The sequence below is a fragment of the Larus michahellis genome, chromosome 1, assembly GCF_964199755.1.
Source record: "Larus michahellis chromosome 1, bLarMic1.1, whole genome shotgun sequence".
In the NCBI taxonomy this organism is placed as follows: Eukaryota; Metazoa; Chordata; class Aves; order Charadriiformes; family Laridae; genus Larus; species Larus michahellis.
Genome location: NC_133896.1, coordinates 152262246 through 152550603, shown reverse-complemented (window position 1 = coordinate 152550603; position 288358 = coordinate 152262246). Strand labels below are relative to the sequence as shown.

At 44.7% G+C, this 288358-nt stretch overlaps 3 protein-coding genes across 12 annotated transcripts; 1 reads left to right on the top strand and 2 right to left on the bottom strand.

Moving 5' to 3' along the window:
- Positions 1 to 6856: 6856 nt before the first annotated feature.
- Positions 6857 to 23166, bottom strand: IL1R2 (interleukin 1 receptor type 2). Of its 2 annotated transcripts, none has more exons than XM_074609486.1 (9): positions 21043 to 21083; positions 18807 to 18937; positions 18439 to 18697; positions 16055 to 16229; positions 14219 to 14393; positions 12661 to 12726; positions 11278 to 11413; positions 8634 to 8779; positions 6857 to 7326 (listed from the first exon to the last, which is right to left on the bottom strand). In XM_074609486.1, the coding sequence occupies exons 1-9, from the start codon at positions 21066 to 21068 to the stop codon at positions 7199 to 7201; spliced, it is 1242 nt and encodes a 413-aa protein (XP_074465587.1). In that variant the 5' UTR covers positions 21069 to 21083; the 3' UTR covers positions 6857 to 7198. The 2 variants fall into 2 exon arrangements, with proteins under 2 accessions (XP_074465587.1, XP_074465597.1); XM_074609496.1 differs by lacking the exon at positions 21043 to 21083 and adding an exon at positions 23027 to 23166 and having other exon boundaries at positions 7056 to 7326.
- A 26564-nt stretch (positions 23167 to 49730) lies between these two features.
- Positions 49731 to 214798, bottom strand: MAP4K4 (mitogen-activated protein kinase kinase kinase kinase 4). Of its 9 annotated transcripts, none has more exons than XM_074609348.1 (32): positions 214365 to 214798; positions 213850 to 213915; positions 136486 to 136542; positions 108421 to 108546; positions 107505 to 107615; positions 104543 to 104633; positions 102890 to 103020; positions 100519 to 100573; positions 98042 to 98120; positions 95891 to 96066; positions 95139 to 95211; positions 94472 to 94682; positions 86943 to 87104; positions 84757 to 84843; positions 83864 to 84082; positions 79615 to 79776; positions 77377 to 77607; positions 76348 to 76454; positions 75241 to 75392; positions 74446 to 74543; positions 72956 to 73131; positions 72384 to 72504; positions 70994 to 71185; positions 68450 to 68567; positions 68011 to 68181; positions 63942 to 64085; positions 58465 to 58599; positions 55477 to 55577; positions 54566 to 54715; positions 53607 to 53766; positions 51441 to 51580; positions 49731 to 50723 (listed from the first exon to the last, which is right to left on the bottom strand). In XM_074609348.1, the coding sequence occupies exons 1-32, from the start codon at positions 214419 to 214421 to the stop codon at positions 50640 to 50642; spliced, it is 4143 nt and encodes a 1380-aa protein (XP_074465449.1). In that variant the 5' UTR covers positions 214422 to 214798; the 3' UTR covers positions 49731 to 50639. The 9 variants fall into 9 exon arrangements, with proteins under 9 accessions (XP_074465449.1, XP_074465458.1, XP_074465467.1 ...); XM_074609357.1 differs by having other exon boundaries at positions 68011 to 68178; XM_074609366.1 differs by having other exon boundaries at positions 77377 to 77601.
- A 44778-nt stretch (positions 214799 to 259576) lies between these two features.
- RFX8 (regulatory factor X8) lies at positions 259577 to 286090 on the top strand. Its single transcript, XM_074572565.1, has 14 exons — positions 259577 to 259597; positions 263128 to 263189; positions 264705 to 264791; positions 268475 to 268537; positions 270058 to 270121; positions 271146 to 271280; positions 271366 to 271443; positions 271958 to 272071; positions 272693 to 272843; positions 274746 to 274804; positions 279277 to 279433; positions 281000 to 281094; positions 282244 to 282358; positions 285794 to 286090. The coding sequence occupies exons 1-14, from the start codon at positions 259577 to 259579 to the stop codon at positions 286051 to 286053; spliced, it is 1461 nt and encodes a 486-aa protein (XP_074428666.1). The 3' UTR covers positions 286054 to 286090.
- Positions 286091 to 288358: the final 2268 nt, after the last annotated feature.

Genomic DNA, 288358 nt, shown 5'->3' with positions numbered 1-288358 from the left:
ACCTGACATTCCTGATAGATACCTCGCTCCTGCTGCTTGCTTGCAGTCTGGGAGATCCTACCGGCCTGAGCCAGGAAGCTCCTGGGACCCTCGCTGGGGCAATGTTGCTCCATGGCGCTTCCCAGTGCACAGCCAAGAGCGAATGCCAGGGGAGCAGCTGTTAAACACTAAAATAAACAAGCAGAAAGCAACGTTCATGAGACTGAGTGAAAAAGGACAGAGCAGCATTTAAGGGCCTTCTCCTCCTCCTCCTCTTCTCCGCATTACGCAGGCACTTGGGTGATATGAAGAGCTAACTCTTCTCTTACAACACAGTTTTGTTTAGAGATTGTATCAGTCCTACCAGTAGGAAAGCCAGACCTCATTAAGGGTAATTTTCCAGAGGCGACTGGTGTCTCCCGGCAGAGTTTAAAGCAGATTAGGACTTTGGACAGGTCTACAAAGACATATCCAGCAATTGTGTTCAGTGGTTAATTCTTTTGATCTTCCAGGCCTTGCAAGCTTGAAAGAGTGGTAAATATGGGCACCAGAGATTTAACTGAGGAAATAATAATAACGCAATAATTAAACTCTTATAAGGCATTTTTTATCTGCAGCTGTCCAGCCCTTTTTCAATGGAAATAAAGAGCACAAAGCTAGAGGATGAGATGCAGCCTTGCAGGAAGACCACCTGCCGTCACACACATCAAATCCCTTTCATAGTTGTACCCAGGTCCAGGTTAAGTCATTTCTTTTCCTAGCCATTACTCCTGCTGAGAAGTTCTTTTCAGGACCTCATTGCTGCAGTGATTACCAGCCAACTTAATTTTGGTTATGCATTTTTCATCCTGGTTTCCTTCATTAGTGCAAATAATTACATGCCCTTCCTTTTTTACTCTCCTACTGGATGTGCTTACAGGCAGCTACCATGGCCTGTCTTTGCCTTTCCAGGCAGAAGATAAGATCATATTGCCTGTTCTCACAAGTTCTCCATTACTCAAGTGTCCCTGAAGCACTTCACAACTCTCCCCATGGGAAGCCACGCTCTTCCACTCACCCTTACATTCTCCCAGGCAACCCATGTTTCCTAAATAGCACCAGATCGATATGGTAATAAAAAAAAAAAAAAAAGCTTATACATTCTTTCCTCGCAAGGATCAATCAGTCATACAGCTTTGCCACTCTTAGGTGGAAATGTGAACCTCTGATCTTTCTCTACTGTGCATTTTACTGGCTTAGATCCAGCAGGTAAACTACCCATCAGCTGTGATCAAAGGCAGGGCATATGTTTCTCCCCTGAGCTGGTAGCTCTTCGCTACTCACAAAAAGGAAGCCCTAGTCTCCAGCATCCACAGGCTAGCTGGGTTATGATGATGAGAGCTGAGAAACCACCGTGGCTTGCCCACCGTCTCCGCTGGTGGGTTCTCAAATCAGCGGAAGACCAGCCATGGTTAAGTCCCAGTCAAAAGGAAAAGAGTGGTAGCAACATATTAAGGATACATGTAAAAATACCCTTTAATTACTGAGTTCAGCTGTGTCTCCAACTGGAGAGACACAAGTTACTTGAGAGTCTTCTTTTTGCAAGTAAACAAACACATTATCAACTATTTCCAGTCACAGTCTGGCCTCCCAGAGGCCCCACTTATGACGAAGCGTATTTGGGAGCCAAAGCAAGCAAACAGGATGATTCATTTATCCCACAGCTTAGTAGATGGATGAATCCTCTATAATCAAGGCAAAACAGGACCTCTAAGGCTTTAAACGAATAGTACCATTCAAGCCCCACGAGACAGAAACATTGGTAATACCTCACTGTCCACAAAGAAATCAAAACTTGCATTTCTGTGAAATGTAAGTACATAAAAATGAAGTTCCTGTGGCGCTACTCAACAGATGACAAACCAGTAAAAACAGTGAGAAAGAGAGGACCTTCACTTCTTGTCAGGACTGAGACATTGACTTTTTTAACATGTTACAAAGGAGTTTGCTGTTTCCACCTGAACCTGTCATCAGTTTCTGAGACAATTTAGACTGGTGTGAAAACCTAAAATTGGTAGGAGGGACACACCACTGTAAAAGCCAAACCACACTTTGCAGTAAAAGATTCAGTAATGGATGAAGTTCACGAGTTCTAACAAGTGAGCTTGGATCTATGTGAGTTTTTAAAAGTTTCCCTCTTATTATTAGGTGCCTGGCTCTCCCTGGAGGAACTTGAGGAAGACGGCAACATGTCCTTCTTGAAAACTGACTGGTGCTACATTTTATCTGCTTTATTAAGCTCTTTACATCATGTATACTAACTAATGTGTAGACTGATACAGACTGTAATTTCCAGTGCAATGAACACACTAAACCAGGCTAATGAGTTATATATAAAAATATACATATATATATGTATATATATATATAGTGGTTTTCTTATCAACAGCCTGTGTTTGCCCACTGGCAGCAGACTAGTTTTATGATATTTCATTTGCACATAACAATATTTTTTCCGGTCTGCTGCTGTTGCCCAGCAGTGCCTGCTCGGAGCAGGCGGGCGCTGGCTGCGGTGGGAGCTGAGCTGGCTGAGGGCTGTGGGAGGGCTGGCAGCCCCCGCTGCCCCCTGCATGCGCGAGAGCCCCCCGCTCGCCTGCAGTGGTACAGCAGAGCTCCTCGTGGTCCCAGGGAGACCCTGTGGACTTCAGCCGCATGCACACACAGAGCTCTTTCTTCCTGTAACAGCTCTGGCACTTCATGACTACATGGTCCGTGAGCCACAAACTTTTCACCAACGTTTCATCGGACAGATATTTTCAGCTTGCCTCTTGTGTTGGATTCCTTTGTGCAGGCACAATCCATGCCTTCGTGCCTGCCTCACAACCTCTTACAGTATTTTCGTTTAGCGTGAGCCTGTGTCCTTGCTCTGCATGGGGAGCTGACAGCATTAAAGTCATTCTCCAAGAAAGCCCAGCAGCATTAACTATGTGAAAGGGCTTAAGTCCATTTTTTCCTATAATCCTTCTGATAACCTGAAATCCATTGGTCCACGACCAATCGTTCCTGTAATCCAAGGTGTATTCGTCTCACTTTGTCTTAAACCAGTGGAAAAAGACAGGCACCTCCAGAGGGCAATTCAACCCATCTGTTTTAGGCACTGGAGATAACTCTTTCTGCACTGAGTGGAGAGGAAACATCAACGGTTGGCTTAGACCAGCGGTATTCCTTTTGGCTGGTCGAAGGCTGGATGAGAGGCACTCCACCCGAGGCTATCTTTAGCAGCTCTGAGGTTATAAGTGGACAGGGAGTCAGCTCCAAAACATAAGATCTATTCCTTTCCTTGTTTTGCTCTCCTGGGCCTCTTGCTTTGCAGACTTGAGTCAGAATAATCGTCAAACACTTTCATCAGCTATTCTCGTATTTAAAGCATTATTCCTGGCAATGCTACCTCATGTTTCTTTTCCTCCTGCATGCATAACTTCCCCCCTCCAGCTACTAGAATAAAAAAAAATGTAACCACCTTATCTTGATCTGCCAAGATCAGCTCTGTGCACAGATCGAGTTCTTACTTCCATTTGCTCCCGCATTTATTTAAGGGTTTCACTTGGGAACCAGCAGATCTAATTATCTGGTGCTCTCCAAATTACATCTTTACTTTCTTTTAGGTGCTACTCTGGTCAAATATCAGTTATGCTGCCTGTTCAGATGGAAAGCTGGCATCAAGATCACATATGCTGAGCAAAACAAGAAAATAATTGTTAATTGAACTCATACTTCCTGAAAAGAACTACCGCTGCAGGGACAGGCTCTGCCCTGGATGCTAACTCAAGACACCAGCCTCTTCCCCTCTGTAGGTGTGCTTTTGAAGCTGCTGCAGATGGCTGACTTCTCTGGCAAATGCTATAAACCCACACAGTCCCAGTAATGAGGTGGTCTTGTCCTCCTTACATCATTCATTTTTCTGAAGAGAAATATTCTGGTGCAGAGCCCTGAATCCTTGACGTGAAGTGGCATTCCCTGATACTGCATTTCTTTTCATGTCCAATAATAAACCAGTGCAAGTCAGTCCTCAGTCTCAATTTGCCTTGAGATTCAGGACATTTTCTCCTCAAAGTACATTGAGGCTAATGACTCTGAACATCCCAGGATGGACCTACCTAAAATACAGTGACAAGTGGAGTTCTCTAATTTTGACTAAAAAAAGGAGGAGACAAAAATCTTGCCTTTGGGAAACTGAATAAGACAAACGTCCCCACCTGGGAAGCACATGCTAAATTCACATCCCCACAGTGACAGTCTGTGTTAACCTGCATTTCCAGATGTCCTGGCACAGAACTCAGTGGGGCAACACAATACTCCAACAGCCAGTAGCCAGAGAAAGACCACCCCATACCACCTGCCCAGAGTGAGCCCAAACACTTGGGAGACTGCAGAGCAAGGACAGCCATGAACATGGTGGCAGTCAGGAAAGGAGCTTGGTCCATCAGGGTTTGGCCTCCCTTGGCTGCGAAAAGGCGCAGCCGCAGGGTGAGAGCAGAAGCGTCTGGAGACAGTGTGGGTCACTGCACCCCCAGGGGACTGGCCCCTCCGCAGCAGAGCGCTGGAGAAATCACACCTCTCCAGGAAAGAGCGGCCACCCCCAAAGAGCCATCTCACATCTTTCCCACCCAACTCACACACCAGCACTTTGGTTTGGTTTTTATTTTTTTTCCATCTTTCACATAACATTTTCAAAAACAGTATAGACCATGTTGCCCTTATTTATAACAATACAAATTGATATAAAATATTTACATTATGTAGATCACTTGTTCAAGTCTACCTGAAAAACATTTACACTATTCTAGTCCACTTGAACAAGTCTACCTATTACAACAGCCTTCAGAATATTACTATACCAGCAGTCAGAGAAGCAAATATCACTTCATAAAAGATAAACCTTCGTTTCTTTACATTCCCTTTGTATTCCAGACACCACTGAGTATGTAACATCTGTTCTCTGTACCCTAATTTTTATCTCACATTCACATTTCTTTCTCCTTCTCTAGTTTGGAGGAGGATCTGAGGTATTTAACTGTTTTATGGCACCAATACTCCATATACTAAAAGTTCTACTTCTCTTCCACTGCTTAGTGAAATCCAACCCTGTGCCTACAGCCTCATGTGTTATCACAGTACTCTTGGAGGATACAGATGGACAGGAAGAATAAATCACATTTTGAAAGGTTACACTTATTGGCAAACCTAATTTGTTCTCTAGTTACAGACTAGTAATTGCTTGATAAAAATGAGCATTCCTGATGTATCTAAAATATATTTCACGTTCCTTCCAGCAATGGTCAGTTCATCTATAGTCTTCTTTCTTCAAAGAACAGATATCCAATTGGATTGACTGTTTTTCACACTTGCAGCCACCTTTTTCCCGTCTGCCCATAAAATATATGTGTTCTTCATCATTATCCTTAATATTCTGCACTTGGAAACAGTAAGGTCTGTGGTTGTCTTTGATCGCCATTGACTCAGACTGTGTTAGAAATCTAGTCTCTGTGCCTGTATCTTCACAGCAAAGACTTAGACTATTTAAAGGGATACTTGGGCTTAAATATCATAAAATGTGAAGGTTCTTGCTAATATATTGAAGAGTTTCTTAATTCAAGCCACATCCTAGTCGTTAAAATCCTTCCGGATATTTATTGGGCTAAACTCAGAACCAGCTATTAAGTGGTGGAAAGGAATTAGATTAGGGCCTCTCCCAGATAGATGCAAGTCATTCATTTCCTTAGTTTGTGGAAGCACACGCAGTTCTAACATTCTTACTTTATAATTTGTTTCTTTGGAGCCAACATTTTTCCTGGTTATTTTTTTTCCTACAAAGTTCGAAAAACCTCTGGGCTGACTTACCTGAAAAAAAAAGCTTTATCTTTGGTGTCTGTGAGAGATGTCAGTTATGGGTCTGTAAAAATCTAGACCTTAAGGCTGTGTCTCTTCCCCTCCCATATAAATGAAGTTAATACATATTACATATGATGGAACTATTTCTCGGCTATCATAAGTGTTATCTCTTGGAAGAGGAAGCAACCAAGTAATTTTACTCGTTCTGATCCTCAAACCACAACATGGTCACTAATTATTTTATTGCTCCCTTCTGATTTATGTCAAGACTGGAATCCAGTTCGATTAACCTAACGGGCGGTGTTTTGCATCATGAGTAATCAATTTCCATACTTCAATCTAAAGGACACAAGGTTCCTGAAGCTGTACCAGCTTTACACTGGTGCAGATTCATAGTTTATGGGAATCTAAGCCAGACTTTTATCTTTCATACTCATATCAGAGAGGAGAATCAGGCCAGTCATGAAAGAGTTATAGAGGCACAGAAGGGCAAGACGGTACATTGTTACTGGTAATCTGTCAAATCACTTCCAGGAATAAAAAGTTGTATTAGTCAAATGACTCTCAAAACTCTAAATAATCCCTCCAAATTCTTTTCCTGGCCAAGATAACAACATGTTACAGCTGCCTATGAATCTCTAGCTATGAGATATTGGTAGATAAAACAGAACTGAATTCTCCAATGTAGAATTATCTGTTATGTTGATGCAGTTATTTCTGGGGGAGGGATATTCTGAGACAGTCTGTTTAAGCAAAGAGCAATCCAAATGGTGAAAAAATTAAGATTTTCTGTGGAAAAGTTCATAGATACACAGTTGCCATGACAATTGTATTTGGCTCTGGAAAATGAAAACAAATGACTCATTTTAGACTGAAGTAAGATAAAAGGAGTCTGGATGTATAAGAAAACTGCATTTTCACTCTGGTGTGGAATAGTCCTTCTGTAGCAAGCTTTCTTAGCTTCTTTTTTTAGATATTAGCGTTTTTCTTTTCCTTTTTTTTTTTTAAATAAGACTATTGGCATTAGAAAAAGCGAGAGCACCTCCCTTTCCCTACCCTTCCCATATCCAGGGCACACTCCTGGTATTCTGTGTTCCGAAATTCTACAGATTGCACCCTAGCTGCAAACAAACAGAAGCAGGTTTCCTGCATCTTGGCAGCATAAAAATGCAAACTTGTATTTATAACTTCATCAGATTGTGGAAGTCTTGGAGAAGAGGAAAATAGTTGATATACACCCATCTGCTGGGAAGCAGCATGTCTGGTCCGAACTGTCTCTCTGTCTCTCTCGTGAAAGATAGCCAGGATGATTTTCTGTTCAGTTGGCAGTTGGAGAATAAAGCAGATTTTAAACCTTTGGTATTGCGTATCCTTTATCGGCTCTCCGCTTCCAGCACTTGTGTATGCATATCCCCCCCAGGATCACACCAGCCAATGCGACGGGAATCATTGCAATGTACCAGGACAAGCCAACAGCTGGAAAAGTAAATAAATAAAATATTTTCAAAATAAAAAAAAACCCTCCCAGGAACATAGTTCTCTAAGTTCAAGGAGGAAGAGGAGAAATCACAATAAAAAGGATGTCTGCAAGTTAACCTTCCAGCAGGGCTGATCACCTGCGAAAGGAAGAGGCCTACTGATTGAGCGCTCTGGGAAATGGGTGTATGAAGATGGGAGGAAGAATTGGAAAACAATAGAGGGTGAGAATTTAAAGTTCAATCCTTTTGCACACACATGACTCTTCCCAACCCCTGGTCAGGGCAGCTATGTGCTTTCTGTCTTAATTTGGTGGAAGCAGATACACTCCAAGCAGGAAATAACAGCACTGTGTGGAGAGGGAGTACCTAACAGCTGGTCCACCCTCAGGCTCTGTGAATATTTTCTCATATTTTCTCCTGTAAATCACTGAAGATCAAGCCAAGACTCATCTTCTTCCCAAAATACAGCTAATGTCCAAGACCAGTGTCCATCCGGACCATTTGGTATTATTCCAGCCTATAGTGGTTCATGGATTGCCTCCTGTGTAGTAATACCCGTGTAGCCATGGAAGACAAGGGCAGCACATCATCTAGCAAAGCAAGTACAAATCCCTCATCATAGAATGCTGCATAGTGAGTCACAAGGTATAACTCATAACGAAGACTGTAAATGTTCATGTGCCTTTCTAACACAGTGTGAGCAAGCTTTGGTGATTCATCAACGTCATGCAAAGAAACAATTAGGATTGCTTCACATTGTTTTTACAGCTGGTTCTTGGCCAATGGTCTATCACACTGCAGCATTAATTGCACTGAGCTTAGGCTTTCTCTTCCCATCACTAGGAGCCAAAATAACAACACCCATCATAATTTACACCTCTTGTTATTTTGGCGGCAGTCTGTACACGAGGAGAAGGAACACTCTGATCTTTATTCTGCTATTGTCTTTTTTTTTTTTTGTCAAGTACTTGTTGAGGAACTGGAGGAGATCTGGCCCTGCTGCACCCAGTGGGAATTTGCCAGTAGTCTCACCGGAGCCATCATTTTACAGAGTGTATCTAAATTGGAGCCCTGTCCAATGAACAGGGATGTGAGCACAGATCTTTATCCCTGCAGAAAATGACCCACAGAAAGCGTATTTTGTGAACAGGCTATTCTGAAGTCTACAGGTGAAAGAGGCAACCGGTTTTCCCCCAGGCAATAATTCATCCCAATACTAGCTCTGACGGTATAAAAGGCTTGGATGATAATTTAGCATCAGAATAATGATAACACTTATCCCAAATAAGCATTCAAACTAGTTACCTTCCTGCTTGACCCTTGTTGGCAGTACTTGGTAGCCATATCTGTTCTGGGCCAGACACGTAAAGTCTGTGTAAAAATCCACTTCTTCAACAGAATCAAAAATCAGTGGCACTTCAATGAAGTTTTCACCATTTTCTACAATTTCTCTGGAAGAAAAAGAAAAATTTAATGCTAAATCCTTCTATAAACTGGCTTTTCTGTATTTGATGTGTTCATTCTAACAGCACATTGCAAGAAAATGCATTGGGTATTTGCTCATTTCTGACCTAGCCCCTCAGCACTAGAGGACACTGTGTCTTCCAGCCCAGATGTGCCAGCTATTTGAGTCTCAGAAGTCCGTACCCATCCTGCACTTGTTGAATGTTCCAGGAAAAAAAAGATCTGCATTTGTCTTGCAAAAATAAAGAAAAAGGAAGGAAGAAAGGCGAGCAGAATTCTTTGAGCTCCCTACACAGGGTTGTGGAAGGACCTAATTCCTCCTCTCTGACCATCTATTCATTTCTGAGATTAATTATTACTATTGGCTGGAAGAGGATATATGGGAAACATAACCCTGCAAATGCACCCTCGGCAAACTGAAACACCGTTCCTGTCTATCACGCGCCCAAAGCCAAGAGCTCAATACAAGAAACTGTCTAGGAAGTTTCCAGCTTCCTTCAACCTGATTGTTTCATCAGTCCAACTATTTATAAGTGGTTTTCTAGCTGCAGGCAAACATCGTCTCTTGATATCTTTTAGTCATTGCTGGAGCAGTTGTCCAGCTGCTCTTTGATGATCTGATCATGAGCCTGCTATGCGCTGCGTCGATGGAGTTCCCTGTGAATTCCTCCTGGGACTATACTGCAGGAAGGCAGCAACACAGCAGTGGGTGCTTTGCCAGAGATTTCTGCGAGGAATTTGTTTTCCCGGTGGCATTCAGCCTGTTTTGTCTTGCTGCCATTCTGAAGGCGTCCAGCAGAATTGGGGTGTCTCGCACATTGTGGGCTTCACATGAGCCCTAGCTGGCATGGTCCCTGTCCTCACGCAATTGTATAATGTGTAAAAGTAATAATCACAGAATCGCAGAATGGTAGCGCTTGGAGGGGATCTTCAGAGATCATCTAGTCCAACCCCCCTGCCAGAGCAGGGTCACCTAGAGCAGGTTGCACAGGAACGCGTCCAGGTGGGTTTGGAATGTCTCCACTGACAGAGACTCCACCACCTCTCTGGGCAGCCTGTGCCAGTGCTCTGTTACCACTATCTGATAGAGATAGTAATAACAAAAACAATTTTTAAAGCCCAAGTAAGAAAGTACATGTGCTGCTGTATTCTAAAGCCTGCAGAGACTATAGTCACAGTACATTTTATGGCTCCTGAACACAGCTTTAACGCACTGTCACTTACCCGTGTAAACAACATTATAAATAAATGGTCTCAAATATGCCGTGGAGAATGTGAAAACACATAAGGGCTTGGGCATACAGCTGAGTTACCATGTTGCCTCTAGCAACGGTTACCATGTTGCCTCTAGCAACCTCAGTAACGGTTGTTATCTGGCACCGATGGCCACAAATGGCCAAAACCAGCTCACATCCATTACTGTTAAACACTCTTCTCCCTCAAAATAGGGATGCCACATCCCCAGGCTCTCTTGGAACTGTTCTCTGCCCCATGCTAAATCTAAGGAGCTCTTTGGCAAGGTGCTAGCTGGTGAGTGACCAGTTTAACCATTAATAACTGAAGCAATGTCATCCCAGAGTCCAGGAGCCTCCCTGGCCCCGTCCACCAATAGAGGCAGAGCCACCATGACCCACATGAGGGTGATGATCTTTGTGGACACTCTCAGTTTCATCAAATGAGAGATAAAACATGCCAATCTGGACCTCAACTAAGAGATTCCAGTCGGTAGGTTTACCTCACATTTGCAAAGCACGAGCAGCATCCCTGCACGCAGCGAGTTAGCACTGCTCAGGTGACATGTGATGGGTACAGAAAGTGGATCTTTTCCCTCCTTTCCTAGTGGGAAAAGCCTTGAGGCATGCAGCTATGCGGCAGCCGAGAGAAGGCTCCGCAAGATGGGGAGAGACAATGGATCAGGGCAAGAGGATGTGGGACATCCTGCTTCGTCCTCCCACCAGCATCCCCCCCAGGGCTTCCCTGGCACCAGCCCTAGCTCTCACTGGGCATCTCGGTGAGTCAGTTTAGCTCACTAATGTGGAAAAGAACAACACTTAGGGGGGAAAAACAATGGTATTTTAAAACAAAACAAAAAAATGGATATTTTTCTGCTGTCTTAGCGTGTTCAGAGAACCTCATGAATGCCAGGAGAGGCTGTTGCTGTTTTGCTGGCAAAGAGAGAGATAAGAGAAGCACTGGAAAGGATCAAGACCCCTTGCTTCCCACTGCAGTCAGCTCCTACATCAGTTCAGCTGCCCATGAAAATGTGCTTCAAGTTTAAGCCTCAAAGTTGGGTCATTTGCAGTATACCATGAACAACCATGGGCTTGGGGTTTTTTTGCTTGCCTGTCTGGTTTTTTTTCTCAGCTCTCACCTTAACTTCAGATCTGTCCATATCCCATGTCATTACCTGGCATTCAGCTGCAAGCCCCTGTCACCCTGCAGGTTAAAACAACAAGCACAAGGAAACACTTTCAGCCAGACTTACTGTCGTTCCCCCTCTGTAATTCTGCTTTGCTTGTAAACCACATCGACGGCGGTGTCATTTGCTAGCCATTCCACATCGGTATGGAAGTGGCTGCTCAGTCCAACAAACACTTTGCAGGGGAGAGTCATCTTGGAGCCTGTTGGTAAAAGAAAAATTAAAAACCCCATTTGGATACATATGGAGAACTACTCTTTCTCTTGGTGAAAACCAACACCTCCAGTGGGAGATCAAGTTCCCACACACGTCAAGCACCACTACAGTCAAAACTGAGGTTTGCTTTTGATCCCCTACTCCTTGGCAGCAAGACCCTCCAGTTTGGCAGTCCTTCCCGCTACTAACCAAATCACTTTCCCATTGCAACAGTTAGCAACTCTGGCACTAGACACATTCCTCAGGAGGCAAAACTGTATTCCTGTGGCCTTGCTCCTTCTGACGTATCACAGCCCAAAGGGCAGGGTGTGATTTACCACTCTGGAGCAACTGCATTAACCAGCAGTGTAGGTTCACGCAGAGCTGCTGTGGGCAAGGACATTCAGCTCAAGGTGGGACCTCCAGAGATAAAGCGATCGTGCAAAAACTCATAAATTTGGCTATAATTATTTCAATTCAGAGCTAAAGATAAAGAGCCTCCAGACTGGTGCGCATCTATATTATATGGAAAACACAGGGCTCAATAATGCAATTTTATTATAATATCTGTGCAGATGGTGATAAAAGGGATATAAAACATGCCACAGAGCTACACAGACCCCCCAAAAAATGACGTGGTAGTCCTATGCTGATGGAAAGAGAAGTGGCAGGGAAAACTAAGACATCATAGGACACAGCCGTGTGCATGGCACCCAAGTTAAAAAAGCTTAGTGTAAAACATACCCGGCATTTTCTGGGAAGAGGAAGGGCAACAGAACTTTCATCACAATATAATCTTCAAAGAAAAATGGAGATCCTATCAAGGTACTTTCTAACTAATAACAACTGTCTAGTTCAAACAGTAAAAACCAATGAAAAAATGTCTCCTCCCAAAAGAGCTAGATGGCTCATTCAATGCCACCAGATAACCCGTGCCAATTTGAGGAAATATTGAAAAAGGAAAGTTCTTAGTGAAGGGGGAACTCTGGACAGCTGATCTAATAGTGCAAACATGCTTTTATTGCTTTCTTAGTGGCTAAAATCTACAGCAGTTCTTTCTGCAGCTTCTCCTACATGGAAGATAGCATCTAGTTGTAAATGGTAAGAAGCAAAAACTACTCCAACACTGACCCTCAGCTAATATAGTCAAGATCAAAAGTACTACAACAATTTATGCCAACAAATAACACCACAAGAGGACCTGCTCTACCTTTTCTCTGACTAGATGTTTCCAAAAATAACGTTGTCCCTTACCGAGAGCAGCTGATGTTGTCTTTTGTGTTGGATACACAATTATCGGTGTAATTCTCTTTTCTTGTTCTGGAGGGAGAAAGAGGAAAAGAGAGAGTCAATGCTAGTGCAGGAGAAACTTGTGGGCATTGCCCCAGAACTGGAAATAGAAACGTGCCACTTTGCTCAGCATCTTTCATTTGATTATTAAACTCACTGGCAAAGAGAGAAATTCTAATTTCAAGCCCAGAGATACGTGTTTGAGGAGACAGATAGATAGGATCGAGCTCACATCTTATAGAATCATAGCATCATAGAATGGTTTGCGTTGAAAGGGACCTTAAAAATCATCTAGTTCCAACCCCCCTGCCCTGGGCAGGGACACCTCCCACTAGACCAGGCTGCTCAAAGCCCCATCCAGCCTGGCCTTGAACACTTCCAGGGATGGGGCAGCCACAACCTCCCTGGGCAACCTGTTCCAGTGTCTCAGCACCCTCACAGTAAAGAATTTCTTCCTAATATCCAATCTAAATCTACTCTCCTTCAGTTTGAAACTGTTACCCCTTGTCCTGTCACTACACTCCCTGATAAAGAGTCCTTCCTCATCTCTCCGGTAGGTCCCTTTTAGTTACTGGAAGGCTGCTACAAGGTCACCTTGGAGCCTTCTCTTCTCCAGGCTGAACAACCCCAACTCTCTCAGCCTGTCCTCATAGCACAGGTGCTCCAGCCCTCTGATCATCTTCATGGCCCTCCGTTGGATCCGTTCCAACAGGTCCCTGCCCTTCCTGTGCTGAGGACTCCAGAGCTGGACGCAATACTCCAGGGGGGGTCTCATGAGAGTGGAGTAGTGGGCCAGAATCACCTCCCTCGACCTGCTGGCCACGCTTCTTTCGATGCAGCCCAGGCTGCCGTTGGCTTTCTGGGCTGCGAGCGCACATGGCTGGCTCCTGTTGAGCTGCTCGTCCACCAGCACCCCCAAGTCCTTCTCCTCAGGGCTGCTCTCAAGCCGTTCTCCGCCCAACCTGTATTTGTGCCCGGGATGGCGTGACCCAGGACCCCGCACACCAGACAAGGACATCTTGGTGCTGAAGGCTGCACCATGAGCCCGCACCGCGAGGGCGGGCCAAGGGGAGGGGGGGGCGTGGCCAGTGTGGGCGCGGTTATGGGGCGTGGCCAGAGGCGTGGCGTGGCCGTGCTGGCTCGCGCGGAGCACGCCCGCCCCCTGCTGGCCGCTGCGAGCCGCCGTCACCCGTTCGCCTCAACGGCGGCTTCCCCCCCACCCCACCCCGAGCCAGTACCGAGCGGTTTATTTCCTAATCCCTCTGACGTCATTTGCGGTGTCACCGCCCCCTACGGCATCAATTAGGCGGTTTAACAACCGCAGGCGCTCGCCGCACGGTCGGGCGAAGGGGGGAGCCCAGCCCCGCCGGGGACGCTGTGGGAAACCCGCCCGGGGGCACCCATGGCGGCCCCCTTCCCTCGGCAGCGCTGAGAGGCCGACTACGAGTTCCTCTCCTCAGCTGCCCCAACAGAGAGGAGATTTATCTGAAGTTGCGCGGTGTTTTAAGGGGTGGGTATTTACCGACGGTCTCCAGTCGAATTGTGCGGGTGATTTCGTACATGACGTCTTCATGTGGAAACGGCATCTTGCAGGTGTAGTAGCCAGCGTCCGTTGGTAGCACAGAACGCATGATCAGAGCGGTCGAACCTTTCAGAATTACGAATTTTTTGTTGGCGTCTTCCAAAGGCAGAGCATCCTGGAGAAAGGACGGCAGCTGGTGTTACGGCTCAGATAGGTGTAGCTACGCCATGTGTAACTCCCACGCAAAATTACTTATCCCCATTTCTCTCCTAATAAAAGTTCGCTTATCACTGGGAAATCTGAGCAGTTCCACTTTCCCACCAAAGGGCAAGTTCTTCAAGTGTGTCTCCGCCTCTACAATGCTCTGAGGCACTATATGAAGTGTGAAGAATCGCTATTTTAATCTAGCTATAACCTGCGTGTATAGCTTTTTCAATAAAGTGCACGTTTTAAGATGGAAAAGATATAATAGGCTCTTTTTCTGCATCCTCTTAAGAGTAATCATCTAAGACATTCTTCTAAGACAAAACATTTTAAGTAAGCATGAAGGCTTTCACAACACTATTACTTTCCATACATGACCTCATAAGAGTGATATTCTAAGCCATTCTTCTGAGATAAATATGTTTCAGTAATCGTGCAGATTTTCACAAAACTATTACATGGCCTACATGATCTCATAAACTGTGATAAATTCCTGCTCTGTATGACCAACGCTCTGTTTATACAGGGGTTGGAGCCCTGCTAGGAGCAATGATGGTCCTTCCCCATGAAGTCAGGCTAGATTTTTTTGACAGTCGTAGCTAGAACTATGTTGAGGGGGCAGCCTTTTACTTAAATAATCATAGAATCATAGAATGGCCTAGGTTGGAAGGAAGCTTTCAGATCATCTAGTCCGACCATCAACCTAACTCTGACAAGAACCATCACTAAACCATATCTCTACGCACTAAGTCTACCCGTCTTTTAAATACCTCCAGGGATGGTGCCTCAATCGCTTCCCTGGGCAGCCTGTTCCAATGCTTAATAACCCTTTCAGTGTAAAAATCAGTGGGTTATAGCCTGCTTCTGAAGGGAAACCTGAGCAAAGGCATTTTGCTGGTATGGTACAACATAGGCGCTGCTGCATAAAGCCAGCCTAGGTATTGCATCCTATGGCAAGGATGATAGTTGCGCAAGGCAGAGCATACAATTGTAATGCGAGAGTAAATAAAAGCTAAACCAAAGTATCATGAAAATATAAGAATCCCATGCTATCCAGTGCAAGACTGGACAGCTGAGGATGGCCACATGCGGGATATTTGACCTTACAGGCAAACCCAGGCTTGCCTACTTGAAAAATGATGGACTGGCAAGTTAGGCAAGAGGTCACTATAAGGTTCGTGTGATGGATCTAGTACCTCCAAATGCAGTATTCCAGTTGATTAATGAAAGCTACCCCACCTGTACAGCTCACGTGGGGGAAGCATCACTGGGAGGTCCTACTTTCTGGGATTCACTAGAGGGGCCATAAAAAGAAGCATAACACCAAAGAGAAGGGCCTAATCTGAAGTAGAAAACCCCGGAATCAGGGTAGGTAATGTCTTTAAAAATAGTTACACTGCCTGTTAGAACATATAACATGTGGAACATTTCACCCCATGCTGAGTCCACCCTGGAGAACCTTTCTTACAATATATACATCTGCCCCCAGATTACCCGTATGTTATGCTATAATGTTAAGATGCTCATGACTTTACCAACATGATGTTCAGGAGAAACAGAAAGTGGGGATGTATGTGCCTTTACAAATGGGTCGGGATTAGGCTTTTCACAAAGAAGAGTTGAAAGTCCTACCTTGTACCACTTGAGCTCCAGGCTTGTCCTATTTGGTGTAAAATCCCACAGGTCAGGGCAAACAATCTTCCCAGAGGTGAAAGTGGAGAGGACCTGGAGATAGGCAATCTCCCGAGCAGCTGTTTTCTCCATGACCGTGAGGTGGATGGAAACTTCGGCACAGTAGGAGGAGTTTCTGCAGACAGAGTAGGGAGAGGTGAACACCCACCGGTGACAAGGGGAACTCGAGTGACACCCTGGCTCCATTTCCCTCATTAGCCATTTCTAAGAGGCCAAGTCTGAGATCATACCAGGAGGGACCCTAGAAAATACGTGGTGCTGGGATTTGGCACAACCTAAACATGTTGCTGACACATGTCTGCCTTAGAGCTTCAGTCTTTTCTTTTTTCCTTTTTTTTTTTTTGTACTCCAAGTTTGCTGTGCACCCTCAAGCTAAGGCATTATTTTAATTTTGCAAGGAGAGGGAACATGTCCACCTAAACAGTCGCAGGTGTGTCATGAACCCTCCATCATTTCCTTGAAAGAGATCTTGACTGTGAAAACCCTAATGGTTGGAACCTAAGAATGAAATAAAAAGCTCAAAGCATGCATTAAAATACATCCGCAGTTCTTATTGCACAACCAGCAGGCATTTCTTAAGTACATATTATTTTGCGTAGAAAAGGAAGCATTCCTGCTCTGAAAGTTTTACAAAAATTACAAAAAACTTTTCTTTCTGGCCCTAAGTGATAATCGCTTCCAGTCCCAAAGAGGACCAAAGTGGGGGAAATAGGTGATTAAACTATGTCCTTTTTGACCTCTGAAAGCCTGCCTTGGAGATGCCTCCACCCAGGGCAGCGCCTGACCCCTGCGGGGGCCAGTGAAGCCAGGGGGCGTTCAGCCTGTGACCCACTGACCCACTAGAGAACATCTGGGGGCCGCAGGCAGATGGGCTCACACTACTGCTAGAGCACTGTGGTGGGCTGTCTCCTACAGGTCAGACGTCGAAATCCCAAATACTTGCCCAACAGAAGCAGAGACCTGTAATTATTTGCTTCTACCCTCATTTTATAAGATGTTGAAAAAAAAGTCATGGTTTCCCTGTGGGATGGTTTGCAAAGGAAATACAATTTGGGTTTAGTTTATTAATCCTGTAATAATGTTAGCAATGAAGCTAGGTACTTGGTTCTTGCATATCTTTTTTAAACAGGTTTCACAGCATTTTGCTATAGCTGTCGGTAACACTGCCACGGTGTTATAGGTCAAGGAACTCAGGCAGAATAGTCCAGAAATAGTCCAGAAAGGGGATTTAGAAACACCCTTCAAGGTCTCGTGTAACTACTCTGTGCTCTAGGACAATATTTGCAACCTTTTGTTATTCTGGCCTCACTATTGAAGTCCTCTCTTCTGCCCCAGCGCTGCAATCACTGCTAAGACACGTGTAAAGGCCAATCTAATATGCTGAGCATGATTTGTTAACTTGGGTTCTGCCTGTCTATCCCTTCTACTGGTGATACATGTCACTCGCAAGATGTGCCTTGCCAGCAAGGAAACTGCGCTCTACACAGGCAGCTCCAGGGATGCAGAGATTTGTTTTCCACTATAGACCCCAGAAATGGGAGGCTGGCTGGACAGAGGAGCTGGCAGGAGACAAAGACCTGGGATACCTTCTGGGGTTCAGGGTCTAATGGTGATGGGTGGTTTTGCCTTCCTCCGTTCCAGACCCTGATACCTCATTTGAAACTGTACAAGGGGCTGTCAGATTGTAAACACTCAGAAAAAAATGACCAGTAAGGCTGAAAAAAGCCATGGCTCAAGTCTCAACCTGCTGCAATATGATAAATCTGGTACCAGTCTAGTAAATACGCATCAGGTCTCATGAAAGATCTTCCAGCAATATCAAGGCAATCCAATTCTGGTTTAGAATGTGAAGCAGAAGAAAAGCAAAGATTAGGGATAAGGAAGAAGGAAGCCACGCCAGAGCCATGGTGCCTTGCTATATGCTTCGTAAGGCAATCTGAAGCGCAGACAAGGCTATTTGCTTCTCTGGAGCCATAACACGAGGGCTGTGTTCTGCAGAATCCCCTGTCTGCAGCACATCCCTACTCACCACAGCCCTGTGGTGAGCTCCTAAATAAGCTAGAACAAACCCTCTGTACATTATTTCCTCATGAGATCGTAGCTAGAGCAGCAATACTGTGTCATGATTTAACCAAATTTCAGTGTATATATCTACAGGAGACAGACAATGCATTTAAGAGTTCTGACTTTCAACATTTTTTTCTCTAATAAAGCCGTCAAGGAATCAGTCTCATCCAGACACGCAATGAACATAACTGGAGTTTAGAATCAAGCTAATGTATTTTAGACAGTCATCTTGTCTGGATTTTCTTTGAAATACCCACCTTCTGGTGCAGACATATACTCCTGAGTCTTCTAGCATTGCTGGTAAAAACCAGAGTGCATCTCCTTTTGCCCAGATTCTTGGATCTTCATCTCTTCCTGATATCATGGTTTTTGAACCGTTTTTATACCATGTGATATTAGGGGTCAAGGCAGAAAAATCCAAATGTTTGTATCTGGGGGAAGGGCATTTCAGAACCACAGGTTCCCCATGCAGTTCATAGTAGTGTTTGAAAAACACGGTGTGATCTGGGCAGTTTTCTATATAAATCAGAGATATTTTTACATTACTGTCAGCAGGGCACATTGAAAAGAAGGGAGAGGGAGACAGGGGGGAAAAAAAAAAAAAAGACAAAAAGCATGCCCTTACCTGTGCTTTTGACTTGCTGGAGTCTGAAAGCGGAGGTGCCCGCTGTGCACGTCACCAGGACAAAGAAGAGCCCACGCATTTTTTCCCAGAGGAAAGCAGAAGGAGACAGCTGAGGGGAAGAGTCTTGAAATCTACAGGGAAGTTTATTACAAGACAGAAAACATAATGAAAATAATCAATGTTAACTGAAGAGTTAACTGCTCTTTTTCTCGCTCCAAACCTGGTGAGCTTTGGTTCATCCTGCGTGAGCAGAAAGGCTTCTTCATCCCTAGTTTATGGGGCCTGACTTGTGGAATAACTTTGTGGCTTGGCCCAAAACATCGCTTCTGTCCCTTTCCTTTCACTCTAGGAGATGGAAACAACATACCACAAGAAGCTGCTGTCCCCCCGGCTTTTCCATGCGACAGCTATGGGTGGAAAAATCTAGCTCCGCTTATTTTGCAATAAGATGTGACTGAGACGCGGGTCGGGGGTTTCGAGTTAGCTGCAGTGTAGATAACTTGGGTGAACACAGGAGCAAAGATGCAACAGAATAGACTTTCGCTCCTTCAGCAGTCACTTCAGGTGTCTCCCAAGGTTGTATGGACCTCATTAAACCCTGTGTCACTTTCTCTTCCCCACTGAGGCCGGCTAGCATAGATCGGGCTGCAGGCAAGGTTCCTGCTATAGCCAGAGCCAAGCTCTCAAAGTCTCCGACAAATGTTTCTCTTGGGACAAAAATCTTTGATTCCCACGTGTCCCGGTTTGAGCGACGCAGGGTTAATTTCTCTTTCAGAAATTTCACTTTTCAGTAAGGTCTCTTCTAATGACAGGAAAAACTGCATTTTTAGAAGACCCTAGTGTCTGAATTTGTGAAAATCTTTACTTTATAGCCAGCTATGGCATGCGGGTTTCAAGGTCTCAGTGTTTTCAAGCTAGCACAGCTTCCTACTGATATAATTGGCTGAGTATAATCCTCGTATATTTTATATAGGTATCAGGATCAATATAGGTTCTTTAGTATTGTTAATGTTAATTATTTAGAAATATTCTATTAAATCTGTTTATATTTCAACCCTTGGGTTTTCTTTTTTCCTGATTCCCCTTCCCAGATGGGAAGGGGTCATCGGGTGATAAAATAATTTTCTAAACGACAATAAATTGTTTCCGGTTCTTCAAACCACAATGCATGCGCATGTCATGCACACCCACCTTGCTGGCGGTGCGCAAGTGAGTTTTCAGCATGGACGCTATTACAATCTGTGCTAAAAAAAGATGAGGAAAGCCCTGAACAACTTGTCCTAAATATCAGACACTAAGGGAAAACGAAACTATCCACTGCCGGTCATTCGTAAATTGTCACCCGTATTGGCCTGGCATGGGCAAGGCAACTTCTGCGCACATCACTGAATGCTTCCTGGTCTGCCATGAGGTTCCAGCTGCTGCTACTTAGTTGATTGATTTTGTGTTATCTCAGTGTACCACAGTCAAAAATACACAAAACATGCTATATGTGGGCACCAGTTTATGCTCTATGTAAGGTATTTATGTGCAAGGCAGTACATACATGCATGTGATACATACTATTTCCATTTTACATACATAAATACAAATTGCATGTGTTTAGCATTAGCCTAACACTGTAATTGTCCCGTAGGATGAATATTAAATGACAACTGCTTCAAATTGTATCCAAAAAGCAAAAATATATTTCTACCGCTATAATGCATCATATTCATAGGTACTCACCTTCAGGCATCTTCTGTGTATCCCATCATGCTCATATTTATAATGCGGCTTTAATACAAATTTCTCCCCGTTCTAGTAGCTATATTTGTCTGACAAGTGATAGTTTGACTATAATAAACGATTTCCAACTTATTGTCATCTCTACACCACCACAAAGCCAACCTCTTGCTCAATAATACTGTTTCATAACCCCGGGTCGTCTCCTATACCTCTAGATCTGCAAAGCTTTCCAGGGCATTGGCATGGAGCTGTAGCCCCTCTCAGGGCTGCATCTGGACCAGGTGCTCGTGGCTTTGTCTGCAGCATTAACAAGCCATGGTTCACAGTAATACCCTCTAACAGGGGACTTTCTCTCTTGTTACATCCCTTGCCTGATGAAAATACTTGGTTATTTTTTTCAGAGCTTTACGGTCCCTTTGGTTTAGTATCTAGCAATCTCCATAAGCCCTACACGACCCGAGGGGTTAAGGGAGATTTTCATTCCCAAATTTCCATCAGATTCACTTACCTGTGGTTCTGCAGTCTTTCAGCCATTAGCTTCTCATGAAAAGATTTAAAATTGAAAATCACCAGTGAGGACGTTATATAGGGTTTAGCTCAACCCACAGAGGAAATTTGTCTCTCATTGCCCAATCAGATTTGTGTCAGAACCAAATGACATTTTAGACCCACCTTTCTTTCCTTCCGTAGAGTGAGGATGAGAGAAAGAGACACAGAGAGAGGGAAAAAAATATGTATTTGGATTTCACAAAAAAGGGGAAGTGACCGCTAAATATATGACTAAATTTCCCTTTTTCTGACGAATGGTGGTTTGCACACACTCATGTCCTCACATGACTATTTCACGCTCTACCTCAAATAAAAAATTCTCATGGGTAACAAAAGGTGTCCTGCAGCATAGTCAGCAGCTAAATAATTGCAATCCTCACACAATGTGGTTTAGCAAGTTCTTCGTGGACAACATAAATCTTTTGTGATTTCCCAGATCACTTGTGAATCACAAATGGGTTGATTCCCCTTTCCTTCCATAACATCCGTCTTAGTGTCACAGCTTACACTATGGCTCTCTTTGCAATGGAATATAAAGAATTAACAGATATAAGCACGTTATGGCATCCAGGCTCATGAGCTGAAGGGGTAAGAAATGGGTTATGAATTACAGCAAAGTTATAGCAACGTTGGCCTCCACCTGTTTAGAAGAGGGCAATCTAGCGGAGGACTTCAGTCTGGAACTGGACGACAAGCCAATTATTCCTGTGCCTTGTCCTGACATGTGATGCCTCCTGCGGGCAACCCTGAATTTCTTACTTGATCCCTCAAAGTCTCTTGATCCCTCAAAGTCTCTTGATCCCTCAGGGAGCACTGTCCTGCGCTGCCTCATTGCTAGCCCAGGAAGGCAACATGTGGTGACGGGCTCAGGCCTCCTGGGCCTGGAGTCAGCACACAGGTCTCTGCTAGCAGACCTCCATAAGATGTCCTCCCCTCCCCAGACTTCGTACACCTCAGCTGAGCAGCCCCGGTCTGGAGCACCAGGATCCTAGCCTGAGGCTCAGGCTTTGAGGTGCTCTCACTAACCAAATAATGAGAAAGCAATAAAAACAACATACCTGTTTATAGCAGTAAGCATGTAAGAACCGTTTTTTATTCAGCCCTAATGTAATTCATTAACTCATCCTTTAACTAATATCAGCCTCAGTTATACTGGAGCTCACAGAATATTGTTTGAGAGGAAAATTTTTGAGACCATGCTGCCATCTATTATGGAGAGAAGAAACGTTTAGATGATAACATCTATTAATATACTGCAATCTTTGGGGATGCGTCATGTGCTTGGGTTGTGCATATTCATTTGTGCAGGCAAAATATCCACCATATTACAGCAACTTCAGTAAATAAAAAGAAAAAAATCACAAAGCCCCGTATTTCAATCTGTAATGGTCTTTGCAGTTTCTACATCCTGATCAATGCAGTCGTTGCAAGGGTCTCTACAGCTATCAGCCCCACACGTGCCTGACTGTCTTTCCCTAAGCAGTCCTATTATCCATAAACCTGAAAGGCTAACACACCTAAAGTTAGTTACTGCCCTGTAGTGCTCCATCTTCTTGGTGAAAAGAAAGAACTCATCTCCATTGATGATGAACTCCCACATTTGGGCTACGAAACAACTGGTCTTGCTTCCTGGAACCCCCGCACCGCATTCTGAGAATCTCGCCTAATGAATTGTAAAATTATTTCAGTCCTTCCCTTTTCAGTTCACTGTACGGCAAACAGACAAAAGGGCTGTCAGACTGGGCGACCTATTTTATATTACATCTAAGTTCAGGCTATTACTATAATGAGTGATTTATGCAATAAAGGTGGGAGTCTCTAATGGTAACCCTGGTCACAAAAGCCAGGCAAGTTCCCAGCAAATAACCCAGACGTTTACCAGACTCAAAAAGAGCAAAACTGCAGGAAATGAGGTTTGGTGTCTTTGGAAAGATTGTACCTACCAACGGCTGCAAACACATTCATTGCATTCACAGAGTAAATCCATCCCCCAGCAAGCTGTTCAATGAGCAGCAGAACTGGCATCACCTGCTTTTCTGGAGATTTGTGCCCCTTGCCCTTATCACACACACATGCACCCCTCCTCTGCAGACACTTCAGTTCTCCCCTCATGGCCTTCCCTCACCACACTCCTGCCCTTTCCTTCCCCCCACTTTATGTCCTCTGCTCCCACCTCACCCGTGACCCATTTGGCTAGGCCAGGTGCAGCACATCCTTGGGCTCGCTCGCAGCTACATCAGTGCTGACTCGTCAGCTTCTCATTGCCCATCACCATGGGTAAGGACTGTGCTCTGCCTGCCTGTGAGGCAATGCTTTGGGTTTCCCATCTCAACACACCACCAGTGACCAGCTTTCCTCACGCTACTGCAGCTCCGGACCCTTTGAAAACACAGCCCCTTGGAAAATACAGCTGAAGGAGCCTAAAGGGTTCAAAATGAGCTTGTAATGCAATAACATATAGAATGGTTCAGGTTGGAAGGGACCTTAAAGATCACCTAGTTCATCTAGTTCCAACCCCCCTGCCATGGGCCGGGACACCTCCCTCTAGACCAAGTTGCTCAACCAGGTGTGCTGACCTGCCTTAGAAAACTAACCAAAACCACATGCCTACACAGTAGCAGTGCAGTTCCCAGATAGCATAATGTCCTCAGATACACCTAACCAGGATCAACACTTTTAATCAACTTTCTTCAGGAGAGCTCTGTCCTGGCTGGCTTTTTACCTGGAAAATATCCTGATCACGTGCACCAGTACCAGGACTTCAAGTTAAAATAGTATATCTGGAGGTGCAAAAGTCTGGTTTAAAATAACTCAGGAAGAAATGAAAGATAGAACAAGCATTTTTTTAGGAGCTGTCTGCTGAGAAGGCCATGTCAGTTTGCGGTCAGCTATTACTGAGTGTTTATAAACAGAAATATGCAAGTCTAGCAGCTATATATATAGAGAGACTCTTTTAGGGAAGCTGGTGTCGTTCTGTGGTTTTGCTGTGCTGATGATTCATTTACACAGCTCAAGACGCTGGAGCATAGCTGTGAAATTCCTAACTTAAGACCAGGCTATTCCCCATATGTCTCACTCGTTGCTCATCTCACTAAATCACTATTTCCCGCACCAGGGCTACACGCAGCTGCCTTCCCGCATTTGGGTGGGTTTTGGTCCCCCAGGACATCCCAATATAATAACAAAAATCTCAAGTAATATTTAGCATTCTGGCAGTTCATTGCAATAGAAGCTTTCAAAAGGCCTCCGCAAGCAAGGTGTGTCTGTTCGTTCTCCCTACTCCATGGAAGGGGAAATGGAAATTCAGGCATCATGGAGTGGGGATAAGACCATTTCTATAAGAGACAGTTAAGGTGCCGGATTTTTCTAGTGACTCCCAGGTTCTGTTGTTTGTCTTGGAGGAATTCACCCAAGTGAGTGCCCAGTGACAGGACAAGAGGCAACACGCACAAACTGGAACATGGAAAATTCCATCTGAACAGAAGGAAAAACTTCTTTACTTTGAGGGTGTCAAAGCACTGGCACAGGCTGCCCAGAGAGGCGGTGGAGTCTCTGTCAGTGGAGACATTCCAAACCCGCCTGGACGCGTTCCTGTGCAACCTGCTCTGGGTGACCCTGCTCTGGCAGGGGGGTTGGACTAGATGATCTCCAGAGGTCCCTTCCAACCCCTACCGTGCTGTGATTCTGTGGAGTGACCCTGTGGCTGATGATGTTTGGCACCCAGGAACTGCACTTACATGGATTTTGCTATTCCTTCTGTTATTCAGTTTGGCTGAGCCAGCTTCACGTGATTAAAAATAGGAGAAATTTTCTCTGGTTCACATAAGAATAAGGTGGCGAGGCTTTAAGAAATATTGAATGCTGAAAGCTGACTGGCAAGCAGATGCAAAGTAAACCACAACTATTGCACCAACACATGTTCTTGGGCTTTATTGATATGGGCAAACCTGGTTTTAATAATTTATAATGTCCTTGTGCACAGTTCCCAGATGGGCTCTTGGGGAGCACAGAAATGGAAAGGGAATTAAAGAAGCTGTCCAACTCTGAGAAACACCAAATACATGGGACAGAAAGAGAAAGACTAAACAGAGGAATTAACCCGATGCACAAGAGATGCTAAGAATACAAGAATTTGAATGCTTGGCCAGAGAAGTGCTGTCATACAGCAGTTGTTTATGAATGACTGGGAGAAACAGGAGGAGGTGGGCCAAGAGACATAGACTTTGTCATAAGGGAGGGCTTGTTTGGCCGGAGCAGCGACAGCCTGGTTACAGACTGACTCCCCTCTACTCCATGGTCTCCTGGGATTTCCCCACGCCTTTTCACTGAAAAAGAAACCAGGCAGGCTGTGAAGAATAATTACGCTGTCAAGAGCTGGAAGGGGAAGGGAGGAGGAGACCCTCATTGTAGAAGTCGACAGGCTGCAAGGGAACAAAGTAATGGCTAGAAAGGCCCAGAGACAGCAGCACTGAAGCCAGAAGTATTTTAAGCAAAAAGTGCCTCACCTGCCCTCACCCCAAATGGAGTTTGGGTTGGCCAAGGGCACCCTCCCTGCATTGGTCATCCCCACCAGCGTAAGCATCACACCCATGTTTGCAATACTTGCTTGGGACGCTGGAAGGTCTTTATCTTTCCCACTACGTGCTGCACACAGACTGCCAGCAGCAGATAAAATTGTCTGTGCAGCCACAGACTGGTGAAATAAAGACCTGATTTGTAAAAAAAGAGGAATTTGCTGGCTTTTTATTTAAAGGAAAAAAACATCCTTGGCCACAGTCTACATGACATATGATGCAACGTGGACAAGCAGTGAAGGAGGATTACTGTAAAGCTGTATTTGTTGAAAGCTGTAGAGGTAAAGTGGTGTCTCTGTCCCTATACACTGAACAGGAGAGGGTAATCTAAATTGGGGACAGTCTCACCACAACCACACCTGAATGCCTCTCTAAAATTACAATAGAAGTGGGAAAAAAAATCTCTTGCTGCCCTTCCTTCTCCCATGGATAAAATTACGTATAGATATGCTGAATTTCGTTCCTGGTGTGTCACACAGTGGCTTCACTAGTGTAAAGCCTCAGATGCTGGTAATCACATGCTGCAAGTGAATCAGTAGGTTCACTGCTGAAATGGAAGTGCGGATGAACGTGTACTACTTTGCAGATCTGCAGATGATGACGGCCAAGGCAGGTGGACCACAACTTGCAGCTCAGTTTGAGCACTTCCCTGAGCTACCAGCCTTCCCCACTGCTCGGATGGACTAAGCCCACAGCATACATTGTCTACCATGCCTCAGTGCAGGGCTTTAGGCAAAGCTGTAGCACCGACATGGTCACTCACCATGTCAGGACTGATTGGTGGGGTTGGCTGTGAGCTAAGGAGGCCGAGGAGAAGAGCAGAGATTTCCACAGCTATGGCATCTTCTCAGAGTGCAGGCAGTGAGTCAGCAGGGGCCCTAGGGACAAGCTACAAAAAAGCAAACCTGAGCTTGCTGAGTAGCTTTTTTTTCCCCTCCATTTCCAAAATCATGATTGGTCTTTTCATACATGAAGCAATATAACGCGCTCTGTGGTCTTATGTGTGAAAAGCGTAGAGTGATTCAAAAACACAGCAGTGATTACAAAAAGCCTGTGGTAATAGTAGACAGGGGAGGAACTATGTCTGGTTGAGGAGCATGAATTCATGTAGAGTTACATGAGGCACCGCAAACAGAGAATTCCAGAAGCAAAGAGGAAAACAGATGACGAAGATTTTTGTTCACGATTGCCTTTTTGTTAGCTGAACTTGAATTTGATTGGTAAAAAGTAACTTCATAACTAGGAAAAAACAGTGACCAATATATGTCCTATGATGAGGGAAAAATTGAGCTAGTATGGATCATACATTACTCTAGGTGTACCGGGAGGGTAATATTGACCATTAATTTTTTGTTACATGTTCCTGAATGAAATCTTTGTCTCCCAAGAAGATGAAGTCATTTATTTAATGCAGGCAGCAAATCTTGTCATTTATCTTAGTTTTACCATCCTTCTGACACAGAAGTATATTTCACGCACTTGTTTTAAGAAGCAGGAGTATGAAATTCCCTTAGTGGATGCAGTTACCCAAGGTATTTCTTTCCCACTCCACTTTCTCGATTCGATGTGTCTGTCATTACCACAGGATTTGGGGGGGGCTGGGGTGGAGGACACAGTGCAAAGCATATGCAGTGCATATGGTATAGGAATAAAGACACCAAAGTTTCGGTTGCACTTGGCATTCTTCCTTAGTACTTGTGCTGTGTTTAGTGTCACGACGGTCAGCAATTCTGACTGACATCAAGAGTTGCTAGAGAAAAAATAGGACAAGATTAGACTTGTTCTGGGTTAGTGATATAATGGAAGAGGGGGTTACAAAATAAATGAATAACAAATAAATAGATGCAATAGATACTGGTTCTCAAAGGGGGGGGGTGTTGGAAATCAGTGTATTTGAACACAGGAATTAGGAGAAATCAAGTCAGTTCAGAAGAAAAAAAGCCAATTCCAACATCACCATTGTCCTCTTAAAAAGGAAGTGCAAGAGTAGCCTAAAGTGATGCTGCAAGATCACATTTGCGTGCAATAAAGATGAGGTAGGCTTAGTCTTTCTTTTTTATCTTCTATTTATCCATTCAGTTGGTGCTCATACATCGAAGCACTGAGGAAAGTAAGATTTTGTACCATTCGTTCAGGTTAATGTACGCATTTGTTTTAATAAAAACAGCCAAGCTTGGAGGGTTCTGTTATATTCATAATGGCTGGCCACGTAACAGGGGTACAAATGCACATGGGGCAGCAAAACTTGTCTTAGGAGGATTTCAGACTTCAAATGCACACAGCTAAGCCCTTCTCCAGCACATTGTGTTCTGTACTAGTTAAAAAGGGAACTCATAATTTCCGCAACTGTTTGTTAAAGACTTTGGGAGGATTTTACACGTGATGGGAAGTCAAGAAAATATTCAACATTATTTGTTTAAATAATTGCTATCAGTTCTATCTTGAAAAGAAAAAGAAGGGTTTTTAACAACAATATTGCTTTGCTATGCAAATTTTCCTTAATTACCAGCTGGAAGAGCATTCATTCGGACCTAGTTAATTGGAAGTAGGGAGAATCCAACCATGGGTTGGGTTTACCATGTACAGGAAAATTTGGATAACTTTAATGAAAGACTTAGAGAAAGTGGTGGGGTTTTCCTTCAAAACATGCCCGGGTTGAGAACTTCCTTCCCAACAAAACTGAGATCCTTGTTGGTCCTTCAGCCTATTGCTTCTAGGATCTGTTATCTCAGGGGCATTTATTTCACTGGGCACCCAGCAGAGCCCTGTACTTACTTTAAGGCCAGCTCATCAAACCTGATCTTCTCATAAGTGCTGACCCATGTCTTCACGGGAAGCTGAAAGATCTCAGGACCTTTACAAGTTACTATTTTGATTAATATACAATTTCGTGTGAATAGCTTCCCAGGGAGCGCGGTTTCGTCAGGATGTATGAATAATTGATACTGTTCTTGGCTTGCTACCATAGTTACGGGAATAAAAGTAAAAATGGGGAACTGAATTTAACCATTTAATACCATAATGATATGTCAGCACTGTTTGGAACCTTTAACCATCTTTCGGTCCCTTGAAGTTGCAACTGGCCTGCAGAGCTGGCGGCTCTGCACAGCAAGGACACGGCTCTCAGCAGCAGGGTATCTCACTGCTCCTCAGTGTTTCAGAGCTGCCACCTATTTCACGACGTGTTTATGGAACTGGCCTGAGACGGGAGGGTTGGAATTACATGTCCCATGCAGAAGTCACAGGACCTTTGTCTGGATTTTAAAATATCCAAGAAAAATCACGGAATCACGGAATCTTCAGAGTTGGAAGGGACCCCTAGAGATGATCCAGTCCAACTCCCCTGCTAGAGCAGGATTGCCTAAAGCACATCCCTCAGGGCTGCATCCAGGCGGGTCTTGAAAATCTCCAGAGAAGGGGACCCCACAACCTCCCTGGGCAGCCTGTTCCAGTGCTCTGTCACCCTCACCGTAAAGAAGTTTTTCCGTGTATTTGAACGGAACTTCCTATGTTCTAGCTTGTGCCCATTGCCCCTCGTCCTGTCGCTGGGAACCATTGAAAAGAGCCTGGCTCCGTCCTCCTTAAACCCACCCTTTAGATACTTGTAAACATTAATCAGGTCCCCCTTCAACCTTCTCTTCTCCAGGCTAAAGAGTCCCAGCTCTTTCAGCCTTTCCTCATAAGGGAGATGCTCCAGTCCCATAATCATGGGGATAAGTAAGAAGGCACATTCTCCTTGGCAGTCCAGTGGTAATTTTTAGACTCATTAGAAACTCTCTCTCTCTTTTGATACGTGGATTGAGACAAAAAGAAAAAAAAAAAAAAAAAAAAGGACACATCCTATCCATACATGGAGAAATATAGAGGCTGCCACCTGCTGAGAGGAAAGGGTTGTATTCCAATTGCAAAAGTCCCCAAAAGAAGGGTGGAAAAGAAAGCCCTGCAGGGTTTCTGTTCCTGTTCTGCTGGCTGTTTTTTCATTGCCCCATGCGAAGCGGAACAGCTACAGGATGCTGGCTGTGCTCGCCAGGGGACACCAGAGTAATCTGGCCAAAATCCTTCAATGTAAACTGGCAAAAGTTTGCGGAAACTCAAAGCTATTTTACAGCAAAATACCGGCCAGAAAAAGCTTACTTATTAATAACACAGCTAATAGCATTTTAGTGAAATTTACATGTATAACGAGAACCCCAGGACTACATTAAAAACTATTTACTTTATATAGTTCTACAGCACCAAAAAAAAAAAAAATCAGTAGTAGTAGTGCTGTGCCATTTTAGATCAAAATCCATTAGTGAGTTTGCTGGTGATACTATGTTTGTTAGAGGCTGACAACCTCTTGCAGGGCCCCTGCAGCTAGGCATTCACGGAGCCATCCGAACTAGGATGCCACCCTCAAAAGCTTGCTCAGACCACTTGTCTCTTTGGCTTAGGATAAATTTACTTCTTCACTTCCCAGAATCACTGCTATAATAGCAGAGAAGGATTTTTCTAGTATATCCTCAAATCGTCAAATTGTTCTTATTTCTGAAGGCTTGGTGGAACAGAGGAAAGGGCTGACATTTTCTGGCACTGCAGTCTGCCAAAGGGAGATACGCAGTGTTTTCTTAACACTGTAAGCAGCCACCGGTTTTAACACTCTGCTTGAATGAGCATTTCAACACCTTGTAATGATGTAATGAAGAAAAGTGCCTGGCAAGAGCGTTCCTTGAAGCTGTGCTTTCTGAGAAGATGAAGAAACAGCACCTTGAGGAAAGGATTCTGTTAATGTGCCAACTTCGATGTTTTTTTGTAAGCAGGGTTTTCATCAGAAGTTGGTGCACAGGAGGACTAATAGGCTAAAGAGGCTGTGCTTCCTACAGGGCTTGTGCCTGACTCAGGATCTGTCACGGGTAAACTCGAGTTGCTTTGAGTTCGGCTGTTTCATGTTCGCCAGTCAAACTGCAGGGTTTCCAAACCCTGTATTTTATGCACATCACCAAGCCCCTTTCAGAAACATATGTTTCTAGATGGGGGACAAATTTACCTGCAGCAAAGTGTGTGCAAATTCATCCGTACCCTGAGCCAGTTTCTGCTATGTCTTTGACACATATTCTTATCCGTCTCTTAACCTGGTCTCCTCCATAACGCTCACCTCCCTGCAGACCTCTCTCCTCCCAGCGCCCTCGTCAGTCACGTCCAGGCTGCTGTAACCAGATCACGTATTGAGATGGGGGACTTTATTGTTCTTTGCTGTTAAAAGAATCTTTCTTTTGTGCAGAGGTAAGTTACCCGCTGATACAGCCACAGTAGAAGGTAGGACATGAGCAGAAGCAGGGCCAGGACACAGAAGACAGACAATGCACAGAGTGGTACAAATCCAGGAGAGACTGTTGTTATCATAAGGAGTTCAACTGTATCATGCTCCACCTTTGCGCCACTGTAGAGGGGCCTCTCAGCCATGTACCTGGTTTATTCACGAAGGCTGCCCTCATCACAGCCAGCAGCTCTCATGATATGAAGAGGTTTCTCAGCCACATTCAGCCTTGACCACAGGACCCTCTCTTTGCTTTTCTGTCCTGCAGCAGCGTGCTTCGTTGTGTGCATATGTACACCTGTATACACACCGCAGCTCGCTCAGGAAATAGGAACTCTTTTGCCATTAAATGCTTTTTAAGCCAAGGACGAAAGGTGGTCTGGACCTTCCAGACATCAGGAGAAAAAGCAACACATAAATGTATAGGAAAAAAACTTCTTGACAAAAATAGTAGTGGAAAACACCTCCAGATCTTCTAAAGACCCTTCACAGGTCATCCAACAGTCAGGGGTCAGGGCTTGCAGCACCACAGAGAAATATCCGTGACAGCTGGGGAATCTGAAACCATAAGAATGTCAGAGCAGTCACAGTAGGTCAAACTGAAAGTCCATGTTGCCCCATATCTGGTCTTGACAGCAACCTGCAAGCCATGTTTAAGGGGTTATAAGAACATGGCGTGTGTAGTGTGACCTTTCCCCTTATATTTTCTGTCAACCAGCAATTAAGGTCTTTCAGGGCTTCCAGAAAGGGTTGATCCCAACGCTACTTGGCTTACAGGAATCTGTCGTACCCATTAATACCTCCAGCCTCTACGACACCCTGTGACAATGAGTTCCATGGTTTAAATACATTCTTGATGGAAATATACCACTCCTTTTTTACACTTTAACATACTGTTTGATAATTTCATGGGCTGCCCTCTAGAGCCAGTAGTGTGAGAGTGAGCAAACCCGCATTCCCTCGTCACCTTCTCCTTACTTTAATCCCAACTGTATCCTTCAACTGCCAACTCTTCTTTGTGCTATTAACTTTGTGCTAAGTATTTAACCTTGCTGTAGAGGACGCAGCTCCAGGTCCTCTGTCATTCTTGCTGCCCATGTGTGTACATGTTGTAATTTTATACTGCTCTTGAGGTAGGACAGCCAGAACTGCATGTGTGCATAATATGAAATGTAAAAGTTCTGTAGCAATATTTTCTGTTGTGCCCTTTATTCTCTTCCTACCCATTGAATCCAGCACCGTGCAGCCCCAGAAGTCCAGACATATCTAGTCATTAACAACTTCCCATGTGCCACTTAGTGCTGGGCAAAGGCGCTTTATGGTGGGATTGCACATTCCCCTGTCATGCATCATCATCATCATCTACCAATTGAGTTAGCAAACAACAGGCAGCAAATTTGGAAAGAGCAGAGGATATATGCAGGAGTTCTCACGTTGGCAGGCCATTGCAGCAAGCTCTTCCCACAGCCTGAGGCAAGTGGCTTTTGATGTAATGGAGGTCTTTCCCTGCCATCCCACCCCTCTGACCCCCAGCGTTGCCATCCCGGTGCCTGCTTTTGGTTGACATATCTCCGGAAGCAGGACTAGCTGATTGCTTATGACTTTCTCATTACTTTAAGATTCAGCTACTTGACAGTTTATATGCAAAGACCACAAAGTACATCGAGGCTTTCTTCATGCAAGAAAGCAGAATGTTAAAAAGGCACCCATTTACAAGAGCAGTGGGGCTGCAGGAATGACACCGGTGGGCCCAAGTTGTCCTGTGCTTCCTAGAACACAGATTTCCTGAAAACATCCGGGACGGCACTGGAGCAAAGCTTGGTGGGACAGCTGACCAGAACTCACAGCACTTCTCAGCAATCGGTGTTCACATGGGCCGTAGCGAAATGAAACCTATGGACACTGATTGCAGAACAAAATGTACTGTACGTGCCCTACTCACACAACCGTATGGAGCTCCATCACAAATATGCAGCTGAACGTGTAGATATGCCCCCGAGGGTAACCTCATGTTTGAAAACAATTCACCCCTTGCATCTGTTTCGTGCCAAACCTCATGCTTTGCACTCTGGCTCCTCAAGTTGTAGGTCTCAGGTTTTCTAGGTGAGCGAGGTAGCCGTAAGGTGCCCAGAGTTCACAGTACAAAAAGCATCCTATTACCACTCAAGTAATAGGAAGGCACGCTTGTGAAATAAGACCCTGTGACTGTATTTACTTAGGCAACATCTCCATGCAAGTATTCATTGATCTGTTGTCCCCGGGGGCCATCCCAGATTGCGTGTCGCCTGCCCTGTTCCGGAAGAATTGCCACACAGCGAGAAGCTTTAACTTGCTTCCTCTTTACAAATTTGATTTTGACAAGTTTGCTGCTCACTTGACAACAGAAAGCTCTCCCTGGTTGAACTGACGCAGTTTTCAACCTGAGCAAGTCAGCAATGTTGTGGAATGAGATGAGAGGGGAGTACCTGAGAGACAACAATTAGAATTTGCTTCTGGACAAAAGGCCAAACAGCCATTATAATCACTCATGTCTTAAAGTTTAGTGTGACCTGTTGATGTATATTTTCAAATTTTTCTGCAGTCCCTAGGATCCAGGAGTTTGAGAAGTCTGGCTCCAACCACTAATGATGACATTCTGCAGGACATCTATTACGACTAACATTACCTGCATGTTTTTTTTCCTTAACAAATATGACAAAGAATTTATTCCACATTGCAGGCTTCCAAGCTATATTTCTCCAGTTTTGGAGGATGTTGGAGGTGTTTCCTTTTGATGACCTCAGTCATTATCGTGCTTTTCACAAAAGTACTGACACGGGACGGTGGTTAATATGAATGGTGGGCACGTTAATATTGCCCTAAATATGACCCAAAGCTCCTGTTGGCTAGGCCGGATAGTAGCATGCCCTGCTCAACATAGCGAGGTATCAAGGCAGAATGCTGGGCTTTTTAGAGCATTTAAACATCGAATTTCGTATATAACATTTCCTTACAGCAGCTGGAGTTGAAGGAATATGATGTTCTACAGTGATTCCTGCTGGTAAGGTTATGAATATTGGATCAGTGGCTGGGCATCCAAGCAAACCTAACTGCATCACCAACGCCAGTGCAGCAGGGGAGGCAGCTGCAGAAGTGGACACACGGTGCGATTTGTCACGTCAGTATTCCACTTGCACCTTTCAGCCCTGGCTCTTCCCTCTTCTTCTGTTTCTTTGTGGTTTTGTTGGTTGGTTTGGGGGTTTTTTGTGTATATATTTTTTAATGGACTCTTCACTTTGTCAAGTTTGAATGTGTGATACAAAATTAACATTCTTCTAATGGGTGGTCTTCCACTTTTTTGGTCCACTGCCAGTTTTCTTGTTTTTGTGCAAGATTTAATCAACATTTCAGCAAAAAGAAACCATGTATCGTTTTCACCTGACTCCAAAAATAAGTTCCCTTCCCCATCTGTCATACACAATAAATATTCATTTTATCATGTATCCAGAGGTTTTTTTCAGCAGCACTAGAGACTGAAACAACTTGAAATGTTTTCCCATTTGAACATTAAAGAAAAACATATACTTTACACCAAATATGGCCCTACTTATTTCAGAAAAAAAAAAATCTAGATTTCATGAAAGTTTTTATAGTTCTTTTTTATTCTACAGAGTTAGCAGTGTTCAGTTAAAGCACACTCTCCTTCCCCAGCTCATACCGGATATCTTAATATCTACCAAAAAGACAGCTGGTACCCATCTGTCTGTGCACAATGCCGCTTATGCTGCTAACTTAACTAGATGGTTTTAGCTGCTTGTTCCCTCCTCTCCTTTCTCATATCACACACTGTTCACTTCAAGGATGCTGCACTTTCTTTAAATATGTCTCAAATACATCACTTCTTAAAAAGAATTCCCAACAGTGACCAAATAAATAAGTTTCAGTCCATCAGTTTAATGAAGTCCCAACTCAACAGCAGAGACTTGAGGGGAAGAATAAGCCCATTCCTATATCCACATACTCACACATCCTTGTGAAAAAAGGTTAAATAGAAACAACACAAACTGAGATGTTTGGCCAAAATAACCTCAAACCTGGGTAGCGACAAAATCTGAATCTGGCCCTGCCTCAGGACCACCTGTCTCACCTCCTGGCACCAGCCAAAGGGGGGAACCTCGGTCAACCATGGCCAAAGGGGTTTGCTCCTCCAGTCCAGTTCTTCTTGTGTGGCCTAAACAATTCATACCTACTGTCTCAATGAGGAAGAGTCTCGGTTTCTAGGCAGGGTTTATTTAGGCTGCATTTTAATTTTCCTGCAGTATCTTTTGAATATCATGAGAAAGCTTAGTATCAATTTTCTTGCAATAAAAGGGAATATAAAACTATAAAAAGTAAAGCAATACAAAAAGCGTAATGTGTCTATGTGAAAAGCTACTGACATTTACACTTGTCCTGTTCTAAGATTAGCATGTGAAATTCTACACTTGCATTTTTACACTACTTGAGAAATAACAGACAAGAGTTACTACACCTGGAGATCAGAGACTTAGCAGAGGACAAAATACAGGATCACTGTAGCTCAAGGGTAAATGACAGCAAAATGGACTACAAGCCATCTGTTTCAAATCGTGAAGAAATCCAACTACCAATGCATTCTGCCCAAAGCCGAAAGGCTTAGCAAGTGTTTGGGTGCCATAGTACGCTGTGAACAACACACACGGTCAATACATCAAGAGCTCGCCTGCTTTCCCCAGCAAAACCAGGCACCATGTCATTCCAAACTGGATGGATCTGTCACTCAATTCATACTCAGCTGACGTAGGCTGAAGCTTTTAAGTGTACTGAAGTAAGAATTTTAATCTCCTAACAGACGAAGACACTGAAATGAGTTCCTAACACATTTAAATGACAGCACTTAGACAAAACCTTTGGTGTTTTCGGTGGTTTTGTTTGGGGTGTTTTGAAAGGACAGAAAGAAGAACCTAAAGGAGAAATTAAGATGATTTCTCCAGCGTCTCTTTTAGAGGTTCTTCCCCACCAGCTTCTGTGGGCAGCATTGTCCCACCTATCCCAGAGAAGTATGAAGGGCAAAAGTAACAAGTAGCCACAGGTGAGTTTGCATGGTTAACAGCTCGCTCTCTCTTGAGATTTTTTGCCACAGTACACCTTAAAAACATGTAGCAAGGAGATGACTACATTCTGTCTAAGGGACTAAGACCCTACCTTTAAAATGTCCTGTATTTCTGCTGGAAAAGGATTGTTCCCTGCTGTCCATTACTAAAAGTTTACCTGACCCGATCATCAAAGCAGCAGTACAGCAGTGACCTCAAGGGTCCTTCCAGGAAAAGCTTCCCTACTTTAGGAAAATCACAACAGAAATCCCAAGTGCTAGAATTAATTGAACTGCTTATTAACTGTGGGTAAATGAAACTTTGCTTTTCTTGGAGGTCTTCTTAGAACAGGCTTAAATGTTAAAATCTTATGAGTCTGAGAATAAATACAGCCGTCATTAAAACTTTCCAAGACGAGATTCGCAGCCTTTTTGTACCTGCATGCTGCAAACACCGTACTCACTGATAACAAAACCGCCAGCCCCAAGCAATGAAACCTTCTATATCTCAGAAGTGAAACCCCCTGGACTGTGGCTTGAAATTGGCTACCTTAATGTGCTCATCAAAAAAAGAAAAGGGTGAAAAAAAGAACGTGAAATATTGGCAACATGCAGAGTGGTCAAGATACTGCAAGAAGCAGAATTTGTGTATCAGAATTAGAAGTATTTACATGCACAGCATCAATGCGATTCGCCTGGACAAAGACACGGTTTAGTTTTTTATCTCTGACCCATTATGACCTCCAAAAACTATTTACTGTCACTGCCTCTGCAAACTTCAGATTTTTGAGCATCTCTGAATCTATTGCCATTGCACAAAACTCCCAGGAGTACCTATCCTGCGTGCCAGCAATCAATCAGCATCTGTCCTGAGAGACACGAGCTCAGTCCAGATCTTACTGGAAGGAAACTGGGTGCACTTTTCTGATGGTCACCTCTTCACAAGAATAGCGTTTCCCGGCTTGAAATTAGAACTTGCAAAATGGGCTTGCTTAATAGCACCCTATTTCAAATCCAAAAGGAACTTCTAGGCCTTTGCATTCGGTGTTTGAGAAATGTTGGGACACACAACACTTTCTAGAGCAAGTAGTGAAGATGCCTATTACAAAACTTCATTAGTCAAGCCTCAGAGTTACCACAGTCAACTTGAAGCCAAGTCACGTACGTGAAATTATAGCATTTGCTGATATACATTTTGCAAACAGATGGCCAATTTCGAAGCAAGATTTGGATTTGGCCTGTTCAAAAACTCTTCTGCAGCTTCATCCCTTCATGCAAATCCTCTATTATTCGCATGTCTTACAATATTAGCCCAAAGCTGTTTGATTAAAAGCTAGAGTCCATCTTGGGACAGCGTGCACTGGGGTACGTGAGCAGTTGCACGCTGCGGTGCAGAAATGCAATCGCAGTGTCGCAGAGTCACGGCTTTGCTAGAAGGAGCAATAGCTGCATTCCACCAAAAAAAATGTCCAGTGTGTTGCTTCAACACACTGAGGGCCCTGGAGCACAAGTCTTATGAGGAGCAGCTGAGGGAGCTGGGGTTGTTCAGCCTGGAGAAAAGGAGGCTGAGGGGAGACCTTATCGCTCTCTGCAACTACGTGAAAGGAGGGTGTAGCCAGGTGGGGTTCGGTCTCTTCTCCCAAGTGACAGGACAAGAGGAAACAGCCTCAAGTTGCACCAGGGGAGGTTTAGACTGGATATTTGGAAAAAATTTTATACTGAAAGGGTTATTAAGCATTGGAACAGGCTGCCCAGGGAAGGGGTTGAGCCACCATCCCTGGAGGTGTTTAAAAGACGGGTAGACGTAGAGCTCAGAGATACGGTTTAGTGATGGTTTTTGTCAGTTTTAATTTGATGTTTGGACTAGATGATCTGAAAGGTCCCTTCCAACCTAGACAATTCTATGATTCTATGAATCTAACCCACTACATTGCAAGGCAAACATTGCTTTGGGCAGAAACAGAAGCAGGATAGCTATTTAAGAAAGGAAGAAAGGGCAGGCAGATACAGCAGAAGAAAAGGAGGAGGGAATGGGACCAATAACACTTCTCCAACCAAGACTGAATTTACAGCTGCTGCAAAAATACCAGCCTCTAAGACTTCTGAGAAGTTAATGGGTCCTGCACGCCCTAAAGGCACGGTTGCCAGAGGAAAGAAGCTGCTTTCCTGCAGCAGATGCAGCCAGGTGTGGGATGACCCTAAGCAACAGGTCTCACCGAGCGGTGGGATCTGCTGCAGGGAGCTTCTCCCAGCTGGTGGCACCCAGCTTAGCAAGCCCCAAGGTGCAGCACCGGGTGCAAGCCTCACCAGCCTCACCGGATTCTGCATCCTCTGGCGATGGGGCACAGCCGTGGGCAGCATCCAGCCCCAGCTCCGCTGGTGTGCAGTCCCTGGCATCTCTCCACCCTCCCCTAGAGGTGTCGAGAAAGGAACTTGAAATCTTGTATGTTTGGCCTCACCATGCAAACATCTCCCAGCCACTGGGAAATCACATCTGCCACCCAGTGCTGTTAACATGAAAGAACAGGAAGAAGACCTAGGAGCCATTTCAGGCATTTCAGCAATGGGAATGAGAACACGATGCTCTCCACACGACTAAAAATAAAACTGAAACCAAAAGGGTTAGTTCTATTTATAGAAGGTGGGCAAAAAGAGATCATCAACTTCACTTTGGCCATTTTCGTGACCTCTCACTCTTCTTCCTACTTTCCACGGCAGAGCTGCCAGGGGAAACAGCCATGGCCCAGCTCACTGCAGCCGACCCTTAGGGTCCCCAGTCCTGAGTGGCAAAAGCAGATCCTTCGCCCCAGCCTAGGTCACCCACTGTGGCAGTCCTGCCTAAGGACACCACCGAAACACTTGGGTCCAAGAGCACTTCACCTCCATCCACGTGGAGGGCCAGCAAAGGCCTGGGTGGGCTTGCCAGTAACGCTTTGTGGCCAGGGGCTGGCCAGCCCCCCCATCAGCTATGTCTCCAAAGGATCTGGTGAAGGAGGCTTGTCTGTCCTGCAGGAGCAGAAGTCAGCAGATCCCAGACAGAGATGTCTGTGGGGGCCGTCTGCTCCCTTGCCTTGGTGTGTACAGGAACTCACAGATCGGTTTGGAAGTAACTGCAGTGTGATCCCGGGCTGTACCGGGATCATGGGGTGCATAAAAATCAGAGATCAGAAGATGGAGCTCATCACCTTCTACCAGTAGAAGGCAGCTCTCCATTGCACATTACCTCACAGTTATCTGAATTAACTTTCATTGTCCTGAGGTACCTGGAGCGTGGTTGACTTCAGCAGAGATGTCCATGTTTCTCATGGTTTACACTCCATCTGAGTTCCTGCCAAATCCAGATTCACAGATTTCACGTCCAGACAGTATTTCTCACTGGGAAAAACCCATAAGGGAATGTCGTAACTGTTAGTCACTCTCTAGACCCTCTGTTCTGACTGGTCTTTTAGGAACAAATATTCTGCTGCAATGAACCTCAGCTGCAAGCTGATCCCAGGGGATCAATATATTGGATCGATCTCAGTTAAGAAACACAATTGTGAGACATTCTCTGTGAAAGCAAGAGGAGTGCTCGGTCTGATTTGTAGACACATGCGCAACAAGAAGCACAAGGGGATCTACTCCTTTTGCCCACACGCTGCGGCGTGAGGGGCTGTGCCGACCTCCCGTGTCATCAGTGATGCAATGAATCACCCTTCAAAAGCCCCCCAAGCAGAATTTATTGAAAAATCAATTTTTCACTCTCTTCACAAAAGAAAGATCAAGGTATGCACTTTGCTCTTTTAGGCAGAAGATCCATATTTAAAGGCAGTAAATAAATCATCTTCCAAAGAGAAGCTTGAGAAACAGGCATCAGAAATCAGGTTCCCATTGTAAAGACCGGTTTTATAGCATAGCGCAATCACTCTTTTTCCTCCTTTTCAGCCTAAACCTCCCTTTGTTCTACTGGGCACGTGTTTTTCCTTAAGAAACAACCAGCTTATCGCCTCTCTAATTAACAGTCATCTACCGCAAGCTCTTTTCCCCCAGTGAGTTGGCGATGTGGCTGGCTGAACTCAGAGGACCCGTTCTCTGCTTGTGTTTGTCGCACCTGAGGAAGGGCTCGCGTGCCTTGAGGGCTCTCCAGACCCCTCACCAGCCTGGTAGCTCTCCTCTGGACACGCTCCAGCACTTCAATGTCCCTCTTGTACAGAGGGGCCCAGAACTGAACACAGTACTCGAGGTGAGGCCTCACCAGTGCCGAGTACAGAGGCACCATCACTTCCCTGCTCCTGCTGGCCACGCTATTCCTGATACAAGCCAGAATGCTGTTGGCCCTCTTGGCCACCTGGGCACACTGTTGGCTCATGTTAAGCTGGCTCCACCAGCACCCCCAGGTCCTTTTCTGCGGGGCAGCTTTCCAGCCACTCTTCCCCAAGTTCCCCCATGTACTCTGATCAAGGAAGGTGAGAGTGAAATTTTGTCTGAGGTCAGTTTGACCAAGACAAATTTTTTTTTTTTTAATCCATACACTCTGAAATACTTAAACATTGCCATAAAATTTATAAAGCATTTACCTACAAGCGCCTTCTCTCACCCAGCACATGGGTTTTTAGAGGTATACACAACTCCTCAAAAATGTCAATGTAACCTGAGGTAACACATTTCCTTCAGAGACAAACTTTGTGAGCTGGAGAGGAGTTGTCCATTCGAAAAGCAATTTGAAAAGGGTTGATAAATGCAGAGACCAACATGAAAATACCTTTAAAATTCAAATCACAGTTAACATGAGGACATGCCAGTGGTTATTACAGCAAGCAAAATATTAGTTATTAGAAATGAAGAAATTAGTTTTGACCAAATACTGCAATGTTTCACTTTGGCTTTCCTGAAGCAAAATGCTTTCTAAATTCTCTTCCATAAAAAAAGCCAACCTTTTGTTCCTTATTTCAAGTTAGGGTAACAGAAAAAAAAATAAAAATGCTTCTAATGATAACTGTCTCTCACTTTACAGAAATGCAGAGAAGTTCATTAGTAGTTGTGAACCATACTAAGTTGATATAATTTATGAGGAAACGAGCACTTTGGATGACACCAAGTAAGATATACATAAGGCTCCAGACTAATTAATGAGGATAAAGAGAGTTTTTGAACACTTATCCCTCCCAGAGGACCATCTGTTGTAGAGTGAGTATGGCACTTCAAGAAAAGTCTATAAATGTAATTAAATGCTGAGCAGAGTAAGAGGTGTCCGGATTAAGTTTAAGTTAGGAACATTAAACCCTGGTATTTGCCGTTTTTTTAAACATTTTTTTAAAAATCCTTTTTCTAAAGGTTTGTATTACAGCATCAACTGGTTAGGTTAGGCAAGGCGGTACACGGACACACACAACAGACGACAAGCCCTGCACGGAGGAGTTCAGCATCATGACAAATGTGGTAAAACCTCTGATGGGATTAAGGTACCTACCTAAACCCAAGCATGCAGTTCCCTTCCAGATGTCGAAGGTGTCTGAAATGCCCCCATCGCCCTGGGAACTCCAGCACTTCTTTAGCAGCATCCAGGTTTTAGGGACCCAGAGCAATCCCTCTGCAAATACCCCTTCAACTACCTTGGGTCATGTGCAGAGAGTGCTGGGAGCAAACCTAGAATTCATTTCCTTGCTCCTTTGTGTGGGTTACCATGCAATTTAGGCAAAGTCAACCTCCACCTGAATTTTGTGTTGTCCCTTGTAACATCTGAGTTTGTACAGCAGTACCAGTAAGGAGTTACTCTCCAGCTGCAAAGTCTTCAGTGCCTTGAGATGGAGAGAAGGTGCCCCCCTGACTTTCTGACTCATGGTTTGTAACGTAACGCCGCCGCCACCTCAGGTCTTTGATTTCAGGAGCAGGACTGCTGGTCCTTCACACACCACACCTGCTCATGGGTCAGCTGCTCACCTGCCACATTTTACAAGGGCCTTTGTGAGGCAAGGGGACATCAACGACCGTTCATCTCAATGTTGTAAACTGCAGCTTTTCAGCTACTGATTTCCAGATTCAACCATCTCAGCACCGTGGATTGAACCAAGAACGCTGTTGGCTGCTCTAAACTGTGCCATCCTTGCTCTGAATTAGAGCCCCGGATTACCAATTTACCAAATCGCTTCATTTTAAGCATGTGAAGAACTCTGTTGAACGTGCTTGCTGGCTGACACGATTGCCAGGAGGCATGGGTCTATACACTTCACTGAGCCCGAGTTTAAACGATGCCACTGAACAGCTGCCTGACGTGCAGTAAATCACTTCATAAAAATCCCTGATGTTTTCACTACTGTAAAACTGAGATCTGTCCCACTGGCACATTTTGAAAAGCACTAGAGAAATGTTTTTATCTGAATGGCAGATAATAGATGAATTCATGCTTAACTTGCGTTATTCCATTTTAGAAAAATTAGTTTAAAAAAAATAACCCCGACTGTAGCAGCACAGTAATGATAATTGCAGCTTAATTACCCATAACTGATTCTTTATGCCCTGAAATAATTTATTCTCCTTTTATACTTGTCTCTGATATCCATTAGAGTCATTACAACTGTGAGTCTATAATTACATACTTTGCATTTTAACATTCTATGCCAGTTTGTGCTCTCTTCTTATCTTTCAGTTTAATTTCATTACTGAAACATCGAGAAAATTTCCATATGAAATTTCCAGAGGTCCTTGTGATTTGATTTGGGTAGGTTTGGGACTTAATGGAGCCCAGGGAGCCAGTTCTTAGGACAGAGCTTCTGTAGGTGCACACCAGTCTGGCTCTGCCAGCTGCTCTGTGTGGTCTCTGCACCGCGGTGGGATCCATTGCTGGGAAGTCTGCCTTCAGGTTTGGGACGACATTTAAGCATCAGTTGGAGGTTAGGACACAACTAAGTGCTTGGGAGAACAGAGGTTAGATTATCTTCTCCCAAGTGACAGGTGATAGGACAAGAGGAAGTGGCCTTAAGTTGCGCCAGGGAAGGTTTAGGCCGGATATTATGAAAAATTTTTACACTGAAAAGGTTATTAAGCATTGGAACAGGCTGCCCAGGGAAGTGGTTGAGGCACCATCCCTGGAGGAATTTAAAAGACAGGTAGACATAGTGCTTAGAGACACAGTTTAGTGATGGTTCTTGTCAGAGTTATGCTGACGTTTGGACTAGATGATCTGAAAGGTCCCTTCCAACCTAGGTAACTCAATGATTCTATGTCTATGTTATGTTTCAAGTTAAACAGATGCTTATGCCTGTAGTAGCGTTGATGCCCAAAGCTGGATGATCTCTATAGACAAACCTAACTATTTTAAGCATTAAAATAGAGGAACTATATGAAGTTTGGGGAGTTTTTTAAACATAGAAGGCATACCGCAAGGTGCAGTGAAAGAATCACAAGTTAAACAAGGTGGCTCTTCAGTACTGGAAGCTCACGGTCCTTTACGGACCAGGGGCTCCAGAAGGACTGAAGGTGTGGGATGCCAGCATCCCGGCTTCTCCCAGCATACCCATCGGCGGCTCAGACCGTATTGCAAATTCTCATGCAGAGACTGCACAAGAACCTTCTCCTCCTCCCCCCTCCTGACTTTTCCTCCCTTGCTTGCCCCAGCCCTGCAGCAGACGGTGCCCAGCCCCATCCCCGTCTCCTCGCACCCTGCTCTCCCGCGCTGCGCTGCCTCGCCTGCGCCCCAGGCTCTGAACCCCAGCACAAAGCATCAGTTTCCCTCTGAGTTGCATCCCCAGCCTCCTCTTGACAAGGCTCTTCCAGGAGGACACAGGTCCACCAGTAGGAGACGCAGGGTTGCCAAAAGCCAGGACCCCTCCTCGTTGCAAATAAGTATGCTTGCCGCCGTACGAACCGGTGAAAAATGTGGCGAGACCATTGCAACGAAAGAGAAGAAGAAACCATGAATTCCCTTTATGCTTTGCTGTCTCACAGGTCTCGCCTCGCTAACGGCTTTCTGCCTAAATTGCCAAGGGTTAGTAAGTAGGAACATCTGGCCCAGGAAAGCCGCCACGCGGGTTACACTCTTATCGCCTTGGTCAAATGTCAAGGGAGACAGCGGTACCCCAAGGGTCTACGATGGTTTAACGGCTGAGGTGAAAGATCCCAAACTAAAACCTCCGTTTTCTTACCATCCCTCTGACTCACTAAAAGCTCTCAAACACATCGTTTACTCTCTTCTCTCTCTCAGCTTCACCAGTTTGTACGACTGGAGTCTTGCTATCGATACCGTCAGGACTCTACCAAAAATTGCCTGTAATCTCCCCGTGACAAAAGTCAAGGCAAACAGTCTTTTACAATCCCTTCACTCCAACAGTTGTTTCACAGCCAGAAAAGCATTTTATTTCCATGGCTAACGTGGTTTGGGCAAAATTGCTTAGGAGATGCAAATATTAAAACAAAATGGAAGTGTGGTAATGCCTTTTAATGGACAAATCACGCTGAATCACAAATACAAGGTTGTGCAATAAAAATTTCACACAGAGGACAAGTAAAATTTGAGCTGTGTGCAGCAGTTGGAACAACTTCGTCTGTCTTTCCCATGCCACATATTTACCCCATAGAACCGCAAGAGCCTGAGAATGAGACGTTAAGAGTGAATTTCCTGTTATAATTTAACAAAGGGAAAAAAACCCTGTCATTTCCTCAACTGGAACGGGCATACTTTTATTGAGTCGGGGATTTATTTTCTTAACCAAACACCTTCCTCCCTCCTTCTCTCCCTTCTTTTATTATTGTTTAGAGCAAGAGTGGGGCAAACCACAGAGAGATAAGGAGAAGCAGGATGGTTGGCGTTTCCAGAGCAGAGTTTTTACCCTTGATTGGAGCGTATGCTGCGCGGAGCTGCACGATCATGGAGTGAAAATTAAGTGCCTGCAATTACCTGATGTTCTCCCTCAATTCCCCCAACCCGTAACCTCCACAGCGATACTGGCAATGCCCGACCCCACGCTTCCCCACCTCCCCGAGCAGCGCCAACCCCGCCACGACAATTTTTAAGAAGGAGGTTAAGTCAAAAGAAGACAGTCGTTACCAGCCTTTAACAGGTTGGAAACAGGCCAAGAGCTGGTTGCTGGAGCTCAGCAATGGATTTGCGTGTACTGGAAGCGAGCTGCAGCCAACATTTTTACAGCTGCCGGGCATGCACAGCTCTTTGAACCCGCGTCCCCTTACATCCACCAAAATAGCCCGGCAGGCAAGGGACGCCCCTCCTGCGCAACTGGAACCCTGGCCATAAAGCACGTTCCTCATGTGGCAAAACAAGCCTTCTCCCAGTGAAGTTCCCAGGATTGCCTCCCTGCTGGACTTGAAAGCATTCATTTTTTTTTTTTTTATTTTAAAGGGATTTTAAAGCAACAGCAGCAGCAAGTAAATCACTCCGGCCGTGAGGAGTCCTTAGGGAATACTCGCACAAGCAACACGGCACAATTCAGTGCTGATGTTTCTTCAGTGCTGTTAGAAGAAGAGCGAAACAGCTTTGGGCTGAGATCCCGCAGCTCCCAGGTAGGTAACAGGGCACTGGACACTACAGTGAACATGCATTCGCACTACATTTAGCAAATTTCTTGCCTTGGACAATTCAGCAGAGTCCTGTGACGAACACGCGGTGCTGAGTCCTTTCTCCGCCATAGGCTCTTGCATTTGAAGTTGTTTCTCCGACAACTTCTCTCTCTTTTTGGCAGAATTACACTCTTCATCCCCAACAAGATATGAGCCAAAGAAGTAACAAGCTGTGTGCACAAAAGAAGGTAGCCCACAAAACTATTTTCCCTCCCTCATATAAGGTCCTATACAATCCTCACGCCCTAGCATGTCCGTTTCAAGCAAAGCAACCCCCTGAAAAAGGCCACCTCTTGGATCTTTTCTAATTTGCAGGGTTTTAACTTTGATCTCATGGACAGGCATTCTGTACTTTTCATTACTAGTATTTAACTTGCACATTGAAAAGCTTTGTGAAAAATTGTTTTAAATGCTCCTTCTGGTGTTTGATAATTTCTTTCTCTGGTTTGACTACTGCAGTTGTTCATTTTGAAGACGCACATGTTCTTTTGCTGCACTATTTGTTCTCTTCTCTCCTGTGTACATCTCCCCTCCCCCCACGAGGTACAAATCTGAGCCTCTCTCACCACCACCCAAGTCCTGTAGAGGAATGAGATCCGCTGCTCAGTTTCCAGTGCTCTCGTTTTTTTATTTCCTTCTTTCTGTAAATCACTGCCACTTGGGACTTTCTTCACATGAGCGGAAAGGCTCTGCGTGTTTCTCTATGGCCTCTGCCAGCACCCACCGTGAAGCTCACACCTGAGGCTGCCGCTTCCAGTTACTTACTGCATACTCTAATGAGCAACAGCTCATTATCTGTCTTCTCAACTGGTTAAGGTGCTCAATTATGCTAAGTACGTTTAACTTAGGGAAGTCTTCAACAGGTCAAGAATGACTGAAGGAAACCAGCAGCTCTGGAGCAGCCCCGGGAGTGGAGCTGGCAGGAGCTCGACCAGCAGTTGGCTGGTCCGTCATAGTTTTTTTAAGCTCCGTCAGTATCTACACTTGCAGAAGCGGAAAAGCTGTGGGGCTCGAGGATTTCAGATACCTTTGTCCACAGGAAGCAAGTGAAACCCTGAAACATTTTTCGACTGGCACCACATCCCTTGCCTTCTGCAGATCAAAGTGCGAGGAGAGGCAAGAGCCCAGGAACACAGACTTCCTCCTCCTCCTCTCGCAGAGACCAGCCTGGTCGGAAGGAAACGTCTACTGCTTATCTCCACTCCACAAAACAGACACAGCCCATGGTGGAAAAACGCATGGGCAAAGGCCAACAAGAGTCCTGGGGCTGCAAACAGCGGCTTTGCATCAAACCTTCTCAGTACTCACGGCTTACGACTCGGAAAGCCTGGAGTCTTTTGGAGCAGTGCTTTTACACCATGCAACGGTGTAAAATGCAAGAATCTGGCTCGGGATTCCCGTTCATGGCACTCTCTCGGTGAGAAGTCCCGCCAGCTGGCAAAAATCAGATGCCTGGAAGTGGCGTGGTGGGAGGGCACATTCACAACGCACCCAGGCTCTCCCTTTGTGCAACTTCTTCCTTCTGAACCACCGGGGACTCGCTAATGCTTCTAAGCTTCTCACTTTTTGGTTTTTTAAAGGAAAATTGTAATTCTCCAAAGAGCAACTGCACCAGGAGATAGGGCTTTGAGGAAGAAAAAAACCCAAAACAACACAAAACAAAAAAACCACCCCAAAAAAAAAAACGAACAAAAAAGTCCTCCAAAGCCCAGGTTTATTGTCAAAGTCTCTAGAACTATGAGATTTGACAATAAGGCTTTTGTTCTTACAAACACATGCAACTAGGCAACATGCAGCTTGACTTCTGTAGCCAGTAGATATTCAAAATACTTTCCACATACAATAGGTGTCAATTTGACTTTATTTAAGGAAAAACGGGGAAAAAACAGTAATTTCCATAATACACAGAAGACAAGTTAGATAGCACTGCAAAAAAAAGGCTGAGTGTTTTACTTGTCACCAGTCTGCTTTGCAGCTCTACGATTAGTAATTTTAATGCAGTTTGTCATTTTGTATTATTGTTTAGCATCTTTATAATCAGCAGAGTCGGGGGTTATAAATCACAAAAAGTGTACTACTACTACTATGAAAAACTAAAAAACCCACAAAAATCACTTTCAAATAAACCATAAATATGTGATGCACATTAGTGTAACAAAACCATTTTTGTAAACATTTTCTCCAACATAACATGTGCATAAGATAAAAAATAAAAACACTGCAGTCATACAAGTTAGGGTTACTTTGACTTAAAGATACAGAAAATTATTACTTATTAAAGCTTAAAACTAAACCTAGGAGCTTTTCTTTTCTTCTTTGCTTACAAAAGCACTGTTTGAAGAGTTCGATGGTGGTGTAACGTAGTGGTTTTGTAATACTGTTTTTTACCTTGCCGTGTTGGCACTTCTGTGGAGGCAGAAGCTGCCAGGCTGGCAGCCCCACCGAAGGAAGGGGATCCCCCCCTGCCTCCCCCGGAGCCTCAAAACTTCAACAGCACGTATCCGTGACCTGGGCCATCCCTACAGTACTGGAGCATCTTCCTCTAGGTGAATAGCATCAGCTTTCAAGGACTAGATTAAATTTTGACCACATAGCGCTGGAAGATTTAAATCACGCAGACCGACATTGGATCGGAATCAGCTTCGGCAAACTACACTACGGGGCAGCTGTGTGATTACACCCACGTCTACCATCACGTTGCGTTTCCGAGTCCCCTTTAGAGTTCATTATAGTACAAAAAAAAGGTTGATCGTTCTTCCGGCTGACCACACCGGGCCTGAAAAGAACACATCCTTCACCTTCAACGCTATCCAAAAGTCATACAATTAAAAAAAAAAAAAAAAAAAATAGTTCTAGGTATTCCTCCGCCAGCAAATGTAGTAAGGCTTTCTTGAGTTTTGATTCGTTTTGGGGGGAGGGTGTGTGGGGGGGTGTGCACGCGCATGTGCTGGCGGCACGCATTTACCGCTCACTTTTCAACCCTCTACGACATTGGAAGGAAGAGAAGAGTCTTCAGCAGCAGCGCTGACGGGGGTCTTCCAAGCATTTACAGCAGTCGGGTTTGACACCACAAGACGGGTCTGTCGAGTCTGAGCTTTGCACCCCCGGTGCTCTTGGCTCTTAATTGATTGTGTGACCAGTCGCGCGAGCCGTCGGCTTGACTGACTTGAAGAATACGCGTTTAAAAAAGCCCTACCTGTCATGCCATGAAGGAAAGTTAACCGCAGCAGAAGACAAAGCCCATGAAACACTGAGAGCCTGTTCACTGAATGAACAGCTTAAGGCAGCTGTCAACAAAGTACCCCACCGAAGGAATTTTAAAAAAAAAAAAAAAAAAAAAAAAGAAAAGAAAGTGAAAACAAAAAGGAAAATGGCTGAATCGTGACACTGTGCATTATTACAACACCAACAGATTATTTTACACTCAAGGTTTCTCAAGTAATGAACATGTAGCCATTAAACAAATTATTACTCTCAAGACATTTATTACAAATGTCAGAACTTATTCATAAAATAAAACTGACTTAAAAAAAAAAAAAAAAGAAAGAAAAAAGCCAGAGCTGGGATCTTACATCTAAACACAGGTATACGCTGTTTTTATGAATAAGCAGTATTAACTACATTCTTAAAAGAGTTTTAGTGCATTGCATTCTTAAAAAAGAAAAACATCACCGCCCCAAAATGGTTCCTACAACATTTAACAGTTTATAGAACTAGACTAGTTATTTTTACCTGCCTGTTACTAAGCCCGCGTGTTAGAAGAGGGAAACCTCTGGTTTTAGGCTAAATTCAGACTTCTGTTAAGGATGAAACTGGTTTAAAAAAAACGCTTGCTTCACCAAATTTTCTCAGCAAATTACATTAATCAGTGTCTCACTGCCATACCGCTACCACTAGTGCCCCAACGGACCGCTCTCTCCTCCTCCTGAAACTTGCTACGCAATAACAGTCAGAAACCTTTCAATCTGGTAGTTTTGGTATTAAAGATTAAATTAGACATTAATGGTTCTCATCTAAAAACGTATAAACTAAACCACCTCTTTTATTTTATGCATTAAAAACAATGAGGTAGGCACAAAAAATAAACATATGTAGTTTGGATTTTATTTATCTTTTTTTTTTTTCTTTTTTTTCCTTTTAGTTCTGCGAGTGCAGACTGTGGTAAAACTGTTGTTGCACTTCTAGGTTTAAACAAAAATTAAACCTTTAACTGAGGCAGTGCTAATACTGTGACATAACCAAGTTCTGGCCTAACACAGAATCATTATAGAAAATGAATTTTTTTTCTTTTTTTTTTTTTTTTTTTTTTTTTAAATCATCTGCACATGTTTCAGGCAATACCTGGTACACAGAAAATGACTAAAGTTATTGGCCAGGCCAAAATAAAACTGCAGAAACAAAAAAACCCCAAAGAATTCCACCCCGAGCCCCTTCCCACCCTCCCTGTCCCCAAGAAGAAGTTATCCTAGTCACTGTGTCTTTCACATTTTATAAATATTAACTTCTTAAAACCTGCACCTTCCTCTTTGTCCACATATTGTCACATTACAAAAAAGAAATGTCAATTAAATACATTGTTAACATTACTAGACTAGATCTGCCCTCTGTTTCAGCCAGTCTGACTCTCTACACCACTTCTCACCTTCTCTTGCCTGCCTCCTGTCCACTCAACAGCATGTTCACGGTAAGCCTGGATTACTTTTTTTTTTTTTTTCCTTTTTTTCCCCCCTCTCTGTTTTAACACTAACAAACAGAGTCCTTCAAAGCCTAGGAATCCTGGAGCTGAAGGGAAAAGAAGACCTGTAGCTTTCTAGCGTGATCCCAAATCTCAAAGACATCGTAGCACCTGATGGCAATATCTTTACAGCACCAGCTGCGTCGCAGCCTCGGTTGAAAAACAAAAGGAAACCTAACACCAGTGATGCCTGCACACACATTTACACAGAGTGCTGCATTAGTGCAGGTCTGTACTCCAGTTGAAAATAATTCCGAGTTATGAAGATCTCAGACTCTGGATGTCAGCAATTCCTCGCCAAATCCCACCGCTTCTACCAGCTCAGAAGAGAAGTCCTGCCAAGGGTCATGAAATAGACTTGACTGCTTCCACCTGACCGTACGGAGGCAAAGAAAACCTGCGAAGAAAAGAGATTGGTAAATTCAACAGGTAGGACAGCAGTGGCTCTAATTTGCCTTCACTGCCCCTGACATTTACAGTGCGATTGCAGTGCTGTGCTGGGTCTGGCAGGGATGGAGCTGACGTTCTTCACGGCAGCCTGTATTGTGCTGGGCTTTGCATTTGTGGTTCAAGAGTGTTGTTTTGGCTAGCGCTGAACAACACTTGCACAACATTCAAGGCTTTCTCTCCGCTCCCTCAACCCCAAAGGCCAGTGGGCTGGGGATGGGCAAAAGGCTGAGAGGGGACAATGTCGGGACAGCGGACCCAAACTGACCAAAGGGATATCCCATAATATAACATCATCCTCAGGGAAAGTGAGGGGACGGGGGCACATCACGGTGATAACATTTGTTAAGAAGCAAGCATTGTGCGTACTGAAGCTCTGCTTCCCGGGAAGCGGCTGGACATCTGCCTGCCAAGGGGAGGTTGTGAATGAATTCCTCATTTTGCCTGGCTTGCGTGCGCAGCTTTTGCTGTCCTTATTGAACTGTCTTTACCTTGATCCATGAGCCTTTTTGCCTTCCTTCTGTTTTATCCCTATCCCATGGGAGAGGGGAGTGAGCGGGAGGCTGGGTGAGTGTTTGGCTGCTGGTCGGGGTCAACCCGCCACAAGTACCCAGTTCAAGTACCCGTTTACCACCTTGGCAAGAAATGACGGGGGGAGGAATTATACCTTGTCATTGCGTTCGCATAAGAACTTGAGTCTTTGTGCCCTTTTGTGCATGAACACACCGTCCAAGTGTCCAGTTTCCACCGATCGTATTTCGATAGCTTTTTCTCCCCATCCCATAATCTGGTTGGATCGGATGTACGCTTTGGGAAGAAAACACAGCACACAGCCCATTAGGACAGGTAGAGGGCAGCACAGAGGAACTGAAAAAGCAGAGGACTATACTGACGCACTCTAGTTAAAAACGACCTCCATGTGCTTATTATAACTGCACACATGTTCAGAGTGCTATTTCTGTCTTCAGCATCTTCATGATGCCTAAAAATACCTTTTTTTAAAAAGTTTCCCCATGGAATTTCCACGTTAGTAATACATGTCTTGCCTGAGCATTCATGACACAATAGGAACCTTCCAACCTTCAATTAAATGGAAGGAACATAGAGTTTTTACACAGGCTTTTTCTCCCAAGTGTGGCAAAGAGACAGGCTAATTAGGTGCTGACAAGGAGAAAGCAGAATCCAAGGTTTAAACAGACTAAATTCATCCCCTCTAGTATGTCCCCAGCTCTGTGTCCCACGGTGTTGTCTCCCCTCCTTGAAGGAGTTCGTCAGCAAAAACGGAGGAAGAGAAGAAAAGGGAAAACTAGAAAAAAAATGAGTTAGCCTTCTTGAACAGGAGTAATACTTCAAAAAAACAATCTCCTTGAGAAAGCCAACTGGTCTGAAGAGCATTCTGTATACCTCAAAAGAGGTTCATATTAAGCTCTCCAAGTGGAAATACTATTATTTGTCATACTGCTTTTCTTTGTGCATAAAGCAAGCAAAAAATTAAGCAATTTTTCCTTAAAGACTGTCACTGGGGGAAACAGATTAGTAGTAGCGTGAGGAAAAAAATCTGTTCTTGATAGCAGTAAAAAACCAAATAAAGGAGAAATTCACCAGCATTATGAAAAGGTATATTCAAAAAGCAATTTGATGGATAGTCTTAGGAACACTGCCAAAAATAACATATGGGAACTTAATGAAGAATAAGCTGTTGCCTCTGATTTGCATGCACGCTTAACAGAAAAATAAAAAGCAGAACAATAGCTTTTAGCAAGCAAAATTAAAAAACATTTAATTTTGCAGTACTTCCCTTTTATAGGATTTTCCTCATTAATTTTCAGTGAAATTAAATCAAATTATCTACTACAGTATAATGTACACCTGTAACATTGCATATGCTGGAAATTTATTTATTTTTAAATATGTCGCTACTGGTAACTGGGCCAAATGGCTTCTAAAAATTGTCAGATGAGATGTTCAGATGGTGTCGGCCGCCTCACAGTGCCATTTACTTCACAGGCACTCCGGTTCCCAAAGGCTCTGCAATTTGCCAGCTGATAAATTCTGCTTCCTTTTAGATCTAGTCGAGAGTTAACCACCACAGGAGCGAACATGCTGTGCATGAAACTTCTTTAAATTTCCTCCTCCATTCTTGTTGCTTGAACAGTTATCGGCAGTAATCCCCCGATATACACATCCATTCCAAAGCACGCAAACCCAATGTATTTGCCCAAAAGGAAGGTGTGACCACAGCCCATGCTACGCTCGGCACTGAAATATGGCAGCACAGGCAGTAAGAGGGATCCCCCGGTGTGTACTTGCGTCCGTAACAAATCTGCACCCATTTTACTACATTCATTGCTCCCACTTTCAAAACTACCTTATTTTGAACTGGAGAGAGGTGGGAAAATTATCATGCTAGGACAGATGAGCATCCGCAGGTAAATTAAAGTAAATTCATCAAATTAGATATTCAGAATGTTATCTTTATAGAATTACCCATAATAATATCTTACCCATCTGCCACTTTACATGTCTTTAAACTGAAAAGTTTCCACAACTTTGTGGATGTCTATCAAAAATTCTACAGCAGCCTACAGAGGCCCTGATGAGTTCTTCATTCCTGAACTCCGCAACTTGCTTGTTTGGATTTTGTTCTTAAAAACTCAGCACAAAACAGATCCATGTGATTACTCTCCACCCTTCGCACAGCTGTTTTCCGGGAGTATTACAGCATTGCTGCTTCCCAATCTGATGTCAAACCTGATGCACCTTCCTTCTGCCCTCATGCACACACTCAGGCTCCCTGACGGCACGCTGTATTTGACTCTGCCGAGGCACTTACCAACTGAAGTCGGCATTTCTCCCCACTGCAGAACCACATCCTTGGTGATCCTTCCATACGTGTTGACGTAAACTCCTTCATCCTCGTAGCAGACCAGTAGCTCCATCCCATCCGTGTTTGGGAGAATGATGATTGCGTGAGGTTGGATACTGCTCTGGATCTACAGAGACAGAAGCGAAGAGGAAGCCTTTTGTTTTAATGCCACAGAGCCTGCACTGGGAGAAAGGGCTGGGCGATATGTGATTTTGCCTGACAACATGTTGGGCATTCATTTATTTTGGAAGTGTTAGCTCAGCTCTCCCCACGCTAAGACACCCTTACACAGTGACAACAAAGACCTGGAAACCTTTGGGGCACAATTGCTCCCATGTTAAGGCTGCCATCTAAAATCAAGAAAGATTAACTTGTCTGTAAGAGTGCCCATTTTTTTCCACGGGCAGAAAGGGAGCCTGGGGCGAGCAGCCCAGATGCAGACCTCAGACCTCTGCAACTTAGTGAACAGTGCTGGGGGAGGTGCACCACGCACCGCAGGCCCATCGGACACCTCTGCGTACAATGAATAGCAGGAAACCGTGGGAGCTAAGGCCACCTGGCCTTTGCCAACCCTGCTGAATCTCATCAGTGGGCTGTCATGTCATTTGTACTGCCACCTTCCCTGCAGCCTCTGCAATGCGCTCAGCCATTTAGCTGCTAGCCCTGAAACAGTCATGTTGGCCCACGTCAGACCTGAGTGGGCAGCTCTCAACCACGGAGACACCCTGACCGTGAGGAGAGGATGGAGAGTGAGGCACAAGCCCCTAAGCACAGGTGGCCACATCTGCTCAGACCCCTCTACCCAATTTACCATGCTAGCAGTGATACATGGGGGCAGCCCAACGTGTTGGTCATCTGAGGAAAAGAAGGGGCGGGGGGCAAACCGGAAAAGAAAGAAAAAACCCCACCCCTGCAGCAGCTCTTACATGTGTTGGTAAATAAATATCATAGACCGATCCTGAATCCACATCAACGGCATGGAAGCCAGCGCAGGAGCCATAGATCACTTTTAGTCTCTGACCCTCTTCTACGGTTAGATCCACCAGCAATGGCTTATGTACCAGTTCTCCAAACGACTGTAAGACAACCATCAGTGAGATTTACTTTACTGCTTAGAACCATGGTGGGTTTTATAAAAAATATGCTCTCATGCACCTAGTATGGGTTTATTCCTCCTGCGTGCCTCTGGCCTTCATCCACCAGACCAGTTAGGCTCACGTGTCTCTCATGCACAAGAAGAGATTACTCTGCACCCTGTTGCACATCAGTCACATAATATTGTGAGCTACTTTCGGGGGGGGGGGGTGGTATTTTAGTTGGTCTGGTTTTGGTTTTTTTGCAGCAAGAATTGTTTTCCTCAAAGTTCAGGGCAATTTGACACTCCCATAGTGTTTACTTCAATTTGCACAACGAGCAGTAACTGATTGCCTGCAAATCAGTTTGGTAATTATACCAAGCCAGCTAACTTCATTCTTGCTGCATTCAAAAACGTAACAAAGTGAGTATCGCTTAATGACTTGTTCTGCTCAGATGAAGATGTTTAGGCTTGGTTCACTTCTCTCCGCCTCATGTTTTATTTATAGAGAGGCAAAACAAACAGTTGTGATATCTGTGTCATTTTGATTATTAGTTCATGCTCAGTTACAATTTAGACCTTTAAGTGTACTGCATCTTTGAGCTAAAGAAGCTCCTAAATTAAAATATAATACAAAGTTCAATGCAGATTTACCAAATAACTTGTAATAGGGTCATGATAAAGTGTTGGAACATTTTGCTAAAAGGGATAACTGCAAGTGGTGATGAGAAAATCCTACGTATGGATGAAATATGCTCTTACCTTAAAGGCCATAAATTTATGGTATGGCTTTGGTGCCCATGCATAGACTTCCACAGAACTCTTCAATGCAATTACCAAGAACTTGATTCTTTCATATTTTACTGAAATTAAAACAAAACAAAAAAGAATTCAGCAGCAATTCCAGAGTCGTTCCAGTTACTTCAGGAAAGCAGAAAATGACAGTACTTCTCCATACTTACATACATTTGGAGGTTTTTTTGTAACAGTGCATTTTTGGATTGCTAATTCTATGCAGTTAAGTATTTTGACACATTTACACCACAAAAATATCATTACTCTTATCAGTAACTGAACCCATCACCATGTTTCAAATTACGTAGTCAGTACACGCTTATTTACACTTTTATTTTTTCCCCCACTTTAGACAGTGCTTACTCATTAAGACAAGAAAACTGGTTTTCAGACAGGGACATTTCCAATAAAAGGAGCCTATGACTCTAGTAGAGTGTATTGGCAGTTCCAGTCACAGCACTGGCAGGGGTATTTTGGGCTGATGGCAAATTCCCTCAGGGGAAAAAAAGGAACTGAAATGAAAAGTTAAGAAACAAGTCCATTTCAAAAGTAAAAGGCAAGTTTGATCACGGAGCACTTTCCTTTGTCCCTAAAGCCTGAGACAACTCATTTGGAAAAAAAAAATTCCACTGAATTTATCAGAAATAGTGTCACAACATAGACGATCTACAAATTCTTGAATGTATCTCTGTTCCCACATTCAAACAGCTGGCTACATTAACCATCAAAAAAAAAAATCTCTGTTCACTATTACTGTTTCCAGGAGAGGACCGATGAAGTCTATAAACAGCCATTCAAGAAGTGTTGCTGGATCTGCATTTCCAGCTGCCATCCGGATTTGGGAAGGAATAAATCATGGGGGACTTCCAAATGTTGAGGTTTGTTAACCTCTTTCCAACACTCTTTTTGGGGGAGAAGAAAAAAAAATAGCATTATTTGGATGACATCAAGAAACCTCAGGAGGTTTCTGCTACCTCTTTACCCAAGTTTTAGGGGAATATGATGCTTTTCCAAAACAATGAGTAATTCTGTGCACCTTCACCTTCTGCCATTGTATCTCCCAACCAAAACTGATTTTGAAACACGGCAGGAGTGAAAATCTCAGACTTGTGAGAATAACACTTCTTTAATAAATACTATTTTAATGCTTTTGAGATATCTTACTACTGTACAAGCCTGCAGTTGTTGTCTCTTGGTAGGTAACGGAGACAAAGCTACTACTTTGCTCCCTTTTTACTCTGCAGGGAAGCAAGACTACTGAGCTGTAAGTGTTAAAGGGCTTGACACTTTTTCAACAGACAAAAAAAGTCTCTTAACCTCCACAGCTGTACCGACAGAAAAACAGAGCTTTTGTTCAGTCTTGTCTAGTTTTTAAGACTTCTTGGAATTTTTTCTTGGGGAAGAGGGGGCTGTTGAACAAAACCACCTTATCTGTGAATGGGGACCTTTGATAATTCTCATTCTTTGCTCTGGGTGCTATCTGGGAATTCACCCAAATCTTGAGTTTCAAAAGAGCAATTTATCATTTAGAGGAGCCAAAAATTGCCTGAAGCAACTGAGACCCATAAATACCACTTCACCCTAACGTCTGAGATCCCTATTCCATCAAAGAGACAAGGAAGCGATCAGTGCCAGCTGCCTCGGTGGCAGCCTCCAGACCACGAGCCCAATATTAGCAGGGCTCATCCTTCTTGGTAACTGAAGCGCAGCTGTCAAAGGGGCCTCTCGCTACCTGAAGAAGTCATCTATGGTTCAGAGGGAAGTTCAGTGCCAGGCTGCAGCTCAGGGTAACAAACCCTTCTTCATCTGGAAGAGAATGCTCTTTGTTTCACACACTTCCCTGCTGGAAAGCCTCCTCTCAATACCTATTAATGTATTGTTAACAGGCCACTTCATTATGCTGCTGACACCCTGGGGTATGATACCAGAGAAGTACATTATTAATTGTTTTTGGGGTCAAACTCCTGGTTCAGCAGTTAGTTACTGCCATCATTATTGATTACACCCCACTAGCAGGTTTTTCCAAGAGCACACGCACGACAGGAGGAGACCGAGCTCAGTCCGATTGCTGCTGCTCCACATTGACTGGCACAGCTGGAAAGGAACTGAGCCAGCTCTTAGGAGAAAACCAAAACAAAGGCAACATCCAGGGCCCGTTAAGATGCATCATGAGACTGAAGCAGAAGAGCTCTTGGTTCATATCCCCACCTGCAGGGCAGCAGGCTCACTGCATACTCTGCTGACAGTGAACGCTACATGTCTTTCACTAGTTTTGATGGAAGTTTCTACAGCCAAATCCATTTATATGACTTAAAACCACTCAAAAGGCACCTGCCTCATGAAAACACACTTCATCCCATAACTGTACTGCAGTGGATCTGAGACGGCGTTAGGAAATTTCAGTAGCTAAGGGGAATCAATGAATCATCTTGAAGTTAAACATATGTTTCTGTTCCCAGACGCCTCTCCAAAGCTTGTGCACTAGCTGGGTATGCTTTCTCCTCCCACTCTTTTTTTTTTTTTTTTTTTACTTTTCTTGTTTCCCCTAGTCTTGAAAATGTACATTAAAGAGGAAAATTTTTTTCACTTCACTCCAGCATGTGATTTCATCCTGGTAAAAGATCAGGGAAACCTGCTGGTGAAGAGAACAGCTGCTGGTTGACAAGAGTCCCTCTGCTACCTAAAGGGTCTAACAGAAGGGGTGAAATGTTACCAGCCCTCACTGTCCATATCATCACTCTTCCGGAAGCTGCATCCGCTATGAGAAGGAGACAGATGGGGATTTGCGCCCGCTCCAGTTCACAGCCCAGCATCCCACTGCAAAATCTCTCCCATATTCAGTTTAACCCAGTAACTTGCCACCTATTCTGGTGCTTTGCCAGAAAAATTTCACCGCAGTTCCCTTTCTCAGCCAGCTTTTATCCCGACAATTTGATTACTGCATTCACTACTCACCAACTTTATAGTGCACACAGCCTTCCAAGTCGCCCACCGTTGTCCATCCCTGTTTCTTTTCTACTTCAGGGTCGTTGTGAAGGATTTTATTTCTTAACCAGGACAAATAATAAACTCGCAACTTGTTCTTCTTACCTAGCCACAAAATGAAAAAGATTGGTTTATCTCCATAGGAAGATAAGTGCAAAAAAAAAAAAAACTCTGCCAAAGCAAACAGAGAGCCCCGCAGAGCAAACCAAAATGACGATGAAGAAGAAACTGCCGCAACCACAGAGGTCTCCCTCAGTTTTTACGTCCACAACAGCTTTACTCCAGACTCCACCCAAACACACACTTTCCCAATAATCAATGCCAGAGACACAGGGTAATACCACATGAACATAAAATGACAAACTCAAGGGAACGGCTCTTCGGTTGTCTGGTGCTTAGGATGCAAACAACTTTCATTAGAAAAGGGTTATACTCCACAACAAAAGCACCAGACAGTCATGCACTGAGATTAAAAAAAAAAAAAGAAAATATACAGCTGAATCAGAATGGCTCTTTTTCACACAAAGCTGTAGCAGAGGAGCAGAATGGAATCAGAGGCCTGAAATTATCTATACAGCATTCAGAAGAGAGTCAGACTGGTCTGAAAGAAGGAAGCAAAAGCCAAGAAGAATATGGTGATGAAATGTATTTTACAAATTCTTCCCAGTTAGCGACCAGGACATTGCTATCCCTTATAACATCCTCGGAGACACGAACTAGTCAAGTTTTATTAAGATTGTGCATTATTCCCCTGGTGGAAAAGCACACCAAACAGCAGCACTAAACAATTTCATTACTGGACCACTTTACACCAGTTCTGTTGTAAGGAAAAATGTACAATATCTGAAACTGCAGTGAGAGAATTTCCCATGGCCCGTGCAAACTTCACCTGCTTGGTAAAAGCTGACAACTGCTTTGTCAGCAGCCCTCCCCTTGCGCTGCAAGGGCTGTTAATACTTATCAGGCTGCACACAGAAACTGCAAGAGGTGCTGCTTCTCCACAGGTTGAGAGAATCTACTTGCCCGGGCTGCCCTATCTTCAACTGACAATGCATCTGCCACGGTCATCAAAATGCAGCTCAGACTCTTAACTCTCAATGCGAGAAGGCCTCTTTGAATGCAGAGCAAGGTTCATGATAAACTTTATCAGTGATTCTTTAACAATTAATGGCCTACAAAGCGTTTGCTGAACTAGCAAGAAGGTGGTCCTAAATGCACATACTCAAAGCTTGCATCCTCCTTCCTCCATTGGCCCAAAGCCATTACAGTCCCACAGATGAAGCTGGAGGCGAGGAAGAGAGATCATCCCTGCTTTGATTAGGAGCCATTTAATAAGGCTCCATGAGGTCTCTGCGCAAGGACAGGAAATAGGAGATGCTCTCAGGGACCCAACTTGCCAGGGGAGTAGCTCCACAGTAGTACTTCACCAGACACGATGAGGCACCCGGGTGACTGCGGGCAGTGTTTCACGGCCCTTGGAGCTGAGAGGAAGACAGATGAGATGTACTGCAGTCAGCGCTGGGCTGGTCAAGTGACACTGTGCTGGTCTACGCTGCAGAAAGCCCTGACCTGTCAGGATGGTCCACCTGGAAGCCTGCCAGCCAAATAGAGCTACAGAGTTTAGCTAATGTCTTTAATTTGCCTTTTACGTTTTCACATGATGCCTACTGACAGATCGGTTCACAGCTGGCTCTTCAATTCAGAGGCAGGGATGGATATACAGCATCAGGGGACACCGCCTGCAGCAGGACACGAAGCCTGGGTGCTAAGACTATCCTGCTGTGCCCAGCCAGCTCCACACTGGGGTCCCTCCTGGCGCAGGGAATCCCCTAACAGAGGGAAAAGCAGCTGCAGGGACTGGGGCAGGACACGGGGAAGCACAGCTTGCAAACGGGCTGCTCCATGGACTTCAGCACCACGAAGCCATTCTGCTACAAAGACACATGGTCTAAAAGATCTTTTTATGATTCCTTGGATGGGGAAAGACAGGAGGGAAAGAGGCAGCAGTTTCAAAGTCAAAAATTTGTTCACTGAGCTTAAATTTAAAGTGGAACTGGAGACCCGTTTTCAAATACTGTACCTGCTATTTAATTTTAAAAGCCCCTCTGCTCTGACAACATGAAATGAAATGTAAAGTAACGTTGCACTGTCCTTTGTTTATCCCCACTAGAAATGTGACAGCAGATTTAGCAGTAAACGAGCACCCTAATTTATTGCCTGACTTCATATTTATTAAGCCATGTTTCATAAAGGGATCACGCCCCACCACTCCCGTAGCTTTCTAAAGACTTGGAAAAGGGACTGAAGCAGGAAACAATATTCCCAGAAGTCCTGCATCTGACCAAGGAAAGGTCCTCCCGTACTGCAAACGATAGCCACAAGGACCCCTTTAGAAACACTGAAAAATAGGGAACATAGTCCTGACCAGAATTCACTGCAGCTCTGGGCAAGGAAGAGCTCAGAGGGCTCACGGCCAGTACAATGCACGGCATGTTTTCAAAACCATCACAAGTCCCTGCTCACCAGGAGACAAATTCTCTCTCAGATTATTTCCATGTCTTTAGCTTCCCCAGTATCTTAGTCCAACTCGAGGAGTCAGAATAAACAGCACACACGGGAACTTCCCAGCACGTGGCTAATTTTTTTTTATATTTTCTTTTTTAATTCACATGATGTGCACCAGGGTATTTCTCTCCAACCAGAAACATTTTTCAAAACAACAACAGAGAAATATCTCAAGTGTGCTTCCATTGTGTTTTAGTGTCTAGACCACAAGGAAAGTCACAAGACAGGAAATTCCTCTGCCTCTCAGCAGCCTGACATGAAAAGCGCAGGACCGGTTAATTATATAAACATGGCTATGCGTGTATTTCAACAAGTTATTCTGCTCTTAATGTTCATACTGGTAGTGGGGGGATTAGACCCTTCTGCTTGTAAATCTCTACCAGTCAGTTTAAACAGCTCTCAAAAACCTGTTCTTTTCTTTTTCTTTTTTTTCTTTTTTTTTTCTTTTTTTTTTTTCCTAATTGTTATGGTCATGAAATAAGAAAGAAAACTCTACTCCAGCCATCAAACGAACTATCAGTCAGCGACTTATATGAGGACTCATGGCTCTGATTCTCCCATAGACACAGTTTCAAATGCAAAGCTCCTTTTCCTATATTGAGTTTTTGTTTTTATTGTCACTCTGGTTTTTAATTATTAAGCAGGCAGATTCCAACCAGTTTTTCTACTCTGTCATCCCCTCCTACCTTCCTGAGTGCCACCATCATCCAAGTTGGGCTGGCGCAACTCCCAGGGAGCCACAAGCGGAGCATGTTCTGTACGCACGTTGCTGCTCTCTCCTTCAGCACTATTGTGACTCTCAGCACTGTGTTATCTGAGCAGCCGAAACTACATTTCTGCTTCCCAACAGTACGGACTGAAGAACTGATTAACCACCTTGCTTTGACCTGCAAAGCTGTAGAAGCTCTTGATCTCACAGCACATCACTTCCCAAAAAAGTGGAGAGAACATATGGCCGAGAGCGCTGCAGGGAGCTCAACAACGCAGTCCTGGGACAAAGCCCGGGAGCACCTTCATAACCAAGCTGCCAAAACGCACCATTTGCAGAAGCACATCCCTGTGTCAGTGCTCCCAGTTTGGCTGGAGCGGTGGAGCAACTCACTATAAAAAAAAAGACACTAAGAGAAGTCCAGCATGAGGGTAGCTTAAACTGAGAACTGCAGCGCAGAGGCCGGAACAGGAAGGTAAGGGGGGCCCTGAGCATAAAAGCATCACTATTTCACCAAGGGCGCTTGCCCTGCCCTGCCTCTTGGTGGGCTGGGATGCCTCTTTCCTGCCTCATACCCCAGTAACCCCCCATAAAACGCAGCAGATGGGACGGAGACGAAGGCATAAACCAAAGATCAGCCGATTTCTTAAGGGTTAATGTAGCGTGTCTCCACAGAGGAAGCAATAGGTTTGAAGGAAACAAAGAAAACGGATGTGTCAGGGTACTCAGATGGTGACTGACGCAAACGTAAATAAACCTAAAACAATTACACACGAGATTGAATCACAGACACTTGTCGCCTGTGTAGGGTATGCTTCAAACCAACAGATTTTACACAAGATGGATCACACAGTATTTCTGTTTGTGAGGTCTACTATAGAATAAACTCTATCAAATGGTGCTTCTCAAAAAGCTTACATTTCAACACACAGCATTAGGCATCAAAAGAACACACAGCAGGTTGTGTTTTTTTAAACCTTCCTTGACTCATCTTTTCTTTTTAAAGATTTCACAGCATAGCTGTAGCTGAGAAAGCAGCAAGCAATGAGCCAATAAAATACGGTTGTTCTAGACAGAAATGAAGTCCCATGTTGACAACACCAGCATGGGCACAGCTCTTTGGACCTATAGTAGCATAACACCATTAATGCATTAAATTGCCTAGGTGTACATCCTTTTGCACAAGTGTTTGGAGAGCCAGAGAGCTCTTCCAGTGGAGTCAGAGGGCCTCTGGAGCCTCAACAAAATTTTGGATGGCTCTGAACAACGACAAAGGGGCCACTGTGAGAAACCTCATTTAACATCCTCCCCCGTCACGTATGTCATATATCAGCAAAGTCTGATTTCACAAACGATCTAAAACAAAAGGAAAAGTAAATGGCTGAACGTTACCTGGGAAGAAAGATTAACAGCGCACCACATCAAGTTGCTTAACAGCAGGGTAACCTTATGCAATAACTCTCTGGAGTCAAAGAGTCTGGAACCTCAAGCTTCATAAAACACATTTTTCATCGGTGCACACAAAACAAACACAACAATCACCACCACCCTTCATCTCCCGTTGCTTTGCTTGTCTGCAGTTGCACCCAGTGAGAGACAAGGCCAAAAGCTTCACCGATCTGCCTTCTCACACCGGTAATTTCCACATCACGTACACAGTGTACTCCCCTCTCTCTCAAACACACACACGCTCATGCTCACACTCACTCCACATCACTTTTGCTTCCTTACTTCGCAAGAGCATTTCCCACTCTACAGATTTTAACACACAAGATGTCTTTAAAACCAAGTAGCAAATCCATGTTTTGGTTAGAAAGAGGCCAGGTTGAAAGTAAAAAAGATGGAGGGAAAGAATGGCATTTTTACAAACTTCACAAAACAGTAACTCACAGCTCCCCAAACAAACAACGCCGGCCGTTTCCCCCAAACCCGTGCAGCATTTTTAAAGGTCACCCTACAAGAGGAAGGATAGGGGGCAAGCAGGCACAGGGTGTTGTGTGGAAAATGATTCACTTGCAGAAACAAACTGTAGACTCAGGGAGGCGAAATGATGGAAAACCCACTGACTTCAGTCAAGTCAGGACTTCCCCCTCAACACACAGGCTGCCAAGAAAAGCGTTCTGTCAGGCCATGCCAAAAGCAGGAAAATATCATGTTGAAAAGTCAACTTTACCAGAAATTGTCACCAAGACATTCAGCCCTTCAAGCACATCCATTTGCTGGAATCGTCTTCGATTGATGAGCGGATAAACCTTCCCCTGACCACTTCTGTCTAGCAGCATCAGACCACTTTCAGTGCCCACTAACAAGTTCACTCCTAGAAGAAACAGAGATCCAAGTTAGTAGGCAGATTTTCCACATATTCTAATGAACTGATGCTTAATATAGCAACTGTCTTGTTTCAAGCAGGTCTAACCACCGGTGGTTGGGTCTCAGCTGCTTGCAGCCTAAAAGATCTCGTGATGTAGAGGCTGTCTACATTACCTGCCTGCAGTGACTAGTGACACCAAATTGCAGTGTTCAAGAGAGTGAGAGACTGGTAGACCATGGAGACCTTCCTAGAGCACCTGTTTGCAAACAAAAAGGGATGCTAATGTTGGAGAAGGGGTGAAGGACAAAGTGGTACCCAAGCTTGTGTCTTCTGAAGATGTATTAGCTATTGATAGAGGGGCTGGTAACAGGACGTTCTTGGCAAGGACACTGCAAAAAAGCAGTGTCAGGGGCTTGGTCTCCACAGGGAGAAACAGATTGTGGTGCAGCCCTCCTGAAAAAGGATAGGCACAGGGTTGGTCCTCAGCTTCCCAACAATCTTTTCCATCTGAATGTTACACCTAGAGGAATTACAGTAATCTTGTGTTTCCACAGATTTCTCCTAAAGATCAAGCAAATACAGCTGAGAGAAGTCAGTAGGCCAGTTTCTTTCTACAAAGGACCACGCATCCACTGGAACACTTTCCAAGAGTCAACGAAACCTTAGCATTAAAAATCAATTACATGTTTTAGTAATAAATATATATATATATGAGACCAAGTTTTAAAAATCTATTAATATATTGTCACTCTTAAATTTCATGACTATTTATTTGCAATAGTGTTTCAGTCTAGGACCTCACAAGTATGCAGAGACAAGTCAGATACAGTACAGGGAATGGAAATCAACCCAAATGCATGACTTGCATTATTAGACTTCTATGTTGCAATCACAATATAAAACTTGTCATCCTTAAACACAATAAAATAATGAAATAAGAAAAGCCAAACTGACACAACATGATCATCGTTATATTGCTTAACGGCCTTAATCCCTAGTCAGACATTAATCCCCAGATATAACTATACTGGTGCCAATGGATGTATCATCTGGGCTGATCCCATATTGAACCTTTTCTAATGCACCACGTGGTCCCAGAGCACAGGAGTCTGTACCTCACTGTGGTCTGCACCTATAGCAGTGACATGCCGTCTCACCGTACCCAAAAAGGGTATTGCTCACAAGGCTGAGGAATGCTACCTAAACAATACCCTGGCTACCAGGGAGCAGTTTGCATGAACGAGGGCATGTTCACGCTGACCCAGGGGACAGGAGGTGTCTCCCAAGGGAGACCACGTGTTAGGGGGAAGCAGGAGGAGGTAATGATGGGGAAGGGGACTGAGCTGCTGGTGCTGGGGGGCACTCTGAAAAGCCTCTGGCTGGATGAGAAAAACAGACGCAGCCCATGGAGAGCTCAGAAACCATCACACATCTCCATTTTCACATCTCTCTGCTAAGATTTGCTGCTCTGCTACTCCTCTGCCTCCTCCAGGCAAGAGAGCCCACAGATACCAGCAGGCACAGAGCCTGCCTTGGGAGAGGGCCTGCAGCTCTCCCGGGCTCTCCTGCAGCTGCTGACGCCTCCTCCATCCCCTTCCTGACCTCCTCCCACCTCTACATCCCCCATCTGGGTCTGCCCCCGCTGGCTCCAGTCCCACGGCCCCCGGGGACATTTCACATCCACCCGTCTCCCATACTGGGAGGCATGCTCAGACTGGGAAGGGGTGGAAGGAAGCAGAGGCACGTGCTGAGGCAGGGCTCGGTGCAGGCTGCAGCAGCACCAAACCAGCCGAGGAAGCGTCCGGCACCTCGGTCTCCTGCCTGCAGCTCCAGTACCATTGACTAAAGCTGTCAGCCATCCAGCTTTGACATACATTTTTGTATTTATTTTTTTTCCAGCGTGGATTACAGCTCAAACAAAGCCATATGCAAACTGCTCCCTCACAGTCCCTTCCCCTCTGAGCACCATTGCCCAATGGCTCCTGCCTCCACCCTCGTTGCCTCCTCTGCCGCCTTTGCAGTGTAGTTGTTTCTGCTTCGAGTTCACATGCGCGTTCATCCCCTTCCCTTAGCTATATGCATTTTGAGATTAAGCTAATGAGGTAGGGTACGCTGGTGGCGAGCAGTGCCTGTATTTTAAAACGCAGGCGCTGTCTTTATTCACAGCCAGACAAGCTCTTCTACCACCACCCTACAATTAAGCAGCTCTAAACAAATGGAAAAGCTTCCTGAGAAAGTAGAGGCTGGGTATAAAAATCTATGCTACTGCACCCATGTCATTAACGTTGACTTTCACCACTCAGAACTAGAAGAGCATCATCGACCTAATGCGATCAGCAACCTGCCAGATACTATGGCACTACCACTGGTAAAGGCAAAGCAAAACAAAGCCAAGCACGCCCCGCTCTTTTTGAATAAGAACCATCACCATGAAATGGCTTAATTTGCTTACGCGTAAAGGAAGCTAAACTTTAGTAAGAAATAAGCATGTGTACCAGTTTGCATCACCATCAGTTTGGCCCTAAATGTTCAACAAGGAAGTGCGTTGTTACAGCTGTAAAACACCTCTAGGATTTTACACCTATTCTTTAAATCACCGTGACAGTCAGATACATAGATCAAAGAAATATAAAACCATTAACACAAATTGCTACTGGCAAAATAAGACGGATCAGAGAAATTATGAGTCATCTTTACTGATCCCATATGATTTCTCTCTGCCTTCGCCCTCTCACAGCCTGAAAGTTTACATTTGCACAAGTCTTCATTTTTATCAGAGAATTATTCATATGAACACATGCAGAAATAGCATTGGGGTAAAAATTCTTACCAGTAAATTCTGGAAATAAAGCAAGCAGCAAACAGCAGATAGGAAGATAAGGTGTTGGGAGAGCTATTTAATTGACATGGCTTCGCAGGCAAGAAGGATAGGACAATAGTGCTGTTCTGAGAAACAAGAAATGCTGGAAATAACCCCAAAAGGGAACTAAAGCCTTGGAAAGAGTTGTGGAAATGTAAACAAGACAAGTGCACTGTGTTACCTATACAATCATCGTGTGACTCAGGGGAACGGCCAACTCTCTTCTTCATAGTTTTTAAAATGACATGCATGTACATTTACAGTCTGTTATGTTTAGGGATACTAGATAAATATGTACATAATATACACACGCGTCATCTATTAACATCTAGATAATACAAGAATTCAGGTGGCCCCATAGCTTCTGGCCAAGAAAGAACTGACACAGCAGAGAAAAGCTTTCACTAGGTGTTGCAGCAGGGATTCCACATTGTAGCAGGCAACAAGCCCTTTCACCAGTGTAGGATCCTGACTAATTGTCTGCCTCTGACATAAATTATCCCTTGTGACAAGAAGGCCAGACACACTCAGTCAGCTGACACCTCATACCCAGCTGCTCTCTGCACTAACCACTCTTAATGAAACCAAGCCACAGTCTCACGCTGGAAAATGTCCCTCCTACCCTTCTCGTTCCCCTCTTCCTTCCTACATAAACTGATGACTGAGGTGGAAAGTCATCTTACGAAACACATCCTAATCAAGCTCTGCAACAATACATTAGCAAGAGGCTCAAGAAGATAGCCCATGTGCACCAGTTGTACAATGCAAAGATGACGACAAGTTCCCAAACATCACAAGTGATATGCTAACAGGGGCTACAGAGAAAAGGACACCCTGATCAGCTGAATGAAGTCTGAACTGTGCTATCAGAAGCACTATATACAGCAGTAGGAAATTATATCAAAGCAGAAGCAGCATAATAATAAGCAGCTCTTGCAACAAAAAGATGTGAATAAGCAGTGAATAAATGTAGAGAAACAATTAAGGTTTCAGAGATACGTTCTCGAAGACCACCTGGCACGTCTGCACTTCAGAAGTGCAGGAGGCAAAGGAGGAACAGGTTTGCATTACCCCATAAGGCAGCACACAGTATCTCAGAATTGAATCTCTTCTTGTATTTGCGAATCTCTGGGGTATCACTCTGTGGCCGCGTATTTGTGGGATTCACATTGACAACTGATCCTTTCCGCGTAGGGTCTTGCCTTATTGCCTCTGATCTCATTGCTTCACTAGAAAATCCTACTGAAAAAAAGAAAAGTAAAGCACATGTAATATCCCTCAAGTGCTAAATTCTGGCTATATAATCTTTACACGATACAACCCAAATCAGTAACCGAAAATACTGAGCAAGCCTTTCTTTTTGTAAGAAATGTAAATGGAAAAAGAAATAAACTATGCAATCCATTGCAAATCAAATAAAAAGCATGATGGCAAAATTTGCAAGTACTTTAAAGAGCCACTAAAGTCACTGAACCCTTTTTCAATTGTCGTCTTCGGCTGCTTTACTTACCCACAGAAGTCACAGTTGTCCCACTAGATGGAGAAATCTGTAGTAATCTGGGGTCTATAAAAGGTGTAAAGGAGGAGGAAGATTTGTGTTTCTGGAGTGTGTTACTAGCGGACTGAGTCTGCAATGTAAATTTCAACTTTATTAATATTAATGACAATAAAAAGCACGGATAACAACAACCAACATTTTTAAGTCACTACAGAATTATGCTACAGAGCCTCCCCAAGCTTTTATACTTCCTTTATAGATACACAATGCACTGCAGGCAGCACACCTGAACTAGACACATATGCACACTGCACGTGTTACAGCAAAATGTAATTAGCTAAATCGCCATCCCTGTCACCTCATCTGCTAGCGAAGATTTTTAGGACAGGCCACTACAATCAGGCACAAAGCGAGGGAATGTCTCCTTTTTTAAAGATCTGCTTAAATGTCTGTATACTATCTTATCTGCAAGCTGTCCACTACCTACAACTTTTGAATTTATGAAGCATCTCCTGAAGTGAGCTAGTTTAATAAACTACGAATTGGCTCGTGCAACAAAATCAGAACCATCGGGATCAAGCATTTACTTCTACAATGGCTTATGTTTCGGTGTCCACTACCTTTCATTCTCCCTATTTTGTTTAACCTGAGCCTCTTGCCAGAAAGCTGCAGCAGGTTCTTCCACCTTTATTTGACAAAGCAACATATTAAACCTGTATTGAACAAAGGGGCTCATTAGTGTGGAAGGTGTAGCAAACGGTGATAATGAGGCTATGAATATGTAGTGGATAAAATCACTGGTGCTTGCTGAGTTATGTGATCTAAACATGAAAAAACATAAAGAAAGGAAGACGACAAGTGAAACAATGAACTGTTAAAAGTGGAAATGGAACGACTTAAAAACCCTTGCCAGTTTAGTATTATAGTGACAACATTGCATACTGAAGCAGAATGGGACAAGTGGAAAAAAAAAATAGGTATATACATAAAGGGCGTGCATGTGGGTAAGTTGTACCAAGCAGTACTAGGTTTTTGCTCAGCTTTCTACAAACGCAGTTAGAGACACTTCTTTATCACCAACTAATCTTCAACCTCTGATATTTCTAAGCCTCAGCTCTCTGCAGAAAAAATAGCAATGGGTCTTAGGAGGGTATCACCCCTCTGCACAGCTCAATACCAAAAGGCCCCTTCGTCACCAGCCACTGCCACAGCCTCCACTTCCCAAGCTGAGTTAACCGAACCCTGCTTATTTATTGCTTAGATCAAAGTAATGAGCAAGCATATCTCTGGATCAATCAACTGATCTCTATAACCTACAAGAGTGTGCTTTTAGAAAGATCAAAGACCAATGAAGCATAGCTGAAAATTAAGTACTGTGCCAACTGAATTTCCAGGAGGAAACCCTCCCACCCACCCTCCTGCTACGTGGTTCAGAAGCATTTTTGATCCTGTGGTGAACACATGCATTGCCATCAGCCTACCCAGCTCACCGCAACCTCTCCTTCTCGTCACAGCACTTGCACGCCTAACGTGGCAGGACAGGCTCTACCCCGAGAAGCAGCAGCTTCTTTTCACTGAGTTTTGCTCCCCCCTGTACCACTCCTGCTTGCGTACAGAAAGAGGCTCTCCCCAAAAGCCGGGCTGGCCACCCAGCTGGGAGTGGAGCCACCATCCTGGGGTCCTCGTCTACTGCTAGGGTTGGTAAGGGGCCAATGATGCCCTTCGTTCACACGTGCGCATCTCCTCTGCACCGAGGGGTTACACGCATGTGAAGGACCGGGCTTGCCCACCAGCACTTGGTGAGTAAGGGAAGGCATCGTCCCAGCATCAGCCCAGGACAGCAAGAGGGAGCCTTCCCCCGTGGTGAAGCCTTACTTCTCCACCTGGACACGACCAGGTGGAGAACAGTCATCTTTACGCAGCTGCTTTTCAGAGTACACACATACTTGGAAAAAAAAAAAAAAAAAAACCCAAAGATTTTTTCCCCCATTCATTATTCCAAAACAACAACACCCCAGGCTTTTACAACCCTCCCGGGCAACTCCTGATTTGTTCACCCAGCCCACGTGGCAAGCTTTAAAGAGCAAAATCCCTCCACGGCCGCCTCCTCTCCCAAAGGGTGAGTTTCCACAAGCAGCTCCTCATACGTGCGGAGTTGCTAGCCCAGGCTTTACTGACAAAGCCAAAATTAACCGCTAATTTTTTAAGAGGCACGCTGCTAGCAATTAGACTGCTCCCGGAATAAAAAAGAATTAAAAAAATAAGAGAGTATTGGCTTGAAAAATGTGGTAGTCAAGTTTAGTTTAAAACGAACGCCATGCAATTAATGACTCACTAGGAGGAAGCAAAAATAGTAAACTGGCAAGTTTGGCGTGGGACTGCTCTAGAGTTAAGGGCTTCTTACACAGAACTGAAATGTGTTATTTGGGGGGTGGGAACAAAGGTGACAGGAAAAAAAAAAAACAGGGGAGATTGGCTGGAGTTCCTTTGCAAACTATCTACTAGGCAATGCTGCTATGACCCTACGAAAGCAGCCAGCTGTGGTGTAAGACATACCTCATTAGTAGTTAGCTTGTCCTGGGGTGTCTGTGGGGACATGGTGGGTGTCGGCTGGCTGGAGGATGGGGAGGAGGAGGTGGAGGAAGTGGAGGAGGAATGGCTTTGCTGTAAGAGATCTGGCAAGAGGTGAATGCGACCGGCAAAGCCATTGCTCTCATGATGGCTGGCACGCTTTTTGTCAACTGTACTCTGTAGAAAAAACAGGCACACTTGTCTTGCTCAAGTGCTGCTTAAAGGTCTATATCCCTAACAACCTCTCTCCTTCTCTCCCTCGCTCTCTTCCTACCTTTTAACAGTTATTTATTTGTTTGTTGTTTTTTGGGTTGTTTTTTTTTAAATAAGCTGATAATCCATGCCTTGATGCCTGGATGGAAAGGGAAAGTGGGCAGAGCTACTAGAGTTCAGCAAATTCCCACCTATTCTGGCAGGCAAAAGCTTAGTTCGTGTGATTGACTTGCACAGCCAGTTCCATTAATTAACAAAGGAGTAACTGTGCCGGTAAGTCTTCCACCACAACGCGGACAAGCACATTATTGGGGGCGGGGGGAGGATTTCTTCCCCTATTGTTTTGTTTAAAACTAACTTAAATCCTATACAGATACAAGCTTGGACTGTCTGGTGAATGCCTTCAGCTAACTATTTAAAACAATAAGCATGAAATCTTAATTTTCAAACCAGAGTGCTCAATTAAGAAATTGGCATTCAGTTGTGAAATTCCGAAATGCGATTACCAAGAAACTCCTCTAAGCTAGCACGCTCATTAACACACGAGCTCATTTAAAAGCAGGGAATCATTATTTTTCAGAGGCACAAGAATGCAATATTTTCAGAATCAAAGGCAACAACACAGCGCTCTAGCTCTGTCCACATTCTCTCCTTCACCGCCTATTTTGCTTCTCCATTCCCCCACACTGTTATATTAATTTGTATGTACGTGTGTGTGTGTGTTATCTGGGTGGTCTGTACTGCCCTCAACTACAGGTTCAGAATAATTTAAAAAAAACCTGAATACTCCACCCCCAGCCTCCCTCCCAGCCCCACTCCTGAGAGCCACGTTTGGTTTTATGGTAAAACTAAACTAAGTTCTTGCTCCAGGTACTTGCTCCACACACCTGCAGCTTTTCTACCCTTCTCTCCCACAGACTTTGAGGTACTCTGTATGGTGCTGCCACAGGTGTCACTGGAAAGCATGCAAAACAGTAGCAAGGGGTGAAGGGCTACTCTCCTCTTGGCATGCATCAAACATCTTGCTCATCTGAAATTCACTACAGCTGTGTCTTGATAATACGAACAACAAATATAATGTAGAAACAGCATGGGTGAATGAGCGAGTGGGTTAATGAGCACAGAAAAGGTGCAGCACTGCACAGGGAAGGAAAAGCAATACCTGTCGGACAATTAAGGTGCCCTCCTTAGAAGGAGTCAAGGCAGGTTCACTCTCCACATCATCATGGACAATCATGGTTTTCACTGACTCTGTTTCACCATTGCTCAAGTTCAACGTCGACCTATTTGCCAAACAAGAAATAACTGGAGTGAGATAACAGCACTTGTGCCCTAGCTTTCACTGCCCCACACCAAGGCATACTCAATTTATATCATGACCAGAGTGAAATATTTACATAACCCGCCTAGAAAAGCTTCTCTATTAAAAAAAACAAAACAAAAAAAAAAAAAAAAGAAAAGAAAAGAAAAAGAAAGTCAGGAGTTTGTTAAACATCCCTTGTTGTTTTACAACAAATCAAGGGAGAGGAGGGAAAGAACCTAATTTAGAGAAGCCTACTTTTTGAAAAGGTAACTCTCAAGTGTTTGAAAATGTGAACATACAAGGCTGCTATGTCTTGCTCATAGATTGTTGTAAGCTGAAAGAACTAACATCCAAGCCAAAACACCTGACATCCTTTTCCTTCAACCCCCCAAGAGGGAAAACAGAAGCAAAATACTGTTAAAAGAACTAACACTGCTCGAACATCATCTGGTCCAGAAGTAGATTCGTCTGCTCCTTCCTGTTCCATATCATCATCTTCCTCATCCGTCGTCCCTGACTCCTCACTTGAGGATGAATAATCCGTTACTTTATGTGGAGGTCGCACATCCTCTACTGCTCGCAATTCCTTTGCCAAAGCAGTTAAATCCTGATGGGAGAGGGAAGAAAAAACTGACGTTGCAATGAAGAGAGGAGAAGAGTTTGCAAGACAACCCTACTGGATTAGTGTCCAAGTTTGTTCACTTGTCCACTGCTGTGTTTACATAGCCCCAGCAGTATCATTTCCTTCGATTTATTCATTCCTGATAGTTACCAAAAGTCACTTTCTGATAAATTAAAGCACCAAAAGTCAACCTAACAAGGCCTTGACATATTATAGAAAAATGCATACTCTGAATCCAAACTATCCTGATTATGACTTCAGTTTATCCCATTATATCATCTGGAGGACGTATACAAGCAGCTGGACCCAATCACACAGAGTGGTTGACTCTCACAGTTCATTTTCCTAAACTTTGCAGGCTAATAGCATCCACCACAAGAAATATAGGGAGCAAGGTAGCAGAAAGATCCTAAGACTTATTGAGCCACCCAAGGCACAGTCACAGAGAGCTGATCTCCTTGAAACCTTCTGATCCGTTTCCAGTTGCATGGATCCGCACTGAGGAGTTCACCTGAGAGGTCAGATTCATTAGCACCAGCTCAGTTGCACACGACTGTCAAACAGTATGGGACATAAGCTGCTTTTCCACCTGCAGCCTGGAGTGTGGGCAAACCAGGTTTGCAGTGAGTGCAATCTGCTCTTAATTGTGTAGCTGTGCTTCATTTAGCTGAATGCAGTTTATGGCAAATACTTCACACGTTATACTATCAGAAGTGAAGGACCAACCCCTATGTTTCTTTAAGAAAGCAGCTTTAACTGACAGATTTGAGTGCTGGTGCAGTATCACAATGGCAAGAGAAAAAAGTTTTAAGGAAAGTTGGAAATACTGTGAAAACCCACTGTGATCCCCCAGATACAACTGGACATAGAGCTGTAATCAACTGCAACATCAGTCAGATAAAGAAAACGTCAGAAATCTTTCATGGAAAATAGCAACAATTTAAGGTCTTACCACTTCTCCCTGCACCATTCAGCCCAGCATTGGCGCATTCAGGTCAAATGCATGATCATTGGTCCAGCCCCAGGAAGGAAGCACAGGATCGAAAGAGAAAGGCAAAGGTTAGGAAGGAAGAAGACCGGAGAGCAGAAACCAATTCCAGAAGCAGAGCAAATTCTAATGTTTAAAGTACTGTGATGTGTGCAGGCAATTGCAGAGCCCAGGACATGCTGCTGTGCCCACAGATCCAAACTCCAAGCTGAAGTTCACCCCCAAAGGCATCGTGAATGGAAGCTCACACCTTATTTTTTGTGGGCCTACCTGAAAGAGGCAGGGGACAAGGGAAAGTGGATGCCACTTACAGCAGGCTTGATAGGTCTGAAGACTTCCTTTTTCTCTTCAGGCTTTTTAGGTGCACTTTCATGACGCTGTGACGGCGAACCCTCTGATTTGGATGATGCTGCATGTGTCAAGACCCCGAAAGGAACACAGAACAAAACACATTAAGCAGGGAGCTAAAATATATGTTTTCTTACTTCACTTTGGAGTGGGGAAGAGAGGTGAGAAGGCTATCAGGCACTGCCTGACAGCAAGACAGAAGTTTTACTGGTTCATTATTGCATTGTCCCTGAAGGACTATACAAAAACCATCATAAGCTGTGATTGGTATACATGACCTATGACTAAAGCCAAAGTAAACAGTCACACAGTTGTAAATCAAAGAGGGTAACTCGAGTGTGGCCACAAGCTGTGAAACCAGCATCAGCATCCAGCGTACACCAGCTGAGACCTATCTGTAGCAGTCTGCAGCTCTTCAGCAATCACCAAGGTGACAGGCAACAAGCATCAAAAGATGCCCTTGCACATGGGAGGAAGGGAGCTATAAAAGCACGGAGATCGGGCTGTTTGCACATGGGAAAATGCAGCAGTGACTGAACATGAATTAGAGAATGCTGGAACACTTTCACGTCAACTTCTGCACCCACTGTCTTTCCCAAGCAAGGACATACAGCCAAGGAGGGTACTGTAGGCTAACCCATCTTTGATACTGCATGTTCAAAGGTCTTTCCCAGTGAGGGTTATCATCCTTCATTACTGAATGTTGTGCAACTCAAATGTAGAAACACGACATTACAAAGGGTAGAGGAAGAACTTACATCTCATCCGGAACCGCTCTCCAGACCCACTCTGAGAGCCGGGATGGGAGCCAGGCTGTGAGCCAGAGTTGCTTGAACCCGAAGAACTGCCACTGCCCGGCCTTGGTACGAGCTTCTCCACCCTTTCCCACAGCAGACGAGGCTCTATATTGCTGTATCAGGGGAGGGAGGCAAGTCTTTGTCACAACGCTTCAGTTTCAGATTCCCATTTCTAAACTCAACCATCACTCTTCCTCAATGTTTTGCTAATAACTTATCTGAAAGAGGACTTAGCACTGAGCTGAGGGCATTAGTGATGCTGCACAACACAAGCAGTGGCTCCCTTTGAAATACCTATTACCTTATTTAGGATGGTAAAAAAAAAAAAAAAAAAACTTTAGGTGGGTGTAAGCTATTGTTTTTATTTGGAACTGTCTACCTGCCATTCTTATGTATCTAAACCTAAAGTGGACAGTTCTCTCAGCCTGCATGCAGCAGGTTTGAAATTGGCTCAGAAGTACCATGGCCACCCAAGCAGTAGCCAAAAAAACCAGCACTACCTGTCCCTCTAAAATACCCTTAGCCCCATCCAGTGAGACAATTCAGGGGTGGCCTGTCCACAGCGCTCTGCTGAGCTTTGGAGCCAGCCCCTTCCTGACCTGAGATGCTCTGTGGCACAGCTCATGGATGCTTCTCTCCCTCCTAAAGTCTGGTTCTGGCTGAGAGGCCAGAAAGTTTCTGAGATCAGTTTCCTTCAGATGTTACAAACACTTCTGCTGCCAGTAATCCCCACAAACACACCCAAGATGACCTGCTGCACCAAAAGGCAGGATGTTCATGAATAGCCACATTTTTTCAGTAATCTTAAGGATATTTTGAAATTATTGCAAAAGCTACATACAGTGCAGGCAACTCAAAGCAGGAGAGGGAAGAAGAAATTTTGCCATTGTTTGTTGGCACATGTGATACACCAAGGGGAATTAATATTAATCATCACTGAAAAGGGATCCAAATTCATCTTCCTCTCATATCCAACAGACAATGCCAAAAGCTCTCTGAAAATGCCTGGCTTTCCTTGAGCCTTTTCCTTCCAACGCAGGAAAGGCAAGGACATGTAGGCTTACAAACCTCGTGGAGTTTCTTTGACCTGCTTGGTTATTTTGCTGCCCACTGCCCTGCAGGGGAGAATCACGGCGGGACAGGACTGGTGATCGAGACGTTGTTCTCACAGGTACCTTGGGAGAAAAAAGGTTGTATTAAAACCATGAAGAGGAGAGAGAGAAGAGGAAAACTGAATCTCTTCTGCTACAGAATATATTCTTAAGATTTTAACAACACTTAATCTAAGTCCAAGCTAGCATCAACAACCAAAAGCAACAAACAAACACCCACAAAACCAAGAGCCTTAGTTGGGATGCTGTCCAGATTTTGAAGAGAACTCAAAGTTTAGTCTTAAGTAGTGTTGAATAGTTACCACACAAACACATACACACCTCGCTACCCTCCAACTACTGAGACATTTAAAAAGAATATGGCATTTTGACTGAAGCAGGGGAGGCACAAAGCAATTTGCTGAAACAGCATGAGAATTAGGAGAATAAGCTCAGGGGAACCAAACAAATGCCCGGGAATGGATCTGCAGAAGGCAAAGACTGGTGAGGGAGCAAGAATATACTCAGAAGAAGCAAATCCCAGTGGATGGGAGGGGGGTGGGGTGGGAGGGAGAGAGGAGGAAAGATATTGAATGTTTCCTTTTTGTTCAGTTCCATCTCTATTTTAAATACATGTATGATTCATAGTTTGGGCTGATACCAGATGAAGAAGAAAATTAACTCTGAGCAATAACCTCAGGGATATTTTTAATTCTTTTCTGAATATAGTAATGATTTGTTAACTTTGCATAATAAATTGTCTCTCTGAAATAGCTGCATTCTGTAAATCATTGCCAATTTTATATGAAGCTTCAATATTGTACTTAAGGTTGGTTACCATTAACCCATCGACTGAACGCCTACATTATGATCTGCCTTCCAAAATACTGTTACCAATGCTGGCACAAGGGCACGGTCTTCCCAGTGCCCAGGGTATCACATCCTTAAAAAAAATAATAATTAATAATAAAAAAAAATAGCACACATCTGTCTTTCTACTCCTTACCCTTGGAGGCACCTCGTCACTGTCTGATCTAGCCCAAGCCTTTTGGGTGGGGTCGGGTACCTCCGACTTAGAGTCAGAACTCTGATTTAGCACTTCACTGCGTGAAGGTGGATATGGGTCCTGGGAACGAAGATGGTGATGAGCAAATTTGGGAGAAGGGTCACTGAAGGAATGGGATCGCGAGACAGGGGAAACATTGTTCTTGAGAGATGCCAGATGGGACCACTGTACCTTACAAGAAAACAAAACATAAAACATTCAATGCGCTCAGTATAACTGGCTTTCCAATTAACACAGAATAAAGGCAGGTGGGGCGGGCAAGACAAATTGGTTATGGCATTAGGTAAGCGTGGGGTGGAATCAATGCACTTAAAAGCAAGGCAAGCGCCCAAAGAACGTAACAGACTGAAAATACAGCACATATGCATTTTTTTTGAGATACGCTCTCCACATACACATACACCGGCGCCCAGAAGAAAAGGCGACCTGATATCTGCACCGTGAGCCTGAGTCCAAAGGCCACGCAAGACAGAAGCTGCCTGCTGTTCTCCGGTCTTCAGTGGGCTTTGGTCAGGTCTCATGGTAGCATTGGTGGGCTGGGAAATTTGAAGTGGATATCCAATTGAAGAAATGTACAAAATTAAAGAATGCTGTAAAATGTGCAAACTGACAGACATTTACGTTACCTAATAAATTTAGGAACTAGATACAGTTCCAAACTTTTGGAAAGACCATAACACAAAAGCCTTTATTCCTTTACAGTCATTGCAATATATATAAAAAAACCGTAATATATATTGTATATAGTATACATATGTACAATGCATATTATACTTACACCATATATGTACCATATACTGTACATATATACATATCTATACACAAACTAAGCACACACGTACACGCACACATATTCAATTACACATACTAAGAAGGCACAACAGTGACTACGGAGTTAAAACTCTGTTGGGATTTCCACTGAAATTCATATTGACCCTTCAGCCTACTCCCTCCTTGTGAGTAAACCTGCATTTCAGAGTTAATTTCTGAAACTGAGGAGGAGGAAAGGTTGTAACTGAGGAACACACTGTTTTCACACCTGATAATTAAGCAAAGCTTCGCTTTCAACCCCAGTTTCAGCAGGCTGGTTGTATTTGTTTTTATATGATTATTATTTCCTCAATTTTAATACACACAGCTGTTGAAGAGCCTGATTATCCCTAATATGAGTGGAAGACCCAGACTGTAAAAATAACTGGCACAGAGAGCATGACGATACAAGTCCAATATTTTGAAATAGTCATAGAGGTTTGAATAAAAGCCAGGAATTAATGAGTAAGAGACGAAGTTCTGTTCTGATTTCTCCCACTCTCCCGTCTGCTCAAATTCTCCTGTTGCCCAAAAGGGTTGCAATACCTAGTCACAATCAGGGACAGTTTTAGCTTGCAATGTCATCAACAGATTTAATTTGGGAGAGGAAAATTCTGCATGGAAACAGAGGAACTGAACGCAGAATTATACCGTTTAATTTAGCATATCTAAATCACTCAGAATTTATGGGCTATGTCTAAGTTTTAGACAACGGTTACTTTTTAAATTCATGCTGTTAATTCCTATGAGATACAGATACCGAGGATCTGGAGGCTCTCCATTAGAAAACAGCAGAGTGATGGCAGCCACACAGCTCAATGGTTTCAATCTCTTTTTGATTTTCCAGGGGCGGAACAGAGCTCTATTTAGCAACTGACAACAAACTTGCTTTTCTTAGTCATGTTTTGTATATCTCTCTGAAGCAGCGCTCATACTATTAAAACCCACTTGTTTAGTTAGCTTTTTCCACACGAATTTAAAAAACTAAGCCAGCTCACTTCTTTGCTGAGCATCCTCTTTGGCAGTAAGTACCTTGTACAGATCAAATTCTGAATCATAGAAGTGTACTGCAACTGTCACCAGTGTTTAGCCCACCATTCCTCTGTTGCACAGACAGTAACAGTAACGCAACAGCTCTAATCTAACTGTAATATCAAGAAAAACCCCACACCAAAACCATAAATCTATCAGTTTATCAATAAAATAAGCAAAAATAGATAAAGAGCAATCTACCATATAAACTGCTTTGCACAACAGCTCTACCCTTTACCTAAGGCCTTCTATGCACCAAGATCTGCAAATCTGAAGGAAACATGTTGGGACTTCTGCATTTCCTCCAGGCTCACTGAGATTTTCCTGGGCACTTACCTGGGGCTCCATCGGCCTCTGCAGGGCAGGCTGAGCAGGTTCTGAGTTTCCATTGGAAAAGGACTCTGATCTTGAAGGCACTGGTGGCTCCAACACTTTGCCCATCTGTTTAGATTGCGCTTCAGGGGAGCCCTGGTTAGTTTTTCTAAATCTTTCCTCCACCTAAGCCAAAATAAACGGAGGTTAAGCCTAGAGTCAGTAAAACCAATTATAGGAGAAATACGAAGGTGACTACCACCTTTCCTTTACCATAAAGAAACCACATACATTTGGGACTTGGCAGGATTTTTTCCCTACAGCTTTCACCAGTAACGTAAAACACAGAGTGAACTGCACCAAAGCAGCAAGTAAGCCAATATGGAAAATCCATACTAGGAAATAGGTTACAGCAGGCAGTAAGATGTGAAGTGATACGATGGAAGACCATTATGAGGCTTCTTTCTGTCTAGACTACTTACAGTATTTTCCTCAGAGACAAAAGGATATATGAAAATAGAAACAACTTTACAATACAGAAGTACGTTTCCCATTGCTACCCCTTACTGTAGTTACTCACCTTACTCAACCAACGTTATTTAATTATCTCCTCTCCTGAGCTTGTCTCTTTGACAGTGCAAGAAGAGATAGGATATGCTTCTCTACCTGGTAATAGTGGAGGCTGTTCAGCTTTAGGTACGAAACTGTAGGACTGGTCATCCTCTCTCTTATCAGATAGTCCCAGAACAACCTCACAGACCGGAGAGAACAGCCCCAGCAGCTTATTTCTGGTTCTCAGGGATGTGTAGAAGTGATCGTACACTAACCTAGAGAGCTTTTCGAGGGGAAGACTAGATCAGAAAGTGCTCAGTCCTCAAAAGAACATCAAGCGAGGTCCCCACACAGAAACATCTTCCAAGGCCACAGCATTGTGAACAAAGCAAGCAATACAAAGGGTAAGAAACAGAGGGAGGCTTAAGGCAGAAAAGAAATATCCTCCCGTTTCATAAGACGGTCTCTTGCTAGAATCAGGGCAGCATGTGTGTTTCTGCCAGGGGAGCCGCCGCTGAGGAACGCTGGACTCCAAGCACTTTATCCAAGTGTTGAAGAAAGATCAAACTGGCAGCTTGAGCTGATTTCATTTGCTGAGATGCTGCTCATGAGATTTGCTTTAACCCTTGCACCTTGAAGCACAAAACCAGTATTGGGGTGGTTTCCTAATTGTTCCCTAGCAGTGATGGTCTGGAGACACTATTGTTCATATACCCATGTCAGAAGACAGAGGCAAGTTTCCAGGACTCCTTAGCTGGGATGCTTTACAAACCTGCCCCTGCTTTCCAAAATTTGAGGACGGTAACAGTTTGCCTATGGGAACAAGCAGACAAGCTTCTGCCAGGTCTACACAAAACACATCATGTCTGGGGAAATACAACAATAATGGAGGCAAATATTTTCACCATACAATCATTTTTCACCACCATGTTCAACTTCATAGAGCCATCCCTTTAAAGTTTAAAAAACAGGCCAGACTCCTTGTTATGAATAGAACAAGGAAAAGCCCCAAGTCTTTCTGTCTGAAGGAAAAGGCTTTCATGTCTCTAGCTGTAGATGATAGGAGGCTTCCTTCACAAAGCACACAAGCTGCACAAGCCATAAGTCCTTAAAACCAGGCAAGAGGTGGGAAGGAGAACACCAGTTCATCCCTGCATAAGAACAGGCCCTGTTCCAGTCATCTGACTGTCTGGATGAGAAAATGGTATTAAGCCTCATTTCTTGCTCTAATCTCTCCCGTTTCCCAGAGCCAATCTTAGAATTCATTTTCCTTATATCCCCCATTGCCACTGGAATGGGAAAAAAACCCCCAACACTCTAATCCGCATTAGACTTCGCCAGAACAGGAAAGTTAGCCCACTTTGGTTTATCATCCTAATGGTCAACATCTCCGTAGATGGAGACTTTCTCCGGGGAGCAGTATACCTGAAAGTATGAGGCACAGAATATTCGCTCCAACTTCAATGTCAAGAATGACATGAAAGTTAATGCCTGCTTTTAGGATTAACTGGTGTTGCTCCCACCAAGATATCATGGCTATACTTCTACTTCACACGTACACAGTGATCTCTGAAGATCTGACTATTAACACGATTTTTCTGTGCCTTCGCTTTAATCCTTCTAGCTAGAGCAATTACAAAAGAAAAAGACAACAACAGAAAAATAGTTGAGTCAGTGGTTCTGCTAAAGGATGTAACACTTTGAATCTTTAGGAGTTTCTCTCCTTTTCAACTCTGAAAGGAAAATGGGGAGATGAGGAACAGAGACAGTTCTGCACACAACCCCCAGTATCAATATAGGCTGGGGGATGAAGGGCTTGAGAGCAGCCCTGCCGAGAAGGACTTAGGGGTACTGGTGGGTGAAAAGCTGGTCATGAGCCGACAATGGGCGCTCACAGCCCAGAAAGCCAACTGCATCCTGGGCTGCATCAAAAGAAGCGTGGCCAGCAGATCCAGAGAGGTGATTCTCTACTCTGCTCTAATGAGACCCCACCTAGAGTACTGCATCCAGCTTTGGAGCCCTTGGCACAGGAAAGACATGGACCTGCTCGAGCAGGTCCAGAGGAAGGCCACAAAAATGATCAGAGGGCTGGAGCACCCCTCCTATGAGGACAGGCTGAGAGAGTTGGGGTTGTTCAGCCTGGAGAAGAGAAGGGTCCAGGAAGACCTTATAGTGGCCTCCCAGTACTTAAAGGGGACTTATGAGAAAGATGGGGACAAACTTTTTAGCAGGGCCTGTTGCAACAGGACAACGGGTAATGGTTTTAAGCTAAAAGAGGGTAAATTTAGACTAGATACCAGGAAGAAATTTTTTATGGTAAGGGTGGTGAAACCCTGGAACAGGTTTTCCAGAGAGGTGGTAGATGCCTATCCCTGGAAACATTCAAGGTCAGGTTTGACAGGGCTCTGAGCAACCTGATCTAGTTGAAGATGTCCCTGCTTACTGCAGGGGGGTTGGACTAGATGACCTTTAAAGGTCCTCTCCAACCCAAACCATTCTATGATTTTATCCCTCCAAAGCTAGCCTTCAGGTTGGACAAGAGTGCTGGACTGGCACTGTGCTTACACCAAGGCGGTCCAGGCGCAAGGACAGGAGGGGGACGGTTCCATGCCTGCACCACCACATACCAGACAAGTCTGAACTTCTTCCAGGAGAGAGAGACATATCAGATACTTAAGCCAGCAAGAGGAATGGATGAGATAGCACAAACATGGTTTATGAAGAATTCGGATGACAGCATCTACAAGAAAATGAGTTTGTGCTCACCAAGCCCGAACAGCAATACTTCAAACGCAATGAAGCACTACTGGACAAAGGTGGACCAAAAGCTATTTTATCATGTTCAACAGCCCCAAGGATTTTTTTGTTCTCGTTCCAAACTGTATTTACCTAGTCCTCACATGCCAGTGACGAATGTTATTAAGAGCTTTGACCAGTATTGCCCAGTCTAGTGGTTTGTGGGCAGTATGGTGCTCGAGGGAAACATAAGAATAAGACTGCTGAGAGAGAGCCAAATATGCATCAAAGAAGCAATTACTTGCTTAGCAATGTTACCCGTGGACCAGTGAAGACAGGGGGCCATTCACTGAAACAAACAGCACTGTGATGATTTCAGATCGACTTGTGCATGCCCGAAGTCCAAGAAGGCAGCACCACAGAGTTTCATAAGAGTAGGATGTGATCTCAGAAGAGAATACTTAACATTTCAAAAATGAAACTAATGAAATTCAGGTTTGTGTTCATAAGAAGGAAATTTCCAAGAGCATGGGCTAAGGCACCAAATGTGTAAACAGGTGCTGTGTGCAAGCATCCCTTATAGGTTCATGCTTTCCAGTTGCCTCCCAATTTCTAATCGCCAGTAGCTGCCAGCGACACAGATAGCCAGCTGCACCAATGCTTCCTGTGAAAACATGTCTGATGAAGTACAGATGAGATTAACTTCCTGGTGTGAGGCCTTCAAAACCAGGTCCCCTCAGTCTGCAGCCTTCCAGAACTTCTTTCCACCCTTTATACCTCAAAACTCTGAACTCCAATGATTGCAATAATACTCAGAAATAGCCCTTGGGTTTGGAAACCAGCGAGCAACATTTTAAAATATCCTGCCCCTTATGAGTGACACTTGGGCCTCCGACTGTACTACAGCAGAACCACAGTGACCACGATGCCAACAAGTAGGGGCACAGGAGCAGGTAGCAGATTCCTGCCCACAAGCAGGACTTACCTCTCGCGCTCTTTCAGCAGGCTCATAGTGGGATTTTGGCTCAGGGGTATGATAGCTTTGCTTATTTCTTTCTTGCTGCTGCTGTTGCTGCTGTTGCTGCTGCTGCTGCTGCCGCCTGTGATCATGCTGCAGCGACAGGAGGTAGGCTTGCTCCTGCTGCAACTGGCGCTGGAGTCGCTCCGCCTGTCGGTGTTCCTCCATCTCTCGCCATCTGTATTCCTTTGAGAGAATGTGTTGAGTAATTCAAGACATGACATTGAACTTATGGTGGATGTGTCCCTATCCAACCCGTTAAAAATGCACCTTTCTGGTTGTTGTTTGTTTTTTTTTTTTTTTTTAATTTTATTATTTCATTGTTAAAGTGTAGCCAAGAGCTATGTTAGACCAATATGGCATGTGTCTCGTGTTGGGCAAGTTGAGAGTGTACTGCTAAGCTTGATATGATTGGAGAGTTGTGTCAAAACTGATTTTTATTAAAGGAAAAAAAAAGAGTTACTTATACTAAATCCGGTGTAAAGTTCATAAAACAATGATTTACACCAACACTAGGCCATTGTATCCCGGGGTGGATTTACATATCATGTGTGCTTTTGATCTGCAACATAAGCACTCTAGTTCTTCACTGAATGCCAAGGTCTGTTCAGAAACTCGACCACCACACCAGAACTGTTCCACTTTAACATAAAGCCTCCTCTTACCGCCCAGAAAGCGGTGTGACCATACAGCACTTCTCATATGTGCCTGTCAGCTCACAACACTAGCATAAATGGCCTTTTAGTCAAGCTCCTTTTTTGTCATACTGTCAGTGCAGCTGTGCCCGACTGAGGGAAGCCTAGGACTGGCCGGATAAATGGATCCTATAGCTACTGAACAAAACAGATACAGTGCTTTACCAGTAACATGGCCTGCTCCTGGAGCAGCTGCTGCTGTAGAATTTCCAAGTGCCGCTGCTCCTCTTCTAGCTGTCGCCTGATATACTCCTGTCACATAGAAATTACCCAGCAATAAATTTATTCAAAAGGAATGCATCAGAACCCCCTGGGTGGAACACCACACGCTACTTCCCCAGTTCAGCTTTAACGAGAAACGCACTTCAGGATGGATTAGTGCCTGCAGAACAATTTAGGAAGCCCTGCCTTCTAAGTATCAGATTTTGGCCCCTTCCATTCTGGAATTTGGACTCCTGCAAATGTTGCCGGCACGGGCCAGAGCTCGTTTACGTATTTTGGAAGTGGTTTCAAGAAGCAGCAAAATGCACTTGAAGGTTTTGGAAAGTTAAAACACAGCAAGTCTGACTCAACACAGCCAACACAAAGTCACATGCAAGTTGTATTAAACATTAGTTTGTTGCACTGGTGCGATGAACTGTTAGCAACAGCTAGAGCCAGGCGTAGTGTAGGCGGACCTGGAGCAAGCTCCCCCACAGGGGCTCTGCCAAGTCCGGCGGGGACCTGCCCTGCCATCTCCCCTGCCGCCCTCACCAGAAGCTTCTCCTGAGCAGACGCTGCCGGCCTTGCTGAATTATGCGATGGTTATGACACAAACAAACATCCACCAGGAAACAGATATAAGACCAAACTCGCTTGCTCTTGCGATCTAGCCATCTCTTCACCTGCAGCCTCAACAGGTCGAGACATTTACCCCGCTTGCTTCGCCTGACCCCCTGGAAGAACTCTGAAGCACCAAACCCAAGCTGGTAACATCCTACCATGCAATTAATGGAAGTATGTAACATGTGCATGCGCACACACACAAGCACACGCACACATTTACAGTGTATGCATAAAGAAATTAATGGATCAGTGATACAGTGATGGGAGCTATAGAAAGTCTTGTGACAGACTGATGAGATACACTATACTGTTGTTACGCACATTGGCTGAGCCATGGTTCGGGTTAATAAAAATTCTAAGAGGGGGCATGTCTTTTCTTCAAGAAAAAATTCAGAGTGGTTCAGCTCGGCCACATCAATTAACCATTTGTCATTATTGGCACTGTGCGTAATTTGCATTTCAACAGTTTAAGAAGCAGCTGGGGGAATACCCGGTGTCTGCCCAAAAGCAAATTGCTGTGCTGTAATTAGAGATTTTCCATATATTTATTCCCATTGGTTAGTCTTCTCTCCTTTCGACTCAAAAATCTTTGAAATATACACAAACACAATAAAATTGCCCAGTAACACAATCATCAACGATCTCAAATACAGTGACTTTATGTAAGAAAAAATTAAGGTATATCAGGCCAAAACCAGCATTCCTGAAATTAATGGGAAATTTACAATCAGCCTCCAGGATGGTAGTTTTGGCCCTTTATTTGGAATCAGTATTTTGCAGTACATGCATGGTAATTATTACCCTGATTATCACCCTGATAAAAGTTTTTAAAGGATTTGAAAACATGCAGATTTCATGCATAAATACAGCAACTGAATTTCACAGTCTAAAAGGTTTCTCACCTGTACTTTCAACGTATTAAGGACACACTGACACAACTTAAGATATACTTGCTGCCTGAATTGGCATACACTGTTAGAGCCGTTTTTAAATAGACAGAATAAGAGAGAGAAAGATTGCATATTTAATTTTTAGGAAGGAAAACTCTCTGCAGCTCAAAGGTTCCAACTCGGATCCAGAATATTCAAAGTTTATGACAAGCCTCTGACCAATTCTGGGTGCCAGAAGCTGACGCGCAACAGAGCTGCCATTCTCTGGGAGGCCACCTGAACAGAGGCATGTCCTGCAAGAACCACTGATCCAGCAGGACAAGCCTAGAAACGATTTTGAGCCCCAGTGATGATTTCACCAATTCTGATGGTTTTAAGTCAAGCCCAGGAGCACAAGCTGAATTTAGAATAAGTACTGCAACGAGACTTCTTTTTTTTGGGAAACATTGAGGCTGCCAGAGTTTTCCATAAAGCCCTACTATCTACGTTAGTGCGTTTGCTGTCAGAGACAACAAAGATGAAAGGGTCAGTGTTAGGTTGCCTCTAAGCTGCTTTAGGCTTATTAATTTTTTAAAAATTAAATTAGAATTTAGAAGAAACAAACCTATTGTGCATATATCTGTATCATGGACTCACCTGCTCCCTTTCTACCCTCCTCTTTTCCTCCTCTGCCCTTCTTCTCTCTTCCTCTTCCTTACGCCTCCTCTCCATTTCTTCCAGACGTCTCTTTTCTTCCTGTTCTCTCCGCCTTTGCTCACGCTCTTGTTGCCTTCGAGCTTCCCGTTCTCTTCTTTGTTGCTACAAAAAGGGAAAAGAAACCACAAAGTTTTACTTTTGTTGTTATCAAAGAAAGAGGTGGGGTTGTTTTCTACTGTGAAGAGAGGGATTCACCAGGACTGGCAAGCTCTGCAACTGAGTGACAAAACACTTTATGCAAGTGTTCCACCAGGAAACTAACTCGTACCTAGCACACAAATATCCCTAAAAGCAGCCTCGCTTACTCTCTCTGGTTTCTTCATGGACACACACAGAGTCACGTACCCTATTCCTGAAAACCAGGGTGTGGAAGCTCAGTGCTGCTCTTCAAGAGAGGCTCACACTGAAATCTCAATCTTTGAACAACTGTTGAACTCAAATCTTAAAGTGACAATTTTCTTTACTTCAACACATTATCTAAATGTTGCCAAAAGGAAATTATCAGCCTCACCAAAATCAGCTAAAACTCAAATGACAACTATCTGAGCTTTCCATAAGCAGCCTCTCTCTTAACGCAGTTCATGATCTGCTAAGACTTCGATGGTGTTGGCCCAACAACCAAGGTTGATTTAATGCACTGCCCAAAACTTTGCCTACGAGAGAAGAAAGGCTGACCAAGAGCACATCAGCCCCTCCCAGAACATCAAAAGCACCTGAATGTAAAAGAGGAAAAACAGCTGAGCTAAGCTTTTACACTTCTACAGATAAGCTTTCACTCATGACCCAAGTACAAACTGGTGCTGATAAGTCTGCTCAAGTCTGAAAAGAATCTGGGAAACAGCTCTAGAGAGCATGAACTGACTCATTTATGTCTATAGAGCACCATGTATGACTTCAGAGGAGACATTTTACATGCCCATACAGTCGTGACCAACTCTTCCTGCACTTCTACTGAAGCATCCAGTTACTCCACCTACCTCGAAATCCCAGGCAGCCTCCCACAACTGCCTAAGTGTCAAAAGACCCAGCTGTCTCCTGTTCAACCATCAACTGGGATTATCTCTACAGCATTTACTTCCATGATAGATTTCTATAATATGCTAAAAATTATACAAGAAATTTAAACCAAAAAAGCCACACTCAAATTTAATCCCAAGAACAAAATGAAAACCTACATAGGTTATTCCTTTTCACATTTAGGTTAAGGTTAATACTATCACTGATTTCTGTTGAAGTAAAGCTGCCACAGGTTTGCCTGTCTGAAGGCACTCCAAGTAGCCTTGCAAGAGCACTCAGACTAAGCTTTTATTTGGGTTCACAAATCCATTTACTGGTGTGTGTTTCATGGTTGTGCTCAACTGAATAAGCAAAGGTCAATCTACGCTCCCAGTGTTACTTCACGGGATGAGCTTTCTCTGCTCGGCACATTACCCTGCATGACTACGAAGTAACTGAAAGCCTTTTCCATCTTCTGGAATCAATACTGACATGACAGTGGAGAAGAAATATTGGGGGGAAAAAAGATGGTTAAGAATTAGTAGTACTTAAATAAAACAGGCTGCTTTACAATTCTCTTTAACTAGCTGCAGTTTTGGGAAAGATGCAACTTTCTTGAAGACCACTGTTCAAATACACCCACTCTGTAACTGCGATGCCTTCCTTCCTGGCCCATAGCATCATCCTGGGTTCACTACCACCTTCCCGTGCCACGAGACATAAGTTCTTTTCTCCCGCACCTTTTCTGTATCTTCTCAGAAACACTGCTTCCTTACTCTTGCAGCTCCTCTCCTAAATAAACACATCTACCAGCCTTTTCTCTCTTGCTAAAGCAAGCTCTCTCCAATGAATGTAGATATAAAAATAGCAAAAGTGCTGCAAGGCAGCTATGGCACGCGGTGCGTTTCATAGGTTTCAGTGCTTCTCCTCCTTCATTTTTTTAAGCACTGTAAAAGGATTAAGTAGGCACTTTTATTTCTGAATATACGCATCTGTGTCAAACAATTTCTATATTTAAGTCAATATATTCAGGTGCCTCTTGGCTAATCGAGTCTGACAGGCTCTTTGTTTAAGAAAACTAAGATGTGAAATACAATAATTCTGTTGCCCTGAGGATGCAAGAGACAGCACACTGCTGACTGGTTAATATGCACATTTATCAACGCAAACACTTCTTAAACATATGAAGCTTGTCTGTCTAATGATATTGTGTTGACATTGTTAAGTGGATATATTGCAGATCTTGGGGTGGCATCATTCTCACTACAAGGAAGATGGGCAGAGCTTAGGTCTTTCAGATTAAATGTATTCATCGCTTCTTGAATCAATGGAGAAGTATTCAGCAATAATTATAAATAACTGAGCTTAATATGGGAAAAATAAGTTACAAATTGACTAGCAGAGCTGATTTCCCATGGCATCACGAAATAAACAAAATCAGCTGTTAAAAGATGAGATTTTTTAAGCAAACCTTGAGACAGTTTGCTAGCTCAGCACGGACAACAGATACTTATTACCCAGCAAAAGAAAAAGAAGGATTCTCTGCCACCGGTCTGGGTTTAAGTCAAACCTCCAAAGCACAAATGTGCTATTGTCTACGTGCCAAAGTACACAGAGAGATGGGGTTTCTCGGCATCGCTTCCACCTTCCCATCAGACACTGCCTCAGCCCCTCGCCAGCTGGGTGGGAAGGGTGGCACCCAGCAGTGCCGGAGCCTGCGCAAACGCCCGGCACAATCCCCTTATTCCCAGCCTTAGCCATAAGAGAAAAGTTTCAGTTCCTCTGCACGCGGCCTTTGAAACCTGAACATCGAACTACTGGCCGCTAACAAAGTGGAATTTGCTTTTAACAAGCCCAGGAAAGGAAACCTACAGTGACAGGCATCTCTTGGGTTCTAGTCTACATCTTGTCAAAGCCATGGCAAAGCTAGTTGGTGGCAAGCTGTCGTTGACCCACACTGGCTTCAGAAGCGGCCCTTTTGCGGACTTCCTACCATCTATCTGTTGGCAGGAGGTCACCTTCCTGACTGCCTCCAGCAATTCTTCCACGAGGACGCACCAAAGCCCTCGTCACCAGGTTCCTTAGGCTTGCGCAAAGGAGGGGAGAGGGACAGGGAAAACCATTAGTTAAAACCAGTGTCAGTTCCCTTTACAAAACTTGGTCTTCTGAATTCAAAAGTGCGATTGTTAGATATTGTAATCCTTATCAGGCACTAGAAAAAAGGCCTGATGTAAAACACTGTTGCCCAATAAAGAACAGGTATAGAGCTGGATTAATTGAAATTATGGATGCATATCCAGATCTTCTTTAGTTGGATACGGTATTACCAACTTTCTTGTACATGTGAGTTGAAAAGCTTATCTTCAAGGAGCTAACTGTTAACCAGAAGGTAAGAGCAGGAACTCTGTAAAGAAATTTCAGAGATGCCGGAACAGAATTTTGACAAGAGTCCATACAGCCTCAAATTACTGCATTTCACAAAACCTACGTTTACTAAGCCAACAGTAAAAAAAAAAAAAAAAAAAAAAAAAAATCCAGAAAATACAGCGTCAATACTCTGGCTCCTTATCCCGGTTTAGGGTATGCTATTGACGATCTCGTAATGGTACCCAACATCTCCAAATTGGAAGACCATGCAGTAGAGCATGATTTACCAGGAGGGGGCAATGCAACTACACATGCAGTTGGTGTACACCAACGAACTCAGGACCTCCTTCATACAGTGAATTGCTGAAGATAAATATAGACCCTCTAATCTTATATTCATAAAATATTATTACTCAGCCTTATATTCAGATGAAGGTTGACAAACAGATATATTAATGACTTATTTCACATAGAATTAGGTAGCCTAGTATCAGCTTAGGAAGAGGACTGGAAAGATTAATAAACAGACTTCTGCTTTGCCCACACTAGAGATAAAGTAGAAGTAGAACTTCTTACTCAGTACCAATCCAAACTGCAAGCAATTCAAATTAAGTAGATACGAATAATCTCCCCTTCTGTAAAAGAAACAAAGCCCTGGCAAAAACTGCCTGCAGGTACACCTACATTAGCATCTTGTTTCAGATCAGGAGTGCTCTTTTGAAGTGAATCATCCAATCATCTCCACTTACCAGGTTTTGTTTCATATTTTGAAGATGTCTTGGAGTGCCAGCCACTCCTTTTGGCTGAAATTAAAAAGGCAGATGCACTCCAACCACAAGCAGGCATGCAGTCTAGACCTCAGCTAATCCAAAGGAACTCCTCCTGTCTTCAAACACATGGAGTGAAGTCTTTGGGTCCTCAGCACTTTAATTATTGTGCTCCACAAATCTGCTTCTACTGGACTGTACTACCTGCCAATGGAGCTATAACCTACCACTTCAAAACGATCCATCTTAGGTTCTCATAACCAGAGAGAGACATCATTTAATGAAGTTAACCTGATTTGTGGAGGTCCACACAGAATGGGATCCCACTATGGCTAATTCTGAATTTCCCAAACCAGACTCAGTTTTGTGAAGTACACATTCAAGTGCCTTTCCATACCCGCCACACTGAGCACTGGTGTCTCCACGCTGCTGAACAGAAACAGAGACCCATGTTAGAACAGCCTGGAACAGCTCAGATTTCTCGTTATAGCCATCTAAACACTTATATAACATACAGCTGATATTTATGCAACTAATCTTTATATGACTTTTACAGGGGGGTGGGAGGGGAGGACAAGCAATCCCCTTCCCAAAATGTTTTAGGCAGTTTTCTGCACTTTGACCACGTATCATTTCCACCTCCTAAATACTGCACAGATTATAAAGTTCCTGCTGCACAGATTATAAGGTTCCTGAAACAACGAGTTTTAGAAGTCACCTATATGACTTTTTAAAAGTAATCTTTTTTCTAATACTGCTGAGAATTACAGTTTTTGGCAGATGTCCTAAACACCGTTCTTGTTGCAGTCTCGGTCAAAACTGTCTAGGCTTTGTGCCAGCATTGTAAGAACAAGCCCTCAATTTTAATTTAGGAAGCCAGGGGGGAGGTGGGGGGCAACGGGGGGGGAAGTACAAGCAACTTGTCCAAGGAGATTATCTAATGCATAACATTCTTCCCAGAGAAAGTTAAACAGGTATATCCAAGCACACGATTACTCTACACAAGCAAAAATTACAAGAAAGCAAGGCTTGGTAAAAATATCAACAAAGTGGTGGAAGCCCAGAGATTCAATGCCTAAAACTAATCTTAACTCACATTACCAAGCTCTTCATTGTTTACTGGCTTCATCAAAACAGGGGAGGGTGAGTTAAGGACAAAGTGACAACATTTCAATATTTTGGCCTTCAATTGTGTCACAACACTGATGTTTATCTAAATATGTGTCTACTGCCCTTCCCCCATCTTAAAGAGCTTGTTTTGGCTGTTGTTTTGTTAAAAATCACTTGGGATCATACATTTTTCCACCACAAGATCCAACAAACTAAGTGGATTTTTCTGAAAGCTCAATGCGAGTCTTTTTTTTAATTCACTTTAAGAACAATATGCCTGCCCCGTCACCTGCAAAAGGAAACTTTTATAGCTCATCGTTCGTATTTATGTCTCTAAGGGAACCAGGCTAAGGTTATAGACTCAATAAAAGGTAAAGGCTTTTGTCTTATAAACTGAGTTTACTGAGTAACCTTATTCAGTAATACAGCAACTTACATTACATGCCGTCTTGTGGTTGCTGAAGTTGTTAGTTCTCTTTTGTATTTTAAAAAGCAGGACTGATTAAATATAACTTTCAAGTAAATGCCTTTTCTTTTTAATTGCTCATTAAATTGTGATTTCTGCAACATCCCCAAAAAGTTCAACCCTGTGCAGCAAAAAGGTGCATTGCTTTGCTTCCACTACAAGTAGCAGCATCTCCTTTATTTTAAAAAGAAGTTCCAGATTTAAAGGATTGCACTGATTACTAAAGTTAAATGACCTAGATAATTTAATTGTAACCCCCTTCCTAGCCAAAACAGTGCCGCCTGCAGAACCTTGGAGATTAAAGAGGCATATAAAAGAACTAATTGATTCCCATACTAAGCAAAATTTTGGAGGCTAAGCGCTATCTCAACTTTTCCCCACCTTTGACAATATCAATAAAATATTTTATTTTCCTATTGTCCCATGCTCTTTTTTCCTAGCCTCTTTTTATTATCTACTCCCCATGCAAAACCGCTACAGAGCCAGAGTCTAAAACCAGCTGGAAGAGCTATGATGTTTATCTTGGCGATCTCAGAAGGGTGGGGAAGAAACAGAAGAGAAATGGAGTTTATATGCCTCCCCTTTGTCCCTCCTCCTCGCTTCATGTGTGGCTGAGTCTTTGCTACCAATCCCTCCTTATAGCAGCACTAAGATCACTTGCACATTGGAAAGAGGGATGAGGAGCGTAATGTGACCTGGAAAGCCATTTGAAATTTTGTGTTATTTGTTATGAAAATACCTCACGGGATGCAAATCAACATTTGGTCCTGGTTGCATCCTCATTAAACATTACCAGGATTTGGAAAACCAGACGGGGTGTAGTTTTTCCATCATTGTTAAGTGAACGGTTGAAACAGCAAGTCAAGCAAGAGGTCATTTAAGGACAACTGGAATTTGACCCTGCACTTCCTGAGGAGCCAGAGGACTGGTTTCACTTCAGCTCTGTGTCATACCCAGCTCTGGCCCGAAGAACTGTTTTGAAATCCTCCCACCTCTGAAGCTCACGCTGCATATTCCATCTACATATATATAAACGCACACGAGATCTTCAGAGGTGAAAAGTATGGCAGAACAATATTGTACGTATACATTCATTTTCTTTTATCTTCAGGTAGTGTATGCAAATTGCATACTTACCATCTCACAAAGGTATGATTTTCATATTTGTGATTTTTGCAGAATTATAATTTTAACACTGATTTATAAATGTAGGTGGCTTTTAGTCATAATGCTACTACGCATGACAGAGTAATAAATAAAAAAATAGGCTTCTACCTGCCATGAATGAATGCCAAACACAGGTGTTTCAGAAAGCTTTGAAGGGAAATTTGAAGCATGTCATGGCCCCCAAAAAAGTAATCTTGAGGCACTGCCCACTTTAAAAAAAAACCAATCTATCTGGGAATAATTAATGTCTCCCCTTCTCTACAGATACCTAAAGTCTAGACATGTTGCCTCTTCTTTGGAACAGAGACCAAGACATGGCCTCCCCCCAGATACCTTCAAACAACCCAGCTTTGGCTTCTGTTGCCTCCATAGGAGCAGCTGCATATTCAAATGCTTTGGAAGACAGCTCATATTCAAATAGCCAGACATGGATCTAAGTGCTTTACTCTATGTTTGCCAGTGTATTTGAACATGTTGTTTTCCTTCCCGAGATGTGCTGGGGCTAAAGGGAACTCTTTTGAATGGGTGTGGGAATGGGAAACACAAGCGGAAAAGGGGCTTGTTTTGTCGCCCGAGCTCCAGCCTCCGGTCTCTACCTCTTCTAGCCGCCTCCTTTGCTCCTTCTGCTGCTCGATACGCTTCTGCCTCTCTGCCAGCAGCTGCCTCTTGTACTCCTCCTGCTCCCGGAGCTGCTGCTCCTGCAGCAGCTGCTGCCTCCGAAGGGCCTCGGACCGTTCCTTGTTTTCCTGCTGCAGTCTCAGGAAATCACGTCGGAGGGTTGATTCTCCAGGCACATTGACAATGGAACTGCAACAAGAGGAAGTTAAAGCCTCCCGCACAATGAAGCCTGATGGGCCATTAAATACTTTTTCCAAAGCAGGGCAACATTAATAAAATATAGCACGATGTTAAATTTTAATCTCGTTTATTTCGGAGCGAAGACACTGGATGCATGTCAAATACAAGCTCTCAGTGGAAGGCGTGAAATGAGGCCAAGCAAAATAAGGACCAACTCTGACATTATGGAACCCCTGACCATAAATCTCCCTTCATCCAGAGCTCGCTGGCTCTAAGCCATATGAGGGGGAGTTTTAAAACCTTGAGCAGTCACAGAATAGGTATTGAAACCCTTTGGGTGGTTTGTGTGGCTTGTGCGTGCACTTAATAAGAGACAGAAATTTAGCCTGCTCCTGATTTATAGTCACAGACCTTCAGACTTACTTGGCATGGACTGCCCAGAGTCCTCCCAAAAGCAATTATTACCTTGGCTCTCCTTCTTGTTCAGGCACTTCCTCCTCTTCTTCCTCACTTCCACTATATTCATACTCCGTCTCATCTAACGGGAAAGAAACAAAGTCCTAGATAGCGCTTATCTTTAATTTCAGGACAGTAGGGAGTTCCAGTAGTGTCTTAGTAAACTGGTTCCTATCCCCTTCACTGAGAAGATCTATCCAGACACTAGAACTCGTTCTACAAGCCCACCTTCCCACACTCACAGTGCTTTGCAGCAGACTTTCAGCAAATTCCCTGAAGAACACCAGGCTTGATATGTAGGATAAGACACCTAGAGAACCTCGGCACCACCCGAAAAAAGAGAACAGGCTGCCCAAGACATTTGCTTCATAGCTCTTGTGATGGGTTATTTCCTGCGAGTCTGACTTACGGCACCATTCCAGAAACAAACCTACCACAGATCAAAAAAGGGAAAGGCATATATGCTAATATCCTCCTAAATACTGCTTAATGCTTGTATGGAAAAGGCAGTGGCCCAGAAGTGAGTAAATTTAACTTATCTGAAAATAAGAGACTTAATAAAAGATTGTTTCATACTTTCTCTGTAGAGGACAGTACAAGACCTAAAAGTCTGCTGATAGCCAACATAGGAATTAAAAAAGAACCTTTTGAGGGTTTGGGTTGTTTGGAGCTTTTCCAAGGATGGGAATTTAGAATGCAAAGCAGGACAAAAATAAGTGTTTTTAACAAGTTGCAATACTTGATTTTTAGAAGCTGCATACCTTTCTCTCCTCTCTTCTTCCTGGTCCTGTCTATATGGTCCTTAAGCTGGATTCGAACTTGCCTTTCATTTGGTTGGTCACGTATAAAGGGATGTTTCAAGAGCTGCTCTGTAGAAGGTCGCTGCATGTAATTCTTCACTAGACAACCTTCTATAAAGCTGAAAAACTTTTTTGACCTGAGAAAGCAGGAAACAAAACAAAACAAAACATGATCTCAGGTAAAACTTAGCTCAAACATTTTTTCTGTTCTTCCTCAAAACCTAATTCCTTTCCTCAAAGAGCATCACGTCCCAGAGGGCGGTACAAGTGCTGTATACAAGCGTGCCTCCTAAACAGAGCTGAGTGGGCTCCAGCCGAGCACTGGGCTGGATGGATACAGGGCGATACCAACATACCTGCAGCGCTTAGGCACAGCCTCACAGTAACGTGCCCTCATTCACAGGCATAATTGCCCTGAAAGGCAGGATCTATTAGTGAAGGCAAATCACGCAAACCCAGCTCTGCTACTTCTGGACCAGAGCTGGGTAGCATCCAGCTTGCTTGAAGCACAGGCAGGGCAGCTCTGGTGTGTCTCCACCTGCCCATGCTATCTAAGGGCACGTCTGCTTCAGAAGAGCCGTACCGAAAGCCGCAAGAACTGTGGCCAACATTCCCCCGACACCAGCAGCACTGCGCTGCTTTTGTATGCACCTGGGCTCACTGAGATAGCTCTGCAAGAACTTAAGATTGTTTCATTTTTTACCTGAAGAGCCATGCAAGAAAAAAAAAAAATCCTTGTAGAACAATAGGCGGAGTTGGAACAGTGCTGTCTGTTCAACACAGGCACTTGGGGTCAGATTCTCACCAACACAATTTAAGGGCAAGAACTGAACTGAGCTCCTCCTGCACACCACATAAAGCGACAGGGCATGGAAGTTAGCTAAGCTGGAGCACGACCTTCCTAAATTTGCACTTTGTTTGAACTCTTGCAAGACGAACTCTCTGAGTGAAGTCACCAAACCAGCTGCCTTGCAAAATGCCAATAATGGAAATATTCAAAATTGCATTTTTGATCATTTGGCCTATTTTGTCATAACCTGCCACTGAGCACACCATCAAAACAGTTGAGCCACAGCAGCACCGGCTTTGGCCAGTCACTTTTTGATTGCTCGGTGCTCTCAACCTGCTCCTGTGCTTGGGCAGCAAACACCTCCACTACACGGTTAAGTGTAAAAACAACAACGGTTTCTATCCATTGCTTCACTTTCCTACTGTAATCTGAGAGGCTGAATTCAAGGTAATTTTGCTACTTTTTTTTTGTATTCCTCACACTTTAAGTGTTATTATTCTAAATAAAAAGATTCATGAATGGCTTATGCAAATACGGTATATGCATCTCTATTCCTTTAACTTATGCAGAAAGCAAGGAGGAGAGAGGGAGAGGGATGCCTTGACAGTACAAGTGCATAAATAAGTCAATGCAGGCAAAGACCAAGCCCAGCAAGCAAGCTTTAGGTTATGTTGATACTGCATAGGCAGTCAAATCACTTCATTATTTTGACAGGACCACAGCATCCTATGATCACATTCAATCTATACGAAACCTCTTTCTAGGGAGTACTTTTGTTTCATATGTGCCAGTTGTAACCAGTAACTGGGAGGAAATCCTCCGATACTAATAGATTCTTCTCAGCTGGCAAGAAGCGCAGAGTCAGGTTCAATCGTTTACGATAATTATAGTAAAAGCCTTCATTAGTTTTAATAGCTCCTTTCAACTTAGCAACTAGAACACTACAGTACTGTTCTCTTTCTGTGTTACAATACATTTGAGAAAACATACTGCATATTAAGAGCACTGCGGGAGTTTGTTTTTTAAAATATGGATACATTTGTCACCTTAGTACAGATGCTGCTGTGTCAAGAAAAAAGCTTGGTTTTTATTTTCACACAATTTGAGATAAAATTTCTCTGGGACAAACAGAACTAAATAAACAATGTGCACTTTTATTTCATGCTTTGATTCAGTGGCACAGAAGATAACAATTGAGTGATTTTTGCTAACTTAAATTGCTGTACAGTTCTGTGGAAGCAATAACAAAACAGTATGCAATGAGACACAAGAAAACATCATGCTACAAAAAGGGCTACAAACAAGGTATAACGAATACATACCATTTCTTGGATTTTAACCGCGGGGGAGGGTTCCTGGGTATCAGAAAGAGTGCCCTCATGGGATGCATATCACAAAGCGCTGAAGGAAAGAAAACAACCAAACAGAAACGTACAGAAGTTGGCTTCGTTGCTCTTTGGCAATACCACGGCTTCAGCTTCCACAACCATTCCTACCATCCCGACTGCATATGCAGCAGATGCAGACAGCAACACAGATAATTGGAATTAGCTCAAAATGGCAACAATTCCACAGCTCAATGTGCCACGGGTGAAGAGAAAGAGATCGAGGCACAGATTAACCTTCAGAATCAACCATGATGGAAACATCTGTGCATGGCCCTCCTCCAGCCCCAAATCATCTAACTTACATTCCAGTCAATAAAATCGTGGGAGATGATGATGGCAGAAGGGAAGAATGACACAGTTACTGTTTCATACAAGCTTCCCTCCACCTGCCCTTACGGAGGATGCCTCATTTTTAGTCTCCAGAGTTGGAGATTTTCTTTACTCCTAGGACTGACAGTTTGGAAGCATGGGAGGGTCTGCATCAAAAAAAAAAAAGGATTCCCTGCAGAACTGAAATGCAAACCCGTGACTCTTGTCAAAAAAAGTCCTGTTGGTTTCAGCAGACACTTAGTGGGAGTCTGGGATCTCTGCTGGACAGCCTTTCCTGCTTTTCCATGGGAAAGCACCACGGCAGAGCGAATGCAGGGAAAGAAGGGAGCAGGGAGAGAGGCAGCCCAACAAAGGTCACTAGAAGCAAATCCTCTGTTTTTACCATCTTCCTATGCTTGACTTCTTGCACTACCAGTCTCAGCCTGAATGATCACTGCAGGAAGAAGCAATGTTTTCCCACACAGCAGAAATTTAGGTGAAACAGACTGATCCAAAGAGGATTCTGTATTCAGAAATAAGGGGACACAGCCTTGGCAGAGAAGCCCCTTGGATGCCTGTGGATCCCATCAGACCACCAAGCTCAGAGTCGGACTCTTCAGGTGCCACTGGAGGCGGAGGCAGAGCCCACATGCCAGAGGACAGACCAAGGCAAGAGCTGTGCAGCATTTACACTGGATCTTTGCTTACTTCTCAAATGCCCCTCCTGTGCTTTTACACAAATAGGGGCCAAGCTCTGCTTCGGTTTGGAAATTAAAAAATATTATTGCCCAATTGCAGGCTTACAAAACCCACAGACACAGCTTCTAATTGAAAGCCATCCAGGCAACCCAATGCACTGAACAAAAAGGTACGGCAAAAAGGAGGTCAAGTAGTAGCTCAAACGCTGCTAATAAAGCGCTGGCTGAGGTGTCCTGGGAGCAGCTCTCACACGGGCATGCATGCAAACGTGCAATTAGGAAGAAAAAAAAAAAAAAAAAACAACAAAAACAACAAACCATCAGACCTCCCAAAACATGAATCATAACAAAAGTGTTGTGATTTGTTTTATAAATTTTACATTAACAACAAAAAAAATCAGGCAGTGGCTATAATGAAATGACCATATTTTAGCTAGGAAAATATCAATACTTTATTTCAACATGATTATGTCAAAAACAGAGGTTTCAAGCTGGACTGTGGCATGGTGGTTGTTTATGCGTAAAAGAAATTAACTCACTCACTTTTAGGTACCTTAGGCTGTTATTTGTCAAATACAGAGCTCCAGTTGGGGGTGAGGGTAAGAATCTTTGCTAGTTCAATAAGGACTTTCATAAAAATTACCAAAGCATCATGCCTAATTACTTTTATTTTTAAATCCTTCTGTCCTCCTCACACGTAGCTGCTGTTTGCTCTGATATTCAGAAAGAATAACTATGTGAGGGGAAAATAAGGTATAAAGAGTTGTGCATTTTTGGTTTCCAGGTTTCTCTCTCAAAAATACCATGTCAACTGATTAAGTATTGTCAAGCAGGGAGCAGTCGGTTCAATACTTTGTGTTGAAGACAGATTTACAGTTTAAGTCATCTCACTGCTAAGGAAGACCAACACCACCCACTGATGAGTGGAAACAAAAGGAGAAGCAATATTAGCATTACCCAGACCGACGGAAAGCCAATGCAGAAACAATTGCTACAGATGCTTTTTTCATTAAGGTCGGTTTTCTCGAGGCCCTACTGCCCCTTTCCCCAGTTGAAGTTTCAGCATCCCAGGCCAGGCCATATACAAATTGGGACACAACTCCAAAACACAATATACTACCCACAGGAAGGAAGTCTGACACTCAATTAGCTTCCAAATATTCCTGCTATAGAAATTAAATTACTGCAGTCTGCACTGTAGTCCTTAAACACAATCCTATCTTTATCAAAAGCATTGCTATTTATGGGATTTTATATTTATAGGGCAGGCAAAACCAAAGAGAACAGAAATAACATGAGGATACTTTCCGAAACCTCAAAACTAGGCTTGGATTACAACCAGCATCTCCCAAGTATACATTTCAGTCTTAATCAGCCCATTGGAGAGGCATATGTATCACTTACGGGGAGCTCCTTCTGCCATCTCTATGGCTGTAATGCCGCATGACCAAAGGTCACTCTGCATAAAAAGAGAGAGACCATATGTTAGTAGGTGGATTTACCCATTCAGACAGTAAGACAGTACTATTTACAGAGGCCCTGTAGGTGAGACTGAAACCAAATACCAAAGCTATTTAAACAATATAAGCTACTTTTTTTTTTTTGGTAACAGTATCATAAAATCCTACTTGTCATATAATACCTATATCTACACAAATGCACACACATATTCATACAGATTATGCGAATGACCCGTTCTAATAACACATAAAAATATATTCACATTAGGACAATGAAAAATACCTTGGCCCCAAAGCTAAGTCTATGAAACAACAGAATTTTCAATCCTTGTTTACAAAGGACCAAACATTTCCCTATGGTACATTCACAGAAAACACGGTATGCATTTCCCCAAACAAAAGATGGAGATATGAAGACTGCAGGGTAAAAAAAACCCAAACCTGGCAGGTCTTTTTCAGTGTCTAAACCAGAAAATAAGCAAACAAATACAGATTACTGGAATACGCCTAGTCCTGAACGTTCATCTATTCCCAATAGTCAAATAATAGTTTTATCTAGGAGAATAGCCATCACTGATAAACTTGCAAGAAGCCTCTGTTGGACATGTTGCTTGGAGCCAAAGCAAACCTTCCTTCCCTTATCACCTCAGCTTTGTTTGAAATGTTACAGAACAAGAGTCCTTCAGTGGGAGCCTTTCGAGGTACCACCTCTGGCCAGTGCCCCTGCCGACGGAGAGCCTGGGGGAGAGCCAGGAGGGTCACACACAGGCAAGAGCTGGAAGAGTCCTGGAGAGGAACCAACTCCAGAGACTGCCGCAGCTTATGGGGCAAAACGCTGGAGGAGGCTGCTGAAAGAGAGCTGTTCTTCAGCAAAGCAGTCTTCACTGCTTGTCAGAATTATGACTTCTTAAAAAAATCAGTCAAAACCAATGAGCAAATAAGCTCCTCTTGTGCTACAAGCAGAGAAGCATTTCTAATGATTGTCTCATCTTCTCTTGGTCCAATCCAGCCATTTAAGCTAAACTGCACAGCCTCATGATCTGACAAAATCTTTCAACCTTTCATTTTTTGGGGGAGAGAGCCCTCCGGGCTCCACCAGGATCAATAAACTGGTGTTTTCAGAGGCAAGAGGAGTTATTTTTCACATCACTACCACATTAACAGATATTGCAGTTTTTCTCCTTTATTGGATCATTTAATAGCCACCCTTCCTTCCTAATAACTCCATCTGCAAAGATATAAAGCATTATCTTTGGTAAAATGAGATGTATGTAAAAAGCTATTACCAAGATGTAAAAAGTGATTCGATCAAGAGAAATAGGATCAATCTGATCCATCTTACTTAGTCAAAAGGTACAAAAACACCAATTCAAATAATCTGGTTTTTTTTATATAGATTTACACATACACAAACATACTGCTAGCTAACACCACTATCAATCTCAGCAAATTGATATAATTTATATTCAGCTCTAAAATTCATTGTACGGCTTTAATCACAGGCTTTCTGATATCTTCATTGCCCTTCTTCGTTAAAAGTTGGAACAACTGCATTAGTCTAAGTGAAGATTTTTTAAAAAGTGTTATTGTCTTTTTAATTTCCTTGTGCTTTCATTAAAGCAACCTGAGAAGAACTAAGATTAGACTAGCAATTTCACTAGAGAGTGATGCTTTCACTAGAGAAATTTAACTTTAAATACACATAAGTAATATTCTTAAGTGTAGCGCAAATATCATCAAGCCAATTATAGTTTTGCAGTAATTAAATCTTTGGTTTGCAGCAAACTATGTAAAAAATTGTCTTTGTTGAGAAATGTTGCGATGGAAAAATTTTTCTCAACACGTATGTGTATCTTGAAATCAGGAACAGACACGGTTTAAAGAGCTCGTTCTGTACTTCACTGGCTCTCCAGACGGTGGTTTCATTTAAGGCAACACCTAAAATGCATTGTTCTGGGTTACTACAATAACTGGGACATAGTTTAACACAATTTAAAGTACAATCATTATACAAATTGAGAACACAAGCATTTCCAGTTAAACTCTTTGCTTTCTCTGAGCACATACAGCACACTGAAGTCCTACTCCTTATGCCTCGAAGCTACAATACAAGTAACAGCACCTGTTGAAGGTCACAATTTGGCAGTGACCCATATCTTGTACTCCTATAATAAGAATATACCTACACAAAATAATATTACTCCTACAAAGCATAAGAAGTCTCAAAAACTGCCGTTGTTCATGGATGTTCATACTGCAAGTGCAGGGTTTTTGTATGTTGGGGTGTTTTTATTCTGTGAACAAGACTCTCTTACTCTGTAATCATACGTAGCATCTGGATTTTCATCACAGGCAATAACTTCTGGAGCCATCCAGTACGGAGTTCCAATAAAAGTGTTTCTCCTGCCAACTGTCCTGTCCAGCTGAGCGCTCACACCAAAATCCACTGCGGGTGGGAAAAAAGTAAAATAAAATAAGAGGGGAAAAATAATGCAGTGCTTACTTCTGTAAGGTGATTTGGAACTAAAACCCTGTGGACATTCCACATGGGAGGACCATGCTAAGGAGAAATATAATGACTAATACTGAGGCAGCCAAGCCCTTGCGGTTCACATGTGCTTGGGCCACAAGTGTAAAGAGACATGGCAGTGTACGACCACCTCTCCTGCACCTCTCACCGGCCTGCCTGTAAGGAGGGAGCTTACAGCTGCAAAAATACTGCCTGGGAGGCTGAGGAAGGGCCATTCTCTTCCCAACTGCTGAAACCAAGCACCTTTGCCTATAGAGGGGGAGCTGCTTCCCAGAGGTACCTCTCATGCTATGGGAAAACCACACGCATAAACACGTCTCCTTTTCAGCTGTCCACCTTTTCTGCTCTAAAATTGAACAGCAAAAATCATCGGTGGCTCAGTGAATTGCTCTCTGCACTCTCTGCACAAAGCAGACGCATCGATAGGAGCAAAAGACGTGGATTATTCCAGAGGTGCCAACTTTGAGCACATACGCACACGGGTTGCAAAAGAGATGCCCATTTCATCACCGGGCAATTACGTTACAGGGGTGTTGTCCTCCCCTCAGTTCTCCCGCTCACGAAAACAGGGATATATGCCTTTCTGTACCAGCAACTGCATCTGCTCTAGGAGGGCCTGTGTCAGCTTCACTGCATCCATCATCTGAGTGACACCTACAAACTGGTGTAGATGAGCTCGGTGGGACCAACGGTTTGGGATTGACCGTGCTCTACTTTGGACCAAAAGGAGGAAAGCTCTCCCAAGAGCTTCCTCCTCCAGCAGCCGAGACATCTTCCCATGCCTCGTGCTGCAGGAAGGTGTAATGCAAAACAGAAGGGATGTGGGCTGGGTGGGAGGGCTTCAGTATGGCTCTATATTTAACCAAAAAAAGGTGGCGAATATAGCGTGATACAAACACAGAAGGTTAAAGCGTGCAGTAACTGGAAGATACAGATTAGAGAGAAGGAAAAAGAGTTCGTCCACTTGGAAGGGAAAGAAGAGGCCAGGGATGAGCACGGTTTTCAGCAGGCATGCCAGAGCCGGAGCTGCATTTTGAACTTGATGCCACAGCTCCCTCGAGTGTGCCGTCCAGATCGTATTTTTGTGTCCAGAACCTGCACAGCAGGTGCTATTTTAATTAAAGCCAAATAGAAGAGTGACTTCCCGAGCCCAGAATAAAGGGAACCAGAAACAACCCAAGTCACGCATGGCTCGGTGGGGGGCACAAAACGGTCCCCTTACCGATTCCAGCATGAAAGCCAACATCTTCTAACAGAATGCATGCCATCCTCCCAAAGGAAGAGGAAATACGCGCAGGGCCGTGATTCATGCGGGAGCAGTGACAGAGCGCACATGCTCCACAACATGTTGCAGGGCTCTTAGAGGATAAAATCAGTTTGGGAACATTGGAAAACAAAGGCTGAACAAATGTGGAAGTGGACACATGCGCCTACTTACCGAGTTTCACTTCTGCATTCTCTGTTAACAACACGTTTTGCCCTTTGATATCCCTGTGAATCACATGATGGGCATGAAGATGTGCCAACCCCTGCGTTAAGGAGAGGAAGGAGAGGACATTCAGGCCCATAGCTTAGCAACAGCCTACCCGTACCCAGCGCCCCCACTGCCCATCCCACTGGGTCTCAGGCTCTTGGTCCCATTACCCACGGGAGCCTTGTATCACCACACCGCCCGCGCATAGCTTTTGGGCATGGAGCAGGTACACAGGCCCCAGGTGACACACACCCTGCCACCTAAATACAGCCCAACATCTGCACTGTGCAAACGCCTCTCGGCTGGCACATGAAGGAAGCTCCCAGACAGTCTCCGTGCAGTGACACCATAAATGACATCAAGTGTCAAGTGTACGTCACTGGCATCTGACACACACACACAGGGTCACCCAGAATTTTGTCCGGCGAAGGAGGGTGGAGGGAAAAAAGAGGCAGGACCAGCATGCATGCATGCACCCCGGAGGAGGTGGGAGGGTGATGGCGAGGGACGACTGACGACAGACAAAAGCTCTGCTACAAAGCTGCAGTTCTCTTCTCTAGCCTCCATAAGTATGAAGCTAGATAATTGTTCCTCAGGAAAAAAAAAAAAAAACATGCAAAAGAAAGAAAAAAAAAAAACAGACAAAAAAGGCATGAGCATTATACTTTCCAAAGGAAACAAAACCTCCTGGCATACGGTGCTTTTTGTTGAGACAGCACCTGGATGCATGCCCCAAAGCGTTAGCCATGTGGAGGTGGAGGGAGGGCTGAGGAAGACATATGTTGCATTTTACTCTCTAATGTAATTGGGAGAACAACAGGCAACCCTCTTAGCAACTGCCTGTATTTTGGTTTCTTCTCAGCTCTCTGCTCGGAAAATTGTAGTCTCCGGTGGGATTGCCTTGCCTGTTTGTGTTGCCCTCATAGGCTTTTAATGTTTTATGAAAAATAAAGAAATAGAACCTTTACAGCTGCAAGAGGTTAAGAGAGTAGTGGTTGCTGTAGAGAAAAATTTCCTAACACATGTTCTTCATTAAATGATCATTTACCAGTTTGCCTACATAACCATTGGGCCATTTTCTTTTTTTTTTTTTTAAAACAGTTAATAAGCGTGACAAAAAAACCACCATCCCCAGCTCCTCCCCACACATGTCACAAGCACATCAAGTGAGCGGCTGATGTCCCCGAGACCCTTCGCTGGCTGCTGATGCTAAGTGTGCTCTTATTTTTCACAGGAATAAAGGCTTTTCCACAGCTTCACACAGGATACTTTTTAAAGCCTTCTGCTACGCCGACCCAGCCAGAGAGATAATCGTCTGTTCTCTGCAGAGAACCACCTAACCTTAGTTGAAAAACACATTTGGGTTTGGGAAGGGCTGGGAGGAGACAGAGGGGCACTCCTCCATTTTCCTGCTGTCCCCAGGCCACTCCAACCACACAAGGACCCTCACCTTTTGTCTCCACCTGCACCAAACTTTGGCACTTCGTCTCATTTTAACTTTCTGTTACACAACCTCTCTCCTCAGTTTCTGACAAACTCAGTATCGAATCAGGTTTTGCAACACCTCATAGCAATGTGAGTTTAGCATTCCTTTTTTCCAGATATTCCAGTTCCTGCTAGCAAGCAATTAAGGCTCCTTTTGCAAATCTCTCACAGGAATGAGAAAATAGCTTTCACCTAACTCTTTTCTAAGGTAAATCACTTTTTCGTTTTCTCAGTGAGCATGATTGCTTTACCTAAGGAGAACTCAGGATGAATGCCACATAGCATGCAATACCTCCAAGGTCACACAGTTCTCAAATCAAGCATAAGCTCGGTCCTGCACAAGTTAGTTTCCCCCATATTAAAGCATGCTATCCGTTTTATTTGATATAAAACCATCAGTAGGTATTCAACTTTTTTTCTTCTCCCTTGTAAACAACTTAAAATTGTTTAATTGAGCTTAAAACAGCTCAAACGCCAGCAGCCAGACTCTCTCCTAGCATTTGGAATTAGAGCAAGAGACCACAATCGTACATCTCCCTCCCTCACCATCTTAAAAATTGCCAAGGCGGAGCAAATGTGTAACACAGACAACAGCAGCACTGATTTATGCAAGAGCCAGTGGTGGTTTCCTTTAACATAAAGCCCTTCAGAACTTCATTTATGATGAGGCAATTGAACAAACATACTGTGTAGTGGTATGGGTAGGAGGCAATTTGTTTTACAAAGAAGCACGAGGAAAACCATACCAGATTTACTTAGCGCAGCAAACAAATGCCAATTCAAAAAGTACTTAAACTGTACCAACTGGAAATTAAGTCTGAAGAGTAATTAGTTAAAGCTTCAGTTTTAGAAAAACTGGTAAGCGGCATCCCTCTTCCTGAGAAACTTTTGCAGCGCCGTCTGCTCGCACTCCGCAGCACGCAGCCACATACGACGTAGCTGCTTTGCTCTAGACAAGCTGCAGGAACATACAATATGCAAGTACATCGCAGCACAGAAGTCCTGACTGCCGGCCTGAGCCAACAGCTCCCTTCTTCCATAGACTTGATTAGGAGCAGAGAAAGACGACTGCAAGCACATTCAGAAAAGCCCACTCCATACCCTGTGGGGCTACGACACTGTTAGAACCTCAAGGCTTCGCAAAAACAGTGTCTTATGGACACTGTTTCACAGCTTCTACAATTGGTAAGGTCACTGGCTCTTCTGCTGGCTTCTCATGACTGAAAATTGCTGTTTTCTGCAAGGCTGCTGTTACAATACAGTACAACTCACACTGAGTTAAATGATGTGAAGCAGACATCTATCTGCTCCCACGCACTCTCCAAGCGATGACATGGCTAACGGGATTGATCAGAAACAGCTTCTTGCAGAACCTCAAGCTAGGCTACATCTCTATAAGACTGTTCCTGTGTTTTCATGTGGAGCAGACTATTTTCCTTACCCGGAGAATCTCTCTGGAGATATATGCTATCCAGTCTTCTTTCAGAGTATTCCCTTTCGTATTCTTAACAAGGTCTGTGATAGAGCCTGCTCCACAAAACTCCATAACAAGCTGAAAAACAAATATCAGCATACAACCGACATTAAACACAGTTCCCAGCTGTCTAGCGAAGCAAAATAATCAGGTTGCAACTTTTATTTGGGAAACCCTTGTGAAGCAGAGAATATCATTTATTTTACATCTCTGCCTGGAAAATGGATTCAAACCAAATGTCTCCAATGTGTGTCAGACATATATGGAATATGTCTCACATTAGTTACCACATTTTCAAGGACTGATTTAATCACTGTAATTTAATGCTGGGAATCTGGATTTGCTCAGCTATGCAAAATGCATTAGCAGCAACAGGAGTAAGAGCACATCCAACGCTGAAGGAATCAAATTGATCACACCATTGCAATACATCTTATTCTTTTAACTCCCATGTATTTATGGAAGAACATGTATTGATGTCTGTACCCTGCCATTTCAAATCCAAACTTCAGTCCTCTAGAGGGTGTAGATGAGGTGGGATGAGAAATGCAATGGGTACAATTCTCAAGTGCAGCTTTCTTTTTTCAGCCACACATTCTTACTGCTCAGCTCATCTGCCTTGTTCCCATGAAACTTGTTACTATCCATCTGGGAAATGGGGAAAAAAAAGTTACTTAAAGAGCAAATCCATTGCTAATAGCAAACCTTGGTTCAGCCATCCTCTTAAGGATGCGTGATGAGCCTACGTGATTCACTTGTCTATCTGTTCAGGCAAGCACCAAATTCTATTAGCTTGTCTTTCCACAAGGTGATATTTCTGTCATCCTCAAACTATATCCAAAAGGGAAAGACTTATGAACATGCTTGAGAAATATCTGCTTACCCACAGTTGGTCGTCATGTCCTGGAGGACTTTTCTTAATGAAAGCACCATAATAAGTTGCAATGTTTCTATGATGAGAATATTTCTTCAGCATATTAATCTCCAGTTTGATTTCTTCTTCTTCGTCCTTTGGAAAAAACACAAAACCCCATATGTTTAATACACCACTTGCATTATTTATTTCCTCTCTTCTTTCACACAAGTAGATTTTTCAAAAGTTCAATTTATACCGCATCATTGCTTAGTAAACACATCCTACGTTCATGTCATCAAAATCCTGTTTATTAGGATGGTCTAAAACAGACCTTTACTTTGTCAAGTTTTCAGTAGCGCAAAAAAGCAAATGGAGGATACGCTGGACTCCATCCAATGATGGAGCAGGACAGGATCTGTTTAAAAACCCTGTGCTTGTAATACCTTAAGCAAATACATAGCTAGCAGGCTTTTATTCTACATAACCCAGAGAGCTAGAAAACCAGAAAATTCTGTGAATTTACGATATAGAGTATTATTTCCACCTTCCTCATTTTTTTTTCCCTTTAATTTTGAAAATCGCAACCAGTTATATTTAAATGCCAGGCAGTGGATCAATGAAGCCAGCTGCCGAAGCAGGCCCTCGGAGGTGGGTCCCCCCATGGTGACGGGGTTCCACCTCGGTGCCGGCACTGGGCTGGTGCAGGAAAGCCAAGAGGTGGAGATCAGGAATTCCCCTTTGCTGCGCAGACAAGGCGTTTGCCTCGTGCACAAGTTTCCTTCTCCTCCTCCATCTGCCTCTGTGGAGGAAGAGCAAGTGCATCAGAAAGAGAGAACCGGGAGCCCAGGCGGTAAACAGGATGCTGGGACACAAAGGCAGAAGAAGGATTTCCCCCAGCTCCCCCCGCCTGAGCGAGGTGCCAAGCAGAGAGCAGCTCAGGTGAAGGGAGGTCATCCCTTCAAAGAGCTGAAATAGCTAACACTACGCAACAACTCCCTTAAAACCACCCACAATTCGCTTTTGATGTGACAGTGGGACGCGTTGCACGAAAGGATCCACGCACGCTTTGAGGTGATGTCTGAGCAGGCAGCCAGCAGATACAGAAGAAGAAGGAGGAGCAGACACCACCCCAGCCCCAGCTCTCTCTTACCATACCCAGAGAGTGGGAGCCCTCATCTACCACCTCTCAAGGCAACAAATGAAAAGGCAGCGGTTTACCCCTTTAGGCACAATCTTTATTCGCTTTGCAATTTTCTAGCTTTATATATCTGGGGGGAAATTGTCTACCTTAAATTGATTCCAGGAAGAAACCGAAACCTCTGTTCCCTAGGGTGGCTGGCTGATGGAAACGGTAGCACGTATTTTGATTATCCTGTAATGTCAAAGCTGATTACATGAGAAAATTTTAAGCCTTAAACTTCCTTGCAATTTGTACCACACTAGCAATCAAATATCCTATTCACGACATATGCAGATGTTAATACTAAGTACATGTTAACTATTTATACACACTGGTACGCATGGCTTTAGCGAAAGAAACCACACGATGCTACAAAGCAAACAATTATTTCAAATACACTAATACTGGGATGCAGTGCTTACTCGTAAACTATTATGAGAGAATTCCAAAAATGCACCAGGGATAAACTATTCTTAAATCTTCTCATGACGCATCTTTAAAGTAAAATACTTTGTATTTCTGGAACACTGAATAAAACAGTAAAATAATCTTGTAAATCAAAGTTCCCAGTGAACAGCAGCCTTGGGAGAAAGCGTTATCAGAACAGCTTTTTGAGCCAAAAGCTAACTCAGTACTTCCTCAGCTGCTTCTCTTGTCCTTGCTGTTGTGCGATTTTTTTTATTTAGACCATATGCAAAAAAAAAAAAAAAAAATAGAATACATGTTTGTACTAGAAACTACCACACTGAACTTCGAGTTTAGGCAAAAAAACCTGTAATAGCAGCGTTGTTAAACGTAATGGTTTGGGACTTAATTGCTGATAGGTTAATACCTGTAATTGGATTAATCTGCTGTTTTGTACTGACTTTGTCTACGAAAATTATTTCCTACCCTCAGCACATGAACACAATAGCTTTTACGATACAATGGGCAGGATGTCCTAAAGGTTGTTCACGCTTATCTATTTTAACAATGGCCAACATGACAATGCTTAGACAGGATCTATTTCTGAAAAATAAAATAAATTTTAAAAAAACCACCACAAAAATAATTAAAAAACAAACAAACAAACAAAGAACAAACAACTACAAAAAAAGGTGCACACAGACCCAGCAGGCTGCAGGCAGTTACTGCTCTTTCAGTTCTTCCTCGTGGCTGCGTCAAAGCACCTGCTCAACGGCCTACAGCACCCCCAAGCATCTCGCTTAACTAAGGCTAATAATGGTCCTAAACTCCTATTTCAGCCGTCATTGAGCATTTGTTCACAACAAGGATGGTGTCTCACCTACTGTTCCATCCAGTCCAAATTCCAGCCTACAAAAACAAATGTATTCAGTAATTCCTGCCAGGCTTTGGAGGACTCCACTTACTTAGTGTGGATCGATAAATCCCTGGCACTGAGTCCTGAAGACTTTGTGGCGACAGGAACTATCATGAGGATTAATCAGCACAGAGAAGGCTGCAGTATCACTGCAGTACAGCAGTTGGTGTAAGATAATTAAAAAAATAAAAAAAAATTAAAAATAGGTGGCCAGACCAAAATTGTTCTGTTCCAGATTCAGGAACCTTTTTTTCCAGGGTAAAGTTGATTTCATCCCAATGTGGACATCCGAAAGAGGACAAACAATGTGCACCCTACCGGTGTTTACTTCTCCCCACTAACTACAAAAGGAGGATGAGGTCATTAGCCAAGATCCAGCCACCAATCTTGCAGATGTCTCACATCAGGGCGAGATGAATCCCACCCAAAAATCTCACCGGATAAGACCGTTTCCGCACAGGTCTCCGCACGGACACATGCGTGGCAGGGAGGGCAAGCTGCAGCCTGCAGCAGAGATCCTCCTGTGCAGAGGGAGGTGTTTCGGTAGCCGTCCTGGGATTTGGACAGAAGGTCCCTCACCTCCTCCCGACAACACACGTGCTGCACCCCTGCCACAAACAGTCCCACCATTTGCAGAGGCGCCAGGATCACAAAAGGGGAAAATTAAAACCGACTGAGGCGAGAGACTGTCATTCTCATGAAGGAATACAAAAGTACATCCTTTTTTCTTGGAGGAGAGAGGCAGCTGGTGAGCCCTTCCTAGTGATTTTATGCAGCTGGCATCAATTACCACTTTAAGCCATTATCTATGGATACAAACTCCCACTGAAACCTTCTTTGTCTGGCCTGTGATGGGGCTGGTGTAAGTGTTTTATACTTATACATTCGCTGTCTGTTTGTGACAGCATGTCTGATTACCAGTAATTTTTGCAGTAAGCTATACTTTTGCAAGACTCACGTGGTTAAATCAAGCTTGGAGCGGCTTTCCTCTCCCTTTCCACGCATTTCCCTTCAGAGATTAAATGGACATGTCAGCATCTCTAGGGATGTCTAACTGCAACGCTGTTTTATCAAAACGACTTTGCCTGTAAGATTAAAAACTGCATACGATGCCTGCACAGAAATTCACCTATGTATACTAAGGTAATTTCTAACTATTTGAATTAGCACATTAAAAATAAAACCAGGCGTGTTACCTCTCAGCATGCCACCTAGCGACAACCCGATCAGCTTGCTTATAGCTGTAGCACAAGATCTCCACACTGCCTGCTCTTCCATTCATCATTGCACTCTAAATAACAGATTTTTATTTTTTTTGCACACAGACAGCAAATCAATGACTTGTTATTTTCATTACATTCACCATTTACAAAACTGTGATGACTTAAGTATCTGACCACTTTAAGTATCTGACCATGGTTGCACTGGAGTAACTCCCAGTCAAATAAAAGCTACTAGAGCAGATCCATGGAAGGAATATTAATCTGGACAGCTTAATTATGCAATTTCAACACATTTTCCAAAGGTAACCACCACCCCCACCCCCCCATCATTATTGCAAGAAAATCCTGCTTATTTATACAAATTCTTAGAAGATGAGGAATTCAGAAGCACTTTGCTGGACATCACAGTAGGGAGGCAGAAGAAGGGAACTACAGCTCTAGAAGTGCCAGAAGCAGGGAGGACGTAACCAAAGGAAAAGAAAAATCACTCCATGCCTGCCTTGTTTTTATATCCTTCCCTAAACATCATTGTCTCTGTGCCTCAGCAGACCAAGCATAACAGTCCCGACCTGCCCCAGCGCTGCAACTGGTATGAGATGGCTATGAGAATCTGTCTCTGAGAAACACACCTTGGGGAGTAAAGGGGGAATAACACTGTTTTCCAAGCTCTGTAGCACAAGGAAGTTATTTCAGGAGCTGAATTAAAAAAAAAAACCCAAACACCTAAAGGTACCGCGAGGAAGTATCCCAGAGCATGTAAGTGGTGACTTTCCATCCACACTCCTGTGGGTGGAAGAGCTGCCTGGCCACTGCTCTTTGCTATGGCTGTTGATTCTGCCCTCTCAAAGGATGGCACAGGCCGGGGAGGAGAAACTCAGGACAATTTCAGAGGACTTTATTTACCCTAGTAGTACGATGAGGGGAAACGTCAATGAGGAAACACAGCCTACCGAAGATAAAACAGGACAATGTTCCGTAATGAAGGCAAGAGCAAGTTTATCTAGCCCGCCAGATGATTTATATGCTGCCTTAAATCAGTTTGCAGAGGAATACAAACTGGTCCCTTCAGTAACTTTCCTTTCTGATTTAAGAAATGAGACAGTGACAAATCTCAGCTCTCCCTGCACAAACGGCATCCAGTCATTTTAAGCTACAGCCAAATGTTTTAAGAATTAATACCACTCCCCAACAGTGGAAAGCCAAACAGACAGGCAAGGGGGTATGGGGAAAGCAAAGCCTCCAAGTCCCCTTTCCTTTGCTTTCCCAATGCTGCCCATGAAACTCTGCCTGCCTGTACGCAGGCAGCTGCAGAGACTGGAGAACGGTGGCTGGAGACGTTGTACCTGGAGTTTCAGAGTAAGCTGCGCTGCTGGGGATCACAAGCTCCAGCCTGTGGGATTTGGGAATCTTTAAATGATGGGACAGTTGGGATCTCCGTGGAGGTGCAGGCAGCAGCCTCAGCCCGGCACTGGGAGGGGAAAGGGAGTGCAAACCTATAGATGCACGGAGTGGTGGAAAGGAAACTGGTTTGCCTTCAGAGGGACCAGAACCATGGCGACTCAGCCTTTCCTTCACCATCTCCCCCCAGCAGGCAAGTTGAAGAAAAACAGGAGAAGCCCACAAGAAACCCAGTTTATTTTCCTTTCCACTTCCTCTCACTTTTCATTTCTGCACTCCACCCACATAAACCAAAATTTTTAAAAGTCCTAAAAGGCACCAAATGCAAACAAAAATCTTCCTGGATAAATCACGACACCAACTTTTACAAACCACAATTCTGCTTGTGTGTCACATCCTCCCTCCTCCCCGCATCCCAGACCTGGCCAGCATCCATTCGGAGATGAATCCGTCCAGGACAGGGAAAGTCTGAATAGTGCCTAGCACAATAGGTGACCTTTTCTGGTGCTGGAATCCATAATATACACACTTGTTAATAAAGTTCTCACACACAGAGGGAGATGTTTTGGCGAGAAGAGTTAGGGCAGTATGGCACACAGCGCGGTATTTGAATCGGGAGCTGTGGTGCTGCCTCCAAGCTGGGAAGGAGATTGTAATTTTGGGAGGAACCTAACCACAAGAGCAACGAGACTCCGAGTGCTGGGCAAATCCCTGCCAGCGCCTGCCAAGGTAGGAAGTTTGTATAAAGCAGAGCAGTTTACAGTGTGTAGAAAACATGCAACATGAAGAAACGCGATCCTCTCCAACGCCACAAGAGAGTGTCAGAATTGGGAGTATGATATAAAATAGCTCTTAAAAGAAAACACCAAACACGGGCTTCTTGGGAGGGAAAGCCTAAACTGTTTAAAAGAAAAGACTTTAATCAAGATGTGCAGTAAACATTTAACAAGTCCATATACAGTCCCTCCTAAATCTTAACATACGAGAGCCTTCAAGTTTCTTATTACATCCTGTCTCTCCTGAGAGTCTTTTACAGAACCTTTCAGCTTTGTAACCCTCAAGCTAAAGACCTCATGCAAGTTTATTTCCCTTCTGTCTCTCCCCTCTGTTACCTTTTCAACCCCAGCATTCATGGTGCCTGTCCCACTTCACATGCAAGGTTTCTCTTTCACAGAACGTTTACCCACCCGCAGACTCTTCCCACCTTGCCATCAGCATGTTCATTTTTCTGTTACTGTCCTTCAAGTCCTTCCCAAATACGCACTTGTTCAAAGGCCTGCAGACTGTTCGCCCTTAGGAAAACGTGTCCGTCACACCACACGCTCAGTGACACTGAAGGAGCACTGGACATCCAGCAAGCAGCAGCATGGGTGGTGAGCATCACCCCACCATCACTGTGAGGGCGCCTCTCAGACTTTGCCCCTTGTCCACTTAGTGCAGTCTGTGCAGAGAAAGCCCTTCATGGGCTTTACCATTTGTGAGCTTTCTGGAGCCCATTCTTGTCACCGAGAGCTGCCTACCAGCCTCTGAGCCGGTTCCGCCGCCGGCACAGAGCCCTGCTGCCAGAAGCAGCAGACCGGCAAGGCTCTGCTCAGGCAGAGCGATCGCAGAAGGCGGTTGTGATGCTTTGTCAAGGGTCAAAAAAAAAAAAAAAAAAAAAAAAAAAAAAAAAAAAAAAAAAAAATCTTAGTTTTTGTCAGAACTGTCTGGGAGAACAGGGCTACCCTTATGACCACGTTTGGTTACCTTCAGTGGCAAGATTTCATCAAGCAGGTTAGAAACACACTTCCCAATGCATGCAAGACAGAGGCTGCTTTGTCCCCCCCCCGGCACAGCACCCTCTCTACTGCATGCTAAGGCACCATCTGAAACAAGAGAGAAAATGAGCCAAATTGTTCGCAATGGTGCCATCGCTGAGGCCGCAGCCATAAAGCAACAATTAAGTTAACTGGACAAAAAAGCATGAGGGAGGGCCAGCTCTTAAGCAGGGTCGCAGCACTGCCTGAAGGAGCCTGTGTAGCAGCATTGTGCAGGCACAGGAGACGGAATCACGTGCAGGCAGGAAGGAGCCAAAAAACCACATGAAGACAATACTTGTCTGTTGTCTCCCCCCCAAACCACCTCCTCTGCCAATCACTCTGACGACAATATTTTCTTTCTTCCTTGATGTGCCCCCGGTGCCTTTGCCGGTCACTGAATGAGCTGCGCCGAAGGCACAGAGACTGCACCGCTGCTGACCTCCCCCAGTAAAACCCCAGGATGCCATGGGCTTTTCCGAAGACAACCAAGAGAGAAACCTCCTCAGGGCAAATGCCTTCAACCATTTCCAATGCTACTCCCTCGATAGTGGTCACGATTACTTAAAAGAGTTTTCTGCTCAGATTGCATGTTTATCCCAGCTATACAATTCAACTGTCCATCCTCATCAAGCCTAAATTATTTACAAGTTATGCAACAAGCTAGCCCTGTACTGACATCTTCAGAGCTCTCATAAAAGAGGGAAGGTTTAATACCCTACTTCCATTACTAGTATTCACACTAAAAATGCCTGTTGCTCTACAATTCTACATCCAGTCTCAGGTTTTTTTGTGATCAGAACAAGCCCTTGCTAGCAGATAGGAAAAATAAGTCTGTGTGTGAAGGAAAGAAATTAGAACTATTTCCTTTATGCAAAGCTCCGGGCTCAGACAATAACAGGAGACAGAGATGCTGGAGAGAAAACAGGCTTACGCACAAAGCCAAAAAGTTGCACAGCTTTTCTAATTTCAATCTCAGTGTGCATTTGATGCCAAGGAAAGCAGCATCTCTGGGGGCAACAGAGCCAGGGGAGGTGTTTGCCTGCTGCTTGGCCCCTGTTCCCTCCAAACAGTGTGAAGCTCCACCACTCCCCACCTGGAGGGCAGATCTCCTTCCCAAAGGGGACCAAAACATGGGTCCCTCCCTGCACGTGCAGTCCAGACACTGCTGGGCCACAATATGGACCTGGGAGACGGAAAAGGCTCCCAAGTCCTGCAGGTTTAATGAAGCTGAAGACATTCACCAAGAAACTAAAGTGGAAATTAAGCTTTAACTTTAAGGGGAGTGGGGCAGAAGGCAAAGACCTGAGAAAGGAGAGAAAACAAAAGGCTGAAATGACTGCAGGTGGATTCGCCACGTACCAAAGAACACACAGAAGCTATATGAGCAGAAATTTATGCTGGGAAGGTAAAATACATTAAAAATGGCAGTTCTGGCATAACACAAATGTTATTCTAGTACATACGTCATGAAAACCTATAATTACATGAACATACCCATTGACCTACAGGACAGATTCATTCAGTATATATAGCCTCACACCCACAGTGACCAACAAGTCCTGCAGATGAACAGGGAAGAGGGATTTATGTACAACATCTCTTTCATTTCATACATTGAATGAAACACAAATGCTAAAAACCAGACAAAATACCCCAACAGTTTGTGATCATGAACCCAAAAGCTGTAACCATGCATACCCAGAACAGGAACAGAACAAAGGAGAGGAAGGAAAAGAAAACCCACTTCGGCATTTCCTTGAGGCTGTTTTACATTGGATCCTTTATTAAAAAGAGATGGGGCTGGAGAAGTAGCTGATAAGAGAAATTCAGAAGCTCCATCACATGCTGCCATTTCTTTGACTAACAGCAATGATACATTATTTAAGCCAATAACATTATTTAAGACACAAGCAAACACACAAATTTGTGAAGGAGAGGGAGCAGACTGGTGATGGTACTCCAAAAATCAATCCTATGTTAAAAAGTAAAAATAATAATAAATAAATAAATATGGTGAGGCATGAATGAGCGCCACCACAACTGCCAGCAGTGAGCAGCTGGCAGCCATGAAGCAAGCACCTTGCACTTTCAGGAGACACAGCCCCACCGGTGACCTTCACCCCTCTATGGGACGAGTCCCACCTCAGGTGGACAGACCTGTCTCCTTATGAGCACCTTTCCCCCCATGCTAAATTGCAGGCACCCAGGGCAGCTACATTCCAGGCTTCAGCACAACCACTACTCGCCTAAAAGTACACAGAATGAACCCAGGCTTTGGTCACTGGTAGCATCAAGGGTTAAGGCCAGCAAACAGCCACATGAAGGCTACAAGTTTTATTACTGACTTTTGGCTTTTGAACCCAAATCAACTGGTAGGTGGAAGAAGAACTTCGTAACACATTGCTAATCCCTCAGCTGTCCACATTCCCTACATCTTCTAGGTTTTAATTAAGCAAATCCGCCTCATTAAAATATTGCGAGAGATGCAATTTTTCCTTCCAAATATTTAAAACTCTGTCTGCAACACTAACAAAGCCCCGCATTTTGTCAGAAAATGAGTACTAAGAAAAGCCCTGAAAACAAAATTACTGCATTTTCTTTGCAGTCCACCAGTCCATTTCGATAAAGTGACATGCTTCACTTAGCTCGTTACTATGAAGAAAGAGATTTAACGCTTCTTTTCTAAAGTGGTGTACCTCTACACCTGCCAGATGAAACGACATCTAACAGACAGCCCTCACATCCCCAAACATGGAAGGTAATATGTTGGCTTAGGAGCTAATACCCATGTTTAACACCCGTTGTACGTGCTGCCAGTAACCTATGCTCTGTTTTACACCCACAAAAGGAAAACTTCAAATTTTGGGCTACGTTACAGCCTCCAAAAAAACTTCTTGTAAGCAAGGACTAGTGTGAGATCATGATCTGACTTATTCAACACAAGGTTTCTTTTGTGAAGCCGCCAAAATATGTAAATTGCCCAGGAATAAAAGGAATCGTCCGATCTGTACATGTGTCTTACAAACACGATTGAATGACACAGCGCGAGCGCGCGAGCCCTTACAAGTTTTAGTTTCAGGTAAGCTTTGCCTAAAGGTTGAACACTTCAGCTCCTCTGGTCCAATATTAGTCACTGCTCAACCTCTGTTGGTAATCTGCAGCCTTCTCCCCCGCCTTACGCAAACAAAGTACTGAGAATGCAAAACGCCAGGGGCGGACAGGGAGGACCCAAGAGTCCCGTTCCTCTCATCAGATAAGGGGCAGAAGGGATCACAAAGAAAGCTGCGACACCAGCCCGACACCAGCCCACCATCGTGTGTTTGAGAACAGGCTGAATATACACTTGTCCACGCAGATCATGGGCGGCTGAGGCGAGGAGAAGGGAGAAGACCTGACCAAGCCCTACAGCCTTGTCAAATTCCATTTTCAATTTTAAAAATACCCCAGAAAATAACTTTGGTTTCTTTCACTGACAGTGCAAGCAAAGACTGCTTTGGAAGCCGGCAGGAGGAAGCTTGCTCCTCCTCCCTTTGCCACCACCTCCCCACCTTCTCTTCCTTCTCTCTCTGGTCTGGTGAGGAGAACTGCTCCCCCCAGCAGCGACAGAGCGGAGGTTTAACATCAGGTCGGTAGCGTCAGCCCTACACACACCTCCAGAAATAGCCTGTCCAAGCCCTCAAACCACCTGCCTCTTCCTGGGGAGGAAGGGGCTCCTTCTGCAAAGGGCACCCAGGCCCATGACCGATGCCAGACCTGACACGGGACTTCTGCTCCTCCACGCTCTTCTGTAGCATTCCTGAAACCTATAACCCAACAGCAGCTTTGGGGGTGAAAAAGCACCACCAACCTCAGCTACTCTGTGGGAATAAACACCAAAGAAATAACTAGAAATACATGGGTTGAGAGCAGCTTTGCTGGAGCAAAGACCTCTCCTCAATTTGCTTGTTCACGTAAGAATAAGATCCACGCTTCTAACCCTACGGGTTTTCAAGGCAGGCAGGAAGGAATACGGATATTGTGTTTTACCTCCAAAATACACTTGCGCTCAGAAATACAACTCTTTTTTAAAAAGGAAATCCATTGCAGAATGATTTACAACTGACTGACAAGATGATGATGATGACTCTGTAATTATCAGGTCCAATCATTCAAATTACAATTTACCAGCAGACACACAAACTACTTGATTCACAGCTAACATTTTCTTCAGCGCACACTAGGTCCCTTCCTAAAACAAGAGAGGAGACAGACAACCTCTATCAGTAACACATAAATGTGGCTGCTGATGAGAGGAATTCAGGGACGTCTGCGAGGGACAAATTTCCCTTCGTGTTTGTGCCAAACCCTTCCGGAGGACAGATGACAACCAGGGCTCCAACTGAAAGGTTTTTCCTTTGTATACAGACAGGAACAGCTGTTAGATAGGTACAAAGGTATGGCCACGTCTGGGCACGTGTGATAAGTGAGTTCTTCATAAAATTGGTTGCTGAGGTTTTGATTTTCTTTGGTAGATTAATGCTGACTTATGCACAGCATTTAAAATCACCCTGCGCTGCCAAAGCTCTATAAAGGCTGTGCACTTTAGTGTACAAGTAAGTGCATTTGGCATGAGGCCACGATGTACAAAATCATTTTCATGCAGCTGCCAGCAGAAGGGAACTATATTCTTGGACCAGATGTTTTTGTTGTCGGCGCTGCCAAGCACGCCTGGAAACCTCACAGCTGAGCAGTGCTGCAGGAGTGAATTAACAATGAACAGAGCCACAAGATGCTCGTGTCCATCTATCAGAGGGGGCATCACGGCCCCTCCTTCTCTCTTCCTCCCCCTCTCCGAGCAAGGAAGCTGCCGATAGCCGGCTAATTATTTACCTGCCCGAGAAGAAAAAGCCCTTCTGCTCCATCAGGATAAATAAAAGCAACAAACACTTGCAGAAAATATTACACCTCAGCTGCATTTACCCTTAGCTGAGCAGGCGACAAAGAGACCACAATTAACAGCCAAGAAAATAGGAAATGAGAAAGTATAACTGGTCCGAATAATACAGTACAGGTTTGTTTTTGCTGCTGGGCTGTGAACAAGCTTGCATTTATTAAAACAGTATTTCACCTAAAAAATCAGAGCCGCTAGGGCATCCCACTCTCCAGTTTAAAAACAAACAGCTCGGATCCCACCACAAGTCTCTCACTCTTGAGCTGAAACCCTGGGAGCCCTGGCAGGAGTCTGGGGACAGGATACCGCTTCCCAACCCTGACGCTGGTTCCCGGTGAGGCTCGTCTGCTCTGCACCCTGCTGTCCCTTGCCTTTCGCCGAGCAGAGGGGACCTCTGGGGCTACAGGGACAGAAATGACACATCATCAGCCAGCTGCTTAAAACTGCTGTAGGCACAGCAGGCAAAAAGCAGTCTGAATAAGGGAACAACAAGGGAGCCAGCACCGACACCTGGGTGCTGATAAGAAGAAAATGAGGTTTACTCAGTCCAAAACTCTTCCTTGACAGGCCCACCCTAATTCAACCACAAAGTCTGTAAGAGAAACTCGAGCAGCCAGGCCACCCCAAGCCACTGTCAAAAAGTGACACTCAGCAACCTGACTGCAAAATAAATGCATGCCTAATGTGTTTTACTAAAATCCTCCAGGACGGGAATAATCTGCTTTCCCTCAGACAAGATTATCTTTTCAGTTTCCCCAGCCTCCAGTAACCACCACCACCTGCACCAAACTTGGCCCCAGCCTGCCCAGCTACCTCCAATGCCCAGAGCAGTGCCTTCGTTAAGGAGAGGGGGCTGGAGCACCTCTCCTATGAGGACGGGCTAGGAGAGTTGGGATTGTTCAGCCTGGAGAAGAGAAGGCTCAGGGGAGACCTTACACCAGCCTGCCAGTACCTAAAGGGGGCCTACAGGAGAGATGGGGAGGGACTCTTTATGAAGGAGTTGAGCGACAGGACGAGGGGTAGTGGTTTTAAACTGGAAGAGGGTAGATTAGACATTGGGAAGAAATTCTTAACTGTGAAGGTGGTGAGATACTGGAACAGGTTTCCCAGAGAAGCTGCGGATGCCCCATCCCTGGGGACATTCAAGGCCAGGCTGGATGGGGCTTTGAGCAGCCTGGTCTGGTGGGAGGTGTCCCTGCCCATAGCAGGGGGGTTAGAACTGCATGATCTTTAACATCCCTTCCAACCCAAACCATTCCATGATTCTATAATTCCTTAAGGATAAATTTAATTCAAAAGTTACATGTTTAAAATAAAAGAAACAAAAACCAGACAGCCTCTCTTGTCTGGATAAAAAGTCTCCTTCTCAGGGACTTTTCCCTTAAAACAAAAGTAATGCTATCACTATAGGGTCTCAGGGGAACACGATTCATGAGCAGGAAAAGGCCTGTAATTCTGTGCTCACGTACTCACCCCAACAGATATTACAACTTTTTACTATGCTAGTCCCGTAACATGACCAAGTGACAGTCTGAAAAAATCTTCCCCTTAATCACACTGATTTGAAAACAAACAAAGAGCAATTAGCCCAGCCAAAGCATGGGGGATGGAGGGAGGGGGGGCATTTACATTCGAAGGTGGAAACCCGGATTGTTTGGAGAGCTTCAAAAATGTGGAGGATATGCTAAAGGCACCAGATTTGCTTAGAGTGGAGCTGTGTGACAATGAAGCCAAGCACAAAGGGACAGGCTGCAGCAACCCTGCCAGCTCCCACTCCACCACCGAGGCAAGGATCGGATCCGCCGGTCGGTTTGGAAACATTACCAAGCAGCCATGGAAGCAGGAGAAATCCCACACACAGCAAACCGGACCTCTCCAATAGCTGGAGAGAGGCAGCTAAGTGAAAGACCATGTGTCGCGGAGGTCAGCTTCTGCCAGACTCCAGGCATCTGAACAAAGCCCGTCACGGCTGGAGGCTCCTCTCCTGTGGTTTTCCTGCAGCCTCATGCCTCCAACAGACGCATGGAGAAATCCCAAAGCCCAGTCAAAAAGGAAAGCCTCACAGAAAATGTTGGTTAAATTGGTTAAGCTTGTCTTTGCCGGTTTACTAACAAATGACACTCTGCTAGGAAAAGCCTTTAGCTGCGCTCTGGCTGGCATGAATTAAAAAGCGAGGGGTGGGGGGTAAAGAATAGGAAAAGGAAGAACAGGGAGGCTATTATAAAGATAGCAAAACATAATTAAAAAAAATAAAAAAGGAAGTTCTAAGTTTGTGGGTGCTTTTTTCTTTTTTTCTTTTTTGACAACTCTACCCAAATCAGCTCCATCTGTAGTCTCTGAGCATCTGGGGGTTTCTGCCAAAGTGATCAGTAGCAAAGAGCTAGCATTTGTCTTTGAATCGCAGCCATTATGTGCTCCAGCGTTCCCACACCACGGAGAGAAATCGGAGGCGCTCGCAATTCTCCCTGGGCTGACGCCGAGCCGCCGATCCAAAGCACAAGGGATGACGGCAGTGCATGTGCACTGCCACTTATAAAGGCAAGGCACGGTGGGAAAAAAAAAGGACATTGCCGCTTTTCATGACCTATAAAACTTCCTCACTGAAAGCAGGCTTGGCTGAGGGCAGCCCTCCAACTCATTGGCAAACCTCTTCAAAGCAAGACACCCAGCTAAGGTTGTCTTTCATACAATACAGCCCTTATTCCCTCCTGCATTTGGTTCGTGAGTAGACACTTTTCCCCAGGAACCGTAGCATGTAGAACCCTGCAACAGTCACAACCCAGTTTTGGACACCTCTCCCCAACGCCAACACTGGGGCTCTGTCCTGGAGAGTGGGCATGTAGTCACACGCACACCAGCAACCTACACATCCCATCCTCTTCCCTTCAGGGAAGAGCAGGATGCCGCAAAACCCTTTATCTGCTGTTAGATGCCCACCAGCCCTACTCGCCTCGTACCTGGAGGGCCAGGTAAGGCCCTGTTTTACCATTCATTTTGTAAAGATGATTAAAAGAAAAGGTTAAAAAGGAAAAAAAATAATGATGAAATAAGTTCTCTGAATGGAAGATGCAAAAACCGCTGAATACCAGTGAGGTCCTACTAGCGTTACTCGAAGGTCTCTGTCGCGTTGCTGTGTAGCAGGTTTCAAAAGAAACTTCTGCCTCTTGACATCATGTGGAAGGCAAGCAGGTTTCTCGCTCTGAAGCCCTCTAGTGATGGCCACAAGCACAGCAGTCACACGAGTACTCACTCTGAGTGCAACCAGGAGGAAAAAATACAGACAAACCCTTGCGTAAGAGATCACTGCTCATCGGCCACGCCAGGTCAAGATGGCCATGTCTCAAGGAGCATGTAAAAGCATTTGCGACTCTTTATACACATTCTAAGTAGCTATTTCTCTGATGAATATGGGTATTTTCTGAACAATCATGGATTAGACCCCTAATCCAAAATGGGCATCAATCCATCACGAGTGGTTCTTAATTAAGACCCAGAAAAAAAAATATGGAAAACTCACAAGAATGTAGGCTTGATACTAAATGTCTTTTTTTTTCCAGTCTCAAACACTGAAATGCAACTTTTTGACCTATATTGTGCCTTAAAAATAGGAACAATCTCTGCTGTCCACTGAATATACAGCTCATGAATACCCTTCAGTTTCCACAACTATATTCATCCCCTCCATTATTGAGCTGTAGCGAAGACCAGTAGAAGAAACCTTTTTTTTTTTTAAAGAAAATTAATTCCAGTGAATTAGCAATGGTTCCACACAAGCATACACAGCAAGGGCAGACTGGGCTTTTGTTTCAGACTTCACTTAAAGCAAACAGATGTCTTTCAAAGGTAGATCTGCTCTGGCTACCTGGATTAGACCACTAAAGAATTGTTTTCTTTTGCCATTCACTAACCAATTCACCATTAAACTCGAGATCAACAAGGTTCTTTGCCTGCAAATATGGGTCATGGCCCAAAATGCGGTTCACGTAAGCCAGTCTCTAGCGGGTGACCAAATCAGAGGCAGCTGGCATCACACATCCTCAGCACAGGTTTTTTGGCTCCACCATTGGAACCGAACTCGCCACACAGCGATTCTTTGCTCTGACATTATCCTGAACGCTGGAATCCAGAATCACAATAAATGTTATGGAAATCATCCAAAGCAGAAAGTGAAGTAATTTCTGAGGCAAGCAAGCAGACTAAAAATAGCCTGCTGCGCAGTGGAAAGAATCAGAGGGTGGGGGAATCCCTGCAAAAGACCTTCACACTCCGTTCTTTATTCCTAAATCTGCAGGTGTGGAGCACTGTAAACAGTCCTTCAGCAGCCACCGCAGGTGGCCGAGGAAAACGCGGACAGACTGCTGGAAAAGCATTGCAGCGGGCTTTCCTCCCGGGTTCCTGCTGCAAAGGGATGGCTGCATGGATGCAGTTCCCCAGGCAGCCTCACGGCCGTAACCCTGAGGAGATGCTGAAGATGATGTTGATGATGCAGGCCAGCTCACGGCCGAAGCCTCTCCTTCTCCCTGTCTTGCCCAGCCCCTCTCACCCACCCCCGAGCCTGCTTTTGCTGGGGTGAAAAGAGTAGAAAGGTAATCTGTATTTAAAAAAAAAAGAAAATACTTCCTTGCCAGTGGAGCTCTCTGAAGGATGGGACTGGATAGATGCTGGTAACAAGGGGAGCTGGGAAAGGGCAGGAAGAGAGGCAGGGCTGCTCCTGCAGTAGCAGCTAGACATCAAATTGGCTTTGCTGTGCTGTAAAACCACATCTCAAGGGAGAAGTAAATAGAAAATAGGGAAAACCCCTAGACACCTGTGTCAGGAGGAAGCACTGGTATCACAACAGGATGCCATCTGAACATTTACAAATAGAAAATGCAACTGTTCCTCCTTTCTTTCCTAACAGTGGGAGAATCCTCTCCTAAGTTTACACGGGTCTTTGTTTGTTTACATTTGTAGGCATGGGAAAGAGCATTTACATGCTGATCCATCCATTTTTACAAGAATGGTTCAAACTCTTAACAATTTGTGTTGCAAATCAAGACTAGGCAAGGTACATTTCCCAAACTCTTTTATCAAGAATTGAGGAGCAGCAGCAACTCTGAAATAGGAACCAACATCACCCTCAGGGACTCAAATTTGAGCGGAGACTTGTTTAACAATGCAGCCCCCTCTGATCTATACATCAGTGCAACTATCATTTTATAACTGACTCAAGGCCCTACATTTAAATAAATTGTTGCTAAGGGGCGTAGCAAAAGAGGCGAAAAGAAAAATTCAGAGTGAAAAACAACTAACTAAATTATAAAAAAAAAAGGGTTTGTCTCAAAGCCTCAAAGAGAGGAAACACCAATAAATGCTAGAGGTAAAATATGCAAGAGACAAATAAACCCCTCCTTAATGGTGCTGCCTCTGCATCACTCTTTCCACAGCAGTGACTCAGGGCCGCCCGGCCGGGAGGACAGGTTAGCACAAGGGGAGCCAAGCAGACAGCAGCCACTGGGATGCTCGTTCTCTCTGCTGCCTGTGGTCTCTCTGCCCAATTACATTTCCATTCGGTAAAATATTCCACATAAGAAACCAATTTTCAGGAATCACGGACACTCTCCTTTCTTGCTCTCGCACGCAGAGCCAAGGTGCTTTGCCAGGCTGGTAACAGTTATCTGAAGGTCTGTGGGCTGCTGCATTTACACTAGGATTTCCACTTAGTTTTCCACCAACTCTAGAAGCAAACGCTAAAACTCAGTTCAGGAAGAAGGAGCTACAGCGGAAAATATCCCCGCTCTACTGAAACACTGCAGAAACACCTCATACATCAACCGACATGCAAAAAACCTGAAAGTTCATTTCTGGAGCTGACCTCTCCACTAGGCAGAGAGGGACGTTTGTGAAGACCCCCATCACTCTGCAGAATGAGGTGCAAAGGAGAGCAGGCTGTTGAACTCTCACCATGCCTTTTGCACCAGTGATGTGCTGAGTAAAGAAGCTACCATTTTACCTGCTGAACATGCGGCAAAACACAACAGCAATGTGCTCCCCACGCAGGAACAGCAGCTGCTTCTGCAGCTAACTCGCTCACTTCTCACAGACACCCCTTTCCAGATCAAAACATTTGAGAAATAAAGCCTGACATGAAAAAAATCAACAGGGAATCAGAACAAAAAGATGCTTCCTTGGCTAGACTCCCATCGGTCTAATCATGCTTGAAGCAGGGTCTTACTAAAAGAGACAGCACGGACAGGAGAGCAAAACTAGACTGTGCTTATTACGAAGCACCAATCTTTGCAATTTAATAACACCACCTTTGCACTTTCATTTAGCAGTAGAAAATGTTCTCTGCCAGAGAGGCTATATGAAGCACACTCAGTGGGTTTTAATCCCTTTTGGATTAAACCTATCTAGAGGAATGTACATAGGCTCCTTGTTGGAAAGGACCCAAGATATTTCTAGGCTCAGGAGACAAACAGCATCTTCTCCTGCATTGATCAATTGAACTAGTTTGCACAGCATCTTCAAGGCTCTTTTAACACTTAGCTCAACCGTGTGCTTCCCATTGCATTTTTAAGAGATTGGGCATCGGGGGAGAAGAACGCTTTCCTGTTAGGCACAAGGGGAGCATTCATCATGGTTACAAGTCAGCTTAGAATACAATGAATTCCCAGGTCCCTGCGCATTAGCACTTGCTGCCATAATCTCTAGTTTTAGGAGCTGGGCTTTAAGACTGTATTTTACCCAACAACTCCCTACACAATCACTCAAACTGGGCCTTGCAAAAGGAGCACTGTTGAGGGACTTAGAGTAAACATTTTTGTCTCATTAAATGCTGGAGAGTAACATTGCTATTTTATGTTTATATATACACATGCACATGTTAAGAAAGAGGTGGAGAGAGATCACGCAGGATAATCTCAAATGTACAATACCATTTGTGGGCCTGCAAACTAAAGAAAGAACCAGAGGGAGATTTTAAAATGCTTAAAAGTAGCTTGCATGTGCTACCCTGCACACATTCCTATAGCTGCAGCACTCACTTGAAAGCCAAGCATCAGAACTTTTCTTTTTTAAAAGAAAAAAGAAGTAATCTACCTCCTCCTCCTGATTTACTGCAAAACAGTGGCCAGCTGGCTGATAACGGACAGTGGCTAAGGCCTGCCTACCATTCCCAAAGCTGGAGCTATAAATTTCAGCCCCTCTCTCTCCACGCAGCCTGCCAGTTTTCACATAACTCGTCGGGACTTTGTATCTTTGGAATTTCTCCTCCTCATTAAACTTGGCCCAAGTTGGCCAGCAGATCCAAATGGTATTTGGTGGAAAAGAAGGCAAGGACACACGTGCTATCGCCAAGGAGCCTCATTTCCTTAGGAAGTCAAGATAAAAATGTGGAATGTCACAGTAAAAACAGGAGGAGCCCACAGGCAGGTGCGGTTTATGAAACTACAATTAAACACAGCCAAGGAAGATTACATTTCAAGCAGATATATCTACTTTAACATAAACAGCAAATTAATTCTCCTGTCTTTGATCCTAATGCCCAAGTCAGATTTTAAAGTGCACCTCCGAAAAACAGCAGCTCACACTGGAACCTGGGATCTCTTGCTTATCTATTCAGGCAGGAGGAGAACACCACACACCCGGGTTCAGCCTAGATACTTGCTACAATGAAAAGCACGATGCTCTGTCACAATCCTGGTTGGTTTTACTCTGCCCAAACTGGCAAGAGCACACATGCTCTAACACTGTATTGACAGGGTTGCCTTGTTTTCCTCGAGCAGACAATATGTCTGATTCACTGGGGGTAAATTGAGCTGTGCTGTGTGTCTGACAGAAATGATACAAAATGCAGCCCCATACTTTTTGCTATTATCTGCACACAAAACATTTCTGTTTCCCATCAGAACTCCAATCTCCTCAGACAGCTCGAACAAACATTGCTCAGCGCTTGGGAAGGCAGCAGTGAAATGCTCACATTGAGGCCACCAGCACCAACACTCCCCTCGGCTCAGAAGAAATGCTCCATCACTAGAACCCGCACAGGCTACTGCTCAAATTCATGTTATTGCAGGTATGACCGGTAGGTTAAATATCATGATTGTGAAAGCATCCGCACGCTACCCACACTGAGCTTTCACCACTGCTAGTATAAGGGTCCAGATTTCCCTTATACAGATGCTAGCAATCATCCATAAACATATGAAATCACATTGTCATTAGTGACTTCCCCATCAATGCTAACAGCAGGTGTCAAGAGTAGGCTGCAGGTACCAAGCCTAAGGACTGAAGAAAAATAGGCACAGGATTACATTTAAACGCATGAGTATTGCCCACTTGGAGTAATAAACAGTGCCTAGAAGTTGGAATTCAAGCACTTGTCCCTACTCATTACAATGGTAACAGACGTCAGTAGCTCACCTAGATGACTTATCCATTCCTTCTGAGTGTGTCAATGCAGTTATATCGTCAGACCAAAGGAAAAAAAAAATTAAGAAAAAAGTCTAGACTTGCCCAAGAGCTCAAGACTTGCAGAGAAATTTTCTTAATATGTAATCCTGCCCCTCCGCCAATGGAACTCAGCCGTAGCCTACACAGCCTTCTAGTTTCCATTATGCTCCAGTACCAAACGTGTGCTCTCACATACTGATGAGCAATAACAGATCTCAGAGCCACAGCTGAGGAGTGTATCCTGAGCATCATCTGTTGTGCTACAGCAGAGTTTTACCTGGTTCTCTTACAGCCAGCTAGGCAAAATTGTAAAGCTGACTCCCTAAAATTAGGAGATTCTTCTGCGCTCCAAACTACAGAAAAGTTCCCTTTATGTGGCCATAAATTCAGTTTGTATAACCCGAACTACATTAGAGTTTACGAAGCACTGGCAAAACATTTTCTGCTAGACAGGACAAAAACCTTGCACATCAGACCTGGCATAAGCACACAGACGAGGAGAAGGCAGAGGCAACAAAGCTTTCCTTGCAATTTCTCAACACAGTGATCAACCTTGTGATCCACGATCAACCTTGAGTATGAAGCCATCTCCTGGCCTCAGCTAAAAAGCCATGCAACAGGAACAGCACTAAACGAGCATCACGAAGCCTTCACAGTCAAAGCTCTTTTGCTGTTGACAGATAATAGATGTTGGTGAGGCAGCAATGGTGCCCTCAAGGATCTTCATGGCAAAAGGAAAACATCTGTTTCTTCCAGCCTCGAAACAGGCTCCAAAACAAGCATGTTAAAATACAGAGAGGGGGATACCCACAAGGACAACTGACAATAGGCTGTGTATGCAAACACTTCCACTCAGGTGGAAACCTTGCTCTGAGAAGAAACCGTATACTGAAAAAAGCAGAGAAACATGCATGTATGGATGTTTTACATCTCTTTTCTTCTTTTTCCCTACCACACAGTACCAGTGTGAAGTTGTTCTTTGCCGGGACACAGCAACGCAAAGCCTTCGTGCTCAACACCAGCTCTCTCTAGTCAACCCCCGTTGCCTATCATTTCCCAAGCTGCCTGACAACGGCCACGGCTTTGTGCCCTGACCTCAAACTGCCTGTGGAGCGCCCTATTCAACCTTCCTGTTGCAGCCACACCAAACCTGGCATTCTCCCCTTCCCAAGTAAGCTTCTCCAGCCCCACAGTCTTGCTAACACCCCCTAAGACTCGGATGAGGAGAGTGAAAGTTTGCCCTTAATACAAACTGGTGCCAGCACTGCTCCACAAAAGTTTCTTGGCTCAGATCCAAACATCACAGACCTGACTCAAGCTGGGTGTCAGATATATCTGCCTTGCTAGGAGATAAAGTCACTGCTCCCTGTATGACAGTCAGGACAAAAGGCTCTCCAGAGTTAAACGTCGCTCTGCTGTGTTAGGAACTACAAGCTGGAAGGCTCAGCACTGCTCGGCCACCCAAGGACAGGGGTGTTGCGACATGCCTGACACAGTGTGAAGACAGAGAGGACCACCTCTGCCCGACCCGAGCCGGGGTCCCGCAGAGAAATGGGCAGCACGCATGGAGCTGAGGGGGGCTGCAGCAGAGCCCAGTCCCACGCAGACCTCAGCCAGCACCGCAGGGCTGAGCCCCCGGGCATCAGGGGAAGAAGTGTGCCAAGCTGCCAAGGGAAGGCATGCAGCAGAGGTAGGTGCGGGATCTCAAATTAAGGAGGGAAGCCGACAATTATATAAATACTCTGCAGCTCAAAAAAGGCTGCCCCACTGGTTGCAAGACTAGCCTAGCTCTTTTTGACCTCCTCCCAAACCAGACATTACAGCTCAAAGGACCGTTCTGCCCAGCTATGTTTTCCTCTGAAATGTAATAGAAAGTTCCCAGTGGCCTTTTTTTTTTTTTTTTTCTTTTCTTTTCCTTTTTGACCTGATCCCTGGAAGAGATCAGAGGTTAATCAATCAGCTTCAGGAGAGACTGGACAGCTGGGCTGTCCACATTGTAAATACCTTTCCTATTTATTCCTTTTCCACAGAACGATTCTTTGTTTTGCCAGGTAACTGTTTAAACCAAAGACTACAAAATTTTGTACAGGCTCGTAGTAAGCAACCTCACATTTGAGGGACAAGCAAGCAGGGTGCCAGTACCCCTCATGGGAACAATCTGGATTTTTAGGTCCTTGATCCATTTTCCCCGTTTCATACATATCAAGAGGAAGGGACATGGCAAAGGCTTTTGGTAACTACTGGCTTCAGGTTTGCTTTGGCTAAATTCGCAGTAAGTACAGGCATGGACTGGTATAGAAGTACTTTATCAGGCAGCTGCACTAAGCCAGGTAAATCCAGGTAAAGGAAAGCAGTGCATTCGTGTCTCCACACTAAAAGGCCAGACCATACTCAGCTTCTCCAAACTGGCTTGACCCAGTTCTGTTGTACAGTGCTGTGAAGATCTGCATTTCCCAGTCTTCTAAAGTGAGGCATCAACTTTTTAATTTTTTTTCCCCTCCAAACAGATGAAAATCCACAGACTGCCTTTGGGTTTTCATGAAAAAAAAAAACCACACATAAAAGTTAGGGCAAACTTGGTGTTTGTTATTTCTGTTTTCTCTTCATTTTGTCTGCCTGCATGTGTGGCAACACATACGCACACATTTTTATTTATCTGCGGTCTTTCTGCAGACCAATTTTGGGATATTTTATGGACAACGGATAGATCATCCACATGACCACAGTTTATAACATCACGTGGGCCATAAGGTACAGACTCACAAGAATCAAAGTGACTTGCCTACTGCAACAGAAAAAAGCAGTCAGCAGAGTCAGGAAGACGGCAATGAATAATTTGGGTAACCTTTCCTGTCTAGGTACAGGAGATGTACCACATTTCTCTGCAGGCCGGGAGGTTTTGGTTTGGGGTTGTTAATTTTTCTGCAGAGCACGTACAGAAAGGGCAAGACAGGCAAGCACTAAAAGCAATCCAGCTTCTTTCATAAATCAGCAGGATACAGTATCCAGTTGTTTACTTAGCATAATTTTACACAGACTAGACTGGACAAGTCATGAAACACTGGGCACAAGAGCTGAGAAATGCTGCTATTAAAAAGGCATGCGGAAAACTTTCCCAAGGGATGCCAAGAGTGTGTGTGGGAAGAGGTAGGAGGAAGAAGCAGCAGCGTCAGGGGTTATAACAAACAGAAAAGAAGCGATTGTGTTTTTCCCTCAAAATCAGTTACTAAATCTTTCAAAGAGAAAAGCATTGCTGGAAGGGGAACACAGGAGTGACACTGGAAACAACCATGCAGCTGCGAAGAAAACCTCCAAAAGAGTTAAGCGGAGTCAAGCCGCCTGTTCAGGGTGTAATGCAAGTTAACAGCTTGGATGCGGGCAGATTTGCCAAGTAAGCTTTGCGAAGGTTTTAAACGTTATTTGCTTCACAAGAAAATGGATTCTTCTAACTAAACAGCGACTGCCAAATCTTGCAGCGTACTTGTGTTGCATCTGATAACATCAGTCACGGCTCACTTGGTAGTCTGCAGTGCTGCCCAGCAGGACGCAGCCAGGAGCCCATGGAAACCTAACAGCACGGTCAGCGAGTGGAAGGGGTCGAGGCAGGCTGAACACTGCCTTCTCCAAAACAATGCCCCAAAAGGAACAGAGACACCTTACAATAAAAAGATTAAAGACAGACTACAGGAATCTCACAAATAACGCCTCCCTCCACATCACGCGTGCAGCACGAGATTCATCCTACATATGTACATTTTGGAAAACAATTTTTAAAGTGTGTATAGGCTGATAGTTCATATTGTTCCCCTTTTACGGTCATTGGGCTCGTTCCAACAACAGAATAGCTTTCAATTCATGAGGACTGGTGTGTTTTTTGTTTTTATTTGTTCTACGCTCCAGTGAAATTTTTTCACCCTACATGTGCTCTAGCTTCTCTTTCAGAAAGTGAAAATAGGACCTACACATGCACCATTCTGTAGGAAGATTGATAGATCCTTAGATCTTACAGATCCTTTAAGTGCTTTAGTGCTGTAGATCTAAAGATCTATAAAGATCCATACAATCTTCTAGATCTTTTCTTAATTTGTTTAGAGAGGAGGAAAGTGGAAAAGACAGGAAAGTTTCATGCACATCAACACCCCCCCAATGTTTCAGGCAGCAGTACTGACTAGTCATAATATATTCAAAGATCAAGCTGATATCTTCAGCCCACCTCCTCTTTTCTCATCCTTACCACCATTCTTTTCAAAATTAAAATCTGAAGAGAAAACCACAAGAAAAGCTGAGAAGGATGAAGAGTATTTCCACAGCACCATGTACATTACAGAGACGTAATGTTTCTTCCAACATCTCTCATTGGAGGTTATACTACCTTGTTTTCCTCATGCCAACCAAAACTTTTTAAGGAAAGCCTTCATTCTGATTTTGACATTCCTCCCACTTGGGTGATCAAAGCTTTACAGCCCAGAACTGATGTAACCTCACTGGTCCTGAGCAGTGTGTGAAAAGCAGAATCAAGGCCTTGAAAACTGAAAATTTGGGGCGTGCCCACAGAGCTAGCCAACTCATTAGGCTTTCTAATTTGTTAAGAGTTTGGCAAAGCAAGCACTGGATCAGAGGTATCCCAGAAGAAAGATAGTCTATAGGATAGGATAGGATAGGATATTTCAGTTGGAAGGGACCTACAGCGATCATCTAGTCCGACTGCCTGACCAATTCAGGGCTGACCAAAAGTTAAAGCATGTTGTTAAGGGCATTGTCCAAATGTCCTTAAACACTGACAGGTCTGGTCCATCAACCACCTGTCTCGGAAGACAGTTCCAGTGTTTGACCAACCTCTCAGTAAAGAAACGCTTCCCAATGCCCAGTCTAAACCTCCCTTTGTGCACCCTTGAACCATTCCCATGTGTCCTATCACTGGATATCAAGGGAGAAGAGCTCAGCACCTCCCTCCCCACTCCGCCTCCTCAGGAAGCTGTAGAGCAATGAGGTCCCCCCTCAACCTCCTTCTCCCCAAACTAAACAAGTCCAAAGTCCTTAGCCGCTCCTCACAGGACATGCCTTCCAGCCCTTTCACCAGCTCTGTTGTCCTCCTCTGGATGCATTCAAGGACCTTTAACATCCTTCTTAAATCACCACAGAGGCACAGATCACCTAGACCTTCAGTAGCCACTCATAAAAAAAAAAAAAAAAAAAAAAAAAATCACAATTTCAGTTTTGTATAAGTTTCCACTCATTTCTCTTTCCCCATGGGCATGGACACAGTTAGTTACCATTAAGCTACAAGAGCAGTTTATCTAACTGCCCTCTTGAAGCTAAATTTGAAGGTAAATTTGAGGCTGTGGTTCCTTCAGCGTTTCTTTTGGGGCAGTGCTGAGGGTAGCAGTCACTGCCCCCTCTGTCCCTACACTCTTTCCTCCCACAAAACCCAGAAGTTGTGGTGAGCTAGAACCAGGATGGAGCTGCAGCTCCATCCTTCCCATCAGCAAAAGGTGTTCATGAATCCACCCCTTGAGGAATGGAAGCCATGGCTTGATGATATGGCCATCTCTAGCAGCAATGCCAATTTGAGCTACTACCCCTTCTCCCCCATGGCTATCAGTAACTCTTTTCCAATCTCAAGCCACCTTCCTCATAGCGACAGCACAACTGTTTGTAATGTCATGTGCTAAACTAGATCAATGAACCTATCCAGGTTATAAATAACTGGGGGAAAAAGAGGAGTGAGGGTATTTTTAATCTGAAACTGGGTCCTGTTCACTGATCCAGGTCACCATCTAGCCCCAGGGCAGTTGTGCTGGCACAAGTGTTGGGAGACAGGCAAGAAACCAGTGAGCAAGAGTGGTCAGGAATATCTTACAGCCGCATCTGCCACTGAGAAAATGGTACATGCAACCGAATCACCCAGGCCTTGTATTAGCAACAGTATCATCCACGCCTGGTGTTAAAAAGCAGAGCTGACTTAGCACGACTTGGAAGAATTTGCACCACATTTTTAGCCTCCGCAGGCTCATTACTTTGAAGCAAAAACACATGAGCTCCACTGGTAGGAACGACAACACTTTTAAGCTGCATGGGGCTAACTTCTCCAAACTCCTCCCTGTGACTGCCCTTCATCCCCTAAAAAAGCATGAGCTTGTGAGATAAAAGATAGACAGTGCCAATATACAACTAGTGTTTCAAAACCAGCCAAAAATTACAGAAAGTTTCAAAATATGAGCCATCTCCCGCAACATGAGCTCAGCCATACTATAGACAGCAGTTTTCAATTGTTTTCCTTTTGCTGTGCAACCTCTTTATTGCAACTGTTTGTGATTAACATATGCTATTAAAAACAGAGGGAGTGTGCAGTACAGCCAATCTTAATGTTACGAAGAAGCCTTCATCGTGCACACAGTCCAGCAAGCTGCCCTGTGTAAAACTGCTGGCACAAATGAAAACGTTTGCTGTGCAAAGAACGCTCACTGCATGTCAACGCACCTTTGTTCTTCTCTGGTTTGTCTGCTTGTTAACTGCAGCAAAATAGCACTGCCTCCTCATGAAGGCAGCCCTTGAAAATCTCCAGCTGAAAATTGATTTTTATCAGGCTGTCTTCCAAAACAAGAATGTCTACCTCTTGGCAGAAACAACAGCTTAAGTTAGAGAGTGGCAGTCACACTGCCCATCCATCACAAGCAGATTCAGAGATATGACTGAAGTCCTATCAGTTGACCTAACCCTGCCTTCTTGCTTTCCTCCCTTTCCTGCATGTTTACCCATTACACGCCAGCCACTCACCCAGGAGCTTGTGTCCAAGGCCATTTTTACCGTTGGCGCCTATACACACACCAAAATATAAAGCATTTTGCAGTAACACCCTTGTGGGAGTTTTTCTTAATATAACCAGCTTGCCAAAGACCCCCTACTTTTATAATGCACATGCGTTAACATAATTTTCTCCCTAATATCTATATAAGATCGAAGAGTTCAGAAAAATAAGACGCTTGGTTTGAAGAGGCACAACCTCTCTTCAGAAGTGCAATATCGGTCAAGGATCTCATTCGATTTTAAATCTGAAGCTGTTGTGTTAATTTGCGGATCTAACTCCATAAAACACAAATGGAATCAACAGGGAAAAACCCATGCTTTTCCCAATATGTTTTGAAGAATTAATTTAAACTGATTGCTTTTTGAACAGCATAAACTGCAAGACATCTAAGGATTCAAATATGGGCATATATTTTTTATTTCTTTGGCTGGGTTAATTTCCCGTCTTTCCCATCTAAAGCTCCACAGTAAATCCCCCTGGGTCAGTTACAACTACTACTTTACACTGCTGAATTCTGCCAGCAATCTGCTCATCGTTCCTGCAGATGTTTCTGCTTTCAGGCTTCTGGGAACTTTATTGGACCCATTTCCTTTGAATAAATGTATACCCTTTTTAGGCTGCAAATGTACCAGGGAAACTACTGTCCTCTACGTCAAGGACCCTCCTCACCTTCTTTTTCAGTAAAAGCAAGATGCTGCATTTAAGAGAAAAAAGTGGGAAGCAGGGAATCCGGCTTTTTTCCCCTCTCCTGTGAAATTTCTACTCATATGTCCTGGGACGAGCCAAAGCAATTTGTGAAGGCCAGAGGCCCCTACACACAAACACACAGAAATCTCGTAGAGGGCAGATGCGCTCGAGACGCCAGGTCCTGCAAACAGAAAGCCAGCGTTCACATGCAAAGACCATGCCCTTCAACATAAATAGGAGGTAAGCCATACGTCATCTCTCATTATTAAATTTTACCGATATTCCTAATAAAGCAGAATGTTCCTCTACTCACCTCGGTAACGTCCATGACTTTGATGGCTGCCAGCTGACCCGTTTTGACATGCCGACCCTGAAGAAGAGAGAGAACCATCAGCACCAGCGTCTCACCCATCACTTCAGCATACACAGAGCAAAACATTTGGACGAGAGCTCCAGACACTGGGTTTTAACCCAACTGTGCTGGACCCTTCTCTTCTAATACTTCATATGAAAACCAACAAGTACTTTAGGTGGATTTAAAAAAGAAAAAGTTTCTTTTTAAAATATTCTTACACAAATCTTAGAACGCATTTCTTTACATTAAAGGGATGATTATCAAGATTAAGCACAGACAGATTACATTCACAGCTTCCCTTCTGTTTACTTTAGCAAAGTTCATAGTCAGTAATGATAATTTATTAACATGCCAGAACAGTTAAACTCCACGTATTGCGTATTTTATTTCTATGCACCAGTGCCTGGTACCTGGCTGATATTTTCCTAGGTAAACTCAAGTAGGCTTAGGGGGTTGCAAAAGGACCTTTGTCTGTGTTTTGGTCTTCACTGGTTAAAAAAAAGAAAGAAAAAAAAAAAGTGAGGTTTCTTCAAGTGATGCATCAGACCTGCAATAACTCTCTCCGCCTGTCTCACGATAGCCAGACAAGAACAAGACATCGCCTCCCTTTAGCTACGCCACCATAAGGGTACGGTTTCTCAGTACAGCTGGAGCTGAATTAATAGATCCCAGCTCCTGCGGCGGGGAGCTCCTACCCTTCCTTCCCCTGCCTCCCCCTCCAGCCTCCTGTCACATATTTCTCCCAGGAGCACTGTGCTCTTTCTGGCACTCATCGGATCATATGATAAAGCTGATTGAGATCACGAAAATGGCAGAAAAGTTAACACAGAAAAAGCAAACTGCGGGGTGGGGCGGGGGACTGCGGATCAGGAAATTAAAACTGGTTTGCTCTGCAGCCAGAGCAGAACCGGGGCTGGCAGGAGGCAGATCGCAGGGCTGGGAGGGAGGCAGCACCACTGGCCCCTCCAGCCCTGGTGGGCTGCAACTCGCCTCAGCTGACTTCTGACAAAACCCCTTTTTTTCTCTAGCATATTTTTACAGAAGGTGGGGCCATAGCAATTAGCTGTTCTGTGGGGTTTTTTTCCTAAACAGGCACTTAGAAATGGTTCTAGTATTAGTACTTTCCAGCTCTCCACTTAACACCCCGTAGTCTGCCCCGAGACTTCCAAACAGCCTGGTCTCCCAATGGCCTTCCCAAACATCATTCCCAAAGGCCCTTCTCTGAACCAGTCAAGCGCTCCAGCAAGAGGTATGTCCACTACACTTCTGAACCCCCTTCTTCACCCACAATTAATGATAAAAAACACAACAAAACTTTTCACTAAAGTCACAGTTCCTCACCAGTTTCTACGTTTCCCACACAAAGACCTATACGTAGCATCCACTATAGCTAATGGACAACAATATGTATTTTTTTTCCTGGACTAAATCCTTAACCTCTTTACAGATTCCTCCAAGACTGGCACCCCAGAACTGAAACACCCCAAGACACTAATCTCTTTGGAGAAATCTTGACCCCTTCACACCTTACGATGCCCTCATGGTAACGACCAGGTATTGCTGGTGCATTACAAAGGACTCTGATGAAATGCTGCAGAATTCACAGCCCCCACTTTCTTTTACAACTTGTATCGTGCTGCGCTCTCCCCTTATTAACCAATCCACATGCTTTCTATAAATAAATTACTGTACTCAGGCTTCTGCCGGCTCTGTAAACTCTCTTTATTATATGCATTTCTTTTTATAGCTTGGTCGCAAGCTGGTTTGGATTTTGAAACAAAGTCAGGGCCGTAACATGTGTGCAATGGCCAAGACTGACCTCACCTTGACCTTATTACTTCTTGAACCAAAGCCTTTCAGCAAGCCCTGGAGAGACGCAACTCCCATTTCCCACTCTGGACCTCTGCCTAATGACAAAAGCCTGTGGTCTTCTCCTCAAGACTCACCATCCCACCAAGGGAGGAGGGGAAAATGTTTTACACTGAGGTGGAAAAATGTGTCCTCTCAGCTCTGCCCCTATTTTCCATGGCTCTGTGGAAGGTACTAAAAGGCCCAAGGACATGGGGAAGCACAGTTTGAGGTACAAAAAGAATATGTTAAAGATAAGAGAGGAACAAGGACATCTCGGAGGAAAAAGGTTCACAACACTAAAGACGACGGAGGAAGAAAAAACCTTTTAAAAAACAGTGAAATATGGTTCACCATTAATTCTGCAGCAACACAGGGACACTAAAATGGTGTCAGAACATACTCCAAGCAGAAGAATTATCACACAGAAGAGCGAAGTAGCAAGACATCCAGGGGATGCCACACATTTTATGGAAAGTTTGCTCTATTTGTCTTTTTTAATCTACGAACTACTCTCTGGAAATAGCAAGCCCACCAGAAGCCCAAAATTTCCCAGGGCTCAGTTTCACAGCTTTTCTCAAGATGATGTTCCTCCCTGTGAGACTGGCCCACTCGGGATGACTAACGTGCACCAGCCCAACCATCCTCCCCTTGCAGCTTTACAGGATCCTGCTGGTGCCTCCGCTCGTCCCGATCAAAACCTGGGCCCCGACAGCTACAGTAGGGCGCAGAGATTGCTCGTGGTTCGCTCTGCTGTTTCTGCAGCAAGGGATGGGAAAAGCTTCTCCATAACCCTCCTAAGGGACTGGAAAGCGAGGGAACTGCAGACTGTGGGAAGTATGGGCTGCTCAGTATCCCAGGCCAAATTTAAACCCTGGTCGCTTCAGAATATTGTTTAAAATTACTCCAAATTCCCTTTTCGTAACATATGGAGCGTTCATATTCTAAGCATCTACAACATATATATGGGGGGTTGCATGACACTGATTTATGTGAGAGAAGTAAAAGGACATTTTAAAGCCACATTCTTTTCATTAAAAACATTTTTAGAGGGAGGGAAAAAGCAAACATCACAAACACAACATATAAGCATGAGCAGAGTTTTTGTTTGTTTGTTTATCTGCTTAACAGCTCTGCTCAAGAACAGACTTGTCAAACTATTAGCATGCTGGTATAATTTTGCTCACAACATGAAATGGCTAAGCATTCCTGTTTCGGAAACTGATTTTCGGATTATCATAGCCAGCTTTTGCTTTGGAAAAAAATTGACTGCATCAAAAATAAGAAGAATAATAAAATCACAAAGTTGTTGAACGCAACGGAAGAACCGCAGAAGTCATAGATGGGAAACACCCTCTGAACTCAATCTCCTAGGATTAAAATTTATTCAAATCCAATTCTCAGGGCTCTTCATAAATGTGGTAACCATTAGGGCCCCTTCCAGACACCATCACAGCAACACCACCAACTAACACTCCAGCAGGACAGCATTTTTCTTGCAGGAGGACCCTTTTCTAGTGCTGTCTGGAGCCGTGGCCCCTCAGGGCATCCTGGGCTCCCTCATCCCCAGGGTGAACCGAGGTTCTTGCAGCTTTGTTTCTCCCGGGAAATTGCCGGCAATTACCATCCGAGTATCTGAAAAACGCCACGAGATTGCAAAACTCGGGCCACACATTAACCAAAAACAGCAGTTTCTTAAAATATTTCTGGATACCAAATGTCAGAGGCTGGGGATCACAGAATAACTGTCCCCCCGGCCAGAAAGTTACAACACAGATATGAAATATGTAATGAAGATGACAGCAACCTAGATGCCTCTTGTTAAGTATACGATGACTGTCTGCAGAGCCAAAGGACGGAGGAGGCTGCAGAGGTTGCGCTGTGTAGCAGCAACAGGTAGTGGAGGCTACATCAACCAGGAGCAAGAGTTTGCCCCTTAGCAGGTACTGAGGTGGGGGTCACGACAAAACATCGGCACTGTCAGCCGTCTGGCTCCCACCCCCATGGAAAAGAGCTCACCAACACATTCCCTTCATTTAGACTATATTAAGATTTTATTGACCAAAATTCCCAAACTGCTTGCCGTTTCTTACACACCCTCCCCTCCTTTCTTTCCCTCATTTCATGAATCTATTAATATTAAAGCACTTGTGGGTTTTTTTGAGAATGTTTTTAAGACCACTACTGCACCATTCTATTTTTAAATGACCTGTTGGGATGAGCAAGTCAGTGGAGTGGAGCCTGCTGACCCCAAGCCTTGCCCTGTTTCTTCTCATGCAGATGACAGAAAGTTCATTTACATATGGAGGGTTTTAAAATCTCTTCTCATCAACATAGCAACATTGTAGCATTTAACTGGATCTTAAACTGAATCCTCTACTTAAGCATATATTCCCAGCCATGTCTGATAGCAATATAGTGTTTATTTCTCATCTCAGTGGGCTTTCTGCATATTGAAAAGCAGAGGGGACAAGGGGAATCCTTGGTAGACTGCCAAGATCTGCAGAACACCATAAATTTCAAGCCTACCCACACTCTCCAAGTCAGTTAATACACCTCCTTCTTGCCTCTTTCTTCCTCTGCCCACATTATTACTGTAAAAATTTTGTTTGGGAAAGGTTCAAAGGCAAGTGGTGTTATGTGCTGGGTTTCATGGTGCTTTTTTTTTCCCCTAAGATGCCTTAATGTTATCAAAGAGCTCTGCAAATTAAACGCAAAAGGAATCCTATCAGCTTATTTACCTGCCCTCCACCCCTTAATTATCCGAGATATGTATTCCACAGTAATGTAATTCTCGTACTAACACAGTTTCCGGCCTGTGTATTAATGTGCCTTTTGGGGGACTGTTCCTGGAAGCCTGCTCCCCAGCTAAATGGCATGGAAGTAGAGTATGGGGCAACATCACACATTAAGGAAGGCAGGCAGCATGCGTGACTCATGACTTACAAGCTTGGATTATCCTGTGAACTGTACACCATTAAGCCTTTGGAAAACTTCTCCAGCCTCCCTGTGCGCCAATTGTGAAAAGAAGAGCAACTAAGTTGAAAAAAAAAAAAAAAAATCTACTAGTTCACTTTTCAGTTGCTACATCGTACAGAGAAGCAGCAGGCTAGATTTAAACATGTCATCAAGTGAAAACTCACCATGGTACCACCTCTTAGTAGCGCTGCACAACGCCCCCATGCCAAAATTAACTTTTCAGTTTGCTTCTCATTTAGTTGACCCTAAACTCCTACCAGCCTGAGGCAATAGGCCATGGAGCAATACTCTGCTATTAGGTTGCACACCACCAGTGCAATAAATGATACTTTATTTATTTGAATCCATGTTTACCATCAGCTCTTTTTGTCACTTGCCAACACAGAAAGTTGCAGACCAACCGACTTTGCATTATGAATACTTGGACTCTACAAGACATTTCACCCCACTCCCTGGAAAGACAGTCTACCCTGTGAAAAGCGATGGGAGTAATGCTTGTGGAGGAAACAGAATATGCATTTTTGACAGGCAAAAAACAGACAGGCACAAAATGAAAGCAACTTCCCCAGTTAAAAACAAATAATAAGATGGAAAATGTTCTTAAGCAAAAAGTTGGGTGGAATGTCGACCTACTTGAGGGTCGGAAGGCTCTACAGAGGGATGTGGACAGGCTGGATCAATGGGCTGAGGCAAATGGCATGAGGTTCAACAAGGCCAAGTGCCGGGTCCTGCACCTGGGTCACAACAACCCCAAGCAGCGCTACAGGCTTGGGGAAGAGTGGCTGGAAAGCTGTCCAGCAGAAAAGGACCTGGGGGTGTTGTTCGACTGCCAGCTTAATAGGAGCCAGCAGTGTGCCCAGGTTGCCAAGAAGGCAAGAGAATCCTGGCCTGTATCAGGAATAGTGTGGCCAGCAGGAGTAGGTAATTGTCCCCCTGTACTCGGCACCGGTGAGGACCCACCTCAAATACCGTGTCCAGTTTTGGGCCCCTCACTACAAGAAAGACATTGAGGTGCCAGAGCACGCCCAGACAAGGGCAACGAAGCTGGTGAGGGGTCTGGAGCACAAGTCTCTGGGCGGCTGAGGGAGCTGGGGTTGTTCAGCCTGGAGAAAAGGAGGCTGAGGGGAGACCTTATCGCTCTCTACAACTACCTGAAAGGATGGTGTAGAGAGGTGGGGGTCGGTCTCTTCTTTCAAGTAACAGGCGACAGGACAAGAGGAAATGGCCCCAAGTTGTGCCAGGCGAGGTTTAGACTGGGTGTTAGGAAAAATTTCTTCACCAAAAGGGTTATCAAGCATTGGAACAGGCTGCCAAGGGAACTGGTTGAGTCACCATCCCTGGAGGTATTTAAAAGACACGTACATGTGGCACTTAGTGACATGGTTTAGTGGGACTTGGCAGTGTTAAGTTTACAGTTGGACTTTATGATCTTAAAGGTCTTTTCCAACCTAAATGATTCTATGATTCTAAAAAGTCTACCTAGTTGCATCTGTAGTCAAAATAATGCTGTTCCTACTGATACAGCATTCTGTATCAGCTAAATAATCTAAAAAGTCATAGGCTCAAGTGATGAAGATAAATTTGTAAAAAAGGGATAATATTTTCATTACAAAAGCCTGGCAAATCACTGCAGAAACGCACGAGAAGAAAAAAAGGCCAACATCAATGTTCTTTCTTCCTGTTAGACGATTTCTAAACCCAAACCAACAAGAAGCTATTAAAGACTCCTACTGTTTAAGTCAAAGACAGGACAGGGTTCTGTGTTTTCCCTCTAACTCTTTGACATCAAATGCCTGGAAAGCAAAACAGAAAACAACATGCTCTCTATCCTGCTTTGGATATCCACAGGCTCACTAGCTGTCTATTGAAGAAATAATAATGACAATTTACTCATGCATAGTACTGCATTCTGTGAAGTATGAAAGATGCACAGTTAATATCAGTCCAGTACTTCCAGGGATAGAGTGAAAAGATGTTACCCGCTAGTAAGGAAAAAGAGAGTCCTACGCACTGATTTTTCACCTCGATTGTTAAGTTTTGTGGTAGCTTTCCCACTCTGAAAGATGCTGGATATACATTACCAGAGGCATTTCCTTCTCCCAAACAGCTCATTGCCTAAATAGGAAAAAGGAAAGAAAAGAAGAGGAGGGGGGAAAGGACGGTGGGAAAACCATGGCAGAAAGCCACAATCGAACTTTCCCAGGATCGCAACAGGTCAACAGCAGATCTCAGAGTTAGGAGGCGTCTCTGATGACTCCCAGCACCCTGCCCAGCTGTCCACCTCACCCCACCGATCAGCAGGAGGTACCAAATCCCCTTTGACAGATTTGCCAAAGTGAGGCCTGACAATTACGCCCATTTCTGTTCACAGCCACTGAGATGTGTGACTAGGCAACAGATGAAAAAAAGCTGCCAAAAGAAGGGGATGTTGCAGGGGAAAGGAGGTGGGTAAAAGGTCTAGCAGCGGTGCAGTTTAAGACTATGGCTGACCCTTCGTTACCCAGTCATGCCGATCCCAGTCCATTCAGCCAACTGGGATCCCCCACGGCTATGTATTTCCTAGCTCAAATGGCACAAAACATTCCCTTATCATGTGGGGCTTACAGATTTCCGTCTTTTTTCTTCCTCCCAAATATTGAGCAGGAAAGGTCAATGAACTAGGATCTGCTGGCAACACTGGCAGCAAGGCTGCAATGCATTCTTCCATAAGACCTCAACTTCAGGCCACTGAGAAGTTTTTGAAAGAAATATGCCTTGCTGAGTGCTGCCCCTCCACCAGACACCCCAGCCATCAGCTGGCTGCTGGATCAAACTTTACTGCTCTGTAGGTGGCCACCCAGAGCTTCCTGCCCCAGATTCAATGCTTCTTCTACAGGGACTACTTGAGCTAACTGGCTTGAGTCCCCAGCCTGGAAAATATCCTCTTCAAGAGCCATCCTCATCCCATACTTCCAGCCACCACCAGGCTATGCCCAGATTTAGCAACCTGCACTAAACGCACCAGTACCCACTTTCTCTTACAATGGAGTTCCCATCCTCAGCCCCCTCCAAAAAGAGAAAAGCTGCCTCTAACCTTATTATTGCTTGCACTTTTCTCTGGTTTTAAACATACCTCGGTAATTTAGTTGGGACACTACTGAAAGACACAAAAAAACCCCTAGAACTAAAACAAAACAATGAAACCAGATAGAGGCACACCTCCCACGTGGACGCAGTTGGCTCAGAGCACATTTGGCTTCCTCTGGAAACATCAGCTAAAATGTGCTGTGTCCAACTCTCATTCAAATCAGTTCTTCCTCCTACCTTAACGTCTTTACCAGTCACAAAGTTCACCCCTCCTAACACTGATTTGTCTCTTCGGACGCCTTGCAATGGTCTCTTTTATGCAGAACAATTTCTTTCTGGCAACTATAACTAAAAACAAGCCAGATGGAGAACATCAAGAGAAGAATTAAGACCAAAATGATAAAACATGTGCTTGTAGATACAAAATGACATGGGCTAAAGATACAGATCATTTCTCATTTTACACCTCAGCAGCCCCTTTCATCACCAAACACGCTCCATTGGATCTTGGCCACCAACTGAAGGACAGACAGGCCCGTTTTGGTGGCATGGCCACAGGAAGTCCCTGCAGCAGGGCCAGCGTTGATCAGGTTGAAGGGGACCACCACAGGTCTCCAGAGCAAGCCCTGTGCTCACCAGGTGCCACCCCACCATCACAACCACAGGGTGTCACTTCAGAGAGATGTGGTGCACCATCCACTGCTTCTACCTTAGACCAAGTGTGGCCCAAACTGACCCACCCAGGTCCCCACATGGGCAGATGGGGGCTTCGAAACAACACAGGTGCCTCCTTAGCTGAGAGAGACAGCAGATAGAAGGCAGAGCCCCCCCATCACTTCTCCAGAGTGACATCAAAATAAGCCTGGATGAAAAGAGCCCGGGGCTGCTTCTCTTTGTTTGTTTGCTTTTTAAATGAATTCATATCGACATTTAACTCATCACCCCTGGACATGCACCAAACGGAGCAATTTACACCTTGTGACCAAGGCCCTCTGCAAACCCAGGCAAGCCTGGGCCTATTTCACTCTGCTCACCACCGAGAAGCTGCTGAGGAACCACCGTGGTGCTGGGCACACGCCTCCTGAAACACGAGGCGAGATGCCTCCGACACATTTAAGTAGTTAAGCATTAGGTATATAGAAATGCCACAAAAGACACACTTTTCTCGGGGGGCAGCAGATCAAAACCATAGTCCCTGCCCCTCCCTGCCATGCACCAAGGCTGCTGTAAGCAGACTACCCTCTGCTGGGAGATGTTGTCAGAGGTCATTACGCCACGACAGAAGGAAAACGAAGCCCACGCACACCCCACCAGCCTTGTTGCATTCAGTCCACTGCCAAAAAAAGCATCAGCAAGAGCTGCATGAAGCTCCATAACCAACACCAACCGAGAAACCGGTGACGGCCACCCCAGGCAGTGAGGGGACAGTGTCCCTCACCGGGTGGCATCTGGCAGGCAGGGACAGCACGCGTTTGGCTACCCTGCTCGCGGGGGGTGGGAGTGGGGGGGGCCCTCTCTGCCCAGGGCACCGTCCCACAACATCCACCAGCCTCCCACCCAGAAAGCACCGGGAGGGGTATTAAATAGAAATCAACAACTTCTTTAATTTCAAGTACACTAAACAAATGGGGGAATTATTTTGGAAAGTACAAAATCTCATTGTAAACACAAAAGAAAAGGTGGGAGGGGAAGGGGAAAGGGTGAACGATTGGCTCTACTGCTTTTTTGTGCCTTTTTAATGCATTTTTGAGTTTGCTGTTGTTGCTGGACAAGGAGGAGCCCAACACACACGCTGCCACATCTGGCTGACCCCACCAAGAGAATCCTGCCTTTTGTCTAGCTGTACCCACCACAAGATGCTAACACACACACACGGCATGGGGAGGATCCAAAGCTATCATTGGACAGCTTAATATTAATGAGGGGCAAAAGGAAGGAGCTCTATTTTCATTTATAGCATCCCGGTGGAACAACGCAGCTGCGCAGAGCAGGGAAGTCAGGCTGCGTAATGAGTTTTATTTCAACATGGTTAAAATGAAAGATTTCATACCCACAACCTTTAAAGAATTCCAGAATATTAGTAGTAAGGAAGTTAATGAACTCTTAAATAGATAATACATAAAAAACATATATATAATGAAATTCCAGTCCAACTGTCAATACTCCTCCGGTGCTACAACACACAACAAAGGAGGACTGGAACTGTGTGGTTTTAGGGTTTTTTGCAGACACAGGCTGCATCTTTTTCCTTTAGCCCGTTACGAACATCACCAGTGTGACTTTCAGTTAGCCATATCTCCTAGCTACTATGGCCTTGGGAGCCATAATTTACTAGGCAGCAACAGCTGAAACTAAAATGCATCTTCTAGGGCACTGGATATGCTGGTGGAATACAGAGGAGGCATTCTTAAAAAGTATCACAGCAGCCAGCGCAGCAGCCACGCGAACGGGGACTGTGTTTTATACTATGACCCTGTACGTAAGAGCAAATTAAGAAATATTTTCCCAACTTGTTTGCAAGATGCAAAACACACATTTAGCCTGAAGTTATATGTATTTTAATTAAACAAGAAGAACACCAGAAGACTCTTTCCAGCATTTTTATCTTCTGATACCTTGCCAAGTACATCTGTGCTTCTAAAGCAACTAAAAAAAAAGAAAAAAACCACCTTGTCCTTGAGAAACTGGCACGTGGCCAGCGAGTGATCTGTAAACAGCTTTGTGTCCACAAGAACTATTTTCAAATACTCAGGCAGTATTTTCAGACCTCAAACTATTTCTGCTTCGTCAGCACGGGGAGCCTGACTCAGAAATCCAAGCCTGTACTAACAACCCTTTCTGTACCCGACTTGCCAGCAACAAAACCCCAACCTCTGGGGTCGCCGGGCCTTTTATTTATTTATTTAGCAAAAGAAGGACCAAAATGAAGACAATTTCCTCTGGGTGGTTACCTGGGTAGTATTTAGGTTGCATTCCAAAAGTCTGTGGCCACCGTGTTTGTTATTTGAAAGGGCCACATGACAGAAAAGCCATTATGCAACATACTGGGCTCCCAGGTTAATCCACGGAAAAAAACGGCATTCATTAAGGAAATGGAGCCTGCGCGTTCTCCGATTATTACTTTTTACCGAGTACTCAAGAACACACCAAGTGCCTCACAAAAACTAGTCAAAACATGTTCACTGCTCTCAAATAACACACTATGGGCCTTCGCAAACCAAGTTGTGGCAAACAAAAAGAGAAAGAAATTCCTCAGGAGGACTTGTAAGCAAGGTCCATGGTGCTGCTGCCATTGCAGCCGGTCCCCATCCGCCCTGCCGTGTGCTCAGGGTACAAATATAACGCGGATTAAGCAGAAGTTATTTCGGTGCAAAAGGATTTGTGAGATTTTAGTCCCCAGTACACACGCCTTCTGTAACTGTAGGTAGGATAAACACTGCAGACTTTTTTTCTTAGTATTTCTAATAACAATTGCACTTGGAGGTGAAAAAAAAAAACCAAACTCTTTTCTCATGACACTACACAGAAGTATTATTCGGCTCCTGATCCAACACCAGCTGTTCCTGCAGACCGCAAGTCGCTACTCTGGAGCACAACTCTTCATTAGATGTAATATAAAAATTGTTAGTCGGAAAGGCCAAGCTTTTGCCTGTAGATCATTCGCCAAACTGGTACAAATAGGACAACTTAGTATTGCCCCGGACTGCAAAAGAGCAGCAAGGAGCAAAATTCGCCTACCAAGGACAACTAATACATTTTATAATCACTTATAGCCAGGCAGCTTATCCCAGCATCACCATCCATCCAACCTCTCCAATGCTGCACCACTTTCCAAGTGGCGAAGGGGAAGGAAGGGGTGGTGGGTGCCTCAACCCCATACAGTCCTCCATCATGAGGCACAAGCCACCGCACTGGCATCCAGGCCGTCCCTCTGGCCCCACACGCATCCCGGCAGCCACGTTCACGTCGGGGGGAGATGCAGCGGGTCATGGCGTGAGCCTGGACAGGGTCCCATCTCACTGAGGGCAAGTGCACAACACAAAGGAAGCAGGCAAAGGGCCGGCCCTACCGATGACAACAGCAGGTTGACCATCTCCTGGCTCATCAGCTCATCTGCCCTAAATACAGACATGGAAATGGGAGCCTGTAAACAGTTCGAACTGAAGTCCCAGCCCCTGGCAAACCGAAAAAACTGCTCCAGCAATCGTTCATCCCCAACTCAGGAGCGCACTACACGCCCAAAAGTTTCCATCCTCGGCTGGGTGTTTTCCAAAATTGTGAAAGAGCCCACATATCTGCCCATACTCTGGTGTCTCCAAGAGCAGACGGATCTGACTGAGAGGGATGCACCCAATCACATCTGGTTTGTGGCACAGCTGGAGCCAGCACACCACCTACTGCCACATGGGTCTTTGCAAAACAACCGGTCACCTCGGCCACTGCAGCTGAGAGACAGACGCAGGTGGGAAACAACCCAGAAACCTCCAGTAGGAGGGAGCAGTTTCTGGCTAGGGATACACAAGTGAAAACACTGCTTAATCCTACTCAGAATTTAAACTCAAAAATTCATAACCCTGCAAACACAGATACACATAATGCTAAAGCTGTAGCCAAATTTAATCTTTTATCATTCCTTTCTACCACTTCCAACCTTAAAAGGAGTGGAGAAGGGGACTGGAAACAAACAAATTTTTTTAAAATGTAGAAACCTTCCGCTTGTTTTGAGGTATTTGCTCAGTCACACTTTCCTAGGATGTATGCACGCCTACCTACAGAGGAAAGTTTGAGCAATACTGCCTCAAAAGCTACCTAATATTTAAAGAAATCATCACTTGAATCTGGAAAACAGTTGCGTTAAACACAATCAGGTACTCTGACCAAACGCTACAGCCATGACCTAAATACATTATTGTGGTATGGTGGTGCAGAACAGCAGTTCCTAGAATTAAGCAATCTTCCAATTAAGTGTCATGCACTGAAAACAAAATTAAATCAGCTGTGATGCTGCCCTACTACTTCTTCTACTCCCTTCTCCCCACGTCAGGGAAAGAAAGCAAAATCCTTTCCATCAGTCTGAATGCTGTATCACCAGCAGGACTGGATTTCCGAGATGCTGAGGAGGGGTCTACGTATGCCAGCTGCGCCTGTCCCAAATTACAACACTCTGAGGAGAGCTAAAACAAAGTAATTCTTCTTTAAATTGCAATAAAAATGGATTTCCAAAAGTTCCAGTACTTTTCAAGTTTGCCTTTTAAATTTACAGCCACTTGTCTAATTACTGAAAGAGCATTACAGTTTATTATAATCATGTGTCTGCACTGAAAACATCAATATAGCATGCTGGAATTGATTGCTCAATTATACAATGCACAGCTATTGCAACTGCTGTCAAAGTAGAATTCATAACAAGTCCAAGGGCTTGTCTTTCAAAACACGAGGAAGAGTAATACTTAACACTTAGAGTAATTCCACTGAACCAATGGATTACCAGGAAAAGCACATACAAGATAAGATTTAGTGCAACGTGCTGTCAATTATGGGCCATGCTTGAAGGCACCACACGCACAGATGCATATTTATGCCAAGTGTGAGGCAGCCCCATCAAACGCACAGCTGAATTAAGTGCTGACTATGGCACGATGCTCTAAACCTGAGCACCAACCACCACTTGACCACCCGCATCACTTGCCCTGTGCGACAAGACCCTGACAGAAGTCAGAAGCCCATCCCACCCCCCAGCCCAGTAGGATGAGGGTACTTCACCATCCAGGGAAACTACTCAAATCCAGAAACTACAGAGCATCAAGGAAAGAAGGGTCAGGGGAAGCCATCAAGGCGCATTCCTAGGTGACCCTGGCAGCCCCAACTCCAGTAAAGTTGTGCCAAGGTGCTGTTCCACAATCACTGAAGGTGAAAAACACAGACACACACACACACACCCACACACCCCAAAACATGTTTTCCATCAGCACTCACCTCTGCCTGACTCTGTCTATGGCAGGGAAGCAGGCTCCGACAACCGGCTCTTTCCAAGGGAAAGCTGGTGGCTTTCTGGTCTTCCCAAAGGCACCATAGGGGCACCCACTGTAGCTACACATAGCCTGACAGAGGGCAATCAGGTGCCCACAGATGCACAGGTCTGTCCCAGAAGCCTTACTCTACACCTAGATCAGGGCCCGGGAGGATGTTTTAGACAAAAACAAGTAAAAAGAACCCTGTCAGAAGTCAGAAGCCCATCCCACCCCCAAGCCCAGTAGGCTAGGGCACTTCTTGTGCTGTAGCTGGATGAGGAGTAAGAGCAGCACATCTCAGAGATGCCTGGAAAGAAAATAAACAAACAAAACCAGGCTCAGAGCCTCCAATGAATTTCCATCTGAAACATCAAGAAAACCCCAAAAGCTTAATTTGATACTACACTGGGCTGGAGTTCAAATAAACACGAGAATTCAAAGCTGGAAGCATGAAAGATGCCCAGTACTGGAGAAAGAAGGGAAGGAGCTTGTACCTTACACCAGTGAAAAGCTACAGGGGCTTCCTTTTCTGATTTTTGCCCCAAATCCTAAGTGCAACCAAGAAAGAAGGAAAGCTAACAGAATCAGAGGCAAAATCATGCAAGATCCTAAAAAAATTCAAACTGAGGAGCTGTAACACCCAAGTTTCTGCAGGGAGCACAGAGCACAGGTTCCTAAATACACAACTGAATGGCTGGGGCAGAGAAAATAAGCAAATGCAAGTTACTGGCAAATGCCAGCACTCCGTTTTAGCAAAATTAGCTTGATTTTATTTTGATTGATTTTGATGACTCTGCTTTTTATTTTCATTTTTTACTAATGCTTCAGTAGCTTATAAGCCATCTTCTGTACACATTTAAAAACAGATAATGCACAGCTTCCATTTAGTCTGCTCATTAGTTTAAGAATTTCAGGAGACGCTATTCCAAAGCAAAAGGAAAAAAAAAAAGAAAACCAACATTTCTCCATTATGTGAACAAGCCTGTAGCTAAGAGAGATTTAATCTACTTAATTATACTGTTTGCCACTTGCATTTATAGTTAGCATTGAAATCAGTGGGTGAAATTCAACAAGAAGGAGCAAGCGAGAAAAAGCGAACAGTCCGGTTGACTGCTACATGAAAATCTTCAAGATCCATCCTCAGCTTCAGTAAAAGCAATACAAAATGATCAGGAAAACCTGCTAATGGGAATTAAAAGTAGATCACTCCAGCTCTCCAGTCTTCATTTTCATGTTCATTGCAGGCAGAAGTTAATTTGGTTTACTTTTATGACTCCCATGAATGTGTCACACACTCAGCAATAAGTACACACTTACTAATGACAAGTTTTAGCTCTGCCTCGAGACAGAAATCATTCAAAGCATGGGCAGGTCTGTGCCAATAGGTTCCAAGCAAACAAACTAGAAGATACATGATATGCTTAAATCAAGTCTGATTTTTCGAGGAAATTCACTTAAAAAGGAGGCCTTCGGGCTACATTTCTCTAGGCTGCCCTGTGGAAGAGACACAAGAGACAGTGGGTCAGAAACACAGCAGAGAGGATGGACGAGCCCCAGCAAGGAACCAGGATGGAGGTCTGCAAGTCCAGCTTGGCGTGGCCACCCTGGGGAACCATGCCATGCTATGGCTTTGGCAGAGCCCTGGGAGATAGAAGGTAATGACTGCAAGAAAACAAGAGAATTTTTACTGGTGGATGGGTCAATGGCAAGAGAGCTGAAGATACAGCATGTAGGTGCAGATACAGCCTTATCTTTCATCCCTCCCTCCACATCAGATCTTCAGCACTCCCAACAATGACGACTCCATTCATCTCAGAAAAGAGGATCTCAAGCGAGAATACCTAATAAATTCAAGTATTGTTAGGATTTCATTTCCCCCAGCTAGAATCACCTTGTGAATGATGAGCAAAGCCTTTCTTTCTTCAATCAAGATTACCTGATACTGGATCGCATGTGACACTCACTCGGCCACTGCCGAGGCAGGAGTGACGAGCAATCAAAAATCAACTGGGAAGGCGGGGGGGGGGGGGGGGGGGGGAACCAACAGAGCTTCCTTCCTAATATCTCTGCTCGCTTTAAACATCAAAACTCAGACAAAGAAATCTCTCATGGATATACCATGACCTAAAGAAGTGACACTCATTCCAGTAAACTGGAAGCCATAGAAAGGGGGGGGGGGGGGGGGGGGGGGGCGGGGGGGAAGAAAAAAAGAGTACCATTATAACCCTCACACAAGATGCCTGCCTAGCCACTACTAGGAAGCCAACACGTGACGGCAAGCCATTAGAGCAGACAAGCCCAGGAAACAAATGGGTGCACAGGAGATTATAAGGATGAGGGAATTCCAGCATTTAGCAATCCCAGCTACCACCACAACCCGCCTATGTGCTCTTTACAGAGGAGAGTGTCTCTTCAGAGCGCCAAATTTCATGCCTAATGGGAAAAAAAAAGAGTTGTCTCAACAGTGTCAGTGACTTATTGCCAATACAAGATTAAGATAATTTGGTTCCTCAAAACTAGATTTAAAGAAGGCTTATCCATTTAATGATGCCACTAATGAGAGTTAACAACGCTTCTTTACACCGCAGTTAGACACCGGCACCTCCAGGACTGGACTCTACTTGTCCTTCCCACCACTTTGGCCATGACTAAAAGGTCAACATTCAGATACAGGTACCTCAAATTCGTCCCAACATTCAAAGACAGGGAAAAAAACAAATTTCTGTATTGTTTGTCTGCTGCAATATGCGAAACATGCAAGGCGCTTCCCAAATCTACAAACCCAAGATAGTTAAGGCCCTTGAAATGAAAAGGCACAATAACAAAAAATTTAAAATTTAAGAAACAAATATCTATTAAATGTTTTTGCAAAACTCTTTAGCAGACCATAAGCTCTCAGCCAAACTACTTCCGAAACCAGCAGCTGTGCCAGAGGACCTCCACACACATAAATTATTTGTGGAGAAACTTCTATATACATTTAGATGTTAGCGTTGCTCCCATTTTTCCTTCAATTCATGCGTGCAGTGACAGCCTGACCCAAACGGCATCTGTATTTCTACCCTTATGACCACTTCCCTAAATCTTCCCAGTTTGCAAATGCTTCTTTCTACTCTTTTCAAGCCACATCCTGCAAAGTCTGCTACTACAGAAATTAGGCAATGGCTTTCTTGTACCACCTTCCACTTCCTCAGAGGAAGCAGCCTTAGCATCCAGTAGATAAAGAGCATACACTTGCATCTTGTCTTTGCTCTGAAAGATATAACACGCCAACCATCTCTTTTTCCTGTTAAACCCAGTAGGTAGCTCTAACCTTCTGCTTACAAGAGAATACAGAAGCATCAGAAAGGTCCTCCCATGGACAATGGGTTTGGGGTTGGAAGACAACGTGGAGATGGGAACACTGATAAAATCCAAGAGAGCCAATTCCCAGGAGAGACTCCAAACATTGATCCCCTACCCCATGCCCAAATCTAGTCTTCCAGCTCTGCCATGAAACCATGCTTCAAAACCATTCAGGGAAGAAAAGTTCACAAAGTGACTGATATCCTGAGCAAACTTGAGGCACACTGAAGGAGACGCATGAATACACACAAATCTGGGATGTTTGTCACCATGAGATACTGTGAGGTGGGAGAAAGCATGTCAAGAAGAGAGGTCTGGAAGGAGATGACACATTTCCATTCCAGCCATAGACTTCCTGTGCAGTTTTGAACGTGTAACTCAAATTTCCTCTGTTGTTTTTGTTTTGTGTTTTTTTTTTTTTTTAAACTATAAAAATACTAACTAACTTAATAATTGTGTTGTCAGGCGTAATTCATTCACGTTTGTTTAAAAAAGTGCTTTGATGTTCCTGGGTAAAAGCCGCTACAGATAGATCACATATTAAGGAACAGCTAAATATTACCAGGACTGGTGCCTTATTGCGAGCATTTTCAGTTCCTCTGTGCTGAGCGGCCATTTGAGACCAGGAAACAGCAGCCGACGCTTCCAGCAGAAGCGTCAGGCACATTCGGTGCCTCGCCAGATCCGGAGGAGAGCGGCCGACACCACAGCAGCAAAGCAACAACATCATGAGTGCTGAGGGAAAACCAAGGAAACGGAGTCAGACTTCCCCTTCCTCCAGCCATCGGCCAAGCCCAGACTGCAGCATCCTGCAGTTCAATTTGTGCGGTCTAAATATGGGTGATTGATGCCTTGTGGGACATACCAAGGCAGGCAGAAAACAGAACAAAACCTATCAGAGATCTGTATCCTTTTGGAGCAGATGATGGGGGCTAGGAAGGATGTCCCAGCATACCTCTCCTTGGTGAGAAGAAGCAGAGGAAATGAGGGTGGAGGGGAGGCGAGCATCCCACCACCACCACCAGCGATGCCACCACCAGCCATCCCCTGGTGCAGAAGCTCAAAAGCAGTGTCCAGCTGGGTGCACCCAGGTTTTGAAGGCAGTGCTGCAGTGGCCCCTGGAAGCAGAAGGAATCCCTTTGGGTTTGAGGAAGTCCCTTGACATGGCTGGAACGAAGCACACACGAGCGGCTTAACAGCAGTCACAGCTTCCCAGCCTTCATAAAAAGGCATGCCGCAAACAATGCCGCAATTCGGCAGGTGGGATGAAAAAAAAGAGGAGGGCTTATTCAATAAGGCTACTGTTTATTATTTCTTCACATGAGATGAGATCCTCCACCTTTTTTAATTTTTCACTCTTACTCCAATTTAAAAAAAAACCATCTCCTACTCCTGAAAAGGTGGTGTGATTTGTTCAAGGAGTATACGCATTATAACTTTGAGCCTCCGAATATTAAATGCTTTCTATGTTAAAACTGGAAAGGCAGAAAGGGGTTATGGGAAGGATTATTGATAATTCTTTCACTGCTCTTCAGTATAGCAAGAAGGACTGAGCAGGTTAAGACAGTCTCTAGAATAAGTAGCTATTTTATTAAAGAAAGATCTGTTGAATAAACATTAACGGCATTATTTGGACATCTACAAGAGACTGTAAATCCGAGATTTGCTGATGTAGAGAAAATGCAGATCTTTATCTATAAGCCTGAAAGCAAAGCAAAATGAAATAAATTTCTGAATTCGCTCTCTGCAGAGACATTTTGTCCTTCAGGACAAAACTCTACTGCTTCAGCACTGTCACTTCTGCACCTTGCCTGTCCCAGAGCTGGAGCTGCTGGTGTACTTTCAAACCTAAGGTGTTCTTGTTTCCAAATCTAGAAGTCACTAAATCCTCTGAAGGCTCCGTGTTTCAGGGGTGGTGAGAAAAAGACTGCCTTTAACTCAGGCCAACTCCTCCCACACTTCTCAACCGATGGCTCACTCTATGCCAAATTATTTTAAAATTCTGCAAATCCAAGGAAGAAGGTTCCAGAAACAAGGAGAAACCCAAGGCCGTGCAGCACCTTCCGCCTGCAGGGACCCTCTCCTGTTCCCCGCAACCCACCCGGCATTTGCCACAGGTTTAAACCCTCCCCACAAATGCCAACTTTTGCAGGGCAGGGTAGGATCCCGAGGAACTCCTCCAAAAGTAAAAGATGCTCAAATCCCTGGGTCACGATTTATTTGATGTTGTGATGGAGGACCACCAAGCACTTCAGTGTGGCCAACCACTCCCGTGACCCTTCAGTAGGCAGACATCCTCGTCCTCCTTCCCCCCTCAGCCACAAGAGTTGCAGCTATCTAAAACTGCAGGACACATCCAGCACGGAGGACTTGTCACCCTCCTCCCCACCTCCTCCAGGAGGGGCAGATATTTGGCACATCATTAATTATGTCCTAAACTCACCCTCTGCCTGGCGCTTTATGCGCCTCTGATTCATTAGAACATTACTAAGGTACAACTGGAGATAATCATGCCGTTAGCAGTGTTAGCAGGGCAGTTTACAAGATTATATATAATGAGCATCGGTTAGAAGGGAAGTGCATCATGAATTTAACAGAATAGTAAAAGAAAAAAAAAAAGAAAAAAAAGAGCAACAGTCCAATTATCTTCTCCCTACGCCAAGTTTCCTACCACTATAGCACAGCAGGGAGCAGCACAGTGGGCTAAAATTGTGTTATTCTTCTCTTTGTTGGGAAAAGAAGACTAACAACTTGGACTGGAAGGCATTTAACTATCTATTTGATTAGTCATTCAACAGAATGACAAAGGTCACCAAAGCACCATCCAGTGCTAATGCATACCTGACCTCACGTCACTCGAAATTCCTCCCAGCACTCCTCCTCCTGTCTCTTTCCGAAGCTGGGTTTGATACCAACAACCTGCTTTTTCCCATGTCTGTTAAACTATTGGGTTTCCTGCATTTTAAAAGACGACCAAGCTTACAGCAAGACGTTGTAGAGAATGCGGAAGTTACACGTGCAGCATTTATAAATAACTATTTTATATCCCCCCAGGTTATCTGTTTGATATTAATATGTCCAAATGCCAACAGTTAAAGCAGAGCAAAGGGAAAATTCATGGCAAAAAAAATAAAGCTACTTAAAAAAAAAAAAGCAGAGGGGTTTTTTTGTTGAGTAGAACAACCAAGTACTTTCGGGTTTACACAGTTCACTCTTTCCTAGGTGATTTAAAGATCAAAGAGGATCCTAAACCTCAAAAAATGCTAGGAAAAGGAGCAGAGGTTGAGCGAGAGCCTGCCCTGGGTCTATGAGTAGAACTGACGACTCCCACATCCACAGGTTCAGCTGCAGCAAGCCAGGAATTAAATTAAGCTGTCTAGGGAGAGGCACGGATGGGAGAAACTTCACAGCTGGTGTCTGTAGCATGAGTAAATACACCCCTGCATGCAGATGTTCTGCAGGTTATTTTCAAGGTACAAAGCTGTCCACAGGAATAAATGAACAAGGCTGGGTTTGCCAGGCAGTCTTCCTGCATCACCGAAAATCGTAGCATTCTCTAGGTTGGAAGGGACCTTTCAGATCATCGAGTCCAACCATCAACATGATGTCACCAGCTCCCATGGGGAAACAGCCAAAACCAGACAGTGATGATGTCATTCAGGCAGCAGTGAAGAAGGAAGCCTGCAGCCCACACAACTTCCCCCACCAGCCACGTCCTGAGGACCTGACCCGGCGTGAGGCAGAGGAAGCCGAAACCCTTCCCTATGGAGCCGCGCTCCAGGCGGACGAGAGGAGCTCACGGCATCCCCAGAGCTTGGGTAGACGCACACGGAGGCACAGGGAGACCACAGAGGGACCGAACGCAATGGAAACTCAACAGGAACTCTTCAATTAGGAGCATGAGGGAAGCAGAAAGCTAATTCTGCCAAAAAAGGTGGGAAGAGATAAGGCTGCCACCGCTCCACCAGCTACCGATGTGGTCTGGGTACTGGGGGAAGCTCATGCCGAACACTAATTAAAGTTGGAACAACAGCCTGTTGGGACTGAATGGATTTACAAGGGCTCAGCGTGGGAGTGGAGCTCGGCGACAATTTATTTCTTATTTATACTGCAGTACCACTCGGTGGCCTCAAATCATGACCAAAGCGTCATTGTGTTTGATACCGTTCAGCCACCCACACAGGCAAACCGCTTAGCCCAAACAGCTTACAGGCTGATGCGCTCATTCAGGAAAGCATGCGGACCCAAGCTATTCCGGAGAGCAAATACTCCCAGGAGTTAAATCCTGCCCCAATTAGGACAGAAATGCCAGCCTGGAAAAGGCCTAGCCTGAACAACTGTTGCAGCAAATTCAGCTCTTTCACCTGGCTGTGTTATGTCCAATGCTCAGGTCCCACAAGCTCCCAGCCGCTTGGTAAACTGGAAGGGAAAATGCTAGAGTGCTGCTAAGGATTAGTAAAAAGTTCTGTAAAGAAGTCAAAATGCAGCTGTGGTATTCAAAAAGAGGCCACAAAATTTAAAAACATATTAAAAAAAAAAAAAAGAAACCAAAACAACCCTCCCACCAAAAAAAACCACCAAAACCAAAAAAAACCCCACTTCTTAGACAGAAACTTATATTGAAACGACTCAACTTATATTTAGCTTGAAGTTTGTTCCTCCTGTTTCAAGGCTCAAAAAGGAGGTTTTCCGTGCACAAAATTTTGACTACGTTTATCAACAATGTCTCCCTATAAATGTAATTTTGTCAGGATTGCTGCAGTTCTAACCAATAGTGTCTGTGATACTATTTACTCTTCTGGTTTTAAGGAAATACTGTGAGGTTCTATTGGAGGCAGTTTCACAGGGCACTCTTCCACTAAAGGACCGCTCTATAAATACAAGAGTATTTCCACATCTCAAGTGCAGTCAAAATCTCTCTAATGCCAGTTTCTCCTCTAGTTTAAAACATTTGCTATAGTCCACTATAATAGAAAGGATAGAATTTAATCAGATGAGGGGAACTAATTACTCCCACCTCCCTCCTGATTTCCAAGGCCCAAACAAAACCATGGAGCCCAAACATTCAAAGGCATCTCTAGGGACAACGAGCCAGATGCAAACTTTCAGACAAAACAGGGAAGAAAAAAAAAAAAATCAGTTAGTTTGAGGGTCTTCAGTCTGAGGCTCATAAGGGAAACTGTTTTACAACTTGAATTACAACTTACACTAGAACCCAAATTCACAGTATTTTCTTAGCATTTGTATATATGCCTAAATCAAATCAATAATTAAGCTTTGGGCTTATAGGATTTACTTTGTTATAGCATCCTACTTGGCAGGGTATTTTACAGCAGCCGGTTTACATAAAAGTTCATCCATAACCATGAATTACTTCACTTTCATTAGCTTAAAGACTAAAATCAGAAGACATTTAATTCTTCTAATTTAATATTTATAAATTAAGGAAGTAGGATCACGAGTACTGGGTTGCTAAAAGTCAATTCCATGCCAAGGAGTTCAACAAGAAAAAGTTACTGCTGCCAAGGACATCACTTTCAGCACGCCTTCATAATTAACTACCACTGTGCGGTGTGACTGGAGCTGTGCTTGAACCCCATCAGGAGGAGAGAAATATCTACCTTTCCCCAGGCATGTCTCAGGGGGTATTCAGGGAGGTGCCAAGGAGCTGAGAAGCAATTTGGAAAGGCTGAGGCAGACTCCTGGTCCCGTGACTTTTTCTTCTGTTACCACACCTATGGGTTTCAAAGATGGATGGATGGATGGCCAAACGATCTTGTAACAGGGTAAGGAGGAAGAAAACAATGCCACCAAGAAGAGCGAGCAGATTAGATCACAGGCTGCTAATAAAGATCAGGAGCTCACCAGCAAAGTGGAGCTTCTCCAGCTTTTGTCCCTTTCTTGGAGAACTGCAATTAGCACCTCGCCTCTTTGCTGTGCTCATGCAAAGACAATGCCTTGTGCTAGCTCTCAACCAGTTAAAAAAAAAAAAAAGATAAGTAAATAAAATAAAATAAAATGTTATCTCAGCTGCAGACAATTTTATTACTACTCTACTCCCCACATTTTTACTAAAAATACTGTCATTTAAAGAAATCCATTTATTCTGTCCTCAGCTATGAAAACAAATTCTGTTTTTTGAGGACAACATAAGAGTAACTTAAGCCTTTTCAAAACATGCCTCTATGAAAGCAGGCTCTCTCACTTTAGCCAGATGAACGCAGGACTATTTTTCCTAGCTTGACTTCACCCTTTCAGCTGAAGCTGGGGAAACAGAAAGGTTGGTACAGTTTATGGGCAGAGCAAGTCACCTTTTTTTAATGCATAATGAAACCAAAAGGTCTAGTTCGCCAGGATTTACTTCTCTAAACATACAGGATCACTTGCAAAAAGTCACAGGTCATTTGATCACTTTCAGTAATTATCAAAAGCAGATTTGGAAAAAAAAAATGAGAAAAAAAAAAAAATCAATCCCCAGCGAGGAAAGCAAGAGTGGTGATAATGCTCTTTCAAAGAGGTTTATTGCCTCGCCCACCAAAAAAAAGTGGGTGTTTAGGAGATGGTTGTTTTGTTTGCAGCTTCAGCCAAGCTGCACAAAGTTAGTTCCCATCCTTGTTTGGAGGTAAAGGAGGCAAAGCAGGGAAGCCGCTACGTGAGCAAGAGGGAACAGGCAAGAAATGGGCAAAAGCCAAGGGTAAGAAAGCATCTGAGAATGTAAGTAGAGAGCAGGGTGTGGAAGCAGTGGGGATGGGAAGTCCACGTCTCTGCACCAACACCTCGCAAGTCCCTTGCTGTCAAAATAAGCCCATCTACCTTGGGCAGACCGTGCTGCTGCAAGTCACAGCTCATACCCGCATTTCACCCCACCGCCAGTGTGCCAGCGGTTCACACCTCGCTCAGAGGAGACCTGAGCAGATGTCTGCGGGTGTGACTTCAGGATATGGCTAAAAACCCATCTAAGGGCGAGCTGCTGCTGCCAGGAGCAGAGGCCTGATGGCTCCCCTCCCTACACCTCCAGCCCCCAGGCTCAGGCACAGCATAGAATCATAAGATCACAGAATTGTCTAGGTTAGAAGTGACCTTTAAGATCATCCAGTCCAACCATCAACTGAACGCTGCCAAAACCACCACTAAACTGTGTCCCTAAGCACCCGTCCTGTAAAATCCCTCCAGGGGATGACGATTCCACAACTTCCCTGGGTAGCCTGTTCCAATGCTTGGTAACACTTTTGGTGAAGAAATTTTTCCTAACACCCAGTCTAAACCTCCCCTGGCACAACTTGAGGCCGTTTCCTCTTGTCCTGTTGCTTATTACTTGGGAGAAGAGACCGACCCCCACCTGGCTACAGCCTCCTTTCAGGTAGTTGCAGAGAGCGATAAGGTCTCCCCTCAGCCTCCTTTTCTCCAGGCTGAACAACCCTCATAAGGCTCCCTCAGCCACCCCTCATAAGGCTTGTGCTCCAGACCCCTCACCAGCTTTATTGCCCTTAAAGAACCAGAGAATTGAAGCAGCAGCAGAAGCCACCGGTTCTGAAAGCTAAACCAGCAGAAAACTCCCATCACTCCTCTGGAGTTCCAGGCAGCAGGGGAAGAAAGGAAAAATGAACATTCATCGCTCAGAGGCAAAACCGGTGCTGCTGTGCTGGGAGGCTGAGTGCCTGCTGTCAGCAAGCAAGCAGGCAGGGTGAGGGCTTTCCAAAAAGAGAGGGTGAACGAGGGCGGCATTCCTACCAAAAATAATGCCTTTTCTGCGGATAAGGCACAAACTCCTGCTGGCTTTCATTTATCAGCTGGAAACCCAGGGGGCTGCTGCTACAGGCTACAGCATCCTCCTTATCGATGATGGATAACTCCAGAAACCCAGGGACTGCCTGGTAGAGATTCAGGCTTGGCACAAGGAAAACCCGCAACAGTGAGAGCTAGTGGGACATGGAAATAGGTTGCCTGAGAATGCAGCACCGTGAGACCACTGGCTACACAAAACACCCATCAGGAACAGCCTGACAGACCAAAGTGATTCAGTCTTGGGGCACAGGGAAGGACTGGATGATCTCCTGAGACTCTTTCTAGCTCTACTTTTATACGAATGGATTGATTTATATGAATGGATTGTATATCTGTGCATGCGTAGATGGGTACATACATATATAGACATGTATATACCCAAACACGTACGCATAAATTATTGATTTGGGGGCGAGGGAAGGTGTTATGCTTAATTTCCTTAACACAGTTTGCAGTTGACCCATCTTGCCTGTGAGGAAAAGGGAGAAAGAAGTCCCAAACCCCTTCAAGTGATTTATGCTTTTAAAAAGCCCAGCAACACAAGACAGCGCCATGCATCCCATACCTAAGGACCCTGGTCAAAACCTTTGGTCTCTTACGTAAGGCTTGAGTGCCCTGTTTAGGGAGGAAAGAACAGGCTTCCCCCTCAAGCCAAAGGAAATCTTCCTAAAGTTAATCTGCTGGTTGTTAAGTAACTTAGGCCAGACACCGAAAGGAGAGGCGATCACATGCATGCGATTAGCACGCTGCATACGCATGAAGGCGAGGGCTCCTGCTGCCCGGACAAAGGCACCGAGGGGTATGTGTGCCCAAACCCCGGCTTACACCCTGGGACACCCAACGGGCTCAATGGCGCACTTGGGTGCGAGGCAGAGGTGAAGGGGGCAATGGATCCTGTTTTTCCACCCATCCCCCTCAGAAAACGTGCCCGTTTCATGCTCCCTTCTCCCCCCCACCCCTTCCCTTCCCAGCGGCTCGGGGCTTGCATTACCAGCAGGGCCAGGGTGGCGTCGGAGCTACAAACTTTCCTGAGGAAATGCCACTGAGATGGTATCATCAGATCCTTTGAGAATAGAGAATAGATAAGACCACACTCTGGGAGATAATTATCCATTTGCGCTACAAACATATTTTCTTTTACAATAGCCAGACTTTTACTCTTAAACCGCTAGGCATTTTTTTTTCCCCCTCAGGAAGGTTAACCTGCTATTATAAAAAACACTTATGGAAAGCGCCTACTGAAAGCGCAGGATGACACAGATGAACACAGATTATTCTTGCCCTGGCTTGTGCCCGGCGCTGTGAATCACGCTCCGCTCTGCAATGCCGAAGCCCCTCCGCTCCCTCCTCCTGCTTCTCCTCCATCAACCGTCAACCTCCATCAACTCATGTCTCATCTCCAAAGCCTCCTTCTCCCTGAAGGGAGGCAGGGCAGCTCTCGGTGGCTATTGATGGCGCAGAAGGCTGTGGTCAACCCAGGCTGTAACACAGGTCCGCCCAGCCGAGCACCCCTATCTCCATCGCGGCTGTCCCTCATCTCAAAGCATGTTTTTTCCGACAGCCCCGACACCAGTTGGCTCCCACCACAACGCTGGCAGAAGCGCACTGTAATTTTGCTCAGCCGTAAGAATTTTAAACCGTGCCTAACCATGCTTGATAACCACACTCAAAAGACCTAGCAAAGCATAGCCAAAAATGACTGAAGTCCTTCAGCCGGCCAAAGGGCACCCTGGATAAATAAGTAAGCATGCTGCCACAGGTTTATTTCAAAACCAAATAACAGCATAAGATGCTTCCATGAGATTTGTAAGTCAGTGCACGGGAGTACCATGTTTACAGGAATGAAAATTCAAGCACACTTCTCAAGGCTGGCACAGGGACTTCTCACAGGAAGAGCCGGGGGGGGGGGGAGAAAAGAAAACACTGATTAGTAACAAAAGCTGACATTTGCTGAAGTCAGGAGAGGAAGTCTGGTATTTTCAAGAAGGAGCAGTGACTGCGAGTGCAATGGCAAATGTGTTGATAGCATAGCACCATCAGCAACCTCGCTGGAGGCGATGCCAGAGATGCAAGACATCAGGGCCTTGGGACTTTGGGGGTGAACTGCAGGTGCCAGCTTGGCACTACCCAGCCCCCCAGGCTTCCATCACCCTTAACAGCACCCCAAAACCTCCGCCAGCTTCATCTTCACGGGGCCCAAACCAAAGAGGCCTCTCCATGGCAGGCAGGGTAAAGCCCAGAAGGACAAGCCATGTCCCCCAGCAAGAGCACAGCAGGAACGCTGGGAAACCGAGGGAGCAAGCTGCTCCCCTCCCAAAACCTCGTTGCCTCCCAAAACCTCGCTGTCCCTACGTGCAGCAGCGGGAACGGTATCACATTGGCAATGGCATTTTGGCAGCATCAGTACTGCGGAAGATTAAATGGTAACACTCAATGTTATTTCAAAGGTAAAAAAAAAAAGAAAAAGAAAAAAGAAAAAAAAGCAGTGGTCAGTGATTTTCAGAAGGCAGAAACTGTGCACGCTCCAAAAAAACAAGTTTCTTTAAGCCCTCCCAAAAAACGTGGGCAATGTGAAGTCACACTTGTCACATCTGAAAGTTTGTGCTGTGGGTCCCACACCCTCTGGGAATGAATTAAGAAACCTATTTGAGAGAATGAGACTTTCAACGATTCTTGTCCAAGCCATGCACGCACACAAAAAAACCCTTCCTTCAGTCTGCTTCCTCCACAACCACATATTTTATCTGGTACAAATGTGCTCTTCTAACAAGATGAGGGCAGCAGTGAAGAGGGCACATTCACTGCAATTTACCCATCATGAAAGCCAAGGTCTCCCAAACATCGGCTTGGGGCAGCCAGAGGAGGAGGAAACGTGGCTTGCTCCAACCCCTTGGGGTTCAGCCTCTCCAGGCATCCCCTTCTCCGGAGGCAGGGAACCGCAAGTGCCAATGGCTGCCAAACTTAGCAGTGCTGTGCCATGGGGGCAACAAACGAGGTGTGTGGGGGGGGGTGGTGCGTATAAAAAAAAGGACCACCAGGAGCTATTTCAAGCCCCCCCACAGCATCAGGAACCGAACAGTGGCACTTTCAGTAACAACTACAGGGCACTGAGGGATAATAATGTGTAATACTGCATTTGTAACAACTGGCAGTATCTGACACTAACGATTACATACGACTATTTTCTCTTCTGATGGCAGCCTCATAAAACATCCAGGGCCAGTAGCCTGCTTTCTCCACAAAACATAAACCTTCCCATAAGAACCGAGAGCTCTGAAAGCGTAAGTTGCAAGAAGTCCTGACTAAACTTGAGTATAAAAAGCTGTGGGAGAGGCCTGTTTTCTTCAAAACCCGTGGCAGGCCTAACCCTTTGTGAGGATCCGCAGAGCTGTGCGAGCTCAGGACCTCCCTGAAGCCCAGCCACCCGGAGGAGAAGATGGATGAGCTGAGCAGAATAACCACAATGCTCCACAAGGGAACACGGCAGTAAGTCCAACCTGCACCTGAAATAGCACTACCTTTCAAATGCCTAGAAATCTTGGAGGCCAGGGTTAGAAGGGAAGGTTGGATCTCCTATTTGAATAAAAAAGACAGTACCTAAGAGCTTTACATAATATCTGGTTAAATATGCAACACGGGAAAGGCTAGTCACTGATGCCTACTCATTTTTTCCTTAAAACAAAGCAGAGACATGTCCTAACTCCTAGAAAAAGGATTAAAAAAAACCCCACGCATAACCTAAAACATGCCTTTTCACAGCTTTTTTAGGCTGCTGTAAGCTGTGCTGATCGCCAGCCTGAGACCAGCGATGCCAAGAATTCACACTCCCTTCCCATACATGATGTTCCCTGGCGGCCTCCAAAAGAGTTCAGAAGCTTCAGGTAACTTTGTGCCACCCTCCATTTCTTTCCTGACACCCCCACAAAACAAAGCAAAAAAAGACCTGCACCAAACAACCGTTAAGCTGTATTTTACCTACCTCTTCTTTTCATCTGATATAGGGAACACAGGACAAACGCATGCAGTGGTCCAGCTCCCTCCGTAAAGATTAACGATGGAACTCGGGGAATTAATACCTGCTGTACTTCTGAAATGGCCATGAGGCTTTAAATCCCTTAATACAGTTCTGGTAAGTTTAAAATGTTCAAGTGAGTTCAGGTTTGAATAGGTCTAGCCATCTCATTTCATGCACTTGGCAACCGAGACTTAAAACTGAGCTTGAAAAACAGGAGGAGAAGTAGGGAAGGCTGAAAACCCAGGGGCAGCAGTCGAGCCTCAGCCCCCAAGAACAGCCTTCCCCCCTTCCCTACAGCCAGTACAAGGTGGTCAAAAAAATGGCCAACAAAATGAGAAGCCATCTGAGAGGATTTGTAACATGAAACCACCAGGCACAATACTGAAAATTTTCTTGTCTGCTGAGAGAGGAGGGGAGGAAAAACTCCAACCCTGCTGGAGAGGTCATTAAAGACAGATGGTTCATGCAGAGGGCTGGTAGGAGCACGCTCCTCTGAAACCCAGGCACCAGCATCAATCACTCAGGTATCTGCTGGCAGAGGTAGATCCCCACCAGCAGAAAGCAGAGCTGTGACCAGGACCAGCGTGCAGCACCTCGATGGGACAGAAAACTCCACTCCCACCAGCGTCTGCCGACAGCCCACCCATGGCTGCTGCCACAGCGAGCACGTCTGGACCCGGGGAAACAGAGGAGGAGGAGAAGGGACAATGGTGCGGCCACGAATGATTTTTGCATTTAGGTTTCCTGGATGGGTATCAGCAAGCTGTCAAAAAAAGGAAAAAAAAAAAAAAGCCCTAACTGAACCATCAGCTATGCTCATTAAAATCCTAAAGACGTCTGGAGAACTGCCCTTTCTGCAGCATTAAGTCATTGGCAACTTCATCTTAACTCGGACGGAGATCTCCCCGTCCTCCTTCCCCCTCCTCGCCCCGCACCAAATTTAACCGCAGAAGAGAGAACTGGATCGTGCTCAACAGAAAAAAAAAAAAAAAAACACAAAAAAAAAAACCTGAGCCAAGGGCCCGTGGCGGGGTGAGGGTGGGGGAGACGGCCGGGGGGGTGGGGGGGCTGTAAAGATAAGTAAATCCTTTGCTTTGCACGTGTCTTGTCGCTATTTATCCCCTGGCTGCCATCACGTGAGCCAGGCCGGAGCCTGCACACCGAACAAAGGGCCTTTGCTGGGCCCTCCACAAGGAGCCCTTTAAGCACTTCTGTATCTTTCCAATTAGCCTTTAAACTGTGACGCTAAAATAAAATAAATAAAAAACCCCTTTTATGCAACAAGGTCACCCCTTCACCACGCCACAAAAAGTGGCATGGCTGGGGCATACACACTCCCACCCGCCAGAGAGAAAATTCCGAAGTTTAGGCACGGTGTCTGCCCCTCCCAGTATCAATCAACAGATCAAGCTCCTCACTAACGGTGTTCAGCTAACTTGCTAATGGAAGGGATGAAATCCCTCCTGCGTGGTACCTTGAAGAGGACAGTCAGTTATTTTAGATCCCCATTTCAGAGGCAGCAGTGAAAAGCAACTGATCCAATACCAACGAGAAGCGACGCTTTAAAGAGCAAAGGCCAACTTCAGCCCAGAGCTCAGAGCAGAAAGACTGCACGGAGGATTTTTGCACGAGGATCAAGACAAGGCCTGAACCTTTCTGACCGAAAACGCAACACCCTGACAGCGAGTGTCCACGTGTCCGTCCATGTGCCCGTGTGTGCCCTGCGGCACAACAGGAGGGTCTGCAGCGGAGCCGACCCGCTCCTGAAGGACCTCCATCCTGCCAAGATGCTCAAGCAACAGCCCCCCGCCTCACTCGAGCCAAGTCACCTGATTTCGGAACGACAGAATGAGTCAAAACGCGCAGAATCAGGCCCGAACGTAGAAATACAGCTCCTCTGCTTAAGCCACAGCAATCCTCGCCTGCCAGTTCTTTTTAATCGCTAGACTGACAGCCATGTGGTAAAGTCGACATCGCCAAGTACTTGTCATTTCATCAGCGCTGCCAATTCCCATCTTGCTGAGACAATGACACATCAAAAATAGCTTTCATCTGTTTATATACTGCATGCTCGGCAAACTATGTCACCAACTGCTGGTGGGGAAAAAAAAAAAAAAAAGCCTTTTTTTAATAATCTCCATCCTGGAAAAAAAAATAAATAAGATTACATACTCTCTGAAAAATATGAAAAATGTATTCCATATTTTGGGAAATCTTCGATGCATCCCATATTTCATTTCAGATTATTATATTCTGAAAATATTTATTACAGTAAATCATAATAATTCTCCCTCTTTACTAACAAAGAACAAAGGAACCGTAACCGAAACTTTTTTCAGCAAAACGCTGGTTTTGGTTTCTCAAGCTGCTGAAAATATTTATAAGACAGAAGCAGATATCCAAACGCATTTTTCCTTATAAAAACGTGAGGTTTTTGCAGGTCCAAACAAATGCCAAAAACAACATACACAAAATTTCACAGTCTTTCTTCACATTTTCCTTGGTCTCCCTGGAAGACGTACACTGCATGAGTCACATCCCTTTGTTCCTGTCTTCCTGGGCTGTTTAAATTTGCTGAGCTATTTCTTGGTGGACGCCATAATTAGAAAAAGTCCTGCTCCCTACTGATACGATGAACATGTGAGTTTGCGTACATAAGAATATACCATGAAATGTTCATTTGTGCAATTTTTGCTTTGTTCTTCCCTCATAACACAAAGGATAAGAACGGTTTAAAGCACTAAACTCCATACATGAAATTTTTAAAAGTAGATCTACAAGCAAATCCATAAACTCAGAATAAAGGCCAGAGAGCCAAATTAGAAAATTACAGCAGATCACCCCACAGCTGAGAAACTATATCCATCAAACACCAAGTGGCAAGCAATGCCTAAAACTTGCTTTGAATCTCCATAAACCTCATCCTATACTTTGATGAGAAGTGCGAAAGGAACTGCAAAAATTCAGGAACAAGATCTCTTTCACCGCTAAAAAGAACATTTTGAAAGCTGAAATAACTTATTTACTTAAGCCCTAAATTCGCTGTTAACAGACAAATTTTCATCTGAAGTACTCTTCTTCTAATTGCAGAACACGTATAAGTGTTTCAGAAAAAATGGGATTCACAGCAGTTTTGGAAGGGAGTCCCAGCTGAGAGAGAGTGAGATTGCAGTAGACAGCAAGTTTCAGGCCTGACTGTACAGAGCCCTCATGACAGCCTAATAAATCAGAAAAACATATTTTTCCAACTTGTAGATTAAAACAAATACCAATTTGGTGATAGCATGCTTTTGAGCAGCCGTGTTTCCAAACGAAAAAGGACTGTTTACACTAAGCCTGATACTCTAATAGACGGACACACACGTCTCATTAATTACGCCTGGCAGATGGAAGCGGGCTGCAAGCGCCTGCAACGCAACCCACAGGTCATCAAGCTGCTGAGGTGTAGGTGTAACTTTGATATCTTGAAACGAAGGCAGATGAATGGCTGGAAAGATGAGGCTGTGCCAGCTGCAGACGGCTCTTGGCTGCTTCTCCCCAGGCAAAGAAATCCACCCAGAAGAGCCACCCCACTGCTGCTCCTACCACTGTTTATCGAGCAGCAAGTTCAACCAGTGCTTTTTCACACAGCCAGACTCCTTCCCACAGGATGCCACCGAAGCCAAAGGTGGAAACGTGGTTTCTTAAGGGCTATTAAGCACAGCTGAACCAGATGCAGCCTTGGTCACAAAAAAAAGAAAGCACCCACCGCACATCCCCCCATCAGCTGCCAAAGGTTGGTATATTCTATGGGAGGTCTCTCTCTCTCTGTATATATATTTTTAATCCTTTTCTCCATCACTGACAAGTATTGGAGACAGCGGCCTAGGCATTACAGACCTGTAGTCTGATCCCACATGGAAGCTCTTAGCCTAGTCCAAATATACTTAGATTTTTGTGTAGAAAAAGCTTAAGTTCTTGGAAACAGGCTTTTATATCAAGAGTGGCAGCTCATTTGCATCTTAAAAAGTAGGACCTAGCACTAAGTGCAGCTGAGAGGATGTAATGCCGACATAAAGCAACTAAGCAAAGGAAAAGTTCCTGGTTTCTCTTTATCAGGATTTAATATCAAGTTGGCTAAGTGGAGTTGTACAGCTCAGTGGAAAAAGCAGACAATATTTTTTTTTTTCCCACTCCCTTCCCATTTTCAGATATCTTCTTCCTTATGGAAAAAGGAGCAGGTAAATCAAAACGGTCCTCCACGCGCCTCAGAAGGAGCCAGCCTGCCAGCTGGTAGCAAAGCTCTGCCCTGAGCTCAGGAAAGTTCTTCTGAAACAATGCTCTGAAAGCAAAAGCTCTCCCCCCGAGGAGGTGGCGATGTGGAAGCGGGTATCGATAAACAGAGATATTAGCTGCTGGTCTGTTTTCGCAGTCCAAATCAAACAAGTGGGAATAGGAGAGAATTATGTATGCATTAAGATTAAATTCATATTTTAAAATACTATTAGCGAAAGATTGGTAAGAGATCAAATGCAATGCACTCTGTGTAATTGCTGGATTCCTTTGGGGTTTGTTTTCTTTTCTTTTTTTTTTTTTTTTTTTTTTTAAGTAAACTTATTCCGTAAGAGGAAAGATATTCACATATGGTTAAATTTTAATTCGGTTAGTTATATAAACTACATGCCACTATAAAAATTCTCACCAGTAGTTTCAATTCCATAATCACAAGCTGTTATTCACTTTCCGTGATTACATGTTCTGCCCTGCTGAAAAGTTTCTCCTTCCACTTCAAACATGGGTTAAGCAACTCACAGACGCATTTAAAACAGACTGTAAAAGAACTTAGTGAACCTTCTGAGTATAAAATATACTAAAATTAAGCCTGACTTTGTCGTCATACTTCATCGACCTGTCATCGACTTCATCATGTACCCAAAGGTAACATTGTTCAAATCCGAGATAGGGCATAAGAAGACCGCATAAAGAAGACAAGGCAAATTATCTCTCAGTTTAATATTTCTTACATTAGTCTATAACTAAAAGACTCCACATTTTTTTAAATAAAAATATAAAGCAAAGCTTCTATAGAAAAAAGAATCCTCATTAAAAACTATCTTAAAATGCCATGAGGCAATCTCACAAAATGCAGTTTTCCTTAAAAACACAAAACATGCTCTTAGCATAAAAACAAAGGTCTTCATGAGATGGGCTTTTATCCCAAATTTAAAAGCAATTAAAATGTATTATATGCAAGTGTTGGATGGGGCTCAGCCCATGACTCAGTTCTCATGTCACCTCCAATCACAGTGACAAACCTGCTCTTCAAGATGAAGTCTGAGAGCTATGGCTAAAACAATTTATTACTGCTAGCTCTAATTAATCCACATCCAACCATTTCTAGTTCTTCGGTACATAAAATAAACTAGATGCAGGTTTCTGCCATTTGCGATGCATCTAATTCAAAAAGGAAACTCTTCAAATCTAGGATTACAAAACTGTAATGAATAAATTGGAATTATTTGTCCCTTTAGGTCCCTAATCAATGAACTGATTTGTGAACATAAGCTTGAGAGCACGCCTGTATTTTCCTCGGTATCAATGCCCTAGCACATCCACCCAAAACTAAGATAACTCTTCATACAGCAGCCTTCTACATACACCAGCCTGAAGGCATGCTCCTGAGCAATCAAGCCAAACAAACATCGGGAGGAGAAATATAAGGGAGAAGGAATGAGAGACTAAAATTACCACCTTTTTAACAGAAATTATAGCATTTACTCAGTAGTGCCTTGCCACAAGAAGGTGTTTCCAAGGACCGGTTAATGTGTACATGCAGTTCCCAAGAATACAGGCTAGGATAAAAATATTTAGTTTTATTTCTCTTTAAGCTATAAAGGCACCCCAAATAATACACTTTACTGACAGCCTCAACTTGTGGCAATCAGCATAGCTTAAACCATTGTAAATAATCTCCCAGGGGAGCGATAATGTACAGTCATCCCCGAAAGAGCGAAGAGGGGTCGGGGGGCAAAGAGCTTACCAACATTAAGCACAGGCATCTCAAAAAGAGCAGCTTCCAGCTCCATCCAGTATATGGCACGTTCATACATGACCTGTAACCCACTGCTGAATCCCAGCGCTGGGATTCTGATCTCACTAAATCTGGGAATTATTTGGGATTTGGCCAGTACAGCCCAGAGCAGAGTTGGACAGTAAATGCATACCTACCCTTCAGAGCAAGATTAGCCTAAAGAATTATTATTTCTAAAAGACCAGAAGAAAACAGAGGTGTATGACAGCTATGTTGTGAAAAAACAGCACTTTTCAACGAGCGCCAAAGCCAGACAGATTTACAATCAATGAAAAAAATGAAACCCCCTCACCATCCCCTACCCTAAACCTGCGTCAGAAACCTTTTTCTTTGTGCTGGAACCATCCAATACTCAGACCCAAATCTTGGACCCGCTGAGACTGTTCTTTGATCTATGCAAGCTTTCATTCAGTCTCCCTACAAATTGGCATTATGATAAAGTACCATCACACTACTTGTTTTAGGCTAGAACAAAGGGAGGCTGCAAAAAAGGAGCTGCTGCAAGAATAACTGTGCATCTACCGATTCGTAACTCCTGAGAAAAGAAACCAAACATACTAACTCGGGTTTTGTATATTTTTGTGGGGTGAAGGATAATTTCTCATTTCTGCCAACGTTACCCAAACACACCAAGACAGACGAGCTCTAGCTGGTCGTACTGTGGTAGCTGAAGGTCTCCCTCATCCCAGGTGTCCACCATCCATCCCTGCCTCTGCAGCAAAATTCACCCACTGAAACCCACCTACTACATGCGTGCTCTGCCTGCTCCACATCGGAGCAGCATCTGAGCTCCGGCTGCCTCTGTCCGGAGCCGTGTGATAATAAAACTGGAGCATTGCAAGGCAGGCGCTCCTTCCCCTCTTCCCAGCTGCCACCAAGAAGAAAGCTCTTCCAGCAGCACAGCACCATCCCTCGCGGCTCATCTGCAAGTACTCATGGAGGTGCCTGGCTGTTGCCTCCTATTTCGGTTTGCTTGTGCGTTGTAAGTGAATTAAAAAAAGCAATCACAAATGCTAGCTTGGTTAGCTGCTTTGCCAGTGAGTTGAGTGCAGGGGTTTAGTCAGGAGTCCAAAGGTCTTTATCCTGCAACCCTGAACCATCCATCACAGCTGAGTACCAGCAGCTCAACATACCAGCAGCTGCTCCTTGCAAGTTGACTATGGGAAGCATATTAATTTTCCTACCAAAACAGAGGACACAGGCCACATGATCCTTCTTTGTGCAATTAATCAGAAGGTGTTCTGAATTTAAATAAAATTACAGCAGAAATTCCCTTGTGTCATTCAGATCTCACCAGAAAAGCAAGGCAAAGGACACAAATAGCCCTGAAGAACTATAACAAGCCAGCAAAGAAAAGGTTGGTCAAAAAGGCCAAGGCCATCTGCACTCCTTTGCACACTTGGATGAGACTAAAAGAATAGCTGGACGGTTGCAGTTATGCCAGACTAACTTTCCTGTTGTCTTTTCAATCACCATTCTTCACAGAAAAAATAACCTCATGCTAGCAGGTGTGGGGTTTTTGGTTGGTTTTTTTTTTTTTTTTTTCAACCTGTAATACGGCTACAGCAGTTCTTCATCTACGAGACATCTAATCATTTGTTCCCCTTCTGAATTCTGTAAGCAAGCAGACCTCGACAGAGATCTACCAACACCCACATGATTCATGGCACCAGTCAGAAAGCAGAGCGAAACCATCATTAAAAAGATAAATGATAGAAGCCAAGAGGACGGTTCCCCTAAATAAAGGGATTTATTTAGGAGGTGCTTTATTAATATGATATATAACGCAGTTCACCATACTGGAAAACCACTTGCATGGCGGACAGCATCCCACAGCAGTGTACAAAAAAGGCAAAAAAGAAAAGTAAACTCCATAACTTGGGGAAAAATCTATTTCTAAGACTCATTGTGGGACAGTATAAATGATGCTGCTCCACAGCTGTTGTTTAACTGTTCTTTTTCGCTTGTAACTGAAGACTTGTGTTATCACTTTCCCCGCCCCCCCCCAGAGAAATCCATGAAGCATCCAGTCAAACACGGACAGAACAAGTTTTTTCTATGCAGAGGGATGCCTGGTGCTTTGAAGTAGGGCCTTTGCATCCTAGAGCCGCGTCTGGGAGAGGCAGCAGCCTGCTGCTCTCCTCGGCTCCGCTTCCAACTCCAAACCCAAACAGCACTGACAGCAGCAGGCCACTATTTTTAATTCACAGCTGGGATCATTTGCTCCCTGAAGAACTCTTTAATTGCTCTTTGCTTGACAACCCCATCCCCCCTCTCACAGCAACCAGGTCTTGAGCATCTCGCCACAAACAGCCCTGAGGTCCCTGAAACACGAGCACATCATTTCTGGAGTCTTTTATTCTGGGTTTTTTCCAGCATCAAGAAAGTCTAGACATATAAGTACCGAACAAGTCATCAGAGACACCCCCAAAAAAACCCATCAAATATGCACACCTTCCACCCAAAAGTCTGTGTTACTTTAATACTAATCCCCATTAGTATGGTGAGGAGGGGCAGGGAAGCCACACAAGCACCGCACAACCCGCACCCTGTGCTTCAGCTGCAGAGCGCCCGGCGCTGCCAGAGCCCCGTCGGTGCCTACCATGTCGCCGGCCTCGGCTTGTGGGGAGCACAAGGAAAGGGCTGAACCAGGGATGTCTGACACCCCTACCTGGGGTCTCCAGGCACCGGTAGAAAACAGAAGCCAGTTCACCTATTCCTGTCTACTCGCAGGAAAAGATAAGGGTCACGCTACACCTGAGAAAGCACGGAAACATCTTAAATACTAATACTTTAGCCCTTAGCATGCTCACTATGAAAACCAAAAGTACAGACGCCTCCACAGGGAAAGGTATTTCAAAGGGGAACCCCCCGGGCAGTGCCAGAAGCAGGGGGCTGCCCATCCCGCAGGGTAACTCTGTGTCAATCAGGGAGGTGACAGGGTGGGCATCACCCGAGCCCACATCCTCACGCTGACAGACACTCGGCCGGGAGTCCCATGGCCAGTCACGGAACTTGCTGCCTCCCACTGAGAATGGCCGTCCCCCCCAACGCCCACGAAATGGGGGTCACGACCGCCGACTTCATCCTCCGTGAGAGGTAGCATTGGTAAAGCACTTAAAGCAAAATGAAGTGCTGAGGAGGAAGAAAATAAATATTTGGCACACACCGCTTCAGTTTATAGCAGAGCAGGTTTATAAACCCTGTGAAATTAACTTTTTTGTTTGGGTTTCTTTTTCCATTATAACACCCACTCACACACTCACAGAACAATTCATGAGTATCGTTCCTTCCTTTCCCTCTGCCCCCAGCCCTTTTCCACTAGCTCTGGAGGCAGTAAATTAAACGTATGAAGAAAGTTTCCACTGCAAGTTTTCAGTTTCTGACTTCATTTAAAATTTCATCATGCTTCGGCTATTTCAAACATCCCTGGCCAGTCCAGAGCTGCAAATGACACCCATCCATAACGGGAAAATTAAGTGCTTAAAATTAAGTACCTCTCACTTAGGTCAATGAAAATAAAAATTCCAAACACAAAATGTTTGGCATATTCTTTCTCACTCTGTGCTTCTACAGCTTCTTGGTTTCAATGAACCTTAGGGAGAAACGGTGCTTATTAGAGTCCTCTGTCCTAACATTAATTATTTCTCAAACCATCTCCTATTGCGCACTCGCTCCAGTACAAGTGCTTTCCTTTGTTATACGAAGACTGTGAAGCTGTTCAACTACACTCCGGTCCACCCTGCTGTCTGTTACGTTATCGGGGACATGAGGACAACCCAGTAGTCCCAACTTTGATCTCCCTCGCTACCCAGAGGAGCTGCCAAGTCTCCTTCAAAAAGGTGGCTGCACACCAGTCGTGCGCAGGATATTCCTGCTTGAAAAAATCACTTACAGTCGCACCTTCGGGGGACACAGGGTTTCACAGCCGTATGAAAATAAAAGTTTGCACCTCAGACATGCAAAAATCCTGGGAATATCCATATGAGTCCATACAGACAAGCATATGTGTTCACCACGTACTGGGTGAGAAGGGAAGCATAAAGGCATCTCGCCCCACTGCTGCAAGCAGAACGCAGTGCAGGTTTACGCAGCCCTGTTTTCAACAACCTACCGCAAGAATATTAATGCATAAATACAAAGACCAAACAGTAATGAGTACAAAAGCCATGTAATCATTTTCCCCAGATTAAATCCATCTGCCCAACAGAATCCATCTGTCCAAGGAGCTTATTAGGGCTGGAATAAGTCTTTTATTAGTCGGGTTACTAGGATCCAAGCCTTATCTCTGCCACCTTCGAGTCCTCCCAGGCACGCCGGCCAGCCGGCCGGCGTGCAGAGCTGGCCACCCCCAGCACAGCCAGCCTTTGCCATGTCTCCTGTGCCACTGTGTCCCCTGCACCTCCCAGGAAAGCCGTGGAGGGTCCCCTTTCCTCGCCTTGCTTAACTGTGCTCAGGGGTTCGGCGCCCGAAGGGAAAAAGTGATGCTCTGAATGACTCTTCTCGCCCCTACAAAAAAAAACAGGAAGGAACCCGGTGCAAGCGCCCCAACCTCGGCACAATCCCACATCTGTGCCCCCGCTCGCTATGAAGGGAGTCACTCAAACCCAAACCCGGGCTTAAAAGAAGGCGAGTAATGTCTTCATAAGCCCGGGAGGGCATGGTCCCAGTGGCCGGCCTTGCCTTGCCAAAGAGCAGCAGAAGCAGGAGGCGAACAGTGCCTCGTCAGTCTCGCCGGCCGCTATTCAGAAGCTGGCAGGCGACTGGAAAGCCAAGAGACTGCTAAAGTTCAGCTTTGTTCGCCGCTTGGCACGGCCGGGAACGGCGGCCCAGGGAGGCCGGCACCGGGAACATTTATAGGAGAAGGGTGTCCCAAAAAAAGGAGGGGAGGAGCAGCTAAACAGAGACATATTCCCACCACGGATGCCAGAAAAGAAAGGAAATGACCAGACAGAGGGGGAAAAAAAAAAGAAAGAAAGAAAAAAAAAATCGATGCTCAAAGTAATTTTAGCGAGGTTACACCAGGGAAGGAAAAAAGGGCATAGATCAGTTTAGTTTGGAAGGGAGATTGCAGCAAGGGCGCCTACCAGCTTGCAAATTATTATTTTTTAGCTTGTTTAAATAAAAGACATCCAACAACAATATGATACAATTATAATACAAGGTACAACTCCTGCTCCTTTGCACAGATAGATTGGGGGTTTATTTATTCTTCCCAAACCCCACAGGAACTTTTTCCTGTGTTTTATAAACTCCTTATAAAATAAAGAGATATATGTTTACAGGCTGACAAACTACTCTGGCTGATATATTGCAGCAGAGAAGAAACAGCAGTAGGAAGAATTAAGTCAAAACACCCCAAAGTGGTGACATATCCACATCTACTGCTCGTGATCCCTGCCACAGGAGACCAAAGGACGCTTCAGACACCCACTGCCGCATCGGCCAGGACACCGAGCAGAAGCCACCACTGCAATTTCTGTGCTTTAAAGACAAGCTACATCAACGGCAACACATGCTCTGTTGAAGAGAGGAGGGTGATATAATTGCTTTGATTTTAAGCACTGCACAAACAGGGATGGGGAAGATGAGCAACACAAATTTCCCATCCCCTGTGGCGGTGCCTCTAAGCGATTAGAACAGTGAACCATTAAGATAGTGGTGGACCATTAAGACAGCATAGACGGGGCGATGGGGAGGATCTGTAACACACAACCAAGCCCTGAACCCAGACTATGTTTTCTATAGTTCCGTGAGTGTTTGGGCACACCCTTAAAGTAAGATCTCTATGTCAAAAGAGCCCTGGAGTTATTCTTTTATCCCCAAATTGCTCATCCCCCTTCACACTTGGAAACACGGCATGAAATGGACTGCATCCAGCATAACCACATGCACATGAATTGTATGTGAGCACACGCGTTCTGGAGAAAGAAAAGAGGGAAGAGCCTGTATCTCCTCATCAGGGCTGGGGCAGGCAAGTTGGAAAAGCTTTCTGCGAAACTCCACCATGAACCAGGATACACGTCCGAAGAGCCAGTGTGGTGTAACGCTGTACCTGACCCATTTGACTGGGCTTATTTTAGCACAGTGAGATGAGCTGAAAAAGAGCTGTTCATTTTCACACATATACGTAATCGTGCTTTCTCGCCCTCCCAATTAGGAGAAAGAAATGCAGATTTTCGTTCCATCACTTAAGTCACCAGAACCACCTATTTCTCCAAATTCTAGATTGAAAAATCAGTAAGACCCCGCAAAAATTGCATATGCTAGACCACATCTGAAACCAAAATGACTGAGGGCTCTACATTTTGTACCAGATCATAAAATTTTCCTTCTCACGTTTCCTACCTCCCAAGAGGAACTAACAGAGATAATAGGCAGTGAGATGTGATGAGGGAAATAACCATCAGTGAGTACAACCTATAAAAAAATTAATTTGTTTCCATAATTTCCACAACACTGATCTACCTCGATATCTCAGGAATCAGGAAGAGAATTACTGCCTCTACTTGTTCAAGAATTTTTTTTATGGGGTCCCTAACTGCTGAAGATTAAACATATTTAATAATACATCTACAAAACCTACAGCTTCATGTATAAATAGCTCCTCATCTTCTAAGCAAGGGGAAGTAGATTCCTCCGAATCACGATGCTCTTCTAGCTTTTGAATACGCTGTTTAGGCTGAGTCAAACCTGCCTTATGCTTGGGAGGACGTGCCCCTTTCTGCATCAGGTTCAGAAGCATTTTACACTTGTACGTGATACACCTTCAGGCCTCCCTCTAAAGTCATTCCCTCCTTCCCCTCAAATTTAAATGTACAAAGAGTCTTCACCAGGATGACAAAGCCCCAGTAACGTTTAATCTGCACTGAAGTGAGAAAAGAGAGAAAGAAGAAGGGGGAGACAAAAAAAAAAGGGGGGAGACAAAAAAAAAAAAGGGGGGAGACAAAAGAGAAAGAATTTAAGCCAGACCTCTGAACAAGGACTTTTTATCCTAGACTTACTAAGGGCTTGTCTACATGGGAAAGTCAGGGTGAAGGAAGCGACAGTGTGAATTTTCAGCACACTTTCTTTCAGTGGACTAAATTAACCTGCACAACAGGCGCTCTTAGTGCACACTCAGCATCCACAGGGGGAGTTAGTGCAGAGCAGCTAGCGTGCTGTAAATTCACACCCTAGCTTACTGCGCACTAACTTCCCCATGTAGACAAGCACTAAAGCTGCTGAAGCCTTCATCTTTTCTTTTTTTTCCCTCAGCGAACTAGTTCTGGAAAACTTGGGCCATCGTTATAGTCAAGGAAAAAAATTAGCAGGCTAAAAAGGACAAACGCTTATTCTTCTAGTAAAGCAAATTACAACCACACACAAAACTGCTTTAAGTGGCACACGGGCCGATTCAGTTTGTCTTCCCTGGGTGTAATCAGAGCCCCAAAACCTGTCCAGATGAAAGCTGCTAGCACAAATGGCAGCCGTAAGATCTCACAGTCCAACAACCGGTTTTCAGCTTCTCCTGGGTTCTGCCTGTTACAGCGATATGGAAAAACCCTGAGAGCAGCAGGAAGACAGATTGCGTCCCATCAGCGTTGAAGTGAGATGCAATCTCCCAGGGCCAGCAGGCTGAGCTGCCGGTGCATGAGAAAGGCCTATGTCACGGAAGCAGTTCAGAGCCAGTTGCTTGCCTTTCTGTTAATTAACGAGTGCTTTTCCCCCCTCTGCTAGCTGACTAAAGGCAAATGTGTCAGTCCTTCCTTCTTAAGGGCTGCCTTCTAGCGCTCTGTCACATAAACTTCCCCTTGCACCTTCTCAAAGGGAGTGTGTTCCCCATCAGTGAGATACCGATGTGGCTCTGACCAGGCGCCGACACCCTGATGTCACCGTTTCAGAAGCTGTCTGTACCGAGCTGGGACTTTCCTGCTTCAGACCGACCCATCCTGCTTTAGCCCTGCTGCCTGGTGATCCACACAAACTCTCTGCTCCTCGTCCGCCGTCCCACTGGGGGACACCCAGGCACCCCACAGCAGCGACAAACGAACCAGACGACGTTCTCCAGGAAAGCAAAGCAGCTTAGCAAGCCCCAGCTCGTCCTCTTGTCTGTCATTGTTTCCAACCACGGATTTGGCTAAAGCGATCAGACTTCAGACTCCTGAATCGTTCCCAGCAGTTGTTTACCCGAAAGACCATTACAACGTTAATATTCCACTAGGAGGAACAGAGAACTGCTCCTGAATCATAACTCTTAACGTTACTCGATGCTCAGTTTTTTCTGCCTTATTCTGAGAAGAATAAGCAAAAAAGACAAGGTGTGAGTCTGAGGAGCTACCGTTTGAAGGTGTATATGCCTCAGGAGCTAGGTGATCTGTACTCTGAACAGAAAGTAGCTGGTGCCCTCTTTGGCCTCCCACACCATCAAGAATCACATTTGTCATTTACTACCGCCAGAGCAGAGACCGCAAAATCTATAGGACAGTTGTAGCCCTGAAGAAAATGGGAGTTTTCGTCATCTCAAGGATCACCACCCAAGATCTCAGTCCCATCAGGGCAGCACCTCCAGGTAGGTCACCCACAAGCAAAGGGCACCAGTGAAGAGCTGGAAGTACCACTGGTGAGGGCTGATTACACTTCCACCTCTGAAAACTTAAAAAAATTAAAACTTTCTTTCAAACAAACACAAACAAGGAAGCCAATCTGTTGACTTCAAGTTTACCTCTTCAATGAAAGTTCAGTGATTTTCAGGGCATGAACTGCAAAGGCAGGAAAGGCAGGAAAACTGATTCCTTCGAACAAGCTCAAAAAAAAGAGGCAAGTGATATACCCCATGTTTTTCACCCAGCTCTGCAGTCTTCTCCCTGCAATACCCTTGGCTCTAAATGACCTGCAAATTAACCAAAACATGAAATCCGACTCCACGCCTCTGCTCTGCAGAACACAATCAGCCTGCCAGAAAGTCCAATGACGACAAAGAGGTTTCAAGGAAAGTTGTTTAAATATATTACTGCTTGTCAACGTTTTCTACAAATACTGCACCAAGCACAGCAGTCCCTTTTAAATGGGGCAGGAAAGGGTGCCCAGTAAGAAGAAAAACTCCCCAAGAAAAAGCAACAGTATTTTGAAGGAGCCAGGGAAAACAAAGGATGGCAAAGTGGCTTCCAGGCAGTTTTCAGCTCTTCTACCTCAAGCTATAATCAAGCTAATCAGATCAAAACCAGATCTGGTCATTGCACGCATCACAGCCTGTCAGAGAATTATCAGTGCAGAAACTGATACCAACAATTGCTCTTCTATGGTCTTCTCTGGAGCTAACAAAATCCTGACAATCTGCAACAGGCACAGTACCACTGGAAGTACCTTGAAAAACAAGTGAAAACATACTACAGATCGCAAACAATCTCACCTTGGCTTTAGAAATATAAAAGCACAGCAAGTGGGAGAACAATAATCTCAGCATTTTGACCCGATGCCAAATCTTTCTGGTCCTCTTTAGTCTTTAAGGCAAAACTCCAGAAGAAATTTTGCAACATTAATTGGAGAGCTTTTGGGAGGCGCTGTCACATCTCTATCAGTAGGAGCCCACTCCCATCGGCACACCTCTCCCAGGATGCCTGGGAGACACCACACCTCAGTGGTACGAACACCCTCGTCTCATGCAAGCTGCACTTTGGGAAATTAGCACCACTAATTTGAGGAACCATTTTCTCTGCAAGAGGTTACTCCTCTAGAGCCCACTACAGGATTCCCTGTTTGGCCTCAGGCAAACTATGCTTAGTCCTGTCCAAATTCAAGATGTCACTCCTTACTTTCTTACGTGGTCTTAATGGATGAGGAATGGTCTAAGACAAGGGCTTACACTCTTTGAACAATGAACAGGAAGAAAGGCTGAACCACACTTAGCAGCATGCAAGAACAAAGCTACCAGGTACCCTTGGAATCTTAAATTTTTCCTATCTTGAAGTTTCCTGGAGCAGATCCACACATATGGAATTGAAAGAAGGTATTTGGGCTTTTATTCCTTTCTTGCCATTACAAGTCCTGCTCTGGGAAGTAGTGTTCCCGTGGCCCACTTACACAGAGCTACAAGCCTGTCCTTCCACCCAACAGTGAAAATGATGGCATTTCAGGCAAATACGCCAGGTCACCAAAACAAGTCTTCCACTAATTTCCACAGCTAAGGAGGAAGGTGGGGGCTCTAACATGACGCAACTCTTCCAACTTTTCTTCAGCAGCCTACAGAACAGCTGAAATTTGATTTCAAATCAAGGCCTCCCAAGAAATCAAGGGCTGGCGCACGGGTTTGAGCTACAAGCGGGTAGCAAACAACCCACTCATTGTGGGGATATGCAAAAACATAAAAGGAATAAGTATATATGGAATTTAGGAGGAAGAAAGGAATATAAACAATAAGAGGAGTCCAGGAGTTTAACTTCTGGTTTGTTTTCTGGTTTTAACTTTCAATTTAAAATGCCTCTTAGGAAAGCCTGTTGGATTATACAGGCTAATACTGTGAAGGCTACAATACGGACCCTTAAAACGCAAACAAGAGAAGGATTTTGTTTATGCTGACAGAGCAAGTTGAGCAGACCAAAACCTCTCTTCAAATATTTATTTTCACATTGTGAATGTCAACAGCCTTTTCTGTCTTCACAACAAGTGGGTAAGGTACAGTCACTGCACAAACCAAGGTCAAACACATCCCTTCAAGGTTTCATTTGGCGAGATAGCACTGGAGGACTTCTTTGTGCAAGCTTGGAGGTATGTAATCAAGCAGGAGACTGCAGAGATTCCTGAGAATTTGCGGGGAGAGAAGGGTGTATTTATTAGTGTTTTAAATTATAAACGGGTGAAAGATTAATTGTTAAAACAATAAGGGGGCCATAGCCCAGAGGAGGCCCACAAGTGCCTGTGCAGCAGGGTTCCCCCCTAAAGCACAGCCCCACCACACACACACGTCCTGACCTCCCGGCGTAAGGAGGGAGGGGAGGCTTGTGCAATGAAAGGTCAAAATAAATATCTGAGGCATTTAAGCTGTATTTTTTCTACACTTAGATTTCTTCCATGGCAGGGAGGCTGTAAAACAAGACCCCTCTGGCTTGAGCCCACCATTCTTCAGGAAGCTTTCAAGGAGGGCAATTTCAGAAAGGGTTTTGCAGTCGACCCTCCGCGAGGCAAATAAATAGCCATCGAAAAGTACATGCACATGTTTGTACTCTTCCACCGAGGGGGTCAATCGAATTATTTTTCAACAGAGACCCTGCATGTGTGCCTTCCCACCACGGGGGTTTCTGCACACCGAGGGATCCCAACAGCTAAACTGCACGTGCTGACAGAATGCAAAGAATTCAAGTGCAATGCCCGGACCATGGCTACGCCGTCTGGAAGCACAGGAGCAACCTACCAGCATCCTAACGGCTGCAATTAACTTACCCTAGCATGGATTGCTTTTTTTTTTTTAATGCCCCCTAAAAAAAAAAAAAAAAGAAAAAGAGTGACAGAGATACCTAGCGCTTGCCCTTGTGCAAAATCTTTCCATTAAAAAATGAAAGAATTTGCTTCCTGGAGGAGTTCAACATTAAAAGCCACATTCAGATCAGAGGTAATAACAGAGCTAAAGCAGGCAGAGGTGTAAAATACACACAAGACATAAAATTGTGCACTGTGGAGTTTTTTCTAGTTGTTTTATGTGGATGAATCTGCAGAGTGCCCAGGTCCATATGTCCCAACGGCCAACACACATACACGCTGATTACACTTTGAGGTGTACCATTCTGAGATACCTCTAATTACAGATTAGCCCAGGATTCAGCAACCCAAAACATTTCTTTAAAAACTGTTAGCTCTTCCAATGCTGCATTGGGCAGAGTTATTAACAAACACAGCAAAGCAAGCCTCCAGCCATTCATTTTAGCCGACACTCGTTTCAACCAGCTATGGGTCAGTCCTTTTCACCGTTAGCCAATCCTACAGCAAAACCTTCCCTATACGACCTCTATGAGAGCCTCCAAATCCCTTTTTCACTACTCTTTTGTCTTCGCCAAAGTTTAGAGAGGGCTACTCCAGGAAACAAAAACTGTGTTGATATATCTACTGCTTGTCCAGCATATAATTCATTTTTGGGGTAACTTTAGAGCATTTTGTTAGCATCACAGCTACTGTTCAGTTGAGCAGGCGAGGCGCAGGCGAGGAGCTGCCAGGATGCTCCTCTGGTAACCAGAAACTCCAAATAAGTGTTTTGTCTTCAGCTCTCCTTCTGAGTCACCGGTCTGAGACTCACAGCACAGGGTCATTGCCCCAGGCAAGTCAAGAGTGATGCGTAAAGGAAAAAGGGAACATTTCAAGACATATTTTTTTTGTTGGGGTTTTTTTTCTGGTGTGTGCATGTCTGTTAATCATCTTATTTACGAGGGGTAGTCACTCCACCTATAGACAAGGTCGGCGCTGGCTTTTCTCCTACTATTGCACATCTTTCAACAGTATTCGCTGATCCAACAGCAATTAATAAGTCAGATAGGGGAGTGTAGCACTAACCAAATCCAGATCTGTGCAACCGGGAGCTGAAACTGCACAATAACCTGCACAAAAAAAGGCTGGCTGTACGAGAGGCACACTACAACACGCGGGTGCGGATCGAGACACGCTGCGACAGAAACTTAACATACGAGAAAACACATTCACGGATGACACAGCACAGGAGAAACCCAGCTCACACGGTGATACTTCTGATCATTTTTCTTTTGCTCGTATCACCACGACGTCACCGCCTGCAGTTACTGCGTTGTGAAATAATCCCCTCTCGAAGGTGTTTCTGAGAGATGCCAAGGATGCCTTAAGCTAACTAAGTACAACAGATCAGAAACCTTGACTTTAATGAAAACATGAAGGCTGTGTTTCTAGGAATGTAAATGAGACACCTGTGCATCCAGAAAAATGGAAACACTGCAAAAACGTATGAAGCTCCTCCACTGGACTTCTTTTTAATGAATACGCAATGCAATATACAGTGAAATAGTAACCATTTGGTAAAAAACAAGCCTCAGTAAGCTATGAGATTTCTATCCAGAGTACTCTACGGCCACCATTTCAAGGTGAGCACCCAGTATCACACGCAGTCTAAAACCAGCAAGCAGAGTCAGTCTGTACTACAAAGCCCTGTCAGGTACAAACCGATGCTATACTGATCCATGCAAGAAACAAAGGCATCTGAGATTGCAGCCTGAGGCTCCAGGCAGGGCTCTTTTCGGTGAGCTGTGCAAGACCTGCCAGGGACTACCCCAGAGGGCTGCCACCACTCAGGTGCTTGCACTGGGAATGGGATGGCAAAATGGGCACGTTTTCACGTACCGATGGGATTTGGGCTGTAAGGTGGTTGTGATTTTTCACTGGGTGAGCCATCTGACGCTGGGTGAGAAGCCCCACGCTTCAACCTGCACGCAAGGTTAAAAGCCAAGTTAAACTGCACAATATTTATGAAACACTGCGGAGAAGAAAATCAATAGCATCACATTTAGAGCCATTGTTCATGGTCTTGTACACAAAACCTTTACCAGTGCCAGGCTGGGCGATCGTGCCAGTAGGTTCCAGTTCTGCCTTGTGCTCCCCAAAGCACTACGCAGACAAACTACAAAAACAAATCATGATTTTTTTGATATCCTCATACCCAGATGGTACACCAGCACCCTCACCTCTTGTATAACAATCATACAATCCCTTTCATAGACAGTCCACTGCTTGGCATTTGGCTATACACCATCTTTTCAAAGTTCACAGCAGAAAAACAGTAAGATAATTTGCAAGGTTTTTCCAACGTTATCACAAAACACAGCCCACATCTTTCTCTGCAACGCCAGGGCTCAGCTGTTTAGACCTTAATCACGAAAACGTACAAAGCGCTCGTATGGGGAAAAGACAAAACCGTATCGGTAACTCTCCTGTTTTGCGTTAACCTTCAGCGATTACTCATCTCCACAGCAGGAATCCAGAATATGTCTTTTCCTGCAGACGCTTGTCCTCCTCTTGCCTTCAGTCCCACCCACCCGAGGCTGGCTCAGCTGCGCACCTGAGGGACATTTGGCTTGCAAAGGGAAAAAAACCAGTAAACATAAGGAAGGAGCATCCCTGGTTCAAACAAATAAAAGGGCTGCACAGCCAAAATACAATCTCGAGGAAAATCCTATCAAGAAAGTTGCCCACCTTTACTACAGCCTCTGGGTAAAACTAAACGATCTGTCAGTTTACTGATATGGGGTTTGCATCTTGATTTAATCTCCCATCAAGAAACAACAACAGTAACCAAAAAAAAGAGTGAATTTGGTATCGCAGTGGCTGGCACATCCACTATCCCACAGGGACTGGGACCAGGAGGAGGAGGGAAGAGAAGGGACGCAGGTTTTCCTACCGCTCTTCGGGGCAGGGGCTAGAGAAGCTATCCATTAAATAGGATTTTGGTTTCGCCTCACTCTCACAGGGCCCATGGTATGTTTCTTCAGGAGCAGCAGCGTACACCTGAAACTTTGAGACAAAGCTGAAAGCGCCTGTGAGCGCAACGCCATCAGCCCATCCCAGGGAAAAGAGCTGGCTGCGGGGTGTTCCCAATCAGCAGTATTAAGAACCGTTCACTCAGGCTGAGCCACACGCCAGGGGAAGAGGCCTAGATGTTTATCTTCACGGCACAGGTGAGACTTGAGGGACCTCCCTTCAACACTCCAGCCTGACATTTTTAATCCAGGTTTTGTGTATTTGCAAGAGCTCTGACTCCAAAGCTAACTGTTTCCAGCCCACCTGGAGCCCCAGCGAAGGCTTTGGGAGCCACATCCGTATAAGCAGTGTCTTTCCATGGCAGCCACCCTGACGCGCTGCATCTCCATCATACTCTTACAGGCAGGCAAACCCCTCGTTCAGCTGGGTACGTGCCACCACAGCTCTCCTCGGGCCAGGCGAGCCGTGCCAGCGGCACAGCAGAGGCTTTGCCAGCATTCCCAGGCCATCCAGGAACCGTACCTTTCCCCATGCAGGAAAAAAGCCCACTGCCTCCCCACCCCAAAACACCATTAAGGAGCCAGTGGCCAACCAACCGGCCATGTTTCTCTTTCATTAGCCAGAGCTCGGACTCCCTGACACCTTTCTGCTGGCTGCGGGAGGAGAGGAATACTCAAAACCAGCACAAAGCCCTGTCAGTCGGAAGTGAACCTGTTAGGAAAAAAATAATAAACTCGAACAGATTTGAACCAGCAGGATGAGTTCACACGGCGAGCGTTCAGCACTTCTGATCCGGCATTAAAAGGCCCTAAAACCAGCTTTCGCAAATCGTCCATCTCTAGCCCCAGTTTCCCAAGCGCTGGTTTCGCCAGCAGGGCCAGGCTCAGCATCCCTCCTCCCTCCAGCCACCCCAGGAATGACTGAGAAACAGCCACATTTAAATTCCAGGGTTTAAATTTCAAGACTCCCCTCCAAAGAAGGGCGTAAGAGTGGCAGTGCCCCTTTTACTTTGCGACTTGAACCCCACAAGGGTAAAACCCTAGAAGAAAAACTAAACGTGAACCTGAGTGAAGCCGCCCTCCTTGTACAATAAATCCCTCACAAACCGAATTATTCCCCGCGCTCCACCCCTTGTCTAAGCTTGCTTAGACTGTAATTATTTGCAAGGTAAGTGCCAGCTTTCCTCCACAGACGCACCTCACACGTCACAGGGGCTGTGGCACTCAGGACTCCCAGCCTGCACAAAAATAAGGCAAAAGAGCGTTGCTTCTTACCAACGCATTAATAATTTCCTCCTGACTAGATCATGGTCTTAGCCTTTATTTATTTATTTAATGTTTGAAAACTGCTGTTTTCAAGGAAAGGGAAAGCTGGGACAGCTGGAATACAAAGTCGGGGAGAGGGCAGGAAGCTGTGGATGGGCACGTAGGCTCTTGAACGCGGTAGCTGATCACAGCAGAGGGCACACCGTTTGTGAAATAACCATGCCATCTATTATTATAATTATACTCAGAATTTCTAATGTTGAAAACCCCATACAGATAAACAAACAAACAATCTCATCATGAGGAGCCGCAGACACCCAGCTCTCCCAGCCAAATCAGAGGGAGCGGATTTGCATATCTAAGCAACAGCTGAGTACTCCAGAGCCAGTATTGTACCCTATTTCCGAAAGCCACTTGGTCAGAGCCACCACAGCTCCTCCTCCGAAGTCACCTAACAGCTCTGGACTTGGCTGGGGAATTACTGAGGGTAGGTCGAAGTCACCCTCCTCGTCTTCACAAAGCGATCTGAGCTAGGGAAATTATGGGGGTGGAGGAAGGGAACACATCTGTCCTAATTTAGGGTATCTAACTGCTAGTTTCAGCTAGTCACCTTTTGATCAGGGTCTAAGACAGGTCAGATGAGTCACCTGGAAGCGCCTAGTCCTCTCTCAACCATAGATGCAACCAAGTCTGAGTAAATAGGTAAGCCTTAGACGTTAATTGCAGGTGTCTGAAATTCAAAAGTGAGGAGGCTCTGTGCATAAGGTGCCAAAATTACACCACCATATCTAGCAAAATGAAAATGGAAAGCAGTCAAAGAAAGAAAGGGAGGTGGAAATAACTCATTGGCTTTTCATAGTATGAAAAGGCATACAAAGACACCAGGCAGATAGGAATTTTTTTTTGCCAACATTCACTATTTTTCCACCTTTCTTTCTGCCCTAAGTGCAAACACATTGGAAAGTTGCCAAATTTCATTGTAGCTTCCATAAACATTATACCTCTACATTCAGCTATGTTTCAGTGGGTCAACACTCTTTATCCATTACCCCCACTAAGGCACAGTGCATATTACAAAAAAGGCTGCATTTAAATAAGCATGGTTGCGTAATATTATGCAGTAAAGTTCCAATAAAACCTGGTTTAGTCTCGCTAGCCTGGATAGAAAAGACAGGTTATAATCACATTAAGAAACCTCTTCTTTAACCCTGATAGAGACCTAAAGAAGATAAGCCGTGTCGACATTTGGGCTTTCTGTTCTGGCTTTCTGTTTTGCTTCTACCGTCAATTTAAGGCAGAAATGTGTATTGCAGCACTTAAGCCAACCCATAATTCATGGCAGCAACGAGAGCTGATTAGTCCTGTTGTATAACCAGGTCTCCTTGATACATCAGGGGACTGCTGTTCATGCAGGAGGAACTTACTGTGCCACTTTCACTGTAAGCTGTATTAGAGAGGATCCTTTTTTGCCTTTTATCAAGCTTTGCATGAAGCTACTGATTGATATAGGAAATAAAAATGAATACATGTACACGTATGTCTAAGGGACAGCTGTCACAGCTCCATACATTGAGGGGAAGGCATCGAATTAGCAGTCCTGATTTTAAAGAAGCTAGCAGCCTGCCAGAGCAGCTAGCGTTATCTCTTTAGTATGTTAACATGCATGATTTATATTATTCTGATGTGCAGTACACACACGGTTCTCTCATACGCTGAAAAATTGATGGTAACGACACAGAGGAGACCAAGCAACAACATGGCAGTGAGAGCTCTTAGTCAGAAGTTGCGTGAAACGCTTGAATAGGAATATTCCACACATGGCTTTAATTCAATGTCTTTGCATTACGTCCACCTTTCTATTCTTTTTGTCTTCCATTTGTCGTCTTACCTTTTGTGGAGAGATAAAGTTTGAGTCAAAATTAGCACTTCATGTGATTTCACTATTCAAACCCTGGTGAAGATTTTTCTCAACATTTCCAGCAAAGAGAAGAACAGCTAAAAGCACAGCATAAGCAACAAGACCTTTCCAGCAAAGTTTTATTTGCTTTTTCCTACTTTCTAGCCCACATGAGTATTTCCCTTCCAGATTTAGAGAGAAATAGTTTCAAGCCCAATTTACCGTACTTTTGTACAATGAATGCTCACCAGAGATAACTGTTTTCTAAAGACAGAGCAAGCAACTGAAGTGTGCAGCAACCAAACATCACCCTGCTGAAAAACCCTTCTCTGTGCTTTGCAGTACTTCGATATTGTCACGTGAATGACTTTGGGCCTGATCTTGTAAGTACACCCAAGTGCCAGCAAACCCTCCTCTGTCCCAATCCTCGACCTTTCTGAACCAAACGTCCAAGCACAAAGTCATGGTTCAGCAGCAGCTGAAGGTCACTCTGGTTTAGTGCTCTGCTCAGTATAGCAAAACTTGAGAATAGCTGAAATAAAAAGAGTGACAATAACCTGAAACAATTTTTGGTCCTCATTCAGTCCGTCTTTCTGACTTCATGATTTGGGGTAAACAACAACCAACAGAGTTGTCTGCTCCCAACCCATCAACAAAATCTAAGCCAGGGCGAGCACCAGCCTCCTTAGGAAAACAGTTACAAAGCCTTCTCCCACTTCAGCGTTTTTAATTTCTGTTTAACTTGATTAGATTTGTGATTTGGGAGTGGAAAGAATACAAGATGAAAAGGCAAACACTGGGCTCCAGGTCAGGATTAACCCCAATGGCAGCACGGCAATGTAAAGGAGTTAATTTCCGAAAGAGCAATCTCCCTTGGCGCAGGCAGTTTAAAGTCACTGCCTGCCACTTCTGTTTTCTCATCATCAAGGAAAACAAGAAACAAAGCAACACTTCATCACGGGGAAAGCAGAGAAACATTATTAATAGTTACCACAGCGTTCCTGGATTTTTCCTCTAGTCTGTGAAAGGAAACGGTTTGTCCTCAGCTGATAGTCAAGAGATGGTTTAGGACTTACAAACCACTGGGGACACACAGGCCTGATAAAGGAGGGAGCTCTCTGTTCTCATCGAGCACAGTATCTACAGAAATATTCTACTCCCTCTGTTCCTCAGTCCCTCGCTGAGGGTAAAACTGGTACCTACCAGCAGCAGCTCCCCTGCTCAGCCTCCCCTTTCGCCCCTCGGCAGCGCCGAGACACTCTTTTGTCCTGCAAGCACACCGTCAGGAGCAGGCTGACGTGGGTACTAGCATCCCCATCTCCCCTCTTCCAGGTGGAAGAGCTATCATTAACAACCAACCCTTCATCCTCTCTTCCACCCCAACAGTATTTTCAGTATTCTTAGATGTGCAGATTTGGCATTTCTTACAAAACACTGTATGTGATGACATATCGCACAAATGCATCATACCATCTCCCTCCCAAACCAATGAAACATTTGTTCATGCAAAGTATTAAAATTTCAGTAAGAGAGAGGGACTGATTCTACCGAGACTTTCCTATAGCACAGCGGCTGGAGTAGCCTTCAGGGGGTAGGAGACCAGGGATCACATCCCAGAGAAAGGGCTTACATCCCAATTCCCAGATAGCCAAGTGCTCTTGCTCACGCGCTAAAGAAGCGCCACCAGCATCCCCTCGGTTTTGTGAGCGCTCTCATTGCTGCTTTCAGGGCTGCAGAGTCCTCACACAGAGTGATTTTCTGTTGCCCAAAGGCAAGTCTTAAAGTCCAGTTACAACCCTGTTACATGCAATTCTCACCAGTATTTTACTTGCCAGCATACACGGCTCTCCGGTCAGCAGGCTGGTTTTGTTAGATCTATCTTTAAGGCACCTGCTCCCCCAGAGCCTCGTGGGGGATGCAAAACTTGTGCTGATGGTTTCACACCATAGCAAGGCACTGCCCGCAACTTGGCCTGGAGTCCACTTAGGGTAGAACCAAAAAACAGAGCAGATATTATGAACATAACATTAGGAAAAGGGTGGGGAAAGAATTATGAGGGCTTATGCTGCCCAACAACCCCTCCCTCAAAAACATATCATGTTTTCTATGGCATAATTAGTGGAAAATCACCGCCTGCCCTATCATTAGAGGGACTTCTCTGCTGCTACCAACCCAGCCTGGCATGGGGTCAAGCAGGGAACCCATTCATGGGACATCAAACCATATTTCACTCCATTTGCCTCATAACTGGAAATTCCACCTGGACTTCCCAGTTTACCAGATCACCAGCTACCGTGCTTTCCATGCCCACAGTAAAGCCAACACACGCAGAGAGAGGTGGACTCCAATGAGCAGGAACCACCAACATCCTACTTTCCACTTCCCCTTTTTCAATCAGCGTGTTTTCCAGACCCACTCCCAGTGACGGTAGCCCTCTTCAGAGTAGAAGAAATCCCCTGGACAAGCAGAAGAAGAACCACCAGGTAGCATGTCTTGCAGCCTGGGCCCAGGAAGTCCAGAGGACTTTGGCAGAAGGGCATGTGGTGCAGCAAGTCCTATAAATTCAGAATCAGAGCCTGCAGAGGCCCAGCTGTGACCTTAAAACTGGATTTTGCGAGTAATTCAACCTTGACCGCTTGCGCACTCATATGTGGGCTTGGCACAGAGTGTTCAAAGCGGTTACCGGATGACTATTATCAAGATGAAACTGGCACCACTAAACTCTGCCTATAAGCAAGGGCAACAATCAGCTTGTACAGGTATCTTTTATCATGGCTCTTACAGGTGAAAGTTAAATGTGCCAATTGCACTTCCAGGCACCAAAGCACAAAGAAAGAGAAGATTTGCAACGACCACCTCAAAAAAACCCAGTTCGTATTGATGTATATATCTGCATTAATATAAAGAAAAAAACAAAAAACCTTTTGTCCCTCAGGCACAAGTCAAACATCATGCAAACAGCTGGACATTGCATTTTAAAAGTGTATTAGGCAAGCATCGCTATATTGACAGGGCCTCTGTGGAAAGATGCTCTGCTTGTTAGGGGTTTCCCTACGAGGTTGGGTTGACATTGCCTTCTCAGAGGAAAGGAGAGCTTGCTTGAGCAATTTGCTTAATGCTGAATCTATTTTAAGAGCAGTGACCCAGATCTTTGTTTTGTCAGCAGATGACTTGTATAACAGAGATGAATTGACAAGGAGTTAAACTAGCGTTGGGCAACACCAAGGTGCAGACGAGCATGGGCAGACACAGGTGACGGAGGAAGATGGCACCACTGGGCTCTCCCACCTGAGCTTAAGCTTTCAAACCTGTGGTCAGCCAGAGGGTCATCTCTGGCTAACATAAGCCCTGACGCAGATATAGCCTAATCAGCTATGTGACCGTGCCCCACAATTCCTACCCACGCTGGGAGCACCTGTATCACGGTTATCCATAGGAGCAGAGTCCTCTTAAAACACATCTGGTCTCAGAGTAAGGAGCGGGACGAGCCAGAGCCCTTCAGTAGGAGTTTCACCAGTGTTTTGCACGCAGCAAACACGTCCTTTACCCAATCGTCCATAACCTCCCTGATGTCTCCTGAGAAATGAGGATCTGCCCGATACCTGTCTCTGCCCCAGGCACGAGGTCAGCTGCAGCTGAGGGGCATGAATCACTGCATCCGCACTCACTGTCAGAAAGAGCTGCAGAGACTTGAGGAGACATTCAGCCTTGACAAGTATCCTTAGACACTCGTCTGATCTTAAGCATGCTTTTTATTACTGGTGATTAACGCGCAATGGAGCGCTTGGCAAATCCGGAGGGGAGAGACTTCACAGAGGCCCTGAGGCTGAGGGAAAAGGAGGGCTGGTAGCAGGCGGCTGGAGAAGACCAAGCTACTCAGGTGGCTTGTATTATATTTTTTGTCTGGGAAGGTCTTCTCTTTTAGCTGTCTCCAGCATTTCTTAAATACCTACAACCTTATGGAAAACAGACTGAAGAAAGATTAATTTCCCGAGTATTGAATATTCTGAAGAACGGAGAACACAAAAGTCAGAGACCAAGAAGATACCATTAGGGGATGGGGGGAGGGAAATAAAATCACAGATGAATCTCCAGAAAGGGTCTCTCACAAGACAAAAAACTGCAGACCTGGTCAAAATAAGGAGAAATGGAAAAAGACTGTCAGCTGAACCACCAGCTTGCACCCCTCGCCGAGTAAAAGTATTTTTAGCAGCCCTACTTTGCATGGGAATGTGTTGATTCCTCACAACAAACTATCACAGTTGCTCACATGGGATCAGTGCTTTTCCCTTAAAAAATTGTGTTCTGGCTAGGAAAAATAGCCACGCTGTGAATAAGCAAACCACTGGGGTGGATTTTTTTTTTTTTTTTCCCCTCACCCTCTGCAGTCCAGAGTCTGCCGGACCAAAGCACGTGAGCGATAAAGCAGCAGCAAGAATAGACTGTCTGAAACAGCTACAAGCAACTGCCTATGGCTGGGGTTCTTTTTCCCCATGACCTCCTTCTCCATTCAATGTTTTGGGAACAGCACCACACTGCCCGGCACAAACCACACAGGGAGCTAATGCGTGTGCATCTGGTTAGCAGAAATCGCCTGTGTCGGAGGCTCCCTGGAAAGACAAATTTATCCAAACACTGGAAATGCAAAGCGGGGAGCAGGTGAAAAGTCTGACCTTTGCTCAGCCAGGAGCTGGTGGGGGGAGAAAGCAAACAGGCACGGCCACGGCAGCCGGTGCCACCTACATCCTCATGGCCCGCAGACGGGCAAATATCCTCCAAATATAACTCAACAGAAGGGGAAGCCTGCTTTCAACACACAGGGAGAATCAGCTCCTCCCCAGCCCACCCCCACCCCTCAAATCCCTAAATATTTTCTGGCTAAAATAAAATAAAATAATAAAATATCTGCAAGAAAACAGAAGGGCAAAATGCCCTTCTACCACTCTTCCCTCCCCACCCCACCATCCCTGGATGCTAACAGCACTATTGCAAATTGCTGCCAACATCAGAGAAAGAAAGGGGTTATTAGAAGCAAATACCCATGCTTGCACTTTTAATAACAGAATTTTAATAAAGTATAGGAAGTAGCAATAAAACCAACCTCATGCTAACACAATAAAGTTAATCAAATATTTCTGAAGCAACAAACTTCAGGACCAGCGCTTTCTGGACCCCCCCCAGAGCTGGAAGCGCAGCCTTATGGCCAGCTCTGCTGGGATCGCTCTGCCCATCACCAGGACGTGACTATGGGCCGATGATACCCAAAAGTGCTCATTCCATGATGAAACAGGATCATCCGGGGGGGGGGCAGAAAAAAGCGAAGGTGAAGAAAAACATCAGAATCCTGCAGGCTCAAAAAAAATCAAAAGTAATTAAAACCACGCAGAATTAGTGTCTACTACAGGCTTATCAAATATTTAATAGTGAAAACCCTTAAGCGTGCTGCTGTCAACTGAGCTTCAGAGAAATGTGCTCCTTTCCTACCATATGGCTTAATCTGTTCCCAGGATGCCTTTCTTTACCCAGTAATTTCAGTTTAAACAGAAATGAACTGTGGATGTATATTTTAGCTAAATGACCGCCTTTCTTTAAACAGACCCCGGGTAAAAGGGGCATTAACCTCTTCTTCCACCGCCTGGTTCAGCGCCGCTAATCAGTGAGATGAAGGAGTATCTTTTCAAAGCGCGCCCTTTAATCCTTCTGGTGCCTAAATTTGAAGCTCCAGCAGATCAATATGTCCTGTCCCCACTGTGTCCTGTCCCCCCCGCCCTAATCTTCAGTCAGTCCCGGCAGGGAGAGCATGAAACACAGCAGGTTAAACTCAGCAGAGCAGGACAAACAGGATCCGTGTCCGAGGGCAAGAGCGTCTCCCTCCTGAGTTTGCTCTAGCAATCCAAACACTTCGAGGGGTCAAGTTGGAAAAATCTGCTCTAATTTAAACTCTTCCCAAGAACATAACCCACTTCCAGCAATTCCTGCATGGGATGGGTCCAGATCAATGGAGGGAAGTGAGCGATTCCCAAGTCCTCAGGCACCTATATTGTCTTTGAATTTGCCATATAGGAGCAACTAACAACGATTAAAGCCTTTCGCCTACCTAGTGCATTACAGAGGTCAGCAGCAATTCCTCTAAGAAACAGATCTGCCCATTTGTCCAGGCTACCTGCTATTTTTTGTCCAGTTAAATCTTCAAGAAACACAGTCCTAAAGTAACCATATAGCAGCCCATACCTTCCCTTACTGCCTTTTCAGCCTGCTAGTACCATACACACCACATCCGAACAGTTTTCCCCTGAAATCGACGCAGCTCCTCAGCAAATGAATCTCTGTCCAGATGGTGGTCTCAACAGCAACTCCTCTAAGTACCTCCTAATACCTAAAAAACAGACTTGGCTCAATCCTTCCACAACTGTCACCTCCTTGCAGATCAAGGGAGTGGCGGAGGGAGGAGGGAATCTTAAACAGCTCAAGCGATAGATGTGATCATGGTTTTCCTGGGAAAAAGGCTGTATGAGTACATAAACAACTGCGGATATCTGAGTGGGAGACTTTTTAATCTTTATAATTTCTTGCCTGTCACTATCAGAGGGACCGCTGCACTGTTATCCAGCACCTGAAAGACTGAATAAGGATACAGCGGCAACCAGCGTGCATAATGCTGGAGAGGAGATGTACATCAGCTTCTTCTTCATCCCCCGCTGCTCACAGTATGGCACAAGGCCACAGACACCCTTACGCACGCCTCAATTCATCCACAACGTGAGAAAAATCTGAATTGGTAACTAATTTTACTGCACCTGGTAAACCTGGCAGGCTGGGAAATGGTGAGTATAATAAGCCTGGTGTGTCCCGCAGCTTTCCCACCCACTCTGCTCCTAGGGAGGGCGGGAAAAGCAGTTCCTGGGCAGCAGGGTCCAAATCAAAGCAGGGGGGCAGGCGGCTCCCAAGGGGAGAGCATTGCTTCTGCACGGGGAGCGGATGGCCCCAGCCACATTCAGGGAGGAGAAGCCACAACCAGCAACGAAAACAGTGACTGAGCTCCAGGCTCAAGGGGCAGTCACTCCACATTTAAACCTTCCCCCACCAAACGTTATTATCATCCCGACAAATTAAATGAGCCATTTCTTAAGGCTGTGATGCCCACACAGTCTCAGAGGGACAATCGCCCGGGCTAACCCGCAGAACCAGAGACAGGATGCGGTGACGGTCCACGTGGAAGCTGCAAGCCAACAAGCTGAAGTCAGACCCACGGGAACGACCTACTCTCCTCCCTCCATTCCCCCGCTCCCTCTCTACCAGTTGCCTAACACTTACAGTCTTACACGCTGCCATTCGGCATTTACAGAGCCGCTAGGCACCTCCTTATACCTAAAGGACTGGGAAACAAAATTCGTGTATGCTGAATGTCCTAATGTCACTAAAGTGAATGGCACTGAGTATCTAGAAGTCGCATCAAATTTTGAAAAGCAGCAGTCGAAGCGGGGTGGCAGAGAGCAATGGTGCTCTGCCGGATGGCAGCACGGGTAAAACACGTTGCAGGAGAAAATTTTAGAAAAGGTTGTTAAAAATTAGTTGTATTGAAATTTAAACCAGTCCTTCTCCTTTTACCTTTCTGACAGAGTGGCTTTTCTTACCTGCCACACCCAACCTCAAAATAAGTATCAGCTAAAACTACAGTTTATCCAGCTCAATACCTCATTTTCCTCTCCTGAATATAATTAACAGCCACCTCCAGTTTCGAAAGAGATTCCTTAAACTAACAGCTGCATCAGAATCAGCACCGAAATGCCTTTGGAGCTTTTGCTTAAACCCACTCTTTGAAAAGTCATGATGGAGTTCATTTTCCTAAGTCTGAAGAGAGAAGAAAGTAAAGTGTTTTGCTAAAATTTGTTCTGCATATGTGTAAGAAAGCTCCCCTCTGGAAACACATTTTGCAAAATCATGCAGAGAAGCCATTCTCTTTGTAAAAGATAAAGCTGATTTGCAGAGGCTGGGTTTGAGGCTTAAAGGGGCAATTCAGAGATAAGAAGGCACTTTAATTTTGTTTTTACATGAAGAGTTTCCCAGAACTCTGCAAGATACCGGTCCTAAACGTTTATCCACAAATTGGTTAAAGACTTTGCTTTGTTTCCACTCTGCAACAACACTTGCACCAAGCTGCTTTGTAAGAAAACCTAGTCCCAAACAATAACAAAAAAAAAAAAAACAACAAAGTCTAGTTGGTAACTCAGTAGAAGGCTGTATGGCAGCAATGGATGCAAACAGTGCAGAATTGAATCAGCTACAGCTGGGCTGCACCTGGATTAAAAAAAAAAAAAAAGCCAGAAAACGATAGCAAGCCTTGGAGTCAACGAGATGCACGCTTTGCTCGGGAGGATGAGCTGAGACCCAGCGCTTCGTCCAGCACCAACCACAAGGAGCTGCAATCTCTTTTTCAAACAAATTTCCAGCGGTCTCCCTGATGGTTTGCCAGGGTTTGATCCTGCACTTTTTGGGAAGGCCAGCGATGCCCATCCTGGGAGACCCGCACCATCGTGCCTCTCCCCTCTCCGGCCACCCTTTCATCCTTCCCATGCCAAACAAGCTGGTTGTGCCCCATTTCTTCCCTCCTCCCCCTAAAGAGAGAAACAAAGGGCAGCAGTCTCTAACGGCTCGAGACGGAGGGAACTGGGGCTTAGTTTATTACATGCTCAATGGAGCACTGAATTACTGGTGGTTATTGCCTAGTTTAACTGCTTTCCTTAAAAGAGAAACATGAGCAAACAAGCATGTGTCATGAAAAAGCCCCTATTCAGACAGCAGCTGACAAGAGAAAAAGCATCCAGGGTTTACGACCATTTATTAGCAGTTTTGCATTCAGGCACCGGCTGAGGTCGTAGCAAAGACTAATGCAAAGAAATCCCCACCTTGCCCACCACCTCCTCAGGGGGCTCGTCTAGCCCTGGATTTACCGCCCCAGGTTAGCACCCACTAAGTACCCCAGGCTTTAACTAGACAGACTCAGCATGTGTCAAGGGCAGCGTGCCTCGTCTAGACAAAGACTTTCAATACGCTTTAGTTAGCGCAGACAAATCTCACACATTCAATCCTGGTGGAGAGAGGAGCCCTGGGAGAGAGCATCCCTCCTCCCACTGCCACCTCCGCCGGCAGGGAACCCCCTGACTTCAGGAGATGGCACCATAGTTTTGCCCAAAAGATGGGAGAACGAAAAATAATAAATTACCCCAGTGGGGCAAAAGACAAACCTGAGACCACTTTCCTTCCCTTTTTTTGCTCAGCTGACAGGTAATAACTGTAACCCCTCTGTCTCCACCTCACAGGCAAACAGCGCTGCAAGCAGAGGTAAGCCTGAAGCCTTCATCTTGGGCACAGATCTTCCCTATGCCCAATAAAGAGGGACTTTAATAGGCTTTCTCCACGGGGACACAGCAGATAGGAGAAGAGCAAACAGGCTGTCTCACTCCCATCTGCCCAGTCATTTACTTTTCGTGAAACTTTTAAGGATTTTAGATGCATACCCCAAACCAAAACACAGCTGAAGTCAGCCCTGAGGTTGAAAAAGTGTTGAGGACAGAGTAAAACGGACGGAGCCTCATTTCTTCAGAAAGCCAGGGTAAAAAGAGACCACAAAAAAAGATCTAAAGAAGGTACAGAATGCTTGCGGAGAAACACGTTAATGAAAAAAGAAACAAACCTCATTCATCTTGGCAGAACTACAGCCAACACCAGAGGTCACGCAGATTTAACCATATCCCTCCTATTTGTTAGTTACTTTTATACCAAAAAAAGAAAAAAGCCACAGACGAGCCTAGAGGAAGAAATGCAAAGGATGATGAGCGTAGAGTTTAGAGGAAGGGAGAGCAGCAGGAGGAATTCACCCACATCAGTTGAGTATGAGGGAAGTGAGCAGGAGGACAAAACAAACCACAGAGAGAGAGAAAAACCTGACACCACTAGAAAAAGGGCAAGAACAGAAAATGCATTCTATGAGAAAAGATTAACGAGTAAGTCAAAGTTGTTTAAGACACAAGCCACTTCCAAAAAGTGGCATTTCTAGAAAGAACACTTGTCTCTGAAGTCTTGACAAGGGAACATTCTCTTGAACCAAAAACATGCAAACCTTTGTCCATGGCTCTAACCCCAAGCTGCAGGGCCAGGCTGACACCCACTCTACTTCCAGTGACTTCAGCAGATGGGGCCTGATCCCGGACAGCCAAAGTACTTCTAGCTTTAGAAAAATAATCTAAACTAAACCAATATATACCCGCAGTAAGAAGGATTACCTCTGCCATGCTCTTACTCCACCACACTTCCTTTTCTCTCAAATGACGTTTATGCCTCTCAAATTATAAATATACAGGTGGCCTGCATAATCTGCGAAGGATAATCTGCGAAGGATAATCTGCCAGCCTAAAACAGCAACGACATTCAAAACATTTCCCTCGAAACATTCAAATCATGAAGTCATGTATTTGTTGAAGAGAAGTTTGGCTCGGGCACTCACAAGACTTCTTCTGCCGTCACACAGAACGGTTCCTGAAACTAGGTGGTTTTGCTGACGGTTGTGATTCAGACGCAAGTCCACAGTCATTTCAGTGTGTTGTTTTTATCATCTTTCAAAGCTGTCCGTAGCCACCACTAAAACACAGAATTCAGTGCAGCAGAGCTGAACCCAATCTGCGCCTCGCAAAGAAACTCAGGACTGAGCATCCTTGGAACAGCCCCGTCACTCTCTAGGGAAAAGCAGCATCTCAAGGCCAGGTTATAAACACAGCTCTCAGGGAAACACTCTGTACTGCTGCTGGGTGCACAATCTGCACCAGGGAAAAAGGAATGGCCTTTGAAGGCAGACAAGCTATTAAATTTTTACTAGGTGAAATGTTTACTGAAATAAATCCCGTCCTTTCCACTCTTGGTTATTATCATAACACATATGGTAACTGACATACAATTAATGGAGCTTTAAACCAAAAGTTCTTGGAAGGAAAGCACACTCCCAAGTTTTCAGCTAACCTTGACAAAAAGCCAGGTTTGGGCAAAATTCAGCAACGCAAGGGGCTTTATGAGATTCCCCATTTATTGGGCAACTCTCACACTCACGAGGAGTGCCGGCTCCGAGCAGAGGAGGCGAGAAGAAGCTCTGCCGAGTCAGCACCATCCACCACCGCCGACACAGACGCCAGGAGCAGTCCAAGCTCAGCAGACCCAACTACCAGCTCAGAGGTGCTGTACCACCCACGCTCTCTTCGAGCAGGGATTTATTTCATGTACATGTGCCACTTCACATCAGTCAACAGTTCAGACAATGGCACCCGCAAAAAGAATTTCATCTCCTCTTCTCCTAAGCGCATTGATCCTGCGGGGTGAACGGATGTTAACAGTAACACGACACTCGAATACCCAAGGCTACTGGCTTTTGTTTCCAAACTCCCAGGGATCTACAAACTAGGCTGATGCCATCTTTCCAGATTTGAAATGCTATTCACATTCCCTTTTCCCATCTTCTCCTGTCTGAGTTACAAAGACGGACCGAAACCCACGTTATGGTGCTACCCAGTCAGCAGATCCGAGCTGAGGTACCTCCAAGACCCGGTGCTTTCAGCACAGCTCTCTACCATGGAAGCAAGCGGGATCCCTCTCCCTGCTGGAATAAAGTAACCAGATACCATGCAAGGCATTTCAGCTGTCTGCCTAACCTTCCCTTCTCCCTTCTGCAATAGGAAATCCTACCGGTGGGGAGCACAAAATAAAACCTTGCCCTTTCCCATACAGCCCGGTGCAACCACACCATGTGTATACAAAACGTATTTCCTTACAACAACAGCACACGCTAACTACGTGCTTCATTATCGAAAAGCTAAGAGGTGCAGAGCAGCAGCAGAAGAGGATGCTCCAAAGTCAAACCCTGACGGCAGCGAGGACTTGATCCGCAACCGAAGCAGTGGTGTCAACGACAGCGGTTTCATTGCCCGCTTCTCTCTTCCTTCCCCAAAACCCAACACAAGCGCTGCCACCACACTCGGTCCACGAGGAGGCACCTCCAAACTCAGCAACTTAACCAGAAAGTAGTCTGCTCAATAACTAATATGTTTTTATTCCTGAAGAGGAAACCAGAGCGCTCTTCCATTACCTCAGAGGAAACCTAAGGAAAGGTAGCATTACTCAGGACTGATTTACTGCCTCAAGCCATTCAGAAAACCATAAAGCCAGTGACATATAAGACAAGCAACTCATTCACAAGAGCTCTTTGATCTTAAATACAAATAAAATTAGGTCAGTATTAAAGATTTTCATTCCTTGCCATATAAGACTTCCACAAAGGCTAAGAAAAGCTTTTCCCATCCCTTCTTTTAACACTCAAGTTATTTAGCAAGTAACATTTCTTTCACATGACTTGAAACATTTTCTCCATATTCACTTGTCATCGCTCCAGAATTTAACTCTTGGCGAGCACCTAAAGCGCACAGGGGGAGCTGCATAAAGCATCTTCCATAGCCCCCAAGGACAAGTCGTATCAGAGAATTTCACTGCGTTTCACGCAGGGCGGGGGGAAAGGAAGGAGCAAAGCGCGCCCTTCCCAACACTCAGATTAAAAAGCAAGATTTGGGGGTAATTTGTTATTCAAAGCATTCCAGCGATTTTTAAACAGATGAAGGGGAGAAAGCCTGCGCCGTCACTATTAATAGGCTGACATTCTTTCTTCCCCCGCAAGACCACACCAGAATCACGGGTGAAGGCGACAGCGTAAGGGAGCCTGGAGGCAGGCCAGCCCCCGGCAGCGCGGGGAGTCCTCCGAGAGAGCCCCTGCACCTGGGTGCCAGGTACGGCGCCAGTGCACGAAAACGCCCGCCATGAAATCAGGGAGGTCCCTTCGCCTCAGAGGCTCCCCCACAGCTCCCCAATGCCACGCGCCTGTTGTGCCTTCTCCTGCGACAGCATATCGTTAGCTTTGTCTGCCAAAATAACAGCAGACCACAGTATAAGCTGAGGATACAGCATCACCTTGCATTTTCGGCTTAACATGCTTGATTGTGTTAGGCTGGCTTTAAAATGTTATTTATTTGCTTTCTAAATCAACCAAGAACTCTCATACGCAGCAGAAGGCCCCTGAAGCTACTGCTGTAATGCAATATCTGCTCATAAATGTCAATATGCCAATTTTAAAGGTATTAACGCTGCTGTTTAGTCATGGTAAAATATCCTAATACCTGCCCCACCTTGGTTACAGAGAGCAATACAGTTAAATGTGAGCAATTCAGTATGGGGCTTTCTGCAAAACTCATTTAAACATAGGAACCTCACGAACCGCAAGACAGCACAAAACAATCCCACCGCAAACACAAGCCAAACGAGCAGAGGTACCACGAGGCTCGCTCTACAAGATCCACCTGCCCAGTCACCCAAGAACATGTAGCTCGTTCCTCTGGGTGGCTCTTAAGAGACCAGAGGGTCAACGTGCAAAGTCTTCCCTCTCTTTGGCTTGGGTGACAGCTGGCCCCAGCTATCTCTAAGGCAAAGGAAGGGATCTCTTTTGCACAGAACTTTGCATCCAGAGATGTGGATTGTACCTCTGTCACATATTTCCTGGGTGGCTGGGAATAAATTACACCAGTTCCCGGCTGCGCTTCCCTCCCACATCCTCACTCTGAAGTAAAGCACAGTGGATAACTTGAGCATCAGAGGAGAAGACACAAGAGCTCCGCTTCCTTCTGTGTTTATACGGGAGACTACCACGCAACTGATAGTTCGGTTTAACAAATGGTGCAGAATATGAAACTTCAGCTACTTCAGGAATGTCCGCTGTAGCTGCTGAAGGAACACGCAGTATATTGCCTCAAAAAAAAAAAAAACCCAAGTGTTAATTAGAGAAAAGATACTTGGATTTACAACATATTGAGATTTAAAAATATGATTCACAACCAGATTGAATTCTACTAGCTGAGCTTACAGCTACAGAGAAGCAATACAACGACATGGCTTGGGGGAAAAAAAAAAAGTAACAAAATCCCAAACAGGTTTGATGGGAAAGGATACCTTGCAGAGAAGCACACCTTTGAAAAAACAGATTGAATATCAGGCACTTAATTACAACCCTTATCAACATCATCAAAAGAGTTAAAGTATTTCTATAATTCTCTCCTGAAAAACAGTAGCCTAGAATAAATGCATTCTCTGTAGAAGTATAATTTATCTGAGCAGGAAAGACCCCAGAGCTTACTGCTGAGGGCACTGAGAGGAGACAGGAGGCACTGACTGTTGTTCTCAACCAAAGCCCTCAGAAGTTTTGTAGAAATAAACTTATCTATATTTAAGTTCCCAGCCTTCATGTAAAAGTGTGGAGATATTAACCGAGGGTAAGCACGTTCACCTCTTGGTAAATGCACGCAAAACCAGCTCACTTATTTACGAGTCTTTTAGGCAAAAGGGATGCTTCCCTCCCAGCAATGGGCAAGAGGGATTTTACATGTCATTTACTTTCATACATCCACTTACAAAGGCATCTTCACTCCTACTATATATCCCACAAAGAAGACAGACTGTAGGGGCTACTACAGGCATGGTACAGGGTAGGGTCAACCTGTCCGACCTTAGACATCTAGAAGACATACAACCGAAACATTCACCCTAAGTTCCCATTATAATTAACAAAGACTCAGGTAAAGAGCAATTTATCTCATCCTAGGGTAGGTATCTCCAGAGGCCATTTCCCTGTCCTATTTCTCTCCACTGCGAGTCCTAGAGCACACAGCTCGGATTTAGACAGCGAAAGGACAGTAGGCAGCCCACTTATTCAAGCACCTTTCAAAAGTACCATCCAAGCCCACTGCACAGAAACGAGCTGTAAATTACTGACCAGACGTGCGTATCTGCAGCTCTCGCTACAAAATGTATCTTTCACCTACCAGGCCACCATAAAATAACTGGAGATACGCAGCGCCATCAGTTTTTTGGAGAGGCACAGAAGTAACTCAATTAGGGCTTCCAGTCAGCAAACACCTCATCATTACACGCAAACACTGCTGCACCAGTTCCACCAAGGATTATTTTGATTATGGCAGTTGCACATGCTGGTGGCACTACAGCTAAGAGTCTATCAGCATTTCATGCCCCTACCTGCAAGGGTTTATACAACTCAGATAAATATTCCCTCTTGCCAATAACCTTGTAAGATGGTGCTTGCGTTTAGATACTCTGCAGAATTTTCCTTGTGAAGCACAAAAATGAAGAAAACCAATGAATTATAATGATTTGGGGGGGTGTCTCTGTTTTTAGATACATAAAACCAAGTACGGCATGGCACAATTTACTGTAACACACTGAGGCCTATTGACCTTAAGCTTTTCTTTCCTGGGTTTAAAAACAAAACAACCTAATACCATCAGATAGCTTGAAGTGTAGGGGGCAGGTTTTGAGACAAGTTTATTTTGTTTTGAGCTTACTGTTTAAATTAGAATCATGAACTCTTGCCCACTGTCATACCCTACAGCTACTCTCACAAGATCCTGAGAAGAAGCAATTGAAACTACCAGAGCTTAACTGCAATTGACTGTTGTATTTTTAAGACTTCAAGTAATTTTTAACAGTTCCAAATGCAAAACACCCAAATAAAATGCATCAGCTTTAAGGTAAACCAGCAGAAGTAAACTATTGCCTTGGTAGCCCTCAGGAAGTTAAGATTTGGTGCAACCGAGTATTTCAAGCTGCTGCCATTCTTTTAGCTACTTAAGTAAGGTCCTCCCCATTTCACCTCTGTCCTCTGGTGAAGCTGCTGGGTGAAGCAACCAGAGCCAACAAGTCCATACCATGGACTGGTACAACATAAAAAGATGGTAACCCAAACATTCGAAGCTAAAACCAGTCCAATTTTCAGAGCTAAAATATCCAGTGAAGCTAAGGGGAGCTCCATAGGCATACTGAAAAGAAAAGCCACTTTTGGGGATAATACAACACAGAGTAGCCAAAGACCAGGCAGATGGGTGTTACGGATGGACGTGAGGACCAGCATTTCCATGTGGAGAGCGGCATTGAAGAAGGAAAGTCTTCGGAAGCAGGTATGGAGCAGGGCAGCACCCATGCCTCCAAAGCAAGGTGCCCAGAGGGATCTTGCAGGACTTCCCTGGCTAGGGTGGTGGGGAGAGCATTAAGCAAGCGGACCTCCCCAGCAGCCCCAGAGCCAGGGAGTCAAGGGGGCACTCAAGGCACACAGGGGCAGGGGAGGGAGACAAGGAGTAGCCATGGTGCACCACTAATGGCCCCAGCAGCCACATTGCTGATCCCAGCCCACAGCTGACCTTCTCCGGGGGCAGTGCTACCTTGCTCCAGGAAGCACATGCCTAGAGCCCACGCGACTCCTTCAGCCGCAGGTACCAACCCATGAGTCACTGCGATCCCTGCACGGAGAGCAGCCCTTATCAACGCGCCACGGGACAGCTCGAAAGGGAGGTGACGGAGACATACCAGATAAGCACTACAATACCAGTATAACTGCATCCACGCTAGGAGTTTTACCACATTAGCTGTTTTATTACTAGACAGGCCGATCAGGACCTGTTGGCACTTGCAGTGTCCTGTTTGTACAGCGATAATGACAGCTTCGGTGGCACAGCAACCCAGGGAGGCGCAACCTCGGTGGGGAAAAAGGATTTTGCCAGGATTGTTAAACAACCTCCCCCAGAAGACAGCAGTTGTTCTGGCACACAGTCACGACACAGCCAGGGGGGCCAAGGGAGGTCTCGTCAGCCCAGGCTATGCTGAAATCCACACAAAAACTTGTGTCAGTGTATCTTGCCCTGGCATGGATAAGCCCAGAGCCTGGATGGCTAGTGAAAGTTAGGGAACTGCCATTCTGGGAACTGCTAATCTCTTTCATAATACATAATTTTTTATTTATTTTTTTTTTACAGAAATTATATATGCTGATGTATTTCTACTGACGACTAAGCAGTCCCTTACTTTTTCTTATATTAAGCACTTCCCTGACTCCATGCTACTTTTTGTTTCCCACAACTATGAATCATGAACTAATTTATTTAAGACAGCTTCTCCTTCTTCAACCTCTCATTCCCTCTCTAAATTCACCTTCATCACGCTGCGTCTCGCTGAGCTGTCCTACTATCTCTTCCTAACTCCACATCTTCCACATGATGCAAGATCAAGCAGGAGGAGGGCATGGGAAAACCCCAGGGAGAAGTCAACACCCTTCATGCCTGCCACAGCAGCATTTGAGATAGGAGTTAGTAGCTCCAGTTTCTCAATAAAGTGGAGAGAAGCCCACTCCATCCAAACATCCACCTGCTCCTTATGTGCTTCAGAAGTGCCAGGGCTCTGTAAAAGTGGGCATCTCTGTTCCCCAGTCTCTGGTATTTCGCCCTTCTTCAAGTGGTGCTTCTCACAGGTTTCCCAATCAGCAGCAACTAAAACCAACACTGCTGAGGTCAAATTGTAGTTACTCATCACATTCAGAAGAGATTTCACTCCGTTGCAGGACGGCAAAGCCCGTGAGAGCAAGGGACTGCTCTGCCTGCAGGACTATCGTGTCTCCAGTCTGCGCTCACTTCTCTTTCAGAAAGCTGCTCCCTCCTTTTTTCTAACACTGAAATAGATACCACAGCCATTAGGACTGCTGAGCCCCATGGCCACCCAGGAGGAGATACATCAAGCCTTGCTCGGGACAGGACAGGGGACCAGGACCAAGGGTTAGGTGGAGGCATCATGAACTTCACAACAGTGTATTGAACATTTGGCAGCATTCTGCAGTTTGCAATCAGTGCCGTATTTTGTGCCTCTGTCAAAGTGTTGCATACCACATCCAAGGCAGAAAATACACCTTGGAAGTAATACTGAGATGCAATGTCAAAATCTCCAAGTCCTCCACAGCCAAAGCTACCTCAAGGTTCCCAAAATTATGCACAGCTGTGGGGTTTTTCCTCCCCCTTCCCAGAGTTGCCCGATTTTAGAGCCAACAGTATCTTTTCTCGAGCCTGTGCTGACCTGAGAAACAATCAGGGACCCATAATGCCACAAACGTAAGCTATTTGATAAGAAAACTCTTGTGCGAAGTTATGAGATCCCCTCCCAAATCCACCTCTCGTTCAAGTGAGTTGAATTCTTTCCACCGGCTCCAGTGGGAGTTGGACTGGGACCTAAAATAACGCCACAGATAAGGATCTTACTGTAACTTTTCACTACAGTCAAGCTCACATTGTGCAAGTCAATGCTATAGAGCTTACATATCAACGTCATCCAAAGGCAGGGAGAAATACTTCTGGCAGAGCCAGAGCGTACAGTCAGAAATGTAAAACGGGAAAAACAAATATACCACTTTCCTCCAAGGAAAACAGCTCTCGAGAAGGTAGGTACACAACCTACCCGGCTGAAATCCCGCTTGCAACAGAAAGTACCTACCACTTGAAAAGAAGATGACTAGAACATAATGTGTACACACAAACACTGGCTAGACCACATGAGGAAAGTCAGCTAGCACTGTAGTCCAAAAATTTATACTAAAAAATGTATACGCTGAAGGCAGGGAAATGCAAAGGGTGAACACCTCTTGTAATGCTGGATTCCCTTTGGGGACATTCCTCTACATCATCCCCTAGGGTGGGAGGCGCAGACCTGCCATCATCACAGAGGCCAAAAAAAGCATTTCTGCACACTACCGCCGAGGCTCCGGTGCCTGGAAGTTGATAACACGTCACCCAAATTTCCATTACCAGGAGAGAGCAAAAAATAAAGCAAGGAAAGGGAAGGCGTATGTTTCTGGTTTTCTCCCCTTCTTCCTTTAATATCCCCAGACAAATAAAAATCCCTATCCTGGACCTTATGGATAAAGTTCACCTTCCCCATGGCCGGAGCGAGGCGCAGAGACGTTCATGAGGAAAACCATCCGCCTTTGTAAGCCTGGGGAAATGTCCCCTCCCATTGCCAGTAGGAAGAGAGCACAAACACAAAAAACTGCAAGGAGAGTTTGAGACTATTTCGACTGAAATTTTACCCACATCAGTTGAAGAATCTTCCTACAGAAAGCTGGAAAAAATTTCCAAGGAGTCAGCATAAGACTCTGGGCTGTATTCTGTTACATTCATCACCTTGAAGACCTGCACACACCTGGGTCCCAGAGTGCCAGGTCCCCTTCTAATTACTCCAGGAATAAGGAGTCCCTGCCCCAGCAGCCTGCAATTTGATTTAAGACAAGATACAAAAAAAAAAAAAAAAAAAAAAAAGACGTTTTGACAAACAGACAGATGGACTGGGGGAGGAAGAACGAGAGGGACATGTGGTTACCCACAATTGGCAGGTTGCTTTCTTTTCTTTTTTTTTTTTTTTAATAAAAATAAATATCAGTAATCCCCACTGGCCACCTGCCTAGCTTTTGTATATTTAATTAAGAAAGATCTGGGTGATGGAGAACTGGTCAAAAGTTCAGCCAATTTGGGGGAGGACGGCAAACAATGCTAAGGGCCACATCTAGCCGCAGGACCCAGAGAAATGCCAGTATTCCAGCCGCTGCTTGGTCCTTCCCGACTTCTCCGATGGCAAACTCTCCCTTTGCAACACAATCCACGAAAAAATCAGAGGAGGAAGAGAAGAAGGGCAGTTCATACTTAAGAGAGCTGGTCTGGACCAGTTCCTGAAAGCCAGTGACCTCACTGATCCTCAGCACAGTTTGTCTTTATAGCGATAAGACTGGAATTGTATTCATGTTTAACAAAATCATTTGAATCCACAATGATGTCCCTTTAGCAGTGAGAGAAAGAAAGGGGAAAGGGAAGGGGGGGGAATATTCAGCTGAGTTAGTAGAGAATACCAAGCACTGTCTTCTCTTCTTACCCCCCCAACACAGTCACCTTGTAAGATAAAGTCCATTAAGACAAAAATAGAGTACCCTTAGCGTGGGAAAACATTTATCCAAGTTTTAATTTATTTTCAAATCAGCATTTGAACGATCACATCTTACATCATTTCCTTTTATGAGCCAGCAGTTAGACAATACACATCATTTACATGCAGTTTTGGAAGGCTGCAATATAAATCAACAAAAGAAGCCTTCACCGTGAATTAACTATTACAAGGCTCTCAGAAAGCCACACCAGCCGGCACTGAGGGCAATTAGGAGTATCATCCCTAATTCTCATCTTTCTGGTGCGCTCTCAGGACTCGCACAAAAACATCCTTCCCCCCAGTCATTGCTGCTACAAGAGAATTATGATGTCTATCTGTGAGAGGTAACAGCGCACTCACAACAGCTATTTTAAAGTGCTAGCTGTCTTTAAAAACACATACACACACAAAAAGCCCCAAAGAGAAAGCGGTGGAGCAAGTTAACGCCGTTCCGTCTCAATAGCAAAATTAATCAGCCTTATGCCTCTATGAACAATCATATGGTAGATTTTAAAATGTGCAAAATATTAACCAGTGCCTTTAGTTCACAGGTCATTTTTGCATTAAAAAAAAAAAAAAAAGGAAGCAAACAGCCAGTTCAAATCTTATCTCGAGGCAAATTTCATGAGTGTTCTCATTTTGTGCGAGCCAAACTTCAAATTAAGCTTACTATGGGATGTGAAAAACTAAAACCTAACAACTGCAGCAATGCTAAAAATGCTTCTCCACTATTTGCAAAAGATTAAAAAAAAAAAAAAGTCCTTAAGGCAGCTAAGAGTGTGGTAAGCTGGCCCCAAGTTCCAGTTACACTGAAGGGCTCCGATAAAAGCGGAAAGGAGGAAAGGAGCCTTGGGAGGCACGGCCACCCCGCAAGACAGCAGCACGCAGACACACAGGCGCACACACAAAAAAAGCAGAATTCCAGGCTAAGGGCGTTTTTCTGACGAATTCTGTGCCATTGGCACCATCCCCTGCTTGCAGCCCCACTGGTTAAAAGCTGTCCTGTGGGATAAGGCAGGGTTCAGGGGTGCGGAGGAGCTCCGGGTCGGGGTGCTCATCTGCCGCCTGTGCCTGCTGCTGCCCACAAGCCCAAACATGCCTCCCGACAGCTGATACCAACCTGTTGAAGGGAAATTTCTATTTCTCTGAACTCCAACAGAGGCTTGGGGCTCCTTCAAAAGCTCCTTAAAAGTGTTAAACTACAGGCTCAGGGGGTCCCGCACCAGCTCAAAGGGGCTCCGCTTCGCCACGTTTAACCCTTTGCTTTCTAACTTATCAGCCACACGACATGCAAAAACGTCCCCTTCTCTTTCGTGACATTGTCCTGGGATTTTGAACTAACTACGAAAAGGGGCAAACAACTTCCAGGCCGGCCTTTGCATCCCCCAGGGTTTCGGATGAGCAGCAGAAGAGTTCTGATTTGCCCCAGGACGACCGAGCCACCCCCCGCCGCTGCCCCGTCCCCCCTGTGGGGCAAAGGCTTCCCCAAAAACACCCCGTTTTTTCCCAGGGATGGGGAACTTTTCCCAGGCTCATTTTTCCACCCCCCAACACCCCCCGATTCACTGCTGTGTAACAAGCTCCTCTTGAAACGCCAGGCTCCTTCCCGCAGGACAGGTGTAAGCGAGGCTATGAGGATGAAAATCATGTAAACCCTACGGACTTTAAGCGGAGCAGCTGAAAACTCGGTATTTTTTAATACCTCACCGCCGAGGCCCCGGGCCACGTTGCACCCCACATAGGCCAACCCACTCAATGGCATAAAATCCCAGGCGGATCCACTCCGCTCTGTGACAGGGAGCAACTCTGCTCACATTGAGGTGCCAAGCAACTTAAGACCGCCCTCATATGTCATGCACGTATATACACCTATACACCTATATATCACTAAGTAAACAGCCAGGGTAGAACTACCTATAGAAACACCTCCAGCTAGTGAGATACGAGATGCTTCCAGCAAGCTCGGCTATAAGGCGGAGGGGGGAAAACCAGGACTAATTTCTGCTTTCCAACAGGCGGTTGCCCACCGCCACTGTGGGGCAGACCTCCCACCCCCCCCCACCCCCACCCCCAAGAAGGGAAACGACCTTGGGTACCACGGCTGGGGTGCGTGAGCTAGACAAAGAGATAACGTCATGCCCTCTCCCGCTCCCTCCGTCCTCCCCGCAGTGGCAGGTAGCCAGCCAATCCCACACCCCGCGCCCGGGTGACATCATCGCTGATGCCGATACACGCGAAATTATGGAAGTACATCAAACTAAGCAGCTGCCCCCAGCCTATCTTGGGGCAGGGCGGGGGGGGGGGGGGCGGAACACGTCTCCTCAAAGACAACCTACACCCTACCATACCCCCCCCCACCACCCCCCAGTCCCTTGAGGTGACAGCCCGGTTGAAAGGGGAATAAAGCCATTCGGGAAGAGGGATTTCAAGGAGGGGTTGCTGGGTAAGGAGGAAAGCGGAAGGCAACAAGCAAACACAGCGTAACCACGTTTTTTTCCCCTCGGTTGTGCCATTCCTCCGAAAGCCCTCAAAACACACACACACAGAGTTTTCATCTCTGGGTGTCCCCGGAGCATTTTTCCTAACAGAACAGCGGCTGAGAAAAGTTAAATACTATTGCACTGCCTTTTTTTATTTATTTTTTTTTTTACATAACTGCATTCTTTTAAGAAGAAAGACAAGGTTTAATCACAGCAAGGAAGTTTTTTGTTTTGGTATTTTTTGCTTACGTACAACCCTGTCAGGTGTCCACATTTTGAGACTATGTACACAAAAGTGGACAGACGCCTAAGGAACAGCAGTGCAAACCCAAACTGACACACCTGTCAATCCACTAATGTCTGAAAGGCTCTACAGCAAAGCAGTATTTACCCGCTTCTTTTATTCCTGGCACCCAAACCACCATGCCCTCAGTTACCAGGCAAGAGGAAACATTTCCACCATTGTCTAACCGGTGAGGAAGGACGGCGAAATCTCATCAGACACACACTAAAACTACTGCCCCGACAGAAACCGCCTGCTGTTTCCCCTGTTATCAGAGCAACACCGATGCCCTTAGACCTCAGGTGTTCATTCACTCTTCCAAGCCAATAAATGCATGCGCTGAGTTTCAGTGCTAATGTTAACTACTCCGGGAGACTTCCAGCATACCCAAGGGAAATGAAATTAAACATTTCTATTCTTAAGACTTAAACCAACGAGGACTTCGCTCATTAAGTCACAGCATTAACAAGTAAGCCAAGAAACAATGCACCAAATTGCAATAATTAACAGGAGAGTTCCAAGTCACACATTCACGGCCCACATTTTTTTTTGTAAGAAGGGTTCAGGAGATGCAAGCTCTGTGAGCGGACGGATTACATAAAAGAAATTAAATGGTGTCATTACATTTGTCAGAAAAAAATTAAATGCTCAAGGTGGTGTCAAAGCGCAGCTTCTCACTTATCTCCCCCCTCTCCTCTGGCCTTTTGAGACTTTTTTCCTTTTTTCCAGCTTTCTGCCAACAGCAGCAGCCTGGTTATTCCACTTCTAGTCTTAAAATGCCGCTCGCACGCCGCGCAGATTGCTTCTCCATCATGAAGGCTGAGGTTCACGCCCTCAAAACAAACTGACATGTGTTTCATTTGCAGAAGAGGCAGCAAAGTGCTTTATTTAGTTACCGGAGCTTCAAGCAGCAGTATCTTGCCATCAGGGAAACTCAACAATTATACTGCTTTGTTTATAAGGAAAAAAAAAACCAAAACAAAACAAAACAAAAAACCCAAGCAGCTAGGCACACTTGGTTACTTTCAGTTATCTCTCCTTCCCTCTGCAAATGTGCCTTGCATTTCTACACAATATAAGGCTAGAATCTTTCGTCTTCAGCCAAGTATTAAGACACAGTCTTAATACTTAGCTACCAGTCATCCTGGTAGCTAGCACTCACTGCAAAGTCATGCAATCTCGAGATTTGTTTGTTCCACTGACTGCACACTGAAGGGAAAAAAAAAAAAAAAGAAAAAAGAAAAAAAAGTAGGCTAGTTTCACACCCACACGGCCACTCTCCGATTTCTATTTTTTTTAAAGTCATACACTTGTCAAACAGGTTATTCTGGGAATTCTGATTTTCACTAAATAAGCTTTCCCTGCTTCGATCGCTTATTGTTGTCACTCTGCCCGCCCCCCCATCATCGCACAGCACAGCGGGATCGGATGCAGCACCATTCCCCCCTGACTCGACAGCTTCAGCACTTTGAAGGTTTTCCAACACGGAAACCGGGTGACAATTTTAATGAAGGCCAATGCCTTTGTCTAAAGTCACCGCAGCAGCAGCAGTAACTTCCATGAGGACTTCCAGCAGGAATTTTGAATAAACCCACGGACCGATTTGTATAGTGTGGACACACTCCGACAGTCTCCAGTCGGTTTGGTCATTTCTCAGGGGAAAAAGGACAATAAAGGATTATTTCACCATTTCAGGATGGGTCCTTGGGAGAGCAATTTGTGCCCCTTTGGAAAAGCAGAAGCCAAGAGGCTGACAAACTTGTCAGGGGCAGCAACAATGACAACATTTTTTTTATCACCCCTCCCTAACTGTTCCGCTTGCCACAGCGGGTGGCTCGCCATCAGCCGTGTGCTCAGCCCGGCCCAGACACCGGTCACACCTTTACAAAAACGACAATAATAAAAGGAGAAGAAATTCTGCCACAAACCTTGTAGACTTGCCCGTACGTGCCATTGCCAACCACTTCCACCAGCTCAAAAATCCCAGCGGGGTCCTGGTGGGGCGGGGAGGGGGGGGGGAGGGTGAGAAGAGGGGGGGTGTGGGGGGCAGAGGGGGTGGAGGCCGGGGGGGGGGGAGGAGAAGAGAAGCGGGGTTACATTTTTGTCTGGCGATGGCTGCTGGCAGAGCCCGGCTGCTGGCGGCGTGCAGCTGTTGCGCCCTGTTTTTTCCACGCACATGCCAATACATGCAAACAAAGGAAAAGCAGCCCAAGGGCCGCGCTCCCCCCGCCCGCCCCCGCGGGGCTCCCCCTTCCCCACCCCCCGCAACAACGCGGCCACCGGCCCCCCGCGACCCGACACCGGCCTCGGCCACCGACACCGGCCCCCGTCCGCTCCCACCGCCGGTAGCCCCGGCAAAGGACTCGCCGGCCCCGGGCCCCCGCCCCGCCGGCCCCGGGGGAGCCCCCACCCCACCGCCCCGGCCCCCCATCCCGGCACTCACCCGCAGGGAGGAAAGGTCGATATCCACCAGACTTTTTGCAGGAGAATCGTTCGCCATTTTCCCGTCTTTTTATATTTTTTTGTTCCTTCTTTTTTTTTTTGTGGTTTTCTTTTTTTCTTCTCTGTTAAATAATAGCGAGGCCAGGCCCCCCCCCCCTCCCCCTCCCTCCCTCCCTCTCCCCGAAGCGGCCGTGAATTGCGCGGAGCTCCTCTCCTCCCTTCCGCCCTTCCCTTCTTCACTCCAGCCCCGCCGGGTTGAAACTCTTCAGCATTGGGAGGGGTTGGCGGGGGGGATGATGGATAGATAGATGGATGGTGGGAGGAGGAGGAGGAGTGGGGGGGGGGGGGGGGGGGGAGAGGGAGGTGAGGGAAGGAGGAAGGAAGGAAGGAAGGAAGGAGAGGGGGTGCTGCGGTCCGTCTGCCTCCCCGCGGTGCGGGGCTGGATCCCGCCCCCCCCCCCCCGAGGCGGTGGGTGGGTGGGTGAGTGGGTGCCCCCCGCGCGTCCCCGACGGCAGCGGGCTCACACCATGTCGCGGCGGCAGGAGCGGCGCCGGGGCCGGCAGCCTCTGGCAGCCTGGCGGTGCCCTCGGCGCCCGGGCATGGCACGGCACGGCACGGCTCGGCCCGGCCGGCGACGGCGGGGCGGCGCTCAGGCCGGGAGCCGGCAGCCGCGGCCCCGCTCTCGCATGGAGGGTTGGGGTGGGGTGAGGAGTGGGGGGGAAAGGCTCACGCCCAGCGCCGCGGCGGAGCCCCCGCCGCCTCCGAGCCCTCCCCGCGGCGCTGCCCTCGCATGAAACTGCGCCGGGCACCGGCGGGCAGGGGCTGCGCGTCCCGGCGGCAGCGGGGCTGGAGCGGGGGGTTGCCGCGAGCCAGACAAAGATAGCCGGGGAGGAGGAGGTGGTGGCGGAGGAGGAGGAGAAGGAGGAGGAGAAAAGGGACACAAAATATACCGAGAGAAAGAAAACAGCTCCCCCTTCCCTTCTCCAACAGGAAAAACCGGCGGAAACGCGCCCGCACCAAAGCACTGCTGGGTAAACTCGCGGGGAGAGAGAGAGAAGGGGAGAGGACTGGGACCGGCCCCGGCCGCCCTGCCCGCCCCCCGCCGCACAACAATAGCCCCGACGGGGCGGGGCGGGGCGGGGGGAGGACGGCCGGCGAGGGCGGCCCCCGCCGCCAACAACGCCCGAGCCCTGCCGGCGGGGAGGCCCACGCGTGTCCGCGGCAGGGCCGTGGGGCTGGGCGGCTGGATCGGGGCTGGGGACCCGCACACACGCACACCCGCCTCTGCCCCGCGGCGTGGGCAAGGAGGGGGTCTGTGTGCAGGGCGCTGCCAGACCCCCCCCTCAATAGTGCCTCTGGGCGGACAACGGGGTCGGTGTCCCACTGTCGCGACACCGGCATCGTGAGGCGCTTGTTGGAAATAATCACGGAAGGGGTGCAGAGGGGGTGGTTGGCGCTGCCCCACGGCCCGTGGAGTGTGGGGGGTGTGGTGGTGGTATTTTCCCTTCCCATCTCTGGTGGAATGAGCAGCAAAATCTCTCATTTTCTCTTCCACCACCACCCTGCCCCAACAAGACCCCAGGCCCACAGGAAAAACGTCCCTGCCCCTTCTGCAGAAACAGAGACAAATACTGGCCTCCGGAACCAGATCCGACAAACTCATGGGACGGCATCTTAACACATCATTTGCTGAGATCCAGAACTGTCCCAGGCCCCGTTCCCGCCCAGAAGCATCCTCCATCAGCCTCTGAATCACGTGGGGGAAAAAAAAAAATCTCATTAACCTCTCTGGAGCTAGTCACATCAGGCAGTTGCACGCAGGTGTAAACCTTGGCAGGATTTGTCTCTCCTTGAAGTTCTTTATCACACCGATACGGCAAAAGTGTTACCTGCTTGCAAGAGGTCGAGTTACGTTTCCTGTGGGAACCCAGGTTTTCCTGTCTCTTCGACATTAACCACAAAATTACATATACATAGCTATAAGTATCACAGAAACGTACTTTTAAAACAAAGCAAACCTGTTGAGCAGAAAGTGTAAGGATAAATTACCATAACAGTTTAATGGTGTACTTCATTTTCACTTCAAGTGTAGTTACAAAGAAAGGAAACTCGGGCCTGGACCGGGGCAACTGTTTTTCTCCATACGGGAACCTAGAGTCGTAATTAGGCAAACGATTTCAAATGGGCTCGATGCTGGGTCCGCCTGAGTGCCTGCGCGCAAGAGTGGGATCAGGTCTGGAGATGCAATAGGCTTGCAAAAGTGGATTTCCACAAAGATTTATTGTCAACAACCTGGTTTGCATTACATGGCTTATTTAACTCTGCCTTTCTATGTGTAAGAGCAGCCTTGGTAGGTCAAACCCATCACCCGTCTAGCTCAGCGTCCTGCCTCCAGATGTAGCCAGTGGTGAACGCTGAGGGAAGAAGCACAGGGATATTTTAACCATCCAGTGATACTTCCCTGGGGCCTCCTCCCGGCTCTCTGCAGCTCAGGGAGTGCTTCGGAAGCGCTTGGTGTCACCACATTTCATACTCTCCGGTGATTTTTTTCCTTCCATTAGGTTGCTCCTTTACTTTGTGGATTCGTACATGCTCCTGGCTCTCACAGTGTCTTCTGTCAGGGAGTTCCACAGATGAACTAGCTGCTTCTTACGTGCGGACCACCTTTGTTTGTTGGCTTTGAACCGACCTCTGCTAGTTTGCCAGAACCCCCTGATGGTTCTTGTGTTGGAAGAGACAACAATCGTTTCCTATTCGTTTTCTCCATGAATTTTTTTTTTTTTTTTTCTTTACAGATTTCCTTTGTGTTCTCCCTCAGTTTTTACCAGCTAGCAAATTCTGGTCTTCTTAGTGATACCAGGAGTGAAAGCCATCCCATACTTGCTCTTCATTGAACTGTTTCTGCTTCTAATGCCTTCTTTTTAAGACAGGAGAATGGATCTCCTTACCATGTTCATGATGTTGGGTTCCCCGTGCAGCGTCATGGCGATGTCCTAGTTTCCAGTCCTCTCCTGATACTCCCATTTTTCACTGTTTTTGAGTATGAAAATGACATTTGTGAGGAACATGTCTATGACAACTCCACAATCTCTTTCCTTAGCGGTAATACCACCTCAGAGACTATCACTGTGTGCTTCTGGATGCTGCAAAGATTTTCAAGCCCAAACTCTGACGTGCAAGTTTTCCAAACCCAATATGTAACACTTTTCTCGTGCCCCTGAAAAATACAGTCTGGGTTTTGCAGAGCTAAGGCTCTGAGCCCAAATACACGTTTCCACCATTATAGCTCTGATGGGGCTCCACCATAGTGTCCCCTCTCTGCTTTGAGCTTATATTTTATTATTGTGAGGTTTTTTTCTTTGGTTTGTTTTAGTGTTATACCAGAAGACTGCTAAAGAAGCAGAAGTGCTAACGACAAGATTGTGAATCCTTGAAAATTGGCACAACCCCTGACTTTAGGGAAAAAAAATAGTTTTCGTAAAGCAGTAAACGCCACAGGAGAGCTTCCTGCTATTTCCCAGGGTGAAGTGCCTCACCGCCTCACCTTCCTTTTCCTTCCTACACAAGCGGAGGGATGAAAGGGTTGCTTTCTTGAGGAAGAAGCCTCTCTGGCTGCAGCCAAAACCACCCTGTTCACATGTTCATCATGCTCTTCACCAGCACAGCGTACTTACCCAGTTTGGAAAGTCTAAAGGTTAAAAGACCAAACTTAAAACCACTGGAAAGAAGATGAGCAGTCTGGTTTAACTCTTCCTCACAGAGTGAAACCAGCATCCCTGAAGGAGACATAGTGAGATGGCCATCAAAAATCATACATAATGCAGATGAAATGCAAGGAAAGGCAATTTCAGCCCTGTGGATAAGTCACCCCATGCACAGAGCAGTAAGTGACTGTGTCTTCCAATGACAAACTTAAGTAGAAGCATCAAAAAATCTGAGTCAGCTCCATCTGTTCGGGAGCGAAGCGGGAGAAAGCTGCGGGGCCGGCGTGCTGCTCTCTGTCACCCCCAGACACAGCTGCGCCCCGCTCCTGCTCTCCATGTGCGCAGCGGCGGCGGGACCAGAGGAGCTGTCATGTCCCGAGCAGCTTCAGCATCCCTGAAAGTGGGATGCTGAGCCTCCCTTTCTCCGGCCATTTGTTCCTGTCCTCCGGCACCTCGTCCCATGTTCATACAGCTGTGCAGTGAGTCAGGACTCACGGCAAAGCTGGCCCAGGAAAGGAAAAGAATTTTTAATATTATTATTGATGAGTTCCCCAGGTTGGTTCACCGTGTGCCTGCCTGAGCGGTTGTGTTGACAAGAGGCGGGGGGGTGTGCAGAAACTGCGTGCAGGGGAGGAAGTGTAACCATAGCGTGGCCTCTTGGTGGTAGCTGTGGCTTCAGCCGATTTCAACTCTCAGCGGACCCATAGGGGTAGAACTAGAGAAACTTCCTTCCTTACTGGAAAAGGCACTGTGGGAATAATGGGAACCCAACATTTATGTCCTAGCCACAAAAGAAATTCCTTGCCTTCTATTTTTTTTTTCCAGTTCTTTGAAATTGTCTTTGTTTTATTCTTTTCCGCGTTTAATACACTGGGGCCCTAATCACTGACCAGAGATGTAGAGGTCATCAACTGTACTAACTTTTTAAGAGCTTAATCATCAACAGTATTCAAGGAGATGAGTAAAGAGACAGGAAGTTCTGAATTTTCATTTTGTTTCTGCTACTGATTCATCCCGTAGCCTTGAGGCATCTCATTTCCTGCCTCCGCTCCCGTTCCCTATGTGGAAAATGGGAGTGATTTTGACCTACTTGACAGCGTGAAGTGTTAGACATGTGCCCCGTTGTACTGTCTAGGGAAATGGTTCCCGCTTTGGCCAGGAAAGTCCATGAGGGAAGCTCAAGCCAGGGTGAGGAATACCAGAGGACAGAGTAGTGAGTAAGGCTGAGTAAGGCTTCGTACAATCCGGTTCTCCTGCTCTAAGTGGGCTTCCAAGACCACAAGGAGGTTGGGAGGCTTTAAAAGACTGTTCTCCTTGTGCTGATGAGTTCTCCTCGTGATGGTGATTACAGCACGGGCTGGGAGCAGATCATGTACAGAAGGATGCCACACAATCAGCCTTCCTCCAGCTCACGCTCCTCTCCTCCTCTGCTGCTTCCACCAGCACTATCTCACACCTCCATGCGAGGGCTGCTCCACGCAAGCACTGCCGGCACACCCGGGCTCTTATGTGCTGCATCTGAATGTCGTATAGGTGGACGTGTTCCCGCAGCTCTGGTCGCACAGTTTTGCACACGCTGCTGTGGGTGACACCCTGCTGCTTCCCCCCTCCCCAGGCCGATGGGTTACCCTCATCCTGACGTGCAGGCAAGGCTCAGGCATGCAGCTGGACCCAAGCGCAGGGAAGCACGCGTAGATGTCACTGTAGGTGATGCCGAGTTGCGCAGGGCCCAAAAGGAGCAGGTTTCCACTAGCTGTACGCTTCCAGGCCATCACTGTCGTCCGCCCGCCCCGCCCCCCCCCCCCATGGCTTCCTCTGTTAGTGGATCGAGGACTGGATTGAAAGGACTCCTGAAACACAGGGGCTGCCTAAATATAGCATTCCCGCTAGGGCAGGAAGAGTGGTGGAGAGAGGCAGAGGGCTTCCCAGGGCTGCTCGGCACCGGGCAGGAAGGCACAGTGCTATGAGCACTGTCAGCACTTTGGGGGTGCCCACCTTTCCCCATCCCCTGCCAGGCTCCACAGCTGTGCTCTCCTTTCTGCTGTGCCAGTACAGCTCCCTCTTATTGTGGTCAGATAGCTGGGCTGATGTTAGCAAAAAAGAAAACCGCCTTTTTTTCTTTGTTTTTTTTTTTTTTGCAGGCTTTGCTTTATCTCTTATTAACGCCCTGCTTTGAAGGACTGTTGGGCAGTAATGTGAGAGCAGGAATTCCTCAAGTTGTTGTTGCACAGAGATTTAGGTACCACAAAACTATGTCCTAAAAGTCATTTTGGGGTGAAAGTGTTACCTCAAATGGCATTGCAATATAGGCTAGGGAGACAAGTTAACTTTAGTCCTGTAAGCATTAACACCACACCTGTGCAGCACTGGAGCACCCAGCAGTTCTAACTTGATCCAGATCCCAAATGAACATATGACAATGTTCTTATGGAAGTAACATGATACAGTGTTTATATCATCTTTATGCTTTTGTGCTGGTTGCGGTGAAGAAAGATGGTACCTGGTCCACCTAAAGCCGTAGGACATGAGAAGCTGGTAGCTGAAATGGTATAAAGTTTGACCGGGACAATGCGCACCCAGAGAAATCCGTGAATAAATCCGAACCAGCAGAGTGAAGTTCAGCAATTTGCATCACCTGGCTGGGGCATTTTGAATCTGGTTCTGAACATGCCCACACAGGATTTACATCTGTGGAGCCACAGCCTCCATGAGGAGGCTGCTCCCGTCCCTGGAACAGAACAGGACAAGGAGGGGTGATTTCACGCTGCCACAGTCTTTCGCTGACTCCACATCCCTAATTGATCTTCCCAGACTGAATTCGCAGCACAGCACAGGATCTTGAGCTTCGCATCAGGCTGGGAATTGTCAGTCCTGCAGCCAGGCTCAAAGCTGGCAAAAATGCATAAACCTGGCATAAAAATACCGTTGCATGCTTGGGCTAATTGAGAAGATCCCAGGTATATTTTCAGACGCTGCCTGTGCTCTAATTCTTAACAAGCTATCTGTTTCTGGGCCTGCTATCTGTCACAGAAAGCATGCAATTACTGAGTGTGGCTGGCTGTCACAGGCTATCTCTGCTTGCAGCTAAGCTGGCTTGTAGTTATCTTCCCATGAGCCAACTGTGACACTTATTTCACCTCTTACACAGGGCCCTGAGCCATATCTGTAGTGGCAATGACCAAACTTCTTTCCTCCTCGTCTGAGTCAGAACTCCTCGGGGAGTATCGTCCCTCCTCACGTTTGTCTTGATGTGCCTTATCTCACCCAGGGGCACCTGGGGATGCTCACGCGGAGTTTCTGAGATCCGTGCTTCGGGATGATGAGCAAGGCAGAGAGACAGCCCGCTCACGCCACATTTGTGCCCCAGAATAAGAAAAGCTGCTCTGCCAACCTGATGGTGGCTGTGGCTCTGCAGGCACTTCTCTACGGGCAGTGCTGGTGTAAGGATCTCCCAGCCCTTCTCCACCAAGCACACGGGCATGTATCTTACCCTTTTCCTCCTGCTCTTTGGCTCCCATCACTGCACTGTCCTTGTTGTTGTGCTGGTGCCTTTACTTCCAGAGCCACGCAATCAAACAGATCAGCTTTGGAAATAACCCCTGTTTTCAGATTTTGTTTTATCCAGCTCAGTTGTGCTCACAGTGTGGTGAAAGAGCAGAAACGAGCAAAGCAGTGAGCATGGAGGTGGTTGGGTTGTTCTTTTGTAGGCCTCCAGCTCAAGTTGAGTCTGCAAGCCTCAAGAGATAGGTGGGGATTACTTCTGAAGAACTTGTTTTGGCATGGCCCAGTGTGGAGTCTTGATGTGCCGTGTGTTGAGTCAGAAATGCCATGATGACATGATGGAAATCACTGAACCTGTACAAACTTACTCTGTCAATTCAAGTGTGTTCAAAAAATTCTGAAGGAGTCACTTTGTCCCAGAACACCTTCTGATGGAGCAGGTACCGTAGCCGGCTTAAACCTGGTAAAAAGGAATAAAGCTGGCACAGAAATATTTCTGTATACTTGGGCTAACTGAATGGAAAGAAGAATGCTGTGCGCTTACATCTGGTCCAGAGCAAGCTGATCCCAAAATGCCCACAGACCTGGTAATAACCAACCTGTGACCATGGCCTGAGTTGGTACAGAAGTCGTCGCGTTACCAGAGTGAAGCCAATGCACTTCTACCAACAGCAGGCTTCTGCAAGAAAGCTGTGAGAGCAGAAATTCGCGCAGTGCCCCTGGTCTCAGTACAGCTGCATTTAATCCTGCAAATTTATCCCCATGTTGAACTTCGTGCATTGTGCAAACTCCCTGTGAATTCATAAATCTTTGAGGACTGTGGCTTGAGTGAGGTAAATTACAGAAATCAAAATTAAAGTGTAAAGCATATATTTTAAACAAACATTAAGGCTGCTGAAGTCTGCCCTTTGAAAGCTTTCTTCTTCAATTTCCAAGTGACTTTTATTTGAATGTTGAAGGGATTTTCATTTTGTGTTATATTTTACAATGAGTAGGGAGTTATATTCTGAATGTAACTCTAAAAATGAAGAGTGAATTATCACCAAAATGCAAAAGAAAGGAGGAAAAAAAGCAAAGGTGCGAATTAACTGTCCTTTCAAACGAAAAATTAAAACCCCAGTGCTGTTGAAGGAAATGTAGAACCACGTAAGGATTTCCACAATTAATACACAGGCTTAACTGGTTTAAGTTTCCCTTTCATATTATACAGCATGAGGTCCACAGAGGCCGTAATTTCATGAAACTCTGGCTTTGTCAGTGAAGCTAACTTAAAATGTTCCCTCTCCTCCCTTCCCTGGCGCCTCGTCCCTGGTTTCACACCGCAGAGCACTACCCTCTCCGTGGGCAGCTCCTGGTGCCAGAACAAGGGTTTGCAGGCCTGAGCCTCACACCGGCTTAAAAATAATACACCCCCAAAAGAAGTGATTTTTAGCATGAATCGGTTCTGATTTCTGGCATGACCCCACAGACAACTGCAGTGGCATCACCGAGGAGGCCGTGACGGCAGAGAGGAGCACGTGGGAGACTGGTGAAATGGGGAAATGGCATTGGCAACTTCTTAAGTTAGTTCCAACAGCAAAGCAAAGATCTTATGGAGCTCCTGCTGACGTGTCAATAGAAATGCCAGGGAAAGGTCCGTGGGAAGAGACAAAGCCTTTAGGCATCACCATGCAGCATATAATTTAACAAAAGACACCCACTGGTCATAATAGGTGGTTGAAATGAAAAGTATTAGTCACCCTTGGGCCGGTGATTGACACAATATAATCCTCCAGGTATGGGTTTTTTTAAACAAAATGTTGTCATCGAAATAAAGCAAAAGGCTAAAAGTTATAGGGCATTGATGTGTTCTGATGTGAGGCAAAATGTTTTAGCTACAGTTTTGCTTGAAATGTCATTTTCTGTCCTGTCCTCTTCTTCTAGATCTTGTTGATTTACCAGGTGGCTCTTCCATATGATACATTTACCCTCTGTGATCTGGTTTTAAGAAAGCCAAATATCAGGGATGCTGTGACACAGCAGTTTGGTAAAGTTCCTCAGGGTAACTGTTAGTGAAGAACTTCCTAGTCAGTACAATTATTTTGTGTTCTGAAATGTGGAGGCTTTTAGGGGTCTTCTGGTCATAACAGAAACACTTTGAATAAAGAGGGTCTAGAGAGAGCTATCACCTCCAGATAAAACACGTGGGATTCACATCTCCATTTTGCATGCCTATATCTAAGCTGATCGCCTAAGCTTCCTTTAGCAGTTGACTGAAAGAAGTAAGCACCCCCAGCGTACAGTTCATCTCATTCTGAAATGGACAGCTGACGTGGCTCAGGGGAACAGTATCTTAGCACTGACAGGCTGAGTTTGGACGCTGAAGCCCTGTGCTGAAGACATCATGGGCTGGTGCAAGGAATCCCATGCAGATGGTCAATGCTCCTTCATTTTTTAACATTTTAAGCCAGTTTTTAAGATTTCCAGCTGTGCAATCCTGCATGCTTTGGAAGTTATTTACCATTTGACTAGCAAAGTGAAGTCAAGGGGACAGATATTTACCTGCTGTGAATTAGCATAGCTCTTCTTGTGAAGCTGCGTGGAAGCTCAGTTGACCAACTTCTCCCCTTTAAGACTGGTGTATTTACTATAAGCAGTCATCATGAGAAACAAGTACACTGTTAGGCAATGGTGAACAGGCAATTTGCCCTTAGCTCAATTAGCTCTGAAATGGAAAAAGCAGGAAAATTATACAAAGAAAAGAAAAACAGCACATGATTTCCCAACAGCACTTGAAAACTTCTTCTGCTGCTTTGATCATCGTTGTTCCCTCCTCTCACAAGCCCAGACTGGAGCCGTTACTTGGGCTAGGTGTAAATACATAGGGACAAATGATGAGATGAAGGCGTGCACCACAGGATATACTCCCAGTTCAGAAGACAGCTTAAGTACTGAAGGCGGTGGGACGTTAATGGCATGCAAATGCGCGCTTCTGAATAAGGGCGTTCCCCCAGATCAGATCCTAAGCACTTGGCAAGAGCGCTTTGCAGAGTTCCCCGGGACACTGCCAGATGTACTCAGACCTTGCCCGCAGTTCCCTTGCTGACCCAGTCCCCGGTTTCCTCCAGGAGGGAAAGGATAGCTTTACACTAACTTCAGGATCTGAAATTCTGCTCATCGAGGATGAACATCAGCTCACCAAACTTGTTTTCCCTTGCATTTGAATCTTGACAAGGTTGGGGGTAAAAAACCTCTGCAGCTGGAACCTTCTTGACCTCCGTGGAATATAAGGAGAAAAATAAGGGCCAGTTACCTTAGAGTCAGGCATTCCAAGCATGTTGTAGCAGTTAGTCACCTTCCTCTCACCACCAAAATAAGGTAGGACGGAAACACTTGACAACTTTTTGATGATGAAATTTTACCCTGGTGAGGTGTAAAATTATATTTAAATATCAGCCTTCTCCCTGTGTCACACAGTGGTTTCCAACATGTTTGTATACTACATTTTGCAGGACAGCAGTCAGTATCTACACTTAATGTCACTTAAATCTTATATCGTTATCTGACATCCCTGAGCACTTTAGAGGAATAAAGATTATTGTCTTTATCAAAATGCTGAGATGTCAGAGCTCACAAGTTCTTTTATACCCGGAACTAATTTGGGATTTGGGATACCTAACTTCAGGCAAACTATTTTCGTTCACACTTTGCAAGTCACTTTTCCTTGCAGTTGACTTTATACACTCTTTCTCAATCCTTTCTTTTTCTACAGTCCTAATGTTCCAAAATGTGCGCAGATCTCTCAAAGTCGTGGCTTCCCTTGAAAAATCCTGGGGCTAAGTGTCTTGCCCAAAGATGACTTGCCGGATGGAATCTGCAGCTATACTGCCTTTTCACAGAACCCTTGCAGCAACATGAAGGTCAAGCTCCTAGACTGACTGTCTGTGGCACCCATGACAAGACTGCACCCCAGCACCCATACCACCACAGCATGTTTATGCAATCTGGTTTCCTATAGCATGTGCAGGCACCATGCTGTGTAGCCAAACAACCTCTACCAAGTTTGGTCAGTCTTCTGACCAGATGCCATCCAGATGCATGCCAGTCAGTGCAAAAAGGGATAACAGTTTTATGCTGTGTTGCCTGGTCATATTTCAAAAGAGAAAACAAGACAGGTCACGTCATCTTGCAGTGCCCTTCAAGCGTTTGACGCTCCAGCATAGGTCCTATCACTGCCAAGGACGTGCATTACCTCCTTGCAGCTTGTCATTGCAGGCCAAGGATAGTTTATGAGTAAGAAAGTTCGATCAACAGCGCGCTGAGGTGAAGATCTTCTGCCCCAGGAAGATCCTGTTGACAGACGTATGCAAAGGAACCTGGACTTAATAATTGCAAAGGAGGATCTAAGATATCTCCTTACTGAGCCATTTTTTCCTGGCTGCACTTTCCCCCAGCTCTCCTCTGTTAGCCCCAGAGATGGACTGATCAAGTAACCAGTTCCCTAGACTCCCTTGGACTCAGGGCTGAGGAGCCCAGCCACACAAGGAATCTGTAGGGTTTGGGGCCATTGACTTTGGCCCAGTGTGATAGATGAGGTCCCGTTACTCAAAGTGCCCTTGAGCTCTACCCCTAAAATACTCACTGTTGTAATAATAAAGCTACCCCTAGATTGCTTGTATGAATTTTTAATCTCCAGCGCTCTGGGGTTTGCCTGTCCTTTTCAGTTGTCTGTTTGTTTAGTCCTATTTGCAGGTGAAGAGACGTTCATCAAATTTGACTGCATTTTATGGTGTGTAAAAATTTACTCTAGGCAATAATAGACAGACTTCTGACCAAGTATCAGAGGTGGGAATCATCCTAAATGCCTTAAGATGTCTACAGTGTAGAAGTCCAGACTTGACCTCTTCACATCTCTCTCTTCATAATAGTCAGCAGAGAAGGAAAGGCACTTCTTGAGCATGATTCATCTCATGTGAAATAGGTCACATGAATCACTTTCTAGAAATGCCTATTCCTCTGGGAATAGACTCTGAAGGGGGTCTAGATACATAACTCAGGCATAAAGATGGGATGACTCCTACATGCCTTGTGTGGACTTAACAGCCTATGGAAAGACTTTTTTCCCCATCTACTCCCATACCGGGTGTGCATTTGTCAGCTGCTCGGGTGTCTTTCAGTATCTGCTGCAGAAGACCTAATTTGTCCCTTCACCCATGGGTGCCAAACACCATTCCATCAAGATGTTTGAGGGAAAATACCAGTAAGGGTATTGGGACTTGACCGCAGGACATGAGGATCAGCAAGCAGGATCACAGAATGGTTAAGGCTGGGACGCACCTCTGGGAATTGTCTAGTCCAACCTCTCCTCAGAGCAGAGTTAGCTGGTGCATGTTGCTCGGGACTGCATACAGCTGGATTTTGAGTATCTCCAAGGATGGAGACTCCACAACCTGTCTGTGTGGTCACCCTTTTAGTACCGTTTTGGTGTGGGGTTTTTTAATGTTGAAATGGTATTTCTTGTATTTCCATTCATGCCAATTGCCTCTTGTCTTTTCACTGGGCACTACTTAAAGTCTGACTTCATCTTCTTTAGTCGCCCGATGGGGTATTGATACACATGGATCAGATCCCCTCTGAGTCTTCTCTTCTCCAGGCTGAACAATCCCACCTCTTTCAGCCTCTCCTCATACATCAGATGCTCCAGTCATGTCCGATGTCATCCCTTCGTCATCTTCATGGCCCTTTGCTGGCTTGCTGCAGTAAGTTCCTCTCTGTGTTATACTGGGGAACCCAGAACTGGACCCAGTACCCCTGATGTCTCTACCAGTGCTGAGCCGATGGGAATAATCACCTCCCTCTACCTACTGGCGACCCTCTTCCTAATGCAGCCCAGGGGCTGCTGGCATCATTTTGAGCTATTGCAATAGACAAGGGCAGAGGGCAGCTGCCAGCATGACTGTAATTCACTTCCCAGGAATGCCAGAAGCATGTCTCCTAGTTAAAGAGCTACAGCCTTTAGGCAAGCCAAGTACAGCATGCTGCGGAGGATGCTTCACAAGGAAACTGTATGTGTGGGAGGGCAGGTAGGGAGTTCCTAAGGAGGACCACTATTCTGGGTCTACTGAAAGAAGAGCGGTATGTGTCACGGTCTTGTGGTTGGTGGGTGAGTGGTAAGGAAGGGACAGCTGCTCTCCATACAAAAGGAGGCTTGGCATGTTGCTGGCAGATGGGGTAAAAAAAAAGAAGAGAGGTTAAGTGTGAAGAGGGGAGAAAGTGGTGGCCAGGCACAAGCAAGTGTGTCCACAGGTATAGGGTCTCCAAGGGCATGAAATGTCTAGCATTTATGCAGATGGCATTGCCTGTGGACCTTCTTGACCTAGAGCCACATTTATCAAGGTCACTGACATGGTTGTTTGCAGGTGGCTGGAGAGTCCTTTCAAGCGTAGGATCCTGCTGGAGGCATTTGGGTTGGAAAGGGCCCCCACCACCCTTGCCTGGACTGTGAAGAACAGATTTACCATGCTGATCTGAAGGGTGTTCTCCATTCTGGCTTTGAAGCGACATTGTGCACAGTACTAGCAAGCCTTCAGCCTCTCTTAAAGATCTTCAGGACAGATAAAGATGGAGCACTTATTGCCGCGGAGGTCCTCAGGGAAAAACTGCAAAATACAAAGGTTCAATGTCCACAGCAGAAAAGAATTCTGAAACACACTTCTTTGCCTATGAGTGGATCACAGTGCATAGGGCCCAAGTTGTCCATTACCTAAAGCATAGGATTATCTAAACAAATAGAGCATACAAGTCATTTTTTGGCTGTTTTGGTACAACACTCTAGCAAAACTTATGAGACAAGCTAGGTTTGTTGTATTATGACCTTCAGCAGGTCATTTCATCTCCCCTTGGGCCTTTATTCCTCATCTGTCTCAGAAAGGCACTGTGAAAAGGAACGCGTGGCCGGTGAGCGGCACCGGCGGATGAACCGAGGCTGCTGCTCCACAGTGATCTAACATCTTCCCAACCAAGTGGACCCATCTCCTCCTTCGTGGCCTGGTAGGTATTGGGCCAAAGCACGAGCAGAAAACAGCTTGGTGTTTTTCATCCGATTAAGGTGATGAAATGGCTGTGGGGAGGACCCAGGGAGCACCAAAGCTGGCAGCAAGACAGAGCCGAGCGCCTGGGCAGGGCAGGGCTGGGTGGTGGCAGTTCCCAAGCAGAGTGGCCGAGGCTCTGGTGGGAGGGGAGCCAGCAGGACGTCTTACTTCTTCTGCACACAAGCTATTTGCCGGTGTCGTGTGAGCTACGAGGGGACATTTGTAAAAGCTTTATCCACCTGAATGAGTCACTGAAGAACACTGCCGGGAATTATTTTTTTTTTCTGGTTTGCCCAGTCCACTGAAATGAGTCAGTTACTAGTGGAGATAACGAAAAGTGTTCACTGAAATAAAAAATGCCAGCATTCAGCAGGGTGGCACCCCTCCTGCTCCGTGCTCATGCTGTAAAATTCCAGCAGGCAAGGAAGGCCGCTTGGCTCTTGTTCAGCAACCAGCAGGAAACAACCCCCACTAAGCTGTGATTCAACACCGAGAGAAAAAAAAAAAAGAAAAGAAATCCCTTCCACTGTATCAGGGAGCGTGGATGAACATGGCTGGGTTAATAAAGCAACGCTGCCCTGTCACATCTGGAAAGCCAGGTTGGGGGAAAAAAAAATCCAATTAGCTCTAACTGTCCTTACTATAGGGGTCCTAAATCAGTCTCTAGAGAGCCGTTGCATCAGATAACTGCATCCCGCAGTGACTGACTACATGCTCTACAACATTTGCCACAGATGGCAGCCACCAGGCAGAAGAGAGGGGTGCCCATTAGCAGAGAGGCAGAACTCAGCTAAAAGTGCCTCCCCCAGCCTCAGAAAGGTGGTAATGGCAGGAAACAGAGCTGCTTGCTAGCTGATGCCCCTCCCATGCAAAGAAGGTTACCGATCTAAATTAAAAAAGGAGAAAAAAAAAAAAAGAAGGAAGAAAGAAAGAAAGAAAACGGATCCTACAAAAAATTATTCTTTTATTTTTTTGGCCTTTTTCCCCCCCCTTTCATTTTAACGCACCCAGGCAAAGCCAGAGCTTGTAACCTTCCCTTATTCCAGGTGCTAAAGCTTGCTGCGTGCAAAAAAAAGCACCGTGAGAGACTGGCTGGATTCTCTCAGTTAGCAGGTGTTGGAAGCCTGCAGGGATCTGCAGGTTAATTAATCCTGACTTACCAGGGCTGGGGAGGCTTATTAGCCTCCACCCTAAAAATGAGGAAGACAGGAGGAGCCCTCTGGGGGGGAGGTAGGTAGTGTTTGTGGGGAGAGAAGCGGAGGCAGAGCCAACTCTGGGGAAGAGGCTTTAGGTGGGGCTTATGAATTCGTTTTTCATCCCTTTTCTCTCCATAAAAGCAAAGTTCAGAAGAAGTATATTTTTACACTTTAAAACAAGCATCCAATTTGTCGATGGTTAGTGGGAGCTCCAGTAGCTGCCATGCAGAAGCCAAGTGAAATCTCCCCACACTCTGCCGCGGAGCTGGGCGAGCGCTTTGGCGTTACTCACCTTTGCTGTCTCGGGCCCTAAATGAGGAATTTTTAAGGCCTGTAAGGGGGTGGGAGGGGGATATTTGACTTGCTGTCAGGGCTTGTGAGACCACACGCTTGACTTGATAGCGTTTCTGTGCTCGCCTGCCTGCATGTCATAGGATATACGTTGCTTTCTAATCAAATCCAAAATGTCAGGGAAGGTATCCCTGGCCAAAACCCTGTTGACTGTGGGGGAGGGAAGAGGGAATGGAAACACCACAGGAGGGGTATGGGCCAATCGTTTAGCATAGCTACAGCTCCAAGCATCTCTGCGATTGTTTATGGTTCAAACAACTGGCTGATGGCACCCACTTGCACCTTCTTGCTCAACAATGCCTCTATCTGCTCTTTCCCCCTCCTCCTCCTTGCCTTTGAGGTGTTGACACCCTGACAAACTCAGCCCTGGCCTCCGCAGGGGGCAGGGCGAGGTTTTCCAGGGAGGGCTGAGCTGCACATCCCAGCTTCCCTCCCACTCCCAGCTCTTGCCCACAGCATCCTCTCACCTGCAGCTGGAGCAGCTCAGCGTGGGCAGGTAGGACAGGGTGGTGGGACACGGCCAGGCTGCCACCACCACAGGGGGCGAGCACCAAACCACAGGGTTTGATGCCCAGACAAATATCAACAAGGGAAAGAGGGATCACAGCCCTCCTGGGATGTGGAATTGCACTGTCTGGGAGAGGAGGAAAAGAGATGCTGGCAGAGCTCCTGCTACTGGGAAACACGTGAAGCCCTGCACGCGGAGGGAAGGGCAACCCAGGAGCACCCTGGAATAAGGGCAAACACGAATGGGTGGAAAACACAGAGGTTTAGTATGGAGGGAAGTGAGAAATGGGAAGTTTCCTACAGGACACCCCTGGCAAAGTGGTCAGAAGGGTGGCAGGTGTAAAAGTCATCACCCTTGTCATGTGCTGGGCCGGTGAAAGCTCTTCTCTCCCACAGTACATTCATTGGACTCAGACCTCTCATCCACAGTGTGTTCTCAAGGCAAACTCGGGTCAAAATAAGCCCCTAATGATGGTAACAATTACCTTTGATAGAGCTTAAAAGAGAATAATACACTTTTTTTTTTCTCTTAGCAGAGCAGGGGGGCGGGCAAAGCGTGACTGGTATTCCAGGGAGGACTACTAGGCTCCAGGCTATCGCTTGTCCCGATTCTCAAGGAATAAATCAAAAGAAAACTCCCGGTGTTTCATTTCACGTGAGAAATGAGAATGAGCTTGTTCCCATTTCAGAGGGTTTGCTGGGATGCCCCTTTCCCTCCTCCAGCATCTGCAACCGAGATCTGAAAATTACAAAAGCGATGAGGGTGGTGCTCACCGCCCAAGGATAATTCCCAAATTCCTCCCCCCCACACATCCCACTGAAAGCTGTTGCCTGTAGCGGATTCAATCTTGAGCCACCTAGTGGCATTTGCCAGAAATCGGTGTTACAGGCAACAGCAGGCTACGAGCCCCCAAAAAAGAGACAAGAGGTTGAGGAAGAGGCTGAGTGGCAGCTTTGTGGTCCATCCGTGCCTTGCCCGAATGGCACTGAAAGCACTTTTCTGTTGCTGGCTGGGCCACCCTGTTCCTAGAGCATCCTTTGAGGCGTGGACCAAATGCCGAGTACCTCAATAGGAGGTAGCAGGGGGTGCAAAGGCATGCAGCCCCCTTTCCCAAGACCCGGCTTGTGGTGGTTTCCTTTGCATTGGTTTCCTTTGCTCCCAGCTGAGAGCACTCAAGTGTTGCAAACGCCTTGGATGAACAGCAAGCCTTCCCTCCTGTATAGAGGAAGTATCGGGGGTCTGCGTAGGGGCCTTCGTGGGGGTAGGGGCCTTAGTGGGGCTCTGGGCAAAGGAATGGGGGAAAAAAAAAAAAGAAAAAAAAGGCTTATTGTCCAGAGGCAGGGGAAGGGGAGGTCAGTCTGGTGCTGCAATCCCTCCAGGCACTGCTAGGGTGGAAGGGGAAGCCGGCTGGAAAGGAAGCCCAGGCAGCCCCAGGGTATTTCTTAGGGGTGATAAACTGCTGTGGAATGGACATCCCAGTCTGGAAGTAGCCAGCCTGCGTTACTAAGTTTTGAAGCATGTGCCGCAAAATTAAATTGGTCAATCTGACCACTGCTCGTTGCGTCATGTCAAAAAATAGCTTGAGTAGTTATTTCTCCTCCCCTGCTTTCTGGAGAGGGAAACTGAAATCTCCAAAAACGATAATTAATTCCCCCTAAAATCAGCATGCCCCTAAAAAGGCAGTTCTTAAGTTTGCTTTTGCCTTTACAAGTTGCATAGCTAGGAAGCTTTAAACAATGCAAATACTTATTTTACATGAGAAGATGCTAAGATTCTCACAAAGTCATCACTTGCCAGAATCGGGGGTCAATACAAGCACCAAATGTCACAAGACTTACAGTAAAATCATGGAGATTCACAATATTAATATATGTGACTTTGTGTTTCAGATTAGTTTCAGCCTTCCGAAAGGCAAAGTTTCCGGGTTTGGGGTTTTTCTTTGCTTGTTTGTTTGTTTTTCTCTGCAGAACATAACCCAAAATATCAAAAAGCCAAGCGAGAATCTGGTTTAAAGAGCAAGATACATAATATGTAGAGGCAAGGGTATGGCAAGAATGCTGTGATTGGACATATCAATCATTTCTATGGCAACAGAGGAGGATATAACAATACCATAGAACCGAGCAGAGGAAACTAGGCAAAAAGAGAACATCATTATACACTACCAATATTTCCATTTACTCTTTGTAGAGATAGAATCACAAAATGCAGAAAACCATATGCAAAATATCCAAAATTATTGTTTATATTTCCACATTTATAGTTTACCGAAGCAAAAAATATCTTGTATACAATGAGTGTATCCTTGTTCTTCCGGCGAGTGTTTGTAAATCCATATGACTATAAACAAAGGATATGCTTTGTGAGAGTGTATATAATATAGTATAATGTACTGGGAGTGTGTGATTGCATGTACAGACACAGAGACTGAACCTTAACTATCCACAAGGCTTTTGCCTTTCTATACTTCTCAGATGAAAATCATAATGTTTAACACAAAGATTGATCATTTTCATATTTTTCTCATAAATGTATTTATTTCTTCTCTTTTTAGTCACCATGAGTGGCATTTATCCTGCCTAAATTATAGTGCCTGGATGTGAGATACAGCCTGAACTCTCACAGCAGCCAAGGCAGACCGAGCCACTCTTCTCCTCCTGAGGTAAACCCCAACACTTGGTCAGCCAGATTGCTCTCCGGACTCTGCTAACTATATGGTCTAGCTCCGTACTGACTGTACCAAGAGCTTAGACGCCTTGCTCCCATACAGACCCTTATGCTTTAGACACCTGAGGCACAATCCAGCTGCCTGCCCACCAGTATCTGACACAGTTTCAGACCGCTTTGGGTAGCTGTGACGTCCCCATGGAGCTGGTAGAGGACCTGTGCGAGACTTCTGGAGCAGTAGCTCAAGACTAAACAGGATATCATTCTAAATGGCACCTGATCTGAGGTGACTGAATCAAGCCCTTCAGAGGGGAGCAGCATCAAAGGAGTCAGGTGTGAAATCAACATGGGGAGTCCAGGGAGCAAGTCAGGATCAGCAGGGGACAGGGTGGGCACACCTACAACATCGCCGGGGCAAGGACTGGGTGCTAGCGTCTGAGCTCACACACAGCCCCTGGCACAAGGGGTACAGGGTGCATGTCTGGAGGTCCTGTGGGAGGCAGCTCAGGGCAATTAAAACCTCCTATAGTGCACACAGGACACTAACACCCTAAAATGAGGGTGAGCTGAATCCCCACCTTTGATGTTTACACTGCGTTTGAGCCCGTCACCCATGTTTCCTCTTCAGTAGCTGGAAGAAGCAGGCGCTGCCAGGAAGCTATATCATCTACTCTGAAGATATGCTATCAAAAGAAAGAAATTATGCCCTGGAAATGCCTATATCTCTCCTCTGACCACAAAGGGAATCTCAGTGTAGACGGATTTGCTGTAAAATGGGTCAGAGGAGCTCTGCCTGATGTACCTTTAAGAAGATCCAGAATGAGCCCAGGTGGCAATAAGTACACACGGATGTAGTCCCGTAATGTGGAGCCTTCCTATCCGTTCACAGGCATTATCGCTTTCTTGATATTGGTGTCAATATTACCATAAATTTCTTAGGTTAAACACTGATGATGTTATGAAAATGTTTACTGTTGGCTGAGTCATTAAAGGTTATTCCGTTTCCTACCTAGAGGACAGAGAAGGTCCCTCATTGCTGTTCCCCATGATTCTATCCTTGCTTTTACTTCTCTTTGGCTGCCTCTGCATGGCAAGGCCATGTTGAAATATTGTTGTAGATTCCTGATATCTTTAATTTTAGGGCAGAGGCAGAGGGAACAAACAACAAATTCACATACAAAACAGAGATGTGTATTGGGGGTGATAAGCAGTAGACTGACAGCTCTGTCCTGGAGCCCTTCCTCCGTTGGATAGCACAGGACCCCTCCCATTGCCCAGACGGCTTCCACACCTGACCTTGTAAAGGGGCAATACAGCCCCATATTCCCTTTCTCAAACAGGTGGTAATTAGTCCTGCACACAACGGTAGCTTTGGTGATCCTGACATCTCCATAACAGAACTGGAAATGAAAATATCAGCTCTCAGAAGGTTGTATCTTCTCTCGGAGAAAGCTAGACATGACTGCTTTGAATTAAGGTACAAAACAGCCTCCCACACAAGGCCAGAGACAGTGCTGAAAGTCTCCTGCACACCTACGTATAAACACATACGCCACAGAATAGCTCATACAATAATTCAGTTTGGAAGGGACTTCTCTGGGTGCCTCTCATCCGTCTGGCCCATCCCTTCACTAGAACGGGGCTCTCTCGGATCAGGTTGCTCAGGGCCTTGGGTAGCTGTGTTGTGAGCATCTCTAAGGATGGGCGTTCCAGAGCCTCTCCGGGCAACCAGCCCCGCTGTGAGGTTTGATTTTGCTTTTATTTCCTCAGGTTCCTTATTATTCCTCAGGTTGCAACCTGAGCCAGTTGCCTCTTGACTTGAGCTAGGCCTTCACTGTAGCCTCTCATAGCACCCTTAGAGCCAAACCGCTGAAACGCATGAGTGGACTGTACGGTGGGTGGAAATCACTGGGCTTAAAAAGTTTGTGGTCAGAGGTACAAAGTCCCACTGGCAGCTGGTTGCTAGTGGCCTCCCTCAGGGGTCAGTACTGTTTAACGTCTTTGTTAATGAGCATTCCTCTCCCCGTGTTCACAGAGCCAGTCATCTCAGCACAGAAGGCAGGCAGGGTGGTCAGGTGTGATTTGTCCTTTCTAAGTCTATGCTGGCTGTTCCCGGTTACCTGCCTGTACTTCATGTGTCCAGTCACAGCTTCCAAAAGATATGCTCATCATCTTCCCAGGTTGCAGTTCCTTGGGTCCTTTCTCACCCTTCAGGTGTGACATTTGCCTTTTCCCAGCCATTGGAGACCTTCCCTGATGACCACAGCCTTTCAAAGATGGCAGAAAGCCATAGCTGTCTCCCTCAGCACCCTCAGATGCATCCCAAGTCCCATGGACTTATGTCTTGCCTGTCTGCAGGCCATGTACACTTTACAATACCAAAACACCATGTCCGCTTACAATTTGATGTTACACAGCCAGTGCCAGGAAGTGCAATCTTCTGGCTGTGTTTTTCTAGAGAATCTTTCATATCTTTGTAGTTCTGGCTGGGAGATTAAACAGAAAACCGTTCTGATCTCCATACCGCTGCTTTGCAACTAGAAGTGTCAGTGTCTGCAAAAAGACGTTAAGTTGATTTTTTTCTTTCCTAAAAAGGCTTGCGAACACCATCCACCCTGCTCTTAGAAACTTTGCAGTCCTTAAAGGAAAAATTAAACCCTCCTCCCTCATAAACATCTCCAAAAATTACATAACACTCCCTGGAGAATCAGGAACTGGAAAGCAGGTCTGAAAGGTCTGCTGGTTTTCATTCCTTCACGCATTCTGCTGCTGTAAATAAGTTCCTTCTTGTATCAAATCCTGCTTCTTGCTCAGCTGCGAAGGATGGGATGTCCCGCAGCCCAACTGGTTGCAGGCTTCCATGTCTGAGCGCATTGCCTGGATCCCTTCACAGTTGATGGAGGGAAGCAGGCTTTCCCACATTTCCTCACAAGGAATAGATGACACAGGTCAGATGTTTTCCACAGTTACTGAAATGGGACATACAGGACCAGCTCAGATCACAGAATCACAGAATCACAGAATCACAGAATCTTAGTGGTTGGAAGGGACTTCTGAGATCATCGAGTCCAACCACAAAAAAAAAAATGTAGGTATCTGCGCTGAAGTGTTAGTTGAGACGCGTGCTGCCTGGAATGCATATTAAAAAGTGGCATAGATCTCTAAAAGCATGTTCCTGGCTCCTAAACTGGCCCTCCAACTAAACTCTGAGTCACCAGAAGAGTCCTGGTAAAACAACTAAAACTTTGAACGTATTTGAACAAATCTGGAGGGAAGCAAATTCTAATTCTTCCCTGAAAGCACCTAGCCATCAATACCAAAACCAAGGTGTTAGCTTGACTACCTTAGATGATTTTGAAGGCAAAGATGATTTCTCAGAAAATGACAATGTGTAAAAAGGTTTTCAGCGTGATAATACATTTCCTGTGCTAGCTATGTCCTTGTGCCAACTGTCAGAACATGTCCACAGTATACCAGAAATTCTCTCTTTCACTGGCTTGCGCATGGTGATTTGCAGTTAGAAAACAAGCATAAAACTCTTTGTGGGTGGCTGTAGCTCCATAGGCTTACAGATGGCACAGGGCAGAAGACAGCAAGGAATCCAACCCCTTGCTCTCAACAAACATGTTCAGAAGCTGAATTCAGGGATTAGCCTAGATACTCCCTACAATATTGCATCAACATCGTGTTTGCATAGTTACTGCCAGGCCCAGAACAAACAGTAAGGAAACAGTGAATCAGACCACAGAGGTTTCCAGAAACCTGAACAGACAGACTGACTGAGGTGCTTGTGCAATGAATAAAAGTACTGTCACTTCTTCCCAGCCAAACTCACTCCGGAGTAATTTACTCAACGTTGCGTGAAGCACCTGTAAAAGTTTCAACAGGAGGACTTTTATCATTCTGCTAGAGGCTTGAAGTTGAAAAAACATTCTATCATCTGAACACACGGTACATTCAAGAAGGATTTTTGCTTCAGGACAGGTAATTCCACAATGAACTGAACCTTGTGCTTTCTCAGCTGAACCATGTCTGCATCCCTAATTCATTGTAGGCCAAATTCTGTTATCCTGGTTTAGGTTATCTGTTAGAAATAAGGAGGATTTCCCCAGAGGAGGTACTGATGAAAGATGCAGGTCTAGAACCAACTACCCTAGACATTGAAGTGTTTCCGTCGCATTAACAAGTATTTTGGGATGAATCGAAATTCCTTCAAATCATAATATTCAAAAAGATGCGTGAATATATTAAAAACAAAAACATGGGGTTTTTTTCATTCCATGAAATTACTTAAGATATCCCTGTGTTTACTTCTTGGATTTTAATGGATTATTATCAGAGGGCTATAATCTGTGCAATCCCAACTCTTTTATTTACATATTTATTCTCTAGTGGATCAAGCATAACAGATTCAGCAGCTCCCGTCCTGCCACCAGAGTTAAGTTTACAGAAAGTAAAAGCAATTGTAATCTGTACCTTTCAGGTATGAAACACTTCCTCTAAAATTAAAAAGAAAACAGAAAACAAAGAGAAAGAGCCCCCTGTATCTCCACTCCGAGATAAATCTATCTGTGAAGGTAACACACGTAATGAGAGAGGAAAAGGTGCCAGTAGACAGGTGTGACCTGGCTTTCGTTAGCTCTACCTTTATCTAACTGGGTGGAGACACAAAAGAAACAAAATCTTTCCATTTAGCTGTGTCATTACGGGGTGAGGCACCCTGGCTTTGGTGCACTGAAACTCTGACAGTGGGTACAGTCATGCTCTCCCACTACCTTCAGTTGCTACACCTCTTTCCCAGCTTCTCAAATGTCCCCGCTTTCCCTACCTCCCCTCATCGCTGGAAAGTGGTTATGTGTCCAGAAAGGCATGTCCCTCTATATATCCTCCCAGCATACCAGCGCATTACGGTACCACAATTCGTTGTTCGCATCTTTCCCCTCATCCCCTTTGGTCATATGACGACGGTCTGGGCAATTTGATTCAACAGCCAAAATGCAGCTCTTGGATATGCACTCGCCGCTCCCACTGGCTTCAGAAGAATTTGCACGTGCGGTACCAAATGAAGATTCACTCAAAGGAATTTAACAAGACGGTTTTTCACGTAATGTGTATGCAACTCCATCTGTGACAGAAAATATGCCCATTAACAGTTCCAGAAAGAGGAATTTAGCTTACAGCTCTTTTCAAATAACAAATAAACCATTTAGGTGCACAGCAAATAAAAACATATAATTTAATTACTGCAACTTCTAGGATAACGTAATGGTTTATCTATTGGTGATCAGAAGCCATTCAGCAAGCGCTTCCTGAATTTAGCATGAATTACCTGCAGAAAAGTCAAAAAAGAAGCCCAGTGGTGCACAAGTCACTATTTTTCAGCAGGGAAGCTTTAATCCTGTGGTCGTGAAACATGTTGCTTAGCACTCAACAGGAGCCGAGAGTCAAATTTAATAGCTTGCAGATATCAAATATTTTGCAAACATCAAATAAAATATTTCACAAACAAACCGTGGTTTGAATATTGTTCCAAAGTATTTGGGCAACACTTTGAAATGTAGCTATGCAAAGACAAGTGGGAGTTCTCAACATTTCACTAACTCCAGTGGGCCAGCTCCAGCACAAGTATTATTTTTATCTGTTTCTACCAAGAGAGTACAAAAATTCTAACACTTAATATGTTTAGCAAAGCAATGCTGCAGCTGGAAGCAGCACAAAGGACATAAGGCTTTCGCTGTGCTATCCGGGGATTAAAATTGGCAAACGTGTTTCACTAGCCTGGCTTTCCAACAGAGTCGTGGAGCAGAAACGAGAGACAGAGCGCTTCGTGGTGTCAGGGTGAGACCTCACATAGAGAGGACATCCACCACCTCCCTTGGGCGACTGCCGGAGCGCCGAGGAGGCTCTATAGTCCGGTAGAGACCTACTTCCTAAAATAAAACCTGACCTGTGGGTTAGTACAAACAGTTCAGGACAGCTTTCTGCATTGCCTGTGGTACGTAGCCTGGCTTAGCCTCCACCTTCGAAGATTTCTAGCCACCTCTTCCTGCAGCCCCATCAGTGCAGCTAACGTGTTGTAAAATGAAGTTTTATGAATTACTCCCTGAAGCTCTTTGGATGTCACTGAAGGGTCACCTTCAGTAACAGAAAATAGGGAGCGTGTGGCTTACTCACAACGGCTTACCCTTCTCAGCCCAGAAGAGCAGAGCTGAGACCCACATCAAACCCTCCAACATTTCGCAGCCCCCATAGGGCCCGTGGGGAGCCAGGGAGGGGGGTGCTCAGGACACAGCTTGTCATCGCTGTTTGTGTCTAAGCTGCCTACTGCAGCAGGAGCTCCTGGACTGACTTTAATGGCACTTATATATGGCTCTGTACGAGATGTGGGCTGACTCCAAACCTCAGATTACAGCTCTGCAGCCCAGCCTCTCATTTGCCCCTCCTTGAAAATCTTCCCCTGCAGTGGATAGGTAAAGATTGTTCCTAGTAATGGAATCCGGCAGCTGCAGCCAAAAACTAACCCTCCGCTGGCACTTAGGAGGAATTTTTAATAATCTGGAATACAGGTTGAATTTTCTATGTATAAATACTGGATGCAGCAATATGATTAATGACAAAGTTATCTCCTGTGATGAAACAGGAAAGTTCAGTCCAGAGCCAGCGCAGGGAGGTGAGGGGAGCTGAAGCTCGGGCAGGGAGAAGGGCGATTATGGCTCCTTCTCCCCTGACCTTGCAGATCTGACCAAGCACCATTCAGGTCTCAGCTCTTTTTTTAGGCTTTGCCAGTCAGGTTTAAGTCAAATCTCTGTTAGTCTAGCCCAGAGTTAAGTCATCAGAGGTAGTGGTACAAGAGATGCTATGGAGAGGCACTACAGAGAGAAACCCTCGGGAAAAACCCAATCCCAAGTGAAGTGTTTCAGAAAGTCCTGATGATCTTTTTTGGACATAGATCCTGCTCCTCACATCTGATCCCATAGCAAAGAAAGAGGATGTCACAGCAATTGCCTCAAGACAGAGAGACTGTCACACCAAGGGTGGCCCTTCCCAGACTAGCAATGTAATGTGCCCTCTGGTGAGAAACTGGTGGAATAAAACAGAAAAATCCCCCACTGTTAGGACCATAGATCTTTTTCCCATTTGGTGGAAGACTTAAGGCCAGCCTCTATCTACAGCGAGACAAATCCTTCAGCTGGGCTGGTATGTTATGACACTATTTCCTACATTCACATCGCTCCCTTCCTGGGGCTCTGCATCCTCCTCTCTCACCGGTCTTTCCCACGGGATCTGCTGAGCCACTGGCTTCTCCTCTGCCTACGTACAAAGAGCTTTCCACCAACTGGGTTCTCCACTGCCTACATACAAAGAGCTTTCCACCACCCCTCACATTTCCTTTGCGAACATAGAGCCTCCCTCCTCCTCCTCTGCTACAAACAACTCCTTTGAGGCTTTGCCACGCCAGGGCAACAGCCCCCAGCCCCAAAAACGGCCTGGCGTGGCCCAAAGCTTCTTCCTTGGCCACGCTGCTCGTCTGGTGGCACGGGGGCAGCTGAAATACGACATGATAGAACTTGTTTGCCAGAGTTGCCAAAGGTAAGTCTGTTTTGCTTCCTTGTTTGCGGCACCTTGACAAGGTCAGGTCGAAGCATCTGGCAAATGAGTGACTAACTCAAGGCCGCCACATGAGTCAGCAGCGCAGCCTGGCAGGGCTCAGGAATGCTGATTGCTGGGTCTTGCAGTCACCACTAGATCATGTTTTCCCCGTGGTTGCCCTAGCAAAGCTCTCACGGGTGAGTACAGCGCAGAAATATCTCCCGTAATGAGGATTTCCCACTGCAATTCTTGGCAAAGCTGAATTGCTGCAGATTCACGAGCCTCCGTTCAGATCTTCTCTAATTCCTCTTTTGAAACCCCATTACCTCCATCTGTGTTGCCTTTTGCATCAATCAGCCATTTTCACTTGATGGGCTGTTTTTGTGTTTATTTTGTTTCTTGCAAACTCCAATAGAATTTCGCCAACTGAATTTTGTAGACTCCTTCATTACTCACATCTTGTGTGCAAACAAATGCAGCCTGCATAAGGAAAAAATACAAATCAGCACAATTTTGTTTTTCTAAGAAAGCAGAGAAGTTCTGAGTCCTACCCAAAGCAAAGCAGTTGCATTGCTGAAAGCAGTATTAACTAACAAAGATGGCAGTACCACATCAAAATGATTCAGAAACGTTGCCCAGGAAATCTTTTTCCAGCCCCAGCACTGATTATTTTGCAGCTTCCATTTCAATTGCATTCAATGGCTGAGGGTCAAATTCAGCCTGATGCTGAATCAGCCTATCAATCCGGGCTGCCGAAGGCCTCCGTGTCCCCTCCAGAGGTGATCAAGCTCCAGTGACAGTTTGCAGAGGGACAGTGGATAATAATTTTGCCTTTATAAATCATATGGTGCGGGCAATAGGTGGATGAACAGGTATGTAGGCAGGCATCCTTGCAAATGAGTGCCGCCCAGGACCATTCTCTGTCGGTAAGGCCGGCTGGGATGGAGCAGCCCATGCCTATTATATTCAATTCCCTTTACGTCTAAAGCAGGGTATCTACTGGGAAGCGGATCTTAACTGTGCTAGCTCCCAAACCCCTTGGAAGAGCATTAGTCACCCTGGGCCAAACTGTTTAACAAATGAGCAGTGTTGACGGCCAGCGGCTGGGAGTGTCCTTGTCACCATGTAATTAATTAATACGGGAGGAGGGGGTAGTTCCACAAAACACCAGCCTCATCAGTGCACCGGGCTAGGACATTACACAACGTTACATATGTGCACAGGACTGTTTTTTATCCCTTACAGGTTAGTGCCTTCTCCTCTGCCCCACCTCAATTGTTTACACCATTTGGGGGCTACTTAGCCTCCAAATTTAGGATTCATTTCACTGACCAGCACTGGTCACAATAAGCAAATGCGATGACATACCCAAGAGGGTGGTGAACTAAAGTGTGGTGGTGCAGCTGAGGGATGAAGCGGAGGGGCAAATTTCCCAGTCTCAGACAAATATTGTATTTTTTTAAAAAAAGGTTACTGCCTATTTTTAGAACTTGCAGGACTTGGTTTATTCATCCAGCAAGTTACATATTTGTTTATTTATGAGAGATATTGACATGTAGAATAGAATAAAAATTATGATGTGATCACTTTTGATTTTGTGATTTTTTTTGTGATTTTTCTGAAGTGTTTTTGTCGCCAGGCATTACATTGTAAAATATTCTTGGTCATTTCAGAATAAGTGGAAGTTTTGACTTTTGATTGTGGCAACTTTAAACCCCCTTGACAAAGAAGATACTTTTTTTTTTTTTTCCTTTTCCAATTTGCAGCAAAAGTCTGATAACAAAAGTTCCATTCCCGAATCTTTTAGCCAGATTTGATCATGAATTATAGAAATGCATTTCTTTCAAAGCAGAACAAAAAATGTAATAGAGTTTTTGTCATGTGTTTCAGTAGTAAATGTTATTTATGATAAATATCAGAAAGAACCATGTCATCTAACGGTCACAGGAGATCACTCAGCATCCTGCAGTGCCGCTACTAGTTGTCATCCCTTTTGGGAAGAAATAACAAGTTGAGACTGAGGTTGAAATCCCGGCTGAAAAAGCTCTCTTTGAAGATGGCTGTGTAGCAGTACCACCATTGTACCCCTTTACACCCTCTGTTGTAAGCACATGATCATTTGATTCCTTCAGAAAGCACAGCTTAACTAATGCATTTTTTCTGTATGCCGCGTGAGTTTCGATTGCTTTTCCATTTTATTTCTCATGTGTGGGGAAGGGGAGGGACACATTCGACAAGTAGTCCCACTTTACTTCATGGGTGCAGTGACAAATCCAGCTTAAAAATGTCTGATGATGTGTGAATACATTTTTTTTCCTCTATGATGGCTCCCAGGCACAAGATGCCTGCTGAATTTTGCTTTCACTCCACAGTATCAGGCATTGTGTGGCTCCTACTGTTTTGCTGTCTTTGTGTGACTGCTTTTTAGGGCCAGCTTTTCTCTTCCCCCTGCTTCTTGGGGTACTGCAGCTACAGGAATCAATTCTGGCCAGCCTTGCACACCACCAGCCCCACTGGAAGCAGTAGTGAAGCCTGGTAATTGTGGAAAGCTTTGGTCTTTCTCCCCATCTCTTCTTCCCATGGGTGAAGGAGAACTGGAATTACTGAGAAGCAGGACTGGAAATGCAGTATTGGAGGAGAAATCTTGCCTTTGCCCTTCAAGCACATAGTAGCTTAGTCACCTCTGGGTGCATCCTTTCTATCCAGCTAAGGTGGAGCATCCAGATTTTCACACCTGAACAAATTGAAGAAGTTAGTCAGAAGCCATCACAGGCTCATCTAATAGAATTTGGATCCTAACTGTGTCCCGAGCTGGATTCAGGACAAGACATAGGATAGAAACAGTTTCGATTTTAGTCAGCACAACCTAAGAAGCCCCAGCTAGCAGCGTTCCTCCTGCAGCTAAGGAGGTGATTACTCAGCAGCCTTACATTGGCACAGCCTTGAAGTCTGTCATATGATATAGCCCAGCATGGGAACAGCGTCAGGCCTTTCACAGGAGCCACAGGCTGGCCACCCCGGCTTAGGTAAATCAGTTTCCGTCAATGCCTTTTGAGCAGACATCCATCCTCCTCCTCTAGGAGTCCATGCTGATACTGTCAGCAATGAGATGCTCTAATTTAGGGAAGCAGCAAGAGTCCTGGCTGCACCAAAGTAGTGTAAGCTGTTCCCTGCGAGATGCATCAACTGCATTTTGGTGTGACACCATGCTTCTGTCATTCAGCCCTCCATTTTTCTGCATTCCCCCAAAAGCCAGTGCACTTTACAGCTTTATCCAGCTCCATATGTGGATACTACCGAATTGCGTTTGTATGTCTCTACAGCAGTATCATTGCCGTCAGCTTATTCGCTAGTTTTGAGAAGAGCAGATGGAGATAGTTACAAGTGAGTCCTACAACAGAAAGATGTTATGCTATTGTGTGAAGAGAGCTCCAGGGACTTTTCTGTAGACTTTGACTGAAGTTACCAAACCACAACTGGCATGCTGGGTCAGCTGCTTGCAAGAGCTCCAGGGGCTCCTGACAGATGCCAAGCTCTCGCTTCCTACCACACCCTGCCGCTTCCATTTCCAGGACACTTCCTCCCTATTCTGACAGATGATGACCTGTTCCCCATTATACAAGTTTTTGTCAACTCTTGTCTAGACTAAAGCAATGCCATGTATATGAGTGAGAAGTCATGAGCCCTTAGGAAATTCCAGCAAGTACAGAAGGCTGCAACACCCCTTCTCACCAGCATAGGCTAGGACAAGTACCCTCTTTTAGGGTTTTCATATGGTGCTGAGACCAGCCCAAGTCTCTCATTTCCAAAGCACTCAGTGGCCTGGGACACAAATTCACCTAAAGTTTCTGTGTGAAGGCTGTGATGACCAGCTTTCCTCCTCACTTTAAAGAGAACTTCCCATACTGACGAACCTCATCTTACAGGGAACGAACTCCCCCAGAAACTATGAACACTGCAAGCCTGCATCTTTTGTGCCCAAAGTACAAGATCTCTGCTTTAAGCTTCATACTTTCTACCGTACACAAATAGCAGCACATGAATTGAAAACAAAAAATTTGCCAAAACAAAGTAGTGCGCTGCAGGTGTAACTTTTACCCTGGGGAAGGGACAGGAGAGAAAGCGCATCACTTATGGTACGGTTATCGTGATGTTCAGTTACGGCCTGGAAAGACCATAACTACCAAAGCACTCTCTCAATAAATACACAAAAGAGCACAGCGGGTGCCCATGCACCCTACGCTTTGCTAGAGCAGAGAGGCATAAGAGCCTAGATTTTATTGTTTATAAGCATTTGTGGTTATCACACTGTCTCTCGTGAGGTTGATATGAGGATGTTTGAAGGGCAAACCATTATTTTGGTAAAACAAGTAGGTCCTCTCATCCCTCATCTGCTGTAGGTAAGTGCACAGCAACCCTATCCGCCTGGAAGGCTAAGCCTAGGAGCCATCAGTGGTGGTCCCAGCAGGGCTCAGGCAGTCAGAAGTCAGGAGACCTCCGGTACCCAGCAGCCTCCCCGTGGATTAAAGGAAGGTAAGAGCCTGGTGTTAACTGCCTTTGTGGTAGCAACCTTTCTGATTTAGACCCCGGCTATTCTGATACATATTCAAATGCTTGTAATGTTAAAGTGGGGTGACAAAGCTTTTTTCACATGTGCTCCTGCATACGTCAATGCAGCTGTGACCAAAAGGCACAACCAAAGGTAACCACTTACAACCTGAAAATTGTTTGCCGCAGGAAGGAGAACCCATTCAGGGATGTTAAAACAGTTTTAGATTGTTACCTAAAAGGGAAGTGCTCTTTTCTCTTTCTAAATCCCTGGATATCTGGCCCAGTCATATGGAGACTCCCAAAACACATCCTCATATTATCCCTACTATTAAAAGCAAGGGGCTAGTTCTGAGAATCGATCACAGAGTCATCGGGGCCTCATGTTTGCTGTATTAATTTCCCCTGCTCAAAGCGGTAGTATCCTGTTCTGCAGGTGGATGGGCTTTCAATATGTAGCAAAGGAATAAAGGTCAGCGTAATTTTTGATAAAAAAAAAATAAAATACTTCCTGCTCCTTGATTTTGTGTTTGTATTGTGTATTTTTCCTCCACAGTCCCAAAAGACAAATGTTGACTGAAGCCACAAGTGTAGCTGGAGATACTGATTTTAAGATGGGCATTCCTCCATACTAAATACTTTAATCAGACAATTTTATATATATACATGTATGTGTGAGAGAGAGGGACAAATGGAGCCAAAACCCATAAATCTTTGCAATTCAAGAACTCCAAAGTCTTGAGCAAGCAAAATGGCAGTCAAATGTAATTCCATTCAAATAATCTTTAAACTATGACCACCATGCAGAAAGATTTATTTCATAATATAAAAGATAAACAGTGATATAAATGGTAGATAGCGACAGGCAGAAGAGCAGCAGAAATGGCTTTTCCAGGGGTAGTTCTGTCCACAAATTATTATGCTCTCAGCTGTACAACCTGCACTTCACAACATAATATAATATTTCATGACCAAGAGGGGCTAGATTTTATTCAGATCCCTCCTGTACCTCCGTTGAAAAGGAGGCCTTGACAGACAGAAGTAGACATTATCCCATCACTAAAGCTGTTTATTAAAGCTTGGATTCTGTTGAAGAAGAAGGATTGGCAGGAAATGTCGTTACGTGTCTGGCTCAAGTTTGCCAGTCTTAAAGCATCATCACCGGCCTGGGACAATCTCCTCCAGCACAGCAGGGGTTACCAGGCTTCTTCACTACTTAGCACAGATTAGGAAAACAACCTAAGACTAAAGAAACCAGTCGACGAATAAATGCCCTGGCGGTAAGATACTGAAGGTCAAATTCTGAGCCTACTCTATAGCTCTATTGTATTTGGATATCAAAGCAGATAGCTGAAGTATGCATGAGTATGCATTCATTCATTAATAAGGGGTTACTGTAGTACATTTTCTCCTGATCCTTTTTTTCTCCTCAGCACAGTACTTTCACCCCTGGGGAGGTCCCCAGGAAGGTTATGCTGATGTAGAATGATACAGTCGCACTTGGATCACGATGATGAAGTTTTCCGAAGAGCTCAATTTCCATATGGGCTCATACATGAAACAATCCAAATTTCGCTGAGACCTCACCCAGAAACACCGGCTAAACCCAGTCTCTGAGAGTTGCCAAGTTCTGTGTACTAACACAAGGACAACTGTAAGGGCCTGATTAAAAAAACATGGCAAGTCCCAGTTGCTTCAAACTATCAGAAGTTAGTGTAAGTGGCTGGGATTAAAAGCTACATTGGCTTCGCAGGATGACTAGCAGCACCACCAATGAGGCAAGCATTGAAACTGGCCACAGCATTTTATCCCCTCTTCTTCACGAGCATATGAACCATTTCTTTTGGGGAAATGCACAAACAGGTTGTTTTTCTCCGAGCTACAAAGCTTGTGGTTAAACCACACCGAGTTGAAAATGTAAAAATCTCACAAGCCTGCAAAATGCTTTTCACTGTCACATGTAGAATTACCAACAGTATTTCTGAGGAGGGCTGAACAGACGAAATCTGATGTTGCGCGTGCTGATTATTTCTGCCCTTGAACAAAACTTCCCATGTCCTTATACTTCAGGTTTCTCTGCTGGAGTTGGGAGCGAGTCTTTTGCATCTGTGTTAAGCTGCAGAAAAGTCTTCTACTTTAAGACCTCAAGCAGACTTTCCTGGTTTTAACCAAACCTGGATATTGCGCCTAATAGACAACACCACCTCTCCGCTTATCCAGATATTTTTAATTTATTAGAAGCAGTCATCCACAGCATTAGGTGTTTTGTAATTAAAGTACACAAAAGAACAGGATTAACTGGCAGAACATGAGCAGCTACCTACCCAACAAAAACAGACAGGGCAAAATACCGCATTTAATAACATTACAAATAATGAAAAATTGCTTTCGATTTAACCATGCACAGCTTATTTCCCAACCTTTTATCAACGAGCTAAGGGTTTTTAGCATGCACTAATAGTTAACAAATTGGGCTTTGGGAGACTGAAAAAGCCTTGTCATACACACGCTCAAATGATCTTCCTTTCTTTCAAACTAGCAGACAGTGAATACTAACCCCTCTGTCATTAATGTGTTCATCCATCCCTTATTTGAGGTTCTTCCTACTTCCTTTGATTTCTCCCCGAAGGTGATAATCCACTCTTTAATTTAAGAGTCATGTCTTATTGCATTCATGCATTGCATGAGTAAGAAGGAAACTGAATCAATCAATCAAACCTGTGCAGAGCAACACTAAGCACAGTAACTCTTGATTAAATCTCATTCTCAAAGTAGAATTCGTCCCAAAGAAAGTTAGCATTTCAAAAATAATTAATCACAATTAAAAAAACAACTAGTCTTTTTATGTAGTTCTAAGACTGTGCTAGATTGCTCACCTTGAATCAAAGCTGTAGATGTGGCTTTGTTTTTTGTCTGTTAAAATATGACATTACTCTGGCCATCACTTGTATGCTTTTAACCCAGCTAAGGAGATGATGTGCAAGGAAGAACCCTACAAAGCTTTGCCAATGGCTTCTGGTGTGTTTTGTTGCGATGCTTCATCATCTCGACTGAGCAGGATAGCCCACCGGTTATAGGAGTTGCTCGGGAGAACCCTTACTGGAAGTCCCTTGAAATTTCCAGACAGGTTTCAACAGCCTGCGTGATTTTATTTCACCAAACATGATTCAGTTATTTTCTCAATAGAAAAAGGATGCCTTTTGGGGAAACAGTAAATATTACTGCGGGTTTGAAACATGTTGAACCTCTATCACTTGCATGAGGAATACTGTAGACCGAGAAATTCTGAAAAGCCATCTCACATTCCCAGAAAGTATTTCATTAAGAATAGTCTGAAGTCTCATCCTCACATCTGAGCTTTTTCCCATTTTCACAGCTTCTGGAAGTTACTAAGCCTGGTCTGAACTCACAAGCAGCAGTAGAAAGTATATTTTCTTTTATAAACAAATCTTGGCAAATTGCAGAAACTTGTTAAATACTACGCAGACAATAAAGTGCTGTGAACTGTCTATCTGAGGGCAGTAGGAGTGCCTTTCAGAGAAAAATATATGAGGTACATTTTCTAAAATGTCCCATAAAAAGAAGTTTTGTCTATTATTATTCCCATGATTCTACCTGCCGTGCTGGAAGGATGGTCACACTACGACTGGCTGCAGTTGCAGTGGGGGTGCCTGAGCAGCCTTGGCTGCTCGTTAAAGTTGCCTGGTTCCACGTTTGAGATTTTACCATTCACCCGTAACGTCATTCAAAAGTAAAGGACAAAACCCATCTCCATACTCTGAAATGCAGAGGCACCGCGCTCCCCAGGTGGACTGCTGCTCCGTAACTAAGCAACCACATCCTGCATCTCTAACGCACATGCGCTGATCTTACCACAGAATTTTCTTTGGCAGTTTTTACCTTGAATCACTTGTAGATCTTCCGTTTGTGTCTGAAACGTGCTTGTTATAAAATTGTGAATGAATTGCTTCAGTGAATAATTGTAGGTCTGCTGATCATTCCATTTATGGATTTTGTAATCCAGATTATTGAATTTTTAACTGGGAATGTATCTTCTGCAATAAATTGAGTAACATTAATTTATGCCCCATACATCTTTTCATCTATACTGATACAGTTTTTTAAATTAACAAGCAGGGTGTGAAAGTTAATTGTCCCACTGACTGCAATATCACCAAGTTTTGCTTCGCTTTATCTGCAAGGATCGTAACATTTAATTTGAATAAGTAATCAAAACAAAGTCAATAGAAAACTCTGAGCTGCCTTTTGGTGACACAACTTTTGAATTAAATGTTTGCTTCCCATGAGTAAGTCACATGGGAATTCTCACAGACAAGTATTATGCTAGTAAAGCTCGCATGATCACATATTCATAGAAAATAAATATTAAAGGATTACAACCACAGTTAAATAGAAGTTCCCTTTTGAATGCAAATGAATATTTAGGGTATGTATTCACTCAAGTGAATACATTCCAGTCCTTGCTCATGCAAAACTCCATCAGTACTAACCAGAGGGTCAGTCCCACGTTAAAAATAGCGCTTGGTCGAAATAAGAAGTTTGCAGTGGTGGAAATGTTTTATGTAAGCCACCTGAGGAATGCTTAGCAGTAAGGAATGTATTTGTACATCTCAGGAATGACGGAGTGTGGTTCAAGATCAAGATCTCAAATCGGGACCATAAATCAAGGATGTTGACCTGTCCAGAGACCCATCGTGGCTGCTCGTACTCCAACCCCCCCAGAGCTCCTTCATGTCAGTGCAGAACTGTAGAAAAAGCTATAGGGTTAGAGTATAAACACACAAGCTGCTCAAAGGGGGATTTCGTATCAAATGTTCCACAAAGGTTGTTTTTGTAATTTATTCCAACGGAAACAGAGAGTATAAATTAACATAGAAGGCATTTTCACATCCTAATCCATATCAGCCTAATCTAATTTGCTAAATTGGGAAAAAGAGACATACTCTCATTCTACCAGAGCAATCGTTCCCAACCTTTATTCAGCTTTGTGTTTGCCGCTTGCTTCAAATACAACACAATCTGTGTGGGCCCACAATATCTCTATCTATTCTAGCTGCATCTTCTGGCCTAAGAAAAAGACACTATTTCTCTTTATAAAGTTTGTCTTGGCTGTATCTTTACACGGCTCTAGCTACAGCAATGCTGCTACTAGCAACATAAATGAATGTTCTACTTATTTGAACAAAAGCCAAACATAGATAAGTCACAAATGCTTCAGATGCAATTAAGAAAGAGACCGTGCAGCAATCATGGAATAATTTAGGTTGCCAGGGTTGTCTGGAGGTTTTCTAGTCCACCTCCCTGCTCAGAGCTGGCTCCTGGTGGATCTGAACAACTCAGATGGATCCCGGGGCTTTCAAGTGTCATTATTCCTACAGTCATTATCTGGTAATGCTCATTCAGTCTGCCACGGTGTTTTCTCTCTCTCTTGAATTTATTGGTAGTCTCAGATACAAGTATTAAATGAAAATATCATTTATGTAACTATAAGGTACCTCCTGCTGCATTTTCTAGTCTGAAGGATAAAACAAGACTTGTAAAAGAGTAATAGGAATATAGGGCTTGCAAATGTGAAATTTGGAGAACAGTTATACAACTGTATACAGTTTTAATCATATCACCTCTGACACTACATGCATACAATATTTCTCTGATGTGCCGCTTTGGTCTAAGACATTCAAAAGGTGGGAAGATAAAACTACATCACTCATGTAATACCTGCTTTACCTTCAAAGAACTATTGAGGCATGATTTTTATTTGTTATAATAAAAGTCATTCTCAGAGGACATTAACTGTTAGCTGCATTGTCATTTAATTATGTCGAACTTATTATGCTGAAGCTTTCAACAAACACTTTCAAGAAAGTTATTGCTTAATCTAGCTATTTAAGTGAAACGCTTTTACCTGTCATTTTTAAATTAAAAAAAAAACAAACAACAAAAACCCCCCAAAACACCCAAAAACCAAAACCAAAAAACGAAAAAGAAAGCATCTCTTTTCCCAGTAAAGTCTGTATTTATTCTGGTGGAGGAAGGAGATATTTTCTCTCTTTTCAAAACTTTTATAGCTGGACTTTACCTTGAGCATATTTCAAAGCTGCCCTTAATGCCATTCCTTCCTTCAAAACTAATTGATTCACTGTGTAAACATTCCTGATGCACAAATACAGTCAAGGGTCGTTCGCATGTGGTCTGCAAATCAGGCACAGGAGCTAATGTTAGAACTGCTGTTTGATCCACCAACCTCTGAGACAAATTAAGCTTTTCTGTATGACTCACCACTGCTTTTATTGTGAAGAAAAAAGAAAAAGAATATTTTGTTTCTGTTCAAATTACTGTAACATGAAAAACCAACAACACTATTTCAGAGTTTATAGGACAGCCGTTAATAATAGATTGTCCTACCAAACAGAAAGTTAACTCCAGTCTACGTCCAGGGTGTGGAAAACAAAACAAAAGGCACAAAAAAGAAAGAATGGGGGAAAGCACAATAAAATACTACTTAGACTTGGAGAAGCAAACACAGCGTCTTCTTCCAAGCAGAAATGCAGCAGTTGCTTTCTCCTGTAAGCATTACCTCAGCCACTTCTGGACAGATAGGCTTTTATCCATATCTCCATCTTCATGAGTCACCATATAAATTGTTTGGCTGCCCTGAGTGGGTCTAAAGAGGGAGAAATATAAAGAGCAGGTGTCATCAGCACATGGCGGAAACCACAGTCCTCAGCTTCATCGTCACCTTCCCAGAGGCACTGCATATACAGGGAGCACAGAGGGCGACTGGCAGAGCCCTGTGGGAAGACCTCACACCAGAGTTCCTCAGTATGAGAGGGACAGAGCTGCCCGGATAGACCCTGCTACCACTCGTGGCAGGACCAAAAGCAGGCAAAGAACATGGAGACAGCTGTGAGCGTTGTCAGGGTACCCTCGTTCTTCATCCTAGTCAAAAGGAGATCGGTAGCCAACATCGCCCTGGGCAACCTCTAGGATTAATGTCGTGCCAACAGAGACTTAAGTGTCGCAGTTACTGTGGGGAAGAGATTTCCACCCAGTCTCTGCACCAGACACTCCAAAACCAGGGGATTTGAGATGGTGTAAGGACTGGAGTGATTGTCAGTGATTGTCCCCCATCTCAAGCCACCAGACCCCCCAGTCTTTCTAATGGCTTCACATCTTTCAAGAGATCTTAATCATGCAATGATTGCATTGTTTGAATCAGTTCATTCTAGTCCTGGCACATCCCAATTTACATACTATTTTGTGTTGCCAGTTCTGTCATTAATGTTTAATGCCTTAATTCAGCCATCAATCCCCACTCAGCAAAACGATTCAGCTAAGTACATATTTAAAGTTAAGCACATTCTTAAAGGCTTTGCTGAAATGAAGGGGTCTCACACACATGCTGCCATGCTTTGCTGAACTGGGTTTTCATGCACAAAAGAGTTCACTTGCCATAGGTACTGAGGAGAGGAGCCTTCCTCTTCCTCATGCACCCTCATGTTAAAGTGTGCAGCTTATGAAGGACACAAAGTGTAATATAAAGTTATTCTATAACATGTGCGAGTTTTCTGTAACGTCAAAGCATTATATTCAAGGAGAAGGTGATTGTGATCCTGTTTTGGTTTTGCTCCAAATGTCATGATGCAACCAGATATAATCTTTTGTATTTTCTGAATTCTGCCAAGTTGATTTATCTTAACCCGAAGTTTGGAAGGTAGCTAGGACTCTGAAAATCTCTCTTCGCAGCAAACTGATCAGATTGAGGTAATGCCTGATCATTGGCGTTATTCATATCTGAAAGGAAGTAAAAATCAATAAACTTTTGCACAGATGTAATTTCATACCTGGTAGGTCAACTAGTAGAGATAATAAAAAAAAAAAACAACACCAAAACCCAAAAAAAACCCCAAACCAACAAAACATACTGATTGCTTTCTCAAAGCAGGATATTTCCTTTGTCCACCAGGCCTCTTACTCCAACACTGACCAAATTGTTTTAACTTTTCATATTGAAAATTTGATAGTATGTTGTTCCAGGGCCTTGGTTTGATGGGTGGCAGGGAGGAATTTGGGTTTTTTTTACAGGAGAGTGAATGAAATAAATACCAGAGAGGCCTTTTCAGCTCCAGAGGAATACAATTTATTACAATCACATATTTTTCACTGATGGTAGTGGTGGAAGCAGTAGTGGATTCTTTCATGACTGTTTTATACATACTTTATCTTAAGTGCTTAAAAATCTTATAAAGCACTTATTTTAAGCATTTTAAGTATTTGAGAGATGTTACCACTTCATTGTCCCTTTACAAGACAGCTGTTTCCAGCAATAGCTCCTACATGATCTGTTTACAGCAAAGAGTAACTCACAAGGTATCCAAATCTCTTGAATACAGTGGGGATGAGAGGAGGGAGTAATCTGACGAGGCAATTTTGTGCCAAAGACACTCGTTGCAACATTTTGGAGTTGTCTGTTACCTCAAAGTTTGGTTTAAATTTGTCCTAGTCATGGGTAAAAGTCAGAGGAAAGGAGTTTTCTGTAGCACGCCTTTTAATCAGTTCAACCATACTCCTAACTTCAGGTCAAAATTTTGTGCAGTCAAAGTGCGTGTTCCTTAAATACTCTTTCGTTTTATGCAAGGAGGATGTCCATGACAGCAATAAACAGCTTTGCAACTTTCAGCTTATGCAAGAATAAAGACTTACTACAGCTTGACCTGGATTAAATTGAAGAAGCAGATTTCAGGTTTTCAATCAAATTCTACTAGCAGCCTAGTATTTGAAATCAGAATCCCCCTTCTCTCCCCGCCCCGGCAAAGTATTAAATTTATTAGAAAGGTTAAAGAGACATTTTCCCCCAAAAATGGAAAACCCCTGATCAAATAATAGGACTGTCAAGATCTGAAAAGCACACAAATCCGTCTGTCCTGTTATTGTAATCTGGAAATTGGGCAAGAGAAATTCTGTGACCTACTTCGTATCTCTCAAGCCACTGCCAGTAACTGGACAGTTTTTTTGTGCGGCGTTTGCTTCCTCTCATCAAAACTTTCCTGAGTAGTAGGTGTTGCCCGGGGACTTTCTGATCTGTGTGACTCCCCTTGCTTTCGGTCTGTCACCACAGTAATAGTCCATTTATCACATTTCAGTTTCAGATGTAAATATTTTTGAGTTTTTTAATTTTTATTTTTTTAGTTGTAAATATTTTTTTCCTGCTAAGGCATCTTTGGGCCTAGGGAGCTCCACGGACTTTGTGGAGTTTCAGACAGGTGCAGAAAGCCAGTTGTTGGCCATGAACCTTGAGAACTACGACCAAGTCTGAGAGGCACATGCAAACACGTAAGCAAGCCAGCTGTTGGAAACTGGAGATGAGGTTTCCTCTCCCCCAGGTACACGGAGTGGAAGGCACTGCTGCGAATCAGTAGTGAGCACACCTGAATCAGCAGTGAGCGTGCCAGGCGCAGGCACGGCTGCAGTCTCATACAGGCGGCACAGCCTTCAGCATCTGCTGGAAAACCCACCTCAGAAGCTCCATAAGTACTTACATGACAAAACCACACAGATCTTATGGTTGCTGCAATATGACTGCTGCTGGTTCTTAACGACAGCCGGTTTAAAGGAATTTAAATAGGCTTTCACTCTGCGGTATTTGCAGGAGTATTTGCTGTGTAAGCTGAATGTCCCACAGAGAAGGTCAGTAGACCATGGAGACACAAGAACAGACAACCAAGAACTGTAACTTCCACAATAGGCTATTAAGTCCACTTATTGATGACATATTGTACTGGTTACAATGTGTATACTAACCAATGTTTTGAGCAGACATCATTTTCAAGGCTTGGTTCCGGGGGCCCTGTGAGTGAGTAGCATCTTCCCATGGGGTTCTCAATAGTGCGCGAGGCTTTGCAGATTAAAAGCAACATGTATTATACATGACATCTGTGTGCACTGCTCCTCAGAAGCGAGCTACATTGAGGGACTAGAAAACCAGCAACCTTCCACCAAAAATTCCCCTTTCCTCATCCCCTGCCTGCCCCCCCCCGTCTTTAATATTGCTGTCCTCTGACATGATGGCTTTGGTCGCCTCGCCATAACAAAGCATGTCCTCTGACATGATGGCTTTGGTCGCCTCGCCATAACAAAGCAAGCCAGCCTGTCTGTGTCATACGTGGGCTTTCAGCAGCTAATTAACATGAGGCAGCCATGGGAGTTTTCTGAGAAGCTGAGCTCTGATGTAACCCAATGCCATCCACTAGGAAGCTTTTAGACGCTCCAGCCATACATAATTTATTTTCGCCAGTCACATGGCAGTAAAGCTCATTTTGCATAATGGATACTTGCAATGGAAAAGCGCTTACAGGGTTTCAGTGGGGCAGGCAGCCCTTTCATCTATCTATATCAAAGAGAAATTAAACAATTATGGGAGTTTACTGCATTCTTGTAGAAAACTCTGAAAATAATGTTTTAAAGGCGTGCAAAACCCATTAAGGCAGCACTTCTGCTATTCACATCCACTGCCGCACAATTGTTCATTTACGCCTCTTTCCGGCGTCTTTGTGCCTCCTGATTTACACATAATGCATTTTCTCACCTGCAGTTCCTCTGAAATTCACTTTTGGCCGCAGAGGGCTCGGCGCCAGGGAATCCCGCGTCCCGGCGGGCGTTCGCCCCGGGGCCGCAGGTCGCCCTGAGCCCTCCCCTGCCTGTGGGCAGGATCTACGCCCCCCACCCGCCCCAGGTCCCCGGTCCCCGGGGCAGGGATGTGCGGCGGGTGGCGGGGTGGGGGGACACGGGGACAGGGGACCCGCCACCGGGAACCGGCTCCGGCAGCGGCGCGCGGCCACTCGCCACCCCGCCGGCCGGTAGCCAACGGCCGCGAACGGCCCCGAACGGCCTCGCCCGGGATGGCCGAGGGCAGCCCCACCTCCCTCCTGCATCTCTCCATCGTCCGCTGGTGGGTGCCGGGGACCGGGGTGGCTGCGGAGACCCCGGCTGGAGGGGGGGCAGCGGGGGGAGGTGGTGCGGCTGGTCTGCTCTCACCCCCCGCGCCTTGCCGGGGGGCTGGCAGGACCTACCGGGTGGGCTTACTACAGGGAGGGCTGGAATCCGACTTTTAAACACTTGTCTGGTAGGACAAGGGTCTGGTTTGTTGTAAAGGCCCCATCACAGAGTGATAGAGCTATAGAATGGTTCGGGTTGGAAGGGACCTTAAAGACCATCTAGTTCCAACCCCCTGCCATGGGCAGGGACACCTCCCACTAGACCAGGCTGCTCAAAGCCCCATCCAGCCTGGCCTTGAACACTTCCAGGGATGGGGCAGCCACAACTTGCCTGGGCAACCTGTTCCAGGGTCTCACCACTTTCACAGTAAAGAATTTCTTCCTGATATCCAATCTAAATCTACCCTCTTTCAATTTAAAACCATACCCCGCGTCCTATCACTACATGCCCTTGCAAACAGCCCCTCCCCATCCTTCCTGTCAGCCCCCTTTAGGTACTGGAAGGCCAGTATAAGGTCTCCCTGGAGCCGTCTCTTCTTCAGGCTGAACAACCCCAACTCTCTCAGCCTGTCTTCATAGGAGAGGTGATCCACCCCTCTAATCACCATGACTGCCATAAATGATACCATGGAAGCGGGGACGTTTCCCTGAAAGTCCATCTCCTGCCACAAGTCTTACTGATGTGGAGGTGGTTTGGTGTGGGGGAAAGAGGTTTTTGTCTCAGCCTACCCACTCATAGGGATCTGGCCCCTGGGCTGCCATCTACTTGACGTGATGCTGCAGTGCAGATGGCAAGGACCATCCCTGGCTGGACCACTTGTGGCTCATGTGCTTTTACAGTGGGCAGTGACATGCTGAGTGATTGATGTTCTCCAAGGTTATGTTTCCTCGAGGCGAAGGTAATGGTCGAACTCCCCAGTGAGAAAAATACTTTCTGTGGTGGAGTAAGGTTGTCACCATCATTTTCTTGTGCTTTGAGAAGAGCGTCATCTGCCGTGTGACAGCCAAAGAGAAACCAGGGTTACTTTCCTACTTTCACCAAGCACAGCTGAGTGCAGCTAGAAAGCAGTGTTGAAGCTTTGTGTGAAACAGCAACAACATGTACAAGCGAACTTTTAACTTGACAGCAAGTAATCTTCCGTCTTTTTGTTCCCCCTCTCAGTAACACCTGAGCAGCAGGAGTTATTCTGTGCTTCCCCTGTGATATAGATACCACTACTCCCATTTTAAAAGGATTAAAGGAAGAGATTCATCCAAGGTTATCCAACAAGTTTGAGACACTGCATAACACTGAATTGCAAAAAAGCCCTGAAAGGATGAACCGATGATTTTCTCATCACAACAACTTTCTGAATCACTTTTTCATGTTTTGAAATTTTTTAAATATTTAGCTTCATTTTACGGTTGGTGTGTTAACAATAGCAAACCAGATTTTGGTCCAGAAATGGTTTAACAGCAGACTTGTGAATTTGTATAATGGCCTGTCTGCCAAAGGCTCACATACAACGGGTGGCAAACCCCAAAAACCTGGAGTCCATTTGAGGTCCTAGAACCGATCAGATAACAATCCCAAAGGAAATTGTGGATGGAAAGGAGTAGGTAAATGGAGGAGGTCTTTCCCTGTGTGCTCCTTAGCCTCCATCTTTCTCCCTTACCACTCTGTCCTTTTGCTTTTGTTGTCTTTATTAACAGTTTTGTTTTGATGCATGCCATAAACACACAGGTTTTGAGAACCTCAAGGCTGACAGGCAAGAAGATGAGCACTCTGCTCTTTTCCTGTGTGGATTTTTTTTTCCTGACAGACAGTACTTTTGTATTATGTGTCAGCACTAAGAATGTGTTTGACTTGTTATTTGAAAAAGGCTGGCAGTTGAATAGACGATAAATTCATGAAATGAAATTCCCAAATATTTTGTCACTAAATAGTTAAATGCTGAGGCAAAACTATTGGCAGAAACCAGCTACTGAAGCATGAATTAATTTCTGCAGCAATTCCAGTGACTCTTGTGGTGTTATATTAAGGATGGATTTGGACTTAGGTTTAATCTCCTCCGGGACTGCTCAATTACGAAGGGTTTTGAGATGGTTGCTCTAGAAGAAACGAGCATTTCTGCCTGCTGGGAGGCAGAGCTCAGTCAGGACTCTTATCTAGAATAAATTTCATTTACCTTTCAGCCCCATGATGGGAAATACCCCATTAGTGCAGCAGATCCCCGATCTTTGGTGCAGGTTCCTGCTCGTGTCTAGCCGTGAAGCCTTTGCTGTTGGGTGGTGGGGCTGGAGGTGGTGAGGAGCCGGCACAAGCTCAGCCCTGGCGCTTGGCAGCACCAGCCTCTTGGCTTGGTGGGTGAGAAGATGGGCTCCGAGGAGGTAAAAGCGAGGTATTTTGGGGCCTTTTGCTAGGGAGAGGGAAACCTGGAAGAGGCAGTCAGCCTTCTTCCCGTGAGAAGGAGGAGGAGGAGGCGTGAATAAAAAGTGAGGTAGACACCATCAGACTGCACAGCGATGACGGTCTTGCTCGGTCTGTTCTAGCGAGCCAGTTTGCTGAAGACCTTATCCGCTATCTCCTGCCAATACAGGTAATACAGAAAAATAAACACTGGGTCGCCTGAAATCAGGCTGCTAATAAAAGAGAGGATGCTGATTTAAAATCCAACAGGCTTATCTCACCTGGTGATTATGAAAAGTCTGCTTTCCCAACCAGCTCGATTATCAGTAAAGACACAGTGAGTAACTGGCACTGTGCTGCACTAGCATTCATCTGATAAATTAATTAAATATGCACAAATCACTTGGTATAACGGAAGCAGAGTCACAGTAAGAAAACACTGTCATACAATCAGTGTTTCATGCTTTGAAAATTAATCTCTCTGCTTCTTTGCTCCAGCTTTGCTCCTGTATTTGTACTGCAGGAGGCTATTATCTTCTGACATCGAAACCATTGGCATTATCTCATAATTAAAGGTCTTTTTTTTTCTGGTGAAGGTAATACCTTAGGCTAATAAGTAACTAGGTTTACGTCTTCCTCACCTTATTCACGCAAGTAGTTGCATTGACTTGACTATGACCATTGTGATAAGTACGGTGAGTAAGGGATTTGGCCAAAGGATGAGTATTTAAACACCTAAACCAGTTTCAGTCCTGGCAGTTCTGTTACATAGTAACCGTAAATTAAAATTCTGTTCTCTTATTAAACTTGTGCTAAAATCAGTGAGGTTGTGTGAGAACAGAACTTGGTCTTTCATAGTTTGTGGACTCTCTGTCCTAAACCATCATATCAGACATTTTAGATGGAAAAATGCTCACCATATTATCTTTGGTATAGTGGAGACCTCCATAATTAGAAGATCAAAGTTACATCCTGTTAGAGAGATGCTAATATTTTGTGTATTGGTGTTAATGTTGTAATGGTATTACTAAGCTGTTTTTTTTTTATTAAAAACTACGAGATGTAGTTCATTTATTAGCAGAGTCACCCATGACCTCTCTTATGCTCTGGAAACCAGGAAAGTAGAATTTTAAAGTTAAAAACAAACATAGAAAAAAAAAATACGTGTGTATATATATATTTATGTATATAAGTTGTATTTTTTTTCCCAAGAATACAGATTAACATAGAAGTAGTGGCTCATTTTTTTTTGATTCTACGTTTCTATAAAATCAGAGTAACTATTACAGAGTTCACTGTAAACCTGGTGAGCTATTACAATCACAAGCTAACAATCCTTTCTTGCAATTCTAACATAAACCAATTGATGTTTTTGTTTTAAAGGATAGCTGATAATTTCTATTTGTGTGAAGGATGCACTGTACCCCGCTGGCTACTATACGAATTGTATATGGAAGGCTGCAGTCCAAATTCCAAGTATCAAGTAAATTCAGCCACCTTTGGAAAGGTACAGAGTAGACAGGATATAGGAGATAAGAAGCAGAGATAGATACCTAAACAGAAAATCTGATGATCAAGTATACAGGCTGCATAACAAGAGAGATTAAATTACGGAGAAGAATGAATATGTAACATATTATGGTTGTGCCTTTTCTAATGTATTTCTGGTAAGCCCTCGTGTAGACACTGTCATACTAAAGAAAAGAGTATTCTTTGTGGTGGAGTTTGTTTTCTTTGGGGAACTGGTGTATATTGTACTAACAAAGATTTATTTTGCCAATATATTTTAGAAAGTTTTACCAAGGTAAACAGCACAAGGTTAATAAACTTGTCCTGAGGAGCTGATTCTTCTGTCCTTAAAAGATTCCTTTGATTGTTACATAATGTTATACTTTCCTTTCTAAATATACTTACAGAGATTTTGCTCCAAACGCAAACTAAAAAAGTTGCTATAGAGTCATCCAAGCAAAACAAATGCAGATGTAAAACCCCATTCTCCTTCAAACAGTTCCACTTTTCTAATACGTGGAGGTTGATACCATCCACAGAGCAATTATCACTTAGAAATCCGGATTGCAACAAACACTCATAGCTATTCAACTTTATTTAACAAATTAAGAAAGACTATTTGTTGCTCAAGACTTTTTGTTCAGAATTTCCTGTTTTTACCACTAATATTATTCTATTAGTGCCCACGGTAGAAGCTACTAAACGTTTTTTTAACACAAAACCAAAATAATTTAAGCAGGAGTTGTACCTGAGATCAACCTAATTTGTGCAGATAACTTCATTTTATGAATCATTTATCTCGATTCAGTTGAATCTAATTTTTTTTTTTTAATGGGTAAGTTAAATCGCTCTTACTTAAAATTAAGATTTGAGTGAGTGATCCAGCGTAATTTATTACCATAGCTTAATGGATCATCGCCCATCAGCCAAGCCCATGGGTAGAATTTGCCTGGCTCAAGGTAGGTGTCTGTTGTGAAGCTAATCACCTTAAAACTTCTTGGTGGTCAATGGAGAGAAATAAGTAGTTACATATGATTCCTCTCACCCTAAATGAGTCATCTCAGGCAGCTCAGATGAAATGTGCCTCAGAACTGCCTGTTTTTCTCCATTCTCTAGAGACTCCGCAGCGAATAGCTTAGACATCTCTACCTTGTAACCACGTAGATTAATCCCACCCTGACTGTACACTTTCAGGTGCTCCAGCATGATGGAGTTACCACCTGTAAGCTAAGCCTTCTTGTGGTTTGTTAGTGCATTTTACTCTTAAGTTGGGACAGGCATGGGTGAAGCATGAGTCTGGTCACGCAGGAGAGCTTAGCTGATGAGCCATAGCTGCTATAGGTTGGTGCTTGCAACCGTTTGCTCACGGCCTTAACCGACCCCAGTGCATCGGGGTGCAAATTAACACGCCCCAAGTGAGCAAACTGGGGTGCAGCTCCCCAGTGGCTGGAAATGGTCTGGCCTTCTGCAGCAAGAGGCTGAGGAGGGCAGGAACTGCAGCAACGCCGGTTTAAACTAAAGGTGCGCACGTCGACGGTCACCACAGCATAGCTAATAGCTGTTAATAATCCACCAGGCTGTAGCAACCTGACTGCATTACACGCGTGTGGACTGTCAGGACTTCTGCAGTCAGGTCCTGTGTGAAACAAACTGTGATGATTTAAGACACCACTAATCTCTCCTGCCCTATCCCTCTGCCCAGATACGCCACTGTCTCTGTAGAAGGGGCAGTGGGAAGAAGTATGTGGTTTATGCCACGGAACCCCCAGTTTAACAGTCTGTCCTTGTAGGAAAATGGGATTATGCTAAAATACCAGTTTGTGAAAGGGATCAGCTGGGGGGTGTGCACACAGAAATGCGCAAAGAATAGGACCACTCCAACACTGTTACAACTGGAGGTGCACCCCAGTCTGAGTTGGGGAAATTTGTCTTTTAGCAGGCTTTTGGACCAGCAAAGCGCACTTTGCACAAAGTCCAAGCTTTGCACTGCTAAGTCAAGGCTCCCCTCACTCCCCACTAATGTTGAATACTTGATCCTCTGTTCCTGCTATATGGGGAATGTTAGCTCCAGCTGTCCTGGGTTAGTCTCTGTCTTCACGGAACAGCTCATGCAGAATAATCGTAGTGAAGTGGATTATAACCCTGACAGTGTCTTATTACTTCGTAGTGCCTAACCTTGACAGATGCTGCGTGACCTCTGTTCACATTTACCACCACGGTGGTCAAAGGGTTGCTTTGCAGCTTGATGATTCAGGTCCTTTTAAAACAGATCTTTTAAGCCAGGCCCTATCCTGCAAGTACTCCTCGCAAGAGTGGGTTGAGTAGGTGAAGTCCCTCATGTGAGTAAGTCCTACTCGAATGAGTAAGGCTTGCAGGTCTGGCAGAGTACTGGAGAATCACGGCACCTTCGAGTTCCCCTCACTGGTATACCCCACCTGATCGCGGGTGGTCTCCCGGTGTGTTTCAGTGCAAGGTAAACCAGACCAGTCTAAAATTTCCTACCCGAGGGAGGTAATCCCTTAAATTCCTTGGATTTTGATCCACAAAAGCCTGACCGCGTTCAACAGTTACATTTGAGAGCTAAGAAGAGGTATTATCCTGCAGATGATGGAAAGCAAAAGAAGTGAGCAAGGAGAAAAAAATGCAGCAGATATGTTTTTGTGTTTTAGAATTAATTTACCAAGTACCTCTAACTTTCTGTTTGATTTTTTTTTAGCTTATTCGGTTAGTTTTCCCTGGTCTGGGGACAAGAAGGCTGGGCACAAGAAGGAATACCAGGTAATGATTCTGCTACTGTTGTTTGAAAATGCTATTTATAACTGGTCTAATAAAATCTAAAAATGGCTGAATTTTCAGCTCCAGCACTGTAATATGGCAGCTGAATAGTTGGTTGCAAGTCTGTAATACATTGCAAGATCCAGAGCGATTTGTGACATCACCAAGTACATTAAAATAGAGTTAATTCCCTGAAAATCACCACATGAGAGCTGCTTTGGTAGGGCATGAATTCCAAACCGGACCGGTTTTTAAAAAATTAGCACTTTGAGTTGTAATAGCTTTTACAACATGGTTTGCACGAGGCATCTGCCAGACACCACAACCTTACTCAGAGCTCTTGAGACACGAGATCGGGAAAGCCTGGCTCCAGGATGCACAGGGGCGGCAGCCATGATTAATGTCTGTGTTGTGCTTTTCATCCTTGCACATATCTGTGGAATGACCCAGCATGTACTGGTGGTCACTGGAAATGGTGTAAACAGTTTAAAACCATTTAAATCAGACCACCTCAGGTCCTCTTCCTACATTCCTCTCTTTTCCCTCCCCTCTCTTCTTCTAGAGCACGGAGAGTTTGATATTCTTTCATTGATTCAATGTCCTAACTTATAACCACACTCGGAACATCCAGACTGGAAAAAGGGATGTTTTAAGGGCATCGAGACACAGCAATTTTACAGGCATTCTGAGTAGCTCTCAAGTACTGGCTTGGAGACAAACATGCCCTTACTTGATCTGCGACTTTTCTCCACTAGTCTGGACTTGCTATCAGCTTGATCCAGAGAGATCCTTTATTTTGGGAGTGCCTCACCGCAGACACTCCCAGGCTTCTCCTCCTAGCTGGCAGGATTTGGGAAGGTGCGTGATAGCCCCCAGCCTCCATGCTCTCTCTTCCCATCAGCAGAAGGTTACCCTCTGCTGGCTGCTGGGGCCTGAAACCACAGCACTGCTCCCCTGGCTTCCCAGTGACCCAGCCAGGGAAAAGCCAGCTGGTAGCACCTGGATAGCAGGGATGGTGACTCCGCTGCTCACCGAAGTCAGGAGAAATCTTAGACAAGGTCTGGTGGATTTCTTGGGTTTTAGCTTGCCATGATCACCGATGGGCCATCCAGTTCCTAAGCTACTGTGAACGCCTGCGGAACAACTGCACTAAATCCTTCAGCTTCCATGGGGATGTGGGGACCTCTGTCAGCTGAGCCTCTGGTTCCTGACTTCTCTAGCTGCCTTGTACAAATTTGTTGCACCCCCCATTCACTGGCTTAAGTTTTTTTTGTTTAGAAGAAGGTAACATTCCAGGGCAAAAACTGTTTAAAAGAGTTAGTGAAGAGTTTGTGCAATTGCTTTCTGTTGGGGGAAAAAAAATTCAACAGAATTTAAAAAGCTCAATGTAGCTTTTTTAACTTGGTATTTTCTGGCTTATATTGGATGATCATCTGGTTTCAAAGGAGGAATGTAAATTATTCGCTGACTTGTTGAAAATCATATGCTTGTCAGTTCACCATTTTTTTTATTTTCTAGGTATCATTATGATGGAATAGCCATCAAGAAGGACTCTTCCTTTTATGCACGTTATTGCTCTCTTCTGTCTGAAAAAAATTATCAAAGGTTTGTTTTTTAAATGTTTTAATCATAAACCGTCTCATGACAGTCTATATATTATCTGTATGTATAAGTCTGTAAATCATCTGTTGAACACTGACAATATTATATTTTTCTTATTATTATACACACTATAAAAGTGCTGTGCCCTAGTAGAGAAGCTCCATTTTGAAAACATGTCCTGCCTAATGGGACTTCCTTGAACTGGACATTTTAGCCATGTAGATCTTAAGAGCAGGAACTTGTGCCAAACCTAAAAGAGGAGCTTAATGTAGTCAGACTGTAAATGGGAACTCAAATAAACGTGTTGACAATTGCTTCATGACCTTCCTTATTCAACAGTAGGCTGAAGAGAAATATAAATGACTGCATTGTTTTGAAGAGTGCTACACTCAATCATGTTATCAGGGTTTTTTTACCTCTTGAAACAATGAGGTATATTACTTTGACAATACTTCCTTTGCTTTGTTTTAAAATTTCAGGTTTGAAAATCACCTCTTGTAAGGGAACACCAATGAGAAAATATATAACACAAGTAGAAATTTATTGCAAAAATTAAAAGCCTGAAAATAATTGATGAATGTAAGATGCTTTGGCAGACTAAACTGTAGACATGAGCACATTCGTTCTCATGGTTAAGCTCATGGTTGAGATAAACAAACCACAGGCTTGACTTTCTCGCCAGAAAGAAGGAAGGGAAATGCTGCCACTGCTTAGTGGTTTTACATTCCTTTTAAATGCACATAAGAAAAATAGGTGCAGCTGATGGCTTGGACTTTAGAGACCAGACTCATATCCTCACTCTCTTACAGACTTGTACATGTGTATGCGGATAAATTCTGTACTTTGGTTTCCATTCATTAACACGGAGATACAGCATTTTTCTGTAGCACGAATGTTAGAGGGATACAAGTCAGCCTATTAAGCACCTTGATATTCTGGTGGTGATGAAAGCTGTTTCAGAGTCTTTGATATTTTACATGATAGTTACTTAATTGAATGCATGGTCTGTGAGAGAATGGAAAAACTATACCCAGAGGTCTGTTGCCTTCCTCCATCGGTTTTATAGCAGAGTAATGTTGCAGAAGTGCAGAGAGTGACAACAGTGAAGAATGCAACAGGGCAGAGGATCAGGTTCTGCAGATGATCAAGTGGCAATCGGTTGTTGTGAGACCAAACAAATTATTTATAGGCAACTCGTGGCTCCTTTCCCATGAGACCCTAACCGAAGTGATATCCCTCCGCTACTCGTGCACCCAGGATAACCAGAACAGGCCTAAGATTTGACGTCTGTAGCAGGGAAAGGTCTTGACCACTGTTCAAGGAACTTTGCAGGTCTATGACTGGCTCTCTGCTGGTCTTTCGTCTTCAGAGAAAGAAGGGTGTTTCCCTGAAGCTTCACTTGGAGACAGCAAGCTTGCCGAGTGCAGTAGGAGAGCTGCTAGTTCTGGTCGTAGAAGAGATGAGAGAGAGAACAGAACAATTTGAATTGTCGCTCTTTTTCTTGACAGCTTAGAAACATGCAGAAAAATTACAGAAAGTAGGAGGAACCAAAGACGTAATGTTGGCTAAGTCCAGGCCAGGTGCAGAAACAAGGCCTTTAGCCACTGCTGGCAGCCAGAAGCACCACATACGCCAGCACAGCTTCAGTCCTTGGCCCCCTCACAGAAATGAGCCGTGTTCCCTGACAAGGTAGGGAACACACTACAGCCCATGCTCAACCATAGATGAACTGCTGCGCTGGCTGCAGGCCTCCCTCTCCTTCTCCACCAGCTGCCAGAGGTGCCTGCCTGGACACCTACGCCTGAAAAACTTATGTTTCATTTGGTCAATCCAAGGAAAAGGAGGTGTATTCCAGGGAAAGAGCTGACATCACCAGCCATCTAGTGATCTTGATATAGTTTCTTGGGATAACTTTTCAGATTTAAAAAAGTCAAAATATAAAGATTGTATTCAGACAAAGATCATCTTTTGAGTTGCAATAGAAAAGTCTCTTGACTACAAAATTACCTTGTCTGACACTTCCTTCATTGAAGACAGTTGTAAGAAGCCACTAAGCTGATGTGTGACACCAGACAGCTGAAATCAGAACAGCTTCCACTGTAAATGCTGGCACACGTCCCTGTCCCGAGCACACGTGCACACCCACAACACCTGGGCAGCCAGGGGTCACAATTACTTCTTGTGTCTGTTAAAGGGCAGCAGGAATAAGAAGGAGAGAAAGTAGTAAAAAAGCACAAAAAAATGCAACCAGAGATGTATGAATCGCACAATTAAAAAAAATAAATAAACAAAATTAGGCCACATACAAAATAAACAGCAGCTTCAATCAAATAATTGAGTTTGTTTCCATCTGGATTTAGGATTTTGCACATACTTTGCAAATAAATAGGAATGCATCAAGGAAATACCTCATCTTTACTGTCCTCTCAATAGAGTTCAGTACTTTTTGAAATCAGAATTAATTTTTCATGATCCAATGAAGTTGATAAAACCATCAATGGCAAATTCTGGACTTTTTCTTTTTTTTAATTAGAAAATTGAAATTTAGAAAAAGAGTAATGAAGACTTTTCTACCTGCAATAACTATTGCTCCCTCCCATGCCTGAATAGAGGCCAAAATGATGATGCTTTTTCTGTTGAATCTACCTGAGGGGAAGGTGGAGCTGGGAGCCCATTTGCAAGACTAAGGCATCCACCTAACCTACTGGTTGGTGAAGAAAGGGCTGGTTTCAAAACTATGATCCACTGTCTCTAACTCCTGAAAATAATATTTCTTGACGATATTGAGATAGTTGGCAATTGTCATGGTGCTGGTAATGAGGAACTAGGTCTGTGAAGGATCTGGCAGGTTGGGAGCTTTGCTTATTGGTGTAATAGAAATGGCCGTATGATTATAATGGTTTGCCTTTAATTACAAAAAAGGCATTTGCCTTTTGATAGTCAGTGGGGCCTCATACATGTCAGTTGACTGAGTTGGAGTGATGAGAGTTGGATGCTCTTATACAGCACCTGTGAGTTGGCTTGTTTAGAAACCTTGAATTTTTTGAAGATATGTGTATCACGGCGCTGATGATGATGTGGTGAAAGAAGTGTAAATAAAAACAACTGTACCCAATGAGGTCTCCAAATGGATTGCAGAGATTTAAGGGAATATGGTATTTTCTGATTTGCATTACAATAGGATGCCCTCTAGGAATGAGAGCTTTGAGGATGAGCTCTCCCTAAAATGGTACTTGTTCTGGCAAATCAAGGAGGCTTGGAGTATGGCGGTGATAAAAAATGCCAGCAAATTTTGGCTTCCTAAGAGTTACTTTATGATTCTAGTAATAGGGAAAGTTTGGGTTTCTGATTTCTAGTAAAGCAAACCCACGATTTTTTAATAAAAAAAACCCCTGATATCATTCTAGCAAATTAGCTTTTCTAATCTCAGTGTAATCTGACAGTCAACAGCACACACATTCGCCACTCTCCTTCCTTTCATTTTTCCTTTGTCCTTTGCATTCACCTCCTCTTTTAAGTCTTTTCATCATCCCCACCATTGTGTTTCCCGTTTTAGCTCTAGTTCCCACCCCGTAGCATCATCCAAACTCTGCAAGACACATGGTGAATACCCTCGTGATTTTGCTGTCACTGGTTTTCCCCTTCTCCCACCCACCTCTTTTTTCATGTGTCCCGTCTTTTCCCAGGCACCGCTCTCCCGGGGAAGCAAGCAGCTCTGCCTGGCAGCCGAGCACCCCTGCGGGCACTGGGTGAGTCCCAACCACCTTTGCGAACAGTGGGAAGACATAGATGTTAGCTTTCTTAGCACTTAATGGTCACTGAGCTGCCGGGGTGCGGGAGGACCCACGCGGCAGCCCTTCTCGCACCTCGCCGTCCCCGCGTCGGGGGGAGCGGGGAGCCAGCCTGGCTAAGGAGCCAGCCCACTGGAGAAGAGCGATGCTGATATGTGTTGCCATAGCAGCAGCAGCAGAAGATACAGCTGGCCGCCTTCTCGGGGAGAGCAGGAGCTGGAAAATATTCATTAATTTTGTTTCACAGGCTTTAGAAATCTGCAGGAAGGACACGGTTGAAAGAAGCGTTATGAAACATTTCTACTTACACATTCTTCCCTTTGTCCAGCCACCAACTCCAAAACGTCTGGGAGAGTTGATAGCGTTACCAAACATACCCAACATGAATGCTGTGCCCTGTCTTGGGCGGCCAGTTTGGCTGTTTCACTGGAGCACCGCCTTCATGGCAGAGAGTAGTGGCAGAGGGAAAGGTAATTTTTCAGGTGGCGAGGGTCTGTTCTGTGGGCAGCGAGAGGACGCATTTTGAGTGGGTTGAGTTTCCAAACAGATAAGGTGTTACGTTTTGTCCCCCATCCCTTCAGGACGTATAGTGGTACCCTGGTTTACAATACATCACAGCAGCGAAACAAGGATCTGATTAGATAGCCGGAGTGCTAGCAGTCACCAGTGGAAGCACATTTTGGGCAAAGTTCCTGCCTGACACCCTTCAAACCAGCCGAGTCTAAAAGGACCCTGGAGTTTGAAACGCCTTCACAGACAGCGAGCAGGTGTCAGCAGCAGATGGGGGCTTGACTGGAGGAATCCAAATCTCACAGCACGTCCCTTTTACTAGCAAAATTCCTCTCCCTCCTGTAGGATTAGCCTCAGCAAAACAGGCAGGGAGAGAGGTAGGAGATGGTAAAGCAAGAAAGCAGCCTGTTGTGCCCGCATCCCTGGCTTTTCGGCCAAAATCCAGTGGTCAAGCCTTTGCAGGTCCGGGTGAATTCTGACCATGTGGAACATCATGGCAGGCTTGCAAAGTAAATGGGGGACAACTGGAAAAAAAGCCATCTAAACTGACACCGGGTGTAGAAAATGGAGTTACTGTGAAATCAAAGCACAAGGATGATTACGCTTTCGTTATTTGTGTTTATAATTATTATCATTCCAAACAAACTGCGACTACAGACACAAACCCATGATTTTGCAGGAAGTTGGAAGACATTGCACTATTAAATGGCTAATACCTTGCCATCTTTATAATGAATGGTTCAGTTTTACCTTAAAATTAAGAAATTGGTTTTCAGACTTGTTAGAAAATCATAGGCTGCTGAATGGCAGGAAAGTGAGCGGGGTTTCTTTCCCAAACACAATGCTCCAAACTAGTGCACTCTATCCAGTTTGAGCTCATTGTCTTACTAAATACAGAATAAGTTGGTGAGCTTTTTAAAGTTTGGGTTTTTTTCTTTTTTTCTTTTCTGTTGTATATTCTACCACAGTGGAAACGCCTGCCGTTATGGAGATGCAGTTGGTTACAAGGGCAATAGCCAAAAAAAAAGAACAGTGAGTTTCAGATACATTAAGATACATTAGACTTACAACAAAATGTCTATCTGTGTGTTTAATTCGTACTGCTATACAATATGCTCTGGTGAAATGCAGTTAACCCATCACCTTCTTCAAAATAATCTTTGTCTGCGTAATCTCACTAAATGCTTACTCCCCCCACTCCTGTTTCACCTGGTAGCTAAATATTTTTCTTTTCTTAACGTCACCTCAAATAATTTTATCTCTGCTGAGACTGGAAATTGTGGCTGACAGCCCAGGTTTTGAATATTAGGGGAGTTAGTGGGGCACAACCTTCCTTGCCTGAGGCCCACAGTAACAGACCCTCGCGCTGCTGAGCCGGTGTCTTTTCAATGCGCTCAGAATTTGTCGGCACAATAAGTGTTTAAATATTAGGAAATGATTAAGAAAAAAAGAGCGCAACCCCTGCTCACCGAAAAGGGCAGACGCGAGGCTAACCTGTGGGACTTCTCCCATAAGCGTGCTGTCATGGGGTGGCTTCACACCAGGGTTGCTGGAAGTCAGCAGAGCACGAGCAGCAAACTTACGTGGACCAAAGTGAGGATAAAAGGAGAATCTGGATGCCTGTCTTATTTTCACAGAGCACTCGGGTGCGGTAATGAGTGCTCTGAAGTGGATGTAATGACAGCTGATGAGAAAAGCGCTGTCACCCCAGCAGCAGAGCCAACTATCTGCAGCCTTATTTAGAAGGTTACAACTGTGACATGAGTGCTATAGAACACATATGTGGGAGATATGCATAGCATTAAATATTTACCGGTTTTGAAAAGAAATTCATGTACTATTTGGGATTTAAACATTTAGTCAACCATGCTTGTTTCTTTCATCCACCCCTACTTTCTGAAAAAAAGGACAAGCATTCCTCTGAAGAAATACATCTTATTAAAAAATCATGTTATACAATTTCAAGAAAGTACATAATACATTTAACAGAACTGACAAGATAATTGTGATCCTCCTTTTTTTTTTTATTGTTCAAAATAAATTCCGATGCATTGAGAGCAAGGATTTGCACTGTTCTCCATCTGTCATTTATCTGAAGACGGAACAAGAGAGATTTCAGTACCCTTGGCCTGAATTCTGCAGATTCTATTCTTGGGAGCAAGAGTTAGGGAAGAAATATTCCTATGAAATGGTACGTTCAAGTATTCGGTTATCAAGCTAGTTAGCTCTTTGCCTGTGTGATCTTTCTGTACCCTCTTTCTGGTCACCTTCTTCAGGTTGGACTGCTTGCCAATGAGTACTACAGCTATTGTCAAGATATTTTACGTATGGTGAGAGAGAAAGAGCTTGACAAGGTATGCCTTTGCTTTAATAACACTCATTCTGACAACAGCAAACAACTCCAAGGATAAAATTTTTTCTGCGTAGTTTATTTACTTGATGGTTTGATCTAAGGTTGATGTTAATTTATAGACAAAAGGAGCATTCAGTCAAATTATTTGGGAATTCTTAATTAACGCAAGATGCTCAGAGAATCTGAGTTTGTAGGCATACCCGGAGCACTCCTGGCACACCAACAGGTCTGAGCCCAGTACAAAACACAAGGCCATGGAGACATGTCTTTCATTATATCCTCATATCCACGGATTAATTCTTTCTCTCCTCCTTCTTACGCTGCCTGAAGTTCAGCTTGTTGCCCCAGGACGCTTCCATTTACGCTGGAGCCCAGCCAGGATGGGGCCAGGCAAAAAACCCAGCTCCACGGTCATTCTTCCGCTTCTGTGCTTATGTGTGTTGTTTTACTGAATTACACTTCACATTTCACAAGTGCGAAACCAGTGAAAATTCATACAGGACTTTGTGCGACAGGTGGAAGCCTGTATCATCTCATTCTGGAGGTCTCTGCAGCCTGAAAGAATAGCATTGATGTCCATGCCAGATGTATGCCAGCTGTTCAAAAGCTATGATAAGCAGCTATTCAAGGTACTGTAGACACACATGTTTGTTGCCATTATGTTATCATGTGTTTGTCTCTTTTTGGTAGCTCTTCCTGAGGAGAAGGGCCAGCTGCTTCTTTTGTGGGATTTTCGTTTGTACCTCAAGTCTGTTCTTTGGCTTCTTTGGGATTTTTTAAGGAGCCAGTGGAATTTGAGATAACTTCCATTTTGCTGCTATATATTCCTTTGAAAATTCCTAATATCAATGGAGCGTGCTGTTAAAAATGTGGTCTGTGGTTCTGGCATGGGGTTATGTGACTGAAATTTCGACTGGTAATTGTTTTCCAAATTAGGAGAGTTATTTTCCCTTTGAGAACACTACTGCATTTCTTGGTGACATTCCACATAGAAATATGCAGTTTTCTGATCAAAATAATTTGCTTCTTATTTAAAGCAGGTCATTAAGTAGTGTCTGGTAATTAATTCAGGAAACGATGTTTATTGTTACTATCTTTTTCCTTCTGCTGATAAATGTAGCTTAACTATGGCTTAATTGGAAGAAAAAAACCCCGAGCTTCTTTACATTTCCATTTAAACTATCAATGCAATTTATTTCATGCATCTGTGGTACACCAATCATGTGCAGCTCCATGAATTTGTATTCTAGGTAATGGAGAACATCCTATTTCACGATTTCCTGGAGGAGGTGCCTGTGCAACACATGCAGTCAATCAGATCGTTCAGTAAAAATGTTGAACTTTGGCTGCTTAATGCTTTGAAAGAGTTTCCATTAACACTTCAAACATCCAAATCTACAGGTATGTTTGAGTAACAGAGAGATTTTCATAAAAGAATCTTTGCTTAAACTGCAGAGAAGATTGTATTACGAGACTCGTAGAGAAATTATTATAAAAACTTTTTTAGCTGATGTAACTTTGATATAGGGAGGACTAGAGGCAGTTGGGATACAGTTAAAAAGAAACAGTCTCAGATAATGTGTGAGAACAAATTTAAGCCAAATTTATTCCCAATTCATGGTAAATTAAAGTGTACTTGAATCTTTTTAAAGATCTGTCTCTTGCCATGATCGCTTTAGCTGCGTAGATGGCTGAATAATATGCAGTCTGCCCTCTGAAATTTAGGTATCATTCTGCTTCTTCACCTTGCAAATGGTTTTGTGCGGGTAAGTTAATTAATGGCTATAGTGTAGTTCAATATAAAGGGGAAAAAAGCCATAGTCCCATAAGGAAACTACGACTCTGTCATTAGAGGACAATTTGAAAAAATCTGTACTATACAAAGGTGTGTGTATATATGCGTGCTCGTAAATATGTACATATAGCTACATATGATCCTGAAGGTTCTGGCTAAAATATCATGTTGCTCAGTTGCTCATCGAGTGAAGACCAGCTCCTCAGTGACAAAGCAGGGCTCCTGTGCAGACAATGGATTGTATTAGCATTCATATGCTCAAGTAAGACTTCCAGACAAGTCTGGATTGCTTAGGCCCTGCTGTGTTGTCCCTCCCAACAGATTTTGGAGTGGCTGAAGTCCCCCATGAGGACCAACATTTGTGAATGTGAGGCTGCTCCTATTTGTCTATGGAGGGCCTCATCCTCTTGGTTTTCCTGGTCAGGTGGCCTGTAGCAGACCCCCACTGTAACATCACCTGTCCCTGACTTCCCTTGAATCCTGACCCATGAGCTCTCAGTCGGCTCCTCATCCATCCCCAGGCGGAGCTCCAGGAACTCAAGCTGGTCACTGACACAGAGGGCGACACCCCCTCCTCATCTCCCTTGCCTCTCCTTCCTGAAGAGCCTGTGTCCTTCAGTTCCTATGCTCCGGGCACAGGAGCCATCCTACCACATCTCTGTGATGCCAATAAGATCTTAGCCCTGCAGGCATGCGCACGTCTCTAACACCTTTTGTTTATTCCCCATGCTACATGTGTTTACATAGAGGCATTTAAGTTTTCTACATTTGAATGCTTGATAGAGCAAATTTAGTAATGTGTTTTCAACACGTGTGTGCATGGAAGTATATGTAATTAATCAGCCGTGACCCTCTGTATATACATCCTGGTCTTTCTGGTTTTTACAAACTTCAGGGAAAAAGAAATTTTCACTTGAAAACCATTGCCTGTATACAGAGCTTTGCAAGTTGCTTTATACTTGATTTTCCTGCAACCAGGAATCAGTTATTTTATATTTTATTCTTAAAAGGATGTCATTGGGACATTCTTGTCATAATTGCAACATATTATAAACAGGAGAAAACAGAACCAAAGAAACCAACTCCGACTAATAGTGCTGCAGAATTACAGATGCATAAAGGTGGAAATGTAAACCCTCTAAACAAAACATAGGAGGTTTAGAATTAACGTTGCTTTCACTCACCTTAAACCATACGTGTAAAAGAGTATTAGTCTTGATTGAGAAGTATTTAATGTAAAAAAATATTGGAAGTATTTTTCCTGTGTGTCGTGGTTTAAGAGATTTGCAGTGAAGGAAGAGTGGTGACCTGGGCAGCTTCTGCTTGCCAGCTTTAAACTGCGAGGCTCCTCAGCCCATACTGTTGGCTCAGTGTCCCCGCCGTGCCCGTCATTAGACTGTTTCTCCCCTAGGGATCCGCTTTCTAACTTAAAAGATCTGCTTTCATTAACATCTTTTGGACTGTAAAATATTAATGATACGAAACATATGCCTCTTCTTCTTTAACAGAAGTTACAGTGTTTATAAAAAGACTCAGGAGAAAGACAGACCTTTCTAACATGGCCAAGGTATGTTCCAGAATCCATGAAACAAAAAAGCTGAAAAGCTGGGCATCTCATTCACTCAAGCAGTTTGGACTATTTAAGAGATGCTCCATTGTAGGGCAACAGCAGCAGCACAGACGTTCTTATCTGTATTCTGACCATGGCCCAAATAATCATTACTCTTTTACCCATCTCTTCCCACACTGTAAGTATGCTGAGGAGGCCCTTTCCTCCCTCTGGATTCTCTGAAAGCCTCTGAGATATGGTCAATGGTTCCCCATGGAGAGAACATAGGAGCTGGAAGGGTCACATGACAGTTTCCAGTATTTTTGCCCAGCCTTGCAAAAGCTGCTCTGATAGCACATGCTGGAGTTATTCTAAAATTGGTTCTATGTAGCATCCTGACCACTCTCTCTGACGAGTGCTACAGCAGCCTGCACAAGAGAAACCACCAATAGCTGGCTGCAGAGAAGCTCTGTGGTCAGGGAGCAGGCCGTAGGGTCTATAAGGGCACAAGACCCTCACCTTTCTCAGGGACCCCAGGGATCAGCTGACAAAATCTTCTCCATCCTCTCACCGGACAGTGTTGGAAGGAGTGCTGCAGGGAAGCATCCTCTGAACTTTCCTCCTCGGAGTCATCACTCAGACTGGCTTTTCTCCTTGGAAAGAAAGAGACAAAAATCTCTCAAGCAATTAATATCTCTGCCTGCTTTTTGTTCTGCAGTATCATTCTTCTCAGCATCAGGAGATGCATACAGGAGCTGATTTTTAACCCTTTGAGCACTGCAAAGTAAATTGTTTCATTAGCCTGTACTTATTCAGTGCTGCATTATTACGAGGGGCTGTACCCTCCTTGCAGCCTTCCTTCCATTGGTGTCCTTTGATACTTCCAAAACCTTGGCTTTTGAGGCCGTCCGGGCCAAAACAAAACACATAGGTCACAAATGGGGAAGGAAGAAGACAAAAGGTGATAGATTGTCTCCTCTTCTTCAAAGAGCAAGTACGAGATTTTCCCAACACGCCGCCTGGATTAAATCACTGCACTGTGTCCCCACAATAAAGAGGCGGAAGGAAGGGAACTGTGGCTTCATGAACTGCACGGCAGTGTCCTTAATACACTTAGCTTCTCTTTACGGGAAAACTCATCGCCAGTAACTCACAAAGACACACCTCACTTTAAAAAGGTTTTAAAAAAACATAATAATGCACAAACATGCATAGGTGCACTAACAGGCAAAAGGTGGACCTCTGTGGGAGGTGCCGAGCACTCGCAGTTCCTATTTACGCAGCAGCCCTTGGAGATCCTAAATACTCGAAAAGTTCAGCTTCGTGTGCTTCGAGATAGTGCTTCTTATGCACTGAAGGACATGATCCAGCAAAACTGCAAGTGCCAGCTATTCCCAGTCGTTTGCATTTGATTTGTGTACTCAGACTTTACATCATCCTTCTTGTGCTCGAGCCATGATGTCAGGGGGCTGGCTGCAGCTTTTTGCTTCTTCACTGCCTGTTCCTAATGTGCAATAAAGCTGCAGAGAGTCAACACTGAATTTACACCCTCAAAATTTAGGGCAAGAGAATTTAAGCCTAGTCAGGGAGAATTCCCTAGCAGCAGCCTCTGGCGGCTCTACATCCCCTTTACACCATTTAACTGGCACAAAGTGAACCTCATAGACCTGAGAATCAGGTTCAAATCTACGCTTACAGCTGAGCACATTCTGAGCTTGGTTCTTGTTCATGCTAATGAGCTCTTGGCACTGTTCTCACAAGTAAATGATGTTTGCCCCTTCTCTAGAGCCTCTTTAAAATACATGGGGAAAGGCAAAGGAGTTCCAGCGTACCTGATGATTAGTCCCATCGGCACTTTAAAAACAATAGTTTCAATAAGTGAAATTATGTAAGTCTTGTAAATGAGCATCCCCGTAGTCTTTCAGGGGTCACATAGCCTCTATTACAACTTCTGTTAGAGATCTTGCCAAAGCCATGGATACTGGGCTCCAGCAAAGCAGGGTAGGAAACAAATACCAGCTAAAAATTCTCATGTAAATGCATCCCCCTGTCCAACACACACCAGAAAATGGTTAGCTGAACACCACAGGTGTTTAAAATTTTCAGCTTGTGAGAAACTGTTCTTCTTTACTTTGAGGGTCGTCTTTACTTTGAGGGTGGCAGAGCACTGGCACAGGCTGCCCAGAGAGGTGGTGGAGTCTCCGTCTCTGGAGACATTCAAAACCCACCTGGACGCGTTCCTGTGCCACCTGCTGTAGGTGACCCTGCTCTGGCAGGGGGCTTGGACTAGATGATCTCCAGAGGTCCCTTCCAACCCCTACCATGCTGTGGCTCTGTGATTCTGTGAAACATGCAGATGCTTCATGGGAAGGCGGACATCCCTCAGAAAGGATGGACGAGTGTTTTAGTCAGACCTGATCCTAGGCTTTTGTGGACTCCTATCCCATTTCCCCTGGTGGCCCTCATCAGACGCTCATGTGAAGTGGATATGAGTAGAGCAAGCGATACCGCATTCCTCCTCCATTCCTTCATTGTACTCTCCTGGCTTCCAGCAACATAAGATGAATGTTATATCCACATCTTGGTATTTAATACCTTGATTTTTCACATGCACAACATCTTGGGGTAGTGAGTTCCAGGGTTTGATTATTTGTTGTATGAAAAAAACCTTTCTTCTATTATTTTAAAGTTCCTACCCTTCTTCATGCAATTCTCCCTGCAAATCCCCATGGCATCCTTCCTCAGTCATTTCTATCCAAAGCTGAAGCTTATCTCATCTTCTCACGTAGGAGTCGTTTGATATTTCTAATCAGCCTTCTCAGTTTTCTCTGTCTAAAACGCACCTGGAATTTTAACTAGAGACAACTGATGGTCAAAGCAGGTGAGAGAGCTCCTAATGAGAAGTACTACAGAGGAGCTGTGCAGCTGCAGCCTCTGAACGGTGTAACCATACCGACCCTTGTAGAATGCTTTGCAATAATTTAACCACCTGGTGGGAAAATAGGAACCGTTTTGTCAGGGTCAGCATTCAAAAGAAGAAAAAAAAAAAAAAGTAACCTTCCCATCGTATGTAGCTAAAGCAGGCTGACAGCTGCTACTACCTGGGCACGCAGAAGTAATTAGAGCATAAAAACGTGCAAATTCCCTGCGAAAAAGGAATGTGAATATGCCGCTCGTCATTTCTTGGGGCTGATTCCTGCCTCTGGTAAGCTGTGTTAAAGTGTTGTCAGAGCTGGCTCTCAGTCATTTAGAGAATTATTTTTTAGTACAGCGAAGAGCAATATCTAAAGGGACTAATCTGAAACTTGTGGAGTCGGGTGCCAGCAGCGTATTGCTGGTGCACGCGCTTCAGCTTGTGTGCTCTTGCTGCAAGCAGCAGCGGCTCTTCTTCTGACACTGGAAACTCCAAGTAAAGTAAGAAAAAAAGACTTTGCCTTTAACTCAGCTGAAGGGGACGGGCAAGCGAGAATCAGAGTGCTTTTGGTATTTCAGCAAAGCTAGCAGAATGATGAAAAAGAAAAACGGCCGGATTGGGAGCTACGCTTGCAAACAAAGGGGCAGCTGCATTCGCTGCTGTTTGTGGGGTCATGGTAAGCACGTGGTGAATGGGATTCGTTAAAGTGCTTATGAATCCTGAAGGTTTTTTTACAAAAATTATTTTTCCTCTGGAAGGCCAAACTGGACATGGATTATCAATATAAAAGCCCAAAATTCAACAAAGGCTTTAGGATCTTACTCTTTTCAGTATGGAAGTGAGAGACTAAATGTATGGATTAACAAATTTTAATGGATTCATGTTGAATTGCCTTCATGGTTTTAATTATTTAATCAAGAATCTGAAGCAATACTGTTTGATATTAGCAATTAAAAAAAAGTGAAGAGATGAGGATCAAAAGTTAGGCTGAAAATTATTTGCAATATCTATGTGAGTAATACTTTGGGGGACAAATACGAAGCCATACTCATTCACAAATGACTCATAAGCAGATAAAAGGGATAAAATCACAACTAATATTATCATAACTAATACCATATTTCTTATCTTATTTTTACCTTCTCAAAGGTTTGGGCAACTTGAGAAAACTTGCCTTTGAATTTAATTGAAACACGTTACTAAGGACAGGTAACACGGAGGGAAAGTCGGCCCTGATACACCATTCCATGTTTTAGACAAAATACCATTTTTTGGCATAACTGTAATAACTCTAAGCAAAACCAATTGCCCAGGCAATTGCCCAGATACTTCAAGCATGTTAGCCTTGTCTGCTCCATCACAGACAGCAACAGAGAGTGTCATTGAAAAGAATATCTCCCAGAACAAAAAACTCTTGAAGACAACTTGAGATTCATCTCCTTTGATTTTTTTATTTTTTTCCCTCCCAATTTGGAGACTGGTTATATAAAGTCTGGTATTGAATAAGGGAAGCTTTTTGACATAGTTAAGGGCTTGAGAAAATGAAAGGCATTAACTGTTTTCTTATTCTCTATAGACAATGAGAACAGTCTTGAACAGCAACAGCAAAGTCACTGTTCTGCGATCAGACTTGCATGCTGTCATCGATCAGGGATTCCTGGATGTGCCTGGAAACCTCTTTCAAATGAAGTGTAGGAATCCGGAGGAGCTCCAGAATGACATAGAACTCAAATGTAATTTTTATATTTTTTTTGCTATATTTTGTCTATCCGCTTAAGCCCTTGCTTGCCATTGTTAAAGCTCCAGCATTTCCTCTTGTTTATTCATGGCATCTGCCCTAATGGGAATTACAGTCATACCATAACCCGAAGTACTGGAAAAGAGCCAATAAAATTGAGAATGGAGCATGTAATATTATCCTTTTAACTTTAAAGGTTAAGAATTAAAGGCTTTCCGTTCTGACTCTCTCTTACAGCTTTCTATGGCAGCAGGAGTGGGGTTTGTGTTACTAAATGCTGTATCTTCTAGAAGGTTGACAAACAGGGATTTACCTTTTTCTTTGACAAAGAAAAAGTTTCCAAGAGTTTCATTTCGCATTTTCCTCTGTTATTAATCCAAGTACAGAAAATCATTTCTTGTGGCCAGATTTTAAAATATTTTATGCTGAACTGGATGAGGACTATTTGCCTTTCAGCTTTCGTGTCCTTTCGCTGTATTGCAGCCTGTGGAATCAGTGTGCTGCTGTAAACAATAAAATACGCAGTTTGTATGCAGCCATGACATAATGCATTTGCCAGCTTAATGAAAAGGGATGGGAACGTAATGGCAAGGTAATTTTTAGATTAATGGGCTGCTATTTAAATTATTAGCAAGAGACGGGCAAGTTGGACGAGGATGTGCACGGAGCTGACAGGGGGGAAACCTCAGCTCTTTGTTCCTGGCCGGCCACCGACTCGCTCGCTCAGAAGGGATGTGCCACAGCCTTTCCGTGATGGCTTTCAGCGGGAATAATAATTTGCCTTTTTCACAGAACGATCAGGAGAACCATTTAAATAACATCTATATGTGGCTTAAAAATCAAAACCACTGCACAGAACGCTTTTATTACATTTGCTCATTATATTAACGATGATCTTATTCTTTCCAAGACACATTCTCTGATTATATTCTCTGTTTTCACTGCTTTTCCAACCTGCTACTTGTAATAAGCAAGGTTTCGCAGACCCTATCCATATGCCTTCTTGAAGGAAGATGTCTCAGTTAGCAGTATATAAATTCAGAGAGGTGCCATGGTGATGTAGCTTTTGGCACTGGGTGGTAGGTTCCAATCTTTTGGGCGAACAAGCTGTACTGACATGCGGCAATATTATATATATTTCTCTTGGTCTACAGAATATTCTGCGTTTTTTGTTATTGTTTTAAAACTGTTTTCTCCCCCCTCCCAAACCAAGACTTTTTTCCTCAACCACATAAAATCTCAGATAAGTAAGTTGGTATTGAATATAGCCAAATTCCAGCTTTCACATTGGAAGTGTTTATTCTTGCCACCTTTGCCATGATGACTAGGTCAGTGCAGATATGGTGGAAATGGACATAAACATGAATTCCGACTGATTTCAAAGTAGGGTTCTATTCCTCACTAAAGCAATAGTATAATTATATTAATTAAAATGCTATAAACAGATGTCTTAATATATTTTAAGCTAAAGGTAAAAGAAAAAAAGTGCTAAAAACTGAATAAACAAACCAAAAAGCAAGCCAATCACTTCAAGTAATGATCTCTTTCCCATATTTCACAGGTTTGAATGACTTAATGTCTTTGCTGGCACCTTCCACAGATATTCGGGTTCTCCTGAACTGTGTGTCTTCAAATCTTCAGGCTTTTGTCATTCAGGTATAAAATGAATTTAATAATTTCAGAAAAGAAAGACTGATCACATCATTTATCCTGCTACATGCTGACTGTCACTACATTGTACACTAGCAACCTGACCAGACTGCAAATTTGCATAAATACAATTTATGCATGCTGCAGAAAAAGGGAGAATTAATTGGCATACAAAAATTCCATCTGTGCAAACAACCACAAGCACATTTCTGTGCATCTATCCACTCAGGCGGTTTCAGTATCTGCTCTCATTTTGTAGCCACATACTTTAATAGGCCCTAATAAACGAAAATTCAGTAGAAAAATGTTAGTAAAATGAAGAGAACACTTTATGATTCCTGAGATCGTTGATTCATGAAAGTGTTGACTTTTAGGAGGTGGTAAGAGAGTGATCATTTCTAGTAAAATGTCTGTAACTCTTGTGAAAGATTCATGTATGATCAACCTCGCACATGCACCTTCCCATAGGTTACCAACTCTACCACCCCTGTTCCACCAGTGATTCAGAATTAGCAGTAGCTTGATGGCACCACTGCATTTGGTTGTTTGACAGACCAATTAATTTGGGTGTGGGAAGGGGTTAATTTTTTTTACCCCTTTCTGAAGAAGCAGGGTAAATTGTACTTCTTTAGCTTGCTTATTTCCTTTTTTTTAAAAATTAAGAATAGTACTTTGCAGTTCTGTGGTGCCTTCATCTCATAGAACCCTCAGTTACCTCGTGGGATGGTATAGGGAAGATGGACTGGGAATTTTCCTGGGGGCCGAGAGTTGTAGGGCACAAGACGATAGACACAAGTTGCAGCAAAGAACATTTCCAATAGATAAAAAGAAAAAAAAAAATACCATGAGAGTTGTTAAACATGAGAAGAAGTTACCCAGGGAGGTATCTCCATCTGTGGAATCTCCATCCTGGAGGTATTCAGAACTTGGCTGGACAAGGCTTGAACTAAGCTGGCAATGCTTTGAGCAAGTAGTTGGATTAGATGATGTCCAAAGATCCCTTTCAACATAAGTTATTTTAGGATTCTAATCAAAAAAAACCAACCCTGCTTGTTCCACCTTTGTATGCAGTTTTTACAGGGAAATACTCCGCAACAGTGCAAGGAGTTCTTTTAACCAACTTTATCACAAAGCAATTTTTTTCTCTATCTGCAGCCAAGCAGGAGTAAGGAGGAGTTTAGAAAAGTGGCATCAGATTTCCAGTTGAGGTGGAACTTCCTGCTGACAGCAGTAAGCAAGGCTTTGACCCTCACCTACGCAGACAGTTTTGGTAAGTAGGATCTTAGTGACTCTCATCTGACATGCCCCTCTGTGTCCTGAGATGGCAGAGGCACCAGATAATTTTGACTGACACAAATTTACACCACAGTCGGTAGAGGCATCACTTCTTCCTACTCCCTTCCTTGCATCAGGCAACACCATTCACCTGGAGATGTGGCTAGCCAGGTCAGGGAAATTAAACGATTCATCTTCAACCAGATTTGTTTCCTGATCCCAACTCTAGGATGTTCAGAAGAGAGGGAAGTAGGAGCGTGCAGATGGAGATGGTGGGAAGGGCAGGACTCCCTCTTTCGGCAGAAGCCATCATTTGTCTGTGGACACACCGGGAACAGCAGCCCGAGTAAGGTGTGAGCCTCTGCTCTCCCTCCTTACAAGACCTGCACCCCCCAGCAGAAGGGTGTGATGGAAAGCTGGGGACACTAATATCTCAAACCATAAAAATTCCAGATCTCTCAAGTGATAGCTCCCAGCCCTTCAGGTTCTTTCTGTATAATACAGACAGAGCAGACCCACTGAGATAACTACTTGCCAAAAAGGCGGTTAGTTCTTCTGACAACAGCTATATGCTCGTTCTCCTTGTGCCTTACACTGACATAAGTGCTTGGCTAGCCAGCAGCAAGCCTGTTCAAGCTGTTGAACTGACCGAAAAATAGTCACTCCTTTAGCTGGGTTAGTTTCCTCTCTGTTTTAGGGGTCTGAGCTGTCAAGCATCAAATCCAACCCACACCAGTGCAAGGCAAGAGAAGCAAAGGGACCGTGCAGTCACAGTCACTCGAAGCGGTACTTGAAGTGGTACAACCACGTCTTGAATCAGTTCAGTCCCCTTCCATTGCTATATTTCATCAACCCGACCTGCCTTTCTCTTCATCTGTAAAACCTTTCAGAGGCTCGCTCTCTATTATTCATTCTGCAGAAATGCACCGTCTCCTGTGAGCAGCATCTGATCCCAAACCACATGAACTGCTTTTTAGGTTTTCAAAGGCGCACCTTCATATTTTTTCCTCTTCTGACGGATGGGGCTTCACACAAACAGCCAAAGAAAACCTCATTATCTTCTTTGAAACTCCCCTTCAAAACTGTACTTTCATGTATTTCCTACAAAGACATAACAAAGGGGTATGTTAAGGTTGTCGCCTTTTGTATTATTTGGTATTCTTCCCCTGCTAATGTCAGTGTTTGTGCGTGTATGTGTGTCCACTTTTTCTGCATCTAGCTGCTACCTTTTGCCTTACATTTAGATTGCAAACTCTCTGGAGTGGGATCAGAGTTTTATTCTGTCTCTGCAGGGAGCACAGTAGGGTTCCTTGTCCATCAGCTGCTGCATTACGGTAATAAAAAAATAATCATTCCTTTCTCCAGAGGAGTTCTGCACAAAACTCTCCAATGGTACATGCAATATTTTGAGCAATGAGGAGATTAGGAATGAATTCCAAGAACAGCACTGGAAGCATAATGTTTATCGAAATTCCCCATGATGATGAAATCCTCTTCCCTCTTTCCACTGCAAGAAGAGTTTAATGAATTGCCTCCCTGTTCTGCAGTTGTTGGTGGCCGGGGACACAACTGAGGGAGAGCATCCGTTCCTCTGCTGAGGCTTCCTTAAATGAGTTACACATGATATTTTCATCCCATTTATGACAGTCTTCCTCCTATACTTTGGTAGCACTAATACTGAATTTATTCTCACATATGAGTGAATTAAAAAAATGTCTTTTAATCTTTCCCTGTGATGCTCCAATTAATTTGATCATTATTATCTTCTCTCTTAATACCTTTGGTTCTTTAAGATGTTGGGCTATATGACCTAACAATGTCCCTTCTTTCCCACGTTTCTATTCTGGTAGGGTTTTGAGTTTTAGTGGACAAGGCTGAAGCTGTTGTTAACAAGCCATCTGGTGTAAAAATTCTGTACTCAGGGTCATTGCTTTTCAGAAATTTCTTAAATCTCAGCATTTCTTGCATGAATGGTGGGCAGCCTGCAAGTGGAAATATGTAGCATCCACACAATTACTTAGGGAAATGTGTGAATGTCAAATTAAATGCAGTGTGCCTTCCCCCAAAATAAACAACATACCAGTAACCAAACCCAAACTTACTTCTGTCTAGGGCTCTTGCCTTGGAGCTTGGCACATCTGGCACACATAATATGCTGACGTACTCACACCTCTGGATTTAGGATTGACTTTTACCCTTTTCCAGCCCAGCCTCCACATCGGTGATGCCCAAGTGTGATGGGAGGAACCGTGCAGTTACCTCCCCTTGTAAGGCAGCAAGGAGCCGGTGTGCTACAGCAGTCAGGGTTAATGGGACCTCTACAGCTCTTTCAGCTCCACCCCCTCTCCAGCAAATGTGCCCCTACATACCTCCATCACAGAGCTTCATGTCAGCTGGCCCACCTCCATTTCCTTTGCTGGTCTCCCTTCGGAGGCATTCAGGGATGTATCGCTGAGCAACGCTGGCTGGGCAGTGACCTGTGCATTCCTCTTTGGAAAGCGAGCTGCTTCAACATACTACCTCTTCAAAACCGTGTCCCTCTGCATAATCCCACGGGGCAACTGGGGTGGCAGCTTTTGTTTCATGCTTACTGAGTACATTGAAAACACCTGTAAGACTGTTAGTAACACTCGTGGACTACTTATGTCAGGTCTGTATAGTTTGAACTCCAAGTATAAAAGTCCTTTTCCTTGCCCCATACATAAACAAGTACTTCCACTTACTTTGCTATAATTCAAAGATGTACAAAAGGGCAAAGAGCAGAAGCAGCAGCTTCTCAGACACAAATAACATCAAAGCAGGCAGTATTTCTCATTTTTTAAAGCTCTGTAAAGCTTGGTCACCCATACAAATTGTGGTATCTCTTTGTTGATGTCCATGTAACCATGTTTGTGGAATGCATGAATTGCTTGATGAATCGCTATGCAGATTTATGACATGGAAGAAGACCTGCTCTTTACTGTAGGGGCTTTCAACCAAGGTATGATTCAAAAGTCAACGGCCTCAGTGAGTCTCTGTTGGCTTTTAGCAGTTATGCCCCAAGCTCCCAAGTCGGCCGTTTAACGTCATAGATACAAGACATACAAACGTCTGCAGGAGAGTTTGCTTGGGAAGAGGTGGAATGGGGATGATACGTGGTTGTTGATAAGCTTTGTAGTAGCAGTGAATTGGGGAGAAGCGACTAAACACAAGTACACTTTCCAGCTAAAATAAGGGGAAAAGGCTTTTACCTATGTTTAAAGTCTGCAGTTGGTACCTATTTTGCTGTGATATTTGGAAGTACCTAATTCTGTAAGTGCTGTTTGATGAGTGCTAGTCTGCTACTTTGTCTAGTCCACTACTATAATGAAGCCTTTCAAAAAAGAACACATCATAAAGATAAGCAAATGAAGAGGATGTTAAAATTATTTTTGCTTTTCTTTAAACCTAGGATCCTGGCATTTGTTTAATTTGCTCCTCATGGATTTTGTGGCTCACATTTTCCTGTCCTATATAGAGGAGGAGGGAGATGAAAGTTTCCTGGTCACAAAGCAAAATGAGTCCCCTGTTGTGTGGATTTATGAGCCCAACTATCTCTGGGGCTATTTCGCAGAGGAGCAACCTCAAGACAATGCTCCACAGACAGCTCTCGTAACTTTGGTGCAGAACCAGAATAACTTCGGATTAAGCAACATTTTTCCAGAGTTCTGAGTTGTTCGCTGGACACAGCCACAGGCCGCAAGGTGAAATAAACACTAACTTTAAAGAAAATTACAAAAAAAAGAGGTTATATATTGGGTAAATTGGGAGGGATTAGGAGGGGTGTGGTTGTTTGGGGGGTTTTATGTGTGTAAAGTAGAACTAATGAAATCTAGGTTTGCGTGGATCTGTGTCCAGTGTCACCTAAACCTCAAGCCACAGAGCATCTTCAGCAGCCCCCAGCCACCCCACGATCCTATCAAGGGATTGTGATCTCCACACCAGCCACCTCCCCATCACCGCAGTTCCCTGATTCTTTCCTTAGGTTTCCAGCAGACCTTGGTTCTCCTTTAGGTTGCCCAAGCATTGTCTAAGCAAGTGCAGCGCTGTTCTGGTGGGTTGGGAGCAGCTTGTGGACTTGCTGACCAAACGGACTGCATACATTTATTGATCGGAAGAGAGAGCGCATGGCGTGGTCTTTTCTCACTGTTGGAAGCACCGAGAGTCTCTCTTTCTTCCACCTGCCTGTTAGTTTTATCAAAACAAGCAGAAGCATGAAATCCTTGAGACCTTTCTGCAGTCAGTCGCCTGATTCAAACTTACTAGCGTGGGGGATGACATACAGGTGGAAAACAAGATAGACTCTAAGTCTTCCTAGGATGCAAGGCTGTCCTTATATTAGGACATATGGGAACACAGATCAAGGCTCTGTGCTTAACACAAGTGACAAATTAGACATTCAGCTGTTTTCATATTTCTCTTCCATGCAATAACAGCCCTTGTCTTAAATCTTAGAGAACATTGTGTTTTTCCAGAAAACAGTGCTGGACAAATGTTAATGGCACCAAGACTCACAAAGAAAATTACATTTTGAGAGTCATCCTGCTAGAGTTATTTTACTGTTTATCCTGCACCTCCCAAGACATATTCAGCTTCCATAAACTAGGACCAGGACTGGAAATAGACTGTTTTAAAAACATCTTTATTAGTTAGAAAGACCCTTGGAGGATCCTTGTTTTTAAACGCTAAAACTAGCTCAACAATAAAAATTGGAGGGGAGAAAAAAGGCACGAAGGGGACAAATCAAGAATTATACACATGATAGGCATGTTTGACAGTTGTTATTTTTCAAATGTATTATAATGACCCATCCTGCCATACCACCTTAACCTCAAAAACCAAACTGAGATGAGTGCAGGCTATGAGCAAGGAATCTCTAAACCACCGATGGTTAGAAATTAGGAGACAAAACAGTAGAAAGCTTACTTAGTATCTGCCCTGCTTCCTGCGCTTTCAGCGTGGCGCCCATATGCACTTTTACATGGCCCACTATGACCAATGTTTTTATGCGGGTGTCAGCAGACAAGGGTTTGACCCAAGTTTTGTTTACCCATGTGTAACGGTTTTCCCTATTTTGTACATGATCTCAGGAATAAAGCAAGGCTGATGAGAGTGTCAGAGTAAGAGAGGATGGGTATAAAACATGAAATGGGGAGTAGGACGATTTGAGAAAAGGTACGGATGAGGGAAGGAGAAAGTCTAGGATTGGGAGAGTGTAGAAAGAGCTTAGAGATGAAAGATCCCGATGGACTCAAACAGTCCACATGCAAGATGCTGATAATGGCGATATAAAAAAGAGAGTCTAGTAAGAGCCTGCTCATGCTGTGATTCAAGTGTTTGCAGTCTGTGAGGGAGATGAAAAACTTGAAACTGGAGCTGTGACGGAGTGAATGCGCACTTCTGCCTACTTGTGTCCTTCAAATGGGTGGTAGCTCCTACCTCAACCATTGCAGGCTCCTTCTCTGGGTGTCAGTACTAATTCCACGGGCTGCTGAAAAACACAGCTGCCAAAACATCACCCACTGCTTGGTTCGTATTACCATCTCTGTAGATCCCCTGAATAGATTCCCACTGCATGAGGATTTGTGTTCTGCGACTTTTTGATCACCAAAAATCATCATCATGCTCCCAAGCAACCATCTGTCCCTGCTCCTGACTAATCCCCCTTTGGCCACAACCTGTTCTGCGGGGTATCGAAACCCTCAGCAGCCTCAGCAGCATCCACCAGCCATGCTGCTGTTTCCTGGACCGCGTTTCTGACATATTGCTCTGTGCATCACGGGTATATTTCATAATTTTTCCTTTTAATTCCTTTACCTCACGCAGCCTCTGCAGCTCTCTGCGACCCAGTGTCTTTCGTCAGTTCCCATCCTCCACTCCATCCTCTGCCAACAACACCAACCTCCATATCTTTTTCATCTTGTCCCACAAGGCATTTCTATGCCTTCTCTACAGCCTGTTATGCTTGGGAAAAAAA

Bases quoted from the DNA above. Each gene is read 5' to 3' on its own strand.
- IL1R2 (XM_074609486.1), bottom strand. From the start codon at position 21,068: ATGGCTGAAAGACTGCAGAACCACAG. The intron at 14,394-16,054 runs GTAGGACTTTCA...TCCTTTCTCCAG, and splicing joins TGGAGCTCAAGTGGTACAAG to GATGCTCTGCCTTTGGAAGA. The intron at 8,780-11,277 runs GTAAGTCTGGCT...TTTTTCTTCCAG, and splicing joins ATTACAGAGGGGGAACGACA to AGAAATTGTAGAAAATGGTG.
- MAP4K4 (XM_074609348.1), bottom strand. From the start codon at position 214,421: ATGGCGAACGATTCTCCTGCAAAAAGTCTGGTGGATATCGACCTTTCC. The intron at 98,121-100,518 runs GTAAGTGATACA...TCTTTCCTTCAG, and splicing joins GATGGCAGAAGGAGCTCCCC to CGCTTTGTGATATGCATCCC. The intron at 64,086-68,010 runs GTAATGCAAACC...TGTTTCTTCTAG, and splicing joins ACTGTGTGCTGCCTTATGGG to GAGTGAACTTGTTAGTGGGC.
- RFX8 (XM_074572565.1), top strand. From the start codon at position 259,577: ATGACCATTGTGATAAGTACG. The intron at 271,281-271,365 runs GTACGTTCAAGT...CACCTTCTTCAG, and splicing joins AGAAATATTCCTATGAAATG to GTTGGACTGCTTGCCAATGA. The intron at 271,444-271,957 runs GTATGCCTTTGC...TTTGTGCGACAG, and splicing joins GAGAGAAAGAGCTTGACAAG to GTGGAAGCCTGTATCATCTC.